At 44.5% G+C, this 288,358-nt stretch overlaps 1 protein-coding gene, 1 long non-coding RNA gene and 2 other non-coding genes across 4 annotated transcripts; 2 read left to right on the top strand and 2 right to left on the bottom strand.

Annotated features, from left to right (window-relative positions):
- The first annotated feature begins 31,096 nt into the window (after positions 1–31,096).
- Nxpe2 (neurexophilin and PC-esterase domain family member 2) lies at positions 31,097–51,104 on the top strand. The gene is given in 8 exon segments (XM_051156369.1): positions 31,097–31,247; positions 31,457–31,565; positions 40,660–41,085; positions 41,087–41,397; positions 45,404–45,462; positions 48,136–48,351; positions 50,542–50,705; positions 50,707–51,104. Coding segments are annotated over 8 exon segments (1,677 nt in total). The 5' UTR covers positions 31,097–31,227; the 3' UTR covers positions 51,079–51,104.
- A 12,062-nt stretch (positions 51,105–63,166) lies between these two features.
- LOC127198810 (small nucleolar RNA SNORA17) lies at positions 63,167–63,295 on the top strand. Its single transcript, XR_007831857.1, has one exon. It is a non-coding gene; the product is annotated as a small nucleolar RNA SNORA17 (small nucleolar RNA).
- An 8,246-nt stretch (positions 63,296–71,541) lies between these two features.
- LOC127198431 (uncharacterized) lies at positions 71,542–202,290 on the bottom strand. The gene is made up of 3 exons (XR_007831823.1): positions 202,049–202,290; positions 78,298–78,373; positions 71,542–71,697 (listed from the first exon to the last, which is right to left on the bottom strand). It is a non-coding gene; the product is annotated as an uncharacterized LOC127198431 (long non-coding RNA).
- On the bottom strand, positions 176,265–176,406 carry LOC127198808 (small nucleolar RNA SNORA48). The gene has a single exon (XR_007831855.1). It is a non-coding gene; the product is annotated as a small nucleolar RNA SNORA48 (small nucleolar RNA).
- Positions 202,291–288,358: the final 86,068 nt, after the last annotated feature.

Below are 288,358 nucleotides of genomic sequence, written 5' to 3'. Positions count from 1 at the left end.
TTTCTGTGCCTGTGGTATGCATGATTGTTGGCGGACTTATGCTGGCTCTTCAGAGCTCTCTCTTGGCTAGCTGACAAGGTTCAGGCGCATCCAATGTTCACTATGCCTGTGCCCTTTATCAGCAAAGGAGGCTGCAGCTGGCACACGCTGAGCATGGATGAGATGGATAACCTTAGTGGGTCTCTTATCTCTTCTGATAGACTTCAGGTTACCTTTCCAATGTGGCAGCTTGTGTCCAGCTGAACTCTCGAGTTTGGGACCAGTTATATCAGCAACAGTCCCGGTCATAGACTTACAAGGATGAAGTCTTCCTGGTCAACGAAAACCTGTGCAATGATCAGATTTGCAGCCTTCAGGTACAGATTAGGATTGTTCTGGAGACAGACTTCCTCTCTCTCTCTGCCTGAGCCCCCTTCCTTTCCTGTCTGCATTGTCCTCTCCCCTCTCTGCCCTCCCTTTCCTTCCTGCCTGCCTCCTCTTTCCTACCTCCCCTGCTTGTACCCCCACCCCTCTCCACCTTCCCTGCCTGTCTGCCTCCCTCCTAGCTTGTCTCTTTTCCCTCCTGCCCTCTCTCACAGATTTTGCCCTCTTTTCTTTCTTTTATTCAATGGTAAGGATTAAACATAGAGCTTTGCACATGCTGGGCAAGTAGTCTGTTGTTCGCTTTGATACAAGGTCATGCTAAGTTGTTCAAGTGGTCCTTGAACTCACTTTCTACATAGGCCAGGCTCATTTTGACTTTGTGGTCCTCTTACATGGCACCATGAAGCCTAGCTCTGATTCTCTTGAAGTGTTGGACTATGGTAGAAACAAGTCTTTGACTATAGCTGAAGCAGAGACTTAAAAAAAAAAAAAAAGTGACGCCAGTTATTTGTGTCATCAGGAAGGTAACTTCCCGACTAAATTCTTATCTTTGATCAGCCATCCATGAGCAAGCAAAGTACTTGACTTTTGTAGACCAAGTGATAATTATCTCCAACCAAGGAAACCTGAAGCCTGTGCTTGGGCATATTCATGAATTCTAGCTTGCAAGACTAGTGTCATGTCCATAGAGGGATTATGAAGTGTGGTTTCTGCAGATTAAATTTAAGAGGGTCATCTAGATTATAGACTTATAACAAAACTTTCTGTACAATTCTGTGTCCTAAAGGGAAAGTTTTGCTTGACAAGAAAAATTTCTAAATATTATGCACCAAGATTTCTACAATAAGAAAGCAAATCCAGGCACTGGAGAGATGGTTCAGTGGTTAAGAGCACTGGCTGGTCTTTCAGAGGACCCAGGTTGAATTCCCACATAGATAGCTAACAGCCATCTATAACTCCAACCCAGGAGATCTGATAACCTCTTTTGGCCTTCATGGGCATGGCACTCATTTAGTGTACAGACATACAGGTAAAACACCCATATACATAAAATAAAAATTCAATGAAGGAAGGAAGAAAAGAAGAAAGAAAGAAACTCAAGTAATTTGGAGAAATAAACCAGACAAAAGTAAGCTAAAGAGAAGATTACGTTAATTTAAGTACAGCTAGCCTTTGACATCCATTGGAGCTCTCACTGTGCGTTCAACTAACCAATGACCAAAAGGTTTGAAACAAACTGGGCAGTGGAGGTAAACATTTTTAATCCAAGCACTTGGAAGGCAGAGGCAGGTGAATCTTTGTGAATTCAAGGACAGCCTGATCTATAGAGGGAGTTCCAGGACAACTCAAGCTGTTGCACAGAGAAACTCTATCTCACAACAACAACAACAACAAGTTCTGAAGCAGAAATTTTATCTGTACCAAATATCTACAGACATTTTATGCTCTAAATAATGCAGTAAACAACAGAATTATTATTTTCCTGTTGCTGTGACAGAGTACATGACCCAAAGCAACTCATGAAAGAAAGTTTATTTTAGTTAGGGTTTTGGAGGGCTAAGAGGATATAGAAAGGAGGAATGGCAGCATACCACAGGCATAGCGGCAGCAGCAGAAATCTGAGAGGAAAATCTTCAACCCCAAGCATGTAGCAGAGAGAGCTCAAAATCAGCCCCCAGTGACATACCTCTTCTAGCAAGACTGTTCCTTCTCAACCTCCTCAATTAGTGTCACCAACTTGGGACCAAGTGTTAAAATATCCAAGCCTATGGAGAATCCTCATTCAAACCACCACAACACTAATTTTCCTCAGTTAACCCTTAGTGGGACTACTAAACATTGCTTTTTAAAAGAGGAGCAAACACTTTTGGACCATATGGAGGCAGAAAAAAAGCCTCTCTCTGGAAGCAGGAGCCGGAGACAGACTGAGAAGCCTCAAGCATCTGAACAGGTAAAGTCTAAGAAAGTCAAGTCCTCAGGAAAAAGTTTAGAGACTAAGGAGAAGGATTATTTTCCATGTTGAGAATGGAGGAAGACACAATGACACAGTGCTTCTGGATCTTGTTGAAGTTTGTTTCTCTTAGCATACAAATAATTTTTTTCAATGACGATTTCAGTTTTGAATTTCCTCTTAGGGAGAGATAAGAATAAGATAGACTTAGAGAAAGAAGAGACCGAGAAGCAAGATGCTAAATTAAAGGCTATAGAACAGATATTGGAGGAATCTTTGTATCAAAATAGGGACACTTTAGAGGAATACAATCTGAAACTTACACCAAAAGAAGTAGTTCCAGATGCATTAAGTGCACATGCTTAAAAAAATAAATTAGGAAAAAAGTGATCTTGGTGAATCTTAAAATTAGTGAGTCAAAGAAGCAAGGGCATCTTTATGTTAACATATTTTTGACTTGTGAAATGAAAAAAAAAATAGAATTTTATAGTGGAGGAACTCAACGTATCTTATGCCTAATGGATCAAGTTTAATGCCATCAGTATTAAGACATGTCCTGCTCTCAAGCTTCTTGAGAAAATAATCACCTCAATGTACTCAGGGAGATCTGAGGTAGAATAAATTTGACAGGCATTCTACAAAACAGCCGACAGCATCTTTCAAAATGTATGAACAATCACTAATATGCTTCACTCTTAATTTTTTTATTATATATAATTTTGGGGGGGGGGAGGGAATTGCCATGCTGTTCCTATGTTGGCCAGAGAACAACTTACAGGAGTAGATTCCTGCCCCTATGTGGGTCTTGGGTATCAAACTCAGGTCATCAGGATTGGTGCAAGCACCTTTACCCACTGCGCCATCTGATGGGACATCTTCCAAAATGTATGATCATGAAAAGTAATCATGACAAGTGACTGTCAGAATAAAGGAGAGGAAGGAAAGATGACAACTAGTAATAAATTCAATATACAATCAAAGATTGGAACTGGGGACAGAAAAGGGACACTAGTGAAAAAGCTTATGAAATAAAAATGAAGTTTATAGTTTGGTTGATGGCCACTAATAAATCAACATTATTTTCTTTACTTGAACTTTGTTGCTTGAATATGTGTTACTGCTCTCTGAAACTGTATGAGGGTATGTGAGAACTCTGTGTACTAACTCTGCAACTTGTCTGTAATTCTAAAATCACTGCAATTGTTTGGATGATGACTGTCCCTCAAGGCACACTTGTTAAAGATTTGGTCCCCAAGATGGTATGACTATTAATTCATGAAGACCCTGGGATGTAGAATCTTGGATCATTATTGTCGTTCAAGAAATCTAAATTTAAAAGGATATATTGGTCAGGAGAAATGGTTCATGGTTAAAGTGTTTGTCAGAAAGTATGAAAACTAGTGTTGAAATTCTCCAACCCCATGTGAATGCTGGGTGTATGTGGTGGCACATCTGTAATTTCAGGCTCAGAAGGCAGACTGCAGGGAATCGCTAGAGCAAGCTGGCTAGCCAGACCATGCAGGTGAGTTCATTGAGAGACCTTGCCTCAATGAGTAAGTTGGAAGAGCAATTGACATCAATCTTGGCCCTTGAATGTATGCCCACACACAAATGCACTTACAAATACAATTTAAAAAAATGAAGAATAAAAATGAAAATATTTCCTGGGGCTCATGGTGTCAGTCCAAGATTGGCTGGGTCTATTGATTTTGGATTAAGAATGAGGCCAGGCATAATAGAGGCAAGATAGCCCAATAGGGGAAGTTGCTTACTTCATGGTAGCCAGGAAACAGAGAAAAAGACAGAAGAGCGCAGGGGCAAGCTACACCTTTAAAACTATGTCTCAATTACCTACTTGTTCTAACTAGGCCCTTCTTCCTCATTCTCTACACTGTCTAATAAGGTCATTCATCAGTGGATCAGTGGATCAATCCATGGACAGAGGTAGAGCTCTTGTGACCCAGTCGTCTTGGAGGTTGGCCTGATGCTATATATTTTGATGTTAATTACTGACTCACAAGACCTAGTTGTTGCACTGAGCCTTGCCTCTCTGATTAGCTGAATAAAAGGCCTATACCTGGGCAAGGCAGAAAGAAGGGGCAGAGCAAAAGTTCCAGGGCTTTGGGCAGAGAGAGTCTTGCGACAGAAACAGATAGGATGGGATAGGAAAGAGCCATGTGGGCCCAGAGGAAGAACTCTGAAGTCCCACATGAAAGAAATGGCCCAAATGAACAACCTTAGCAAGTAGTTTGGGATTGTGGATGGGAGGGTAAATCAAATAGAAATTATTAGAAGCAGATGGCATGGGATTGAGGCTGGGATATAAATGAAGATAGCTTAGGAGGTAATATCTGCCTTGCACCATGTGAAAATAGGCTATTCTAAAATATATCAGGTATCTGTGCCTTTATTGATTGTAATATAAGCCTAATAATAAACATTTATTAGGCCACATTTCTAAACTAATACCAACATTTCTAAACTAATACCAACACAGTCACATTCCCAAATACCACCATCTGGTAGAAAGCATTTTGTTGTTGTTATTGTTTTGAGACAGGGTTTCTCTGTGTAGTCCTGGCTGTCCTGGAACTCACTCTGTAGACCAGGCTGGCCTTTCACTCAGATCCTCCTGCCTCTGCCTCCCACATGCTGGGATTAAAGGCATGTATCAACCACCCAGCTTGACAGCAAGCACTTAATATTTGAGTTTTGTATTCAAATCCTAACAGGCCTTGTAGGTCTGTAGGTCATGGGATGAAAACTCTTTAAGGAAAATGTCAGAGCCCAGTTTCTTCTTGTTTCTTTGATGACCATTAAGTAAGTGATTCATTATTTCACATCCTCCCTATCTATCTGTATCCCCTCCAGAGGCAAAAAGCAGTGGGTTTCCTGACCATCTGCTATAATCTCCTAACTATTAGCCCAAACAAATCTTTTATTTTATGAGCTAATTATCTCAGATACTTTGTAATTGTGATAGAAAACTGATTAACACAGTCACATTGAATGTTAACATGTGTTATAAAATCTTAATTAAAAAAAAAAACAGCTTTCCACAAAGTGATCCAAGGTTTCATGTTATCTACCAAATAGCCACAAACATCCCAACATTTCCACACACACTGGTGCTGCCATCTGCATCACCTCAAATTGCCAACTATACATGGATGTGATCTCATGAGTCTACACATGAATGTGATCCCATGAGTCTACATATAGATGTACTCCCATGAGTCTATACATGGATGTAATCCCATGACTCTATATATGGATGTGATCCTATGAATCTATACATGGATGTGATCCCATGAATCTATACATGGATGTGATCCCATGAATCTATACATGGATGTGATCCTATGAATCTATACATGGATATCATCCCATGAGTCTAAGCTTTTCATTGTTTCATCTATATTCTATTTTCCATCGATAAGTCTCATACAACTTGGTTTTATTTCATTATTTTAAAAGCGTGGCACTTTTTTTTCAATGTTGTGACCTCACAAATGCTAGGCAAGCACTCTACCACTCAGCTATATCGTCAGCCTTATACAAAGAAAATGTAGCCCAGACTGGTCTCAAACTCATAACACTGCCAAGGCTGCCTTTCAACTCCTGATCTTCCTGTCTCTACCTCCCAAGTGCTGGGATTGCTGGCATATACCACAACACTTGGCTCTGGATATCTTATCTTCTACATTTTTTTTTTTTTAAATAAAAAGAGCTGTACTTTTCTTTTTTAAATTCATGTGTATGTATCTGTAACTTCAGCGCTGGCAGTTGTGGGTGGGAGACAGGAGGATTTTTGGAGTTTACTGGCCATCCAGTGTAGCTGAAATGACAAACTATGTTCCGTGAGAAACTGTCTCAAAAAAAAAAAAAAAAAAAAAAGGCAAGATGAAGCATGATAGAACAAATACTGTGAACTTGGGGCTTCCAAATAGCATGTACAAGTACATTTACCTGAACACAATCTAACACACACACACACACACACACACACACACACACACACACACACACACAGAGAGAGAGAGAGAGAGAGAGAGAGAGAGAGAGAGAGAGAGAGAGAGAGAGAGAGAATCTCTAATAATGTCCTCATTAGAGCATCGATTGCTACCTTGCCACAAAAAAAGGTGGACAAAATTCACATTATCATTCATTACCACCTAGAGGCATTTTGGTGGCATCAGTCCCTATCAGAAACCCATGAAAGTAGAAAAGAAACCCACTAGTGCAAATGAATGAGCCACATCTAAACTTTATTCTCTTATTACCACCCACGAGGACACTACTGTTGCTTTGTTTGAGATGACACTTCATTGTATGGAACACTGTCATGCATTCTGGAATGTCCACCCTTCTTTGCCTCTTGTCCTAAGATCGTGTAGGAAGCCACTGTCATCATCACAGGTTTTCAGATGATGAGAGATGATGAGAAAACAGCCTTTCATAAAACTGGTGGAGGGGTGGAAGTGTCACTTGAGGTAATTATGGGTATAAGAGCATGGGGATGGAAGATAGCAGAGTGGAACAGATGGTCTGAGCGCTAAAGAATCCTTTCAGATCCATAGACTCACCACCAATGGCACAAGCTATAGCTTGGGATTTGTGCTATTCCCTTTCAGAGACATGACCATAAAAATAGTAGACAGTCTAAAGCTGTATATGACGTGTGTGTGTGTGTGTGTGTGTGTGTGTGTGTGTGTGTGTGTTGGGGGAGGGTTAATACAACCTTCAGAGCACAATCACTGTATAAGAAGGGGGGAAGGGTAATAGACTCTACAAAGCAGAATCAAGTCTTGAGCATGATTACAGAGTGATAAAAGGCAGAAACAGAAAATGTAAAGCAGAAACAGGTGTTCAGAGGAAAAAACTAGAAGAGTATCAATCTGAATGTGAATTAGGGAGCTAGAAGTTCAGATTAAAGAGTGCGTCAAGAGCCCCAGGGGAGCGGAGTTGAAAGAATATGAAAGGTCAGCTAAAAGGTATGAAGCAGAGGAATAAAAACATCAGTATCTACCTAATTTACACATAAAAAGATTTATGTTTTATGTGTATGGATGATTGCCTGTGTGTATATGTCCTATGAATGCTGTGTGTGTATGTCCTATGAATGCTGTGTGTGTGTGTATGTGTCCTGTGAGTGCTGTGTGTGTGTGTCCTGTGAGAGCGCTGTGTGTGTGTGTATGTGTCCTGTGAGTGCTGTGTGTGTGTGTCCTGTGAGAGCGCTGTGTGTGTGTGTGTATGTGTCCTGTGAGTGCTGTGTGTGTGTGTCCTGTGAGAGCGCTGTGTGTGTGTGTCCTGTGAGAGCTGTGTGTGTGTGTGTCCTGTGAGTGCTGTGTGTGTGTATGTCCTGTGAGTGCTGTGTGTGTCCTGTGAGAGCTGTGTGTGTGTGTGTGTGTCCTGTGAGTGCTGTGTGTGTGTGTGTCCTGTGAGAGCTGTGTGTGTGTATGTCCTGTGAGTGCTGTGTGTGTGTGTCCTGTGAGTGCTGTGTGTGTGTGTCCTGTGAGTGCTGTGTGTGTGTGTCCTGTGAGAGCGCTGTGTGTGTGTGTCCTGTGAGAGCTGTGTGTGTGTGTGTCCTGTGAGTGCTGTGTGTGTGTATGTCCTGTGAGTGCTGTGTGTGTCCTGTGAGAGCTGTGTGTGTGTGTGTGTGTGTGTCCTGTGAGTGCTGTGTGTGTGTGTGTCCTGTGAGAGCTGTGTGTGTGTATGTCCTGTGAGGGCTGTGTGTGTGTGTCCTGTGAGAGCTGTGTGTGTGTATGTCCTGTGAGTGCTGTGTGTGTGTGTCCTGTGAGTGCTGTGTGTGTGTGTCCTGTGAGTGCTGTGTGTGTGTATGTCCTGTGAGAGCTGTGTGTGTGTGTCTTGTGAGAGCTGTGTGTGTGTGTATGTCCTGTGAGTGCTGTGTGTGTGTCCTGTGAGTGCTGTGTGTGTGTGTGTGTGTCCTGTGAGTGCTGTGTGTGTGTATGTCCTGTGAGTGCTGTGCCCTTGGAAGCAAGAAGAGAGGATTGGCTCTCCTGGACCTGTGGTTACTGACTACAATGAATCACCATGTGAGTGCTGGGAATTGAACCCAGGTTCTCTTTAAGAGCTTTTAATAGCTGAGCCATCTCTCCAGCCCTCAATATCTATATTTAATGGGACCCCCAGCAAAGGAATCGGAAAAATACCTCAAAGAAACAAAGGGAGCAATTCATTATTTTCAAGTACACATGAAGATGAAAAAAAGCAGCTCAAATAGCACACCAAGTCACAAAGGAAATCTAGACAATTTGAAAATTCCTCATTTAAATGTAAATAAGGATGAGAATGTAGCATATTTGACAATGAATCATGATGAAAGCATTTTATATTGAGCCTTGTACTTGCCACCAAATTATATCAGGAAGGAAATAAATATATTTAAATGCTGTTACTAAGTAGCGATGAGAAAAAGACTAAATGGTTCTAACTTTGGCAGCACATATACTAAAATAGGAATGAGACAGAAGATCTGCATAGTCTCAGTTCAGTGCAAGAAAAAAGACTAAATAAACCAGTTACCCAAGTCAGGGGCGGAAAGCACCGTAATGAACATGAGAAGACTGGGCATGAGGAGGCTGTGAGTAGGAGCGGATGTTAGTACCAGATAAATAAGAAGCCATAGAAGTGGTCAGTGGAATACAAGCTGATGCTTAGAGAGAAATGGGAAAAAAGGTGAGAAGTTTCCAAGTCAAAATAAAAATTAAATAATTATACAAATAACTGGGGGTGTAAAAAAAGTGTCTACCACATATAACATGGGAAGGTTTTTCTTTTAATCATAAGAGAGAATTGGAATAACTTATGCCAACAATTCGCAAAGTTTGCCATGGAGGATATAGGTTTTTGAGGCATATCATTACAAAATTGATTGGAGGGAAAAATAAAAAAGACCAAATTAAAACAACAACAACTATTTGTGCGTGGTGAGTTCCTCCCGTCGGGCTGTCATGAAATAGGAGAGTAAGTGCCTCCTGCAGTGGTGAAACCTCGGCACCACTTCAGCCTGGTGATCAACTTTGGCACTGGGGAGGGAGGGTATAAAGATGGGAGAGCTAAAAGGAAATGGGGGGAGGGAGGGCCTTTCACCCTGGGGCTATTAAGTCTCTTTTCATAACATGTGAAGGCGTTTTAATCTCATTTTTAATTTGTACTTTATACATATATTATTATTTTTCTTTCTTTTCCTTACATTTTCCTTACAGATTCTCTCTCTCTCTCTCTCTCTCTCTCTCTCTCTCTCTCTCTCTCTCTCTCTCTCTCTCTATTATGGCTCCAAGTTTAGTGGGGTTTTTTTTTGGATTCCTGAGTGTGCAGATGAGTGTGTCTCTGTCTGTATCTGTTTCTGGTGCCTTTTCTTGGCCTCTTTTCTTCTGTTTGTTTCTTTTGTCCTATTCCAATGTGTTAGTTTCTTGTTTTGTCATATTATATTATATTATATTTTATTATTATCTCTTAGAAGACTGTTGGCTTTCTAAAGGGGGTGGATCCAGATGGGAGGGGATGTGGGGAGGAACTGGGAGGGCTACAGAAGGAAATTGTGGTCAGAATATACTGTGAGAAAAAATTCAATAAAAAAAGAATTGCACCAGGATGAACACAATCCCATGTGAACTTACATAAACAACAAACCTTTTGACCAGCAATGTCAATGCAAATGTTAAGATAGCTATAAACCATGTTTAAGGCCTAAGTTCCTATGACCTTCCAGGATGCATTACTCCTTTCCCAGTTTCAAAGCTGCAATTTACTGGGAATCATTGCCTGCCCCCCGCCCCCCACCCATACATTTGGTTTACAGTGAAACTGTGCAGCCCTTATTACTTACTGTATGCATAATCATTACCAGGGAACTACCTTATGATCTCATGGAGCAAAAAGCAAGGCAGGGCTGGGGAGTGGGGAGCAGGGGATGGTCCCTTAAAGCTCTTTGAGTTATGCGCACTGTGTGTAGGTGCCCTCAGAGGAGAAGGGGCTTCGGAGCCCTGTAAAGCTGGAGTTACAGGTGGTGGTTGTGAGCCACCTGTCCTGGGTGCTAGTGAGCCACCTGTCCTGGGTGCTAGTGATCACATTAGGTTCTTCTGTAAAAGTGGTACGTGCCCTCCACTCTGGAGCCGTCTCTCCAGCCCCTGAAAGTCCTTTCTCAATACACCCCAACTGACTGGTCCTTGAGGTCTTCTCTGCAGTAGCGTCAAGAATCCCGTCTTCCCTGGGTAGAGGTCTCTGAAGAGACCTCCTCAGCCATCTCGTCTCTCCAGCTCCTGCTCCTGGTGCCTCTGACAAGCACCAGAGGATTAAGTCACAGCTTGTTCGCTGCACGATAGGATGTGACGCAAATGGCTCCTTACTCCTCTGGTGTTCTTTCTCTGCGCCTACAAATACAGTCTAATGACGGGAAGAGCACTGGGCCTATCTCTCTGAGGAACAGTCTGCATAAAATGACTGACCTGTGCTTTTTTAAAGGAAGCTGTCAAGTAAGGAAACCTACATGGCGCTCCTCCTGCCGCCAAGTGAACTGCTCTGCCCCGCCACACTCACTCTGCCGTGATGGATCCAAACCGCTGAAACTATGACACAACCCCCTTTCCCCTCAAGATGTTTCTGTCAGGCGATGAAAACACATTTCAAAGGTACTCCCATTGGAGTTTTCTTTGTTTGCTGCACTGAAGTTAAACATTTACCTGGCTGGAGGCTCTCGTGAGCAGCGGAGTGTGAATTCCAGAGCTGCCACCACCTGCTTGAGACCTTTTCTCTTTCACAGCCGTAACCCTGCGATTTTCTAGGACTCTACCCCAGAAGTCCCGTCTGCAGGGATAGGACTTGTGCTAAATTCCTTGTGCGAGCCCAGCGCCTCCTGGTTCTACCTTGTCAGACTAATTCTAAATAAGACATCACCAGAACCGCTTTATGTATCTCTCTGATAGAGAGAGAGGTGGAGGAGGGCTTCCTAGCAACCCCTTGCGATGTAACTCACCGAAACGATGAGTATGGCTTATACTGTCGCTCTCACCAGTAGTGGCCACACTCAGGTCTGTCGTATTTTCCCCTACTCTCCTTCAGGAAGCAGGAACTGCCACTTGGGTGGTCTTTCTCTCGACCCTGAAGCCTCCATTAAAATCTCTTTAATAACATTTTCAACTTGGCCTCACTGTACCCCCTTAGTCCAGAGATTCTTTTTAGTGTTGAAGCTGTGAGTTCTAATCTAGGGGAGCTCCTCGGTGGGTGGCAGGGTGGAGCTGGGTTTCAGTTCCCTGGCAGCTGACAACGGTGCCTAAAGTTTCCACTCATTTAAAGGCAATCAGGGCTTTGTGCTTTCTTTTCTCTTTCTTTCTTTCTTGTTTTTTTCATTTAGCTATTTCTATTTCTTTAATTTCTACTACTCTATTTAAGGCTGTTTAATTCTCCTTGAGTGACTTTGGGCATTGTATATTATTTTTCAGAAAATCATCTTTTCTACTCCTTTGGTTAAACTTTGCTCCCTCTCTCCTTCCCACACATCCTCTGTCTGTGGGTTCCATGCCCTCATCTTTCTCTTTCTCAATCAGTCTTGAAGAGAATTATGTTTCACTTGTCTTCAATGGACCTAATTTCAGCTTTGTCAACCCCCTGCTACATGCACAAGCACATTTGGTCTTTGTGTCTGGTTCCCTATGCAGTGTTTCTAAAGCTAAGGCATGGGTGTCACTTGTTCATAAGAAACCATGTTTGTCACATTTAAGTTTATACTGAGAGACTGACCGAGTATGGGGCCTCAACACTCTGTCACATTCCAGAGAGGGGAAAGACAACAAACATTAAGTACTAAAATCTCTAACAGTGAAGCACAGAAGCACACGGGTTCACTAACGCCCTTGCGTTCTGGAAAGATTAAATAGAGTCACGGCAGGTGTAGGCGACTCTCCTCCTCATCCATCACCCTGTGTGTCACTACATTTGTCTGCTCATCTTTGCATCGTTTACGATAAACTGGTAATCATAACTAGGACGCTTACCTGAGAGCCGAGAGTTTTCCCGTGACATCATCACACTAGGCAAAACACAGCTCTCACTTCAAAGGAAACAGGAGACAGTTTATGCTTGAGCCAACTGGGGGTGATGATCACCAAGGGACACAGATTCAGGTTGTCCTGAATAATGTGTTCCAATGTGGGAAAGGTTTTATAAAGGCTTGTATAGCTACCGAATGAGAGCAAGCCACGAATCAAAGTATTTTCAAATACCTCAGTAGAATGCTGGGTAGGAGGGTAGGAGCAAACAGTGAAACACTTCTTTTGCACTCTCAGATGAAATCTGATGAGAAATTCTTAGTTTTGGTTGATGGAAGTGAGTGATGCGTTCCAGAGAATTTTTAATCTGATAATCAGAAGGTCATTGAGCGGACATGGTGGGCAAGGAAACAAGCTAATCTAAGATAATCTTGCTTTGCATCTTCAGCATTCCAACTGGCCAACATGGAATTCTAATCAGTCTAAATACTGGTAGAGTATTTACATATACATATACATATACATGAAGAAAAGGAGTGTGGCTGGCTCAGTGTTCGGCAGGTACCAGGTCAGACACATTGGATGGCCTTGTGCATTTGCAACTGTGGTGAAAAGTATTGGCAATCTGTGACCAAGGTTTCGGTGGAGTGTCTATGCTGATCGCCAGAGTCACAGTTCATTGGCACTTTTGTATACCCACTTAGTACTAGTGACCTTTAGGGCTTTTGAGTGAATGACATATATTTGGTATCATAAGAAAACCTGTACTCTGTCTCATTTCAGCTTTCTGAAAAATTCTTTTCTGACTGGTTGGGACTGTCTCTATCACGTGTCCTTTCCCCGCCTGCCACCCTCTCTCCTTTCCTGCATTTTTGACATAGGGTCCAATGTATGATGGATGTTTTGCCTGCATGTGTCTTAGTCTGTGTGCCATGTGCATGCAGTCCCTGGGGAAGCCAGAAGAGGGTGTCTAAACCTCTGAGAATGGAGTTAAAGATGACTGTGAGCTGCCACGTGGCTGCTGGGAACCAAACCTGTGTCCTCTGGAAGAGCAGCCAGTGCTTTTAACCACCTAGCCAGCTCTTCAGGGCCTATTTAATTAATTAAAAAAAAATTTTTTTTTTAGTATTTCATACATGAGTACTATATATCATCCTACCTCTTCCTTTCCCCGCTCCAACTCCTCCCATTTATGACCTCTTATTTAATTATTGTTTTCACACACACTCATTGTATTCACACATATTACACTTACATACACACACACTCACACACATTCACACATGTACACTCATACACACACACACATGCACATGTACTTACTCATACAACTCACACATACTACACATACACTAACTCAAACACACTACACTCACATTCACACTCACACACACATGCACACTCACACACAACCATGTATTCACATATACTCAAATACTATACTCACACACTACACACACACACACATTCACCGTTTCTCTCTCTCACACACACTTTCTCTTCTCCCTCTCTCTCTCTCTCTCTCTCTCTCTCTCTCTCTCTCTCTCTCTCTCTCACACACACACACACACACACACACACACACACACCAGCCTGTTGAATCTATTTAGTGTTGCTCCTATGTCTATGTGTTGGCCTGGATAACCTATCCAGGGCTCTTCCCTAGAGGAGACTGATTCTTTCTCTCTCTGCAGCCATTAATTGATCACCACCAACTCTTCATTTAGGGGAATGGCCTTGGGAGATATTCCCCATCGACACTGCTGTGTAACTAGTCTTGTTTAGGTGACTGTAGTTTTGAGATGAAGTCATTCTGGACATTATCTTCACACTGAAAAGAGGAAGCAAAGAGTATACAGCAAAAGAACTGACTTGCTGGCAGCAAACAAGGATGGGAATGAAGGAAGGGCAAGAATTGCTCCATGTTGGAGACTGTAGGTGTGATGGTGCATTCACACCTTTGCGCTCTAGAGTGCCTGGCTAATAAAAAGTGCCCGTTCAGATCATCACATTCTGTTGATGGTGCCAACCCAAACCCAGAGGTGTCAATCAACCACTTTTCAGCCAAAGCCTGAAATTAAGATGGTTATATAAAACGTGAATTTTTAAAAAGACAGAATGTCACTTTTGTAGTCCAGGATGTCCAAGAACTTGTTCTGTGGCCCAGGCTTGACTCTAACACATGGGAATCTCCCTGCCTCAGGCTCTGAGTGTTGGGATTATAGGTTTGACCCATCATTCTTGGGTTTGAATTTTTAATGTTCTTGAAAGTCTTAAGTAAACATAAGATAGCAGGGAAGAACAAATGTTGCCAGAGACCTCCTGACTAGATGTCTCCCAGTGTCTTAGTCACTGCTCTATTGCTTCAAAGAGACACCATGACCCAGGAAACTCTTGCAAAAATAAAGCAAATATAGTTTCAGAGGTTTAGTCCATTATCATCATGGTGGGGAGCATGGTGGGGAGCGTGGTGGGGAGCGTGGTGGGGAGCCTGGTGGGGAGTGGTGGGGAGCCTGGTGGGGAGTGGTGGGGAGCCTGGTGGGGAGCGTGGTGGGGAGCGTGGTGGGGAGCGTGGTGGGGAGCCTGGTGGGGAGTGGTGGGGAGCCTGGTGGGGAGTGGTGGGGAACCTGGTGGCACTCATGTGCTGGAGTAGTAGCTGGAAGCTTTATATCCTGATCCACATGCTGAGAGAAAAGAGGGAGGGAGGGAGGGAAGGAAAGAGAGAATAGACTTTGGACCTTCGAAGCGCACCCCTAGTAACACAGTTACTCCAACAAGACCACACCAATATGGAGCCACTCTTTTTCAAAACACCGCACTTAGTATTCTGCACTATTTTTTATTGGTTGGACACATGAATTCTCAAGGAATGGGTTCCTAAGACCCACAGATTGACAAACTGACCTGATTTATAACTTTGAAAAAAAAAAGTGTTTGGAGGAGGAGATTTTTTTTAAAGTGTAAAATTTCTCATTGTCAATTTAACAACTTAAGATTAGAGATGAGAAAAAAAATCCCAAGTAAATATTATAAATATATTTACTGGGCCAAACCCTTGGGAAGGACTGTTGTTGGAAGTGGCAGTGCACATCTGCACATGGCACTTTTAGTTCCCAAGTGAACTCAATGGTCTTGTGTTATAGACAATAAGAAACTTACATTTCCTTTTCTTGGGGCTCTATGCATTGTCCCACAAGGCAGCTTTTAAAAATATTTGTAAAGTATTTGCTGTTCACATTCCTATTCCATTTCCTTGTTGTTGGCAGTGTTCTTGTCTGTTCTTTCTGCCTGCTTCTAGAAAGCTCAGGACTCCGGCTTTCTTAAGCAAGGAGTAGCTCAGGCATTTGCGAGTTAGAGAGGCGGTTTCTGTAAGTCTTGAAGGACGTGCTCCAGTGAGCAGAAGAAGGAAGGAGAAGGGCATAGTTGATAGAGCAGGAGCAAAGCACAAAGGCCGCAAAGACCAAGTTAGGTTTGGTGAAGGTGCATTTGCAGAGCATTAGCTGTGTCCCTCCCTTTTCTTTTTCTTAAAAAAAAAAAAGTTTGTATATGTCTGTGTTTATGAGTGATATATACATGTCTGTGGGCATGGAATTCCAGAGACATGAAATTCCCCTGGATCTGGAGTTACAGGGGGGTTGTAAAACGCTTGAGGTAGGTGCTGGGATTCAAACTCTGGTCCTCTGTAAGAGCAGTACACACATTTAACTACTAATTTAACTACTAAGCACATCTCTATCCGTTCTTCCCTTTCTTGTTTGTTTCTTGTTTGAGATGGGGTCTCACTGTAGAGCTCTGGCTGGTCTGGAACTTACATTATAGAGGAGGCTAGCCTTGAACCAGCAGAGATCTACCTGCCTGTGCTTTCCAACTACTGGGCCTTTAAAAAAAACAAGTTCATTTATTATTATTACTCTCTGTGTGTGAGGGCAGGTGGATGCACACCATGGCACATGGGTGGTGGTCAGAGGACAACTTTCTGGAGCCTGTTCACTCCCTTCCACTGTAGGTTCCACAGATCAAACTTGGCTCACGAGGCTTGTTCAGCCTGAGTCATCTCACTGGCCCGGGCTCCCTTTGTGGTTGTGGCAATGACTGTGAGCATGCAGCCTCACAAGAGAGTACCATAATGCATACGGCCCAGGAAATGATCATAATTCAAAGTATGGTTTCCTAGTCCCTCCCCCACCATATGATCACGGCCTATCAGGTCTCATCCTGGTAGTCTGCTTCCCCTTCCTCTGAGTGCCACGAGGCCTTCCCACCAAGGGGAAGTGGTCAAATAGGGGGCACCAGAGTTCATGTCAAAGGTAGGCCCCACTCTCTACACAACTGTGGAGAATGCGCTGTCCATTGGATAGATCTGAATAGGGGGTCTAGGTATACTGCATGCATTGTCCTTGGTTGGTACAACAGTTTGTGCAGGCCCCCTAGGTCCAGATCTGCCAGCCTTGATGGTCTTCTTGTATGGTTTCTGGACCCTCTGGGTCCTTCTATCTCTCTATTCTTCCACACCCCTGTCACCTGGAGTCCAATAGTGAGCCCCAGCATCTGTCCCAACCCCCCAATGAGTGAAGACTCTCAGAGGACATCCATGTTGGGCTAATATCCGCTTATAAGTGAGTATATACCATGTGTGTCTTTCTGGGTTTGGGTTATCTCACTCAGGATGATCATTGTTAGTTTGATCTATTGCCTGAAAATTTCAAGATTTCCTTGTTTTTAGTAGCTGAGTAGTATTCCATAGTGTAAATGTACTACAGCTTCTTCATTCATTCTTCAACTGCGGGACAACATCTAGGTTATTTCCAGATTCTGGCTGTTACGAATAAGGCTGCTATGAACATGGTTGAACAAAGGGCGAAAGAGGGAGGGAGGAGGGGGTGTGGAACATGAAGATACAAGTAAGAGGAAAACAGTCAGGTTGTAATCTGAATAAATTATTTTAAAAAGACAAAGTATGATTTCCTCTGAATGAGCATCGCTTCCCACTATCATAAAATCTAAAACTAGTAGTAGGGTGAACCGTGACACGGGGGCTGCTTGTCTGTAAGGGAGTAGGTACTTTCCATGGTTTCAGGCACTCACTAGATGCCTGGAGACATAAGCCTTACAGAGAAGGCAGGGATACTGTTTGGAAAGGTGTTCAAAACCCCTGGGCTGGTAGGTTGGTAGATCCACGGGGGCCTTTGCATCCCAAAGACCTCACTGGGCTCTCAACTGGAGGGGTGATATTACTTGAAATCAAGATGCCAGAACTAGAGGGGCTGAGGGATGGCTTCGCCGCCAGGAGCATTTGCTGTGCAAGCGTGAGGAGCTGAGTTTGAACCCACAGCATCCATAGTAAAAACACAAAACCCAGGGATTGCTGAATGTGTAACCCCAACATTGTGGGGGGACAATGATAGGAGGATTGTTGTGGCTTGCTGCCTAACTCAAGGTTAAGTGAGATACTGTTTCATCCTCCTCTGATCTTCTCATGGGCAACACATACACACACACACACACACACACACACACACACACACACACCTATGCAGACATAAGACCTCCCATATAAACACATATGAGCTGGCAGCATAACTGCACGTGTATGTGTTCATGTGATGCTTAATATTGCATGCCTATGTGTCACCTTCCCGTAGTGTGTGTACAGGTGTTGGTGTGAGTTCTCACCTATCTGCACCTCAGTAGTTTGTATCATGTTGCAACTGTTCCGGGTTTCAAAAATGTGGTGGTACATATTTGTAACCCTAACACTCAGGAGTCTGAGCAGGGGGGAGGAATTCCATGAGGTCAAGACTGGCACAAGCTTCAGAGTGAGACCTGGTCTTGATCCCCACCCCTCAAGTCATTTACTCTACCACTGCTTTGAAATCACAGTAACTAGACGCACGACGCCATACTACTATGTAACATTTTAGGTCGCAAAGGCATGTGTGTCTACGTCCATAAGTAAAATACTTTGAAAACCCTTGTTCAGTTCCTTTTGTAATCCTACAAATTTTAATTCATATGTTTAAGATCATTGTTTGGGGGTCGGGGGGAAGTCCACAGGTCACGAAAGAGTTCCATGTACCAAATCAACAGAACATTCAAGACCTCATCTTAGTATCCACCAGGATAACTTTCTACTAACTTTGATACATTTAAGATCTCCATTTACAAGTCAATCCCTGCCCCCAAATTTACAGATAGAACACATTTTTCTCTTTTAATCTTGTTCTTAGACCAAAGGAGAGTGGACTACGAGGAAAATCCTAGCTGTAGACTACTCTACAGAATGGGTTAGCTTCAAGGACACATGTTTTCTTTTCCTTAAAAAAATTTTTTTTTAAGTGAGTGTTTGCCTACATGCTTACAGGTACACCATGTTTGTATCTGGTGATCACATAGGCCAGAAGAGAGTTTTGGTTCCCCTGGAACTAGAGTTACAGACAGCCACGTGGGTGTGAGAAACTGAACCAGGGTCTTCTTGCTAGAACAAGTGCTCTCCATCTTGGAGACATTGCCCCTGCTTCAACATGTGCTTCCATTAAAGTTTTATTTTCTGCAAATCTATTCTATTTCCCCTTCACAGGGAGATCCTTGAGCCTTCCTTGCTACTTAGCCTCTCTGGGTCTGTGGATTGTAGCATGATTATCCTGCAATTTGCAGCTAATATCCACTTACAAGTGAGTACATAGTGTTTGTCTTTCTGAGTCTGGATTACCTCACTCAGGATGCTTTCATGATGTCATTTTTTAACAGCTGAGCAATATTTCATTGTGTAAATATACCACATTTTCTCTATCCATTCTTTGGTTGAGGGACATCTAGGTTGTTTCCCGTTTTTGGCTACTATAAATAAAGCTTCTATGAACATAGCTGAGCAAGTGTCCTGGTGGTAGGATGGAGCATCTTGGGTATATACCCAGGAGTACTATGGCTGGGTCTTGAGGTAGATATATTTCCAATTTTCTAAGGAACTGCCATACAAGTTTGTACAAGTTGTACTCTCATCAGTAACGGAGAAGTGCTCCCCTTGCTCCACATCCTTTCCAGCATGAGCTGTCCCTTGTGTTTTTGATCTTAGCCATTCTGACAGGTATAAGATGGAATATCAATGTAGTTTTGATTCACATTTCCCTGATAGCTAAGAGTCTTGAGGTCATGTGGGGATGGGAACAGGAGGGATCAAGTGTTTTAGTGGAGGGAGTGGAGGGAGAGAGAGAGTACTGGGAGAGACAACTAAATTGGGGGGCATTTGGGAGATGATGTAGAAACCCAGTGTAGTAAAAATTCCTGGAATCTACTATGACCTTAGCAAAGTATCCTAATAATGGGGGATACAGAGCCAAAATCAGCCGTCTTCTATAGCCATGCAAGGCTTCTAGCAGTGGACCTGGGACATCAAACTAGCCACAAAACCTTTGACCTATAGTCTGTCCTGCCTGCAAGACATGCTGGGGTAGTGGTGGCACAGAATCTGTGGAAGTAGTCAACCAATGACTGGTCTAACTTGAGGCCCACACCATGAAAGGAAGCCCATGCCTCCTGACAGTGTGCGGATGGCCAGGGACCACAGTCTGGACAGTCCAGGGACCAAGAAGAAGACCAAACAAGTCAACGAGTAGATTCCAAATGGTATTCTGTTATACTTATAGAGTGGCAACTAACTTAGTTGTCATCAGAGAGGCTTCATCCAGCGCCTGATGGAGCAGATGCAGAGACCCACAGCTAAGCACTGCATGGAGTCAGGGAACCCTGCATGGAGGAAGAGGCATTATGGGAGCCAATGACACAGTGAGAACATGGCCCACTGAATCAACTAAGCAGGACTCACAAGGGCTCACAAAGACTGAAGTGACAACCACAGAGCCTATATGGGTCTGACCTAGATCATTTTCACATACGTTACGGTTGTGTAGCTTGGTGTTCCTGTTGTAATCTTAACAGTGAGAGTAGGAGCTGTCTTTGACTCTTTTGCCTGCTCTTGGGACCCTTTTCCTCCCATTGGATTGATTTGTCCAGTCTTGACATGAGGGTTTGTGCCGGCCACACCATGGGAGAGAACCAACCCCTGACACTATAAAGGGCACTTTGCTATGCTTGCAGATGGAAGCCTAGCATAGGTGTCCTCTGAGAGGCTCCTCTCCACAACGGATGGAAACAGATGCTGAGACTCATAGTCAAACACTGGGCTTAGTGCAAAGAGTCTTGTGGAAGAGTGGGAAGAAGGGCAGAAGGACCCAGAGGGGATAGGAATTCCACAGGAAGACCAACAGAGCCAACTAACCTGGGTCCGGGTGGAGGGGGGGCTTGCAGAATCTGAAGCACCAATCAAGGATCATGCATGGACTGGACCTAGGCCTCCTACATATATGTACCTAATGGGTAACTTGGTCTACATGGGGGTGCCTAGTAAGGGGAGCAGGGGCTATCTCTGACATGAACTCTGTTTCTTTTTCAATCACTTCCCCCTGGCAGGGCTGCCTTGCCAAACCACTGTGGAAGAGGATGCACTCAGTCCTGATGTCACTTGATGTGCTGGGATGGGTGGGTGGGTATCCCATTTTCTGAGGGGCAGGGGAAGGGGGAATAGAGGGAAGAAGAGGGAGAATGGGTTGGGAGGAGAGGAGGGAGGGGGCTATGATTGGCATGTAAAGTGAATAAATACATAAGTAAGGAAATAAAATGTAAAAAGACACTGTGCTAACCTTCAGCCTCTTCTGGGCCACCTCCACAGAGGCAGCAGGAGAGACTGAGGTTCAGCCAAGCATGTGAGAAAGCCTTCAGCTGTGCAGGCCTAGAGGGAAAGAAGGGGCTGCTTTGAATAGAAAAGCACCAGGCTCTCCCAGTACCCTTTGGCCTAAGAATAAACACTTATGCTAGCATTTGGAGCAACAAACACTGTGACTCCCAAGCACTTACAAATACTCAGTGTGACTGGGAGAAGAAAAAGAGCTGCGCTTGCTTTAAGGACTGACAGGAAAACAGGTTGTGGGAGAGGTAGGAACTGGTTTGAGTTGAAAAAGATAGAAACTTCCTAATGCTGTGAACAATGGTCCAAAGCACCACTGGCTAACGTGACTCTTTCAAGCTGGGCTGGTGACTGAGATGGTGATTGATTTCCTTATTCTACTTTTCTGCCCTCAGCTTTCTGATATGATTTAATAAAACATATTAATGAGCAGATGAGCACCTTTAGTACTTAAAAGAGGCATGGATGATTATTTTTATATAGGAGTTTAGGTCTGTGATCCCTTTAAGATCTTTATAAGATTACTTCTTAAGATAATTGATTCCTTCTTTGTAACTGCAAATTGCAGCCTGCCAGTAAAGAAAAGCTTGTTATTCATATTTGTTCCTTACCCATAATACATAAAACACTTGGTCATGTGAAGGTATTGTGGAACATGATTTTCTTACGTATATCCATTGTAGTCATTTATTTATAAAGAAATAGAAGGTAAACGCAACCCTCAAGAAAAGACTAGTGATCAGAGTTCACAATACGGAGCAAATAGTCATGACGGGTGACTTTCACCACCAACTTGGCCATATTTAGAATTACCATGGAAACACACCTCTAAGTTAATGTTCAGAACGGTTTAACTGAAGAGGGAAGATTTTTCTCTAATGTGAGCCATGCCACCGGCTGGGGTGATCCTGGACTAAGTAAAAAGGAGAAGGCAAGCTGAGCAGCAGGTCTCATTGCCCTCTCCTGCCTAACTACGGATGGCACGCAGCTCGTAGCTTCATGTTCCTGCTGCCATGTTGTCTTCACTATGATGGACTGTATTCGTCTAACGTGTGAGCCAAAGAAGCCTCGCCTTTCATAAGCTGCTTTTTGTCAGGTATTCTGTCACAAGCGACTTGATAAATAACTGGAGTGTGGCTTCTCCTGGCATCAAGTCTTGCTCAAGCTTTAGAAAATGAATTAGTGTAATCTCCTTACTCCATATAACGAGCTCAGTAGAAATAAAAAATTTTTTTGACATAATTTAGTATTGTAAATGTTTAAAACTTGAGATGTGCTAGAGATAGAAAAGAAAGTTGTTAACTTGATAAGTGAATCAGCAAGGCTTGTTTTAAATGTCGAACTTCTGGGTAAAAGACTGAACCGGTCCCACTAAGGCAAGGGCATGGTCAGCAATGCTTCTTGGCTTCTTTTAGCCAATATCTTATATAGAATATCATCATGAAATGGAATAAAAGGCAAACTAAGGGGAAAAGAGAAACACAATTGTTTAGCTTCTCAGATAACATCATTGTTTGCATAAAAGGCCAAAGAATTAATTAAACAAAACAAACAAGCAAAATGAAACCAAAAACTACCAGAATTATTTAATGTCAGTGAGACTATAGGGGTTGGAGTTAGTATAAAGTTTTAGTTTTGCTTTACCAACCATCAGTTTAATATTGAAATTAACAGCACAGAATGATTCACAATAGCAGCAAAAGCATGAAACAGTAGGGTGAAAATTAATAAAGCATACAAGCCCTGTATGTCACATATTAACGCACAAATTCTGGCTAAGGATGTCACAAGAGGCATAAATAAATGGGGCATGCTTATGAGTGGGGAGGTTCAATGTTACTATGACATCAGGTCTGCCCAGATTAACATACAGACTCAATAAAATCTAATTCAAAACCCAGCGGAGTGCTTTGTTATAGAAATAAACAACCTGAATCTGTGACTCATGCAGAAAGGGAAGAGAAGAAGAATGCCCAGTTTTTGTGACAGAAGAACAGTGTTGACGGACTCTGCAAATGTCCCTGGCCCCAAGGGTGCTGAGACAGAAGACTGGCACTAAGCTAGAAAAAGGGACTTTGTCTCCTAGACAAAGTGAAGATACTGGAAACCCAGGATCTGCAGTAAGCTACTTGCCTAACACTCCAGAGAGCTGTTTGAGCCTCATCTGTGCACGCCCATGTCACCTCCTAGCTGAGGGACCGCCAAAGCACTTCAACGGGGTTTTATTTCTTAGAGCCAGTTGGGTCATTGAATGTAACTGTTGATTCCAGAAGGGACAAGGACACGTCTTGAATTGTTCATACCTTTCCTTGACTCAAGACGTGATATTCTGTGTGTGTTTTGCTCTAGAGTCGAGCAAGATAGGGAAAGTCTGGGTTGGCTCAGGCCCTTCAGGAACCTGCTGTGCTCGCGCTGCACTGCATCTCAGGACTTCCCACAGAGCTGTAGTGACTAGGACAATACCGTGTTAGTGGAAAGACAAAAAGGGGAGCTGTTCCACATACTCATGTGCATGTGTGTTGTCAACAGATTCATGATACCAGCAGAGACATAGCTTAATGGAAAACATTTGTCTTTTCAGGAAAATATGCTGGAAAATTGGGCATCTATATATGAAAGAAGAACATTAACCTCGATCCATGTTTCTATGTAGAAAAGTTAACTGAAGATGTAGCATAAACTTAAATGCAAAAATAAAAAAACCATCTAGTAGCAAACCTGGAGGAAACCCTTTGTGATGTTGGATTATGCAAAGATTTCTTTGACATGACACTATTAGTATAAAAATACTTGGCAACTTGGACTTTAACAGAAGCAAAAGCTTTGGGGATATGACCTAAGTTGAAAAAAATGGAGATACTTAAAAATATATCACCAAAGAAGACATGCATAGTAATGTGATACACATAGTAATGAGAATATTATTCCTGAAACTATACTAAGATGTCAGATTTTACTTCTTATAAATTACATCTCAGTAAATTGACCTAAAAGAACTGGATAGAGTGTCATCTCCCACACATGCTCCCTGTGTGTCTATTCTAAAGACTCGGAGGAAAGGACTTGGCAAGCACAAGTTCCTTGAAATAACACCCACATAACTCCAAATGCACTTAAACTCATGACACCATCTATTGTCTTATGTTCCTGTCTGCCAAACAAAGATTGAACGAGGGCTTTGTAATAGAGCTACAGTATATTATTGTTACTATTTTTCACTTTTTATGATCATGACATAATCTTGGAAAATACAGAAATGTCTATCTGTGATAAACTTTAAATATTATTTGCACATCTCTATAATATTCTCTTGTTTCATTATATGTTGAACAGTTTGAACCAACCATGTTCTGTATAGTTGGAATCCCAGTACTGAGGAGGTAAAGACCAGCCTCCATCACACAGCAAGTTTGATCAAACCTGGGCTATGTGAGATCGCATCTCAAGAAACAAATCAGGGCCCAGGAAGCAGCTCAGTGGATAAAGGTGCTTGCTGCTATGCCTGAAAGCCTGAGTTGGATCTCTGGGACCCATATGATGGAAAAAGAGAACTGATTTCCACAAGTTGCCTTCTCACCTTCATATGCACACACAATAAACACATAATGATAAAAATTAAAAACCACAAAAATTTTAAAATATAATTTGCCCTGACAATGTCTCCAGTTGCCTATCCAGAGTAAATTAGCAATGCCATATACCCAGAAATTGTCCAAAGTTCAAAATGCTTGTGATTTCTATCCTTCCAACAGGTGTGCTTCATCAAAGCTGTGCTCAAGTCAGTACTTGATGTACTGGTGTTAAAAATGAAAAGCATAGAGCTGGAGAGATGGCTCAGGACTAAAGGCACTGGCTTCTCTTCCTAAGGATTCGTGTTCAAGTCCCAGCACCCACACGTGGCTCACAACCACCTTTAAATCTAGTTCCAGGGGATCCAATGTCCTCTCTTGGCCTCCAAGGGCATCAGGCACACGGTGCACAGACATATATTCAAGCAAAACATCCACACACATAAGATAAATAAATACATAATTCAATTTTTAAAATCTATTAAGTAAAAGGTCCAGAAAATCCGAGGACCTGATAGCATGAGAGAGACATGCACTTTTGGAATGACTTCTGCAGCTTCTCTGAAGCCCACGTAGGTGGCATCAGTTATCAGGAGGACAGGACATGAAGAGCCAGGACAGACTGTGTAGGTGGGAGTCAGTGTGGGTGGGAGACAGCATAGTAGATTAGGATAATTTATAATTGGAGTTACTTAAACACAGTGTGTAGGTGGCAAATGCCCAGAGGTGAAGTAAGAGCCAGAATCCAGGCACTCAGACAAAGGATTGGACTATGGAAAATAGATGTTCCTCCCTGGAAAGGGCCCCCTCGGAATACAGGGCTGGAACTGACCAAAAGTACCACTTAATGAACCCCTCTTAATATGCACTTTGACCTTGGCTTGTATTAAGACATTTGTGTATGTGATGAACCTGCGTGCCCACGTTACGAATTTTATTTCATAAGCAAGGAGACTGAGAAAGTAGCAGGGTCAGAAGAGGAACTCACAACGTTCTTATCTTAGTTCCTTTGCCTTAGACACACTATCCTGCATCTCAGGAGGGACTACTTGGCCTTTCAAATCTTTGGCTCTAGAGCGCATTTTCCAGGCTTCTGAAATTCTCGCCACCTCTTTAGATAGCCATTCCACTCTTTGTATAGGACCCTTTTCTCTCTCTATGTTTTGACATATTTCTCCATTTCCCCCTAAATATGTACATGCATAATATATACATATATACACACACATCTGCGTGTGTGCATGTGTGTGTGTGTGTGTGTCTGTGTGTTTATATGTCACAGCAACATATGTGGATCAGAGGACAACTCAAAGGAGGTTCTCTACTTCATCATGCGGGTCCCAGGGATGAAAAAATCAGGTCCTAAGTTTTGTTATAAAGCACCTTTGTCCGCTGAGACATCTTGCCTGTAGCATTTTGCTTTTTGAAGTCTATATACTTACTTCCATACAGCAGATTCATTCCTTCAACATGATTTTTCTGGACATGGTAGCTAGCACCTTCATCTGTACAATGTTAGCTGCTAAATTAGGCTGTGTTTTCTCTCTTTTGCTTTTCCTTCAACAGTGAAAGTATCATATCTCTGTAATTATTATTTTGAAGTGGGGATTTTTTTCTCCTTCTCAAGGTAATTCAATTTAATCATTACTGAAATATGGGTCCACAGATTAGATTGATTCATTTTAAAATGGTATCGTCTGTGAAGTTTCAAGCTGTGTCAATAAACTTTTCATCTTTGTGACTGAAACCTGAAGAAGAAAATCAACTTCGAAGAAGAAAGGCTTGTTTGGCTCATGATTTCAGTCATGGTTGTCTTGCGCCATTGCTTTTATATTATAGTGAGGAAGGAAGAGTATCATAATGGGCACCTCAAGATGGATCACCTCAACAGGGCTGTGTGAGGCAGGAAGGAGGGAAGGAGAGGGAGGGTTAAGGAGGGAAGGAGAGGGAGGCGAGGGATGGAAGGAGAGGGAGGCGAGGAAGGGGAGGAGAAAGAGGGCGAGAGAGGGAAGGAAAAGGAGGCGAGGGAGGGAAGGAGAGGGAGGCTGAGGGATGGGCAACATAACAAGGGCCTTAAACCATAGGACCACTTTGTACTTTGGTTCTGTGATCTGAAAACTCAGCCGTTGTATAAGCATTTAATTTCTCAAGTGTTCTTAAAGACTAACATTGTTGGTATATGTACCCAAAAACCCATATAAACTTGGGATAACATCAACTTGTCTTGAAATACTCTTACTGTATTTATGTTTTCTTGTATTTAAGCCTTTGATGGAACTAAATTCTTATTTAAATCCTAATGTGCAAGAGTGCCAAAGTAAAAACAAATGGCACCTTTTATTCATATTGTGCCTCTATATGAAACACATGTATATAAGACGCACCCCTGCATCCTCGACACAGGTCACACATATAGTACTTAGAGTGGTAAAGAACAGCTGAGCTATGTATTTCCTCTTAATTTATTTCATTGATTCAATAAAATTTTATTGTGCATTTATTATGTGCCTGGTATTGGTTTACTCTATGTGGGCTATGATGACCATATGATAGAGTGAGGTATTTAAACATCAAAGACTATTTGCATATTGAAATTGTGACTGACAGAGAGAACTGGGACTGGTTTTTCTTTTTAGGAACCTGAGGAAGTCTTTTTGAACTTTTTAAATGTATTCTTATTTTATAAATTAAAAAAAAACAAACAACAATAACATAGTATATATAGAAACCAAATTTTATAATATAGTCATATTTAATAACTGGATACATTTCTCTTAAAACAATGATTTGACACTTAATTCTAATAGAGCCTACTTCCAAATAGCATTTCAGTTAGAAGTCATTCTTAGTTAAAATATGTTACAAAGAGCTGTTCATAAACTCTTTGGACTCCTCCACAGCAGAAGCCCTCTCCGTTTGAGTAGGGTTTCTAACCAGTGTCATTTGATGGGGCTGATGTGTGAGGCTTGGTCATAGGAAGAACTGGAGTCTCCTCTGGCTTCTTGGATTGTTCCCTTTGAAGGAAGCCTGTTGTGTCACTGTAAAGATGTTCATGCAGCCAGTGTAAGGTCCCTGTCATTATGAGGGACTGAAGCCTCTTGCTGACATACAGTCAAGAGCCCGGACTTCTCACAGCTATACCAGAGTGTTGTCTTGGAAACAAGCCCCCTGGCACTAGCCAAGGGTTGAGGGAAGGTGCCACCTGCAGCTGCCATCTTGGCAAAAACCTCATGGAAGACACGGAGGCAGAGGAGAGCTATTTAGCCAAGACAACCCTTAATTCTCAACCACACACTTTGAGATAATGTTTTAGACTACTGAATTACACAAGCTTAGATGCACAAAAGATATAAAAAGATAGATATCTTGCTTTAGAGTTGCATATTCAAGAATAGATGAACATAAGCCAGGCACGGTGGTGCATGTCTTTAATCCCAGCACTCAGGGAGGCAGAAGCAGGCAGATCTCTGTGAATTCGAGGCCAGCCTGGTCTACAAAACAAGTCCAGGAAAGCCAAGGCTACACAGAGAAACCCTGTCTCAGAAAAAAAAAAGACTAGCCGAACAGAAGAACTGTGGTGATGTGATGAGTATTAAGACAGGTTCTCTGGGCAAGCAAAGAAAGAGACTCAGCCTGAATCAAACAGTAGGAGATTCTGGAAATTTGTTTCCTTCGTCCCCCTTTTTCTTTTGCTTTTTGAGACAGGGGTTCTTTGTGTAGCATGGCTGTCCTGAAACTCACTCTGTAGGCCAGGCTGGCTTCAAAGTCACAAAGATCCACCTGCCTCTGCCTCTTGTGCTGGAATTAAAGGTGTGCGCCACCACTGCCTGGCTCTGGGCATTTTCTTAGGAATGACAAGATCTGGGGAGATAGTCCCATGGGTAAAGCACTTACCGTGCAAACATAAGGACTGGAATTTGATCCCCAGAAACCCGCGTCCAGGCAGGTAGGTATGGCTGCTGCCTGTAAACCTGGTACTCAGGGGATGCAGTGGCCAGGCAGCCTTGAGGGCAAGCTGGGTGACTAGACTAGCCAAATCGGTGAGCTCCCATTTATACTCAGCCTGCCTCAGTCAATAAAGCGGACCACAACCGAGAAAGCCACCCATGTCAACCTCAGGTGCCATACACACACACGCACGCACACACACACACACACACACACTGAACACAAGATACACACACTCATGTGCACATACACATTGAAACCTGCATATACATATGCACAATGCATTTACCTACAATATAATCTCCCTTCCCAAAGAAATGACAACAGTGTGGATGTAACTTGGTGACAGAACTTCTTCCAGTGCACGCAAAGCTCTAATTTGATCCATAGAACTATACATATAATAAATAAATAAATAATAAAATAATTAAGTAAACAAATAAGTAAAGTCTGAGCAGATCTAACGAGGTAAATTGCACACCTGTTATTAAGCTGTTGCCCTTTCTCTCTAAGCTGTCATCTGCTTTTGTGATTCTGGAGCAGGGACTGTGTGGACTTGATCTGTTTTTTCATTAGAATCTGTCCCCAAGGGTGTTATAGTGAGACTTCAGGATGAAAGGGAAAGAGTGATCTTCTCTTGTTTCCTGTTCCTGCTGGCAATAGCCAACATACTAATGTCTCTGAAGATCTCAGGGTTCAAGCCTGGGTGGTTCGAACAACTTAAGCTTGACCATCCATCCCTGGAAGACAGTATGCCAGTAGAGTGAGCTAAGCCCAGAAGACAGACTACTTGCTGTCATGTGAATTCTAAAAATGTCAGACTCACAGAAATACAAATTAGGATGGTGGCTGCTGGGAGCTGGTAGTAGTCGGAAGATACAGGATTTCAATAGGACAGGACAAATAAAGTCCAGAGACCTACAGTATCATAGGATGACTATAGCTGACAGCAGCATACTGTGTGTATACTTGAACATTACTAAGTCTATAGTTTTTTTTTTAGTGTTAGGGATTGAAGTGAGGGCCCTTTGGATGCTCTCCAAGCACTGTACTACAAAGCTGTATCCTGATTCCGTGAGAATAGGTCTTAAATGTTCCTATCACATCAATAAAATGAATTATGAGAGTTCTTAATTTTAGTTTTTATTTGGTCATGTATATATGTATCATGACTTTGTACAATGTAAATAGATGTAATATTTGTCGACTGTACCGTAGTGAAGCTGGCAAAAAAAGAGTCCTTGGCCCATTATCAGTTATACTTCACTTAAACGTGAGTTATGTCCTGAGAAGCACGGATCTGGATGATTCTGCCACTGTGTGAACATCATAGCACGCACTTAAGCAAACTAAGACAGCTGTGACATCGCCAGAGATACAATCTTACGTTACCATCACTAGAAGCTGGTCATTGTTGTGTGGAACGGCATAAGGCGGCATATGGCTGTAGTTCCTATACTTCATACAGGCATGTGACAGCGGATGAGAACATGGCAAGCAGCTGTCTTTATGGAGTGGGAGCACTGATGAAAGTTTAGAACGAAGGAGAGGAGTTTATGGAGAAAGTGTCCAAAATACTGCACCAAACCAAGCATGTATGTCTGAAGCAGACCAGTGGAAGGGGACTTGCTCTTTCTTCTTTCTAATGGTTCAGATACTTTTGTTGTCTTTGTGGTGAGGAGTTACAGACAGACTGGACAGCCAAACAAAGCCTGAGGGGGGAGGAGAGGGATTGGGCTGGGGGTGAGGGGGGAGCCCCGTCATAAGCATAGGAAGCCTAGCCAGAAGAGAAGAAAAGCTGACAGCCCACAGCCTGCACATCATGACTTCTCCAAAAACAAGCTCCAGAGTGTCCTCCTGATCTGTGGTGAAGAGAAATAGTTCATAGGTCAGCAATCTCTGCCATGGCACTGTGCCTGCAAATCAAAGGGCAGCTTTTGATCTTTGAAGCTTTATAAAGAAACCCCAACACTGAAGGAAAAGTCAAGAGCCCATGCACCGAGGAGTGTCTCCCCACAGCTCTCCGTGCTGTAGCAGGGCATGAGATCATGAGGAGAGGGCTGAGCCACAGGTGTGTTCTTCTTGACTGGCTTCACCACAGGCTGAGTGGAGGACTATAGACTACCTGGGGCGTTGCTGCAGGGGACTGACAAATTATGAGACATGGGCTTGAAAAATACCTAAAAGTGGGAAAGAATGGCACCGAACCATGTAGAATAGCTATGAAATATCACTGCTTCATGTATAGTAAAGGGCAAGTGTTGATTTACGCCCACTCTGTGTGAGGAACACTGTCGGGATTCGGTTATTTGCTTTTTCAGGATTCTGGATTTCAAAACAGTAAGATCAAAATGTTGGCCACTCAACGCTGAGTTTTTCTGAATCTGCTGACATGAGGGTGGGGATTGATGATCAGCTCTTGTGACATAAAAAGATAGGACCTGAGGTGGAAGGAAAAGCTGCCTTAAAAAAGAAAAAAAGGGAATAACTAAATGAGAAGCCCATTACTGAACCCGGGAGAGACACTCATGAGATCAGCAGGACTGTAAGAGACTTCCGGGTGAGGACGGTCTCTGAGTCAATGATTACAAACTTGATTGTCCACACCAAGTCCCAAACACAGCAAAAGCTTCCAGACTTGTTCTGATGCAGCCTAAAGACCTCTCGTAAGTTAGAAACCTGCAGCCTCTCAACCTGTTTGGTTCCCTGCCTCAGGGAAAAACTCTTTATCTGATTTTTGATAGTGACTTTTCAAAATCCCAGGAGTGCGTGAACCCACTCTGAGAGCAAGAGAGGAGCAGCGAGCAAAGCTCTCAGAGGTGTTGGGCTGTTTTTGTGCTGAAAGTGTGATGACTTCTCCTGTCCTCACTCCTAGGGTACTGCTCACTTTGTTTCCAAATGCCTCACTTCGAAAGCTGCTCCAGATGGCAATAGTTATCTTTGTTTTCTGGGTCGGCTTCATGGCTTGGAAAGACCGCACAGAGGTAAGAATTGTTTCCTATTAGGTAATTTCCCAGGGAGGGATAGACTGTCTTCACTCGAATGCTACTCTTTGTAAACGCAAAAAGTAAATGTTAAAACCATCTTAGCAAGGCACCCTAAGAAGGGTCTCTGTTCTACAGCACTCCCCTGAGCAATATATTATGTACAAATGCAGTTATTGCTTCTTCAAAGGCTGGTGGATTTGTGCCTCTCCTTACTGTGTGGCATTGCCATCTGCTTCAAGAGGAGAGCCTCCTCCGGCTTTAGTGGCCACAATCCAATTATACCTATTTCAGTCTTCTTCCTCCACCATGGAGGTACTGCTAGTCTTTGTCACTTAGTATTGCTTGGATTTTTCTCTTTCTTCAGCCTTATTTGATTTGACTTCCCATTTCTTCCTTTCCCTAATCATCTGATTGCTCAGACTTTATCTTCTTGACACCCACACAACTCTGCCCCCTCCCCCATCTTGCTGAGTTTCTTTTTCTCTACTTGACTTCTTTTTTCACAGTACTTTTCACTTGCTGTAGAATTTTACCAATTCATTACATCCATTGATTATTGTCTCTCTTCAGCTAACGTATGATAACCGCTAGAACAACAATGTAATTACTTGTTGCCATCACCCCCATGCCAGACACATAACAGATGCTTGACAAATAGCTCGTCCGTAACAAAGTAAAGAAACTTTTTTTTTTTAAATGTGATGTGACCTAGATGAGATGTAACAGTGACCTGAGCGAAGACACTAACAATGAGAAGGAAGAAGAGCCAACCAATTTGTCCCCAAATGCCATGACCTCACATCTTGGCAACTACAGAGCCAAAAAGAACACCCCAGACATAAAAGAGTGGAGAAAGAGATACCTGTTGAAAGTAAGGAGTATGCTGGTTTCATTTGCAAAGCAATCTTCTCTCAAATGACAGACATGCAAGGATCTTGGTTGAAGAGCCTATACTCACTCACACAGAAAACCACATGCAGACGCTGGCCCATTCTTGCATTTTTCCCAGTGTAAGATGTACATTTCTGACCATGCTCAGTGTACAGGGTCATGTGTTCAAAAAGAAAAGATGGTGGACATGAACACTTCTGGGCTTGTGCAGTTTAACATTGTAATAAGCCATAACTACTCCACACTGCCTTTAAGAAAGAGTCATGCTGACCAGAGGACCCTGGATTACTTCTCATAAGCTTCTCTAAGGTGTTTTTAGCTGAAATGGAAACAAACAATTCTGAAAGTGCATACAGTCTTTTAAAGGTAGTGAAGCTTTCTCCTCTGCAAGCAGAGGAGTTTGCCCCTAGTGGTGTCTCCTACTAATTTAGTGATGTGGGGAAACCCTGTAATTTTAGTGCTCTGGAGGCTGAGGCAAGAAGATCATGCACTTGAGAATAGTCTGGGCTACTTAATAAATCTGAGACCAGCCTTTGATACATAGCAAATCTGAGGCAAGAATGGGATACACAACAAACCTATCTCAAAACAAAAGAAAAACCAGTACCTTGATGTATTAGTTAGGGTTCTCCAAAGAATTTATCTATCTATCTATCTATCTATCTATCTATCTATCTATCTATCTATCTATCCATCATGTATGTGTGTATGTGTGTATGTATGTATTTATTATCTATGTATCTGTGTATGTATGTATGTATCTGTGTATGTATGTATGTATATATGTATGTGTAGGTATTTATCATCTATGTATCTATCACCTATGTATCTGTGTATGTATGTATGTATGTATGTACATATGTATGTATGTGTGTGTATGTGTGTATCTATCTATCTATCTATCTATCTATCTATCTATCTATCTATCTATCTATCAAATCATCTACCTAGGGAATTTATTAGTATGCCTTACAGGCTGGGTCTAGCCAGTGCAACAATGGCTGTCTACCAATGGAAGGTCCTAGGATCTAGCAGTTGTTCAGTTCATGAGGCTGGACGTTTCAATTGATCTTCAGTATATGCTGAAATCACAAGGAAATAGGCTGTAATGCTAGCAAAGGAAAGTGCTGCCATGCAGAGCAAGAACAAGCAGGGAAAGAAAGAACAAGCTGTCTTCTTCTGTTTCCTTTATATAAGCTTCCACCAGAAGGTGTGGCCCAGATCGAAAGATCCAGGTTAATATTATCCCACCTCAAAGCTCCAGATTAAAAATGGGTCTTCCCACTTCAAATGACTTAACTAAGGAGAAATATCCCCCCACAGGTGTATCTAGCCATTGGGTTTTAGGTAATTCCAGATGTAGTCAGGTTGACAACCAGGAAGAATCATCACACTTGGGATGGGAGACAGACATCCAATGAAAAGACGAACACTGAAAGAGCTACTTGTTGTTTTACTTTTTTACAGTAGCATGTTAAATCTTAGTAAGTACAGTACAACTCTACTGAATATGCTACGATTCTAGTAAGACATGAAAGAGCAAAATAATGTAGGAGATTACAACTATGTTAACAGGGCTGGGAGATGACTCAGTGGGTACAGTGCTTGTTGTGTTGTGTAAGCACAGGGACTTGAGTGCAAAACTCCAGAACCCACGTAAAGCTGGCATTGTAGTAGTGTGTGTTTGTAATCCCAGAACCCCTACAGGGAGATGGGTGGCAGAGGCAGGGAACCCTAGCAGCTCATGGGTATGTAGTGCTGACCTTAAATAAGAGAGACCCTGTCTCAAAACAAGGTGGAGGGAGAACTGACATTCAAGGTTGTTCTTTGATCTCATACACATGCTATGTGATGTGATGTGTATGTGTGTGTGTGTGTGTGGTGTGTGTGTGTGTGTGTGTGTGTGTGTGTGTGTGTGAGAGAGAGAGAGAGAGAGAGAGAGAGAGAGAGAGAGAGAGAGAGCAAAATTAAAGATTTGTTTAAATAAATAGAGCAACAAGGTGGACAGAAGAAGAGTTCTTTTCTCTTCTGGTTTAGCTATTTGACTTTTAAAGGCTTCTGTGTGAGCCATGACCCCTGTCTACAGGAGCAGGCATTTGTAGGCTCACTTGAGTCCTTTGGCTCCTGTTCCATCTTGACTCTGGGACTAAGTTGTTAGTAAGATCAAAAAGGGTACAATGAAACTGTATTAATCTGAGGCAAAGGGACCCACCTCCTTTCAGATTTTAACATACATTCAATCTCTAAGGTTAGAGGGTGGGGTCTTGTCACTGCAGGAGACTATTTTGAGCAGATGTACCCTGTTCCAAGATTGCTCATGAGCTTTATGGCTGTCTTAACCTTTACCTCTGGATGGAAGGATCGTACATGCAGCCTAAGCTGGTGGTGTGACTATGAAGTCCATGTCCCCAGGCAGCAAGCCTCTGTGTAATGCCACCCTTTGAAGAGCAGTCCTGGTGGCCCTACCACTTACTTCATCAGCAACACACTCATGATTTTTGTTAGGATAGCTGTGGTCTTCTTTAAACCCAAGCTGCTTGTGTAGAGTTTCTTCTTCCCTGAGACAGGAGACTCTCAAGCATTTCCTTTCTGTTTGCTCCAAGCAGAAGAGAGATTGGGGTGGGGGAGGGGGGGTGGAGGTGGGGAATCCAGAGTGACTGGAGAGTCAGATGAGAAGGAGGCATTGTGTATAGCTGGGTTCTTAGCACACGGCTGCCCCGCCTTATGAAACACTCTGTAGTATACAGTAGTTATGTTTTAGTGTCAAGTGTGTAGACATAGCATTTCTACTTTAACGATGACAGTTTTCCCTCATGAGACTGTCACAATACTGGGTGGTCACTGGGTTTTTTGAATTTAAGAATGAGATCCCATGTGTTAAAATAAAACAAAAAACTCAAGACAGAAAATGGAGATCAAAACAAACAAACTAAAACCAAAGATCCAAACAAACCCAGATCCAGTAAGATAAAAATATGGCCTTGTCAAGTTTTCCCATCCATCCTGAGGCAGTATCAGCAAATATCAGAAGGCATTTGTATATTCCATAGCAACCATTTGTATAAATTCTAACTGTCTTTCAGTGCCATGGTCCCCTAGGCTAAATAAGGTAAGGCACTGGCTTCATTCTTCCTCCTGGCTTATTAGAGGGACAGAACAAGCAAGTCCTTATGATTTGTTTTTGATTATGGACTTCATATTCATCTTTATTCCCTAAAACACAAGTGACTAGAACAGTTAATGTCAGTGTTTTGGGGTGCCACAAGTCATAAAGTCCTTAAAAATCTGTATAGGATAATAGAATCCCGAGTTGCCATGAACCTACCAGCCTATTTTTGGTCAGTCTACATCCTTGCTGGGTCATCCATTCCTTCTATGTGTAAAACGAGCTTACATTTAATTTGGGGGAAGTATTAGGACTGTTTCCGAAGTCTCCTAGCAATACTGCAGCTGATACCTTCTTCCCCTCAGTATCTGGGATTTCCATCCTCCGCAGACTGATTCTCAAGTCCTGGGGCTGACAATGATAAAGCCTTTGGCTCTGAAGTATAGACACCAATATATATTACTACAAAGATTCATCTTGCAAGACCCAGTAGTGAGAAGATATGGCATCTTGTCTGCCGTATCAAGAGTTACTGGAGGCTCCTTCTAGGTCATCTGCAGTTGTTTGAGTGAGCTTTTCCAGCAAATTTTGGGAAGCTTCAGGCTTTGATGGTAGCTGGTGATGGAACTGATGGTCTGCTCTTAGAGGGTGGGACATCCTTCCTCACATTGGTTTCCTTCCTTGCACTTTCAGAGGGCTCAAGACAACCCTGACCCCGACCCCACTGAGGAAAACTATTTTCCAGCTCTCTGGTTTCTTCACAGCTGTGGCAAACATCAGTCCTTTTAGAATCCTCTCCTGCTCCTGTGGGTTTTCTTTGTAGAGACGTGTTCTTACCAGGAAGTGTGTCTTTCCCAGGGCTAAGTTTGTCAACTGGGATTCTTCTCTTGTCTGTAATCTTTTGCCATGGGCCTTTGGACTGCCTTTATTTTAACCTCCATGTTGAAAATGCCAAGAGCCAAAATGAAAAGTCGATTACACCCCACCCCCACCTCCCCACCTCCGCTTTGTGGGGGTGGGGGTGTCTGCTTTTGTATCTTGGTCTCAGTTCTGGGTGAACTGATGAAATGTAATAAGAAGTACGGGAAAAATCCAACTTGGCAAGTTTTAAAATACCATTTATGTATAGCAACTTAATTATATACACACAATTATACTTTAAATTTTAGCTTTCATGTATGTTTTTTGGCCGGCATATTTATACCTTCAGAAGTATGCTTGAGATTTCTGGTTTTATTCTTAATTCCTTCTGTTTCCTTTTGTAACAATTCTTTACTTTACGGCAAAACTAGTTTACCACTTCAAACTCTTTTTCATCTACAAGCATTTTTAAACAAAAATATATTTCATACCTGTAACTTTTTATATCTTTTTTAATTCTATGAATGCATTTTGTCTTTTTTATCCTTATTTCTTTTTGCAGAAGTTAGAAAACTTTTTAATAAAATAACGTTATATTCTGATGAAAACACAGGAAGTTGAGACACAGAAGGCCTGAGTACTCTTATCTTAAACATCTAAGGGCTGGGAAAACATCAGAGCAATTTTGAGAAAGTTCTGTTTTCTCTTAAAAACAGATTTTTGATGAACTATTTGTTAAGGGTTTGAGCCCACCTATAACATGCACATAGAAACTTCCTTTACAAAAAGCCATTGACTCTTCACTTGGGTCCACAAGGCAACCAAAAGTGGAATGGAAACTTAGTATCCAGGAAGAAGACAAAACTGGAGGAGCAAGGAGCAACCAGGGAGCTTTCAAAGTCAAGAGGGAGGCTGGAGAAGGCGCCACACAAAGCAGCCATTCCTAGTGTGGGTTGAGTTCTAGATGAGCTGCCAGATGAAGTTAGCTCACCCGGGTACCTTAGAATCACATCTTGGGCAGGGCACTTCTGAAGACACAGGAGCAGCAGCCAGAGCCTCGCTCTGCTGCTTCCTATAGGCTGAGCTCTTTTCAGGGACTTCTATTCAGAGAAATCCCGGATTCTTGACTTTGCAGCAGAAGGGAGTTTATGGTGAGTCGTATGAAGCAGAATGGAGTTTCAGCACCGGAGTTGATGGGGTGGGGCAGCACCCCTTCCCCAGTGTGGGTATGAACTGCTCAAGTGGGAGCTCTCCCACATTAATGCTGAGAATTAGTTTGTCAGAATATACGTCTTATGATTCTTTACTGGGGCATGATGTTTGAATCTGATCCATTGTCAAAGGATTTCAGAGTACATAAACTGTGAAAGTATGCCTCTCGGGTTTTTAAGACTTAAAAAGACAAACAGAACAAGCCCACCATGATACCCTTTACTCTGCTTCAAGGCCTCCAGGGCGGAAATGTCTTCCAATCTCCCTAAACGTAAGCAGTCAGCAAGCAAGACTTTTTGATTTCTAGTTCTGCTCTGAGGCTCCCTGTGCCAGGCATCTCTGAACAGACCGCCACCAGGACAGGACAGTTTTCTCTCGGTTCCCCCAGCTCTGAGGGGATGGGCGTAATCTGCTAGATCTGCTGATAGCCCTCCTTCTCACACACAATTCAGCCCACTTAGTCCTTCTCCAGTCTGCTTTCATGGCCCCAACACTACTTGCTGGTCCAAGGAAACCTCCGAAGAAAGTTTTTTTGTATCGTGGCTAAAACATTTTCCAGATGGCAACAGTTGCAAAGATAGTGAATTAGTGTCCAAGACAAGGGTTTCTTTTATAGGCTCAGGATCTGCTTCTGACAAGGAGGAAAGAGCGCCTAGGATAAAGTGCCATTGTTCACTGGCCTTTCCTAACAGGAACCATGTAGCAAAAGCCTCGGGGCCTTCAAGTAAATGATACTATCTGGGTCATTAATTTTGTAGTCAAAGGCAGGGTTTGCATGTTGGTGAGTATAAAGCTATAAAGAAACGAGAGAATAAATAAAGACTTGTTTCTTGGAGGTAAGGAAAGCACCTGGCTATTTGCAAAGCAATGTTCTCTCTCAATAAAGTAAGCACGAGGGCTTTATATGGGAACCATTTACCCAGTCCTATGGGAAAGTGCCCATAAGGCTGTAAAGTCATAGAAAGGAAAGAGAGTGGACATGAGCACATGTTGCTATGCTTAGTTCAATATTTCCTTGAAAGATCAGAGGGCTAGGGAGATGATTTGTTTGGCATGCAAACATTAAGACCTGAGTTTGGTTTCCCAACACTCACTTTTAGAAAAGGCAAAGTGTGGTGTCGTTCCCTTGTAATCCAACAGCTGGAGGGAACAAGAGGGGGTCTGGGACCTGCTGTCCAGTCTAGTGTAATCTTTGTGTTTCAGATTTAGAGAGACTCTGTTTTAAAGACTAAGGTAAGAAGGAATTGAAGAAGACAACTGACCTTAACTTCTGGCCTTTACGTGCACCCGTATATACATATGCATGCATACATGAACGTCTACAGAATATTTACATGAGTGCAAGCGCATGTGCACGTGCACCCGTGCACACAACCACACCAGTCTGAGTGACTTGGTGACTTTAGCTGGTGCATTTTAAGTTTTTCCAATATGGTTTAATTGGGGGGAAATGGAAGAAAGAATGGCTTTGAAGGCATAGACATTCATTATCTTTTAATGGGGCATAGCTTCAAAAAGGGCCGGCTCATTTAGTAATTAATGAATTGATGGCAAGTTTGATTGACTATGGGAGGTGAAGATTTGGGGTTAACCAGGCTTTATATATGAGGTTTGTACAATTTCATGGATGGTGATATCATTTATTGAAGTAAAGTAAGAGGAATGATACTGGAGGACAAAGGATTAATTTAGATATGAATATTCACCTTTAGGGTCTTTTACAGTCATCTAAGTGGAGATGTTCCTTCGATACATGATTGAATATACAAATCTGATGTTGAGAAACACGTGATTTAAAAACAGACTTATTCAGCATTAGACTCTAATGACAGCTGAATTGGTGGGAATCTAAGACATTGTCATGGGTGAGCTGTAGAGTGAGAAGAAAGTGTTGTCAATAATGAGGTAAAAAGTGAACACTAGGTCAAATAATGAATGAGTGTTGGCAGAGAACCTGCCAACAAGGATGGCAGAGAACTCACAAGACACTTAACTTGTAGGAGTGTGGGGTGAGAAAAAAAAAAAAAAAGAAGAAGAGAAGAAAAGAAAAAAAAGGCTAGTAGTTAAAGAAAAATGAAGTGTCCTAATGACTTTCTTCCTTTAATATTGGAGATGCTTGAGGACCCGTGGGATGGCTCAGCCAGTAAAGGTCCAAACCTGGTGATGCGAGTCTGATCTCAAGAGCCCACATGGTAGAAAGAGAGATCAGATTCCCAAAGTTGTCCTTTGACCTCCAAGTATATGTTGTAGAACATGCTGTTTCCCAAATAAACAGATGTAATAGAGATTCTTGATTAGATTTAAAATCCTATGGAAATGATTCAGTAGAAGGAAGTGTAAAATAGAAATGAAAATCCAGTTATTTTTAAGTTAGCTTAGATAATAGAAATAGATTTACAATTGGGAATATTGCTGTAGGTCTGAAAGGGATTAGACACAAAGGCATGTCCATGGTGTTTTCTTGATGGGGATCCCAAACTCAATAAAAATAGACATCACAAAAATTATTTATCAAGCTTTAAATAGTTATAGTCTATAGTATAGTTGCAAAAACTGTTAAAACTATATATGTGGTATAATTACAAGTTAGTAAAAAACACAAATGAAAGGCAAGAGAAGAAACAAAATATTCAGTACTTATAAAATAGAATTTAGGCAAAATCATAATTTTAAATATTTTCTTTGTTTTCCAGATTTTGTGTAATATGGTTACATGATTTTCATAAAGAAAAGGCAGACGAAAAAAAGGTGACCAAGCTTAGATTCGATAATGAAAAACATATTTATTATAACTACTTGGTTTTAAGCCAATGAATGATTCCAAAGAAACTATCCTCTGGCACAAGCAGTCACACCACATGGAAATCAATTCCTCTCGTTCCCTAATGGAAAACTAATTAGAATTGATGTATAACATGTAATCTCATCATAGTTAAAGGTATAAAATGGATCATCCTAATTTATATTGGAAGCGGGCTTTCCTAACTGCTGCTAGTAAATGTGTCCTTTTCAATACTTCAGTTTCTGTTTCACTTAAACAACCCCATCACTCTGAAGCGATGGCGCATCTTCAAGGAGTTCTTGCACCCTGAAGGGCTTCAGAACACAATGGCCCTGTCACCGGAGGAGAACGAGCCACCGATCATGGCAATCCTGCAAGAGCTAAACCGGCAGATCCCACCCAGACCCTTCCTCAACCACAGCAGCACCACCAGCGCCAGAGAGAGCACAGCCACCATCCTCAACCCTCGAGACAAGTACTGCATAGGGGATCAGCTGGACATCCTGCTGGTGGCCAAGGACTATTTTGGCCGCAGGAAGGAATATGGTGGGGACTTCCTGAGGGCCAGGATGTCCTCCCCAGCCCTGAAGGCAGGCGCTTCTGGAAAGGTGACAGACTTCAACAATGGCACCTACCTCATCAGCTTCACTCTGTCCTGGGAGGGCCCGGGTCTCCCTGTCTGTTCTTCTCATACACCCCAGTGAAGGGGTGTCAGCTCTCTGGAGAGCAAGGAACCAAGGCTATGGCAAAATTATCTTCACTGGCCAGTTTCTTAATGGCACATCCCCCGTCCTCACTGAATGTGGCCTTACCTTAAACACAAATGCTGAGCTGTGTCAATACCTGGATGCACGGGACCACGAAGCCTTCTATTGCTTGAAGCCTTCACGTGTTCCCTGTGAGGCCCTGACGCACATGAAAAGCATGAACAGTAACGTCTCCTATCTCAGCCATAAGGAGCAGTTCCTTTTCAAGAGGTAAACATGGCTTCAAGTTCATTAAGGGCTACAGAAGGTAGACTTTGAATCTGATCAAACTATTGAATACATGGTGATTACAGATTCAGTAATTCTTTTTTATGAGCCAGATTGCCTATAATGCATTCATGAAATACTGTCCCACATACTACTAATTAAACGAGTAGGATCATTACTTGGTTTACTCTACTCTTTAGTCCAACCCATCCTCAACTCTTATAAGTTGCACCTGTGAACTGTCTCCTAAACTCATTCATTTCTGTCTGTGAGCGTTGGCCTCTTTCTTGGATGAGCTACCATCCAACTTCAGGTAAACTGTGTCAGTGATCTCAGGGGCTGCTTTCTGCATTCTTACTCATGTTTCTCTTGATCTTGGCTCCACACTAAATCTTCTGTTCCTACAATCCACACATGCTAATACATATTAACTTTTCCTTGCTTAAAACCATTGCTATGACTGCACAGCTCTGAGGGTGAAAGTCAGACTCTGACTTGTTTATAGGTTTCTTGCTTCACTTCTGTGCTGTGTTCCTCTCTGACAATCAAGCTGAGCACTTATTTCACAAGTTGTAATTCCAAGCTTTAGGGTTAGCGACTGTCATCACCAGGAGGTGTTCTGTGGTTCTGTGTCACTGGGAGAATGGCTATTCTTGTGTTCCAATTGGATACTGCAAGAATGTAGTTTCAATGTTTATCCATCCATTCATTCAATCCATCTATAAATAGCACTTTCTATGCCCCACATAGAGTTCTAGGAAATGGTCATTCTCATGAACTAGAACAAACAACAAGTAAGTGGATCTGTAGCAGGAAACCATTAGTAATGGATTCAAATGTGACACTGACACTACTTTACTTTAAAATAATAATCAGGTAAGACACTATGCCCTCTAATGTCTCCATGGTCATGTCTCCCCTTCATCCCTTCCTCAACTTCACTTGTTTTTATCATCAAAGACTAGATTTTGGCCAAAGAGGTTTGTCTTTTACAAATGAAAATTTTACTAATAAGCAATAAATTTTACTATTTTTTTTTTTTAAACTAAATTTTACTAATAAGTCTTGCCTAGAGCAGCTACCCAAATGAGGCAAAGGAGCAAGCCATGTGAGCACAGGGAAAATGCTATTCTCAAGTGAGGGGGGGAAGGTCTAGGCCAAGAGCATGCTGGGGGCTTCATGGATGGTCATGGCAGGCAAAGCTTCAGAAGTCATCCGAGGGGCAAGTGCCGCTGAGGGCCACAGGCTTAGTTCAGTGACACCAAGATGACCTCATTAGCTATGCTGAATGAAAGAGCAAGTGAAATGTCACCTGGATGTGTATGTGTGTGTGTGTATATATATAATTTATTCATATTACATCTCAATTGTTATTCCATCCCTTGTATCCTCCATCCCTCCCTCCCTCTCGCTTTCTCCCTACTCCCCTCCCCTATGACTGTGACTGAGGGGGACCTCCTCCCCCTGTATATGCTCATAGGGTATCAAGTCTCTTCTTGGAAGGCTGCTATCCTTCCTCTGAGTGCCACCAGGCCTCCCCATCCAGGGGACATGGTCAGATATGGGGCACCAGAGTTCATATGAAAGTCAGTCTCCACTCTCCACTCAACTGTGGATAATGTCCTATTCATTGGCTAGATCTGAGTAGAGGTTCAAAGTTTACTGAGTGTATTGTCCTTGGCTGGTGCCATAGTTTGAGCAGGACCCTTGGGCCCTGATCTGCCCATCATAATGCTCTTGTAGGTTTCTAGGATCCTCTGGATCCTTCTATTTCCCCATTCTCCCATGCTTCTCTCACCTAGAGTCCTAATAGGATGTCCTCCCCTCTTGAATGGTTGTTCCTTAAACAAGGCTAGAGTGGTTCCGAGCAGAACGCATGGCTCATTTTCAGTTCCACAGTCTGGGAACCACTGCTGTTTGATGGACTTGCTTTCATGATGTGTCCAGGACAGGAACTGGACAGAAAAGCACCCTGGAAATTCAAGCTCGAATCCAGTTAAAACATGGGGACATAAGAGAGTGGGGCACAACTGATTCCGTCTCCACCAGGTTTCCCTTCTTCCTCTCTTTCATCTCCATTTAGTTTTCCCCAAAATGCATGAGGAGATCTACAGCTTTGCTTTATGGGTCCATTGAAAGAGACTGGCCTTTTCAAAATTTATTTTTAATTTGGAAATGATGATTATGGTGCTGGAGAGATGGCTGAGTGGTTAAGAGCATTTAATGCTCTTCAGAGGAGCTGAGTTCAATTCTCAGCACCCACGTGGTGGCTTATAACCCCTAGAACTCTGGATCCAAGGGGTTAAATGTTATTTTCTGGTCTCCGTGGGCACAGATATACATGTAGGCAAAACACCCACACACATAAAGAAATTAAATTTACAAACAAATTTAAAGAAGAAAAGAAGATCTTGATATAGAAAGAAATCCTTTTGTCTGGACTATGTCAGAACCATTTCTTATTCTCAGAGTCAGAGTCATTTGTGTGTAATTTCAGTCTTTCTCACTGGTCACATCTCAACCTCTCTTAAGGTAGACTTCATTAAGCCTGCTTTGGAAGATCCATCCTGGTTGTGTCTCAGGAAATCCAAAGTCTTAAAGTGGCTGGCAAATCTATGTGTAATATTACAGGCACTTTTCTAAAATGTAACTCACACACTTACAGTTACATTAAAAAAGACACATTGAAATAAATACATTTATACAAGCAACACATACTTTAATCCTAATTTTAAGTCAGTCTCAAATTTGGTTTTTGGAACCAAGTTAGAAAGTGGCCAGGTCTTGATCATTTACTGTACTCAACCTTACCTGGGTTAGGTGGAGGAGAATAAATGCTCCAGACTATAGCACGCATTATTCTCACTTGGCCTGGAAGCTCCTTTTGTGCGATTCTTACTCTGCTTTCCACGTTGGAAACCATTCCCTTTGTCTATCTCAGAGGCTTCTGCAGAGCCAGTTCTGCAATTCTTACCTCCCTCAGCTCTGGCTCCTACCTTCCTCCAGCTAGAATTCATCTTTGATTAAATCAGTTTGATTTCCCATGATAGAGTCACCAGTTGGGCTTTTAGAACTGACACCTGGAGGTAGTACTTACGAGGCTAGACATTTGTAATACTACAGTACATGAGAGCGACCTCATTCCTACTCCCAAGGAGATAGCCAACTATGGAAAACAGACTCCCAGGGCACTTGGGAGAGCAAGGAGGGGGATGGGGATGAAGCTGGAGAGGTAGATATGTATAGGGGGTAGTCTCTAGGCCATTGAGGGAATGTCATATAAAGGTTCTGTATAGGATAATGGAAAAGATGGAGCTCAACCAAATGACCAGTAAGGTAATATAATAACCTAGGTTAGTGTTGTCAAAGGAATTGATGCCCTTGTAGCTTCAGTTTCACTCAAGAAGTGAAAAAAAAAAACACCCAAGTTTTTGAGTTTGACATGGAACAACTGAATCAGAACTTCTGGGAGTGAGGCTCTTCAACTGGAGAAGCACTCTTCCGGAAGAAGTTTGGTGAGGCCCTCAATTACTACAGGTGGCAAAGGTAAAGATGATCGCTGGTACTAGACAACCATAGAGGGGTGCTCAACCCTGGGATCTGGTGACATGGCATTGTGGTCTATAAATATGTTGGGGCACACTTCTATCATAGGGTTCATGAAGCATCAGGTTGGACATGCCTGAGAGCTAAAATAAAAGGATGAGTAGCTAGCTGGATACATAGATAAATAGATAGAGGATAAGTGACACCGTGGACTTCAGGATCTCCCCACCATTAGGGAAAACATTTTCTAAAATATTGACCCATTTATTTTATCAGAATGCCTTAAGTGTATCAAAATAATAATAATAATAATAATAATAATAATAATAATAATAATAACAACAACAACAACAACAACAACAACAACCGTTCACAGAAAATTGTTTCAATCCCTCTAAACCAGAGACCCATTCTTAAATACCTGGACAGATGTTAAGATAACTTATTTCCCTATTTCTTGAAGGTTCAACATAGGGATTGAAGTGATGAAGAATGTGGCCATCACAGTCTTTCCATGTAACAGTAAGTCCAGTGTGCTCTTTACCACTGAACCCACAACTTGCTAATGTAAATAACTGCCTTACATTGAAACATATTTATTCTACTGTAAACATTTTGAGCCCCATTTCCTGGGAAAAATTAGTTACCCTGGGTTTTGAAGAAAGGGTTTTATGCTTGGAAAAATTTTTAAATAGACTTATTTTATTTTATGCGTGTTTTGCCTGCATATATGTATGTGTACCATGTGTGTGCAATGCCAGAGAGATCTGAAGAGGGCATCCGATCCCTTGGAACTAGAAGATGCTTTGTGAGCTATCCTGTGGTTTCTGTAATTGAAGCCTGGTCTTCTGCAAGAGAAGCAAATGCTTTTAACCACTCAGAAACTATTTTCCTAGGAATTTTCATCCTGAGTAAGACAATAACATTCTAGGGAATTATAGCTGCCCTGCTCAAAATGTTCAGGCTCTACGTAGTTACACTTGAGGGCTCTCCTCCAAAACCAACAGTTAGGGACTGGTACTATGCTAAACTCTCTCCAAAGAGGCGAGGAAACTGGACAGCATCTCCCTTGGGTTCTAATATCCCTTTCAGTCAAGCATTGCCCCTTAAGATTCTATGAACCAGCAGTTTCTGTGGCTCACCTTTGAAAGACATGGACTGCAGAGGCTAGTGCAAAGCTACCTCGTTTACATTAGGTTTCTGTTGCCCTGGAATTCAAGGGAATTTCAGTAAAGCTAATGACTTCTATACCAGTCAACACATATACATTCACCCATTATCTTTTTTTTTCTTCCTCCTGTGCATTCAGCAAATGTTCAGAAAGGGAAGACTTACGGTACAGAAATAATTCTGCTAAACCCAGTGGAGAGCATAGATGGAAACAGAGCTGCAGCTTGTGGTTTGTGAGAGAAACAGACCCTTTTCTACTTGGGCAACCACTAGCAATGACCAATTTTTATACGAAAGAACGTTCTTTGAGTCTCGAGGCAGCTCAAGTTGTCATTACAGATGAGATCACATTTCATCTCTTGCCTAGACAGTGATTTCTATTAATGTCAGGAAGTTTCCTCACAAGATAATGCCAGGCTGTTGTTACTGTTCTCATCATCATTGTAATAATAATTATTAGAGTCATAAACATATCTGATACATGTAATTCAATATGAATAAATATTAAACCCCTAAATGCAGTCCCTCAGCCCCAAAGATGAAAGTAGATGATGAAAATGTGCTTTTTAAGGTAATAAATATAATGGTGCCTACTCTAGTTTCCACTGTTGCTGTAACAAACACCGTGATAAAAAGCAACTTAGAGGAGGAGGGTTTATTTGGCTTATAGTTCTAGGTCCCAGTCCATCAGTGAGGGAAGCCTGGGTAGGAATTCAAGTAGAAGCCTGGAGTCAGGCCTGTGTAATATCCTACAAAGAATTACCTCTGACTGAAGAACTCATTTCTCAGACAATAAGGTATGGCAGGAGCTATGGACAAATTGCTTGCTAGCTTGCTCACTGGTTCCTGCTTGGCTAGCTTTCCTATCCAACCCAGGGCCATATTGCCTGGGAATGGTGCCACCCACTGCAGACTGGCCCCTCCTACATCACTTAATAATCAAAGGAATCCTACACTGATATTCCCATAGGCCAATATGACCCTGGTGCTCCTCAGCTGAGGCTCCTCTACATCATCTACTTTCATCTTTGGGGTTGAGGGACTACATTTAGGGATTTAATATTTATTCATATTGAATTACATGTATCAGATATGTTTATGACTCTAATAATTATTATTACAATGATGATGAGAACAGTAACAACAGCCTGGTATTATCTTGTGAGAAACTTCCTGACATTAATAGAAATCACTGTCTAGGCAAGAGACGAAATGTGATCTCATCTGTAATGACAACTTGAGCTGCCTCGAGACTCGAAGAATGTTCTTTCGTATAAAAATTGGTCATGGCTAGTGGTTGCCCAAGTAGAAAAGGGTCTGTTTCTCTCACAAACCACAACTGGGTCAGGTTGACAGTTAAAGCTAATTAGTGGCTTTCCTGGGTGAAGCATTCAGTACGAGTTGATGAAGATAGTCCGAGTTATACCAATAGTGGAGTGTTCGGAACAAGGAGGTCATGGTCCTGTTGCTTTTCTGTAGAAGGAAGACCACGCTGAGAACATTATGTTCAGTTTTAGGCACAATAATATATTTAAAGTGTTATTATTATTCACCAGAGAACACCACTGTGACACAAACAGTGTATGTAGGAGTCTCATTTTCTGGGCATGCTTAAACTCCTTGAGGATGAGGAGAGTTAAAATCTCACCAAGGCCAATGCAATTGTGGAACTATTCATCCTGGACCACTGAGCTCTCTTTACAATTTCTTCCCAATTTTGGTTAGCTGTCTCAACCCCAAGTGGCTCTGGGGACAAGGTAGATCCCAGGGAAACACTCTAAAGGCTCAAGACAAGACAGAGCCTGTTCCAAGAAAAGCTACTCAGCGAGAACCATTTACTCATCCCTCGGACATGATTTCCTTAAATGAGCATTTGTAGAAGAAATGAAGGCAGACATAGAGAAGAAAACAAGGATGGAGGGAAGAGAGGGAGAAGAGGACGAGGGGAGCAAGTTTAAGTATTTAAGATTTTTTTTTTTGTGATGCTAAAAATTACTGATTCTGTGATTTTGTTGTTGTTGTTAGAGACTGAGAGCAAGAACAAGAAATGTCAAGTTGGAATGAAGACTCCTTTCCCCAGTGGCTACACTTTGAAAGGAAGGTGGATTGCAGCATTTTGCAAACAGAATGAGTTCAGTGCGATAACAGATATAAATAACTGCTTGTCGAGAAAACTGATTTACCTCATGGGTGACTCAACACTGCGCCAATGGGTTTACCACTTACACGAAGTTGTGAAAAGTATGTTTTATTTTTAGTTTGAAATTACAGCCATGTGTTGAGGAGTTTTATATAATAATAATATTAATTAGAGTTCTTTGCTGTTGTTGATCTTCATTTTATTACTATTTTCAGTGTGCCAAGCTTTTGGCTTTAAGCTGTTTTTATTTTTCCAAATGGTTTATTAAATTCTTTTCTTTGTGTACATGGATGTTTTGCTTGCATATATAGTCTGTGCACCATGTGCATGCAGTGCCTATGGAGGCCAGAAGAAGGCATTAGATCTCCTAAAACTGGCATTAAAGATGGTTTTGAGTGAGCATGTGGTGCTGGGAACCTAACTTTGGATCCTCTGAAAGAGCAGCCAGTGCTCTTAACTGCTGAGCTGTCTCTCTAGCCCCAGGCTTTAAGTTTAATAAAAGCTGTATTTTAGTTGTTTAATCACAGACAGTAGCAATATCTTTTTAAAATTGTATTTTTAAACCTAATTTTAAAAATTTAATTAATTTATTCAGATTACAACTCAATTGTTATCCCATCACTTGTATCCTCCCATTCCTCCCTCCCTCCCTCCCTCCTACTTTCACCCATTCCCCTCCCCTAGGTCTAAGACTGAGGGGGACCTCCTCCCCCACTATATGGTCATAGCCTATCAAGTCTCATCTTGGTCGCCTGCTTATTCTTTCTTTGAGTGCCATCAGGCCTCCCCATCAAGGGAGGTGGTCAAATATGGGGCACCAGAGTTCATGTCAGAGTCAGTCCCCACTCTCCACATAACTGTGGAGAATGTCTTGTTCATTGGCTAGATCAGAGTAGGGGTTCAATGTTTACTATTATATTGTCCTTGGTTAGTACAATAGTTTGAGCAAACTCCCCTGGCCCCTGATCCACCCATCACAATGTTCTTCTTGTAGGTTTCTAGGACCCTCTGGGTCCTTCTATTTCCCCATCTCCTATATTTCTCTTACCTAGAGTCCAAGTAGGATGTCCTCACATCTATCCCAATCTCCTGGTAAGTGAAGACGTTCGTGGGACATGCCTTTTGGGCTAGTGCCCAATTATAAGTGTATACCATGTGAGTCTTTCTGTTTCTGGGTTAACTCACTCATTATGATCATTTCTAGTTCCATCATCCATTTGTCCACAAATTTCAGGATTTCCTTGTTTTTAGTAGCTGAGTAGTATCCCATAGTGTAAATGTACCACAGTTTCCTTTTTGTTTGTTTTTGTTTTTGAATTTTTCAAGACAGGGTTTCTCTGAGTAACCTTGGCTGTCCTGGACTCACTTTGTAGACCAGGCTGGCCTTGAACTCACAGCAATCGGCCTGCCTCTGCCTCCCAAGTGCTGGGATTAAAGGTGTACACCACCACGCCCTGCTGTACCACAGTTTCTTCATCCATTCTTCAACTGAGGGACGTTTAGGTTGTTTCCAGGTGTAGGCTCAATTTTCTTAATCAATATTTTGTATTACAACTTATTAACCGAGCATACGTCACTTATAACCTGACTAACCAAAACAATAGTAAAAGGGGATTATCAAACACAATAACAAAACTGTAAGGATATCAGTTCTAGGACAATTCTCCTGGCATAATCAGCAGGATTTCATCTGCTGGAACTTGGAGTAACCAGAACCTGAAACCTCAGCAGGAGCCCAGAGCCCTGAAACCTTCCCTTCAGCAGTTCTCTCTAGGAGTTTCTCCAAGTAGAGGGACGAACAGCCAAAACTATCCCGAGTCTCCAAAAGCCTCGCCTCCAGTTTTCGGCTCATTTATGTATCTCCTCCCAGAGTCTGTTCTGAGGGATCTTTTCTGTTGGCAACAATCAAGCTCCCATACGAGGTGACTGGTCTTCTAGTGGATTTACATCACCTGTTCTCTCATGAGACCATTCCGATCCTGCACTTGGGATCCTAAAAAACAGGTTTATCTCTGCTTCATCCAGGTTCTGGCTATTATAAATAAGGCCGCTATGAACATGAGTGAGCATATGTCCTTGCTGAGTAGCACTATCTTTTAACTCAGGCATTCTGATAGAAATTTCAACATTTTGTAAAAATTCTAAGGCAGCTGATACAAATTCTCTGCCTTGTAAAAGTAGCCATTCTTTAGTTAGAAGTCACTGTGGCCAGAGCGTTACAGATTGTTTGTGTTTTAAAACCGTGCTATCTTTTTTGTTAAGAGATTTGTTGATTTTTTTTTTCCTAACAGCTTTAAATTTTTTTGACCATCATGGAACTGGGGTGTTTAAAACTCACGTCCTTCTGGATACTGAACGGAATATTTTTGTCCAGTGGAAAAAACATGGCCATCCTTTTGTTACTAAAAAGCTGTACTCCGTGAAAGATGACAACTACATCCCACGGGAAATTGACCCAGGTGGCAGGAGACAGTGACACAGTGATTGCCATTAGTTTTGGCCAACACTTCCGGCCCTTTCCCATTAGCATTTTCATCCGTAGGGTCATCAACGTCAAAAAGGCCATAGAGCGACTGTTCTTACGAAGCCCGGAGACCAAGGTGATAATTAAAACGGAAAATATCAGAAAACTTAGTGAAAATACAGAGATATTCAGTGACTTCCATGGAAGCATTCAGAATCGCATTTTAAGGGATATCTTTAGGGACCTTAATGTGGGTATTATTGATGCTTGGGACATGACAATTGCATATCGCAATGAGGATGTCCATCCATCTTACAGCGTGGTTAAAAATCAGGTTGATATGTTCTTAAACTATATCTGCTAGAGGCTCTTGGGATGCAGAAACATCCCTAGTTCGCCCTACCCTTACGCTCTCCAATCTCATATGCACCTGTATAGATAACACGATCTGACATAGGAAGAAGCAAATATTAGGAATTGTAGTTAAATGTACATAATGTCAAGTTTGCCATTCAAATCAGTTTTAATCCTACAATTCAGTGGCGTTATGTGAAGTCCAGTGTCACACCACCATCATGATAAACCATTTTTGAACAGTTTTCTTCATCCCAAATAGAAATCAAACCTATTAAACACCTACTCACCACTCCCTCTGAGCCACAGACCCTGGCATCTACAACTATACTTTCTGCCTCTGAAACCTTGACTGTTTTAGACATCTCATATAAATGAAATAATAAAAGCCACTGAATTTGCGTCTGGTTTATTTCACTTAACACAATGTCTTTAAGGTTCACCTATGTCAAATGCATGAGCAGGTCTTCCGTTTTAAAGAGCGAATATCATTTCTTTCTGTGTATGTACTGAGTTTGTTTCTCTGTTTATTTGTTGATGAACATTTGGTTTGGTTTTGTCCTTTGGGCATTGTATGTATCACAATGCTGTGAAGGGGGATACACACTGAAGGCCTGGCTCCACTTCTACGCATGGCATTTAAATAGCAAATCATCATTATCCATTTCTTGTTTTTTAAAATGCTCCTTTATGACCTATGTGTATGTGTGAGTGTGTGTGTTAGTGAACATCAGGTGTGTTTGAGGATGACTGCAGAGGCCAGAAGCGTGCTTCAGAGCCTCTGGAACTGCAGCTATGGGTGGTTGTGACTTGCCTGATGTGGGTGCTTGGAACTGAACTCTGGTCCTCTGGAAGAGTGGCAGGTGCTCTTCAACCATTGAACAACACTGTTGTCCCTTAAAGGAATGTGCGGCCCAGAAATTCGTACCTTAAATGATCTGCTCAAAGAAAAGATAATGTGTAAAAGAAAACTTCATGGAACCATAGTAACAGTCTTCTTGCTTAGAAAAGTTCCTTACGATTTTTGATAACCATTTGCTACTTGGATTCCACTGTGATTCAGCGGCCATAGTCCAAAGCCCACAAACTCACTGAGCAAGACCAACTTAGTGTACTGTGACTATATAGACATCAAGACTCTGATTCTAGCTGACCCAAGAACTATGAAAACAAGCAACTCCAGGGACCACAGATAACTGCATAAATGTTGCCCTAGACTCTTTCTCTCAACAGAAAACATAATTACCTACCTCTCAAGACTTGGTATATTTTTTTGTGAACGATAATTTCCAAGTTTGGATTGTGTTTGTGAGTGAAAAGAAGTAAAATTATAATGTTATAACATTAACCAATCAGGTCAAACAGCTTTGAACCCGCAATAAAACCACAAAAAATTAAATTTTCTTTCTTTCAGGTTTATTGCATATTTAATTGTGTGTGTGTGTGTGTGTGTGTGTGTGTGTGTGTGTGTGTGTGTGTGTGTGTACACATATTAATGCAAGTTAGATCCCCTGGAGCTGAAATTACAGGCAGGTGTGAGATGATTGATGCAAATGCTACCAGTCAGGTCCTTCAGGGACTTGCCTTGTGTGTGTGTGTGTGTGTGTGTGTGTGTGTGTGTGTGTGTGTGTGTGTGTAAGGGCCTTGGGCGTTTGTCAGATGTTTTGCATATTTTGCTTGTTATGCAGTTGAGCTTCCAATCTCTTCTTTACCATCTCATAATTACTGGAATTGTATCTACCACTACGCCATTAGAACAAAAGGGTTCTGGGGAGTCTAACTCATGTCCTTATACTTGCAAAACAAACACTTTACTAAACACGCCTCTCCCCAACACCCCAAAAATCTCCTCATTGGTTCTCATTCTCCCCATAGGAAGCTTTGGTATAAACCTCATTGCTCCCAAACGTTGCACTACTGATTGTTTAATATGTTTTCATTTTCACACCAAGGCCTCCTCAATTTCCTTCATCAGAGTTTTGATATGGTAATGATAGACACAGTCACATGTCATTGTTCAAATTAAAACTCAATTCAATTGTTTGCCAGGTGCAGTGGTCACGTTCCAAGGGATCAATGGCCACGGATAGTAAAGGGTCCTGTGCCACAGCAGTGCTTGCTTAGATTTTCCTTCTGATAGTGTTTTTCATGTTTTGTTAGAATATATAGGTGTTTTTCAAAAACACACTTCATTTGGGAGGTTGCTTGACTAGCAGGCATGAGGTCCTGGTTAAATTATAAGCATGTAAGCTTGCCATGGTGGCACACGCACGCAATCCCAGCATTCAGGAGCTAGAAGCAGGAGGGTCAGGAGTTTAAGGTCATTCTTGGCTACACAGCAAGTTTAAGGCCAACCTGGGCTATAAGAGACCCTGTATCAGTCAACCAAACATTCAATCAATATAGCAATAGTTTAAATTTTTTATGCTGAGTAAAAAAAAAATTCTATCAGATGGTGGTGGAGAACTCCCAGCTTTTAAGAAATTTACTTCTTATATATTCTTTTAAAAGTAATCCTGGGGGTGGGGGGGGGGGGAAGTAATCCTGGGATCTAAATAGCTCACGGTGTTCTACCCTTGAAGTGATAGCTTTAGGTTACAGTAGATATTGGCTATGCTGTTAACATATAATAACTGGAACAAGCCATTTGAATTCATAGACACAGCCTTTACTGTTATTATCAAGCCTTTTTTGAAAACCCATTTCTGCACAATGGGGTGAAACGAAACTAGAAATCAATAGCAGAAGGAAAACGCAAGCCATGGCGTGCAGAAGGTAAACAGACCCTCTTAAACAGCCAGTGGGTCAAGGAGAAAAACACAAAGAAAATTTAAACCTATCTGGAGACAAATGAAGACAAAGCCACAGCATGCCAGAGTGCATGGAGCAGAATGAATGCGATTATAAAAGGGAGGCTCCCAGCAGGAGACGCCACAGCCGAACGTAGGACTTCACACCCAGAGCTAGGCAAAGAGCAAACTAAGCCCAAGTCAGAAGAAGAAAGGGAACATAGTTTGGTACAGTGACCAGTGAGATAGACTATAGAATAAACATAACAGAAAACTAAAAAATCAAGTAGCTTTTGTTGAAAATGTAAAACAACAGCAACAACAAACCTTTTAAATGAAAGAGGAGAGAGAGAGAGAGAGAGAGAGAGAGAGAGAGAGAGAGAGAGAGAGGAGAGAGAAATAAATGGCGAAGAGGACATTAGAATAAATGTTGCAGAAATAAGGCCTAAGAAGGATGGCTACAAACAATTATGTTCTAAGGTCAAGAGAAGGCTTAATAATTAAGAGCACTGGCTGCTCTTGCAGAGGGCACAGGTTTGATCTCAAGCACTCACATGGTGGCACGCAACCACCTGTAATTCCAGTTCCGGGGATCTGGTAAACTTTCCTGTCCTTTGTAGGTATCAGGCACATTCATGGCATACATACATTTACACATACATACAAAGGAAACACTCATACACATAAAATAAAATCTTGAAAACATCATTTAAAATCCCTTCTGTACTAGTAAATTTTATAACTCTGAGAAAGTTGAGAAGTTTCTGAAAATGTTCTGGTTAAATCATGAAGAAATAACAAGTTCCAATACATACTTGTAACTGAAAGGGCAGTGAGACTTTCCAATAAACAAAAGGCTAGGACTAGCTGGTTCCACAGGAAATGACACCGAACACTGAAAGAATGGACACCAACCCTTCTCAAATTCCTCCAAAGAGCAGAGGAGGAGGAAGCACCCCTAAACTCACACAGGGAGGCCAGCTTTAGCCAGCTACGACTACAACGGCAGACACTACCTCATAGCTACAGGACTAGAGAGGAGACTCGAGCTAGCAGCCATTTCCACGATGCAAGTATATTAAACCATATTCAGGTGTTTCCTAGCAAACCAAATTCGGCAACACATTAAAGAGATTACATACCACGTGCCGGAGAGGGGGGAAAAGATTATGCTTGGGAAGGAAGATGATTCAACATATTAAAACCAGTCAGTGTGGGCACCATGGTAACTGAATAGAGGACCAAGAGACATGGTGCATTTCGGCTGATGGGGAGCAAGCATTTGACAAATCAACACCCCTTTGCGTGAAAAACTGCCCCGGCTCTGAATAGGAGGAAGCTACCTCAAGGGGACATGATTAAAACTGTCACAGCAAACATTATGCTCAGTTGGGAACAGCTCAATGTTTACGCTCTGAAGCCAGGAGCAAGACAGAACTTGCCCAGCTTCACATGTGCTACTGTATTAACCCTGCGCTACAAGTTCTAGCAAGAGAAATTAGAAATGAGAAAGAAAGATCGGATAGCAGGAAAAGAAAAGAATAAAAAAAACCCACCACTGGTCAGAGAAGACACTGTTTTATATTTAGAAAACCCTCAACATTCTGAAAAAACACCGATCAGAGCTACTAAATGAAAATAAACGAAAACTGTTTTAAGGGCGGAACCCTGTGGAATCGTCCCCTTTTCTGTAAGCATGCCTATTGATATTGCTATTGTCCAGGTCTTGTTTTGACAGACACATTATTTAGGCATTATGGTTTTGGCTTCTCTATCATTTCTAGGAGGCACAATCTCATACTAGACTTCTCGCTCCTATGGCTCTTATCATCTTTCTGCCTGCCTCTCTACCATGTTCCCTGAGGTGTAGGAGCTACAGTGTAGATGTGTCAGTTGGGGCTGGGTACTTCATGGTCACTTCTCTCACCCGAGACATGTCAGACATCATCTGCAAATTCCCCAGGTGGCCATTTGCCACCAATCTGCCTTTGAATGGTGAGGACATCTTATCTGCTCTTGTGGAGTTTCTTCTTTTTCAAAAAAAATTTTTTAATTTATTAGTAATTTATGCACATTAGATGCTGATTGTTATCCCCTGGCTCATATCTTCCCGTTCCCACCCTCTCTTCTTCCCACTTCTCTCCCTCTTCTGTCCTCTTCCCCTCCCCTAGTCCTCAGACAGGGAGGCCCTCCTTCCCCACCATGTAACCACAGCCTATCAGATCTCACCAGGACAGCCTACATCCTCTTCTGTGTGCATGCAAGGCTGCCCACCAAGGAGAAGTGATCAAATCTTGGGCACCAGAGTTCATGTCAGAGTCAGTTCCTGCTCTCCCCTGCCCCCAGGTGGTGAACGAGCTGTCTATGGGCTACATCTAAACAGGGGATTTAGGTTCTCTGAGTGCATCGTCCTTGCTTGGTGCCTCAGTTTGTTCTTGTGGAGTTTCTAATGTGGAATGATTGTTCTGGTTTTCTTTGATGTCAGAATAGAGATTCCCCCTAAAGAGTTGTGGTCAGTGGTTGCTTGGACTCATTGTTCTCTGGGTCTTTGGGGGAGGTATAGTCATGGTAGAAGAAAAACACATGGTGAAAAAAAAAAAAAAAAGCTGCAACCCTCCTGAGGGCTGGGAAGCAGAGAGCAAAAGAGGTCCCAAATATCTCTTTCAAGAGCATAGCCACCCTGGTCATTCAATTTCCTTTTACTGGGCCCCATCTCCTGAAAAAAGTTCTACCACCTCCCAGGAGTGCCCCAGGTTGGGGTGCTACTTTTTCAAGATGGAAATTAACAGGCCTTTGGGAGGATATTCTAGATACAAACTATAGCAATTGGATTAAAAAATGATGAAGGGAAATGAATCAATTTTCTCCCAAAGAAGACATACAAATGAACCATAGACACATGAAAAGATGCTCAACATCACCCATCACCAGGGAAACGATGTCAGCACCACAATGAGATGTGCTCTCTTACCCATCAAGATGGTCGTTATGAAAAGAGCAGATGGTGGTGAGGGTGTGCTATTGGGACCCTTGTGCACTGTTGCTAGAAATGTAAAATGGTGATCCCTTAAAAAATTAAAAACTTTGTGATCTAGCAATCTTACTCTTCATCTCCAGTCAGAATTCAATGCAAGATATCAAAGAGGCCCTTGTGTGGCAGGTATGAGAAACTCACCTTTCCTTGGTACTGACTGGGCAGGTGTTAAAAGTATCATTAGTGTTAACGGTAAGTTACTTATGTTCTTACTGCAAGCTCTCCTATGGATGTTCATCTTCCTGTAATAACAAGATGACTGGAGTATGGGCAATTAGACTCTCCTTTCTTGTCTTCGGTGCTTTGAGCAAATGAACTTCCAGTTGAATAGTGGGGCTACCACTATGACAGCACCAGATATCCGGAACGCTGTGGACACCTTGAGAAAACTCTCTAACAAGCACATCTGGTTGCCCCAACTCCTGAAAACACAATCTCATCCAGGGGACGCTATAAACTGGTTACATCAGGCTTGTAATATCACTAACCTTTGAACTCTTGATGATCTAGAGCCATTTCCAGCAGGGCCAGAGAGGAGCACGTCCCTTGGTCCCCTAAAAGGGAATGGACCTAAGTAGTGGTCAGTCAAAATACTAATCTCAATGACTGTGGCTGATTCTAAGAGACAAGGTTGCAGTTGGTCTAGAACAAATGGCGGGGCTTTGGTCAGGATATAAGCAGGTCTGTTGGGCTCTAAAGCGGTTAACTAAGAGACTCTGTAGTGTTGCCTGGCCTGGCATTGTAACAACAGGCTTGATAAAAAGGCTTCTCTCAAGAGATCTTTTCTGTCTCACTTTTAGCAGCTTGTGCACTAAGAGAAAGAAGTGGCAGAGGCAGCAGAGTGCCAGAGGCTGGCGGAGAGGCTCATGGAAGAAACTAAGCAGTCAGGTCTACTGTATAGCAGGAGAGGAAGCAGTTGAACTATCCGAAAGTGGCCAGGGTCGGAAGTAGAGCCATAGAGCGTGCTTGGAAAGCTGAGACTGAAGCTGGGTAAAAGGCTGCAAGGAGCCAGAGAGGGGAAACTGCTGGCCATGACCACTCGAAGGTGTTAGAAAGCCATCAAATCTTTAGTTCCAAGAGTTTCAGACTTTAGACTAAACGCTGTAACACTGGCCAGTGTTAAGGGCTAAGGCATCCACGTGTTCTAGACCTGCGCAAGGAGAGACCTGGTACCACCAAGGAGAGAGGAATCCTGGTACTTAAAGCTACTTGGGTGCTGCGAGACTGGCTGAAGAATCTAAACTCCCTCCCCCTCCCCTGAAGCTTTAACACCTTTACATCTATGGGCCCTGCTACATAGGCCTGGGAACACGAACAGGTGACATTGCCCGCTGCTCCCATCTGCCTGCTGTTTCTGTTCACTGCTGCCAAACAGAAAGGAGACAAGAACTGCTTGAGATCTGAGATCGGCACTTGACCTCCTTGCCCACCCACAAGTTCTATCTATCCTGTGCATATACATCACACAGTCCTTTAAAAGGACAATTCATCCATGGATGAACACTGAAGACATTAAGCTCAGTAAATACACATGAGAATACATATTGCATGATTTCACTAGCTGTGGTAATCAAAATCATAGGCACAGGCTATAGGAAGAAGGTTTTACCAAAGGAGTTGAGATTAATTCTCTCTGGGTGTAGAGCTTCAGCACGTAAGAAGAGAAAGTTCTGGAGGTTTTTGCGACAATGTGAGTATACCTAATGCCACTGGATGGCAGTTAGAAATGGTTAAGGTGGCACACTTAATGCTGTATTTCTTACCATAACAATAAAGAAGTAGTGTCAAGCATGTTCTCTGCTTTGTAGCAGATGGATCTAAATGTAGAAATCAAGTGTGTCGTTTCTTTGTCTAACTCACTGAAACAAAGTGGCTCAGTGGCCACTGATGACCTGACACTGTTATTCCCATTAGCTTTGGGTAATTTAAGCTGAGGAGCTCCGGGATGATAAAGGGACGCAAGCATTGGCATTCTGGTGCACATCCAAGCTGGACACGCAGCTGCTGCAGCAGCAGGAAGAACCCCAGTGTCCCTTTTCAGTCTACCCCACAGATCACGAAACGACTTACATGACAATTCTTGTACAGTAGACTTTTTTTTTTTTCCAGTGACAGCTGAATGCAAAAAGCTACCAAGCGCTTCAACTTCTTTTACACACTGCACAGGAGCCAGGAATTTCTTTACACACTGAATACCAAGCATTCCCGCCACAAGAAGCAAATATGCTAGAATCCGCACACTTCCATTCACTCTATATGCCGTGGGTGCTACGTCTGTATGACAGCATCATTTGATAGAAGGATTTTATGAGAAGTTCCTTCTGAGGGAACATTAAGAGCATGTGCCGTTGGCTTTCTGTGGGCTGGGAGTTTGAGTTGTATCTTTCCCCATTGTCACGAATGCAGGGTCAAGTAACACTTGGGTAATCACAGCCTTTTTATTTTACTTGCTATATGAAAGCCATTGTTTGTTCAGGAAGACAATATCTTGTCCTTGCTGTGGAGCAAGGCAAGTGGCTTTAGCAGAGCAGAAGCTGTGCTTTGTCTAATGATGGATGCTATAAAAACCGCTGGTGGTCTTATTCTTCGTAAAGGATAAGACTTTTACACAGTGATAGAGCTCCATCTCCCCACAGCTAGAAAGGAATGGTAGGCCTAGAATGAGCTCATCACCAAGGGTGCAGAGAAGGTGAGGAATGCTATGTGCTCAACGGACACTGCCAGGCTTCCTTCCTGCCACATGTTTTCTCTTGGTTTCCCCTTTTCATGAAGATTTGTTGTTTGTGGTAGAAGAAGGGTTGCAACTCTGTGACTTGTGATTCCAGAGCAACAGGACTCTCTTGTTACATCTAAATACATCTAAATACAGAACTGGCCATGATGGGTCACGCCTTTAATCCTGGCACTCAGGAGGCAAAGGCAGGTGGATCTGGCAGATCTCTGAGTTCGAGGCCAGCCTGGTTTACAAAGAGTCCAGGACAGTCAGAATTTTGTGTAACAGAGAAACCCTGTCTCAAAAACAAACAAACAAACAAACAAAAAACAAAAAAAACAAAAAAACGAAAACAAAAAACCACCAAAATATCGGGAGGCAGAGGCAGGCAGATCTCTGTGAGTCTGAGGCCAGCCTGGTCTACAAAGCGAGTCCAGGACAGCCAAGGCTACACAGAAAAACCCTGTCAAAAAACAAACAAACAAACAAACAAAACAAAATAAAAAAAACTCATCTAAATATATAAAATTAACAGGGAAAAACTGATTTTCCCAGTTCAGGTCACATGTCTAAGTTGGAACCAACAATCACTGGCCAGGCGACGGATTATTTGGATTATCAAGCCTAGACCATATGTACACCCTGTAGCCAGACTTAACTGCCAAAAGTGAAGGGAAGAATGTAGATGCAAAATAATATTCTCCCTCTTCTGTACAACTATTGGATAAAGTTTAAAAAATATACCCAAGAGGCAAGTAGGTTAAGTGTCCAGGAATATTTGTTTATCAGAGGTTTGTGGTTGTTTTTATTCTTTTTCATTTTACTTGGTTGCACAAGGCCACTACTCTTACATATGATTAGAAATGAGCCTTTCTACATTTAAAATTGAGAGTGCCTCCAGCTGCTTTTACATTCAACAGCTCCCTCTTAAGCTTTTTGCTTGTTATTAGTGATATCATAAAATTCTACAATAGCCATTAATACAATGTAAATGTACACAGAAAAAAACATAGTGCATAAAAGACCAAACATAATAGCCAAGATTAATAAAAGAAACGGACTTCATGATTCACGGGCCACCTTTAGGGAGATTATAGAGAAACCAGGGAATGTGTAATTAAATTTCAGGTTAAACTGACAGAAAATGTTCCAGTGTTTTTGTTTGAGAACTGCTGGACAGCTCCACAAGCTGCTCAGCCACCATATGCCACCCCTGGAGAACTTTGTTGTTGTTTTCCCAGAAGGGCAGCTTTAGAGTGAGCTTCTGCTATGTGCCTGAGCACTCAATGATCCAATAAGCTAGTATTATTTTAAATTATTTTCAAGTTAATGTGCAAAAAATACACACACACACAGCATAGTACCCTGCTCATATCCTCCCTCCTCCCCCCCCAACGTCTTCTCCTTCCTCTGTATGTATCCCTTCTACTTTTATATCTCACACACACACACACACACACACACACACACACACACACACACACACACACACACACGCACATGCACACACACTTTTACAGATGAGAAAACATGTGATATTTGTCTTCCTAAATGTGTGTGCTTACTTGGACAAGAATATCTTAAGACATGCGGACACCTAGATCGAACTTCTGACCTACTGAATGAGTTTTTTTCCTGGATTGTGCACGGGAATCTGTGCTTCTTACCCTTTTAACTTATATAGCCTGGCACTTGCAACAGGAACAGTTCAGAGATCGAGATGTAAAGCATCTCCTTTTTTCTTTTGTTTTTGTTTTTGTTTTTTCAAGACAGGGTCTCTCTGTGTTAGCCTTGGCTGTCGTGGACTCTCTTTGTAGACCAGGCTGGCCTTGAACTTGGAGTTATCCACCTGCCTCTACCTCCCGAGTGCTGGGACTAAAGGCGTGCATCACCACGCCTGGCAATCTCCTTTCTTCTTAACTTCAGGTCATAGTTAACTTATACAGTCACTTCCCCCATCGCCCCCCTGGCACTCGTCCTACCCTCCCGCTTAGCTGAGGTCTCACTATCTAATGCTACAGAAAGAGCACAGAAGCAGCAGTCAAGACAGGGGGCTCAAAATCCTTGCAGAAGCTCTGTCGACAGCCTGGTTACCTGCTAACCTGTCTCTACTCTCACAATTTGGCTCTAAACTAGATCTTCATCTATTGCATTCCATAGACCACAGTACGAGAGGAAGAGGAGAGTTGTGATGATGGCAGGATGTGGCTGTGTTTTCTGGGTCCTTAACTCATCTCTGACTTAATTACCCAGACCTTAGGTAGAAGACCTACCATGCCCTCTTGGAAGGTGACATCTGGAAAAAGATGTCTGTAACACTTCTGTAACACTTGGCAAATATTTGCTAGAAATATGCAGAGAAATGAAGAGCATTTTGATTGCACCCAGAAACTCAGCTCATGCTCCTCAAGGTTTGTCCACTGCTGGGCCACACAAAAGCTCCATGATCAGGAAGGCCTGCGCGATCAGAAGGCAGTTTCATATCAGGGCTACTACTTCCTCTTGAGCATGTGGCCTAAGGCACACGACGATGGTGCTTTGATGTTCCGCAGTGTGTTCATTACTTTTTGTATTATTTTGACCAATTGTATTATTTGACCAAACAAAATTATTTGTTTAAAAATACTTATTTAAATCAATCTCCATCACATATTGTCATTATCAACTTAGAAAACCTATCTAGACCTAAACACATCTTAGCTCCTAAACAATGAAGCTTCATTGTAAAACTAAGCTACCTGGTCCTCAACTCCCTCAGAGACTTGAGAAGTAGTAAACTTGAGTATCTGAGGATGTCGGGAGTGCAGGTTAGTAGCTCACCAATTGAAAAGATGACAGAGACAGATGTCTTCTTCAAGGCTGTCAAATACAAATAGCCAAAACACTAAGAAGGTAACATCTATATAATTCCTGATTGTGTCACGGTTCTTCTTGCCATAGGTAATCTATTGTATATAAGAATAATAATATAAATATATATGCATAAAACCAAAATAATTAATAAAAACTAATACCATAAAAATTTATTTAGTGGGGCGGAGGGGAGGGTACACTATGGCATTTGTGTAAACTCGCTGAACTGTTTGCAGAAGTTGGTTCTCTCCTCCCATGGCATTGGTTCTGAGGACTGAACTCAGGACTTCAAGTTTGACAGGTGGTCTCTTTATCTCCTGAGATACCTTGAAGGCTCTGAAAACATTCTTACACACACACAGCACACTTTCATTAATACCCTGGGTATTTTAACCCGGTCAAGTTGACAACCAAAATTAGCCACCTCACATACTCTAAGCCATGAGAGTGAAGTGTTCTATTAATCAACAGAGTGCCCTCACTAATAAAACATGGAATCAACAGTTTCTCTTGTTGCCTTTCTCCATCTCCTGGCGCCTGCTAGTTTATACTAGGGGCCAGATAACTAAAGGCTACTGGACAAATCTAGGCTGTTAGCATGCCTCTAAAAAGACAGAGACAGAAATACTTTTTTAAACCTCTTTTAAAGTTTCATAAAAATGAAACAAAGAGAAAGATGTCACTGCTGCGGCCTACATGATTTACCCTTCCTGACCCTAGAAGTGTAGGTGTGGCTGCCGTGTCATGTGTGCATCAGTAGGTGACAGAGAGAAGAGAGGCTATGTCTATACTCAGTGTTCTGACCTATGAACATCTGAATGTTTAGTAGCCTAACACTGCCTGTAAAAAAAAAAAAAAAAAAAAAAGTGAACTTGAGACGATGACTAGTGCGGTGTTATATAGGCCTGGTCAGGCTCCCAGCAAGCCAGATACTGGCAGAACTCCACCAGAGACTATAGATTCCTAGGCAGGAGTGAGCCCAAGAAAGATGACCCTTGCATGGGCACAAGGAGCTAGCCTGAGATGATCACCTGTCCAGCACTGGGCAGGTGGGCAGGGGTCGGGGTGGGGGAACAGACTATGCCCAAGATGACACTTGCCTGGCACCACAATGCACCAGTGGGGTATAGCACGCCTGAGACCACTCCTGAGATGGCCTCAGACACTCAGAAACCCAAGGTTCCAATAAGAGGAATAAGTAAGTGGTAAAGAAATGGAAAAGAAAGAGAAACAAAAAGAATAAGCAGGCTACCAAGATGAGACTTGATAGCCTATGACCATATAGTGGGGGAGGAGGTCCCCCTCGGTCATAGACCTAGGGGAGGGGAATAGGGTGAAAGAGGGAAGGAGGGAGGGAGGGAGGGAGGGGGAATGGGAGGATACAAGTGATGGGATAACAACTGAGTTGTAATATGAATAAATTAATAAAATTAAAATAAAAAATTTTTTTAAAAGTTGTAGGAATAATGAAGAGAGGCAGAACTGGAGACTTGAAGGTAGTGAGGAACAGCCTGATGTGAGCAGCCAATGATGTCACCTGGGACCGTAGTGGGGTCTTGGCCTGTGCTGCCACCAGGGGCCATGTCTGGGTCTGTGGCTCTGCAGCAACAGAAGTCTGTCACCATCAAAGGCCAGGTGGATCTCCCTGGTCTGGGCTGCCACCTGGGGTTATGTTAATGTCTGAGGGCTATGCAGAACTGGTCCCACGCCTCACCTGGCATCCTCCATTATTGGAGAGCTGGCCTGGGGACATGAGAGCAGGAGAGCCAATTTCAGTACTCAGGAGAGTACTGTAGAACTGAGCCTGGTCGTGGGGTTGTGTGGTGAGCTGGCCCTAGAGAGTGAGAATGGGAGAGCTGGCCCCACTGCTTGTCTGCTATGTGATGACATGGGCACAGAAGAGATGCTCCCCCACCCCCTCCTTTCCCTTTGTCACTTATGCCAGGCAAGAGAGCTGACCAGAAGGAAATCAGAGCAGGAGAGCTGTCTGCTTTCTACCTGCTGCAATACCAGGAGAGCTGGTGGGGGGCATTGCAAGGGTGGAGAGTGGGTAAAGAGGAGGGGGAGATGAGTGAAATTGGGGTACATGATGTGAACCAACCAACCAACCAACCAAATTTTTTTTTTTTATCATCTGACCCCTCAATTGGTTTAGAATTCTTTAAGACTGATGAATCTGGTTGCTACCAGGTTGGTTCTTCTCTGAGTTGGTTTAGAGGCTGACTTGTCTCTAACTCTTCTAATTTGAAGATCAGCTACCGAGTTACTTCTAAGCCAGTTTATACAACTGCCCTCCCTCTCCCGGGTTAATGTTCCACAGCCAATTTTACAGACTTCAAAGCACTATTTTGGCTTCTGCCAATTTCTCTAGAGACTCTCTTTCTGGCTGAACATAAACATTTGAACACGGTATCATGAATGTGGGCTCAGGAAGGGATGCATATGATTGGATCCGATGCTGGTCACTTCTGCACACCATTGTTTCAGATGGGGAAAGGATATTATCACCTCTGGTTAAGCCTTCCTCAATTGGAATTCAGTCTTCACCACTCAGTGAGTTTGGGAACTTCCAGTCACTTGACATCCATCAGTTTGCTCCCTCATTTGTATCTCTAAGAGAATGCCACATGCCTTTGAGGTAGAAAGATTTGGAAACAACAAATCTAGGTGCAAGTAAGTTTATCACATAGTCCCTAGAGGGCGTGTTTCTGCTTTCTCTGCCCTGAAACTGTACCAGAGTGTCTGCAGAAAGCTTTCTTTTAAAGTTTTATCTTTACTTTAATTAAGTGTGTATGCATTGTCACAACCCCTCCAGTGGAGTCTGTGTGACAAACGTTACTGCAGAACCCAAGGTGACAACCCCTACCCAAGTGAGAGCCTCCTGGGATGGGTCTGATGTTTCTGCCAGGAGTAAATGATTGAAGTTTTTCTTCTTACTCGCTTGTTTTGGAACATTTCTCCTTTGTTTTTACTTTCTTAACAAAACTTTTCAAATGTAACTGTGTTGCTAGGAGACCCTTAACTTGAGACTGCAGCCAAGGGTCATTCAGGCAATTTACCACCAAGTTCCATCTCACTTTTTAATACAAACATGGCTAAGAATTAGTCACCAGTGAATAGTTTGTTATGACTTACAAATAAAGTGTTTAAGAAAGCTCTAGATAGTGACAGAAAAGCTAAGAAAAAACTTGACTCACAGATGTTTGGCATAATGAGACATTGACCTTTGATTAAAAAGGGCACATGCACTGATGCCAATCTAATGACTTAAGAATGATGGTTCAAGATTGATGACAACATTATTACTCTGCATCCTGTATTTTGAATTATAGGAAAAAATGCAATCACAAAACACTCCTCGTTTCCAAAATATGTGTATAAAAACCTAACTCGCTTGCCTACAAAATACACTCAGATTCAAACACTACCCCTGGTTTGTTTCTGTTTGTCACTCGCCTATCTCTTCCCACTGACGCTTTGAGAACTCTCCTTCCCAAGGACCTGTACCCAGCTGAGATGGTCCATGGCAATGCATGTTTTGCTTGCAGGTATATCAGTGCACCACATGCTTGCCTGGTACCCTAGAGGGTCATAAGAGGGTATCAGATTCCCTGAAACTGGAGTTATGGACAGTTGCAAACCACCATATGGGTACTAGGAATTAAATTTGAGTCATCTGCAAAAACAAGTCCTCTTAAATGCTGTGTCATCCCATATCTCTAGCCCTACAGTTTTATTTTTTGAGATGTTTCATGTGTCCTAGGCAGGGCTTAAACTTACTATGTCAACTATGTTGAGGATGATCTTAAAGTTTAAAAAGAATCCTCCTGCCTCTATCTCCTGAGTGTTGGTGTTACAGATGTGTGCCACCACACCTGGTTTATAGGTGCTGGGGGTCAAGGCCATGTCTGATGCATCCTAGGTTAGAACTCTTTCCACTGATTACATCCACAGCTCTAGAGGAGACTTCTTATTCTCTTCCTCAATCTCAAGGCAGCTTGCTCTGCATCAGTCGGGACTGCTGTTATGTTCAGTAGACCTGCTCCTGGATCTGTGGTAGAGAGTGAGGGTCCTCAGAAGCATTTGGTACCAGGAATAATTTCAGATATGAGCAAGCTGACCTAGAGACTTATGAGAAAGGTAAGATTGGAAGGAGGAGGAGGGGGAGGGGAAGGAGAACGGGGTTGGGGGGGGAAGGAGGAGACCAGTGTGTTCATTAGATACACTTTTGGGGATACATTTTTTGGTTACTTTTCTCTGTATATAAAATCCTGGCCAGTGAGATAGTTCAGTGGTTCAGTGAGCCTTTGATAGCTCAAGACTCATATGGTAGAAGGAGAGAACTGATTCCCAAAAGTTGCTCTCTGACCTCCATACATAGAAACAAAGTAAATGTGATTTAAAAAAAATTGGTAAAATGCCTGGCCCAATTGTCTTGTCTTGTCTTGACTATCAGAGCTCTTCGGTAAATAATGCCTGGCTGGATGAATGGAGAACAGTTACATCAGCCAATAGGTTAATGCAATCATGAGCATCAAGAGACTGGGCTCTGAAAATCCTGGGAGGAATCCAAGCCTTGTCTCTTAACAACTTTGTCTCCTGGAGTAAATTTTGTAACTTCTACATTATCCAAAGAATGCAGAATGTCTTCCTTTTAGGATAAAGTTAAGCTACCTTGTCAAATAAACTGGCAAAAGACAACTAATCTGCAATACATGTTTTTGTTGTTTTAATCACCAAAGTCAACAGTAACACAAAATACTCATTATGTCTAGCAGGTGTCCATCCCACTCACTGTGCAATCTATTAATCCAATTGTTATTTCAATAAATCTTGCAACAACATAAAAGTACCACTCTGGTATCTATGAATGCCCCCACTTTAACATATCAGATGCAGCACAGTGAATTATTTCTATTCATTATCTGCCTCATGGTTGTGGGTCAGTTGCAAGCTCTCAGCTCCTGCTCCAGGATATGCCTGGCTGCCTGCTGCCAGGCTCTCCAAATGATGACCACAGACTCTACTCCTCTGGAACTGTAAGCCTGCATGTTCAATGCATTTTTTTGTGAGTTGCCTTGGTCATTGTGTTTTGTCACAACAATAGAAAAGTAGCCAAGACAAATATAAAGTAACGAATTCATTATGGCATTTTCATATGTGTTTGCCATTCTAATTTGTTTCCCTTTTCCATTGTTGTCCCAGGACCCACTGCCTTATCTGGCTTACTCTCTGACTGCTACAAGATGCCCAGGAACTTCTTTCTTTCTTTCTTTCTTTCTTTCTTTCTTTCTTTCTTTCTTTCTTTCTTTCTTTCTTCCTCTCTCTCTCTCTCTCTCTCTCTCTCTCTCTCTCTCTCTCTCTCTCTCTCTCTCTCTCTCTGAGAAAGGGTTTCTCTGTGTAGCCTTGGCTGTCCTGGACTTGCTTTGTAGGTTGGCCTTGAACTGACAGGGATCCACCTGCCTCTGCTTCCCTGTGTGCTGGAATTAAGAGTGTGAACCACCACACTCACCTTGCTGCTTTCTTATTATGTACTCCATTATACTCTTTTTTTTAAAACCGTGTTTAAATGTTCTTTCTCTCCCATGACCTCTCTTCTAATTTCATGACCCTATGTAATAAGTTAACAGACACATGTATAATTTTTAAATGCAGTTCTTTGTTTTGGAGAAAAACAGAGTATCTTTGTGATTCTGATTCTGGCTTATTTCACTTAATAAGAGCTTCTGCATTTCTATATGCCAATAACAAACTTGCTGAGAAAGAATCTGTTATATATTGGGGGAATCCCATTCACAATAGCACAAATAATACCTCAGAATAAATTTAACCATGGAGGAAAAAAGACTTTCACAATGAAATCTTTAGGATGTTAAAGGAAGAATTAAAGAAGACACTAGACTACTGAAAGGCCTCCCATGCTTGTGAATTGGCAGAATTAATGTTGAGAAAAATAGCTATAGCGCCACATGATATCCAATGACACGAGTTTGTGTTTATCTTAAAATGTCCTTGTGTTTCCATCAAATTCAAAAGCTAGCATTGCTGAATATAACTATCTTGGTTCATAGTTATTTTCTTTTAGCAATTGAGATATAGCATTTCATGCTTTCCTGGTTTTTAGGGCTAATAACGGGCAAGCTGATGCAATTCTTATGGTTTCGCCCATGCAGGTGGGTTGATGGTTCCCTCCCTTACAGGGTTTAACTCTGTCTCTTGGCTTTGTGTTTTGACATCTTTCTCATGTTGCAAGGGAGCTCTTCTTTTGCCAAGGCTCATTTGGATTTCTAAATGTCTCTGTGCTTGTTTTTTTCTACATCTGAGACTTTTTCTGCTATAATCTCATTGAACAGAGTCTCTCTAACTCTTTAGTGCTTTTTTTCCTACCTACCCATTTTCTTACATCCCATAGTCTTAGGCTTGGTATCTTGATTGTATCCCAGAAACCCTAGAAATTGCAGTCAATCTCTTTGATTTCGAATTTAGTATTTTCTTCAGCCATTTTCTCTACCTCTGATCATCTTTCTTCTGCTTGGTCAATTCTTTTGGTGTCACTTTATTTTTTTTTCTTTGGTTGTTGTTGTTTTTAATTCATTTAGTTTTTCATTTCAGCATTTCTATTTTTCTGTGAAAAAGTATCAATTTCATTTCTGATATTTTCATTTCGTTGTTAACTTTTTCATTAATACTGCTGATTTTCTCATCCATTTTGCTTATTTTTTCTTTATGATAATGGCTTTCCTCTTGGACCTGAACTGAATTTATTCCTTCCTTTCACGTTTCCTAAGTGGCTATCTATTGAGATTTTGGGGAGGGGTCATTGTTATTGGGCAATCTGGAAGGCTCAATTCTCAGTCCAAATCCAGGAGTAAACAAACTCCTATGATAGCAACAATTCCAGAAACATACTTAAACTCACTTACAGCTTACTAACACATTACCACAGCTGTAGAAGCCAAGTGGCAAAGCTACTGAAGAAGGCACCATGGAGTTAAACATCAGTTCAGGCCAGTGTGGGAATCATAAACGTGCCAGATAAAGTATGGGCTGGGGAAAGGAAGACATGGAGGAGAAGCATGAAGGAGAGAGAAGAGACAAAGAGTGGGAAGAGTGCCATGGGGAGGAAAAGAAAAGAACTAGATACTAGAAAACAAGGCTTCCCCAATAATGAAAAAAGTTGAAATACAAACTTAGATAAGTAATAGAAAGAGAATGTGAAAAAAAAAACCACATGTATTTAAAAAATTAAGGTAAACTCAGAACACTACTAAATGCAAGGAGAGAAAAGGGGAGGGAGTACGGAGGCAAGACCAAGTCACAGAAAAGAAAACCTGAATTACCTAACAATGAAAAAAAAAAAAACCCAGCATGTATCAATAATTAGACAAATGCCTAAAGAACAAATACTAAAATACAAAAGTACAATAACATGAAAGTACTTAAAGTGTTACAAAGTTCAGAATAACAGTAGTGGACAGAAGTACAGACTTTGGAGCTGCTTCTGAGGCCTTGAAAACTGGAGGCTGCCAGTTGTGTGCAGAGTGTGGCTGAGTCAGTTGAGCTTGTGGATGCTTGCTTGTTCCACAGCTTATATTGTTGCTGAGTCCGCACTGGGCCCATGTCTGATGTCTGCCAGAGCTCTGTCTTCCTTAGTTGTTTTCCTTTGTGACACAGGAGTCTCTACTGGACACACTACACTTTATGGGCTGGGCAGGTTCTCTCTCTTCAGACCCCCCAGATTATATTCCCTGGGGTGACCAGCGTTTTAGCTTGGTGTTCCCTCTGTAGTCAGGATGTGGGAGGCAACAGCAGCATTAGGTCAATGGGGGTGTTTTTGTATTTTCAAGGCCCCGTGAGTGTTAATAGCCCTGTTGGAGGGGTGCAGTTGTGGGTGTCAGGTACCTCTACAGAACTGCAGAGTGCTCAAGCTCTGAGATGCTGAACATCAGACAGGTGTGGCTCCAGATGCTGACCTACCTGTTTGTCTCATTCATAGCCATCTGACGCCAGAGTGATTCTCAACTGATGAGCTCTGCTCCCACCTCTCCCCTGGTCACTTCCCAGCTTGAACAGAGCCATCCTACTATGTGCCCTTTGGGATCATCACTGTCTACTCTTTTCGTTCTTTGTTGTTTTCATGTATAAAAGTACGCTGAAAATGAAGAAGGGCCGTCTGCAGCATTAGGCTGTAGTCTGCCTCATTCATTTTGGCTGCATTCATCCAAGGTCCCTTCCTGTTTTGATAGGAGATAATTCACAATTTAAGCCAAAATCAAGCATAGTAGATGCCACTGGGTGGTGAGGGTGGAAGAGGTGTTCTCAGAAGACGTTTTATATTAGTAAGTCATCTTACCTGAGGTGTCAGTACATGGGTTTCCAGCTGATCTTTCTCTCAGACTTTCTGAAAGTTTGTGATTTCTTGAAAAATTGAAGAGAGAAAGAAGAAAGTGGTATGAGGAGGTAGGTATTGGCACGGACAAGAGAGGAGGCAAAGGGTAGAGGGAAGGAGGAAGTTGGAAAAATGACAGATTTTAGGCACAGTGCCAAAGGCTTAGAGTTAGACATGATGTCAAAAAACACAGTAATAGCCAGACTGGAAAGATGGCCCAGTAGTTAAGAGCACTTAATGCTCTTGCAGAAGACCTGGGTTCAGTTCCCAGCTTCCACATGGTGGATCACAGCTGTCTATAAGCTTCACAGCTGGGAACCTCTGGATCACAGTTCCAGAGGTTCTAATACCCTCTTCTGACTTCTGCTAGCCCTGTGCATTTATGATGGACATATGCAATACACAGTCACACACACATCTACATACAATACAATAAAATAAACAACCCAGGGTACAGTGGAAAGATTGAATTAGGGAAGAGAAAGACACAAACTCTAGATTCTGTAAAATGACATAATTCCTGGGGCATTCAAGGGAAAAGCCTCAAGAAGAGATTTATTTTTGTACTTAGCTTAGTGCCCCTTGTGTGTCACTGTTGTGCCCCCAAATCTGAGATCTGAGTTATTATCATACACACACACACACACACACACACACACACACACACACACACACACACAGACATTCACCCTGGCTGCCTGGACAGCTAATCTTCCTTTCAAATGGCCTCCCCTCTCGCTCTTTTGTCTGGTACAACATGTGAGAAACTCATGTGACTTCATGAAGTTTTGTATGGGGTCACAAAATCCAAGCAATCAGAATAAGCATCCAGACTGAACATGATGTTTTCCCTGCCAATGTAAAAACCACGGTATGGATTCTAGGATGAGAATCGGGAAGAAGCATGCACATGCAGAGCCACAGGCCATGTGGTCCTTTGATGACCATCCCAGTTCTCCATCAAATGCCACTTGCAGAACCCTCTCTTGTTTCCTAGTTCAAGATCTTCCCACCAATTACGTCACTGAGCTCCAGAACTGATCAATATTACTGGCCTGGCAAAAATGAAGAACTCTAAAGAGACACATGCGTGTCTCAATCTATCAGACCATTTGAAACAGTGATCCCAAGAAATGGGAATTTCCCCAGGAATCTCATGCTGGGAGAAGAAAAAGACTGTCTCCTGGGAAGAGGTCTCACACAGTTCTTACAGCTTGTCAGATTCCCTTACAGAATGGGGCAGAAGCATGGACTACAGTGTTTCAGTGGTGGGTAGGAGACCACAAGTTGAGAGGGAATGCTTACATGTACACATCCCTAGCCCATGTCAGTACTCTGAAGGTTAGTGCATCTCTTTTTACTATTAATTTGGTTGCTTTAATTGGCTTTTCAAGGACAGGTGGCCATTCTTGGCTTCTTGGGGTACAGGCATGACCCCAAGTTCTGTAACAATATCACTTTGCTGAGAAGAGGAAAATCAGAAACTCAGAACCAAAAGGTCAAGCTAGTTGGAGGAAAACAGGAGTTTTGTGTCCTCTGTCTGGAGACGTTGGCATCTGTATTTGACTGGTGAAGAACCTGAAGTTCACTGAAGCACATTTCTCCAGGTTACACTATGGATAAAGCATCAGGGTAGATTTACCTCTAGTGTACCTGACGTTTTTATCTGGGTCCTAACTACAGAATCATCATGCTGTCACAATAACCCAGCTCCCAGTTAGGTTTCTTCCTTTTCCTGAGAGTCACTAGAGAGACAGTCTGTGTTTACCCTTATTCCAGAAGCACAAGTGAAGCCCCAAAGCTTCAAACACTGACCCTGAGTATATCACACTCATGCACACCTCACAATGCGTCATGTTATACCTAACAGCCAGTGTGATATTTAAAAATTTTTTTGAGAGAGAGACTGGAAGAGGGCAATACCATTTGCAAACTGCTTCTGATTAGCAGGAAAACTGGGCCTGCACAACGACCTAACGACCAAACTGAGAGCTACAAAACACCAGTGCTGTTGCTTCCCAGGTGAGAGGGAACAACACTGTGTGGGCCACAGGTGGGTCCAACCCCTGGCCACCCAGCTAACCCACAGAAAAATCCCAGGGGACAGCCCACATTAACTGCCATCTTGCAAAGGACTGTGGGATTTCTCTGCAGCTTTGGGCTCTAACTGCCCACCCATCTAGTGCTTGCAAGACCTGCGACAGAAGGACTGTGGGATATAGTCTGCTGCTTGTGTGATCCGAGACAGGGAGTGAATGAACAGGCAGAGCAGACCTGAGTCCCTGCACAGGACACAATCCACATTAACTGCCACCCGAGGACACAATCCACATTGGCTGCCATCTGAGAAAGAAAGAATGTGGGGCACCCAAACTCCTTTGAGCTCTCATCTCTCTCAGCCTCCCAGCTGCTTACTTGCCTAGCCTGGCTGGGTCACGGAACAGATAAGTATACCCCTGCCATCCCAAAAGGGCCTGTAAAACTTCTGAGGAGCTTGGAGATCAGATCCCTCCCCCACCCCCAACTGCTTACCAGCTGGGAACATACCTTGTGACCCACAGAGCTGAATCCAGGTGCTGCCCATGGTTGCATTAGCTGCCATCCTGAGAGTAACTTCAGGGCTTGGTCTTTCTCTGCCCACCCACCTGAAGCATACTGCTCAGATATAGTTAAAACTAAAGGCAAGTAGGGCAAGCAGAGACCTGCTCAGGCCACAATCCTCATTATCTGCTATCCTGCTATCCTACTAGCAGATCCTGGCTTTGATCTCACCCCACCCACCTGTAGCCTATTGGTCTGATCCACCTAGGTCACAGAGCAGAGACCTGAGCAGGCCACACCCTACATTGGGGCTTCTAATCTCTCTTGGCCTGCCAGCAGCTTACCAGCCTAGCCCAACCTAGGCACAGGGAACTACCTGGAACACAGCAGATAGACAGAGCCCTGCTATCTCAAAAAAGACTGTAGGGTACCTGAGCAACTGTGGGCTCAGACATCTATCAGCCTACTCCTCTCCTGCCCTACCCGACTGGGACACAGTCAGGGAATCCAGCTGAACTGAGCGGGGTGCAGGCTCTAACACCCACTGTCCAACATCCTGAGGAGGCAGCTGGGGAACCCTAGCAAAAAACCTTTGGCTTGGAGTTCTGGTTACTTGCTCCCAACCTGCCTGGCCAACCTGGATCACAAATAGTGACCTTATTGGAGGAACCTCTAGGCCTGCTAACACCAGAGACAACCAGATGCCTAGAGGGCAGTGCAGGAGACTAGCAACAAAACTCAGAGTCAAATAACAACACTAGAAGCCAGTGAGCCTAACACAGTAAGCCCTGGAGATGTGTATACCCACAAACACAAGGAGAACAGTTGAAATCAGAGATGATGAAAATGATAGAAGCTTTGAAAGAGGAACATAAATCATTCAAAGAAACACAGGAAAATACATCAAAAGAGATGAAGGAATTGAACAAACCCTATAAAAGAACTACAGGAAAATACATCCAAACAGATAAAGGAATTGAATAAATCCTATAAAGAATTACAGGAAAATTTAATCAAATGGGAGAAAAAAATGAATAAGACTACCCAAGACCTAAAGAGGGATTTAGAAGCAACAAATAAAACCCAAGCGGAGGCAATCTTAGAGTTGGAAAACATTGGGAAGAGAACAGAAACTGGACAAAGCCACACAAACCAAATACAGTAGATGGGAGAGAGAATCTCAAGTGTGGAAGATACGATCAAAGTTATCGATACATCAGTCAAAGAAAGCGTTAAAACTAAAAATTTCCTGACACAAAATACCCAAGAAATCTGGGACACTATAAAAAGACCACATCTAAAAATAATAGGAACAGAAGGAGAAGACTCCAAGCTCCAAGGCCCAGAAAACATTTTCAACAAAATCATAGAAGAAAACTTCCTCAACCTAAAGAAAGAAATGCCCATAAACATACAAGAAGCCTACAGAATTACAAATAGCATTGTAGAAAGCTTCTGATCCCAATTGGGCCAGTGTTTCATCCTGTCTCTCACAGGACTCATATTAAGCCAGGAATCTCTCAACATTTAGGAACACGAATGCTGCAATCCTTGGATTGCTTAACCATTTCTCCCAACTTTGGAGGTCCCTTCTAAGGTATTATATGCCCCAATTCATTCAGTCTGAAGAAACCTTAAGAGAATGGTATTCCATTCCCTCTAAGGTTGGTTGGGTAGGTTTCTGTTTGCTCTCATGGTCTACAAATGCTTATCTTCATTGGGAAGTGGTTATAAGTTATTATTGGTCTTAAACAGAGAGAAAACTAGGCTGAACTCAGGGATGTCTCTCTTTTCCTTTATATTTCATCCCTAGGCAAGGAGATAGGAGCTGAAAAGAAAGAAAGAAAAGGGGATATAGAAATATAGAGGGAGGATAGAACAAAAGGTAGATGATTGAGTTAAGGAGTAGTCCTTAACTCAAGGCCTTAATATTACTCACAAAGAAGGTTACCGCTAAGTCATTGGTATAGAATTTTGTATATTGATGCAAATCATGGTCATGTCAAATAGTAGTCTGATTTAGCACAAGAATATCTATCCTAACTCTAACAGATACATACAATTCTATAGATGTACAAGATAAAATAGTTAAATAAGGTCTTCAAAAGCCTCAGAGACCCACAGAATATGTCACTTAAAGATGTTTTTATTATTCTAAAGATTCCTTGACAAGAAGACAAGTTAACTCCTGACAACACCCAGTTGACCCCAAAGAAGATGATGAACATCAAAGAACCTCCTTATGGAGTTGGTTTCAAATGTGGCAAACAAGCCACTGGGCAAGATGTCCTCATTCCTACTACAGACAGAATTATGTGTAAAAATGGACAGGTGCACACCTTTAATCCCAGCATGTGGGAGGCAGAGGCAGGAGAATTGCTGTGAGTTCGAGGCCATCCTGGTCTAGAAAGCAAGTCCAGGACAGTCAAGATAACATAGAGAAACTCTGCCTCAAAAAAAAAAAAAAAAAAAAAAAAAAAAAAAAAAAAAAAAAGAAAGAAAGAAAGAAAGAAAAGTGGGGGGGGGGGGGGGTGGGGGGGAAGAAAGCTTACATGCAGGCAGAGTGGACAGCTGAGCTCGGCCAAGACAGCAAGTCCTCAATAGTTCTTGCCTCATGAATAAGTCTGGCAGAGATATTGGGATAGAAGGCTGAATATGAGGCTCCAACGTTATTGAGAGTGTTGGATGACTGCTTAGGTAGTAAACTGTTTCAGTCATATTTTTCATTTTGGAAGCTGCTCACCTGCACTCCTGGCTCACTCAGGAATTTAAGTTTTATTCCTTCTCTAGTCTCGGGAGGGGGGCGGTTGAAGACCAGATAGTTTAGTTTTACAATCAAGTTTAGTTGGTTAGGGGATAAGATCTTTTTAGATCAAGATAAAGGATTTAAGTTAATAGAGATGAGATATGAGGGATTTTGAATTTCATTCAGAAATTTAGACCGAACAAGATAGTAAAGATGTTTATTTCAAGTTTTACAAATACAAATAGCCAAATCACTATGAGTGTAACATTTATATAACTCATGATTGTCTCATGGTTCTTCCTGTTGTACGCAGCTTATTTTATTCATGTGTGTTAAAATAAATATATATGTTAAAAAAGAAAGATTATGTGAAAATAAGATACAGACCTACAAGCTAGGGGGTGATTCTCATCAGTGTTAAATTTATGGCTTGTAGATTCTGGACTCCTAACTCTTCCAAATTATAATTTACACTCACAATTTCTAATGTTTTAGTTTTAGCTATCATTATTTACAAACTTTCATCTAAATACAAAGATGCTATTGAATAAGAAGTAAAATCCAAATATCAAGATCTAATTAATACCTTCAAGAATGCAAAAGAAATGCACATCAAAAACTAATTCCAATATTCAGATATCTACAGACTCTATGGATGAAAATGATCAAAAGTTATGTACTGATAGAAAATAAAAGATGTCTTAAATACTCAAAAACCTGGGGGTGTTTACATATTTGTGCATGCTCATACCCACAACAACAGAGCATGTGTCAATGCCAGAATACCACTTACAAGAGTCTTTTCTCCTTCCGCCATGCAGGGCCTGGGATTGAACTTGGGTCCTTTGTCTTAGTGGCAAGCCCCTGTGCCCACTGAGCCATGCCCCTTGACCATGTTATCTGTATATCCTTTTGAATATGATACTGTCAAATTTTCATTACTTTTTTGCCACCTTTTGCCCCCTGCACATGAGCAATCCTTTGCAGATACAGAGGCTCGACTTTCAGTGGACCATACCAAATGATGATTTTTTTTTTCTTTTCCTCTCATTGCCATATTTTAAGTAACCTTGAGCTTCCCATCTTTGATTGCACCTTCCTTTAACCAAAAGTTGCTTGTGCTTGTCCCCAGTGGACGCCTGTGAATGCAGCTGGCTGCCATATGTCTCTGCCTCTCCCTGCCTGGCCCTTTGGTTAATGACTACTGACAAGTGATGGTTGCAGAGTTGTTTGGAGGAGTACTACTGTGGCTTCTGCAGCTTTATCACATCCTTTGAGTAATATTGTCTTCTGAAGCTCTTCATTCCTGGTGCTCTCAAAGCTCATTGGTCCTCAGGGTGCCATGATGGTACAAGACTTCACGGAGAAGCTGGGAGCACGATGTCTCTGCAGCTTTCTGCTTTGTCTTCGCGTTTCAACTCGGCAGCACGCTTCTTGAGCCCATGGCTCACACAAGTTTATGGTATGCACTAACTATATTTGGGATCTGGCTCAGACAGCCAGGCTTCCTTGCTGCATCCAGTGCAGTCATGCACTCACAGAACTTGTTACAAAGGGCAGTGAAGATTATCTATATTAACCATGTTTATGGTACTAAGTTCCTGTCGGTGGCCATGATTTTCATATTTTGGCATGCTTTGTAATCACATAGAGAGCTTGTTAACAAGGCTGTCACAGGGTTTCCACCCCAGCATCCATTTTAAGACCTGACCTAAGTTGTTGAAAATCCCAGTCATGCCTCATCATCTTCAGCAGGGTTGTGATCTCCCCTATTTGTTGCTTTGCTCACTAGCCCCAAACCAAGCACAATGCCCTGCTATTGACTAGTGTAAAACAAAGTTCAATATCATGCCACATTAGTGGGTTCTCCAGTCACATGTGTTTTATTTAAAGCAACAAACTCATACCCTTAGAGAGAAGCCCAAAAGATAACATGTCTCCTGCATTCCCTCCCTCCCTCAGTCCCCCCTTCCCCCTCCCTCCCTCCCTCCATCCATCACCCCCTCCCTCCCTCCTCTGTCATTTCCCACTGTCTGATGGAGCTGTGTGTTGTCTCTGTGCCTTCTGGAAGTCTCTTATTGGCACATGGACCCACTCTAAGACCTGTAAGTCAGTTTCCTGAATTCTTCGTTCAACTCCTCCTTGGGTTTCACCCGATACTCACAGGCAACTCTTCCTGCCCAAACAGGATCTCCAAATGAGTCTGTATCTTGGCTTCTGGTCACTCTGGACAGGGAGACCTCAAAATCAGATCAGAAAGAAACAATAACGATTAGAACCAAGTGTTTAATTTGCAAGGCATGTTCACTGACAGCAAATTCCTACCTGCTTTTATCTGAAAATTCCTTACCTCCATTGACAGACATTTTAGCCATGTATAGAACTGTGTTCACAGACACCTTTTGAAAGAAATACAATTTTTAAAAAGAGAACACATTGAAAGATTCTCAGACACTGCTCTTCTACTTCCCAGCTCATATATATTCCATATAATATATATATAATATATAATATATATATATTATATATATATATATGTATAATCCAGTTGGCATTTGAATCATCTCTCACTCACTACACCCTTTATCTATCTTTTCTTGTTGCTTCCAACACCCTCCCCTTTCCAATGCAGACTATCATGTGCACATGGAGTTCACTTTAAATGTATCCTCTCCGAGGCTCTGTAAATTCTCCAAACTCTGTACATGTAGGACCTTCTCTATGTTTAGGATATTTATATTGTTTGTTTATATTTACCTGTCTGCACATGTGTGTGTCTGTATAGGGGTTGGCGCATGCTCATGGGGTGCCCATACAAGCCAGAAGAGGGTGTCAGCTCCCCTGGAGCTGGGGTTCCAGGAAGTTGTCAGTTGTCTGACTTTGTGTTAGCAACTGAATTCCGGTCCTCTGCAGGAGGAGTGCATGCTCTTTATGATGTTTCCTTCGTTCTCTTTATTCATCTTCTGGATCGCCTTTTTACTACTTTTATTGATTTCTATCAGTTTATCTTTGAGTTCAAAACAATCTCTATTGTTTTTTAAATTACATGTATTATCTATAGGCCTGGCTAGCAATTAATCAAGACACAGACACTTGTTATATTTTAAAATAGCCTTAGTTAACCTGGGGCAGGGCAGTTATCAATCTTCTAAACTACTTCCCATAGTGGGACAGGCATGGGATCCCTGCCCCCATCCCATGCCATCTGCTTCCAATAACTTTTATCAAGTTACCTCCCATCATAATCCCAAATACTTGGTAATGTTTTTCATTTGGGCTGGATTCTCCATCCACACCGCCAGCCATGTGTTTCTCCTCCATCTAACCCATGGTGGCCTCCTCTCTTCACTTCAGGTCTCTCTCTTTTTTCCTCGTGGTGGTCTCTCTTCTTCCCAGAATTCCTCTCTCTCTCTAAGCTCCACCTATCTCCTTTGCTCTGCCCAGGTGGGATGGCTTTTTATTAAACAAAAGGTGGGTCACACAAACAGCAAACAGTAATTAGCATCAAAATACATCAGACCATCCCCCAACAAACTGCCATTATCTTCATCCTATGGCTGCATTTACGGCTTAGCAGTCCGGAAGGAAATTATGTCTGGCATTAGAAACCTAGCCAGATTTCAGAAGGTAGTGAGGTCATGGGTCTTAGGAGAGAATCTGCTACTGTCACTTTGCCAGAACCAGCAAAATTCCCAACTAAATTCTGAATCTCATTCTTTTATACCCACAGATAACTGTAGCTATCACCTCAGAAAAGCTTCTCTTTACAACGAATGGAGGCCATTACAGGAAGCCACAGCTCGACACAGCACAGAGACCAACAGATCTTCAAGAGGCATCTACATCACAGCTCCTGCGTCTATGGCTCAGTAAACACTGAGAAAGAGGAAGCAGAAAAATTGTAAGAACCAGAGGCCCAGGAAGTCTGCTGTGAAACAGTCTCTCCTAGAAATGTCGGCATAAACAAGACCAGAATAGCAATATCAAAGCCATATTAATGTGGAAGGTGGAAAAATCTCGTTCTGGCAAAGTACCCAAAATCCAAATATACTTTCTGCTGATCAAAGTGGCCAATAGTGGTTTGGCACATAGCAACAACCAATCAGGGATAGATACGTGTGGGAAGGACTGTAAGCTTTGCCACAGGTGAAAGCAGTCTTGGCAGGCTTTACCCTTGGACATACCATGGATACCCTGAGATAGACTGGGTGGAGCCATCCTGGGCCTGGAATTCAGGAAGCGGACCTGGGGACTCCACCTGGACTATTGTTTTTCTAATCAACCCTCAATGGGAGAAGGAGACCAACCTTCACGCCTGAGACAGGCAAGCGGGAGAGGAGAGAGCGGCAGCAGGTTCAGACCGGGCTTGAGCGCACGTGGATCAGCCAAGAGGTTGGACCAGCATGCAGGCCAGAGGCACCTAGGGACCTGTCCAGTGGAACGGATACCTGAAGGTTCACTCTTTTTTTCCCTTTAACCTTTTTTCTCTCTTGTGTAAGCTAGTTGGGTTGTATAATAAAGTTTAATTGTTAAGAAACAGAGCCTCCCGACATGTCTGTCTGTACAAACGTCATCCAATCACTTGCTGTAAAACCTGTTCCTTTGTCTAAAACCTATATAAACCCTACGCTTCCTGAGCTTGGGGCTCTCAACTCTAACTGCTGCACGGGTGAACGTTGTGAGTCCTTGCTTGAACTTGAATAAACTACCCACATGTGCTTGCATTGGAGACAACTCTTAGGTGGTCTCTGGGGGGTGCATCTTGAGATCGGAGCTTAACAAATAACTTTGAAATGACATAATTAAATGCATGTTGACAAGTGCATTGCCAATAATCTTCATCTGAGACAACTCCAATAGGTAGAATTCCCTTGCTATAGCAATAGGCTTTCTGATACCATAGTCTTGTCTGTTTTCGAATTTGGTTAAGTGGTGACTCCATTGCCAAGGGGCCTTACATAAGCTTCAGAGCTTTACACAAAGTCACCTGAAGGCACCCTTCACTGCTAGCCTCTCTCTCTCTCCCCTCAGCTTCTCCTTTTGATTTTTTATACATGTCTATTCCAGGAGAAACTCCAATAAACCTCTATTTGCAAACCTAACATCTGAATGTACTACCTTGGGAACATACTCCCTAACATTGGTGTTCTGAAAAAAATTTTTTCAAGCACCAAAGTGTCACAATTTAGATATTCAATATCTCCCTATGCTGAAGGCTTCTGACATGGCTGGTAGGTAGGAGATATTTAACTAGTTAGCTTAGTGAACTGGGGTCAGGTGACTGGTGTATGCCGTTGAAGGAGGTGCAGGAGGTGTAAGGATGTTGCCTACTAACCCCAGCTTCTATGAGTTTAGGAACTTATCTCAGAACACACTTCCAGCTGTGATATTGTATTTCACTCCAAGTCTGGCTGATGAACCAAAAACCTCAGGAACCATGAGCCAAAATATGTCTTTCTTCCTTACAAGTTGCTTCTGTCAAGTGTTTTGTCATAGCAACAGGAAGCTGGCTAAATCCCAGGGCATGTTAATTTTGATTTATCCTCAATCCTTTATTCCAATCAGGATACATTGTACCACTTAATCTGAATAGTTGTCATTCTCTATCCATGCAAATATTATTTTAAAAAATTGAGATCAACATCTCTGTTTTATTTTTATGATTCTCTCACCGGATAGATTTCAAAGAAAATAGAGCAATTACCCTTTTCTGCTGTCTTTTTATGCTCTCAAGAAATTCTTAGCTTGCTACTTTGGTTTAATTCATTGAGAGGGAAGCCTATCAACTAGACTGTTATAGCTGGTGCAGCCCACTTAGTTCTTCATGCTTTCTTTACTCATTCTTATCCAATCAATCATTCTTTGTTTTTTTTTTTTCTTTTAATTATTTTCTAAGTGATCTGTTGAGTTCAGCACTGCTTTTTTTTTTGTAATGAATTTCCATAGTGTTTATTGCTTAAGTGTTTGTTTTATGTAAGAATGTCTCTATTTTATTTTTATTTTCCAAGTCTATTTTTAACAAATGATGGTAAAGCAGTAAGGAGTGGGCCAATCCTGTCTAAAGTGATTGTGGAAACTGAAACCCTAGTTATACTTCAACAAGGTAGTTGATAATTGATGTTTTAGGGGACTTAGGTTTTCTGCTTCCCTGAGTTTTGTAATTAAATAAGATGCCTCCCTTCCTTTCTTGCTCTGTTAGGATCATTGGTCATGGCTCAGAGAAGCAGACATTTTTTGCCAACACTAGGTGTGTTGCTAATAATTTACTTTTCCATACACTGTTTAACTATTAAAAATGTAGGTTTTTACACTGTCCAATGGCTGATAATAAAACTTCATGGCCAAATAATCCAATTTTAAAAATGAGGTACAGAGCTATACAGGGAATTTTCAACAGAAGAGTATCAAATAACTGAGAAACACTTAATGAAATACTCAGTGTCCTTAGCTATCAGGTAAATGGAAATCAAAACAACTCTGAGATTCTATCTTATACCATCAGAGTGGTTAAGATCAAAAACTGAAATGACAGTACATGCTGGTGAGGATGTGGAGAAAGGGGAGCACTCCTCCATTGCTGATGGGAGTAGAAACTTGTACAACTACTTTGGAAACCAATCTGGTGCTTTCTCAGAAAATTGGGAATAGTGCTACCAAAGACTCAGCTATACCAGTGCTATACCCAAAAGATTCTCCCCCATACAACAAGGACATTTGCTCAACTATGTTCATAGCAGCTTTATTCGTAATAGCCAGAATCTGGAAATAACCTAGATGTCCCTCAACCTAAACATGGATAAAGAAACTGTGGTACGTTTACACAATGGAATACTACTCAGTTATTAAAAACAAGGAAATCTTTAAATTTGCAGGCAAATGGATGGGTAGAATCGATCATCCTGAGTAAAGTAGCCCAGATCCAAAAGACATGCATGGTATATACTCACTTATAAGTGGATATTAGACAAATAATACAGGATAACCACACTACAATGCACAGATCTAAAGAAGATAAATAATAAGGAGGACCCTAGGGAAGATGCTTAATTCTCATTCAGAAGGGCAAACAGAATAGATGCCAGAAGCAGTTGAAGAGAGGGAACAGGACTGGAGCCAACCATAGATGTCCTCTGAAAGACATCCATTTCTATGGAGAAGCTGAACTCACGGTCAAACTTTGGCCAGAGTGCAGGGAGTCTTATAAAAGAGTGGGGGGATGGAAGGACCCAGAGGGGACAGGAGCTTCACAAAGAGCCAACAAAATTGGGCCTAGCCTACAGAGACTGATGCATCAACCGAGGGCCATGCACAGAGAGGACCTAGACCCCCTCTCAGATGTAGTCAATAGGCAGCTCAGTCTCCATTTGGGTCTCCTAATATGGGGAGCAGCGGCTGTCTCTGACGAGGACTCTGTTGTCTGCTCTGGTTGTATCCATTTCATAGTGCTAACACTATGGGGGTAACAATTGCACATCTTGGGTTGGTACATAGACACAGTACCAGTAATTATAGTCACTATCATATCATCACCACCATCACCATCACCATCTTCGTTCTTATCAGCACCACCATTATCCTCCTTGTTCTCACCACAACCATCATCCTCATTAGTGTCCTCGTCATCCTACTTTTCATCATCATTGTTATATACATGGAAAATACTTTGACTAACAGTGAAAAACATGTAGCAGACATATATGAGGAGAGCATTTAGAAGAGAAAATTAGGCAGAGTGTCCTTCATTAGGAACACGTCTGTTTCTATCATCTAGAACTTCAGCTGAGCGCTCCTGTGTGGGCACCACTGGCCAGTTTGTGGTGCTGCTGGACAGAAGGCTTCTAAGACCTGCTTACTGCCTCCTTTCTCTGGCAGCGATAACCTGCCAACCTCTGAGTACTAGCAATTTGCAAGGTATTGATTTCTCTGACTTTTGCACTCCTTCCTAGAATACACACACAGACACACACACATTGTAAAACTTGTTCCTTCCTTTGTACAATTGGATTTCTCTTATTTTCTATGTTCTGACAATTGTCCAATTTCGATCTTTGCCCTAGAATTTTAGCACTGTGTTTTCCTTTTAAACCAGTTCTTTCAGCACTAGTATCAGCTGATGCCCTAAACTCATCTCTACTGATATCAGTGACACCACAATCCCATCTCCACTGGCATCACCTGCTGCTCAAGCCTGTCTTCCTCAATATTGGCTAATGCTTCAAATCCCTTCTCAGAGAGTCAGGTAGAGATATCTTTGGGACATTAACTGGTACTAACAGTGAAAGACTTAGCTGCAAAACAAAACCGTTGTAACCCATTTCTGTAGCAGAGATTGTAATAGTTTTAACAAGACTTATAAAATATTCTAGGCAACATTTCTTGGGTGACCTGGACTATCTGGTCATTCCTCAATGACAGAGTTCTGAGAAAAGAAGGACTGGGGGATCGAAGATAAGGAGATAGGTAAGTTGGGCTGGGATGTCTTGCATAATATTTATGGCAAGTAAGCTTATTAAGAAGCGTATCAGCCTCTATTATATTTCCAGGGAAGAAATGAAGGATGTCAAAAGAAACTATCATACAGTGGGACAAGGTCAGTGGGAAGCTAATAAAACAATGTTGCACACAAGGAACACAGGTATCTCAAGAACATCACAGACCATGCACACAGTGCCCTTGAACTGAGGACCGTATCCCCATGTGGTGGGTAGGGCTGGATCCTCAGAATCTGAAGCTGAGCTTCAAGGCCCTGGTCCTAGGCCATTACTGGCTCTGCCAAGCATATACCTGGTTTTGAGAGGGAACTGTGTTCCTTATCCACCAGGGCCTCAGGGAGGGAAAAGCTCCCAGGGCCCTGGCCCCCAGCTGTTACTCACTCTGCCAAGCATGCTCCCAGGTTTGAAAAAGACCTGTGCTCCTTCTCCATACAGCAAAGCCTCAGAGAAAAGCCTGGATCAGACCAGATCTCATCTTGGCTTGGTACAGAGGGGGACACTGAACACTTTCTGTGAGTGGCCCCTGTCTTAATGCCAAAACAATTGGAGAATTGGTTTCCACCCTAATTCTCATTCTCTGGATTAGGAAAAGAAAATTAGACTCAGTCAATTAACTTAGTAACTCATGGTCAAAAACACCTTTTTATGTGGGTAGAAATTATCTATTATGTAGGGAACATGGTACAATGTGGCAACAGAAGTGGATTCCCACTGCAGGGAGCCCTTCTCCTGGGCTCTCACTCTGTCTCAAATACTTGTTCCATTACAGAATTCAAAATGGGACAAGGAGGGAGTGGACCCCTTGGATCTACACCCCTGGGGTACCAAATGTTCACTCAGCTGCCTGTGCTTGCCTTGGGGAAAACAGACAGGTGAAGTAAAACCACGTTTAGCTTCTTCAGTGTGTCCATTCCCAGACTTTTTGCTCCAACCGTGCCCTGGAAGTCTTGCCTGACCTTCCACACTCCCACAAAAATGCTTTTGTCCACAGGGAATCATCAAGTGGACGCCACCGTGACGAAATGGCATTAGAAAGGCCTCATTCCACCATCTTGTTGATGTCACAGTGGGGTGAATCCCGAACACAGACATCCTGCCTGTTATTGGTCCCATGATTTATTAGGATCACAGCATCAGAGCTGTAGGCAACTCTGATTATGTCCTGAAGAGAGAGAAAGGTCTTCAGTTCCACTCATTCTGGGGAAATGAGGGAGTGTCTTGGTCTTGGAGGGCTCCAGTGGGGAGGGGACAGTTGCAACCCATGTGCTCTGTCTGTAATCCAGGGCTGCCTTGGGTCTGGAGGTTGGACTGAAGCTGTGTCAGGGAGGAGAAAGACTCAACCCTGTGTGCGCTGAACAGCGAATTGATACACTAGGCTTCTTTGTCTGTAGATTCTGTTTACTCTTTCTCCCTCTATCCCTCTGCATGTGCACATTTGGTTGGTTTTGTTGCTGTCTTTGTTTTGCTTTGAGGCAAGAGTCCCACAGGATAGTCTAGATTGGCTTAGAACTCACGCTGTCTCAAACTCACAGTCTTTCTGCCTCAGCATAAATGGTAGGGTTAAAAAAGTATGTGCTCCCAGACCCTTCTATATAATATATGTATATATATATATGTGTGTGTGTGTGTGTGTGTGTGTGTGTGTGTGTGTATACACACACACATATATGAATTCTCAGCCCAGAAAAATGCAAAGGAATATTTATTATTGGAATTATAAAGTGGAACAGCAATTATTACAAAAGCTGTTCACTTGATACATAAAATAATTTAAAAGTTCAAAAACAGCTAAATAAATGAGTACAAATGAACAGTTTTCACAAAAAGAAGAGAAATTGTGTTAGGTCAATAACTTCAGGAAGCTATCCTTTCTCTACAAATAAATATTCATAAGAATTTAAAACAGAATAATAAAATTATTGTGCCATAATTATTTATAGATTTATTCTGTGTACATTAAATTAAATAAGGTTTAGGAATGTATTTAAATTTTAATTATTCAGTTCCATGTAAACCATGCTTCTAATTTTTGCATAATCCCATGGGGGAGGTTTTCACATCTTATAAGTCTGAGTTAAGAATATCAATTTTGTGACCCCCTAGACTTTATGAACAGGGACAATTCTAAAGTTAGATATGCAAAGTAGGTAATAGGGTTTGAGAGATGGCTCTGTTGGTGACGTGCTGGCTGTGCAAGCAGGAAGACATGAGTTTGATGCCTAGAGCCTTTGATTAACGCAAACAAGGCCTGGAGAGACGGCTCAGGAGTTAAGAGCACTGGCTGCTCTTCCAGAGGACCTGAGTTCACTTCACAGTATGTACATGTCAGCTACAATTGTCTGTAGCTCCAGTTCCAGGTGATCTGACATCCTTTAAGGCATCTGGGGACACCAGCTACACAGGAGTGCACAGCCATACATAAAGGCAAAAACCTGTACACTTGGAAAATAAAATAATAAAAATGTAAAAACACGAAACAAAAGAAAACACCAAGAGCCAAAAACCAAACCATCCAAGAATGATACCTGAGCTGGATCTCCAACCTCCACACCCTATGCACACGTGTCATGTAAATTTAGTATTATGCATTTAGGGGCTATGACCTAGGTGCTTGGTATGTGCACTACAATTTGAATGCTGCTGTTCCCAGGCTCTCTCACAGAGCAGTGTGAGTGTGTATGTGTGCACATATATGGAGTTTATACATGCGTATATAAAGAAGATATGTATAAACTCACACGGATGTACCATCTGTCATCACCATCCATTGCTGCCTCTCCTTCCTTACATGAACATGTAACTCAGCCAATGTGCGCGTGTGTGTGCGTGTGCGTGTGCGTGTGCATGTGTGTGAGCATGCATGTGGAGGGCAGAAGTCAATGTTAGGTATTATTCTCCAAGAACCGGATCCACCAGGTTTTGTTTTGGTTTGGTGCTTGTTTGTTTGTTCTGAGTCTCTCACAGGCCAGGAAGTTGCCAATTAGGCTGGCCTGGCTGGCCTGGAAGCCCTAGCGATCTGCTCGCCTCTGCCTCCCTAGCTCTGGGATCATAAGCGCGCTCTATCATGCCTCGCTTTTGCTTCTGACAGATTGAATTTAGGTGCTAATGCACGCAAGGCAAGCACTTTACCAACTGTGCCATCTTCCCAGCCCCTTACCTCACTATTTTAAAACAAACTCCTATCCAGTCTGTGCTGCTGTTCCAATTGCTCTCTTCTTTGCACTCACGACCCACCATGCTAAGACGCCTTCTCACCTGTTTGGTCTTTATGGCCTCTGCTGTCCATCTCCTTTACAGAAATGCCTTTCCCCCTTCTGCTCAAGCTCTTAGGCTCTATTACAAGGCACCCCATTCGTAGCTAGCTTCTCTGTGGTACCCAACCTCTGTCACCCCATGCCCAGCTCCTATCCAATTGCTCTTCTCGGATGGTACACACAGGCTCGTGCTCTCCATCCTGGCTTGTGATTCCCACCTGCACGTTCCCTGACAACACACCAGCTCATCCACTCATCACCCTCCTCGGCTTCCTCATCACCCTCCTTGGCTTCTAACATCACTTGCCCAGGGAGTCCTCAGCATCCTTCCCCGTGGACCACCTCCTCAGCATTTTTTTCAGCTCAGACTCAGGCAGCTGCCTGATGCAGAAGCCCTTGGCACAGTTCATATTCCATCTCGCTCCTGTGGGAGATGAGGACTGAGCTCCCCTCCCCCCCCAACTCCTGTAGCAGGTATGGAGGAACCCTTTCCTTACCTACCTCATGGTCTAAGATCAGTTTCTCCAGGAAGGGGGAAGGAAGAGAAGCAAACGAGAAAGCTTGAGATAAATTTCTTCTATCTGGCATGTTTCTTTGCATTTTCACACCCCCCCCCCCGACATTCTCTTTCCCTAGGCTACCACACATCTGCAGACAAATTATGCCCTTAATATCTGCCATGAGTAATTTCATACAATTGGAAAAGATTTACTGCACAATATATCCTTAATTTGATCCTTGCCCTTAGGTGATATAATCTGCTGAGAGGTTTTATTGGCATCTGCCTTAAAATTGCTTTCGGACTCCATTTTCCTACTTGGGGGGTGTAGAAGCAATGGGCTCCTGCAGTCCTGCAAAGAGACAATCCTTCCATTTCTCCACTTTCTTTCATTTCTGCTTCCAATTGGGAGATTCTTCCCTGAGCTTGCTTCTTCGGAGACCCAGCCAGACATGACATCTATCACAAGGCAACGCCCTAACATCCTGTTTTCCCCTTGAGTTTCTACTCCCTAAGTTACTCAAGGGGCGGCTTTGCTAAATAATGAGTAACCACAACACAGAAATCATAACGTCAGATACCAGTTTCCTTGCCAACTGCCGTCTGCAAAGTCAGGAGCCTGTATCTGGGACTGTGTTTTGCAAGGGCGTCCAGTTTTTAGTAACGGAAGTTGCATTAATCTGAAAAGGCTAATTATGTTCTGGTAACAACCAATCCAGAATTTGTTTTAAATTATCTTTTAATTTCCCCTTTTTAAACTTCACAATGAAATCAAAGGTGAAGCTGGTAACTACAGTCAGTTGAGTCCCGCCTGAGAGCTCTTGTCTCTCATTTGGCCAATTGACTGTTTTGTTTTGGAGACAGTATCTTATGAGTTGATACTGGCCTTGAACTAGCTATGTGGCTGAAGATGAGCTTATGCTCATCATTGTTCTGCCTCTATCTCCTGAGTGCTAGGACTACAGGCATGCATTCTCCTGATTGGCTTATGTGGTGCTTGCTATCAATCCTGGGGCTCTGTGCATTTTAGGAAAGTACCTTTCCTTAGCTGCCTCGCCACCCCGATTTCAGCACTTTACTGCAACACAAGTTGGCGTGTTGATTGCGTTATGTGTCCTGCTGTGGCGGCAGGGATGGAGTGAGGTCTCTACCTTGGTACTCCTCTGAGTGTCGGAGGCTAACAGAGATGTTGCCATTGAGACTGGAGGGGTGGCTCAGTGTTTAAGAGTACTTGTTGTTCTTGTAGTGACCCAGCACCCACATGGTAGCTTTGTAACCATTTGTAACTCCAATTCCAGGGGATATGATACTCTTTTCTGGTTCCACAAGCACAAAACACACACATGGTGCACATGCACATACATGCAGGCGAAACACTCACTCATAAGACACAATGGGAAAAACCCATAATTTAAAAAGCTTTTCTGTCTACCATCTTGTCGCCATGAAGTTACCTGTTCCTGACTCCTTCAGCATGGACAGAGACTAGAGGAAAGAGAAAAAGTCTTTTTGTTGTTGCAGACCGCACTTACCACGAATCCCTCTTTATAATATTACAGTGGCCAGAATTAGTTATATGATCTCAACTAACTGGATCGGTGCAGAAAGAACTTCATGTACCATAATGGAAACAAGATTTTGACAAGCTCTAGTAATACCATCTATACTTCATTAGCAGATTTTAGCAATGTGCCTCAGTCTACGATGTATTGTTATGTATGAAGTATCTCTCCTATTTGTTTGGCAGACATCCATTGAGGACTTATGTTCTATCTGGTCGTCTGGAAGCTATATATTATATACAGAGGTACATAATAAAATAAAAGCCCACTTTCCCTTAAACAGATACATCCTAGGTCTGTAATGGGTGAGACGCCGACCAGTGCCATAGGAGAAAACTAAAGCAGAAGGAACATGATTCCTGCAAGAGACTGGGATTCACAAACCTCAATATTCCAGTGGAAAAGCTTATGAACAAGTTCACTGTGGTAAAATGTCCATGTCTCTATTCCTAGAACCTGGGACTATGCTGCCTTACGTGAAAAATGAGCCTTTGAACAGGTGGCTAGAGTCCATAAGTTAGAGGCATTATCCGTCCTTGTTCACTACACTAGATTACAACAGAGTCAGACTCAGATATAGTAATGTGATTGTGGAATCCGTGAAAAAAAAAATGAAAAAGATGTGAAGATGTTATGATGCCAGCTTTAGGGACAGAGGAAAGAACCTGGAGTAAAGCCACATGGGCAGCCTCTAGAAGAGCAAAGCAGTGACCACCAAAGGGATGCCCACTTGACATTTGACCTCTGGACTCCCTCAGCTACAGAATCATAGAATAATAAATACATGTCATTTTAAGAAACAAAGGTCTGGCTATCTCATTGCGACAGCAATGGGAAACTGGAAACGTGTGATTTGAGCCAAGAACTAAAGTGAGTGAGGGAAGGAACCAGGTGGATGTCTGAGGAAGGAGCCTTTGGTTACAATGAAAGCCCCCAAGACAGTAGTGTGTCTGCCATATACATGATGCAAAAAGGGTGTCAGCATGATTGAAGCCAGGCAAAGGAGCGAGACTCTTCTAGGAGTGAAGGGATGAAGCCAGGCAGTGTCAGGGGCTGAGGGGGCTGTGACGGATGACCTTGATTCTGAGCTCGATAGAGACATCGGAGCATCTTGCCTTGCAGGTAATGTTGACGCGCTTCGTATTTTAGAGAAGCCGCTGCTAAGAATCAGCGACACAGAGCAGAAGAGGGTATTAGTTTCGTTTTGGTTTGGTTTTTCAAGACAGGGTTTCTCTGTGTAGCCTTAGCTGCCCTGGGACTCACTCTGTAGACCAGCCTGGCCTCGAACTCACAGCGATCTGCCTGCCTCTGCCTCCCTGAGTGCTGGGATTAAAGGCACTAGGAACTATGCATGTGAAAAATGATGAGATGGTGGTCAGATGGTATTAGATTCACTCATAGATTGGGCATGAGATAGGACAAAAGGCAGAATGAGCGAAGGTTTACAGCTGGAACAGCCAGCCAGACGACGGAACACCATTCAACCAGGTGAGAAAGGCTGCGTGAGTTTGGAGGAGAGCAAACCTTTAGTTCTCGAAGCTGGAGAGATGGCTCAGTAATTAAAAGAACATATTATTCTTGTAGAGGGACTCGTTCCAAGAACCCATGTTCCAAGGCCCATAACTAACTATGTCTTCAGTTCCAGGGGGTCTGACACCCTCCTCTGGTCTTCAAAGGCTCCTGCACTCACATGGCGCACATACATTGACTCAGGCACACACACACACACACACACGCGCACAACTTAAAAGGTTGAATTTTTAAACATCCGCTTTAAGGTAAGTTTAATGGAGACAGCTGGGAACCCTTTACATGCATTAGTTTGTTGTCTAGAAAGAAGTGATCCCAAAGATACGCATTTTCAAGTATCCAACACTTGCATGGTCTGTAGGTTTGTAGCATTGGATGAGGTGATCAAAGGCAGGTCAGAGAAAGAAGACAAGATGTCCCAGCCTCGAGCCCAGAACACAGCATGCTGTGGAGACCAGGGAAAGGAGAAGAAACTGCCAAAGGACAAGAGAGGCTGCAGTGGTGAGGCAGGAAGGGCACAGAGACCGGTGTGTGGGCATTAACTGAAAACGTTTTAAGGCTGACTCAAAATGCTAGTAAGAGGCGAAGTGATATTCAAAACACTTAACCATCAGCACAGCAAAAATACTCACGCTAACTAGCGTCAAATGTGAACGTCTACACCACAAGGGGAATTCCCTCCTTTCACCACACAGATTGAAGCTAGGGCCTTGGGTGTGCAAGGCACAAGCCCTAACCATTGAGCTACAGTCCAAGCTCCTTTTTTTTTTTTTTTTCTAATTAAGCTCAACGGGCTATGCTCTCATTCTGCCACCTGACATCATTTTAGCGCACATGATTCGTTAAGCCTTTGCAGTACTCATCAACTCGCTGGCTGATCTTTGGAAACTGCTTATCTGAGGGGTTTATCCTTATCTAAATGATGGCCCTGTCCGAGCTGTGCAGCGACGAAGAGTACAAAATCAAATGTGCGCAAAACTTCTCTGCTAACTTCACAGTCACCGACGACTCCGGGTGTCAAATTGACATTGGTAGTACTTATCAGGGTGCCAAATCCTCTCAGCTTCTGTTGAAAGGCAATTACATTCAAAATGTTCTATCGTTCCAAGTCTTTTAGCTCTGATAGTACTGAGATTTTTGTATATTAAAAAAATCTTTATTATCAGCTAAATCAGGAAAGTCAGCTCCGAATGTCATGTTTAATTGGGAGATATAAACCTTCAGGCCAAGGAAGAGGCGGGGTCCCATGGAAGGCAGGAGCACTAGCTATGTGCTGGTCCAACTGAATTTTAGCCTCATTTCTGACACTCTGGTTGTAAATTTTGCCAGTGTGCTCCCATTGTCATATGTGGAGAGATGGGAAGGAGACTAATTGCAGTATTTGAATGAATTTGAATTTGTCAAACAGGGAGCAAAACACATATTGAGTGTTCTCGTTTTTTATTATTAAAATTCCTGTTAATTCTCACGAAAGGAGGATATTTGGGGCTTTTAATGAGTCTATGCAGTTAAATGGTGGTGGAATTTGAAAGTCACCCATGCGCTGGGCATCCCTGACCTCAAACTGCCTGTAATGGTTCTGCTATGTCTTTCCTGTCTCTTAGAGGCAAAGTCCAAGGAGGATTCTGGGATCAGAGGTTAGAGCTTTGGAGGTCAAGTGAGTTCGAGACAGTTGTTCACTTGAATACCAGCTCCCCCAGGGGCATGGTTCTCACGGGCTAGGGTCTAACAGAACCAGAATCTAAGACTGGCTCGAGGGAGCCACAATGGGTCTGTGGCATCCTGGGAACACACAGGACATCAGAGAAGGCTCCAAAGTAGGCACACCAAGGATTTTTTTGGGTTCTGTGTGGTACCTCGTGTTCAGTGTAGCTTCCTGGAGGATTGGGCAAGCACAAACACCACCAACCACTGAGAACGAAAAGTGGCCTCCTTCTGGATAGACAAACATTCCCCCATCCTGAAATGGCCATGAGTAACTCCTTAATTTATACATGTGGTGGATGTAGGGAGCAGAGGTCAAGGAATGGCTGTGCTTGGAGGGGGATCTTGAAGGACTCAGATTTATAAACATTGTAATTTTTAAACAGGGAGTGGGGCTGTTGTGCTGCCTGTGTCTGGATATTTGCTCCATTCTCAGCTCGAGTACTTTGAGATCTGACTCTTAGACTGTTGGTGTTCTGGTGAGCTGATGGTGCTTTGAGCCTGCCTGAATGAATTCATGAGCCACCGTGAAGAGAATGGTGACCCTCTTACGTGGGTTTGATCAACAGGACAGAGATATAAAATGGGGATGGAAACGGGGATCAAGAGGATTTTCTTAAAATGGAAGAGATAACAGCACTTTGCCTGTGCATGAGAGAGAGTTCCCATAGTTACCCTGCCTCTGCACCTTAGCCCAGACTTGTGTGGGGACCATTTAAGGCTGCATGTGTTTTCTGATTTTTCTCTCATTGATCTCTCTGAAATCTGCTAGATATTCATTACAATATTATTTTTCTTCTCTTGCCATAGATACTGTCTTGATCCTTTTCTGGATAGCTGTTCTTCGTCCTCTGTTTTAGTGTAAACTCTGCTTGATAAATCACCAAGTATCCATGTAGCCTGCACATTCTGGATGTGCTTCTTTCTCTGCTAAAAGATAGCATTTCATTATCTTAAACCGTGGCCTGGAAAACCAAATGTCATTCCGTATTACTGTTTTTGTAGATAGTTCTGTCTGTCTGTCTGTCTATCTATTTATCACCATTGTTTATTACTGATTGTCTACCTATCAGTCTATCATCAGTCTGTCATGTTTTCTATCATCTATAAATCATCTTTCTACATATTTTGCTTATTTATCATTCAACAATTTGACATCTGTAATCTAGATGTCTGTCATCTATTTTCCATTTGTTTATCTAGCACCTAAATATCTATCTATCTATCTATCTATCTATCTATCTATCTATCTATCTTCTCTACTCATCCATGTTTGTTTACCTATACCTTTATCTATAGGCCTGCCTGTTTTTTTTTTTTAAAGGAGTCTGATCTTCTGTCATACCAGCCTGGATATAGGTCCTGGCCTCCCAGCTATTTCAGTGAGACACACTCCTCTAAAAGAAGGGCAAACCCACACACCACATTAGTGTTACTATGGGGAATCAAATGAAAGGAACTAGTGAAAGCTTTAGTCCTTAAAATGCATTATTTACATCCCATGACAAAAGGCTTCTACCTCATTCTGAGCACCATAGTTTTGGCTTTCTAAAATGTGACCTTCCCATATGGTTCTAAATGTTGATGCACAGGGGTGACAGTTTAGCAGACAGCACTTTTTTTTTTCCCAAATGGAAAGGCATCTTTAACAATGTAATGAATGGCACAGGAAAGCACAGCAACCTGAAACATGTACTTTCTGGTGACCTTCCCAGAAATACATCCTACTACAGGCCGTGAAATAGCTCCATTTGCAGAAATGTGCCTTTGAAACTCTAGACCTTAAATGAAGGAGAAGTCAATCACTCCTGTTATTTTTAGTTTCCTTCTCTGTGAAGAGTCGGGCTTCAAGAGCATAAATATCACCTTTAAGCATATGCAACCAATCACACCAGTCCCAGATTCTTGTGAGGAAGGGACTTTGAAGGCTTAGATGACACGGAAACAGGACCTTGCTCTCCAGTCCTTAGTGGCAGCCTTTGGTGGATTAATCAGCATGTCAGTGCCGGCTTAGTAGGTTGCACAGCTGTGGTGGTATGAATAGGAATGGCCTCCATTGGCTCATGTATTGGAATGCTTAGTCATCAGAGAGTGGCACTGTTTGAGAAGGTTAGGGGGTGTGGTCTTGCTGGAAAAGGTGTGGCCTTGTTAGGGGGAGTGTGTCATTGGAAGTGGGCTTTGAGGTTTCAAAAGCCCAAGCCAGGCCCAATCTGTCTGAGTCTATCTGTCTCTGTTTCTCTCTGTGTCTGATTATGTCTCTGTCTCTGTTTCTCTCTCCACCCTCTCCCTCCCTGCCCCTATGGATGAGGATATAGTTCTTAGCTACATTTCCAGTGCCTCTCTGCCTGCCTGTTGTAATGCTCCCTGTCATAATGATAATGGAGTAAACCCTTGAAACTGTAAGCAAGCCTCCAATTAAATGCTTTCTCTTATAAGAGTTACCTTGGTCATGGTGTCTCTTCACAGCAGTAAACAGTGACTAATAGACTAATATAGCGTTCATGCCTATCTCATCATCTGTCCACAGTAGTCTTCCTCACAGCTTGCCTGCCAAGTAAAGTCTCAGCGTCATTCTTAGGGCCACACTGTAGCTAACCATTATGGGTCTTTGCTGATTTATGAAAATACATATTAATTTTGTATTACTAGGGTAAAAACATTTCTTAGGGCTGGATAGATGGCTCAGCAGTCATGAGTGTGTACTGCTCTTACAAAGGACAAGCCCAGTGGACGGTTCACAGCTGCAGATAGCCATCAGGACATCTAATGTCTCCAGTCTCCATGGACACACACACACACACACACACACACACACACACACACCTCATGCACAGAAACTCACACATATACAAGACTAAAAATAATAAAAATAAATGATTAAAAAGATTCATCCTAGAGAATGTATTCAAAACACACAGGAGACCCTCAGTGGCTCTTAGATTTATTTTTATTGCCCAAAATGCTGTCGACTGAAGTGCAAACCATCTCTCTCCAGAGAATGTTCTTCCTGGGTCAATATTCGATTGCCATCCTCCCACACCACACCTCTTCCCAAGTGAGGCTGGGCAAGACAACGCTCATCCTTGGTATCACAATATCTTGGTCATTTCTTTCTTTGCTACATCCCCTCTCCCCCTTTTCTTCTTTGGATTGATCTTGTTATGCATCCCAGGATGAGCTTGACCTCATGATTCCCCTGCCTCACTCTCCCCAGTGCTAAAATGACAGGCGCATGCCAATCTCCCCTGCTAAACTCTTTGGTTTTACTCAATGGAACAGAAGGCATTTTGGTACCATTTCTGTTGAGGACCTGAAGCCACTTTCCAATTTGTTAACTTTTTCCTCCTTTCAGTTACCTCTCACTTCTGAACTTTCTAAAAGTGTTCATATAATTTTTTTTCCATGAGAATAACAATTTAAAATAAAAGTTTACAGAATAAAATAGCCTTGTGGAGAGGGAGTAGGAGAGGCCACCGTTAACTATAGCAATGGCCTCCTATGAGAGGATTTCAAATAGTAGGAGAGGGTGGCTTTCTCACTCTGCCTCACACTCTGCCAGTTGGTCTTCCTGGCAAGGGGTGCTGGAGGTAGGCATGGCAGAAAACTCATAGTCATTTAAAAACTCACGCTGGACTTCTTAGGTACCAATGGATGTCAGAGATAAACTTAAAAACAAACATTCCCATGGAGGAGCAGTGGCATTTAATAAAATGATTAAGCAGTGACATTAAATGAATTCTCAGGCTATTTTAAAGTGATTAATGTGGGTGGGTAGAGGCCAGGACTCACTGGGGAAAGATATGAGGACGCTTTTCTTGATTAAAAATTACTAGCAAGGATAATGGTAAAATTCTCAGAGGGCAGTTTTGTTTGATTGTCCTGAATGGTAAACAACTTTGATTATTAAAAAATTTTCTCCTCCAGGAGGCTGAAGCAGGAGGATCACAAGTTCAAGGTCAGCCTGAGCTAGGTAAGTTAGAGCCCAGTCTGGATTGCAGGACAAGACCTGGTCTCAATCAACACAAGCTTACTTCCCCATTGGAGTAGAAAGCCCCCTTTTCCTCTGAAAGAATAGCACTATTTATTAATAGATTATGAGTGTTGCTGGAATTGTTTGGAGGCAGTCTTAGTAATTTTGCATCTGTTTCTTCTATTTCCTAGGTGGCTTTCACTACAGCTGCACTGTCTCTCAACAACACAGTAGTAATACACCTACCTCCAGAGTAATTGGGGAAAATTCAGTGCAGTACTTTGTGCCAAGTGCTCAGCAAAAAGCCAAATGCATGGTCCTTGTTAAAACATATAAGACAGCATTGTCATCGATTATTTCCATCTTCACTACTACCCTTAAGGAGAGCAGCTCTCTGATTCTGTTCTAATCAGCCACCATGTGTAAGAAGTACACTTGTACTTACCAGCATCCTTACTTGTTTATGCACTCCCATGTTAGGTATGTGATGGAAACTAGTTCAATGAATCTGACTGATGCAGAATTTACAGGTGAATGAAAATTAGATGAATAAACCCCATTTAGGAAAAAACTTTTGCCTCTAGGAGAAATGTCTTAGTTAGGCTTTCTTGCTGTGAAGAGATGCTATGACCATGGCAACTCTTATAAAAGAAAACATTTAATTGGGACTAGCTTACAGTTCAAAGGTTTTGTCCATTACCACCATAGTGGGAGGCATAGTGGCATGCAGACAGACATGGTGCTGCAGAAAGAGCTCAGAGGTCTACATCTTGATTCACAGGCAGCAGGAAAAGAACTGTGAGCAACAAGGTCTGGTTTGAGCTTCTGAGGCCCCAAAGCATCCCCTCCCCATCAGCGATGCACCCATTCCAACAAGGCCTCACCCACTCCAGCAAGGCCACATCCATTCCAACAAAGCCACACTTACTCCCACAAGGCCCCCTCCCCAGTCCAATAGGGTCATACATACTCCAACAAGTCCCCACCCACTCCAGCAAGGCCACATCCATTCCAACAAAGCCACACTTACTCCCACAAGCCCCCCCCCCCCACTCCAATAGGGTCATACATACTCCAACAAGGCCACACCTTATAATTGTGACACTCCCTATGAGCCTATGGGAACCACTTTTATTCAAACCACCACAAGAAGGAAGAAGTGCCTAAATCTGTTTTCTGTTTTAGATGGGTTAATGTATAAGGCAGAAAAGATATTTGGCTCAGAGTTTTGGAGCGTAGGCAGTTCAAGAGCATGATCCTATTATCTGCTTGGTTTCCCATGGTGGCTTCACCTTATGATGACCTATTCTTGTGATAATGAACTCACTCCCGTGAGAATGCCATGAACCTCTCTTACTGACCTCAGCTCTTAAAGGGCCCACTTCCCAACACTGCCACAACGGCAACTGACTGTCACCACGAGCTTTGGAGAGATGAACCATATTGAAACCATACCAAGAGGTAAATGAAGTGACACTTTTGGAAGGTGAGGTGGGATTATCGGGTACAGATTCTTACTTGATGAAGGAACCACGGACTCAGCTTTCATTCAAATGTCTTTCTCCTTTAACAGTAGGAGACCAAATGGATCTGAGCTAAACTTAGAAAACTCAGGTCAGAGCCTTTCCTTACATAGGCTCATTCCAACACCATAGGTGTGTGTTGGGGTGTGTGTGTCTTAAATATTAACTAAGTAATACTCATTACTAAATAATCAAAGAATTTGGTAAAATGTAAGTGCACACAATAATTTACATATTTTATTTATGTATTTGCTATAAATAATTTAAGAATATATGAGACTACATTTTTTATACATTTTAATTCTTTTTCAATTCCCAAATTTTTCAGACACACATGTTTTTCTAAGAAGCACTGCTTTTGGAAGTCCTAGATTCTATGCTTTAAAAACATTATATCTACTTTCTAATACCTCTGCTTTTCTTCATGGGACTTTTAAGACAGATGGAGAATGAAAACTCAGGCATCTTTTATCCAACCTCACCAGCCCTGGGGGGTACTGTAGTGGAAATAGCTGTGGTTCCCTCAGCCCCACGTCCACACATTCCTATGTTGAAACTTGAACACCAACTGGACAGTAAATGGAGAAGATTGTGTCCTAACAGGAAAACCCTTATGAATGGGATTAGTAGTGCCCTTATACAATAGATGCCAGGAAGCTTGCTGGTCTCTTTGTCCTGTGAGAACACAGTGAGAAAGCACTGTCTAAAAGGAGCCAGACAGCTAATGTGGTAGCATCTTGACATCAGACTTTGCAGTCTCCAGAACTGTGAGAAATAAACTTTTTATTGTGTGTAAGCTACCCAGTCAATGGCACTTTGTTTTAGCAGCTCAAGCAGGCAAAAAAAAAAAAAAAAAAAAAAAAAAAAAAAAAAGACTTAGATATGAAGTGGCAGGCATTCTCAGGACTATTTCATACCTTTGTAGTAAAAAACAAAAAAACAAAACCCCAGGAAACAAAGAGATTCAGAGTCTCCTAAGCATTGGAGCCAAGGAAGAGAGGATTCGGATGAATAGAGAGAAGTCCAGTCTGCCAACATCGAACACCAACAGAAGGCTCACTTGGCATCAGCATCATTTTCATTTTCATTTTTTTTCCTGTCCCTCCATGTGAAATTCCTTCCTCCTACCCCGTCTCTCTCTCTCTTTCTCTCTCTCTCTCTCCTGGTGTGAAAAGAAAGCTATTTAACAACCAAGACCATTTGAGGGCCAAGACAACCAATTAACAATAATACTGACCCCAAACTGCCAACATCCCCCCTCCAACGCAAACTTTTTAATCAAAGGGACATCAGCCTTCCATATCCCTCCCTGACAGAGCTTGGCTTCCATCCACCAACACTAATCACTCCAAGATGGTTGGAGTACCTAGGTTACATCACCGCCTAACCCATTATTAAAAAGTTACCGATCCTTGGCTGTGAAGATGCGTTTTGTTTCCCATCCCCATCCATCTGCCCCACAGTCTCAAAGACATTTATTCTCTCATTAAGGACAATTAAGCCCCATGTCATTGGAACTTCACTAAGGTCCAAGACCCTTTCAAATGCAACACATTTCGGGCAAGGTGCTAGAATGTAGCAGAAGTCTCCAGAAAGATACATGCATCTCTTGACTGCTTGTCCAGTTTCCTTGGTAGAGGTTAGAATACAGAAACACAGCTCTTTGCAAACTAGCATTTTGGGAAAGTGTTAAATTTGTAACCGTCATCGTGGGGGTACCCTAGAGAGGGAAGTGGAGGCTGGCTTTGGCATGGACTCTGCTGCCTGCTTTGTGTGTGTGTGTGTGTGTGTGAAAGAGAGAGAGAGAGAGAGAGAGAGAGAGAGAGAGAGAGAGAGAGAGAGAGAGAGAGAGAGAGAGAGAGAGAGAGAAGGTGGGGGCTACTTCGCTAGGCCACAGGGAAAGTCCAGTTGTGACTTAACATGCTGGGGTGGGGTTCTCCTTCTCTGGGGAGTAGGGGAGGGAGGGAGGGAACTGGAGGGAGAGCAGAAGGGAAAGGGCTATGGCCAGGATATAAAATGAAAATTTAATTTAAAAAAGCTGTGCAGTCCTTGGGAAAGCACTATCCTGAGCCATAGCCAGAGAGAGCGACTAGAAACAAGCTTTTGCGGCTAAGAATCTTATATGTAAAGAGGGACATTTAAACAAAGGAGTAGACGAAAGTTTGTGGAGTGAAAATGTCTGCTCCACGAACAGTGTGCAGTACAGTTTGGATCTATGAGGTCTGTGGGGACGCCGGAGGAGGGGAAGGGTTCACAGAGGGAGGGGCTCCTGAGGACAGCCCAATGAGTGTTGTAGTGGGTGGGGAGGGGCTTTCCACAGGGCGCCCTTAAACTGCGCACGGTCTGGGTCTGTGGTGGGTAGCTGCTCGCTGGGCTCGTGTGCTCTTCCGAATTTGCCTGTCGTGTGTACTAGGAACGCGTGTGCGCGTGTGTGAGGGCGCCTGTGCAGGTTAGCGTGTTCCTAAGCCATCCTTTGGAGCTTCTCTCTGCGCAGATCCCAGGCAGTCTGCAAGGCAGTGAGGCTTATTTAACAATCACTGTGGGACAAATAAGAGAAAATTAAAAGAGCAATTTTAGGAAGGAATAATTGTTTTCCATACACTATAATTACAACTGCCTGTAAAATGCTGCTATCATAAACGAATCTGCGTTAGAGTTCTCTTAAATTCTTTCCGTAATGAACAGGCGAGGAAGGCACTCGGCGATGCTCCCGCTAAAGAAGCTGGGCCTGCACTGACCCCTGGCGTCTGCCGTGGGCAGAGACCTCCCACCCGTAGGCACACTGCCTGGTACCGGCTGGGAGGACTCCCTTGTCCTTTTCTGTCCTTGACATTACGGAAATCCGAAAATCCGGGAGGCCCTTGGGACAGATGTAAATCTTAGAATCTCAGTCCTCCAAGGTCTCCTGGAGCGATTTCCTAGTATATGCGCGTGCTCCCTCCCTCACCAAAGAGCATCTTTCAACTCCCAGTCAAAAACCCTAAGGTCGTTTCCGCCCTTCCCTTCTTTCCTACCACGAGGAGTGAGCAAGCAGGTACCCCTCAGCCACTGAGACTTGAGGCCAGTGTCCCGCCTATGGATCTCTCCACCCTCCCTGGTAGACACCAGCTACCATCACCCTTCCTTGGATGCTGCACACCAGCCTCCTGAGTGTCTTTCCTGCTTGAGACTTAGTGTCTCCAGGGATCTTCTATTTTTAAGTCACGAAATTTATTCCTCGGGTAACCTTTGATGAACCAGAACGACTTCTGTTAATTGCTTTTAATAAGTCACGGCATGAACTTGGTGATGTCACTTGGGCAATCTCCTCCTTGGTAGGTTTGGGGCAGGAACAATGCTTCTCTATCTTCCCTTTTTGAGGGTTTTCACTATCAAGGCCTTCAGGGCCCCACCCTTTCCCTTTGTTTCAAGAAATCTCTTGGACCAAATAAACTCGATGGCTAATATAAAGTTATTTCCTGCTTTTCATGAAAGACCAAGCTGACTGATAATTGGGGCATCTGGTCAGGAGAAGATAACCAACATTATCATAAAAACGAACATAATCCCAGCCGAAGGCAGAACAACACTCCGATAGATAGTTTATCTAGCCGGTGCAGCCTTATCAAGGCGAAATCCAACGAATCTGTTAGCTGTTTGGGCGATACTGAGAAAAGCACAGACTGCAGTTGTCCTAGATTCCTTGTGATAGCTGAAGGAAGTGACCCTTGGGGTTGCACCTGCTCTGAGAGTCTAAGTGTCACCAGCGCTCACACCCCACAGAGCGCTCTTGGCATCTTCTGAGTGAACACAGCCCTTTTTCTTTAATTGCACCTGGTCCATAAATAAATAGCCCATCACCAATGCCAGTTCTAATTAATTAAAGTTGGGAGGAGTTCACCATGCCACTTGCAAATTGAGCACATATGTGTAAAGAGCTCAGAACAAATTAATTTCACATAGATTTAATGTTTGATTATTTAAAGCATGGTAATTAAACATTTGGGGGAGGGTATGAAGAGTCTAATTAGTATTAATTTTTACATTGCCAAAGTATATTTTCAATTTCTCCTCTTCCTTTTGGTCCATTAGTCATTTGAGCACTGCCATTTTCCTTTGACGTTATGTACCATCCATGCTGTCATTCCTCTTTCGTCGTTTCTGACGTTTTTGTCATTTCTCTCAGCTATGTTCTCAAACCAAGAAGTCACCTTACACTCGGGGCTGGAGAGATGGCTCAGAGGTTAAGAGCTCTGGCTGTTCTTCCAGAGGTCCTGAGTTCAATTCCCAGCAACCACATGGTGGCTCACAACCATCTACAATGGGATCTGATGTCCTCTCCTGGAGTGCAGGTGTACATGCAGGCTGAACACTGTATATGTAATAAATAAATAAATCTTAAAAAAAAAAAAAGAAGTCACCGTACACTTGATAACTCTCTTTCTCTCTAGCGCAAGTCTGGTTTATTCAAGAATAATAAAAAAAAAATAATAACAAATTCTTCCCAGCTAATCAATTAATACCAATCGTTCTATTCTCTCTGTCTCTTCCCCTTTCTTCCCCCCCGTCTTCTTTTCTTTCTTCTCCTCTCCAAAACTCAGCATGCAGTTCCTCATGACCTCATAAGCAGAGGTGGGGGACGGTATGCAGCAAGCGTAAGCATGACTGGAAAAAATGGAATCCTGTAGACTTTGTGTTAGATATCAGTGTTACGCCAATATTGTTAGATTTGGATATGAAGTTCACATGGATGTGGGATGAATATCCTAGAGATCTAATGTGCAGCATGGGGGCCGCAGTGAAGAATATCATCCCGAGAACTGGGAATTCACTGAGCAAATGTTCAGTATTTCTTTTTAACCCCAGAAAGACGTATGACATCACAGGGATGTTAATTTGCTTGGCTGCAGTACTACACATGTGTCGTAGTGCCCCATCGACCTCTACAATCTTAAACAGCCCAAGCTGGTAGTTTGTCTGTCTGTAATAATGAGGTTATGATTCTATAAGAGGAAGTCCTCATGTTTATCAAGTGAGTGTTTTCTGCAGCTTGCTTTCAAGTACTTTTGAATAAACGGAGAAATCGGGGAAGAAAAAAAAAAAGGCTGTGCTGCAGGAGCGTGTGTGTATGTGTGTGTGTGTGTGTGTGTGTGCGCGCGAGCGCGTGTGTGTGTCCATGAGAACACACACACACATGTCCCTGTACATTCTGCAGAGAGATAACGTGGTAAGATGCCAGCAATTGATGAATCTGGGTGAAGGCTCTCTGCGTGGTCATTATGTTAGCTTCCAACATCTCTGCAGCTTTCAAACTTTCAAAACATGCCGTCAGATGAAGCCGCCTTTTGAAGCTCTTGGATACTATCATGTTGTTGTTTCATTCCTTTTCTTTCCTTAAACCCTGATTCATCCCTGCTGGCCAAAAACCAGGAGGTGGCTTTCTCCTAGCATTCAACCAGGATGGGCTAGGTTATGCTGCAGTGACAATCTGAAAATCCCAGGAACTTAAGCCATCAAAGGCTTCTCTCCACTGGTGCTCTGTGTCCATCTCAGATCAGTAGGAGATAAAAGCCATCTTTGTGAGCATCTCAAGTACCCTCGTTCTCACCTCGTAAGGTTCCATGTCTATGAAGTAGATTCCCTCCCATTATTTTCAAAGAAAGAGGTTTCTTTCCTCTTATTTAAAGATAACTGCTTCACGTGAACTCTGGACCCCCATCTCCTCTGGGATTTTGTTCCCAATGTGTGTCTAGTTCCACCTTCTCTCTGTTTCTGGTCCTCTTCCATCCATGTATTTTCGTTTCTGTGTCTCAGGAGCTAACCCTTCTAAGTTCCTGCTCTTCGCCTTTCATTTTGCTGACGTCTCGTCTCCATTTCCCGACATGCTCATCTCAGTTTTCACAGGAGCTGACATCTGCTCCCCAATTATACTGACATGCCTCCTTGAAAAAACGAATAGCCATTTTAGTTCTTCATTCCGTAGTTCCTGGTCTCCGCAGGGAGGCGCTAAGGGTCACGTCCACCAGTCCTTATATTCTCTCTGACTCTGATTTTTCTATGCCTGATTTTGGGGGTTTTCTTCATATCCTCTGAGACTGCCTCTTCTCCTTCAGTGTATCATTTCTCTCCCGTTGTCCTACTTGTGAGAATCCTCAAGGACCTTTCTGTGTTTGCCTCCCTTGGCGCCCCTAACGACTGTTTCTATGACATTTCCATCCGAGGGAAGTGCCACTGCCTTCCAGGAACACACATTCTAAGTTCCTCTTCTCAGAGATTTAATTCCCCCCCCCCCTCGCCCCTTAGAGGCCTCCTTTTAAGTCATGGTTCCTAGCTCAGTGGAGACTTGTGGGGAGTCTGTGACTTTTCCCTTTCTGCTCTTCATCTTCGCTTCTGAGGCCCAAGTCTTAGAATTTTCCCCAACGAAAAGCCCGCTGTTCTCGGCACACATTCCTTCTTCAGCTTATTTAGATGATGCTTAGTCTTAGCGAAACTATTTCCTGTCCCGAGTTCCCTGTCCAGGTGCCAGTCAGATCGCCTTCCTTCTCTCACAGAGATGCTCTGTTGTCGTTGACCAACTATCACAGGCATCGGACCCAGTCTCCTCATCTTACACCGTAATTTGACTTCCTCCAGATGTTTGGCTTCCTAGCCAACCTCCCGGGCTCAGGCCCATTTGAGTCCTTCTCTCTGACGCTCGCTCTGTGTGATTCCTCTTCTCCCTTCTTTCTCTCTCGCTCACCTTTCCTTCGTTATCTCTGTTTCTTTCCCCCATCTTCTCCTCTTCCCCCCCTTCATTCATCATCTTTGCCTCTCCTCCAGACCTTACCTTTCCTTTAAGGCCTCACTACCTCCTCCATGAATGCGTCTCTCTTGTGTAGGCTTACACTGGCTTTTCCCTCGGCTCCCCAGGACCGGGAAATCACAAACCATTTAGCTGATAGCTCCCTGCTGTGCGTGGTTCTTTCTTTCCCAGCTACCTCATGGGAAATTCTGCATAGAAAACAGCCATAGGGATGGGTACATGGATACATCAGCAGACACGTGTGAGCTGGTTGATTTCTCTGAGATCTGATAGAAAGCTTTAGTTATCTTTTCATTCACCTACCCAAGGAGGAATTATATCTGAAAGTTCCTGGAAATGTTTTTTTTTTTTTTTTCCTTTTCTTCTCCTCAAAACCATGTGGAGAGATTTATTCCCTGGAAGCATTGCTGGTGACTGCAAAGTCCCAAGACAGCCTATTTCCCGTAGCAGCCGCATCTATGTTATTACACTGCTACATAATCCCGTATTACAGAAATATTTACATTACATTTCTGCCCCTACACACTTGGCTTTTCTGTGTTTTCCAGCTTTGCTGTTTTGCTGATGAATAATACTATTTTTGCTTATGTTAACCCATTTAATCCCTCGTGCAGTTCTCTCAGAGCTGGTCATGCTATCTGAGTGATATTGTTTCCCTGCACAAAACCATACAGCACAAGGCATTCCAACTGGTTCAAGGCCGCAGAGATAAGAACCACATCCAGCTGTCTTGTTGTTTTTTTAAAAGTCAGTTCCGAGCTCTTCCTATCATTTCAGGGTCATTTTTTTTTTGAGATGGTGATCCTCTTGGTGCACAGTGTTTCCCTCCACCATGGACCATGTATTATGCAGAGTGTTAATAATTAGCTTATCAGTCTTTCCCCTTTATCAGATGGTGAGGATCAGGTCTTATTTAATCTTGCCTTTTCATTGAACATCCCAGGATATGTCTGACTTAAATCATGACTATATGAATGAATGAATGAATGAATGAATGGGGAAGATTGTGATTTGATCTGTTGGAATCTTAGGGAAAGGAGACTTGAAGCAGACTGTGTACAAAAGTATAGGAAAACTTGCAAAATCCCTTTCTCTTGAACACCCTTCATCCATCTCCTTCTACCTTAGCAGCCCAGTATCTCTAGGAACATGCACATCATGGACATTGATGGCCCAGACTACAGGGCACAGCTCAGGAAGACATAGGTTTGCATCTGTCTTCCGCTAACTATCAACTGGCTGGGTAGATTTGAATAGGTTGCTGAACTTTTAAGTTGCAACCAGCTTTCTGCAAAGCCCAGTAGGGTCACTTATTTGAAGCCTTCCATGCTGCTAATACAGCAACATTATAACTTGTTTATGAGAAGTTAGTAATTGTGGTTCTAAGGGGGAGTGTTGCTGTGCTTAGGCATCACCTAGGCTGTCACTGTGGGACTCAGAGACATCCATGGTGTCTGACTTAGATTGGCCAAAAGGTCCTCCTGTATTGTGGCGTCAGTGTGAAGTACGTGAGCACGCATGTGTGTGTGTACACTTGTGTGAGTGAGTGTGCGTTACTTTCTTTTTTTAAAGACGTATTTATTGCATATGAGTGCTTTATCTGCAGAAGAGGATATCAGATTACATTATAGATGGTTGTGAGCCACTATGTGGTTGCTGGGAATTGAACTCAGGACCTCTGGAAGAGCATGTGGCACTCTTAACCACTGAGCCATCTCTCCACCCCGTGTGTTCCTTTCTTAATGGTCTGAGCCATATTGCATCACAAGTAGTCCTGGTGAAGCATCTCCATCTTATTTGTAAATTCCCCTCCTGGAGCAGATAGAAACACAGAGTTACCATCTCCTAAATGTTCCAGTGCACCCCAGTGCAGGGTCAGGATGGAGACAAAAGGTGGCCATATCTCCATATAAATGGGCTCTGGAAAAAAGTAGCAGCTGCTTTCCTCATCACAGAGTGTTCCTCTAATCAGTCCATTTTTACAGGTGAGCAAACTGAGGTGCAATAAGATCAAACTGAATATCAGCCTAGTTAGAAAAGAGACCAGAGGAGGTCTAGGGGAAACTGGCTAGTATCCTGTCATCAGGGTCAAACTTGAAAGGGAAGGGTCTTTGCTATAAAATGTGGGTTCGAATTCTAGCTCCTTTTGGCACATTGTTTATTTTCCCCAAAATCTTGGGTTTCTTCCCTGTGCAACGAAGAGGATGATTGCTTCCAGAATAATTCAATTATTCGTCTTTTTAAAAAATTCATACAGAAGACCTATTATGCACCAAAATCTAAGACTGTAAGAATTAAGCAGCATCGTGATGCTGACCACAAACGCTAGACAGGTGGTAGATGGCCAATAAAGGCCCCTCTCTCCTCTCAGGACTGACACCTTTGACTGACCTTTCTTCAGGGTCGGCTCTGCCTCCCCACTTTAGGCATGAGCTGAAGCTGAAGAACTTGCTGACTGACTTTATTGCCTGTATTCCTCTCTATCCCCCACCCCTCCTGCTCCCCCAGCACTTTTCCCTCAGGGATTTTGGAACTAGAATACCCCACTAACTCTGACAGATGATCTTTGAGGGGACAGAAGTCTGTGACACTCTCGGCCCGAAGTGACAGCCCAAGGATATTCAAAATGATCTTGCTCATCCTAGATAAAGGCGACCTGTCAAAGGAGGACAGATTGTCCTCAGCATCCACTCCAGGCAAGCTTGGCAAGTGAACCAACTCTTTACCCATTGAGGACTACCCTGCGGCTTTCCTCAAATGTGACAAAGTCACCAGGGGCATAGGGAGACAAATACCCAAGAAACAGGTGGATCGAGAAGGAAAATCAACCAGGAATAAGGGCTCCTCAGTTGACTCCAAACCCTTGACTCTCACAAGTGTCTACTCTCTCCTCCCTCCCTGCAGGGCCCCAAGGAAGACCCCAGATTCTCCCTTATCCTCCTTCCATGCAACAGTATCTGTGCCTACCTCCCGCTGCTGCTCTGCTTCTCTTCCCACCAGAGCGACAAATACAGGGAAATATAACAACATAATCCTCTTCACACCACTTGGTCCCCAAAGGTCCTTATTCAGAATTCTCCATTTATCTGGTCATTAGATCTAATTAAATCCATCCAACTTGCAGCGCCAATGAGTGGTACCACTTTCTCTCGCCAATTAAAATAGAGGAGATTAAAGAACGTTCCCCCCCCACCCCCCGACACTTTGTCCTTGTGAGGGTGGTGGCTTGGGAAGAGACTGAGGAGGAACACGGAAGACTGTCCTTTATCTCTGGAAGCAGTGTTGATGTCATGTGGGCTCCTGCCAGGAAAATGTACCCTTCATGTGGCTTTTCCAGCTGTGACCACAAATGTACAGTAAGTAGTCTGTTGTCTCTTCTAGAAATATTGTTTCCAAAGGTGGCTCAAAGAGCTTAAACAAAGGATATCTGTGAGCAGTAATAAAAGGGAAAATAGAACTTGAGCAAAAGGAGACAAAGTAACAAATACACGAATCCAATATACCATTGAAAACATTTATTCTAATTAACATAAAGTCTGATTGGAGCTTCCCAGTAGTTAAGGCAAAAAGAGCAATACCGTACATCACCATATCGGCAATCATTTCAAAAAGGCCAAATGCAGTTTCTTACTGTATGCTGTGCTTAAGGGATGGAAGAAAATTCTAACTCTTAAACTCTGAAAGGAACGTTTCTGGTGATGCTTTCGTCAAACACTCACTGATAGGCAGTGCTTTCAACTGTATTGTTTAAGCTCACTGCCTTGCATCAGATAGACTGGATGCTGGGTATCTGGGGGCCTGGGAGGAATACTTCCACTTCGGAAAGTTTACTTTGCCTACACAGGGTTTAAATTGTGACCACAGCTTTATCAGGACAGTGATAAACTTAGCCCATTGAGGTCAAGCTGGGAGGAGAGGAAAGCTGCAGATTCCTACAGACCTGGTTCCCATAGGTGCTCACTCACCTGCCCTGCCCTGTCCCGCTGATGTTGTTGGCTTCACATCACTCACTGGACACAGGACTTGGGCCTTTGAGGAACATGGGTCTGGTCCCAGCATGTTCCACGGGATACACTCAGTGTCATCTTGTCCTTTCCTCACAGCTGTATTCAGCCAGACCTTACTTTTAATCCCTCTTCAGTTGACACTCTAGGGTCCTGTTTGGGAAGCTCTGCATTGTCCTACACCTTCCACAGTGAAACATACTGTTGGACATATGGAGATAGCAGGGAATGGAGGGCAGAGGAAGTGGAGAGGTAGCCTCGATTGCTAATGCCAGAGAAGGAGAGAAGGAGAGAAGCCAGGCTTCCACTCAACATGTGCCCGCCCCCAGGGAAGCATACTTCCTGAGAAAAATCTCCTGAGTGCAGGATGACCACTTCCATTCTTATCTCCTACACCTATGAAAGATCTCCTTATAGGGTGGCTTGCGTCCCTGGTCAAGCTCACACTCGGCGTACTCCAGGTCTATCCTGAGCACGCAGAGCCGTTCTGCTGGGTTTCTGCCACCACAGACTCACCCACACAGTGGTGTCTTCAAGCTACACCCCAGTCAAGAGCTCCTCTGGCCCTTGACTCAGCACAGATGCCCTCCAAAGGCCCTTCTAAAGAGTGGTGCTAATTACTTCCTGTGGCCTCATTTCCACCTCCTGCCTCTTGGCTGGCTCCTTCCCCAGCATCCTAGGTTTCCCTCTGCACTTTAGGGTTCTCCACTCATCTCTGGGAAGTTGCCAGGTGCGCGATGGTGCCTGTGTGGGTCTGTTTGCTCAGAGTATGGGATGCCCAGATGCTTACCTAAATGAGTTATGAAGCATGTCTGTGGCCAGGTTTATGAATAGGATTAGCATTTAAATAAATTGTGTCATCTAATCGGACGGGTGTGTGAATAAAACGACAGCTAGACGGAGGGAAATTTGGTTTCCTGTGCTTGGTGAGTTGATCCAGGATAGCTTTGATATCTCTCCTGCCTGGGGCTGAGACTTACGGCCTTGGCTCCATGGTTCGTGGACCTTGGAGTTGAGGCTGAACTACAACACCAGCTTCCCTGGGTTTCCTGCTAAGAACTCAGGCCATGGGTGTTCTCAGTCTCCATAATTATGTGAGCAGAATCCTTATTATATAATGTTCTTTACTGGTCCCATGTCTTTGGAATACTCTATTGCACCAAGCCCCTGCCTCATCTGCCCATAAAACTGTCCCAATCAAACCCAGAAGCCCAGAAGTTTCTCCCCTCACTGGCTTGAACCTGCTGAGGCCAAAGCATGCTTCTGGTTGCAAGTTGGGTTCTTTTCTGATCCTTCCATCCATGCTCCATCACCATACAGGAAGGAAGCAAAGCCCGATGGAAATGCAGGGATGGAGGGCTGTTAAAAGACCCCTTGGCGTTATGACAACGGTCCCAGCCTGAGCACAGCAGCTCCTCCTCATACTTTCACTGGGGCCCGAGGCTTGTGAGGACTTAGTGGGAGGACAGGTGAGAGTGTGAATCGCGGTTCTCCTCACATGGTAAGATGTTGCTCTGAGTTTAGCTCAGTCTCCTCCTCCTTTTACTCTCCTCTGGTCCCTCATTTTTCTCCAGTCCTAGTCTCTACCCTCCTTCGCAAAAGCCCAGGGAGAAGCAGGCATTCCCAGCAGCAGTAGGAGACTCAGCTCCAAAGGGGGCGCTCTAAGATCAGAAAAAGGGCCTTGGGGAACTTGCCGCATGTATCTGAGAGGATTGTGAGTGGGTACCAATGGCTGGACATTAAAAAAAAAAAAAAAAAAAAAAAAAAAAAAAAAAAAAAAAGACTTTTTATGAAATCTTTGCCTTGATATGCTATCAATTTTCCCAGATGCCTTTTCAATATCTGCCTACAGAACTGTATGAAATTATAGTAAGTCCTACAGCTGGGGATGAGGATGTGACAGACATCTGTGGCTTGGATGAGAGAAGCTCAAGGCGTGCTGCTGGTATGAAGGACTGCTCCAGGAGGCTGCCAAGCTGAAAGCTTTCCTAACATGGCGTGGAGGGAGTCCACCTAGCAGAGAGCTGCCTACATCTGGCACCTGTCCCTTCCCTCCTTATGCAGATCCTGGCAGCAGATTCTCAGACAGCACGGACATTCATCTGTGAGACAGACTCAGGGGCCTCAACATGGGTGAGGAGACAAAGGAATGGGAGAATGGGCCAGGGTGTGTGCTAAGTGACATGATTCCTGTAAGGCAGAATTTACACTGATTGGGCTGTGCAGTGGCTATCTGCACCTTCAGAACTGGAGAGTACACCCCTTGTTTCACTTACAACCTGTTAGGATGTGCAGGGCATCCTGAGTACATCCCACTGAGTCTGTGACAGCTTGGTTACAGTGAGAAAGCTGACTGTGTCTGGCATGCAACTGACACCCCCTCCCCCCACATACACACACATACAGGGAGACAGAGTGGAGGAAGACACACATGTCTGCAATGGACCCAAAGCATCTCCTTGTCTCTATGGGAGGACAAAAGACAGCTTAGGAGAGCATGCAAGTAAGTCTGTTTCTGCAGAGGTCTTGGGAGGGTGAGACACCTGGGCAGCAGTGTCTGGTAGGGCTAGCATCCCAAGACATCTAGATGCCTGGTGGAGCTTGGAAGGAGCAGGGTCCACAGCCTGTGTTCCAGCAGCCTGTGGGCTAACTTTACAGTGATTGTTATCTTGTGCGCTCTGTCCATCTGCCAAAACCCATTTCCACCAGGTGCTTGAGAGTGGGAGGCTGTGAGGCTCACATCTGTGGCTGATAACGCACGACCCGTGTGAATCAAGGATCTAAGAGGCTTTGCTTTGCTGTTTGGAGAGACCTCTGGCTCAAGGCACCGTACTAGGAGAGCAGCAGAGATACTGTCAATTACAAAACTGTCCTTCAAACCTTGGGGCTCAATGTGCCTGGTGCTGTCAGTCATGCACATTGGCACAAGCTAGGGATACTGAGAACCTGGTACCCAGAGAGACTCAAAGACCTAAAAGTTTCATTTCAGCTTCTTTTATTTTCTCTTTCCTCCTCCTCCTCCCATTCCTCCTCCTCCGATTCTCTCTAATGTTTCTGGGAGCTTGGGAGATGGCTTAGTAGACAAACTGCTGACTGGGAAAGAATGGAAACCCAAGTTTGAATTCCCAGAACCTACATAAAAGCCTGGCATGGTGGTGCATGCCTTTAATCCCAGTGCTATGGAGATAGAGACAGGGGGACCTGGTACTTGATGGCTAGCTAGTGTTTCCAAATTAGATGAATTGCAGGTTGATAGACAGACCTGTCTCAAAAAAATACTGGCCTCTGTACAAATGCACAGGTATGTGCCTGTATGCATAAGGACACACACATACACCACACAGACACACAGACACAGTAGCTCTAGACAATCCTGTAAATGGGGATTCTGCTCAAACTATTGCACTAACCAAGGACATTGAACCACTACTCTGATCTACCCAATGGACAGGACATTCTCCACAGTTATGTGGAGAGTGGGGACTAACTTTGACATGAACTCTGGTGCCCCATATTTGACCACTCCCCTTGGTGGGAGGCCTGGTAGCACTCAAAGAAAGAATAAGCAGGCTACCAAGATGAGACTTGATAGCCTATGACCATATAGTGGGGGAGGAGGTCCCCCTTGGTCATAGACCTAGGGAAGGGGCATAGGGTAAAAGTGGGAGGGAAGGAGGAGTGGGAGGATACAAGTGATGGGATAACAATTGAGGTGTAATGTGAATAAATTAATAAGATTAAAATAAAAAAAAATTTTAAAAATCCTGTACATATCATTGAGCTAGCAAGTAGGAGAGCATTCAAAACTATAAGCTTAAAGACAAAGCATTTGTGTCTCTTTCCTGAATAATCAGACTCACCAAAGGGATATCTATACCTGTTGGGCACTGCACAACTCTCAAATGTTGGACACCATCTCTTTACCTTCACATTATTCTTATCGCAGCAACCATAGCAAACACCCTCAAAAAGATGTGATGGGTGCATGCCTGTCATACGAGCCCTCAGAAGGCCTAGTCAGGAGAATAGCCTAGGATAAAGTGAAACCTTGTCTCCAAAAATAGATATGAGTCGATTGAGATGACTGTCTAGATCAAGTGTTAAGGCCACAAACTCTCTTGAGCTAGTGATTGACTTGCTGTCTGGAAGATGTGGGTTTTCCCTGTATATTCCTCCTGAAGTTGATTTATTGCATGTCCTGAAGTTGAAGAGGTGGGTGAGGTAGAAGCTGGGTTAAGGGGGCAAAGAATGGAAAGAGAGACATTGCTGAATTTAGCCATATCTTGGCCGATGCTTTCCTTAGATAGGTGCTGTTAGGTGGAGCTGTGAGGTCCTAGTCTTTCTTGGAGACACGGAAGACAGACTGTGCTGAGCAGAACAGGACATGCTCAGGGACTACAGAACCATGCCTCTGGTCACTTCTGCCCCAACTATTCCAGGTCCATGAATCCAGGGTCCTTCCTTATCAATGGGGTCTTGTTCATCCACTGTATGAATGATGAGGCTAGGCTGGGCCCTCTGTCTGCTATCTATGTGACTTTGGACAATATCTGGCCTCAGTGCTTGGGATTCACCCCTATAAAGTGAGCGTAGTGAAACGATGCACCTCGTGGCTTGTGGTGAGACTGAGATATAGTTGTGGGGGAATCAGAAACTTTGTTGTGATTCTGAGTAAACCATGCTGCAAACAGGTGTGGTGAGAGTCAGTCTCACGTTCTGTTTCTACCTGGCTTTTTAAGTCAGGGAAGGAGAGCCTTATCAAGGCCAGCTATCGGGTTCTATTTTTGGTGTGTGTTTCAAAGAACTATGTACATATTTTATGCATGTAGCTGGGATTTCATGCTGGATACCTCAGAATTATTCTCAGAAAACAAACAAACAACAAACCCAAAACAAACAAACAAAACATTTAAATCAGATCTCTAAAGGTGAGAAAACATGAAGGAAGCCAAGACCCAGTGGAAAGGGGGAGTTTGTAACAGTGTCCAGGCAAAGAAGGAAGCTTGTGAGGAAGAACCGGATAATTCAGCTGGTGCTAAGAAGAAGGAAGAGAGTCAACAGGGACAGCATTGTCCAGGCTCTTGGTAGCACTCACCAAGGAATCTTCAATAATTTCCAAGCATGGTAGGAAGCCACTGAAGGCTTCTGAGCAGTGGAGTGCCATGGCTTCATTCACTGAAAAGGTTACAGTAGCCGGGTGTGGTGGTGCATACTTGGCAGGTGGGAGCAGGAGGATCTCTGGGAATTCCAAGCCTGCTAGTGCTGTTTTAGAGAGACTGTCTAAGTAACAACTAAAACAAATAAACTGACAAACACACACACACACACACACACACACACACACACACACACACACACACACACACACACACAAAACCATCCTGACTCTCGGTTGGAAAATAGGTTCCTAAGAACAAGTGAGGAAAACAGGAGGACCAGGTCGGGTTCTACTTGTAATCTGGGTGAAGACTGGACAGAGGAAGATGGGTCTGAGAGAATAAGGAAGTAAAATGGCTGAGATGGACTGATTATTAAGAGAGAAGGAAAAAATCATGTCCCAGAAGTCTGTTAGAGCACTGTGCAGAAGGATACGGGGGTGTTTTCCAGTGAAATTACTAGGTAGGGAATGGGAGAGATAGTTTAGTGTCAGTGTGCTTGGATTTCATCCCAACACTCCATGGTTTTGTTTGTTTGTTTGTTTGTTTGTTTGTTTGTTTTAAAGCTGGTGTAATGGTGTGTGCTTGTAATTCCAGCACTGGAGAGGCAGAGAAAACAGACATCTAAGGCTTGCTAGTCAATCAGCCTAGCTGAATAGGTGAGCCCCAGTTCCAAGTCACAAACAAAACAAAACAAAACAAAACAAAACAAACAAACAAACAAAAAAAACCCCAACCAACCAAACAAAAAACAACAAATCAAACCAAAGTGCAAACAGAACCAATCTACCTATAATTACAACAACAAAACCTCTAAACTGCCAAAACACAAACAAGCTAAAAAGAGATGGACAGCTCTTTAGGAATGGAGCTTGGCACTGCTCTGGAGTCAGCACATCCACCTACACATATGTGACATGTGCAGTTGTAGGGTGGAAACCAACACATACATGCAATCTCCCCATCTCAACAACACACACATTTGCACATACACACCATACACACACACTACACCACACACACACACACATACACTACACACCACACATACACACCACACACAGAAGGAGGGGAGGGAGAGAGAGATATAAAGAACACACTTTCTGCAAACAAACAACTTACAAAATAGGATATCTGCATTTCTCTGTTGAAATACCCAGGGCCTTCTCTTTATTTTTCACAGTGGTCAGAGCATTGGGGATGGAGAAGACCGTATCTGAGCAAAGATCACTCTGTTGCATTAGAATTCCTCCCTGACCCAAGAACTCATCACAAGTTGATCGCTGTGCTGTCTATGATGGAGCCAGTCAGACCCTCACTAGCTTCTCTCCACCTCCTCTCCAGCCATCTTTCTGTCTTTTATTCAAGGGGAAAATGTTTTGATATTAATTAAGTTACATGGCAATTTCCTCCCCCTAATTAAAATGGGACCTTTCCCCACCAGACACTTTGAAGTGCCACTCTGTGGATAAGAAACTTCTCATCCTCTGCCATGGCTCTGTTGCACTTCTTCAGGTTGTTACTTCAGTCAGAGGAAAGCTCTTTCGGATAATGAAAAGAACACTTGGCCCAGTCCAGTCAGCTAGCGGTGGGGTGTGGAAAGCCTGCCGCACCTCTCATAAGCAGATGGGTGCAGATGGAAAGGGGTCTGTGAGCTGGAAGATGGTCACGTGAGTCAGAAGTGGGTGCTAACTAGGGATCTGGGGGGTAACCAGGGTGCTGGGATACTGTGTAGGAGGGCTGGGGAGCAGCAGCACCCCACATCTCTAAGGAAGGGCTCATCTCCATGGGCTGGTTTTTGCTGTGAGCTGATTTCCTCGGTGGAAGATCGAGTGGGGATGGTGCATGGGCTTTGTGTGGCTGAGAAGCTACCGTGGGAGTGTCCTAGCACTGGAGCAGTGGCAATGATCTAAGGAGAAAGAAGAGAAAGTGGGAAGTGCATGAAGGGGGGTTCCCCCACCCCCACCCCGTGAGGGAAAAGTCCAAGGCAGGCGAGTGGCCACCCCTCACCTGAGCAGACTTACACTCTTCCCTTCTCTAATCCTGCTGGTCCCCTGACTTATTCTTTTCCTCTCTGCAAACGTTTCTTCTTTCTACCTCCTCTAAATGCCCCCAAGGTGGGAAAAGAAAGAGAAAAGATCTTGTTCCCCTCCTGCCCCCAAACCAATTTCTTACAAAAAAAAAACACTCTGGAGAGAAAGCAGAGGCTGCTGGTTTTTATCTGTAAATCTGATGGCAAGTGTTCTCCCTGTAACAGTCCCTGTGTGCCCACCTCCTCCCCAGCAAAGCACCACCTGGCCAGAGTGGCAGACACTTTAATTGGATTATTGCTGCTTTTCCACCTGTCTCAGGGCCCAGAAGGTTAGGAGACACTAAGTGGCTCCTTGGGAATCACTGGAGGTGGTAGAGGCAGAGGGAGGAAGGGAGGCGGGAGAGAAGACCTCTCCTTCCTGACTACTGTCTTGTAGCAGCTTAAGATCTGGAGTCTCAGGCAAGAGAGGCAGGGCAGCTGTGCAGGTCCCAGCAAGGCTTCTTTCTTGCTTGGAAGCCCTGAAGGCACAAGTGCTATCCATCTTCGGAGGGGAAATGGCAGGCAAAACTAGGGGAGAAGGACAGGAAAGGTGGGGTACCATGGTGGAAGAGTTGAAAAGGTAGCTGGGAGAGCCCAGAGAGGATGAATTTGGGAATTTCAGCTGAACTCCATAATGGTCCATGAGGACTTCTGACTGCCTGGCACTAGGCTGGAAGGCAGGCAGGCAACAAGGAAGGAAGGAAGGGGAAAGGAGAGGAGAATGAAGTCCTAGGAGGTAGCCATGTCCTGTGAATGAAAGAGAAGAAGCAAGCTCAAGCTCTAGGACAGCATTTCTTAACCTGTGGATTGTGACGCCTTTTGGGGGAGTCACACAACCCTTTCACGGGGAGGGGCACATATCAGATACCTCGCATATCAGATGTTTACATTATGATTCATTACAGTAGCAAAGTTACAGTTATGAAGTAGCAACAAGAATAAGTTTATGGTTGGGTGTCACCAACACAACATGAGGAATTGCATTAAAGGGTCGCAGCATTAGGAGGGTTGAGAACCACTGCCCTAGGAGCATCAGGAAGGCCGACTTGACCCTGACTAGGGTGATCTGATAAAAGCTGCAGAGACAATACGTTTTCCCTGGCTTGCATTTGCATTGGAGAAGAGAGAGCAAAGAATGTTCTAGGTGGAGGAGGGACTAGAGGTGAGGGGTGCTGATGAGGGGTGGAGCCTGGTGCACCTGACTAGGGCACAGTGTCTGGGAAGATACTGCTGAACCATAAAGGAGGGGGGGGGAGGGGGGAGAGAGGGATGATGGGTAGTAATTGCTGTGTAGGCATTTGTTTCCCTTGGCTGAGGGTGGATTTTTTTCTCTCGTGTCATGGGGAGCCAAGGAAGACTTATGAGGTGCGTGTTGATGGCTTTAGAACTATATTTTAGAGGAACAATTCTGTTCCCTTTTGACATATACTTCCCAATCCTTTATTCCTGTCACATGGCTTACAATCCAAAAAAAAAAAAAAAAAAAAGCAAGGACTATTTAAACACACTTCAGAGTGTAGCTTAGGAGGAACCCTGCTGAACCAACATGTCTTTTGCTTATTTGTAGCTGCTCAGAATAATTTCAGCAAATCTCTCAGAAAGCAGAGCATGGGACACAGAACTTTAATTCTCAGGGAACTGAGTGAGTCAAGGCTCGTCTTTGTCCCTGGCTGTTTTGTCTGAGACTATTATAACCTGATCAAATATACCAATAGTGGGATGGGGGAGATTACTGGAAAAGCGTAGGGAATGCTACAGAGATACAAGGTTAAATCTGGGGCGACTTTCTGACAAGGTGGCCTTGTGGTGATGATTTCATGGACATAGTGTGTTGGTAGGAGGAAGAAGCAAGCAAGCAGGCTCTAGCAGAACTTCAAAGTGTCTGTGTGTGTGTGGGGGGGTGGGGCTGGCAATGGGGCCATGAAGTCCAATGGTGGAAGATTGGAGTGCGGCATCTAAATAAGAAGCTCTTCTGGCATCTTCTCCACCTGCAGTGTGCATGAACTCTCCTTATCCTCCTTCCCAGGGGTACACAGGATGGAAATGAGAGCCCACCAACCCCACTATTCAGTAGATTCTGAATTAGTTATGGCACCATCTGAACTTGACAGAAGCAGGAAATATGCCACAACGAGGAAAAGTGACTCTGCCAAATGGACAGACGTCACGTGTGCACAGCTATGCTGCAACCAAGACCTGTGTGATAACCTGCACTCTTTATGCCTTGGCAATGAAACTGTGATGGCCAGTTACAAGAGTTAAGACTGAGTTTTAGATGTGTTCTGAATACCTGGCGATGCCCTTGTACTCTGATGAGGCAAATTTCACATGGATGCACAGCTAGGTAAGAAAGCCATCTTAGTAATCACGCTGTGTTCTACTATTGAAAGGAGAGCCAGCTATGTACCAATCCCATGTTCAAAGAACATGGCTATTCCTGAACAATGATGTCTCCATGGCAGATTGCTTTTATCATCACACTTGTTTGTTGACTTGTTCAGTGTGTGATGCGCTTGGGTGCTCATGAGCATCGCTGGCCCAAGGTAGATACTTTCATCCTCATTTTGCAGATGGTGAAACTCAGAGAGGTTAGCTCATCTTTTCTGAACCCCTACACTCCCAAACTGTGGAGGAAAGACAGCCCTTTTCCTCCTGAGGCTAAACTAGACACATCAGCTGCCACAGACGCAGTCCTCAGTAATACCAGTTCCTCACCATCTGAACAAACAGGGTTCATGACTGCTAGGCGCCAACACCTCATTCTTTCTGCAGGGCTTCCTGAGGGTGGGTCTTTAGCACTGATGAAAGCCCGATTCCAGCCGCCAGCCATAGGAGACAGCCGCAGGTGTTCTAGCCAATCCAGAGACCTAGAAAGAAAACCCAAGCATTCTTAACCTTTAAAAAGATCTTAGCCTGTGGACAGATAAATTAACTCCAGGGCTCTGGGGAGATTAAACCTTATTTTATGGTTTGCTTGTTAAAAACGCATAACTCCAAATCTCACCAGAGATTGCAATTAAGATAGCGCGAGGTTAAAGCCATATGAGAAGTATTATTTACTCTTGGCTCCCTGCAAAGTCCACAACGACAATGGGCTTTTCCATTTCGTAGCCTGCAGTCGATCTGAAGCCACCTGCCTTTGTACCTAAATGCTTTAGGGCACACACACATCTCTCTCCCAGCATAGCTACTGATACACCATCCTTTGTGGTCACCCGAAGTAACCATAAAAAACTAAGTTAAAACAAAGTTTCCTGGGCGACCATGTTCAAGAGACACCAAGAACATCTTTAATCATCTAAGCGTCTTCTGCTCCCAGCCGAAGGGTTCTTTTTCTGTGTTCCCCTTTGAGTGCCTAGATTATACCAGCCCTCAAATGCTTCCTGCTTTCTAGCAACATCCCAGGAATAACCACACCTCCCCAAGCTGACTCATCTCAGTAAGATGTACTCCGGAGAAGACCATGATGGGTTTTTTCAACCACCACTGCTAGAAACAACATATGGAGACTCAGTTTCCCTGAAATGTTGTGACAAGTTGGTTAATTTGTTAGTCAAAGAGCTCCCTTAGGACCTGGCAAGATTACTCAGTAGATAGAACACTGGCCACACTCATGAGGATCGGAATTTGAATCCTCAGAACACATGTGCCTGGAATCTTGTGCTCCTACCCAGAGATAAGAGCCAGAGACAGGAGAATTCCTGGAAGCTCCTCAGTCAGCTACCGTAGTGTACGTAGTAGCAAAAGTCTAAGGGACCCTGTCCCAAACAGGATGGAAGGTAAGGATTACCCTCCCTCCCTAGACTTCTAAATGTGCACCAAGACACATGCCTGAACTTATACACAGGGACATATGCAGACAATGATCCCACACGACATACCATATGCACACACATATGCACCATACACATGCACCATACACTCGTACGTACACATCACATACAAACACAAAGACTAAGAAACAATCGTTAGGTTCTGTTTTGGTGCCTCTCTCTGGCGTCCTTATCATGTCCTCAAATGGTGGTTCATGGTTTTCATTCTGTATACATAGAGGAAGCACATGAAGACTGAGAAGCCGTCTCTGAGTGAGTTCATCCTAGGCTCTGCAAGGTAGGGGAAAGCTTTCCTAAAATATGTCTTTTCCATCTTAACACTCACCTGAGGCAATAAAAAATCATGCATTTATTTATTTGTTAACGTATGTATGTATGTATGTATGTATGACCACTCACCTGAGGCATTAAAAATTATGCATTTACTTATTTGTTTATGTGTATATGTATTATGTATGTATGTACGTAGGTACGTACGTATTACGTATGAAGGCAGGGTCTTACTCACTCTGTAGCCCAGGCTTACCTCAGACTTTCAGCAAGCCTCCTAAGTGTGGGACTGAAGGTGTGAGTCATTATGTTCCACGTCAACTGGGACATTTTATTAATATTCAGATTCTAGGTTCTGCTCAAGAGCTACTCAACCAAGTGACTGTTGTAATGAGATACATCGAGTGTGGTGGAAGGAACTGTGAGCGGAGGTTTGCGCTAATCACTGCCATCTCCTGGCTGTTTGATCTCCACCTAGTTAGTGTCTTAGCTCCTCGTTTAATTCCTCCCGGTAAAAGAGGCAGCTGCTACAGTGATGCGTGTCAAGCATGTTCTCAGGGCTTTGTGAGCATAAGTCTTACAAAGTATCTTGAAGGTCACACAGCTGGTTAGAGGCGGGGCCAAGATCCCCACTGGGTTCATGGGCGCAGACAACCAGCCATTATGTGATGTTACCGCTCTTCTTCTTCGAGCCAAGGCAAAGACACTCATAGGCTAAGTGAGAAGAAGACCAGAAGACCTTCCGTTCCGACTGGCTCCCTCTCTGTCCTGAGCTTAGACCCAGCTCCTGAATTACACAAAGCCTCCAGACCAGCCCTGTAATTTTTTTTTTTCTCCCTGCTGCTTCTTCTCTGGTGATTATCCAGGGCTGATTTGGCCAAACTTCTAAGTCTGTTGCCTGGCAAGCCCCAGCACATCTGGAGTCCTGCTGTGGTCTCAATTGCACAGCTGTCCGCAGCAAAGATGCAGTCATCAGAAAGCCGCGGCCCAATGGAATCTGGAGAGCAATCTTTATATGGATCAACTCTTTATAGCTTTGTGTGGATTTCGCTTCTCGCTCACAAAGACAAGGGAGCGCGTTAGCAGAGTTCACACTGAGATGTGAGTGGCTTTTATAACCAGCACGAGGATGATTTCCACAGAAAAACCTCTTCTTTTCCTGGTGACAGACCTGAATTTTTGCTAAAGGTGAGGGGGAAGGGAGCTCTCTCTCTTCGAGAGCATTTGTGCGGACCCAAATGCTTTGAAATGGAGAAAAGCTAGAAGATTCCTCTGAGGTAAAGAGAAGTTGCCAAACAGGCCCCAAATTTAGATTTGTACAGACGGGCACAGTAAAACTGTTTCCCCCAAAAGCTTAAGGAGGCAAAGCCAATTTGTAGCTTTTCTTTTACTTGGTGCAATGGGGTAGAGGATATTGTTTTGGGAGTGGGGAAGATTGAAACCCGCAGTGAGAGTAAATGAAAAAGCCCAAGTCTCTGCTGGAGGTGGAGATAAAAAGCAGGAAGGAAAGAAAGAAAGCAGAACTGACCAGTCTTATTTAACTCCCCAAGGAGAGAAGGGCTGGACGTGGAGAAGAAAGCGATAACAGCAAATCTCTGTTGTTCTGTGGTCGATTAATCAGGCCTCTCTTCCGGACAAAGGCCACTGATGTTCAAAATGGTGACTTGGGCACTCCAGGGGCTGCGGGACGCTGCTCCTGCACCAACAAAGGCCAGCGAAATCATCCTCCATGTTGGACCTCAGAATGTCAAAGCTGGAGGCAACCTCAGAAGTCTTCTTGTCCATGCCCCTAGTTCTGCAGATGAGGAAACTAAGGCCCAGAGGTCATGAGGATGGTTGATGCAGAATTTTGAAAAAGACCCCCAACTCCCAACCGTCCAGGTTTGCACAACTGTTCTTTAGGATGCCATGGACGCCACGCTGACTACTGAGCCTGTATTGGTCTGTGAAAAATAACAGACCAAGTTATTTTTCTGAGACAGGGTCTCACTATGTAGCTCTGGCTGTCCTGAGACACACGGGAATCCTCCTGCCTCTGCCTCCTGAGTGCTGAGATCACAGACGTGCCCCATCACATCTGGCTACCAAGTTCCTTTTATTTCTCACAGTGTTTGATTGCGCTGGGCTGGCGGAGCCTTTGCACTATGTCAATTCTATTAGTAGTCTCAACCCTCTGTGTTTACTGCACCTGTAGTTCCACGGGGCTTCCAGCATGCTGATCTCTTTATGTGAAGGCCAAAAGGGTGAGCGGTGAGCTGAGAGGATGGCTTCCTCCCTCCTTGAATGCGGATTGCCAGTGACCTAATTATTAATTTGACCTCCCTCCCAGTTTAGCAGCCTGGACACAACCAGATCTCTTCCTGTTAGCTGTCAGCACTGTCACTTACACTTGTTATCAGTACTCCTCAGCTCTGACAACTTCCTTTATTTTTGGACATAAATCCCATCTTATAATATAAATATCGCACTCTAGGCAGGACACTGTTAAGCAATTATTGCACTTCCCAGGTGAGGTGGATTTCTTGGCCTCCGCTCTTGACGAGAAGCGAGGACACGAGATGTGCCCTAATCACTCAGAGACACTGGGACAGAAGATTATTATACTGTTAGGTGGATGGGGGTGGGGATGTGGGGGTGGGTGAGGGGGGACACCTGTTCTTCTGGCAGACTGCCAAAGCCCTTCCCTCTAGACAGAGAAGTGAAGGTAGGGCTGGCTGTAATGTAGCAGAGGGCAAACACATGAGCTGGAGCACCCTTAGCAAGGGGACCGCTCCTCCTCTACCAGAGCAGGGCAGTCCTGAACCCGCACCTTGCCCATTTTCAAACATCTTGTTCTGTGTGACCCAGATCCCCACGAGAATGTTTTAGATTTCTCTCTAGAAGCTAAACCATTGAACAAGGTCATGTGCAGTACGTTTCATGGATGGAGACGAGGAAACTGAGGTAAAGAGCAGGAGGCAGAGCAGGCTAATCCAAGGTAGGTTCTCTCATACACCCTCTTCCTGGCCCCTTCACTTAAGGCGGACTTCCCCAAAACCTCAGCAAACCAGGCCAGGTGAAAATGCATTCTTGGGATTCCTTCATGGATGCAGCAGCTGTGTTCTCAGTAGCAGCAGACTGGTAAGGAAAGCATAAGGCACCCTGCCAATTGCTAAGTCACCTAGCCAGGGTGCTAAAGTGATGTGGTCAAGGGAGACTTTTTGTTTGCTTTTCTCCAATGGATTCACTTGAGTGTGTCTGTGTTGTGTGCATGTGCGCCCAGCTGTGTGGAAGTGTGTGTACATGCCTTCTTCAGATGTCTTCTTCAATAACTCTCCACCTCAATTTGAGATAGCGTCACTTATTGGGTCCGAAACTCATCTATTCACCAAGAATAGACAGTGGGCAAGCTCAGCCATCCTCCTGCCTTCCCCTCCACAGGGCTGGCATTACAGGGGCTCACCAAGGTGCCCTGCTTTTTTATTTGAGTCCCGGGAAGTGAGCTCAGATCCTTACAGTTACACGGTAAGGACTTTAAACTGAGACATGTCCCAAATCTACTTTTCTTTTGACACAGCATGTCATATAGTCCAGGCTGGCCTCGGATTTGCTGTATAGCCAAGGATGACTGAATTCTATGAATTCTACCTCCCAAGTGCTGGGATTACAGACATGCCTCTCCATGCTCAGCTCAAAGGAGCATGTATAATTTAAATTCCCACCATTCTGAATTTCAGAAATGCAACTTAGTAAAATCAGAGAAGAGTTCAGAAAGAAATGCCCAAATCACAGTTTCCAACATGCTTTATTATTTCATCACCATCACCACCAACCGCCATCCTCCCCTTGCAAACACACTCCCTTCCCGCTACCCTTCACGCCCAGCCTCTGCCTACACAGCTTCACATGGCCTGTAGGAGGAGTCCACCATGTCACTCCCCAAGATACGTTGTGCCCATGCATACCTACAGCCTTGCATAGTCCCCTCACTGCTTTGGTCAACCCACATTTGCCTTAACCCACATAGTGCCCACGACACTGCCTGCCTTCTTCTCCAGTCCTTGTCTGCCAAAACTGCACTGCAGAGGGGATGCATGATGCCCATGAGTCACAAACACCCCAAAAACATCTGCCTGCCCACAGGCTCATGTCTTGGTGCCTCCCACAGCTCCCCAGTCCCTTCTCCCTGCACACTCAGCAGTCACTCCAAACTCTGTGTCACACTTTCCCAGAGCAGACTCTGACAAGTTTATCAAGTTGAGAGATGACACTGTCAATGGGCATATTAAAAAAAAAAAAAAAAAAAAAAAAGGAAAAAGGAGAGAAGGGGAGAAGGGGAGATAAGACTGGGAGCCTTCCATGATGCTTACAAGGACACATCAGCACACTCCCAAGGTCATACAGGCAAGCTGGGAGAGTCATCCTCTTTCTTTACCATCTTTGCTTCTTAAGTGAGCCTCCCCAGTGAGCAAGGAAGGCAGCTCCCTCCTGCTCGCTCCAGGATGGGGAGCCTCACGCTCGCTTCAGTAGGAGATGGCTTGCTAAGAAAATAGCTGAGCTGATAATGCCAGCAGAGTCACGACACCCGGGACTCCTTACAGTTTTAAGATCCAATCAACTTTAAAATATTACCGACTAAGACGGATTTGAGCAAACAAGTGATCCCGGTGTATTTACTGAGAGTGCAGGCACCCTGGTGAAATATTAATCTGGGATGGGAAGGCGGAGAGAGGTGGGGCTGGACACAATAAAATGCTCATCGTTTTTTATAAAACTCCTCTGACAAAGTACATTTAAGATAATATAGCTAACATGCTATTATATATGTGTAAATATTCTGTATGTATAATATATATCAATCTATCATCTATCACTAATTGAATATCTTATTATCTATTTATTTATTTATCTACATACCTTTTGTATATCTATCCATAATCTAGCTATTGTTCTATCATCTATCTATGTATTATCTACCTACCTACTTTTGTCATCTATCTATTTTAATCCTATGCTTCCTATAATTTCAAGAATTGGCCAGGCATGGTGGCACATGACTATTACCCTAACATTCAGGAGGCTGAGGTAGAGGGATTATGAGTTTGAAGTTAGTTAGATCTACATAGTAAGTCACTGACTGAATAAAAAAATGAGTAAAATTCAAAAGTCCAAGAGTCATATAAGTAGAAAGAACTGATGCAGTGGCTCTTAGCTCAGACCTCTCCCCAGCTCCACCCTTAACCCAGAGTTATTCGATATTACTCTTCAGTGTTATTCAGTAATTGCTTGGCACCTTTCATCTTGGCATTCCCTCCCACTCTTTGCTAGTCTGCATGGCCTCACCATCAGTGGCTTTTCTGGCTCTTCCTAGAGGCTCTTCAATCTCTGCTCAGGAAGTGTGTCTCAGCCACAAGACACTCAGAGTCAGAAGCTAGGCTCTCATATAACAGTCAGGGACTTGGAGGTGGGGGTTGAGGTGAGGAGAGGACAGAAGCGGAGAACAATATTGAGCGCTTCAGCCAGCAGACATGTCTGACACAGTAACACCAGCCCCCTACCTCCCCTGCCCATAGAAGCATCAATAACATCAATAAAACAGCTGCCCCCACTTGGGCCGTGTGGTGCTGCCACAAGAAGGACAAAGAACAGCCTCTTTCTGTCAGAGCAGAGCTCTGCTTGTAGTTGATGGGAGGGGAGAGGAGAGGACCAATCCTGCAGGAAACTGAAAAACACTGGCCATTGAAAGGTAGGGCCACTGCTGCAAGCCAAACCCCAAAGGCATGCTGGGCTGCTGTGCCCTGAGACTAGGACCCTGTGTAGAAAGCCTGGAGAGAAGCCCCCCCCCCCCCCGAAAATCTCCTGCTCACCATCCTAGGAGGCAGGAACACCAGTATACCCCCACTGGAAGCCCTGCCTTCTTTTGAAATCCTCTATGAGTTACAATCATGCTCCACGTGGTGATATCGTGGTCAATGGCACACTGCATACATAATGGTGGTCTTGTCAGAGTGTATGTATCACGTAATAGTCAATGTAGTCATCTGGCTTTGCTCTTCTCACAACGAGGAAACCCCCAATGGTGCAATTCTCAGGACACGTTTCCAGCAGTAAGTGACATTACTACACTACTGTGCTTGATATCTAAGATCCCATTGGTTTTGAAGATGTGGCTCAAGGCTCCTGGAAGTCACTCTACGCTGCTCACACATCTTCCTGAAACTGTTGATCCTTTTGTCCAGAATAGCTGGCTTTGTGAGCAGTGTCTCTGCCACTGTCTGGTTCATTCTCAAGGTCATTCCTGTGTCAAGAGTAGCCTTGCTTTCTTTGGATTATACTTATTGCTGTCCTTGCTGTGTCATTGCATAGTGTGTGGCCACTTGCTCCACTAATTATGACAATGAACCAGAAATTCTTTTGCCTACTTCTTCCTTAGTATGTCAACTCCTGTCGATAGGGGCCTTCTGTTGCCTATGGCCCTTGTTCTGTGGTTTGTGCTTAATATGCAGCTGATGTTCTAAACATACTGGATATGCGCAGCAAAGCCTCGTACCTTCCTTCAGTTATTGCAAGTAAACAATGTTTCCTCCTAAGCTAAATCATTAATCTGTCAATCAATATTGGGTCAATGAACAAAATATTAACTCAACAGGAGGGGTAATTCAAACAATTTTGTTGTACATCATAGTGACTTCAGTGCAGGACAATAAATCATGAACTTAAAGATTGCTACATACTTCAGACTTTAAATTTTCTTAAAAAATAAGTAGCGGTATTAATACATCGATTAGAGTGAATTAGCCATTCCACAGGCTCTACGCATATATTGAAACAACATGCTCCATCCTAAAAAGATATAGTTTTATCAACTAAAATATAAAGCACACACATATATGTAATATTGGCACAGACCATAAGAAATCATTATGAATCAACTGCCTCAGAGTTACAGAAATGGCAGTTTTGTGGGGTTCTAGAAAATGGTACTTCCATGGGTTCAGTTCAGTCTGTGACACAGACGCTACCCTCAAGAGGAAAAGTGTAGGAGGAACGAAGCACTCGTTGAACATCCGCTATGGACTGGGAGTTTTAGAAGCATCGTCTCTTTCAGTTTAATCTTCATTTGCTTCGTATTCGTAAGAACAGAGTAAGCACGAGAGAAACAAAACAAGATGTTAAGAGATAGGTAGTGTGGTGGTGGAGTGGTGTGGGACGGAGTGCTGGGAGAAGAGTTTTGGTTGGCTGGTGAAGGATTCTTGGGGTCAGGTGTCCCTCTCCTTTTCCTATGTTTGCCCTCATCTTTGCTTATCTCTTCATGCTGCAGTCTTGTTATTGATTTCCTGGCCCGTTCCCATTCAGCACTTTCTCAAGGGCAGGGGCCAGGCCTTCGCACTGTACGCCTCCGCCTAGACTGACACCCGGGTGCAAGGTTTGTTGATGAAAGCACTCCGAGATAACTATGAAAAGAATTCCAACAGCAGCTTAAAAGCTTCCTCACATTCTGGTGGGCATAGGCTCTGCAGCCCTCACTAGGGGACTTATGCACTCACCATGACTCAGGGACACAGGACCTCAAAGGGCTGGGCAAAAGAGAAAGGAGGGCATGAGCCAAGAGGGATGACAATAGCCAAGTCCTGCTCAGTCTCTTTTCCATTTCCCGTTTCTCTTTTGGTCAGCATGCTCTGAGGTCATTCTAGATCACCCTTCCCCCCCCCACCCCCCCCACCCCTGCGCTCAAAGATGCATGGTCTACTCATTAGCAGCTATCACGTGCTGAGCAGTCCGATAGGCATCAATAACTCTTTTACAGATGGATAACTCATATTCTATGTGTCTCTTAATCTAAAATTCATCCCTTTTTTCTTAAAAAAATTATTTTTAATTATGTGTATATGTATGTCTGTGTGGGGATATGTGCATGTGAAGGCAGAGGCAGGTGGTTGTGAGCCACTGTGTGAGTGCTGGGAACTGAACCCATGTCCTCTGCAAGAGCAGTGCGTGCTCTTAGCCACTGAGCCATCTCTCTAGCCTTAAGACCAATCCTGTTAATTACTGAATATTAGCAATATAAAAGCCAGATGGTGGCTTTAGTCTCCTAGAGTATCTGGAAGTAAGTCTGGAGTCTCTGGTGGCCCCATGCAGCATCGGGAAGTGCACATGGGGGAGTCTTCTCTACTGGTACCCTGTTCTGCAACCACTGGGACAAATCTGGGCATGTTGGTCCTTTACCACCAAACCTCATGCCAGGCAGTTCTCAGAGTCCTTTCATCCATCATCTTCTATGGGGAATTAGCTGATTGGGGTTGATCTATGGGGATAGTGAGGAACCTCTTGCCAAAAGAGCCCTAAGTCTTGGTGTGTGTCCCCTTCCTGCCCTGCCAGAGCCCTGACTGAATCTAGAGAACTGACTCATTGTAGATTTTTGGCACATGCCCTTCTGACCCCTAGCACTGAATATTTCTTTTTTCTTCCTGATCTTTCAGGAGGCGTATCTCCAAAGGGAAGGCAGAATTTCACAAGGAGGAGGTGGAGGCGGCAGAGAGAACAAACCTCGAATATGCTAAGAGCTCTCTCTTCTACACTTTGACTGACAGTGAAGACACATCTTGTCAAATTACCACTTCAGTCAAACACAGCTAACCCTCCGAAGCATTGACAACAGAATGATTTCAGTCTTAAGAAGGGTGAAAGAAGCCGGGAATTAAACGTTGGGCTATTAACAGGGTTCCCATTTCAGCGAGTGAAGACAAGTTCCCACATATTCTTCTGTAGTCTTCCAAATATTTTTGCTGTTTGACACTATGGTGAGAGAATGGTCCATGGTCAGTAATTGCAAATGCCTAACCTTCTTTGCCAGCTGAAAAGAAACTCCTCCTCGGGGAATGCTGCCTCGAGCCACCTGGGCCACCTAAGAACTATAGGATCCCAGTGAAACTCGGGGATGCAGTGCTCTCCTCTCCAGCTAGCTTCTGATTCTGAGCTGGCACCATACCTCTCCAGCTCTCCACAACCCACCACCACTCTGACTGGCAGTTAGTCATCCAGGCAGAGTGGCACACTGTGCACCTGCAAGATGCTGAGATGGGGGTGAAAAGTTTCAAGGTCTTATCTTGATGAGGGTGGGGTCATCACATTTTCCAAAGCTAGTCTGAATGAGAGAATGGATAAGGTCATGTGAAAGCCAAGCTGAGCTCAGCGCGAAGAGCAGGGTGAGGTGAAGGCTGCACCGGTGGAGGAGAAAGCCAAGCTCCGTGTGAACTTGGAAGGAAAGAGAAAGGACGAAAGGGCTAGGAAGCACTCTGCTCAGCAGCTCCACACACAGGAAGTGTGTTGAGATGCCATGGTCTTTCGAAAGTCCCCACCCCGCCGTATTTAAAGAACCTCATTTCATCAGGGAATGCCTCTGAGCTCTGTAGGAGCAGCCTTGGCATCACACTGAAAATTTTATCCTAATGGTCACTGTGGAAATGATTGTTTGTCCGCTTGGTTTTAACATTTGGCTCCCTGCAAGTTCACATTTCCAAGAGGCTCTCTATATGTGTCTCACCTGCGTAGATTCTGCCCCATTATCTACTCCTGTCTTTGGGTTTCTGACTTGGTATCTTTACTTTCTGATTTCTTCCTTGTATAGATCTTTAAATAAGTTTTAGGCAACAAAGTAGTACTTCCTGATTCAGGGCTATTCCGGTTGTACTTTCCTTACTACTGCAATCCGTCCAAGACGATCATTGCTCTCCATAGGAGACGCACCAGCCTTCTCTGAATGCTAGTCCATCTCTATAAATCCAGGTTCACCAGGAAATACTTATCTTATTCTCATAGACATTTGGGTTTGGGAGAGCTGTCAGATTACTGAATTGGATGCTTCTCCCACTCAGTATGCAAATCCAGTTATATCAATGATTGCAAAATAAGACACTTACCATCAATTCATCCCGCTCAACCCTTCACACGTGTCATCTCATCTGCTCCTGATACCCAGTTCTGAGAGGAACGTACTGCTGCCTTTGCTTTATAGTTTGGGAAACAGAGCCCATCCTCGTCACCCCGACCCCACACTACACTCCTTACATGGAGCTTCCAGCATCTACGTGGACGTCAGCCATAACCAGGAAATCGTGAGCTATGGGACTTCCTGCTTACCTTTGGAGTCCTGGCTTTCAGAAAGAAGCTCGAAAGGCTGAACTGACAACCCTCTCCCCATTTTTGCCCACTGTGCTGGTATAGTATAAGCTTTAATTCTGTCTCCACACTTACTCTTGAAACTTGCAAAACTTCAACTTTTCCTCATTTGGCTGCTTTTTGACAGTATCTCATCACTATGGTGCACCTTCCATTATAATACCATTGCCAGAGTCTCAAAATTGTATTGCCAGTTCATATTATTATACTGTGTTTTATGAATTCCTATAGTCTTATTCTCCATTATGATAATCTTCATTAGCTAATCAAGGGCTTATAAGACAAGGTCCTTGCCCACAAGGGGAACTTATTCATTTTTCTCAGATGAGCAGCTGCACGGAAATACATTCAATGCACTGTTTGTTGTATGGAAGTGACTGCAGGTATGATAGAAAATCCAGTTAAAAGGAGCGGAGTTGTCAGGAGCCATCAGGGAAGGCTTTGGGAAGGCTCATAGCTTAACCAGGGCTTTGGCAGTGGGAAGCCCTGGGAACAGCAGAACAGAGGGATCTGGATGGCAAACTGCAGGGATAAATCACAGGCATGTGCTAAAAGCAAAGAGCAGGATGGTTCTGCGCAGCGACCTGGTCCAGGAGGAGGGGGAAGACGGAAGGATAGGGACGAAGGTGGAGGCAGGGAAATCTTGACTATAGAGTTGAAGGATTCAAGTGTGAGATCCTGGAGTCAGTGAGAGAGATGGAGGTTATTTTAAGGGCATTTCCTCCAGTCCAGCCTTTCATATATCTCACTCTTGCAGGCTTGGGATTTCTCTGCAAGGCACCTATGCTAATTTCTATCACCATTCCAATTTACTCCCAGCTGGCTTTTCTGTTTCTGTTGATTTCAGTCCTAGCCCCTTTCCTTCTTTTGCCCAAATCCCACTTCACCTGTCGAGTGCCGAGACTCTAGAGTGAGCTTCTCCCTTCCCCGCCTGGATCGCATGCTCAGACACCTGCCTGCCTCTTGTCTCAGCTGCTTCCCTGCCTCCTGCCACACACCTGCCAGACACAGCAGCACACACAAGCGCGCGCTTTCTGTTCTGCCTCTCTCCCATTTGCTCCACATTGTCTGCAGAAGAAGAGTCCCTCACGTCCTCATTTCCAGCCATTCCCTCCGTGAATGTGAAGCTATTCGGTTACATCTCAGGTTCTTGCCCATTGCATTTAGTGCTCATTTCTACTGGGAGCCCCCAGTCCCCAGTACTTTTCCTAGTGACAGTGTTCTTCAAGGTGAAGCATGATGTGGTCCCTGGGGACACTTTCTTGGTCCTACCCAAGCTGAAATCAGGTGATCTTCTCCTTCCAGATAATTTCACGCCATTTCATGAACGCCCCATACATACTCTGTGTAGATATGTGCCTATCACATTGGTTAAAAAAAAAAAAAGCAAGAGATGATTTTTTAAAAGGGGGGGAGGGAAAGCAAGGGAGACCAATCGGGTGATCTTATCTTTCCTGGAAAATGATCAAAGACTCTAGAATCCAAGCTGGAGAAAAAGGTTTGAAAAGTAGGCACCAAATGAAATACAGATATCTGCCTTCAGGAACGACAGAACGAGGCAGGGTGATAGATAACGTCTACTTCCTTGCTATCTCCCTACTGCAGGGATGGAGCTGGCCTCAAATGTCCCCGCTACTCTGTGCAGAGTTTTCACTTATGGAAAAACCTTAAATGGGTCAATCTTTGTCATTTATTTTCCCCCCCAAGTCTTCTGACTTAATTGATATGACTAAAGTCTTCCTTGGGGCAGGGGGGATGTATGAATTGACCGTTGAGAGTTCCAAAGAGTAACTCTTCGGCCACGAACGCAGACAGTCTAGGAAGTGAATATGAGTGCATAGGAACGAACCGCCCTCCTTGACTCAGCAGCCAGGAAAAGTATGGCGGGAAGCTGGCGGACTACATAGCAAGGTGGTGCCTCACAGCAATGGCCAGAATTCAGTAGCTAATAGTCACTGCTCTCCTAAGGTGTCCTGGAGCTTTCATTTGGTAAGTCTGTAACCAATGGAAAGTTTTGCCTAGAGGGAGCAGAAGGCTGAGCTCCAGTATGTCATCCATGCCAGTAGTTGAAGGGGTGAACACAAAGCCTTACAGGTGTGAGAATGGCAAGCAAAGAAGGCAGAGTCAAGGCTTTGCAGGTGAATATGGGGAAGAGGGCCTAGAAAGTTTAGAAGTGGGATTTTCTTTGTCAGTGGAGATGGCTATTCTCCATCTTCCCAAGTCTTCAGCTGGTTCCCCAACCAATGTCTAAAGGTCTACTCAGAGCTCTGCTCAGGGTTATGGAGTTTATGTTTTCTAGAAGAATCCAAACCCAGGAGAGTCATTCCCATGTGACTTCACTTGCTTCTCATACATACGTGTTAATGTCTCATAACTTAGTGGCCCTGGACTCTCTCTCTCTCTTAGGTTCAGAAGACAGCTGGTTTTCTACTTTGGGTTAACTATTTACACTCATATCTGCCTACCTCTGCAGCTCTGTTTGTGTGTATCAGCTTTTGCAAACCCATGATGCCTAGTTACGACCTTTCAGGGACTCCATCTTGCCAGCTGGCAGTCCACATAGTCCTTAGCAATACCAGTTTTTGTTTGTTTGTTTGTTAGGTTGGTTTTTTTTTAGATTGGTACCTTGGCAAGTGCATTGTTTTATCTCTTGCTACCATGTACCTGTGCAGGTCTCTGGCTCCATTTTGGACATGATAGTGGGAACCCTAGAACTCACTCAATAAGCTGAGTACCAGGCCCAGGTGGATCCTCATCAATAGCTGTACAGGAGGGCTCATTGCTGTATCTTCTGCCTGTCACAGCTTCACGGCAGGCAGAAGAGAAAGTTGTTTCCATGGCGTGATTTGGAAGGGTCCCCTATTTACATGGTTTTCTTCTACTTCTGTGTTCTGCCTGTACTCCACTAGCCACAGGGAGTCACAGTGATGCAAAACACAGAAAACAGGATTTAGATTCAGAAGATCCACATCTGTGACTCTTGGCTATTCCTTTTCTTTGTGATCTTGAGCAGATCAGCAGGCTTTCCAGGCCTCAATTTCTTGGAGAAAACCACAGGGGAAGTAGCTGTAATGTAGTCAGAAAGGTAGCTATAGTCTACAGCAGTTAATTACACATTTCAAATAACTAGAGGAGGCGAGTCTGAAGGTTCCTAACAAATACAAATGATAATATTTGAAGATATGGAAATGCTGATTACCTTGATTTGATCATTACATCTTCTGTATATGTGTTGAATTATAACACCATGACCCATGAATAAGTACAGATATTGTCAATTAAAAATAACATGAAAGGCTTTTGGAAAACCCCAAAGCTATGTTCACATGCTCATTTTGTTGGTCTTCATTAATTCAATCCTGGGAGACTTTTACCTTCCAGAACCTAGTATTAATTTCGAATTCCCAAAGGAGGGGTAAAATTTTATGCATATAAGCTAACACCTTGCAGCTCAGAACCAGAAAAATAAGTATTGGAGAAAGATCTAAAGTGATAGTCTTGGAAAAAGTCAGAAGCTACTGGCATGGAGAAATGATTAACCTTTTCCTCTGAGAGCGAAGAAAAAGTCTCTTATGATTCCCTTTTGTGTCCAATATCCAACCACATTAAACCACAGACATGGTGAACTACCCACTTAATATATAACTTCTGCTGGCTTATTTACAGAGCAAGAGTAAACCGAAGCCATAGCGAACTGCTCATTTGTATATAACATCTGCTGGTTTGTTTGTACAGCAGCTAACCTATTAGAGCCGTAATTTCTGCCAGGCTCTCTTCTGCTCGCTAAGGATGTGCTGAACACGTATTTCTGACCTCACAGAGCAAACAGTCCTTCCGGTGACACATGCAGGTGATATAACCATTCTGACATGGTGGCCCAAGTGCTCAGGTAAGCAAAGGGTCTTATAATACAGGACCCATCACACTGCTTAGTCCAGACAAGCCAGGTTAGATAAGACCTGCTAGGGGAAGGCTCTCTTAAGCAGCAGCCAGGTGAGAGGTGAGGAAAGATGCAGAGTGGTCCAAGCCAACTGAATAGTCTAGAGAGAACACGGAGAGGACTGGGATATAATTAATTTGAGAAACTGAGAATGAACTGGTGCAGACTAAGCAGAGAGCGTAATGGGAAGTCGGAGTGCGAACAGAATATGTTAACAGTCTCTGTGTCACATGAAGACCTTTAGGTAGGAAGCAGTGGGTCACAGAAAGGTTTTTATGTGGGAGACTGGCATTCACTACTGTATGACTCACACTGTGTTAGCATAACTCTTGATTTGACTGATCTCCCTGCCCACTCACTAGGCTGCGAGCTCCATGAGAGCTGGAGAGTGTCCTATTAATCACTGTATCCCAAGTGCCTGGCTTATAGTAGGCACTATATTAGTGTCAATGGAAATGAACAAAACTTATTGTCCCTTCTTCTGTACCTTCTGCCATGGCTCATGGGATAAACTGGCATGAAATTGGGAAGGTGAAATAAGGGTTCGGTGGCAGTCTGAATGTGTCTTTCTCTGCCTCCTTCATCTGGCAGCGCACCTCAATCCTTACTCCTTCTGGGTCCTTGGGAAAGAAAAGCTGCCTCGGGTTCCTCAAGAAGATTCTGGAACAAGGGTTAGTGAGGTATCTCCTGTTAGGTCTTGACATCCCCAGTTAGCTCCTAGAAGGCATTGTTTCCTCACTCCCTTCTGTATTCACGCTGCACAGGGCTCACCAGCCTGGGTCTCACTTTTTCTCCCACTTCCTCTCCACACACCTGCCTAAGCGGACACGCACTGGGCGATACCGTTATGCAGCATTTCACCTCCCATACGAGATGGGATCCATTTGCCACAAAGAGCCACATGCACACAATGAGCTTTCCAATGAGCGCGAGGTGGGGAAGAGATTTCCTTCCAGAAACTTGTTCAGCTAGTGCCTTGGACTTTATTACGGGCAATACTGACTCAAGGCTTTCATACCCACACAACTAGATCTCATTGCAAGTTCTGCTGTGTCAGAACTGGACAAGTCACTTAGGGTGAGCACTTCCTGGCTAGGTTATGCTCTGAAATAAATGAAAAGTTGATGTTTCATCCGCTGACACAGAAACCATGGTTAAACTGAGGCACAATGAAAGCTGAAGTAAAATTTGCATCAGACAGCAACTGTGTCCAGGTTTTGCTCTTTAAATCTTGTTACTTGTGCTGTACGTCCTGCTTTTATTCCAAGAGAGAATAGTGTTTGATATTCCTTCCTAATTAATAAGACACCATCTAATCACAAACCTACTCAGCAACAGTGTGATCTCTGAAAGCCCTAGTGACAGGCGGCGACTTATAAAACCTTAAAGTGACCATTACTATCAGGGGAAAATGATCTAATGTCAGCTTCCATCGTGGGGAACTCTGACTAACTTTTAATGATCTTGCCTTGCAATCTTCACCTCTTTTGTTGCTTTAGGGCTCTTGCTTTTTTGGTCCCTTGCGGCTTGCCATAGTTTACTCTCTACATCTCTTACTTGGACCTCCAGCCTGTCTCTACCTCTGCATGTTTCTTTGTGTTGCTCTGTCCCTTTGTAACATTATGTTCCAGCCCTTGATCTTCCTGTCTTTCCTTTATTCATCTCTGTATATCTGTATCTTCCATGTGTGTCCCCACCTCCTGGCTGCCCCTCCCTCCAAGGTGGACAGTCATGAAAGATGCCCGGCATGGCTTCTCCACACTGGTGTGTTGCTAACGCTGACTCCTTGCCGCGCTCAGTAGAAATAGCTTTTGCCTTTTGTTGCCAAATCGAAATCTTCTCAGCAGTAAAAATGTGGCTTATGAAAGCAAGTACCTTGTAATTAAATAAATGGGTAATTTCAGTGTTTTTTATTTCTATTTTTCTTTCTGGGGATTTTCTTAGTAACAGGATGGAATAGATAGTCATGTTTTACTTCCCATTGATGGAGAGGATAAAATAAGTCACTCTGTATTTAGGTTTTATTTGGATATTTGTGATAATTAATAAGAAGGAAACATCTGTCCTAGTGATGGAGAAGAAGGGAAGGCATGGGGTGGGGAGACCTGGCTGCATCAGGAAAGAATGCTGGGAAAAGATACAGTTGGCAGAAATACTGGCTGAGCTCTAATTTGGAGAAGAGCTAAAGAAAACTAAGAGTTTTATCAAACACATCAGAGGATAGCATGGTCTCGAGGAGACAAGCTCATAGATGAACGAGGTGATGATGACACATGACGAATATAAACTGATGTATGCTTTGAAGGGTGGGTGGAGCCAAGGAGAAAACAAACATATGAAGTCATGATGAAGCCATGTCCCATAATGGTGCTCACAGGGTGGGAAGGAAGTCAGCCAATGTGAATTGTGACTGCTTCCAAACACTCTTCCAGACCCAAGGCAGAGGAGGCTGTGTCCAAGTAAACAGTTTTAAGGCACTTTGAGGCCAGCAGAGACCCAGAGCTAGAGGAAGCGTCCATACATGCTGGGAGAACAGAGGATCTGGGGTACTGGCCCAGAGTTTATCTCATTGCAAGCAAAGTTGACAATATCCATCTTACTACCTCCTGTGCTTTGCCCTCTCACCCTAACTCACTTTCTCATTCTCTAAAAACCAAAACAAACAAACAAACAAACAAACAAACAACAACAAAACCAAAGACAGCAGAGTGCTTCTCTGTGTCTACTGGACACTTAGATCCAATGCAATGCCCAGTGACTGTAGACAAGCCCTACAGAGAGGCACCATGGCTATCTCTTTGCAATACAGAGCAAATAACATCTGTACCCCCAAAAGATCATGGTCTCCTTGCATGAACTAGTGTTTGTCCTTTGGAATAAGGTATTGAGCAACCTAAAAAAAAAAAATTAACCCTCATAGGCCCATGATGCAATCCTTCACAAGCCTTTCATAGCTGTCACTATCACAGTGAAACGCCCGGGTAGATATTCTAACGCTGGTGAAGCTGCACCATATTAAAATGTGACGCCATGACGAACTTTAGAATCATGACAGCCTCTCATTACTCAAGCCATCTGCTCACCCAGCTTCCTTAGGTCTCCCCAGAGAGGGATTTCTTTGTCATATTTTACGCTGTTGTTTACAGTAGTGAATGTCCTGTCTACTAAAATATCATTCTAAAAACCTCATGCCTGGTATAAGGGTGACTTTGTTAATTCTCTACCTTTTGTCCTTTTAAAAATTATGTTTCTTGTATAGAAGTAGTAATGATCCCATGAGTAAATACTGATACACAGGTCATAACTCTCAAGACCAAGCCCACAGCCTGCCGATTTTACTTGCTGTGTTTTCTTAGATGAGGTATATAATTTCTCAGGGACTCAGTTTCCAATACTGTTTTTTTTTTTAAAGACAAGGACATGTGCCTCACAGGGTTTCTGTGAAGATTAAATTGGACTAATGTAGAACCCACTGTCTGGGCTACAGCAAATACTCAATGCATCGTAAGAAACACATCTGCAGCTGTTGCTGCCATGTTATTGCGGTGTTTGATGAAGCTCTGTAACTTAGTCACTTATCTAAGTATTAAAGTTATTATTATTATTGATCTTTATGTAGAATTATGATGAATATTCTCTCGGGTTCTCTTTTATTGGCAAGTGAGAGGAACCCCAACTATAGAACTTTTATTCAGATAGAAAACACATATTGAGAATTTCTGGCAGAAACTCTTGGTGTATGTGTGTCATGTGTGTGTGTGCATGTGTGTGTGTGTGTATGTGTTGTCTTGTGTCTGTGTGTGTGTCTCTGTGGGTATCAGTGTGTGTCTCTCTGTGTGTATGTGGTGCTGTGCGTGTGTGTGTATGTGTCTGTGGTATGTGTGTATCTCTGTGTATCTCTGTGTGTGTTCGTGTGTGTCTGTGTGTAAGTGTCAGTGTGTGTCTCTCTTGTGTGGATGTAGTATGTGGGATATGTGTCTGTGGTATGTTTGTATCTGTGTGTCTGAGGTTATGGAACTAAGAAGGCCTAGTGTCTAGTTTAGGGTGCTACATTCTGATACATAGAGACAGAAAAATAAAGGCTGATAAAAAGAAAGTAGCAGATTGTGGCAAGAAATTAAACAACATACTATAGAGAATGTTACTAAGGCATCAGAGATAACTTGGATCAGTGGGACAGAGCTTGCTTTTCTGAGGCCTTCAGATGAAAGGAAAGCAGCCATGTGAGCTCTCTGGGCAGATGAGCAAATGTAGAGGCCTGAGGCAGAGAACAAGCCTGACAGTTTTGAGGAAAGAAGACTTAATTAAGGAAGACGAGCTGGCAAGGTGGACAGGAGCCAGATCACGAAGTCTTATGAACCATGATGAAAAAGTCTGGATTTGATTAATTATTGGGGAAGCAATTGTGAGAAATTAAGCATAAGAGTGACATTGTCTCACTCAGATTCTAAAAATGTGGCATGCAAAATGGGGACTATATTTTGGAGGTTAGGAATATTAGTAGGAAATTAGTTAAGTTGTTGTCGTCGACCAGATGGAGAAAGAGGAGAAGGAAAGAAGAGACCTATCACAGGGGTGGAGGCAACAGGATATGGGGGATGGAAGGTATGTCCAGGATGCAACCTTAAGAAGATCCAGGGGTCTTTGGTTTCTAGTAAATAATTTTAAAAATGAGGTGCACAGCCAAGGACAATACATGCAGTAAACTTTGTACCTCTACCCAGATCTAGCCGATGGACAGGACATTCTCCACCGTTGAGTGGACAGTGGGGTCTGACTTTCATGCGAACTCTGGTGCCCCATTTTTGACCACATCCTCTTGGTGCGGAGGCCTGGTGGCACTCAGAGGAAGGATAGCAGGCTACCAAGAAGAGACTTGATACCCTATGAGCATATACAGGGGGAGGAAATCCCCCTCAGGAACAGTCATAGGGGAGGGAGTAAGGGGAAAATGGGAGGGAGGGAGGAATGAGAGGATACAAGTGATGGGATAACAATTGAGATGTAATATGAATAAATTAATAAAATATTTTTTAAAAATGAAGTGCATATGGTGGTGGTGTATACCTTTATTACCAGCACTCAGGAGGCAAAACAGGCTGGTCTCTGTAAGTTCTAAGTCACCAATGCTGCACAGTGAGATCCTGTCCTTTAAAAAAAAAAAAAAAAGAAAGAAAGAAAGAAAGAAAAGAAAAAGAAAAAAAGAAATTGGTGGTTGCATTTGCTAAGATGGAGATTGGACAGACAGGATGAATGCCAGAGTCAACTGGGTTAGAGAGAAGTGTGATAGTTAACTGTCTACTTGATGGAACTGTGAGATAGGAGAGTAGTAAAGCATGTTGCTGCATATGTTTGTGTCTCCAGAGATGACCAAAATGGAAGACAGTGACTGATGGGGACAAGAGCTCCCTGAATTCAGTAGCACTGTCCAAAAGACTGGGGTCCCAGTAGAACAAAAGCAGAAGAAGGAGGAAGTCAATCCAGTGTACGCACAACCTGCTCTTCCTGAGCAAGTGTGCCATTGCTGCGTGTCCTCATCTGTGTCCTCAACTGTGGACACCAGACTCCAGTTTCTTCAACCTTTCAGAAGACACTTACATCAACAATTCTTCAAGGAGCTTCCAGCCTTCAGCTTTAGACTGGAGCCATATCATCCGGTCCTTGTTCCATGATTTGTGGCCTACTGGACTGATAAGCTATCAGATTCTTTAATGGCTCTCAAGCACAGAGATGGCCATTGTTGATCTATCCAGCCTCCAGTCTAATAAACCCAGACATACGTCTATATCCATTCTATTGGTTTTGTTCCCCTGAGACACTTAGTGTAAGAGGTGGATGCTGTGTTGCGCATGCCTGATCAAAATGCCTATCAGAAACTAGGAGGCATTGCTGAACAGGCAGCCAGATATATGGTGCAGAAGTCAGGGCTAGAGCTCTAAATTTATGACCCATCCAGAATAAATGGTATTTAAAGCTAAGGGATGAGATGAGATCACCAAGAAGAGGGAATAGATAAAGACAAGGAAATGGTTTGAGTCTGAACTTTGGGGATGCTGAGATTTAGAAGTCAATTAAAAGAAGACAATCTAATAAAAGGAAATTCATTAGGCCAATAAACAACCCAGTTTGGGAAAGAATGAGGCTGACCTCAGGCACAGCAGGACTCTAGGTCTGTGGTGCCATCAAGGCTACGTCTGTCTTCCTTCCCCACGCTGAGTTCTTGTACACTCTCTCCCCCATCAATCTTTTAATCCAACCTATTTTTATCGGTGATCTTCATTTTAGATTTTTTTTTTTCCTGTTTGAAAGAAACACAGCCACAGGCAGCCCTGAGTTCCATGTGAACAATGCAAGAGAAAGGTCAGTCTTCCTTCCGCTTGAGCTTGAACCGTCCTAAGGAAGACTCCTGATGCGTCCTGCTGCGGATCTTAGGGCAATCTATGGAACCAATCCCAGGCCCAGAGAACAGTGTAAAAGAATTGATTGGCCAAGGCTGGTCATGTGCTCCATGGAGGCATCTAGGTTGAACTCTATTTCCATCAGCAGTTGCTAATGAAGCTACTAAGTTAGACATCCTTTCGGTGTGGGTCTATTTTCCAATCTTAAATGCATGCCCCTGTCCATACCTGCAGGTATAGTGTGACGTGGTCCACTATGCTTTTAAATGTAAATAAATGTTAATGTATCTCTTAAAAGTAAACAAGTTATTTGCTTTTATCTAAAATAGAGATCGACCCATTCAACATTTACATCCTGTAGCTAAAACCTCACATGAAGCACACAAGCTCGCCCAGAGCATCTTTATAAGGGCACTAACCCCATTCAGGTAACTCTTCTATCATGCTTAGTTATCCCCCAAAGGTCCAATCGCTTAAAGCAATGACAATGGAGATTAGACTTCAATTAATGAGCTATGATAGGACACCAACACTCAAGCCATAGCACTCTTTATAGCTGCTACACAAGAGGGCAGTCTCAGATGTATCCCAAAGCTGTTTCTGCAACACTACCACGGCAATCTGCAGTTTCTGAGACTCTAGATTTTTCATGATCTAGTGTTTTATTCTTCCATGCTTCCCCTTGAAAATCCACAGTGTCATCACCAGAAAGATCCTACTGCCCAGAACTTTGCAAGGAACACAGAAGGTCAAATTTCTGTCTGCCAAACAGATAAAGAAGATAGCATCAATAGGACCACTAAGTTGTTTCTTATTGCTGGCTGGGTGTTCATCATGACACAATCATGTTTGAATTGCCCCCAGGGCCTGGATTTGGGGGTTCTGTTCCTTTTGTTGATACAGTTTTGTTGTTGTTGTTAGCGTGTTTACATTGTCACTCTTAATTTACCTCTTAAAATACTTAGTCTTAGAAATAAAGTCATCTATATAGTAGAATCACAGTTAAAAATAGGAATGTATTCATAATGAGGTGAACAAGGTCATCACAGAGTAAGTTTCCGTGTTGCTCTTCTTTCTGGCATATAGTGTTATACTGTGTGGCCTTGTAAGAAAATGTGCCGGACCTGGGACTGTGTAAGGAGGAGGAAAACCCCCATGAAGGCTCAGGTGGGCAGAACCACAGCTGGGCAATCTCCTCTACATGCACCCCCAGATCCAGTGGATCAGATCTCTGGATGTTGGAAGAGTTGGAAAGTTTGGGATTCCATAAGAAACTCATGTTGCCTTTTTAGTATATGCTTCTATCTCCTTCTCTACCGTGTGTGTGTGTGTGTGTGTGTGTGTGTGTGTGTGTGTGTGTTCCAAGTAACACACATCTTTCTTGAAGTAGCTGAGGAACATCCAAAGAAGCACAACCAGAGTTGGCTCCATAGTTGTCTATGTAATATGAGATGACACAGGTGATGTCACAATGTGATTCTTCTTACAGGTCTCTCCCACAGGATCACATACAACCTTAGGTTGTTTAAGGGGACTATTGGGAAAAGAGGGGAGGAAAGTATGCAAATGCTAAATGCTATAACCATGTTGTGGCAGATAATGATGAAAGATAATTTCAGGTATGCAAGATGGATAGAGCTAACAAGTAGAGAATCTCTGCTGGGGAGATGGCTACCCAGGTGGCAGGGTCCTATTTCTGGGATAAACGTAAACCACCACTGCAGTGTTGATACTGGTGTTTTGTACCATCTGGAGCATGAGCTCTGATAGCCATAGTTTTTGAATGGTTGGTTTATTAAGTATATAGCAAGCCAAAAAGAAAAGATTAATAGCAAGCGATGAATCGAAGGATAGATAGAAAACACCATCAAATTGGGAGCTTAAAACCATCTCACTGAAATTGACCAGGGAAGACCCATTGAGGCATCTGGAGTTTCCAATGTGCCAAGGACAGAGCAAGGTATCCCATTGGTGAGGCTTCCAAATTAAAGATCAAATAGCAACATATAGATAGAGATATCACCAAAGCTGCTCACAAAATCAAGTAGAAGTGTACAGGGGAAAGTAGAGGCAGCCAAGGCTTTTGACTAAGCACTTTTATGTGGCTGAACTTTTTATGGCAGTGAGGAAGTGCTCACCATTCCCTGGCTCCTGACTATGAATGCAATGTGGGTTTTACGCTCCTGCTGCTGTGCCTCCCCTGCCACGAGAGGCTGTCTCCTTGAGCTGTCACTCAAATAAACCTTCCCCTCCTTGAGTTGTCAGGCCACACCATCAATGCACGGAGAAGAGTAAGCAATAGAACCAGAATGGAGGGCAGCTAGCAGCATCCTTGACTCCATTTATGAACGCCATAATCTTGAGAAAGATACTTGACCCCTCCCCCTGAGGCTGCAGTCTCCTGCTCTGTAAACCAAGAGAGTGATGTCCACTTTAGAAAACTGCTGACAGAATTAAGCTATAACATCCTTGGCATGCTGTCTGGAACATAGAAAGTACTGAAATAAATAAATAAATAAATAAATAAATAAATAAATAAATAAATAAATAAGGCAAGCCAATAGACTGTGATCACAAAAACAAGTCCCAGCCAGTTTAACCAGAGATACGACCTAACCAAGACACACACCCAGCCCTCGCATCAGTCAGATTAGCATGGAAGGAAAATTGATTTCTAATCCCATACAGTTGGTTTTGAGCTCCTTCAATCCTTCCTGCTCCAGGCCAAGATTAGTCCTAGCACCCTGAGCCGAACTGAGTCTAAAGGCAAGGTGGCAAGTGGCCCCAGCTAGGGATGAAGGGCTGCAGACGCTGGGAGCCCAAGCGTATTACAAGACCGCACGTGAGGAGGACTAGAACTGTTCCAGCTTTTATCTGTGAAGACACTTCCTAAAAAGACAAGTCCATTTCAAAACACAGACTTTCTGATAATGAGAATTACTTTACATACAGTCCCATAAAGGGACTCACTGCCTTTCTAGGGTGGCTTTGCACAAGATGGATCAAGAGTTACCACAGGAGAAGCCCCTCACGGGGAGACCTGACTGGTTGACCTCTGAGGCACTCTCAAAGGTGTAGAGTATGGCAAGGTACCACATGTGCATTGCTGGGACTCTGATAGCTTCTGAACACGGAGTTCCCAGCAGTACCTCAGGCAGGGAACGAACTCAGTCCGGTAGACTTCAATGCCTTGAGAGAACTGCCTTTCCTAGGGCCTAATAAGGATGGCAGCCCTTCAGCAGTGGTGTTAGCACTGAGACTCGGGTGATGGTCACAAGAGGAGAGGAAATGGGAGAAGCAGGTGCTTCATGGTATACCTGCAATTAGCGTGTCCTGTCCACTTGAGGTCTGAATAGTAATCCTGCAAGATTGCAGAACCTGACTATAAACAGCCAAAGTCCAGGCTTTACAGCTGTGCCCTGGCAAGAGGGACTGGCAAACAGGTTCCTGTTGGAGGCCTGGGTGTCAGGGCCACCTCCCTTCCCTCATCCTTATTAATACCAGCTCCCGGGATAGCAGAACATGTTGGATATATGCCCCTATCCACTTTAATTGCTGTGCTCAGCACAGGAGATTCTGCAGCAAGAACAACTCCCCTAGACCAAGCCACCTGCCTCTGCCCAGTGGTTAGAACGAAAATGTGTAATCACGTGTTTCGTCCTGGAGCTGCCTAGAGACGGGGCCCTCTGGCATTGCCCTCATTCGAGAGTTTTTTTTTCTGGGGTGCCTTTCTGGTAGCTACTCCCAGCTTCCTTCAGTAAATGAGGCAGCTCATCTCTGCCTGCTTTCCCAGGAGGCTGGAGGAGGGACTGGGCCAGACAGGGTTTGCAAACAGAAGTTTGGGAGCCTCCAAAAGCCTGCCTTCTTGGAAACAGGCTCGTCATCTGATGGCATCTGCGAGCTGCAGCTCAAGCCAGGTTCCCCTCCATGTGCCTCTTTGCATGAGCTTAGTGGGCGCCTCCTCTGCGTGCGCACATCTGTGTGCGAGCTCACGTGTGGACTCCAGGCGTGTATCTCTCAGGGATGATGCTTGATTATCTGTCAAATGATCTGTGTGTCTCAATAAACAGCTCATCTTAGAGTATTTTGTCGTCATCGTAGTTTCTTGAACTGATACTCAAAGAAAAACTCCTTTGAGTAGGTGTGTGTGTGTGTGTGTGTGTGTGTGTGTGTGTGTGTACCAGCGCACACGTGCTGTGGACATTTTAGAAATTTAATGTAGAAACTTGCAGCCTGCACTATGATTAAGTACGATGGGCAAAGAGGTCCAACCTTATTCTGCAGTCCCACTCTACCCTTAACCCACTCTCAGGCCGCAGCAGGTCAGGTACATTCATTTATTGATGACTGGCCCTCTCCCCGAGCCTCAGCACACTCCACAGACCACCTCTAATGCCAGTTTTTCTGGTTCCTGCAAACCCTGGACCATCTGCATAAACTCAAGTGGGGCATAAGCAAGAGCTGAGTCACATCCATCCATCCCTCATGACTTTATAAAGAGAGGAAATATCTTGGGAATCTAGCCTAATTTCTCTGCACTTGACTCATCTTTCTGAAAACAAAACAAAACAAAACAAATGTATGTTTTGGGGCTGAAGAAAAAATGCCCATCCAGGCTCCAGTTTTTAACAGTGATTAACTTTGATCAAATCACTTGGATTTCATTTACTCATCCATGGAATACGGTTCCTGACACAGGGTAGACACTTGGTAGTGATTGCCTTACTGACCAGATTAATGTTGGACTTGCATTCCTCTCCTTCCATTTCTGTCACTTCTCTAGACTGTGAGCGGACTCCAGCAGCGAGGCGTGGCTTACGACTGACCTGTACATCCTAGCATTGAGCTCAGTGCTAAGGTCACAGTAGGTGACCACCACATACGATTTCCACTCATCAGCGACTTTCACTTTTAAAAATTTGAACCAGTCAGTCTACACATATTTATCATATGCCTTTCATGAGGCAAGATAGCCTATTAGCATAATTTGCTAGACAGGATCCAGTGACACCTTGGAGGAAAGAACATTCCAGGCTGAGAGCACAGCATGGTGACAGATGGGAAGACATTTAGGAGGATGGTGAGTCTGGGGTGGAATGGAAGGCAGTCAAGGTGGGTGCAATGGCAGAATGAATCAGAAGATGGAAAAAAGACTTCAGGCTGGAATCTGAAAACAACAGGAAGCTACTACAGGCTCACAGCATAGACATAGACTGGGTAGACATCCTAGATACAGAAGAAAGAACGGCTAGAGATGTCCTGGGAGCTGAGGCAAGGAGACTGGGGACAGAGGGAGAAGACAGGGGCCAAAGTTAGGTAGCGAGGGTGAGGTAGAGGCATTGCAGGGTTTGTAGCACCAGGTCCCTCCCCAGGTAAGGGTGGAAAGCCTCAACATTGCCTACCCAGAGGAGAGTGACATTTTTACTTGGAGGAGGGGGAGAGTGAGTGGTGGTGGGAATACGCTGTCAAGAAGCAAATAATGACTAGGCACACCGGGGTGAGGCTTGAGGAGCCTTGCGGTATTGTTGCAGGCAGTTGCAAGCCACACAGTAGCTGGCAGCAGGGATGGTTGAGGCAGAGCCACAAGGAAGAGCGACAGCTTAGCTTGCTTTTGGCCCCTCTGAAAGAGGTGGAGGATGCCAGGGCTCCGAGGAGAGTAGGCAAAGTAAGGCTGCTCAGCTCCAGCTTTGTTGGGTAACGTTCACAGATAGAGTCGTGAGTGCACAGTGTTCAAAAACACTGCTCCACAAAGCCCGTTATTTCCCAAAACAGGCTGGCAGGCCAAGAGGACTCCGGGGAGATCAAGGCAGGCACCTCTGCAGCTTCCTTCTGACTAAACTGAAGTGTTGCTTGGAGGAGGCATGCGTGGTGCATCCACCTCAATAGCAGGGGGTCTAGGGAATACCTATCCAGATACTACTGGGCTTAGATTGGGGAAGAGCCTGGGTAAGATGTGGAGCTGGGATATGAGGAAGTGAAGGAGGATGAGAAAGGGTGTGCGGGGTTGCGGTAAATCCCCCCCTTTCTTCTTCCCCATAGCAGGCGAGGCAGGAAAGCCAGGGTTTTCTGTCAACCACGAAAGCTTCCACAGCAACGGAGATGTCAACTCAGGAGCCAAACTGCCATCTCTGTTTTAATTGGAGCCTGCTCTGTGAAGGTTGGGGAAGGGATAAGAGAGAAAAGATGAGAGAGAGAGAGAGAGAGAGAGAGAGAGAGAGAGAGAGAGAGAGAGAGAGAGAGAGAGAGAGAATATATCAGCACCAAAGGATAAGCTAGACAGAGATAGAATGAGAAAAAGACAGAAGGAGTGATCCCCCTACCTAACCCCAGCTGATGAGTCAGAAACTAGCCCTGGGATACCAGGGAGCACACAGCAGCCTCCCACAGGGGACAGGCTTGCCCCTCTACACAGGTGAGCAGGCTGTGGCAGGTGAGAAGTGAGGGAGGGTGTCTGAGCTGCCTTCATTCTCCCTTCCTTCTTTATCATTTATTAAAAAGGTAAAAACAGAATCCTTTTTCATTTTTTCCTCCGGTGCCCTGACTACCTGTCAAGCCCACAGCCCACAGTGTTCTGGATGCTTCTGGGCCAGCTCAGCCTTGGGAAAGCCAGGGCACAGCTCCATCTAATAAAGGCTAATCCCCTGAAGGCACCTCAGCTTTGCAAGTAACTCAGAGAGCAGTGGGTGAGGCCCTTCCCACCTCCACCCTGCCTGGGCTCCAATAATCCTGAGCTCTTAGGAGAAACAGGACTGTGCCCAGGCACTGAAGGGCCTGGAAAGTATGGGATTAAGAAGAAGCAACAACAACAACAACAACAACAAGCTGTGTGTGTGTGTGTGTGTGTGTGTGTGTGTGTGTGTGTTTACATGTCCATAAGCATACACAAGAAAAAGAAGTAGACATTGCAGTCCAGAGTTTATACGAGGAAAGCTGAAGAGGACAGAGAACAGAAAGAACAAGAGACAAAGATGCTGTGTGTTTCTGTCTGTCTGTCTGTCTGTCTGTCTGTCTCTCTTTCTCTCTGTGTGCATGCACATGCAAGCTTATCATTTGAATATATTTAACACTTGTTATTTGTGCCTATTCTAAAAAATACTCACGAAGTTGTTAAAATTGAGCTTAAATGCACCAAATTCAACCATTATTTTTCACAGGCATTAAATTCAAGACACCACACCGGCGCACATGGCAGCCAAGAGGCTGTGTTAAAGTTGCAGAACTTGAAGGTAGGGACTAGCGTACAAAGCTGGGTCGTGGCTTTCTTCTCTATGTCCTGGGAGTGCCGTAAAATAGACTTCCTGTGTTTGGTCACTTGCTGTGCCAAGAACCCTTGCAAATGTTTCTTCAGGTAATCTTTACTACAGCCTCAAGAAGTAGAGACTGCTGGTCTACCTTTTAAAACTCTGCATATTTGCACAGCAGATAAATGGCAATAAGATCCATGTAGTTCATTTTTATTTGTTTGCTTGCTTGCTCGATGTTGAGGCAGAGCCTTGCTATGCAGTTCAGGATGGACTTGAACTCCCTGTGCAGATAAGGTTGGCCTTCAGTAGTTGATTCCCCATCTCAGTCTCCTAAGAACCACTGTGTTGGCCCTTCGTGCTTTTCTTAAAAATATACTTATTTATTTTAAGCGTGTGTGAGTTTTCATGAGTATGCGCCTGTGCACCTCATGCATTCGGGAGCCCTCAGCGGTCAGGAGAGAGGTCAGATCCCCTGGAACTGGAGTTACAGATGGCTGTGAGGGACATGTGACTGCCGCTACTGGAAACTGTGTCCTCTGCAATGTGCTAAGTGCTCTTAACCTCTGAGCCATCTCTCCAACCACTCTACTGCTTACTTTTAACCACTCGTGCTAAGCAACTGATCAATAATAAATTAATGGGAGAATCAACAAAGTCTGGGCAATTATTCCTATCAAAAAGTGGGACATGGCATTCTCTTTCCAGCACATTAAATCCCTGAGCCATAAAAGCAAAGAGACCATCTCATGGTTCCCCTGAGACCTCCTGCTCACTTGCCTCAGCTGAGATCACAGCTTCTCAACTAAGGTCCAGCTAAGGGGCTGGCCTCTGTGTGGCTTCTCCATGGTCCTGCTGGCAAGTCAGCCTTCATCCAGATTCTGGGCCTCCATGCTTGCGGTGGTGACCACAGGACGAGATCCATGCTGCATCGGATAGACCCTGTACTAGGTGAAGGGCGGGATGTTCATCAGCAGGAACTCATTAGAGATCTCATAGAAGATGGCAGACAAGTCCACAAATAACTGTACTCCAATAAATGTATCAAAGGAATGCTGAGATAGGGCATAGCTCTGCAGTGGAGCCCCTAGGAGGACATGAGACAAGAGGTAAGCATGGGGTTGGGCCCTAAGGAGTCACTGTATTTTGGCTGTACAGAGATAGAAAGGACAGAAAATAGCATTTCCAGAAGGAAAAAAAAAAAAAAAAAAAAAAAACACCGTACAGGGAATCCCTTCCAGTTACCCAAAACTTCTTCTATAGAAGGAAAAATAAGCTAATGTCTGTTTCTCTCCATTTCCTTGCAGTTGAGCAGCCATTCAGCTTTAGCGCAGCCCCAGCAGGCCATTGGGGGAAAGGTGAGCTTTGCTTAGGGGCGGGCACTCTACTATGTGAACACAGAGTGTTCTACATGTGTACTCCCCGTGAGCATCATGACCACCTTAAGGCAATAAGCATGATCAATCGTTTTCCTCATTTGGCAGATGACACTGAAGCCACTAAGGCTAAACAGCTTATCAAAGACACACTGGCAGTCAGGAATGCCACAGGGACCTGACCCTAGGCTGCCTGACAGTGGAGCCCACCATTCTAGGGAGCTCTGTGCCTTTCCACCAGCTGTGTGCTCTCCAGCCAGCTGTGTGCTCTACAGAAACTGGCTTAGTCTGGTTCTCACCTAGGAAGTGGGTAGAAACTAAAGATTGTATTAAGGAAGGGGCACGGGCTGTCCACTAGGTTAGAAAACCTGGGGTCCGGCACTGAGGCAGGAAGCTGTGAAATCTGTCTGTGTGCTAATAACACTTTGCTCCTAAAAGTTTCCAGGGACTTTAGTGCGCTTTTTTCCAAAGTGCACAAGGTGCATCCGCGATACTCGAGTGGCACATACAGTTGCAGCAATCAGCACAGAGGCAGTGTTCGCCCCTAAGCAATGCCCCAAATCTCAGAACCCTAGTGAAGAGACCAGTGAACAGCCTGCTCTCTTTCTCCTTCCCAGTATTCTCCCTCCTCTCAGTCACGTGTCTTCCTTCCCTCTTCCTACTTTCCCTCCTGGTTCTCTATCGCTTTCCTCTCTCCCAGGAAGCCATTAAAGGCACCACAAGTCTTCATCTCCCTCCCTCTCCCACCGTGTGCGCACGCGCGCGCGCTCGCGCACGCGCAAGAGGCAGGGACAACTTGCAGAAGTTGCTTCTTCTTCCATGGAAGTTCCAGGAATTGAACTCAGATACACCGTCTTGTTGGCAGGCACCTTTATCCACTGAGGCAGCTTGCTAGTCCCTCACTAGCACTCACATGGAAAATTTAGCAACTGTAGAATTCAAAACCAAGTAGAAAGACTCAACCAACACACTCGGGACTCCCACTGCCCACAAACTTGATGGCCATGGCTGGTTTGGTTGGTTTGGTTTGGTTCAGTTTCCCCCTACCCCTGTATCTCATTGGATTTAAAGACCAGAGCAGACCTGGGGGGTGGGGGTGGGGAAGAGAGGAGGGGGATGGTTGAGGTGCTGGCTTTTAGAATAAATGATCAACTCATGTTCGGCCATGTGAGTCATTCCATGTGTCCACCAGAGCAGAGCTGACTCACCATGAGGCACAGCTGCCTCAACCTGGCACCTGCAGCCTGGAGCAGCTCCCTGCTTGCTCCCTCTCCAGCAGCAGCAGCAGCAGCAGCAGCAGCAGCAGCAGCAGCAGCAGCAGCAGTACCTAGGCCCTTTAAGCATCTGCCTCCTCCCACTCCCTCCCACCTGGGCACCTGCAGCCCTGTGATGCAGTCACTTCCTCCCAAGCCAGCCAGCTTCCCACCAGAGCTGCCTTGATGAAATCTGGGAGCTATTTTGAAATTTCTCTTTTTGAAAAAAAAAAAAAGTCCGAACTGATTAGTTGATAATTACATGTTGGAACATCTGCTCTGATTTGTTTTATTCTTTCTATTTTGGAAAATTGGAATACACTGAAGTTTTGCCTTCTGGAGTTGCCGGCCTGGCTCTTGGAGCGTGAGCAGCCCTCCTGCTCCCGAGCACCTGGCTCGGCCCACAGCCCATCTCTCAGGGAAAAATGCACAACTCCACTGCCTGAAAGAACAGGGAGGCATTTTTGGGTCTCTCTACCTCACCACAGCCTGAGAAAGACTGAGTCTCCATTTGCCTACCTGCCCCAAAGTTTAGAGGCCCCGAGAAAGCACAGACCCAGTGGAACTGGCAGACAGAATGGAGCAGGTGTGTCAAAACCCAGTGTAGTTACTTAGAGCCTCTTTCTCCATGTGGCCATCACTTGTGTGGTGGCCAGTTTCCTTTTAGGAATCGCCTAGATGTCTGTCGCTTGTCCCCTAAGGGAAGAGGCACCTCCCACTGTCCAGCACAAGCTTGCCATTGTTGGGATATTACTGGGGCCTGATGAGGTTGGTTCCTGTCAGAATGCTGGCATCTCAAGCCACTCTACCTCTGCACTCCTTGTCACTGCCATTTGTGAGTGATTGCTGGGGGCCCCGAGGTGTTGCTGACAGGGCTGAGGACTTGCACGACTGTTGTCACCTTTCTACCCAATTACCGTGTCTGAAATGCTTAGGCAGTTCTAGAGGCTTGGTGTGAGGGAGGGAGGGACGGAGGCCAGCAAAGTGAATCAGATTTAGCATCCACCCCCAAGGCTTCCTGTGGCTGCTGAGCTCCCATCCTGACTCCTGCAGCAAGCAAAATGACCTGGAAAATCCAAGGTACATATACAGCTGTCTCTTGCTTTGGCCTTCAGTGCCTCTCCAGCGCCTTTACACTTCAATCCAGAGTCTTCAGCTGGGTGTGCAAGGCTCTCCTACACGGGAAAGCGGCTTCCCTGGGCAGCCTATCTCAGACTTCGGGCTCCAACCATCCTCCTGGATGTACTGCAGATCTTTGGGCCTTTCCTATCTTTTCTTGTCCGTTTCCTCCTTACAAATGCTGCGCCCAGGGCTAGGGAAGTGACTCGGTTGGCACAGTGCCTGCTGTCTATGCATGAGAATGTGAGCACGGACCACACCCCTCCCCAGCACCCATGTAAACACCCTGGTATGTGTGAGTCTGTAACCCCAGCAGTGGAAGCAGAGACAGGTGGCTCCCAGAGGCTCACTGGCTTGCCCACTCTACTCAGGATGGTGAGCTCCATGCTCAGTGAGAGATTCTATTTCTAAAAACAAGGTGGAGAAGTGTTGAGCAATATTTGACCACGTCCCCTGGATGGGGAGGCCTGGTGGCACTCCGAGGAAGGATAGCAGGCTACCAAGAAGAGACTTGATACCCTATGAGCAAATACAGGGGGAAGGAGGTCCCCCTCAGTCACAGTCATAGGAGAGAGTAAGCGGAAAATGGGAAGGAGGGAGGAATGGGAGGATACAAGGGATGGGATAACAATTGAGATGTAATATGAATAAATTAATATAATATATTAAAAAAAGAAAACAGACCTAAAAAAAAAAAAAAAAAAAAAGATAGATCAACACCAGTCTCTGGCCTCCACATGAGTCCACCTGGGTGGATGCACATGTGCACTAAGGTACAAAGGTGCTTCCCTTCCCTCTCCCCCCCCCCCCATCCGGCCTCTTTCTATCCCTCCATACCCACCTCCCTCCCATCCCTTCATCTTCCTCCCCTTTTCTAGCCACATTCATATCCTCGTCCTTTTCCTCTTCATCAGAAATCTTCCTGTTTGTTCCCAGTCTCTGCATAGACGGGAATTTCCCCCGCAATCCTTCCCCAATCCTCCCGAAATGTCTAAAAGTTAGGTGCTCTTTCCCTGTGTGCGCTGCAGAATGCAGTGGCTTCCCTGACACTGCCTGTCTACCTACCCACTCTCCTGCCGGATGGAAAGCCCAAGGAAGGGCTGACACTACCCTTTGCTTATTATGGCATCTCAGGCAGCTAGCACAGTTGCATGGGGCACCTAACATATGGCGGTGCTCTATAAATGCTGGAGAAGGAAAAGACTGCATAAATGAATGGACAGATGGAGAATCGCTCAACTTATTAGGGAGATGGCATTTGCACAAATAATACGATATCGGGAAGTGTTACGGTGTGCGTATCAGACAGGAAAGGCTATATTGAACTGCAGTGACAACCAGCTCCTGAGTCGCCGTCATCGCTCCTACCACATGGCTCTCAGAGGACTACAGAAACATCCCACTCTAACAACATAAGAACTGCAGCCTAAGGGAGGCTCCCTCTCTGGGCTTCTATCACTGTTATGGCAGGAGAACGGGGGTGCAATAAACCCTGTACTTGTTCTTAATGTGTCCACTGTGAAGTGACATGAGTCATCTCTGCTTTAATTTTAGTGCCCAAAGCAAGTCACGTGACCCTGATAAACTTCCAAGGGAGTTGGGGAAATACACTCTGGCCATTTGTCCAGAAGAGTGCTGGAGAAATCTGCTGACCAGCCCTATTGCTCTTCATAGGAAAGCTGGGAAGAGAACCTGCTTCCAAATGGCAGTGTGTCGTAAGGCTTTAAGAACAAGGTGGCAGGGGCTAGAGAGATGGCTCAGTGGTTAAGAGCACTGGCTGCTCTTCTAGAGGATCCAGGTTTGATTCCCAGTGCCCATATCCCATCTCACAACTGACTGTAACTGCAGTCCCCGGGGACCCACTAAAAGCATGTGGTGCACAGACACACACACACAGGCAAAACGTCACACATACAAAATAATTTGAACAAAGTGACATTTGATGTGGGCCTTGGGGAAGGTTTAAGGTTTAAGCCACTGAGTTCAGAGCTTAGCTCTGATTCTACATGCAAGGTAAGTATTCCGGGCTCTCTGTTCCCCCACATCATTCAGATAAGTAAGGCAAAGTCCCATCTCATAGGGGGTTTGTGCTCCAGCAGGAACGATGCATCCTGAATGTGTACAAATATTCATCAAATATGTATGACTGTGCTGTTCCCAATAAAAAGCAGAGCAAAGTAAGAGAAATCACTCCCATTTGGAAGCGACAGGCTGTGCTTCTTAGAGACGAGTGATGGTCAAGATGCCAAGAAGGGGGGGGGAGACTTAGAATGAGGATGGGGTGGGGATCATAGCAGAAGAGTCATGGTGGGGATAGCTGTGAGACTGGCCATCATAGAGCAAGGTAAACCGAAGTTCCCTGTGGGCAGGCCTGTGCCCTAGATCTCAGGACAGCATGGCGATGGGATGGGATGGGAAACTCCTAGGATTGGGCACTTCTAGAAATAAAGGTAAAGGCAGTGGCTTTGTCCTTTTTCATTTCCCCAAGTCCCACGACAAGTTTTAGGGGGCTAGAGAGATGGCTCAATCAGTAAAGCACTTGCTGTTGCAAGCATAATGACCTGACTTCAATCCCCAGTACCCAGGGAAAATAAATCCAGGCACCTGTTATACACCTGTGATTTCAGAACTGTGGGGGTGGGTGCCCGGAGAGTCAGTTTGGCTGACTCAGTGAGCTACAGGTTCAGTGAAAGATCCTGACTCAAAATATAAGGTGGGGAAAAATACACTGAGGAAAGCACCAGATGACAACCTCTGGCTACCACTCATACCCACACACATGAATACACACAAACAGACAGACAGACACACACACACACACATGAATTATATATACACACACGATACACACAGACAGACAGACACACACACATATGAATTATATACATACACATGAATACACACAGACAGACAGACACATGACACACACAGACAGACAGATACACACATATGAATTATATACACACATATGAATACACACAGACAGACACACATACATGAATACACACACACATAAACAAACACATGAATGCAAACACACACACACACACACACACACACACACACACACACACGATTCAGTCCTGGAAATCACTGTTACGGGGCAGTGATCTTTACAGGGTCCCTGGGATGCACCCCCTGTGAACTTTCCAACGTACAGAATTCCTCAAATTTTTGCTGAGAGCCTCTTTCCTCTTGCTGCATTTACCCACGGACTCGCAGTCTCTGAGGCTACTTCCTCACTTTCAGTGAGCAGACACTGCGAGAGGAGGCACGGAAACCCTCTATTCTCAAAAAGCTCAATCCCAAGCACTTCCGGCTCTGTCTGGAATGTCTTAGAACCCTCCTGGGATGCCAGGCCATCATTTGCAAGGATACAGGAGTGGGCGGGGCTAGGCCTGATCTCTGCTTCTCCTGGACCCGTCTGCCATTTTTATCGACCTTGTTTTATTCCTCTTATGAACTGGCCATTTTTCAGAGCAATCCAGTCTCAAAGTAATATGTCAACACAGGGCATTGTGGTGAGGGTGACACCAATGAGGGGGACAGCAATGATTATTATTAGTCGCATTTTGTCGGGTTTTATTTTGTTCTGTTTTGTTTTAGTTCAAATTGCTGCTGCTGAGGGCCTATTTCCTGAAGCCAGTTTCCTGCCTCTCACTCACTTCACACTTTGACTCATTTATTTTTCCTATTTCCCCAAAGACCTTTTGACACTTTGAAAAGTGTTTTACTTAGATACAGTCCCGCTCTCTTACCTTGTGTTTCTTCCATTTCTCCCTTCTCACTTTTTATTAATAAGTCATAAAGAAAGTGTTTCCAGGCAAACACCACTCACTGAGTAATAAAACCCAGGGCAGAGGACAGAACTATACTGAGAAGTAGAGGCTGGGGAGGCGGCTGTTTCCTGTCTCAGAGTGGCGGGGGAGCCTTTACCTGACAGCACGCTTTGCACAGGTGTGTAGAAAGCCAATAAAAACAAAAGGTACGATGCCAGGTGGCTTTATGGGGCCACCAGGGCCCCATTACCACCAGCCAAGAGACAGCCATCTGTGGCGTGTCAGGGATATGTTTGCAATATCCTTGCGTGGTCCTGTGCCTAGAAGCTAGGCACCATGGATGATGACAGAGGTGGCCAGGTAACGATGTGACGTCCCTGGTCTGGTTTCTACAGATGAGGATGCTGACCTGAGCACAGCGAGCCTAAGACAGTCTGTTACAAGCAGGGTCTTGATCATAACCTAAGCTGAGAACCTTCTCCATAGATCCCAGTTGTCCTCTGCAGCATAAAGTGATGAACCTCAGAACCCACTGTGGCTTGATTCCACTGTAGTTGGCACCTTGGTCCTTAGGTGATATTTTGGGGGATTTAATTGAGAATGATGTCCTTAGGTTATTGGGTCATGACCTTGCAGGCCTTGAGACACTCAAGTCTTTCTCTTTCTTTGCAGCTGGATCCAGATGTAATCAAAGGCTTGCTCCGACACGCATGATCTACCAGGAGGTGATACAGCTGAGAACGGAACATCACGAACGCCATGCTCTTGAACCTCTCAAATCGAGCTAAATAAGCCTCTCCTGATTCACATATAGTTTGTGTCAGGTGATTCATAACCAAAAAAAGCTTACTGTCACGCTGCCCCAAGCCATCTGGCTGTCCCTACTTTCCTGCAGTGTCATACACAGGCAACACCCTGCTGACCCCAGCCCCATAACAAATTGTGAGACACACCTCCCTTGATGACTCAGGCACACTTGGGCTGTCTTCAGCTCACACTGTTAGGATTTCCCTGGAGACTAAACTACGAAACCTCTGAGATACTTTTTACTGCTCTCTTTTCCTCAGCAACCACATTCTACGTTGAACCCTCTCTTAAAGCTTTCTTCCGGTTACCTGAAATGGTCCTGCATTCCGGGCCCCACAAAAGACATTTTCCTACAGCTCAAACCAGATCATATTCAGCTTGTGTCTAAAAGCTAGTGACCCCCCCCCCCCCCGAGAAGTCAGCTAAGACCTGCAGGTGACACACTAGAGACTGAGAAGAAAATGACCTTATGCCAAGGCTCATTCTGAGATATCATGCTCAATGGATGGATGGATGGATGGATGATGGGAGCATCTGAAATACCTTCCAGTGTGGATGCCTGGTGTCTGAGGCTCCATGGGGCCTCAAGAAGACTTACTTTTCAATCGTTGTGGCCTCCTGGCCCATCCTGCTTCTGCTTTCATCACTTATAAGGAAGGCCCACTCTTCCCTTCTTCCCACCACACATTACAGAGTTTTCATCCATCAACCCAGGTGGTTCACGTTCCAACACATGCAATTAAGGAGCCCATGGCACCTTATTATGTAACAGGGAGACTTAATTATCCCACAGGGCTGGCACTGGTCCATATCCATCAAAGAGCCCAGGAGCCTCAGATCAAAGTCTGGACCCGGGTGCTGTGGGCAGCTCCTCGCTTGTTTCCAAAGTGGCGTGTTCAAAGAAACTAAAGCTCTCAGGCAGGCCGTAGACCTCAGGAAAGCCTCAGCCTCACTCCCCAGGATTTGTTCAGTCACCTCTTGGGGACAAGCAAATGTAAAGTGGGACACCCTCAGGAGAGCTGGTTCCCTCCCTTGCCTGTGAGAGGCTTGGGCTTGGGGAATTTGAGATGGAGAAAAAAAAAATGACAAAACAGCAGGGGTTGCTCTGGGGATTCCTAATTTGGTGCTGTAAAGCCCAGGCATTTGGATGAATAAAACAAGCCAGTGCAGAGCTATAGACAATCCAAGCTGACAAACAAGTGTGACAATGTGACAGCTTGGAAGTCTACAAGTTACTGCTGTTTGTGACCTCTGTGTTATTCATGATGAGGGTAGCTGCTTCCTGCACAATCTTTCATGACTTCCTGTTGTTCAGAGACGACTCTTCATTTTGGCAGCGTTCTTTTCATGGCCCTGAACTATGGGTAAATCTGAATGCTTCATAGTCTCTAATATATTAATTTTCTCTTCACTGCCACCCCATTTTTACAAGAGAACCAATGTAAGGCGGGAAGGAGTTTCGGCTTACAGTTCAAGGGGCGCTGTCCATGACGACAGGATGCAGACATTCTCTGCTGCAGGAGACAGACATGCATTTGAAGAGTTACATATAAGTACGAAAGTAGCATATGCAGTATTGCCTGGAACGACAACATGAGTCACAAGTACAAATTGAAACCTAAGCTTAGTCAGTACAGTGCTTGCTTGTCTTTCGTGAGGACCCAAGTCCGAGCCTCAGACCCCATGTTAAAAATAAAGTTTGTAACCCCAGTGCTGGGGAGGCAGAGATGAGTGTGTGTGTGTGTGTGTGTGTGTGTGTGTGTGTGTGTGTGTGTGTGTGTGTGCATCAGATAATAACTCTCAGGTTCTTTCCTGCTACAGTGGTGTGCAATCTGAGGATCAGACTCAGGTGATCAGGTTTGTGTGCAAGTACCTCTCTCTTCCAACTGAGCCATCTCATTGGCTCCAGTAGCTATATTTTAAGAAGGTCAAATGAAATTGGTTAATCTATTTGAATACTAAATGTTACTTAGCTCAATAAATACAAACATTTACCGCTCTACTACATGGTAAGACACGTTTCAGTTTCCCCAGAGCTACATGTGACGACTGAGGTTGGATTAGCATGGCACACATACCACAAAGGCATCTTTGGAGTGGGGAGATGTCACTGTGCCTGCCTGGGCAACTGGGTTTCATTTGGTGGAGGGAGAAGTGGCTCCTAGTCAGAAGGGAAAGTCTGTGAGGAGCAGAGAGGAAGAAAGAACCCGGTGTGGCCTTAGATGAGCAGAGTGCTGGGAGTCTAAAGGACTCACACAGTCTGCACTGTCACTTAGAAAATACAGTCTTGGCAAGCCAGTGGAGAGTGAGTGTGAGTGGAAAAGAAGGCACCGATGAATATCTAGTTAGCGAGGCAGCGGTGGAAGCTCCCCAGTGTCCTCCAGGGGCACACTGACCAGCTGCAGGTTATAGGACAGGACAAACAAGAAAAGCGTTCAAACCTTTGAGTGAGAGGAAGGACGCAGATGAGCACTCTGGGTTTTAGATCTGGCAGAGCCACTGGATGCAAAGAGAGTAACTGCCCACGTTGAAGAGCACCCACCTCACTGCCGCCTGGCAACACCTCTAGAAGGTGGTGTGAGGGAGAAAGGCATGCATTAACCCTGAGGGTGGAGGCTACTGTGACAGCAGCTAGCTCGCCAAGAGTGGAGAGAGCATTGCTCCTGTCGTACCCCTCTGCTTGTGTGTGGTGATCTGTATGCTACACTTACGTTCCCCCGCTTACACTTCGGTATTTTAGAAAACAGGGAAGTTGGTAGGCCTGACATCACTTTCTCTCTCCCTTCTCCTGAACACAATCCTTTGGCTTCAGTATAGTAACACTAAATAACCAGCTAATTTATTAAGTCAACACATCTTCTTTTGTGTATCTCTGATTTTTACTCCTTATTAGGGTTGTTTTTTTTTTTCACCAAATTCCAGGTTCAAACTAGTAATATCCCTCACCTAGATTATTGCCATGACCTCCTCTGCCCAACCATGCTCCTGCCTTTAGTTCTATTTTTCATGCAAATAATTTGCAAAATATGACTGAAATGTAAACCAAGTCCTAGTCCTCTGTGTAAGCTCTCAACAGGCTCCTGCCTCAATCAGAGAAAAGCCCATTGTTTCTGTCTTGTAATTTCCAACTATTTATTTATTTTTCTTTGTTTTGTTTGTTTATTATTTGTCTGTTCTAGTTGGCACACCATATAATGAATTCAGATCTAAGCATTTTCTGGTGCAAATGGAGATAATTTCATTTTTCCCTTTTCTATTTGTATCCCTTTTGTTTCAGTCTCTTGCCTTAACAGTTAGTTCTGAAGCTTCAAGCTGTATTAAGAGTGGAGACTTTGAGTGCCCTGGGTTGCTCCTCACTGTAGACCAAATGCTTTTCATTTTCCCTCATTACAGTCTAATGTCAATTATAGGTTTGCCATAGTTAGGCTTTACTGTGTTGTGTTGCATTCCTCCTCTTAGTTCATTTCTCAATTAAAACTTAACTATGAAGAACTTACAAGTAAAAAAAAAAAATTGAGTATGGAAATTAACCAGACCCAAAATCTATACATCTCAAATTATACTTCTAGAGCATAAACAGTGGAGACTACGAAAGGATGTTTTAGGGGTGAGGGGGGACTGGATGCAGCTCATGAGCCATGCACAGGGAAAGAAAGCTAATTGTTTTTCTAGTTCTAACTCTGCCATCTAGTTTTTTTTTTTCCTTTGGGGTTATGGCTATTACATTTGGACCATGGAAGTTTAGAATCTAGTGTGAAGAAGCCCCATAGCTTCAGAGTGGCTATTCTCTCGGAATTCTTAGTCTTCAGAGCGTTCTCATGAACCTCATGAAAGACCGTTCCTGAGTCTGGTGAGATGACCTTCCTTCTGGCTTCTCTTCTCGAGTGTACATATGTGCTGTGCTGTGTTTTAAATGTTGAGATTCTTGTGTCGAGCAGTCCCTGCATCCCTAGGACAAAACTAACTGGTGTTCCTGAATTCAGCTTGGGCAAATTTTATTGAGATGTTTTGCCTCTCTGTTTTTTTGGGGAAATTTGTGGTGGTGGCTGTGTCCTCGCCAGGGTTGGCAACAGAGGCAATGCTGGCATTACGGGTTAGTTCAGTATTTCTTTCTAGTCTAGGCAGTGTGAGGAACACTGAAAGTAGTATTTAGTTAGAGTGAGAATGCATCCATCAGTCTGGTTCTGGGTTTTTCTTTGTGGGAGACTTTTTATTGCTCTTCCACTTTCACATCTTGTTATGGGTCCACGTAAGTTCTCTGTCTCGTCTGGGTTTAACTTTCATAGGTTGTATGTATCAAGGAATCCAATCATTTCTTCTAGACTTTCTGCTTTGTTTGTTTATTTTAATATAGTTTTCCCTGCTGATCCTCTGTTTCCTAGGAAGCTGTGGTCACCAATACTTTTGCGTCTCTCTCTTTTGGTTAGTTTGGCTAGGGAGCTGACTGCTTTCTTTAAGTCTTTGGTCGTTTCTATGTGCGCTTATTTTGGCCTTTTTTCCTGTAAGCTTTCATGGCTGTAAACTTTCCTCTTCAAGCCACTTTTGTTGGGTCCTAAAGGTTCTGGTAAAGTGCTTTCCGTTTCATTTTGCTCTAGGGTACCTGGGACTCTTCCCACCAGTGACCCAGTGTTTATTCCAGAGTGTTTTATTCAACATCTATACAGTTTCTCTTGTTATTGATTTCTAGGTTTTTCCACTACAATCTGATCAAATACAAGAAAATTACCTTGATTATTTTCTACTAGTTAGGACTTGCTTTACTGCCTAAAATATGATCTATTTTAAGTAAAATTTCATTGGCTTCTAAGACTGTTTATGTCTAAAGTGTCAGGCCAAATATACTGTTAAGTCTCTTTGATTGAAACTAGAGATTAATTCTGAAGTTACTTGTATTTTTGTCTGAAAGATGGAGCTACTGCTGGGAGTGAGGTACTAAGGTGGCCTATGTAACTGTGCCTGCATCTTTTTATTCCTTTGTGTTCTAGAATGTCTGTTCTGTAAATCTGAGAGTGGTAAGCTGATTCCTGCCATTGTGCTGCTTTCCTGTTTGGTTCAATTATTACTTGCTCTTCTAGATTACACAGATTTATTATATTTGTAAGGTCTGGGTTTGAGCATGGGTATCTGTGTTCCATGGCAGGTGTGCTATGTGGTTATCAAAGGACAACATTTGGGGGTGTTCTGTTTCAAACAGGAATCCCAGGGATCACACTCCAGTAGTGAGACTTGCATGCTAAACCACCTTGTCACCCCTGCTGGCTCCTTTCTTCTATCCTTACCTTTCCACTAGGTGTTTGCAGGCTTACTGAGTTGGGAGGGAGTCATTGTTTTGTAGCTCTTTGTTCGCTTCCTCCTCTCTTTGCTCTTACAATTGAGATTGCCTTTCCCCTCCTTTGTGCGTTGGATTCCGTTTTGGATGGTACACTGGCTTGGTGGGCATAAATTTGCTTGAGATGTCTTTATTTCTATTTGTTTTAAAAAAGATAACTTTTCTGAATATAGTAATTCTTGTTGGCAGCTACTTACGTCCAAGGCTTGGAGCACAGCTTTCTTTGCTTTCCTTAGCTTTCAGGCTTTCTGCTGAGATGTCTACTGCTATTGTGATGAGGTTGTCTTTGTACGGGAGTTGGCATTCTCTCTTGATTCTTTTAATGCTGTTTCTTTGCTTTGTACTCTTAGAACTTTGACTACAGTGTGTTGTGACAGGGTTATTCTCTGGTCATGTCTCTTTGGGGTTCTAAATGCCTTTTGTGTTTGGATATGCACTTCTTCACATAGATTTGGTGAATTCCCCTTATAATTTCATTGAATTTTCCTGTCATTAGTTTCTTGTCTCTGTTATTTCCACCCATGGATTCCTCAGTTTGGTCTCTTGAGCAGACCTCATAATTCTTTCAGCTTATGGCTATGTTTATTTCTTTCTCTTCTTTGATGTCTATGAGGCATCAGTGAGGCAAATTTTTAGAATAAAACTTTTAAATTTTTTCCCCGATATTCCAAGCACTTCAATGTCTCTGGAGTCTTTAGTTGACGGGTTACATACAGTCTTTTCGGGGTGCCATGTTGCTCTCCTTTTTCATGTTTCTTATGTTTCTATATTGTAGTTGGTCATCCATCTATTTGGTTATCTCTTGTAGTTTTATTTTAGGATTTCCCTCAATGGGCACCCTCCTTTGGAGGGCTTAATCTTCAGTACCACCCAGGGAGAAAACAAACCACTGCATGCAATAACAAGATTCAGAAGTCTGTTTATAATGCAGTAAAATGATTACTACCACTAGTGACCACAGAACAGAAAATAGCAAAAAACAGCGTGAAGTATATCATGAAGCTAAAATTATTTAAGGTGCATAAAAAGTAGCAAATAAATTAAATAAAGGACAGGGTCATGGAAAGGAGAAAAGAAAAGGGAAAACGTGGTTAGAAACAATAATAGATAAGAATGACGTGAACAGGGGCGGAAGAAGAGCGAGAGACAAAGAAACTTGGCAACACAGTGAAGCCAAAATTAAAAGTTGGATAGATGTAAGCAGAAGAATAAAAACAAAACAAAGCCTAAAGTCATAAAAGCTTTTTCTTTTTAAGTAAAATTACTAGCCAAGGTACAATAAAAAGAAGAAAGGAGAAAGTGGAGTAGGGAACAAAAAAGGCTTTTTTTTTTTCTCCTCTAAATGTGGACTTTGCCTTTTTTAAGTACCAGAGGCATCTTCTGGCCACATGTAGCCTTGTGGTCCATGGACCAGGCAGGTCCCTCTGCAATAGCTGATGTGCTAGACAACCGGCATCTCCTAAGTGTGTCTGGGGATGAGGGAAGGGAACCCTGCACTGTGTCTGCATTGCAAGGGGCGGCAATCTCTGTGCTTTCAAAGCTTGCTCAGCATTATGCACACTGCTGGAGAATGAAGCTGTGCCAGCCAAGTACTATAGGCAACTTTAGAATTCTTTATCCCCTTGGCAATGAACCTTATAGCAGGCAGGAGGCATGAGAGTCAGGCTGCCTCACTAATCTCAGGCTTGCGGCAAGCAGGCTCAATGGTTATCATCAGGTGATGGGCCTGTTTATTAGCCTCGGAATGTGGGGCTGCCCACACTTGTAGCCTTTACTGCCCAAGTCAAGCCTTGCATCACCTGAACTTCTTGATATGTTCCAGCTTGGCTCTCACCTTCTCCATGACTGGTCCTTATAGTGTCTTCTACTCTGGGTCTGTATGTCGCAGGCTAACCCCAGGCCCCTTGATGTGAGATTATTTCTTGTTATCAGGGTCGTCAGGATAGCTTGGTCTTAAATAATATGTTTCCTCTCAAGATGGCACCCAACTGCAGCTCTCTGAGACTTGGGGAATGGCAAGATAGATGGCTTCTCTGGTGCTGGCCAGTCATGTTAGAGGACTCACTGTCTTAACAAAAAAAAAAATCCCGACTTGCTTTGAGGCTTGCTAGAACTGTGGCCTTATCCTGTGTGTAGGACCCTCCTGTTTTCACTAGGGTAGTTGGGTTTTCCATGGAGCGTCAGCTTTTCTTCCCACGGCTCAGGAGCCGAGTGCTGCTTCCTCCTCTCTTAGGCTTCTGTTTCTCCACACTCCCCAGCTGCCTATTGTCCCATCTGTGATTTCGCATCCTTCTCCAATCATCCTCTCTGTGGAATAAAGTCCATTCTCTGTTGTCCGGCTCTCGTCCTTCCCTGTTACATCAAAGCAACTTCCAGTCTTCCATCTTCTTCCTGACCTTAGTTCAAGCCACCGAAAGGTGGCTGACAGGGACAGGATGAGCTGGGTGTGATCTCCTGTTCCACCTCCATTTGTGACATCAACCCCTGTTTACTCCCTTCCATCTATACCGCCATTTTGCAATTTTTCCAAACATGCCAAGGATAACCCCTCCTCACAGCCTTTGCATTCATGGTTACCTCTACCTGAAATGCAGTGCCAATGTACACACATGGCACAGTCCCTCACAGGCCTCAGACCTCGCTCCAGTGGTATCGTCTCCGGAAGGTGTTCTATCCAAACCGAAACCTGACCCACTGCATTGCTACTTTTCATTCTTTCTTTTTACATTTTACGTTTATTTATGTATTTGTTGGTTGGTTGGTTGGTTCATGTATTCATTTACTTATTGTGTATGCGTGTGGGCATACATGTGCTGTGGTGTGCCTGTAGACGTTGGAAGACACATCTTGAGAGTCAGTGTTCTCTTCCATGATATTGGTTCTAGGCATCGAACTCAGGTTGTCAGATTCTGCAGCGATGACATTATTAATGAAATAGCAAGTTCCCCCCTATTGGAGGTTGGGCTGGCCAGCCAAAGTACACCTGTTAAAACAGCGCACACAGATAAGCTAACTTTTTCTCCACTTTGGAGTAAGGACTTCGGGGATAGGATACAAAGGTGGGGTAGACCCTTTTAGTACTGACTTCCTCCTGGATGGCAGAGGGCGCATCGTCTGATTACTACAGGCAGCCAGTCCTGCCGGGCCGCTCTCTACCTCAGCATCATGTATCCTTCTGTCCGTCTGCTTTGGCTGCTTATCAAAAGTTCCCTACTTTGAAAGTATGGTCATTAACACCCTGTAACTTTCCACAGTTGCATTTTTATTAGCCTGGTCGTGATTTTGTCCTTCTGGCCCAATGACCATAATTTCCAAGAAAATAAGCTTCTTTCTTCAAAATGCACCGTCCTTCTGTCAAGCTGGAGAGCGCCATATCATCTGTGGTGGACGCCAGCATTTAGGAGGGAATAATTTTCTTTCATCTGTTCAAGCAAATCTTTCCCCAACACTTGTAAGGCTGATTGCTGCCAATCTAGTAGAGCAAAAACAGCCATTTAGAGGGAAAGGCATTCATAACCAAAAGATACTTAGAGCATTTAAAAGCAGGCACTCTCCTTTTCCATTCTTATTTTCTGCCAGGTTGTGAGGTTTTCCTCCCTTCTATCCCCAGTATTCATTAACTCTTCTGGTTTTTTGTTTGTTTGTTTGTTTTGTTTTGTTTTGTTTTTTGAGGAGGGAGGTGGAATATATTCATGTGTGTTTCATTATATAGCATAATGAAAGTATGCTGAGATAACATGTTGTCTATACATGAATATGTCTGCATATGTATGTGTGTTGTATACTTACTTTGTACAGGCATAGGCAGTGTGCATAATGCAGTGCACACACAGCTTTTGTACATGGCAAGAGAGGAAGAGGAAAGAGAAACTCTGCCTTTGAGCTCATTTCCTTTCATCGCTGTCCAGACATGAAAGGAGGCAGAGCAGACATCTGCTAAGCTCCATCCCGGCCCTGGTGTTCAGTCTCCATATCGTATGCACCAGGCATTGCCACTTCTACCTCTTGCAACTCAAGCATGGGAAAAGAGCGGGGGTTTTGGGGGGGGGGCAGAAAAGAAATAAAATAAAACACTTCCTCCAAAGAGCATAGCCACGGGAATCGCAGGACTAAGAGCAAATAATGATTTCCTTCTCTGCTTTTTAAGTAAATACTGCCACACAATGAGCTATCGGGCAGGACAGGGGCAAAATAATAGACTCCTTTTCTGGCCTCCTCAGTCCCCATGAGGCCATTGCTAACTGCCTTGGGTACTTAATTTTCTTTTGCTATTTAAAAATGTGTTTGTGGATTCCTGTGGGGGTGGGGAAGGAGAGGGTGAGGCCTGATCTAGAATCACCAAGAGGATTTATATTTTTGCTTTACTACTGGAAAGCTACCGGTAGGTGCCAGGGTTTGTCTTCCCAGAGCGGCCTTTAATGCATCTATCCAATGCAAGGGGGCTTGGAAGGGGAAAGTAGACCAAGTCTTAGGAGGAGGGTGAGCAGGGCACTAGGAACAGCCCTGCTGGTGGAGAGGGAACTGGGATTCCCCAGGCCTTAGCCTCACACTCTATGACAGGAAGAGGGGATATGTTTCTCACCTGTCTCAAGGTGTTTGGTCATAGTAACATTATTTTAACCTCAAGATGACCCTGGAACACCACAGCTCCTCAAGAGAGTAAAGGGACACAGGAAGCAACACCATGGAAGAGGTTCCACTTCCAGAAGGTTTTATTCAATTGGGTAATTAATCCTTTCTCATTCTCCATTCTTAGAGTAGCAGTTCATCACTTCAGATAAAGCCAGACACAATCACCAAAACATCAGGCTCGAGGGGACCCCAGAATTGATCTCATTTGGAGCCTTGCCTCAAGACTAGGTGTCTCTGTGGCTGTGATGGACTCAGGCACTCACCTCCTGTATTCCTAACAAGGTCTGTCATTATCAAAGAAAAAGTCTAGAAGGAAGAAAGCCTGTTGCTTTGAGCAATGATTTCTGAAAATATTGTATTATTGTCATAATTTTAAATTTTACAGTCTCCCACTTATTCACCCCCTTTCCCCTCAAAATAATAGAGTTCTCCTTTTAAAGATTGATTTTATTTATTTTTAATTGTGGGGATATGTATCTATTTGTGTGTGGACATGTGCACATAAGTGCAGGTGTCTATAGAGTCCAGAAAAAGGTATCATGCCCCCTGGAGTTGGATTTGGAGTGGTTATAATGCCCAATGTGGGTACCAGGAAGCAAACTTCGGTTCTCTGAAAGAATAGTCTGTGCTCTGAACGGATGAGCCATCTCTCCAGCCTACCAGAGTGATCACTGTAATCTGCAGAGGATGCTCCCACTCCACATCAGCCTCCTCTTTGAGCTTTTTTTTGTGACACCGTGGGGAGAGTCTGGATCTGACATGGGTAGGGACTGCCTTGAAGCTTGAGAATTTGGGAAGTTTCTGGTGTGACACAAATCTAAAAAGAAACCTTCCTCTCTTTCCATATCCTGGACCAGCTAGCAGAAACCCTGACTGACGGACGAGAGAAGTTTGTCCAGGTCTTTTGGAGATTGTCTCCTCGGAAGCTCCAGTTCTCCTGGGACTGTCTTCATCTCCTCACCCTTACCACTAGGTCATCAGAGCTCTTGATGTGTGCTATGGCTAGAGACCAATGTCTGCTGTGAAGCCAAACCAGGGAGACTCAACGTCCATAGCAGCTGAGGCCCAGCCAGTCCCCGACACGGTCCGTCTTTCCCTTCCTGCTCAGCCTTGGACCACTGCCTTCTTTTCTCCTCAGAAGAATTCCTGGAGAAGGTGATCCCACACTATCTGGAACCCCAAATTTATTATTTGTCACTTGGTTGGGAAACTTTGCTCAGTTTTCTCATCACTGGTCTACTTCCTGCCTTCTGTGGGAATGGTGTATTAATTCATTAGCATTTATTAACTGTCCAATTTAGTTGAATAAATTAGCACAAATTGTGGCTTCTAGTTCTAAGGCCAGGGACACATTGAGGAAGAGAAAAGGAAAGGGTTTAAGGACATGTCCAGAACCGAGGGCAGTGCCAGCAGAGGTCAGGACTAGTGGGCGCCCTGGTCAAGGTCTCTGAATACCTGGGCAGCAACAGGAAGTGGCACTGCTGGGGGTGGGATGGCAGGGTCTATAGGACACCTGTCCATCTGTATGACAGACACAGAGCCCGTTAGCTGAAGACAAACTGTCTGCCTCACAGTTTGTGTATGAATACATCTTTCCCACTACCTGGAGTCACGGGAGAATAGAACTGCAATATGGAGAGACATTAAGAATTCTGAAGAGTCAGGGAGCTGAGAGTTTACATTTTATTTCCATTGTATTGTATTGTATTGTATTGTATTGTATTGTATTGTATTGTATTTAGATACACTGTCTTGTTATGTAGCTCAGGCTGACCCTGAATTCACTATGTGGCCCAGGTTGCTCTTAAATGTGCAATCTTCTTGCTTCAGCCTCCATAGTCTGGGGTCATAAGTGTGCACCACAATGCCCAGATGAAAGCTGGATTTTACTTATGTTTTTGTAGTGTCCTATCTAAGTAAGCCAGTGTTCCCTTATCTCAGAAATGGCAGTGATGATAATTCATAAAGTCATTCTGATTATACAGTGAATAGAAACTTGAAAAGTACTGGCCCATGGGTGGTTAGCTAATGTTAGATATCATCTCACACACTCAGGGCTACAGTGACATAGTCCTACGGGTAGATGGCTAAAGAGATGGCTTAAACAAAGCTTCTCATAGTTCTGGAAGCTTTGAGTTTAAGGTCAAGGTTCCCACGTGGCTGGGTTGAATGGAGTCTGTTGAATGGGGTCTTCTTAGCTCACAGGTAGCTTTCCTCTCACTTTGTTCTCATGTGGGAGAGATCAGAGCAGCGAAGCAGCCAGCCTGTTAGTGTCTTTTCTTCTAAGACACAACTCTCATGACCTAATTACTTCTGAAGTCCTGACTTCAAATACCATCACTGGTTATTCGACTTGAACACGTGAACTGGGGAGAACGGAAAACATTCAGAGCAAGCCAGATGTTGTTGTTTGCCTCCCCGCACTCTCAGGCTGCGGACGAGCTCTCAGAAAGTGTTCCGAATGATCCGTTCGCCCAGCCTATTCTGATATTCTTAATATCAGCTGCTCCCTTGGAAAGAGACTTTTAAAGGGTACCCTTAGCACTGAGGATAATTTAAGTGTCCCCTTAGACACATGGGAGAAAAATACCCAATATCTAATGTACAACAGAAGAAAAACAAAGTGTTCAATAAACCAAGCAAACATTTCCAGAAACAAATGCCAGGCTTGATTGTAATAAACATGTGGGTAAAAGACTATTAAAGTATACTCTTTTGCAAAAACAAAAAGGGCTTAAAAATATGAACAGAGAGTCTTTCCAAGGATGCTGGCCAGGGCAAGACAGTCACGTACTGCTCACAAGGGCATAAGGAGGCAGAACCTCTGCAGTATGTACTGTCACAAAATGAAGCAACAGACTCAATGCCACAGATGAGGAAGTCCAAGGATGAATTCATAAAGCATAAAAATTTAGTGTATGATAAAGGTGACATTACAAATTAACAAAGTATGGATGAACGATCCGCGGATGTAGTTGAGACAACTGGAGAGCCATCTGATAAAATGTTCACTTGGATCCTGTCTCACCACTTATGGCAAAATAAACTGCAAGCGGGTCACACAAGTAAACAGGACAAAGGAATCCATAAAAGCACTAAGGGGAAAGCAGGGGCGATCCGTTACAATCTCACAGTAAGGAAAGCCTTTTTACGAAGATGACTTCACTTTTGTTTCCATAAATATATGATTTATTAGGTGCTAAACAGCCAGAAAAATATTATCATGTGAAATACAGCCCAAGCTGCTGATAGCTGTGACTAATACTTCCATACGCAGATTCATCTGCCGGCTTCGTGTCTGCAAGGAAGACGTTTTGTGAGTCCATGATGTCTTTTATAAGACTTCCCATGGAGAAACACACACAGACACAGAAGGATGACAATCTCCCGGTGCAAAATCCAGACTGGACACTGGAGTAAGGAAGTATTTACTTTTCCTATTTCCCAGGTTTTGTTTTGTTTGGCTTTGTTTTTTTGTTTTTTGTTTGTTTGTTTTTGCCTCTGTGTATGTAGAAAGTGACAGGGAGAAGAGCAATATGGGAGAAGAAAATAAAATAAATAAAATTTCTCAATGTTTTCTAGTTTTAAAAGAATCTGAGACCACTGGTTATTAATTTTGTCCTTGGAAAGAGCATACCGTAAATACACTGTCTATGTAGCTTCTGGGGCAGTATTCTATAACTGGAACCTTCCTTACTGGGGCAGCAAGTGGGGCTGTAACCGCACCACGTGAGATGGATAAACAGTCACACTAATTAGTCCAGGCCAAATTCTAGACCACACGAGTTTCCTATTGAATTTATGAAGACGTTGAGCTTTCAGAGCACCGGGAGTAGGTGGAAGAGAGCTTATCTGTAGAGTGCCAACGTATCAATAGAGAAGACAAACCATTTATTAGAAGTGAGAGACAATGGTGAGTCCACAGGAAAGGAAATACAGATGGCCTTCGGATGAGCAGAAAGGACACTGGCCCCATTGCTAGCGAAAGAAATGCAAAATATAGAGATCAGACTTAATTCTTCATATACCACCAGAGGAAACAGCTGAAATGCAACACAGTGCTGATGATCATGGTGTGGGGAGAGCCGAGCATCCACAGCTCCTGAGGTGAGCCAGTTACCAAGTGTGGTGTTTGAATGAGCACATACTAGCCCCCACCCTGTAGTCTCCAACATTTGAATACTTGTTCCCCACTTGAGGGCACTGTTAGGAGCTCTAAGGGGTGTGGCCTTGCTGGAGGAAGTGAGCATTAAAGCAGGCTGTGAGAGCTTAAATATTTGCTCCACTCTTAGCTCCCTCTCTTCTCTTTGCCTGTGAGTGTCAAGATGTGAGCTCTCAGCTTCCTGCTCTGGCTACCAGGCCTGCCACCTGCTGCCACGCTGTCCCTGACATCATGGACTCTAATCCTCTGGAATGGTAACAACTAACACCCTCCCGCCAACAAATTCTTTCTTTCATATGTTGCCTTGGACATGGTGTCTTATCATGGTGCCAGGAAGTTAACTAACACTCCAACATCAAGAAAAAGTAAACTGAGTATGCAAGTTCTGGCACAGCTGAGCATGTGACTCAACTGATAGTATGTTTGCTGAGCGTGCACAGACCTGGGTTCAGTTTCTAGTAATGTTTAAAACCAGGGCTATACAGCAAGTCAGAGGCCAACCTGTGCATATGAGATTCTATTTTTAAAAATTCAGTTACATATCTAGGAGCTTATTTTATATCATCCTAATGGTAATATAATGGTAATATAAATTATAAAATATAAATAAAAAATAAATGGTAATATAATGGTAATATAAATTATAAAATATAAATAAAAAATAAATGGTAATATAATGGTAATATAAACACTATTACACACAGCATCCTGAAGAATGTGACTTATCTTTACGAACTGATATAAAGCAATAGTAAAAGTCAGTTGACAAACAGAAGTCAACTGAAGAAACCAATAATAACCCTGAGTTCGGTTCCTCAGGCTCAGATAAAAAACAGGGGCAGCAGTGTAGGGGAGGCAGGGACAGGAGGGGCTTGCGGGCCATTCACTCCGGATGAATCAATCAGTGAGAGACTTGGTTCTTCCCAAAGTAAGATGGAAAGTATTTGAGGAAGACACCCAACATTGAACTCTGATCTCCACACACTTGCAAATATACATTCACATATCCCTCCCTACATACATGCACACATGTGCACATGTGCGCATTCATACACCGCCTACCCAGACACTCCAATATGGATAGACTGGGCTAGAGTACAACTTGTGAGGGAGAAATTTTTAAAATAAAATTGACATCTTTTGTATATCAAAATTGTCATAGATATTAAACAAGAAGAGGTTGTACTTTGGTAGGGGAGTTAAGAGGCAGGGTCACAGAAATAGCAGGTGGATATGTGCAGCGTGTTCATGTATGTCTCCCCATTTGCATTTTTTACTCAGGTACAATTGCTAAGGCATGAGGAAAGATGGCTCATTTACATCAAGATTTGGAGGCCCAATCTAAACAACAAGCTACAGTGGTTTGAGTAAATACATTATGATATTTTCATAAAAGACTATCATGAAAGCATCGGAAATGAAGCTTATGGAGGGAGGCTTATACCCATGGTGAGTGCTTTATGTTATATAGACAATTTAAAGCCTAACCTAGAGGATGGAATGTTGCTACAACTGTAAAAAAGAAAAACATAAAAAGATGTATAAGCAAATAAGGACATATACCTAGGGAAGGACAAGTAGTAGCTGAACAAATACATTTTCTTCACAACTATTTGCAGAGTTCCTGCGTGTGAGTTCCTCAAGATACTACGTGCAACCATGTGTATCGCGGTTCCGGTACTTATGGAGTATAGCCTAGCAGGAGAGAGGACAAATGAAGAAAGACAAAATCTTACATGAGAAAGAATGGCAAGAGTTGGTTGGAGGAAGCATCCCTGGAGAGCCACTAAGCCCTGAAAGATGCCGAGGATTGGGTCACCCAGAGAAGATGGATCAGTGGGTCTGCAATGGAAAGGAGGGGACCCCAGTGAACACAGAGCAAGTGATGGGGACAGACCGGAAACATGGGGAAAGTGGGCCAGGCACGGGGCACACAGGCGCTTCGGGCTGCAGCAGGGACTATGATTCTGTTCCCAATGCAGCATTTTTGAGAGTCTGGGCCATTGCTGTGGCCGTGTCTTGTTGAAAGTAACGTGCTTTTCTTCTCTCTACTTTTACTATTTCTACCATCTGTGGAGTCTGAAGTTCACTATGTCACATCCATGAGTGGGTTTCTGTCTTCTTGTTTTGTTTGGATTGAAAGGACTCTTAAATCTGACTTTAAACATTTCTGGAAAATTTTCCAGCCCCCATGGCTTCAAATATTGCTTCGGCCTGATTCTCTTATCCATGCAGATCTTGAATTAAACAAAGACCAGATCTGAGTCTTTGCTCCCAATCAATCCCTCTTACACATTTTCCATCAGGTGTAGCACATTTTAGATACTAAATAAGCTTCTTCTTCGCAATCCTTTGTCTGCTGTTAAACCCATCAGCTCAGCCACTGTTATTCTAGTGTTCATATGTAGAAATCTCATTTAGTTCCATTTCAAATATCTTATGTTATTTCTTTGTAAGCTCCCATGAAAATATTTTTAAATTTTTTTTTTTTTTTTTTTACTTTTGAGTGAATGCCTGCATTCTACCATGCTTCTTACCCACTTAGTACAGAGCTGATGGGTCTATTTTTTTTTTTTTTCTGTGTGTTCTTTAGACTGAATTCTCTCTTCTAATTTTCACTTAGGACCTTGGTAGTTTCCACTGTCCTTTATTCATTGCCTTTGAACATTATTTCTGAGATATCTCTCTTGAACCTAGAAGCATTTTCTAAGAAGACAAGGGGATTTATTTTTACCCATGTGTACTTTCAGAGTTTGACCATAGCAAAGCAAATCCTCAGCAATTGATGGTCTTTTCAGTTCAAAATAGTTTATCCTATCCATTAACTAGGTGACTATTTTGTGCTTACAATTTCTAGGGGAGAGATGATTTTTTGATGTCCTGACTTCACAGAACTAAGAATGCATGCGTTTGAAACTCTTGAGATGGTGATCCAATAGCTTGCCTTTGGCATTACCTTCCCTCCCCAGATTTCTATAGAGAATGGGTATCTCTTTATTTTGTTTTTTTGTTTGTTTGTTTGTTTTGTTTTTCAAGCCAGGGTTTCTCTGTGTAGCCCTGGCTATCCTGGAACTCATTCTGTAGACCAGGCTGGCCTTGAACTCACAGATCCACCTGTCTCCACCTACTGAGAGCTAGGATTAAAGGTAAACACTCCCACCCAGCTGAAGATGGCTATGTTATTAACTTTGAGAGTCCTGGGGGTGTGGTCCTTGCCTCTTCTATTACCTCATGCATCTGAAACTGGTTTATCCACTTCAGGAAATGCGGAAGAGGTCAAGCTCACTATTTGACTATCTGGATTCGTATTTCTCTTATCTTTTGATTTGGTAGTTCCTTATAATTGGTAATTTCATGTTTTTAAATGAAAAAGATTTAAATGCTATTCATTTTCAGTTGTTGTCAGTACAAGGTTTTCCAAATAACTGAGCTGGCCTTATTTTCAGGAAAAAATGCATTGTAAAGGCAGTTGGGAGCCTCTAAAGGCATTGGGCAAAAGTGACATGATCTAATTTGCTTTTCTTTCCTTAAAAAAAAAAAACAACCAACTTTTTATTTATTCTTTGTGAGTTACACATCATGCACCCCAGTCCTGCTCATCTCTCTGTCCCCTCATATCCGCTCTTTGCCCCTGCAACCTACCCCCCCAAAATAAAAAAACACACACAAAAAACAAAACAAAAACAGCATAGAAAACATCTCATCCTGGGTGTTATAGTATGTCACAGTGTGTCCCACAGTATATCCTTCTGTCCACACATCTTTACTTGCTAATGTTCATTGCAATGAGCCATTGGTCTGGCTGGAGATCTCTGGCTTCTGTAACACCATCAATACTGGATCTTGACTGGGCCTCCTCCCAGTTATCCTGTTGTTGCCCTGTGTCATGGAGATCCTGCAGCTTTGGATCAGCAAAACTGGTCCTTTCACCCATCCCAAGCATTTACAGATGACATAGATTTCAGGGTGGAACAACTCAGAGTCCTGTATCTGGGCCTGGGTAGTAGCTGAAGTGGTCAGTGCATCTGCTCTCTCTTATCCACACCACCACGACAAGCTCTCCAGCACTGCTCCAGATAGACCACCCAGTGCCACCATCAGTGGGAGGCATGGTCAGCTCTCCTGATCTTATGTCTTCGGGGCTGGCTCATTCACACCAGTACCTTTAGATCCAGAGCTCCACTGTGCTGCCCTGTCAAAGCATGTGGCTCACCCTCCCAAGTGCTGCAGCCTTAGATGGGTTGGACCAGTTCTCCTGCTCTCACACCCTCAGGGCTGGCTCACCCATGTCTTCACCAACAGGGCCAGCTCCGATGTATTGCCTGGGCAAAGTGCAGGGCCTGCTTCTCAAGTGCTGAGGCCTGGGCATCTCAACACTCTCATGGCCCAGAAGCCAGATCTCCCAACTGCTGCAGGTGGCGAGAGGCAAGTAGCGATAGGAGGGAGGGTGTCACCTCACCCACCCACCCATGCCATCTCATGACAGAAGAGTGGCAGAGCCAGCTCTCCTGTGCTCTTGCCCTTGGATCTGGCTCACTTGCACCACTCCCACCACCAGGGTCACCTCTGCTGTGCTGCCCAGGTGAGGGGCAGGGCCTGCTCTCCTGAGTTCTGCAGCTGGTGAGGGGCAGGGACAGCTCTCCTGCTCTCATGGCCCTGCCAGCTTTCCTGACTGCTGGAGGAGGGGAGGGAGAATGGCATCACTTCTGTACCCTTGCCACTTCACCACAGATGAGTGGTGGGGTCAGTTCTCTCACACTCATGCTCTTGGGTTGGTTTACTCACACCCCCACCACAAGGCCAGCTCTATTGTGCTGTCTGGGCAAGGTATAGAGCTCACTCTTCTGCTCTCTAGAGTGCTACAGCCAGTGAGGCGTGGGGACAGTTCTGCATAGGCCCCTGGACATCCACATGGTCCCCAACAGCTGCCCAGACCAGGATGTCCCCATGTCCTCTGGTGGTAATATGGACCACAGAACCCTGCTTCTCAGTAGAGCTGGGAACCTCACCATGGCCCTAGGTGCAGTGCTGGCCATTCACAACCGGCTACTCCTCTCCACCCTCAGGTCTCCAGGCTCATCTCTCTTCATAATGTTCAAGCTACTCCGCTTCTCCTTCTCTCCCTGAGACCACCACATACTTGCACATTGTAGTGGCTCCCTTTGCAGTCTGGCCACATGGCTAGTGGGCCCCTGGATGGCATCTGCTGTTCACAGGAGGGCAGGTCTGAGGTCTGCAGGTCTCTGTGTGTCTTCTTCCTCCTGCACTGCCTGTATTTGATTTGATTTTTGTGTATCCTAGACATAAAACAGCTTTGGCCACCAAGCCAGGCATCAAGCTAGGATGAACAAAGGACTGCCATCTGCTCTGCCCATGATCGCTATAAGAACAATGCCACCAACAGTGTCTCTTTGCTCATTGCCAGGAGGTGCTTTTCTCCTTTATATTCTCTCTCTCTCTCTCTCTCTCTCTCTCTCTCTCTCTCTCTCTCTCTCTCTCTCTCTCTTCCTCCTCCTCCTCCTTCTCCTCCTCCTTCTTCAAAGTGAGGTTTTGCTATGTAGCTCTGGCTAGCCTGGATCTTAATAAGTATACTAGGCTTAGTCTTGAACTTGCGATGATCTCTAGCCTCTGCCTTCTGAGCACAGGGATTACAGACATGGGCCACCATACCTGGTGTCGTTTCTTTTCTTTAAAAAAAAAAAAAAAAAGTTAGTCTATACTATGAACAATGGGGTGGATGAGGCAAGGGTAAAGTCAGGAATTGTGATGAGTGACTGTCGTGTAATCTGGGTGAGAGGGTGGCCCCACTCCAGTGTGACAGAGGAGGACAGGTATAGGTAAGTGGAGCTGTGTTTTCTATATTAGATAAAAACAATGGCGACAACTGGATACTGGAGGAGGGACATTATCCAGGATGACCTCTACTCTCTGTCTTAAACATCATTCATATGAGCATATGAATAATATTGCCATGGGAAGAGGTACCAGATATATGGTAGACTGTACTGGTTTGGTCCAGGAACGTGGGTGTGTTTCGTGTGTGTGTGTGTGTGTGTGTGTGTGTGTGTGTAAAATTTAGAGCTTCAGTCAGAATTTTTTTAATGCTTGAGATGTATCTAAGATATCCAAGAATTACCATTAATAATGATTATTTCACAAGCTGATAAACTCTTCTCACATTTTCACTACTAGGCATGTGTTTTATCTTAAAAGTTTAAAATTTATTTTATGTGTATAGGTGTTTCTCCTACATATATGTCTGTGTACCATCAGTGTGCCTGGTGCCCACAAAGACCAACAGAGGCTGTCGGGTTCCCTGGGACCAGAGTTTAAAATTATTATGAGCTGCCATGTGGGAGCTGAGAATTGAACCCAGGTCCTCTGGAAATGCAGTTGGTACTCTTAACTACTGAATCATCTCTCCAGCCTCGATATATTTTATTTTTATAGAAAAAAGTTATTTAAGAATAAAGGTGGGCTGGCCAGATGGTTCAGTGCTTAAAGGTGATTGCCTTAATAACCTGACCCCAGAACCCATATAAAGGGAATGGGGACCCAATTCTACCAATTGTCCTCTGACCTCTGTATGTGCCCACACAGACACACACCCAGACACACACACACACACACACACACACACACACACACACCCCACACAGAGAGACACATAACACACACACACACACACACACACACACACACACACAGGCACATCACTCACACACACACACATCACACACACAAAAAGAGACACATCACACTCACAGAGGCATATCACATATACACACACACAGAGGTATATAATAAACACATACACAGGCACATCACTCACACATGGAGGCATATCACACACACACACACACACACACACACACACACACACACACAGAAGTATATCATACACACACAGAGAAACATCACACATACAGGCACATTTCTCTCTCTCTTCCACACACAGAGGCACATCACACACACACACACACACACACACACACAGTCATATTACATTCACTCACACAAACAGGCAAATAACACACTCACACAGGCACATCTCTCTCTTACACGTATACATAGGCACATATCACACACACACACACACATACACGAACATCAAATACACAAACACACACAGGCACATCTCTCTCTTACACACAAAGGCACATCACACACATACAAGGTGTGTCACACATACATACAAATACACACAGGCACCCACACCAATCACAACAATAATAAATTAGAAATAATAAAATGACTCCTCTGCATACTGTATAAAGTAGACATGCTGTGGCTATGGCTCGGCGCTTTCCTAGCTTGTGTGAGGCCTGGATTTGATCCCTAGCACTGCCGAGAATGTCTTTTAGGAAGTAGAAACTGATGATTTCCACATTAAGCTTCCTGCTTTTGTCCTGTGTGTAGCATTTGTGTTTCTGTGTCTCCCACACTGTAAACCGTTTCTCATGAATTTGTTTTCACTTCTCCTTCCTGTCTGTCACCTCGCTCTGCGCACAGCCAGTGCTGGATAAATGCTGAGGAAACGAAAGTACTCACGTGTGTGACGCGGGTGCTCACTCCTCATAGCCTACCTGAGTCTCGGGTCAGACTCAGTGCAGGGCTGTCATGAGCACCACCTCAGACCATGGCAGACAAAGCTCACTCATCTTTCCTAACCTGCGTGTTAGTCAGCTGCCTGCCACTGTGGGGAAACACCTGACACAGAATACTTATCAAGCAAAGAGGCCTAGTTGGCTCACGTTTTCAGAGGAGGAAAGCCTAAGATCAGACAAGCATCCCCACTGTCTGGCCTCTGAGAGCTGTGGGCAGCAACCACTATACTTTAGATCTAGAATATTCCTTAAAAGTTAATATGTCAAAGACTTGGTCCCCAGCTGGGGACAGTACTGGGGGGTGGGGGCCGAGAACCTTAGGAGGCTGAACCTACTTGGTGGATGTAGGTCATCCAAGAGTGTGTCTTTTAAAGACTTTTTCCAGGTAATTGATGTTTGAGCCAAGTTTTCTATGTTCTGAGACCTCCCTAGCAAAGGGTGCTTGAATGCAGAACAAGGCTGGGGACTTTGGTTGGTCTCCCCCCACCCCATCTCTCTCCTCCTCCTCCTCCTCTTTCCTTACCTTTTCCCTCTTTCCCCTTTCTCCTTTTCTTTTCCCACCTCCTCTTTGATCTTTCCCCTTCCTCCCTCCTCCTCTCCATCAGGAGGTAAGCTCACTGTCCTTCTCCCCATCCCTCACTGTAACAACCGCTCTGCCTCAGTCCAGACTCAAGTCACTGTGGACCCAAACCAGGAGCCAACACAAGTCTTCCCTCTGAGCTGTTTGTGTTGGGTATTTAGGAAGCTAGTGCAGCAACCTGTTGTGGTTAGAAGCATGCGAAGAAGAAGCAAACAGTTGTATGGTGACCCAGGACAGGAGGAAAAAAAATGCTTGGGCCTCTGTTTGCTCCTTTTCACATGCAGTTGGCCTCATGCCTCCAGTCACCTAACAACCTCTCACCAGGTCCCACTTCCCAGCAGTGCCACCCCAAGGTATGTATGTTTTACATATGAGCCTGAGGTGTAAGTGTGTGTGTTGGGGGAGGGGAGGGGAGGGGGTACCCTCATGCAAGCCACAGCACTCAGAGAGGTTGGATGGCAGGCAGAGTGAACACAGGGGAGAAACCTAGTGTCTCAGTCAGGCTGCAGCAGTACCAACCATAATGCATTTGTTTGCCTCCAGGCTTTGTGACAGCACAGATGGTCTGGAGACCTCCCCCCCAGCTCAGGACCCTCAGACACAGCATGGGCCTGCCTTCCCCCATAATGAGCCTCCTCTCTCTCTCTCTCTCTCTCTCTCTCTCTCTCTCTCTCTCTCTCTCTCTCTCTCTCTCCCACAAGAACAGACTGTAATGATGATATTTCACTCAGCAAATTCTGGGAGAGACTAGAGGTTGGTTTCCTCTTGTTTTATTGTCTCAACTGCTGCATAACTCTAAACCTTCTTAGAAATCCCTGCGTGTACAGCCCGAGGTAGAGCCGCCTCTCTGGAGCCAGTAGGCTGCTCTCTTGTTAATTATGTACACACTGGTGTCATTCTCAGAGCCAGAGCATGGGAAGGCCATAGAGCATAGACGGGTACTTAAAAGTCAAATGCCCACCCCCCAGTCTCTCAATGGGGTAGTAAGCAAGATGCACAACGCGGATCAGAAAATGACAAACATGTCCCGAGGTCCATAACTCCCTCCATCTCTTCTTCCAGTTCTGGAGTTTCTCCTCCCAGCTGCAGCCTCAGCGGTGCTGAGACAGAGACTTGTTAGAGTTCCTGCAGGGAGGTGCCCGGTACCACTTCTGCTCTAATGCTCCCTCCTTTGGCAGGTTCTCCGAGGGCCCGTGCCAACACCACAGGCTATCTGGGGAGAACACCCAGCTGGCTACCCCAAGGAACAGAGATGCAGAACCAGGCCCAGCCAAGCCAAGGACAGCTGTTAGAATGGCGCTTTGGGGAGCAGAGGCCACCTTGTGTTCTGTGTCAGCAAGGCCCCAACAGCATCTGCAACCCACAAAAAAAAAAAAAAAAAAAAAAAAAAGCCAGTGCATAATGCAGACATGTGTGTGCACGCTGCAGCTTTCTGTCTCCTTCACTGTCCTCCCTGGATATGTAAAATAGAATGACTAGCGAGTGTTTTCCACTTACAGCCATGTCCTCAAATCCTCCTGCCCATGGCTTCGTTTCCTGGTAGCCAGGCCATTTGGGAGCTGACGTGCTCCCTGTATGCCACAGGGAAGCCTGAACATAGCAGAAGGGGCATGGTGCTTGGTTTTCAGGTAATTGGTGTTCGAGCCAAATTTTCTACATTTTGAGACCTCCTTAGCGAAGGGCAGTGGAGCCCCGAACAAGGCTGAGGATGAAGCGGGGATGCTGGGACAGCTGGAGCCCTAGATCCTGACCTAGGAGTGGGTACCAAAACCCCCACCTGCATCCCTTTGCGGCTCCCCCAGGAGCAAGCTATCCAACGATCCCACAGCTTGGCTGAAAGCAGCTGGAAAAATGTCAAATACTTCATTAAAAGCAGCAAGAGACTCTATTGTAAGCCCACGGCTCTGGCCCATCAAAGATCAGACACAGGGATCCAAATCAGCTCTGGTTTCAATCAGAGACCAGATACTTGAGAGGGGCCTTTCAGTGTGTGTCCTTTCAATGTGCCGCAGGAAGGCCCACTCTGGTTTCTTCAGTTTCTAGCTTATTTTTATATCTTATAGAGCTCTTCAGGAACTGCTGCTGGACGGACGGACACACACACACACACACACACACACACACACACACACACACACACGTGCGCGTTTGTGTGCCCTCATTATGCTGAGGCAGGGGGAAGCAGTCAAGTACTTCAAAAGCTAGACACAGATTTGAGTTTTCAGGTATATTGAATTCCAGGAAAGGCAGTCTCTCCTCCTGAGAAAGGTTAGGATTTGGAAACAACTTTAATCTGGCTGGGGGGGGCTGGGGGGAGGGAGAAATACACACACACACACACACACACACACACACACAGAGAGAGAGAGAGAGAGAGAGAGAGAGAGAGAGAGAGAGAGAGAGAGAGAGAGAGAGAGAGAGAGAAAGCTAGCTGAAGGAAGTGATGGCGAGAGAGGGAGAATTGTTAATTTCAATTGATTTTCTGATAAGGTTTCATATCCTGAAGTGTGCTTCAAATCTGAGAAGTGACATCTGCAGAGATGCCCATCAGTGTCTGAATCCTCCTGAATGTAATTAGATCTGAGACAAGATAGAAGACTCACTACGGTGGCCCTTAGGGAGGAAATGGTCTTTGAAAAGAATTATGTTAATCAGGCTAGCCTTCTTCTTGCATCTGCTCTGCTGTTATTCTGGGTAAAATTAATAGGTCTAAGGAAGGAGCCGATCATAATGACAATCTGGTCTTCACAGCAGGAGGTTTTATAAAGGAGCTGAACTGTGCCTTGTTGAGAACACTTAAAGTAATTAGTTACAGGGCTACTCACTTTCTTTCCTTTTTAATAATAATAATGGTTATTAATGTTTACAAATTAAAGAGTCTTACTCCAGATGAAAGGAGTGCTGAAATGGAGACTGGTGCAGGAGCCCCAGTACCTTTCTGCCTCCTGCTCAGGGACTCAGGAGGCTCAGAATCCCCCTTTGTCCACAGGATCGTTCTGCCTCCCCCCTCCCCTCTTCTGGGCATCTGGAGCTTGCAAAGGGGGAAAGGGGGGCAGTAGAGTTCAGGGGGGAGGCAGATATTTCCAGCCTTCGTATGCCTGCTACCTGGCACAAAGTAGATGTTCAGTAAGTGTTGATATTTGTTGGTCAGACTGTAGAGAGAGCCAGAAAGAAATAGTCGTTTTGTGTGTTTGTTCTTTAAGGAGGTAAAGCAGCTGGAGAGATGGCTCCATGATTAAGAAGAGCACTTGCTGCTCTTCCAGAGGATCCTAGCTCAGCTCCCAGCACCCAGATTGGGAAGCTTACAACTGCTTATTAATCCAGGTCCAAGGGAGCCAATGCCCTCTCTCCTGTCTTCTCTGGTTACCCACACACATGGTAGTAGACAGACAGACAGTCACACACACACACACACACACACACACACACACACACACACACACGATCTGTTTCTTATAAAGGAAATGATATGTAAAAGGAAAGAAAATAAGGAAGAGCGACTCAGCGGAGAGGTGGAGGTGGGGAAGAAAGGCAGGGAGACAGAAAAAGCTTTCTCGTGGCTCCACTGAAGGATGCCGCTTCAAAGCAGGTATGGCGTTGTGCTATGATTTGTGTTGCAGTCGCCAAGCCAGGGGTGGGCATACTATAGCCAGCAGCTAAACCCTGCCCACCATCTGTTTGCACGAAGGAAGTTTTGCTGGCTGGTGTACTCATGTCGTCTGTAACTGCTTCACGGCCACTCTCTGTTTGAGTAGCCTTGGCACTCCAAACCCAGAAATGGAGCAGGTGGTCTGTCTCGGAGAAAGCTTGCTAACATCTGCTGTTATCTCCTAAGGTGAGTGCATGCTGCAATCCTTGAGCAGAGACAAGACTCGGGGACACCTCAGAAGAGGGGGCAGGGCTGTAAGAGCCACAGGACAGGGGAGGCTGCTGAAAACCGTGCTCTTCTGCACATGGCAGAGAACTTGCCTCCAGGAAGTTTGTATATCTATGGCTGCCTGCACAAGCCCACACCACTCAGTACTCACAAGAGGGTCACAGGGCCTCACACCATAGTTGAGGAAGCTAATGGTGGTTGTCTATGGCTAATAGAGTACGCAGAAGCAACATTAACTGAACTCGCTGGGTTTTACACACACACACACACACACACACACACACACACACAGAGAGAGAGAGAGAGAGAGAGAGAGACAGAGAGACAGAGAGAGACAGAGAGACAGAGACAGAGAGAGACAGAGAGGGGAGGGGAGGGAGGGAGGGGCGGGGGAAAGAGAAACAGAGAGACAGGCAGGCAGACAGAGACAGAAAAGGAGATGTTGAGAAGGAGATGCAGTGGGGAGCAGGAGTTGGGTGGAGAGGAGTTGAGGGTAGATACAATCAAGATCCATTGAAACGGATACATTTTCAAAGAATAAAAGAAAAAGATTCTTGAGTGAAAGTACCATTCCAGAACAGAGCTCCTCATCTGCACCATGCAAGACTTTTCATGAAGAAAAGTACATGTGCGTGCTGTGGATCTGCTTCCCAGATCTGCCAACAGCAGGTTACGTGCCTTGAATGGTTTGAGTGAAGCTGGGTGTGTCAGGGCCACCAAGCTTGGAATCTATATGCCTAATGAACTTTCATAAAACCACAAGAGGTTTTTTTTTTTTGTTTGTTTGTTTGTTTTTTTTGTTTTTGTTTTGTTTTGTTTTTTCTTTTTGCTTATGAGCCTCCTGGTCAGCCAGAACCCTGTTGATCTAGGATGGACTCATTTGAATTGGGTTGCAGGTTGCAGGTTGCAGGGCTGCAGGATGTGTCTCTTCATGCTTCTTAGATGGGCCATTTCCCAAAGCATGTGCTCTCATGGGGACAGTCAGGCACACCTAGCATCTGCACCCATCACATCTCTGAATAGCCCCTTTGCCACAGCAAGAAACAAGAAAATACTCTCCTTCTACCTTGAGGCCAAGACAATTCAGCCACATGGCCAAATTCAACACGTTGGATTCAGAAGCATATTCCTGCATGGAGATCAGTTGATGAGATTATTTGTTGAAAAATTATCTCCTATTGATCAAAGCATTAGCTAAATAGTGTCTGGAGCCAGTTGCTTAAATATGTGGCCACTTTGATGCATGACAATGGACACACATGGGGGTCACAGTGTAGTGGGCGGGGCTACAAACCCTTTTGCCAACCTGGCACCAAGTTACCCTTGACCTCATATTTGCTTTTTTCCTATCTGTGAACCACATACTCAAGCAAAGAAAATGGCAGCATTTCTCCAATAACTCAAATGCATTGATCAATTTTATAGAAAGGTCTCAACTACTTAAGAAGAAATTAGGGCCTTTGGGAGAAATACAGGTCTAATAAAGACAGAGTAAGATTGAATGTGGTGATAACAAGGAAGCCAAAGGAATCCAGGACCAAAGTCAGATTCCAGCAAGAGCTGAGGTCACCTTAAAGAAGGATGACAGCCATGGGCAGGGGGTCCAATTAATTAATTACACCTTAATTGAAAAAAGCTGCCTCTGTTCTCGAATTGTCCTCACTGTCCTCTAGAACCACAGGGAGTGCTGTGGCATCTGGGGAGGGGGAGGGATGGAGACAGTTATTTCTCTCTCTCTCTCTCTCTCTCTCTCTCTCTTCCTTCTGATCCACGGGGGGGGGGGGGGGGGGGGCGTAAGGAAAAGGTTACCATGGGATCAACAACTTCATACATATGCAGAAGAAACACAAATCAACCTGAAATCCAAAAGAAAAAAATTAAAATATAAATAGACTTGTTTGTTTCAAGGATTTGCAATGAATGCTTGACTCAGTCTGAAGATTAATCAGTGGTGGGTAATTACACTCACACCCATGCGCGCATGCGCGCGCCCCCCCCCCCCCCACACACACACATTCAGGTGCACAAAGATAACCCTGGTTCCCCCTAAACAGCACAAACACAAAAACTGTGTTTTCTGGTTGAAATAGAGGTAAAGTCCCCCAGAGCTCCTTCCTGAGCTCCTGAGTTCCAGCCCAGGATGACTACAGCGGGCATCACTGAGAAAGGGACAGACAGACTGCTCTTCCTCTTCCTCCTCCTCATTCCTCCTCCTCTCCCCTTCTCCATTTTGTCTCCCCTGCATTCTCCACAGAATGCTGATTTTTCTTAACAAAAAAGACATAGGTGAGCCTCAATCTAGACATTCATGCACTGTCCTTCCCATGCAAGTTCTGCCATAAACAATGAGGCGAGCACACTCAAGCTCTGACCCCAGGGACTCAGCCTAGAACAACATCTGGGTGTAGCGCCTCTCTCTTGTACATCCTGCACTTGGGAAGTGGAGGGGGCAGGATTTCTATGAGTTGAGGCTTGCCTGAAGTACATGGGGAGTCCCAAGCCATCCTGAGATACACAACAAGACAAAATAAAACAAAATGACAACAACAACAGAGAGCAGTTTTTCTCCACTGGGGATAATTTTGATTTTCTAGGAACATTTGACAGTGTTGGAAGACATGGCTGATTGTCTTAGGGATGTTGCTTATTGTCCTGGATTTGGGAAGGTGCTACCAGCATTTATTGGGCGTAGGCCAAGGAGACTGTTAAATCTCCTGCAATACATTAAGAAAGCCCCCAAACACAGAACTACATGTTCATAGTAAGACTGGTTGAGAAACCCTAACAATAACAACAACAACAAACATAGGCCCAGGACAAAAACAAGAATCCAAACACATTAAGGGGCGAGGAGTCCCTTCCAGCTTGCAGTTAAGACTCTTCTATGTACCATGGTGCTTGGGCTGAGACAAACGACGTATCTTATTTCTCTCTAAGCTCTGGGTCTCCCACCTCAGTTGTCTCTTAGCTTTGCTGCCACCATTGAGTCACAACAAGGAAACGTATGTTCCCTAATGTGCCATTCCTGAAGGCATCTTTGTATTTGATTTATCCTTTTAACTCATCTGGCTTAGCAGTAGCCTTTATTTGAAATAACGAGTTTATCAGAAAAAAAAAAAAAAAAAAAAAAAAAAAAAAAAAAAGGAAACAAATCCATGTACAGCCTTATGAACTAGAAAAGACCACAGACTGAATACTCCATGACAGTGGTTTTGCTGACTGACCGCAGCGGCGTACCAGCTTCCTTCTGCCACAAACGTCTCTAGTTCCCCATCTGTTAAATGGGGGCCTTATTATTCCCACTCACAGTGTTCTTCCTCAAGATGGACAGTCTGGAAGTCAGCCAGGCCTACTCATTGAGGAAAGAGATTGGAAACAACAGGAAGGAATTGCACCGTGACTGCGCCCTCCTGCCTGCGCAGCACTGGCAGGTTTCTCACTTGTACAGTGAGGACAGTAACGGCACTTCACTAAGAGCCACTCACTGAGCAGTGCATGCCAGGTACTCTTCTAAGTACATAGCAAGTGCTCAAATCATATTAGCCATCACCGCAAATGACCATCACCATAACCAAGTGGCCACTAGGTTGGTGATCTTGAAACATCTCACTAAAGTGTCAGAGGTTTGCTAGGAGAGCAACAGTGAGAACCTGAGTTCAGCAATGAGACCGCTAAGAAACTGCTAAGTTAAGGCTTTTAACCTCAGCATTCTTGACATCTGGGCCAGTTAATCTTTCGTGATTGGATAAGACTGTCTTTAGCACTGTACAATGCACAGCATGCTGTCCCAGGCATCTATTCTTTAGATGGAAGTGCTACCCCCCCTTACTCCAAACATTTGGATATTGCTATGTATTCTCTGAGATGCAAAATTAATTTAAGAACCAAAGTTTTAAATAATAACAAAATTTACTGACAGTTATAGTAATCACATACAAGGAGTTGCCCTCTGGCCACCTGCAACTTTCCTTTCAGCTGAATACAAGGGCCATTTGCATGTGTTGAATGGAGACAAAGGTGTTCTGAAAATAAACTCATTCTGCAAATCTGAGACTCCCTCTCACATTACTGCCCAGTCACCCCTCTAAGGTGATGTGATTGCACTCCACACAGTAACCACGAGGTCGATGGGTTGCAAATGTAGAAGCGAATACATTCCTTCCCAAGAATGAGTGTGAAATCTCTTGATTAATGCATATATTCTACCCAATTATGATGTTAATATAAACACGACTTTGGAAAGATAACAATATAAATATGGATTAATCAGCAATCACATGTCTCTATCAGACTTTCAGTCAACAGGTCTTGACTTGGGACCTCATCGCAGTTACTAATGAGATGGCTGGAAGCCAGACACGCGCGGTCTCACAGTCTCTAGGTCCCCATCTCGAAAATGTGGTTAGTGGTGGAAGCTAATGTAAGAGAGTTCTTAAGTAAATGAGAAGAAGTTAGGGCAGAGTAAGGCACAAATGAAATACCCAATAAATGTTAGCTTTTATTGCTAAGGAGAAAACTGAGTAAAATAGAAACGTTAAAACAAGACTAACACGGGGATGGAGAGATGGCTCATAAGTCACAAGTACTCAATGTTCTATCAAAGGACTTGAGTGTGGGGGCCCAGCAACCACATGGGGGCTTATGTCCATAACTCTAGATTCATGGGATCTGGATCCGTTACTTTCTTCTGACCTCTGTGAGCACCAGATACACATGCAGGAAAAAAAAAAAAACATTCAAATCTATAAAATGAAATCTTAAAAGATAAACAAACAAAACCCACACCATCCTAAATGAATTTTCCCTTTAAAAATTTTTAAAATTTGGGTGCTATTTAAAAAAAACTTGAGTTGCCAATTGAAAAGTGTCTCCCTCAAATTCATGCCCATGAAGAAATATTCAGAATGAGGGGGCCACTGAGATGACTCAGAGGGTAAAGGTGCTTGCTGCCAAGCTTGATGACCCAAGTACCAATCCCAGAACCCACATGGTGAAGGAAAAAACCAACTGTGTTTGTTGTCCTCTGACCTCCACAAATGTGCTATTTATTTATTGTGTATAGTATGTATGTGCACTCACACACATGTGTGTGTGTGCATACTCACACACTCACAAATAAATAAATAAATAGATGCATTTTTAATATAGTTTTGTTTGGTTTAGAAATTCAGAATGAAAAGCTCACTCAGAGATAGGATCACTGCAAATTGGATTGGTTATGGCAAGGGCTTCCTGGACTAGAGTGGTCCCTACTTCCAGTGACTGGTTCCTTGAGAGGAGATCACATGATATACAGGAGAGAAAGGTATGTGCAGTGAGGAAGGAGAAATCTGAGGGAGCTGGTCACATGTCTGGGGACACAAGGCTTACTGGTGAGTAGCCAATATTTTAAGGTAAGGAGGCAGTTTTCTTTGAAGTATACTTCCTGGGAGGGTAGGGCCCTGCCAAGACCTTGATTTTAGACTGCTAGCCTTCAGAAACCAGAGATAATACATTTCTGCAGATGTCACATAGTACAAGATACCTGAAGATGCTAACATTCCAGCTTCCTTTATCTCTCAAGCTTTTCGGTGGGTACCACTGCTTATTGACTTGTATAAAAAATGAGGTCTCCTTATAGGTATTTTACTTACTTATGGATTGACTGATTGATTGATACAAAGTTCTGCTATGTAGACCAGGCTGGCCTCAAACTCATAGATGTCACTTGCCTCTGTCTCCTAAGTACACCACCACGCCCAGCCCCATAGGCGTTTTACATCATCTGCTATTTACACCAGAGTCGGAAGCATATCAGCAGAGCAGATGGGCTAATTCACACACTTCTCTCCATCCTTCTCCTCCCACTTTCTTACGGCAAATGGCCCCAGAAGAAAGCCACCTTCTCATCACAAACAGGACGCTTAGTTATACTGGGCAACCCTCCTATGACATATGTCTTCTTTATTGCCGTCCACCATTACTCAGCCACCACTCAACTGACCAGTTGAGTCAGCCAAGTGCTTGATCTGTGGTGGATCTCACCATTGACACCAATGGCTCATAAACAGCTCTTGCCATTGTCTCACTGAATCTAAAATAAAGAACCCCTAGCATCCTGGGCTTGTAAGGGACCATAAAAAAAAACCCACCACTTCTAGTATCTTCCACCTTCTGCTCCCTACTGCATGCTAAGCCCAAGGGGGCTTATACATGACAAATTACCCTGTACCTAATTGTATAGACAGTAACATTTTATTTTAACAGGTTTTGAGTGCACATTTGAGCAGGGCCCCTGGGCACATATATGGTGCAACACGCCTTGGTCTTCACTGAAAGACTGTGGTGTTGGAATGAAGTGACTGAAAGGTCTGTGTGCTGGCTGGGGTCAACAAGTAGCACTATGACGTGTGCGGTGGCCATCCTCCGCTGGCACTGTCAGTTCGAGCATCCACACCCGGCCTTTCTATGTGGTTTGGGCTCCTCACAGCTCAGCAAATGCATTTCAGGAGAGAGTGGCCCCCAAATAAGCCTTTCAAGAGATGCAGGTAGATGCAGTTGACCTTTCCTGACCTCCATTTCACTGCTTTCTCTTGGGTCATTTCTTGATGACAACGCCACCAAATCCCCTTGTATTGAAGATCTACATGTGATGTGAACTAAGAAAACCTCATTGCGCTCATCTTTGGAAAAAAAAAAAAACAAAATCTAGTAAAGTAAAAAAGACTAGTAGCCCCGAGACTCCAAATAAGATAACGCAGAGCTGAGGAAACTCCTGAGAAGTGATGAGGGCTGTGTGAGGACACAGGCTCAGGTGTGCATCAGCAATATGCCTCACCCTGTTCTCCCCATGTGACTTTTCTGCAGAGAATGTTCACACCTCCATGGCTTGCACACTCTGCATGTTAGTATGAATGCACCATTGCAGGTAGCTTGTATCAACAGGCCACGTCTAGACTTCTCCATAGAAAGCCTAAAGCAAACACAGTGCTTCTCAAGCTCACATAGGGAAGATAGATTCCACTGAGGAAAAGCGTTAAGTTCTCGAGCCTCATCATTGGGTTGAGGAGACATGTTCATTTAGCAAAATCTTGAGATGACAGAACCACAGCCACAGATGAATGAGTCAGTGAGTCCGCAAGCACGTGTTTGTACAAGCCGGAGCACTGCCAAGCCAGCTCTACATAGGGTACATATTGCTTCGTCTAGGATGACAGAGGATAAGCCCGTGCGCTTATCTTTCTGCTTGTTTTTATCGTTTGCATGACTTTGCTGCTAGTCCATGTAAAACCCCCACACTGAGCCCAAGGCACCAGCAGAGGCTGTTCTGAGAAGCTGTGGCTGGAACAAGAAAGAATGGTGGGGAAAATCGTGGGAAAAAAGATCCCAGGGCTACGAACAGTGGGACCACAGCGCACACATCTCTTTCACTGTTCAATGGGAGCAAGCAGAAGTGATGATCTGCAAACTCCAGTTATGTCCTGTCAAAACAACTGACTTAAAAAAATAATAACATTCCATCAGAGAGCCATCCCTGCTGGGAAGGACCTGGGCACAGCGGTTACTGTCTGTGATACACATCTGGCAATGATCACACATCATCTTGTAAGGGCAAAATGAATGCCATATTCTATATGTAATGTATATTCTACAATTAATGCCATGGTCTGTGACTTCACTTCTTCCTGCATTCTGGGAAAGACCACGCCCTGTCATGAACCAGACCTGCCTGCAGTCTCCAGAAACTCCACCTGAGTGATTAGATACTATTAACTAACTCCCAATGTTCCTCTGAGATAAAAAAAAAAAAAAAAAAAAAAAAAAAAAAAAACTTCCCCACCAGACTCAGTCTCCCCACAACCTGCCTAAAGGTTGACATTCCTGTGACCCAACCCCTCCCCCTTCCCTTTATGAACCCACTGTGCTTGAAACTCAGGGTCACTCTCCTATCCTGCTGTGTCAGGAAGGACTGTGATCTGAGGCTCGAGCTTTGTAATATAGGTCCCTGTGTATGTTGCTTCGGTATTGAGTCCTGGCGGTCATTTTTTGGGGGGTATCATGATCTGGGTGATCTTAGTATTACATTGAGCGATTTCGGTATAAAATCTCATGCCATGTTTCCTATCTCAGGTGTATTTTTGAATGCTGATAAATTTGGTCTCACAGGCATAGGGAGACTGTAGCAAATATGATGGCCTCTCTGATATTTTGCCTATTGTAGATGTGTAACTCAGTGTCCTGACTTGCTAATCCTTTAGTTATTTGTTTTCTGGGTTGTCACTCCTAAGTACAATGCCAGGCTTCTACCGTTCTCTCCCTTGACACCTCCTGTATATTCCATGTCCACTCCCCAAAGTGGGAGACTGATTGCTCAAGACCAAACCCAATGTCATGTTTTCCCAGGCATTCTCCAGAGTTCATGCACCCCACACCCACCTCTTCCTCTCACACTTCCCATCTCCCCCGACCCTTCCTCAGCGTCTGCCATCTCCTTTTATTTAACACTGTATGTCTAAGCTGAGCTTTCTACTCGGCTCAGAGTTCCCGGGACGGCAGAGACCAGTGTGTTTCCTCCATTTATCTACAAAGCAAACTCAGCTGCTAGGAAGGAAGGTGCTTCCAGTAGCCGATCCATGTCTTTTCCTCTCGTCTGCTCCCCTTTTGATGTGGAAGAGACTTGTAGGAAAAGTATGGCTGGTACTGAAGCTTCATTCAGAAGCATGGGGTGGAGTGAGCTGGCTGGGAAACTGAATCTGAGCCTTCCAAGAGGAACAAGCTGACATCTGCACAAACCAGAGCCTTTGAACCCGTTAAGAGAGTGCATGAGGCCAGTGACAGTGATCACATCCAAAACATTTGTCATTCTAAATATCCCCCCAAAAGTCCTGGCTAGCAGATAAGAGCTACAATGGCCCTTTGTATATTCTGTGAGGAGACAGATTTTGGGAACCGGCAAGGATTTGCCCAGAAGCCCGAGGCACTAAGCACCCACGCCTCTGCCTGTGCTGCTCTCCTGAGCACACCTCCACTGGCGGATGTGAATGAGTGTGAGCAAGTGTGAATGAGTCATCCTAGAAAGAAGCAATTTCTGTAAGTGACGTGGAGGGTTGAAATGCTGCAGTTCCTGAGGTAAATTATAATTGACCTTGGGCGATCTTCAGTTCTCTAAGTTGTCATCCCTGTCCCCATCTGCATAGTCAGAATCATCCTGGCAAACAGATAAAGACTTCTGGAAGGGGTTAAACATAACAAAATCCCAATTTCCCACCAATCAAAGATCTAAGTGTGTTATCAGACAGTGGCCAAGGTCTATGGCTAAGCTCTTTCTCCATATAGCCTACCTACTACCCACTAATGTATTTGCAAAGGGTCTTGATATATATGGCTCTTTGTTCTGTCTCCATAAAAAGTCCGGTGCTACCTCATAGGATCATGTATTTGAGGAGTCCTAAGTCTGTGTTCCCAGACCACCACCTCTCATATTTGGCTTTTTATTCCTTAGAAATGAGAGCTGTTTAGTCAACATCAGTAATCCTCAAATGAGGCACCTATTACACATTTTGAAGGGCCGGACACTCTAGGGCCCAATGGAAGTACAGGGAACAGAAAACCATGTTAACCCAAACTAAAGGAGGCTTAGATAGGCCCAACCCCTCATCGGTATAATTGGCTTTAAGTCTTTTCTTGTGTCTTTTTTTGCAAAGGGCTCTGGTGACTATTCTTTATGTAGGGCAGGGGTTGTCAGGTTTTTTTTCCCATAATGGGCCAGCAGTAAAATATTTAGGCTTTCCAGGCTATTTGATTTCTGTTAGAATTGTCCATCTCTGTCATTAAAGCATAAAAGAAGTCATATTTCAAGTAAGCATGGCTGCTCTAATAAAAACTTTTATTTATAAAAAGAGACGGAAGACTGGATTTGGCTTGTGACCCCTGCTCCCAGGCAATCTGTTTCTTAGCTTTGTTCCGTTCCTGTGCCCGCACTCTGGCTTCTGTAACCCAGCCCGTTTCCACTGCTGCTTCCCTTCCCACTCCTTCTACCTTTCACATGCCTATTTTAAGCCTTTGGACTTTCCCCATGAAAATTTCATAGACTGCTCCAACCTGTACAACTCCAGAGAGTGTCTTCTGTAGCCCGTGGCACTTAACAGCTAGTACCGCAGAATTTAGAGTCTAATTGTTTCCGAGCAGGAGATTCTTAAGCAAAGACAGCATGCCTTATGTGGACACGGATTTCCTCCCTTCTCATATTAGGGCTCGACACAAATGCTTGCTAACTGATTAATTGACAAACAGCTACAGTGGTTTCTGTTGGTCCCTTCTTCTTGTGATAAGCTGATTAATGGACCCTCCACAGAATGGAGGATGCAGACATCTTGGGGGAAGGGGCATCTTCATTCAAGAATTTGATGGAAGTGTTGCTGAGGAGAAGAAACCCCTCATATCCAGTACAGACACTGCCAGTGTGATTAAGTGAAAGATCTAGCGATGAGATGAGCCAGGAGTACTTGGGGTTGCCACTCAGGAACCTCAGGTACCCTCGAAGCAAGAGAAGCCAGGGTGACATAGAAGACAGAAGCAGGGACAAAGTTTTGAAAAGTCACAGCCGCTGGCTTTGAGGACAGAAGAGAGGTGTAGCTAGGAAGCCTGCCAATGCAAACGGGAAACAAATTCTCCCTTTGAGCGTGTGTAAGAACCAGACCCGCCAGACTCTTTGGTGGGAGCTCAGTGCGGGTCACTTCAGAGTTCCACCCGCAAGAACCTCAAGGGAATAGTAAACTTACGCTGTGTTAAGCCATCGCGTTTGTGGTAATACATTGCAGAAACAGTTAAGAAATGAATACGTGCTGCAAGGGGAAAATACGATATGATTAAAACCATCAGGACGCATTTGTGCATCTGAGCTAATCAGGCTTTGCTAGCACCGTGCATACACACCTAAGCAATACAAAGCAAGGCTTGAGAGATGGCTCAGTGGGTAAAGATGTTTGACCCCAGCCTGCTGGCTACCGTCACTACTGGGAATCCACAAGATGTAAGGAAGGAACCAGTTCTCACAAGCTGTCCTCAGGTGGTCATATACACATGCACACAGCATGAAGAACGTGAAGAGTTTTTAAAAGAAAAAAAAATGTAAAAAAGGAAGGGAGAATTCTGACACATTCAAAGGTGCCAGCCCATAGCATCGGGGAGGGTGTGGTGGAACTAAGCAGATCCCACCCACTACAGCGCATGCTCCAAACTAGATCCCACTACAGCGCATGCCCCCCAGGCGTCCTCCTTTCCCTGCTTTGATTCCATCCTGGCTTCCAATCTATGGCGGTACTCAAGAGGAGTCTCCTGCCTTGCTCAGTTTTTCCGAATGCACCCATAAAGCACACCCAGTGGTGCATTTTACCGATCACCTAGGCGCTTCTCCATCCAGCTGACATTAAAGAAGAGCCACCACAGCACCTGTACCTGGATGCGGTCACCGAGACAATGTATTCTCCAATCTGGAGGAAACATAAAGTAAGTTATTTGAAAAGACCATGGAAGGTCTTTGTCTGTAGGAAGAAACTTTCCAGTGATTTTCTGTATGAAATCTACTCTTTGAGGTCTAGCCAAAGAAACATTGGTCCCAGAGAGTTCGGTTTACGGTCCGACTCAGTACCCGCTTTATGATTTCGGACAAGTCACTTAACCTGTTTGATAATAGAGTCTGACGACAGCAAAGGTTATAGAAGATCTGTCCAGCCCCATTTAATTGGCCCCAGCGAGGGATATTTAGCTTCTCTGTTCATCTGGACTTAATAAGACTTGTATTACAATCTTGTAATAAAGCTATCCAGAGACAAACCCAAGGGGCAACTCTTATCATCCAGATTTCGGAGGCATTCAGGACCCCAGCAAGCCCCCTGTCGGCGAAGGAGAAGCAGCAATCAGTCCTCCGTGACTTCTCTAGCTAAAGCTACTACCGGGTACAGGGCCCAAGAACAAGCACGCATTTTCAGAAGAATGGGTTATAACCGCCCCCCAACCCCCCCCCCTTCCTCCACTCCTTCCCGACCTCCCTCTCTGTGTGTGTTTAGGGGGTGAGAGGATGGGGTTGGTTACATGCCTGGAGTAATCATAGAAATCCTCTTTCCACCTGCAGAAAAGCAAACAAAAATCTCTTTTTTGAACCCTGCTACATCCTTGAACTATCTGCCAGGCTGTTGCTTCCTGCCACTGTACATGTCATCACTGTCATCCTTTCCCAGTCACCCCTGAACATCTTCCTCCTGACTCTTGTTCCAGATAATTTACTCAAATTACTCCCTACCAAACTGTTCTTAGCCGACAGCTTCAAGAGTCCTCCTCCTTCCTCTGTGACCTCTTCTCACTACCATGCCCCTCTCCTCACTACCATGCCCCTCTCCTCACCCACTATTAGCTCCCTCTCCAGCCGGCATGACAGTGCCCCTTTTGCGCAGTCTTCTGTGTTTGGGATTCAACTTTCTCAGCCTTTGGCTTTCCTTCTCTCTCTCCCCAGATATAGTGGTCTCTGGGTCCTGTATTTGGTCTTCTGCCCTCTTTACCTCCACCCATGGTCCATTGACTCCCTGTCTGATCACTGGTCCAAACTCTTATTTCTGCTTTCCCAAATGCATTGTAGACATTGCCCCATGGACATTCAAAAGGCATACTGAAATAAGCCTAAATCTGAATTCATGCTGACTTCTATAAAAAAAAAAAAAAAAAAAAAAAAAAAAAAAAAAAAAAAAAAAAAGAAAAAGATGGTTAAGAAAATGGCTTTTCACGCTTTTATAGGCTCTAGTTCCAGGCTCCACTCCTCTCTGACTTAGCTGTGTGATCCTCGACATGCATTTTTGTGTCTCTATCTCTTCATCTACTGTAAAGGAAAATAAAATTACCTGCTTTGCAGAGCTTTTGAGCAGGTGTTAAGAGGAATGTGGTAAAGTCACACTGTTACTGCCTGGGGCACAGTCTTGGTTCAATAGATGCTAGTTGCTATTACATCTAACTTAAATCTTCCTGAAAATGACAAATCCTTTCTCCATGTTAATCAACCTCAGTTTGTCACCCTGACTCCGCCCACTTGCCAACTACAGTCATCCCTCCTACCCAAGGCAATATAAATGTTATGTAAACAGTTGTTACGCTAGATTACCTAGGGATTAACCACAAGAATAATGTAAGTCCAGCTCTTGTTCAATACTGATACAGTTTTACTCAGGTCCATGGTAGGTGTGTGGAACAGAGGATGTGGAGGGCCAAGCATGTTGCATGCCCTGTTTCTACTTACAGCTTTCTACTTATTCAACCTTCTTGTTAGGGCCAACAGCGGCCTGCTGCCAGCTGCTTCTACTGTTTAGTCTCCTCTCCAGTCCTTCCTGCATCCCTGATAGTTTTATCTTCCGGAAGTGTAGACTCCTCACGTCACTTTTTTCTGCCTCCAAATCTCCAGTGGCTTCTTATCACAAGTAATGGCATTCAATGCTGTGTATGAGCTTGTCCTTTCCTTGGCACTATTTTCTACTATTGCCCTATGGGTATTGCATACCGCACTGAAAAATCACAGTGCCACAAGGAGACATCTTGCTTTCCAGATGTGTCCCCTCTCCTTGGGTCACTCACAGTGCCATTAAAGCCCAACAGCAGCAGCACTTAAGGATCTTAAAACATTTTGAGTTACAGCTTCTTTGAAAATCTAGTGAAAACTTGGATTTCTCCAACCAAGATATAAATGAACAAACACACGAGGGTATTATTTCAGACATCCACGGACTCCCTCACTCCAAGTTTCTTTTGCCCATCTTGGAATTACCTTTTCTTTTCATCATGAAATGCTTAAAGAAATATGAATAACTTTTAGGAAATGTGTTACATCAGTCTCAATAATTCTGTTGTCTTTGTTACCAGCTTTCCTTAACCCCCAGAGGCACGTTTTCTTTGGTGTTATTGTGGATTGAGTTTCTAAATAAGGTTCAAAGATGATCACTATTGAAAGTGCATGGGTGCTAGACAATAAACACTGGCCTATGGGCATGTAACCAAGTGAAATTTTGTTTGTGGCAAGAAGGTAGGAGAGTGTAACCACTACACTTCCCTCTGGAGTCTAGGAAGAAAAGGAAGTCTCTTAGACTAGGCCTTGCTGGGAGTGGCTGACTGTGTCCTTGAGTTCATTAATAGAATTGGGGGGGAGGTCAGAAGTGACCCCCAACCCTGATGGAAATAGCAGATGACTTAAAATACCTATCAGGGCCAGGCATGGTGGTGCACTTGCGTGACAGGTGTCACTTCAGCCCACCTGGGTCAGAATCTCTGAGGCTGATGAGGGAAATCCTGACACTCTGTCCCATGAGTTGACTCCACTGAGGATGCTAAGAAGTTCAAGTGCTGCTCCACGGTGGGACTAGTATCATAGGGATTAAAGTGCGCAAAGATGGTTTGGTGCCCCAGCTGCCCTTCTGATTATTGGCACTGGAAACAGGAGACATTTCTCCTGCCATCCTGAACTAAGCTGTGTTATTTCTCAAGCAGCATGTTCTGGAGCAGGCTGGAGACTGGTGTGTGCTCAGGGGTCCAGCGTCTGGGTCATCGTGCCTCCCCTCCTGCAACTGGCTCTTTGTTTCTGATCCTGGCCTGGTGAAGAGATTTCTGCTTTATCTTGCTCTGGTACATCTTACCACATTTACAGAGGACTCCAGTTTGCCTGAATTATGATAGTAATTTGGGTAAACGCCTTATCACCCCTTTCTGATCGTGATGCTCTTCAGGGTAGACAAAACCAATTTCCAGGTTTGGCGTAGCCATTGTATTGCCTTATTTCACCCAGACAGACGAGGTCTCTTCTGTCTCCCTCCCCATTTTAAACAGGTCAGAGAACATTACATCTTCCATTTTTTCCTCTCCACCACTTGCCCGTGATACAATTTTCACTTTTTCCATAAATCTCATCTCAAGAACCTCTAATGGGCACTAAACAGTCCACTTTTAAAATGCTCTGAGCACTTACAGCCTATTTAAAAAAATTTTTTTTAACTTAAAATTATATGGCACAGGGGCTGGAGAGATGGCTCTGAGGTTAAGAGCACTGGCTGCTCTTCCAAAGATCCCGAGTTCAATTCCCAGCAACCACATGGTGGCTCATAACCATCTGTAATGAGATCTGGTGCCCTCTTCTGGTGGGCAGGCACACATGTCGGCAGAGTGCAGTATACACAATAAATAAATAAATAAGTAAATAAATAAATAAATAAATATTTTAAAAAATTATATTGCACAATAGTTTTTATGGTTTGGATTTTTCCACACAAAGACTCATATGTGGAGAGGCTGGGTACTCAGCATGACAACATTGAGGTAGTGGGACCTTTAAGAGGCAGGGCCTAGAGGGAGGCAGTTTAATTTCCTTCCTGTTGCTATGATAAAACACTCTGGCAAAGACAGCTGAGTAGGGGAGAGAATTAATTGGCTTATACTTCCAGGTCACAGTCCATCAATGAGAGAAGTCAGGAAAAGGACTGAAGCAGACACCATGGAGGAAGGCTGCTTGCTGGCATGCTTCCGGTAAACGCTTTGCTGGATTTCCTAGAGAGTGCAGGAATGGTGCTGCCCACCGTGGTCCAGGCCCTCCTACATCAGTTAATAATCAAGAAAACCTCACACAGGCATACCCATAGAGCCAATATGATCTGAGCAATCTCTCAATTGGGACTTAGCCCCTCAGGTGACACTAGGCTGTGTGGCTCAGTAGGCTATGAGGTGACAGAGACATGACCACCCTGTTGACAGGATTGCTGTTGCTCTCCAGAGTGGATTTGGTCTCACAGCACCACGTTGTTTAGATTTTTCCAGCCACTCAAATTTTAGGCATGGCCCAATGCCAGGTATTTGGTTTCAGAAACACATAATAGACTAAGACAGTAGTTAAGCCCATTGGTTCTGTGTATCCAGGCAAACTAGATTAGAAAATTCCATTCTAGCTTTAAATAACAGCATCGTTTGAACTTAGCTCTGGGACTTGGTTCAACATCTGTAAAACAGAAGTAATACCATCTATATACATCTTGTGGTGCTTTTACAAGACTTCAATGAGATAATGCATATAAAGCCCTCAGCACAATGCTCAGGATATGGTAAGCACTCAATAAATGTTACTTTTATAGAGCTGCCTCGTATACGTCAGATTAGGCTAAGTTATGCTATGGTAAGAAAGTAGCCTCAGACATTGCTCTTGACAGAAGCACAGGGCTATTTCTTCCTCTCTCTCTCTCTCTCTCTCTCTCTCTCTCTCTCTCTCTGGCTAAAAGTCTCAGGGAATCAATTCTATATCGCTTGGCTCCAGGAGCCAGGCTGACAAAGGAGCTGTTACTGTAACACTGCCAGTCACAACAGAAAAGGGAAGTGAGACTGTGGTAAAGCAAGAATCGGCTCTTAGAGCTTCCACCGGGAAGTGAGTGACACCTGTCGCCCAGCCAGCGCAGAGTCTAAACCACACTGGGGCAAAGAAGAAGTGATTCTACCTTTGGAGGGGGTAGGGGAAGAATCAGTTGTATGTTTGGTTTCTTCCGAGTCAGATAATCAGCACTCTTGGTGGCTCTTAGAACCTGGCATGCAATAGAAAGTGAGTGTGAATTATATGGCTGGGTAGTGGGTGTTCATCAGGTCTCTACATTTTTAATTGAGTTGAGTGACTGATGACGGAGAAACTCTTTGCTGATCTATGGCAGGTGTCTGAAAATGTCACCTGATAAACTGATAGCAGGGGACCACAGATCTCTGCGTCTTAAAACAAATGAAGCCACCCATCTGTGACACGTGCCTCCCCAGAGCATCAACAGAGTCCACCTGTGATGGCTCCTCTCACCTGTCAACCTGTGTACATCTGAAATGAACTAAAACCCAATCGACTGGGAACACCTGTGAGGGATTGTTCCTTAATTAAATCTTTGATGTGGGAAGACCCACCTTTGATCCAGGTCTTCTGAAATGGAAGATCCAGCTTTAATCTGGGCCACACCTTCTGCTGGCAGCCTGAAGGACATGAAAGGAGGAAGCTTGCTCTCTCTTTGCCTGCTTCCTTTTGCTCTCACTGGCAACAGCCTTCCTTCACTGGCTTAAGAGCCTACTTCTTTGAGATTCCAGTGTATACCGAAGACCATCTGAGACACACAGCCTTGTGGGTTGAACAAGTACTGGACTCTTGAATTTCTCTTGGTAGACAGCCATTGGTGGACTAGCTACACCATGGATTGTAAGCCATTCTAATTAATCTCCTTCTTGTATTTATAAAGAGACACATTCTATCGGTTCTGTTCCCTGGAGAACCCTGACTAATACACCATGTTTACCTCAAGATTTCCCATTAGACAATTGGCAGGATGGCTCAGTGGGTAAAGGTCATCCTGCCAATCCTGACGACCTGGGTTTCAATCCCTGGGGCCCACATGATGGAAGAAGAGAATCAACTCTCTCAAGTTGCATGTTGAGGCATGTGTTCACCCTTCCCAGACACACCCACGCCAGCAAATAAATAAAATGTAATAAAAAATTTTAAATTATTTCTTGCTATTTTTTTTTGTTGGTTTTCTGTAGAATTTGTGGAGTCACTACCAGTTTTATGTATAGGTCCACAAACCCATGGCCATATGATTCTTTATTTTCCCATGGGCCCTTGACAAAAATAAGAATACCAACCTTTGTGTTACCTCAGAGATAAGCGCGGAGCCTGTGCACGTGGGCACCGAGTAGATTTAGTTTGTGGAGAGTGGCTCTTTAAATAAATACACATCAAAGAGAGCTATCTGTAGCCTGAAAGTGTAAATCTTTAAAGAAAATAAAACTTCACCCCCCAGGAAACTTTGGGTCTGTCTATAATTATTCATTATTATTGACTGCCTAGCCCTGGTTTTATCCCTAACTTTGAGGGTAATTCTTTCAAGTCACTCTCAATTTTGAGACTTACACTTGAAATTCCTTCCTGGGGCATTTTCATGGCCCCATTCCTGTAGCTTCATCAGATGCTCACATCCCTGGAGCCTTTCTTCTGCCAGCCGCAGATCACACCTCTATCGGGAATATCGTTCCCTTCTCTAGAGCTTTCTTCCTCTGTCAGCAGTGATCGGGTGTGTCATGTGACCCAGCCGCCAAGTCTTCTCTGCTCAGTACTAGAAAGGAATTTCCAGTGGGCCAGCTCACGCCTTTCAAGTTTCCTACACGTGGTTTACCTTTTTCTTTAGGGCAGAATCCCAAATGGGAAGGGATGTGACGAAGTCACTTACAGCCGCTGATCTGGGGACTGGTGGAGTAGCCAGGAGACTGATCAAAGAGTTCCATGAAAGGGAAGGATGTCAGCCTACTTACTCACTCTTTCCTTCCTTTCTTCCCAGCTTCCTCCATTTGTTCTTATCAATATTTCCACTGAATTATATGTCCATCAGTTTTTGAAATGAGTCCCTTTAGCCACCCACTCTTTCACAACCTGCTTCTGATTTACACTGGGCACTTTTTAAATGCTACATGCCTCTTTCCAATGCAAAGCAGCAGCAAAATATACTGCGATTTAAATGTACTTGCGACTGTCATACCGCCTGCTACAAGTTGGGAGAGCTAGAATAAAGAGTTCTCAGCTTTGTTTATAGCTTCCAGGTCTCTTACATTTCACATGTTTCGTAAGACAAAGAAAGGGTCGGTGAAAAGTTACGGATGAGAAGTTTGGAAGGTGTAGAGTCAAGTAGGCATCAGATCCGGCAAAGCCCCAGAGATTGAATCTCATTTCTATACCCTCTAGTTCTATGAGCTTAGATGATACATGTAATTATCTCTGCCTTAGTTTTCTCACCTATAAAATGGCTACATCAGGGTTTCACTGGAGATAACACAAACTGCTCTTAAGGTTCCGTAAGCAGGCAACAATTTAATACAGGGGACCAACCAGGTACTTAAAAAACTGTTGAAAGACATAGGGAGCAGACACTAAGCCTCAGCCAATATTAAAAAGTTACAAACACCATCACTGTACCAACAAACTAAGAGGACACTTACATCTGCCAGTCAGAAAGCTGGGGAAACAGGAGGCCACTGTCCAAACTTCTGAGCGAAGGATCACATCACCATAGGAATAATCCAAGAACATGGGGGATGAAGCGATTTGGAATCTGTCATTACCACCGCTGACTCCAGAGTCAAACTGTTAGTGCATCTGAGTATGCATTAGAAAAACGAATAGCACTCTTAAAACTCCTTATCACTCTACTTAGCTCAGTGAGGAGTTCCGGTTCTTACTTCCAAATGGATGAATCAAAATCACACGAGGACTATAAGCTGCAAGGCATTCTGGGAAGTGTAGTTTTTGATCAGCCACTGCAGGATAAGAAGTAATCCTGGAGGGGGTGCAATCTCCATTCACCACAATACAGGCCATACTATGCTGCATAAGAGTTAACTGAGATTGGTTATGAAAAGTGCCTTACACAGTGCCTAGCACATAGGGAGCATCTCATAAATGTTATCCCTTGTTATTTTATCTGAGAAAACCTAGCCTTGTTAGCTCTGATAGTAACTGTCACACACATTTCCTGGATGCTATGGGCATAAAATAACCAATTTAACTCAACAGCCTCATATGATGGGACTCTTATTTTTGGTGCAGGGTATACACAGAGTTCATGCATCCCTCTTTGTGTTCCGCATTCCTGGATCTCTTCAGATGACTGGAAATGAATGCCACAATCCACTCTCTGTCTTCTGATGCTGACCGCTCTTGCTGAGGGTCGCAGGATAGCCTAGCCCCCTTGAATACACAGGCTTGAAGTTTAGGTAGCTGTTTGAAGCGGTTGCAGCCATTGGCCAAAGCATGCTATTTACAGGTGTTTCATTTGATGGGTCTGAGGCAGGGCGTTGTTGCTGTGTGTGGCTCATTTCAGCACCTACAATCTCCCCTCTTTTCAAAACACCTGACTTCTGTGCTCTGATGCCAATTCTGATTCTCCGTTTTCCCTTCCTGCAGGTAAATCCTCTTCATGCCAGTTCCTATGCTGGGCCCTGCATATCAAAGGCAGTCAAGCTCTCAAGGAATTTTCTGTTCATGTAAGAAGACAGATGTGGCGCTTTAGCACACAAAAGAGAGGGAAGGAGCGCTGTTGTGATTGGAAGCCATGGAGTAAGAAACATACAAGCAGAGATCTGAAAGCAAAGTGATTGGTGAGAGTTTTCTAAGTGGACTCCAGGAATCAGTGCGTCCCATGGAAAGGATGGCGTGTACTAAAACATGCCTTCCCACAGACTAGTGGTTTCAAAGATCAATGAGTGAATCTGGAGTCAAATTCCTGCTCTCCCGATTATTGGAAATGTGTGGAAATCCAATTTGGCCTCCAGGAGGGTAGTGCCTGTCCCTGGATACGGTGTTTGTATGGTCAAGCTGTAAACAAGAAGACAGAGTAAGAACAATGAGGTATTCTTGGGGTTTGGATCTTAAATGGATTGAAAGCGTCTGAAGCGACATGACATTAGGCTTTCGACTGCCCGTGGTTTGTGATACTTGGGCTCTGTCCTTTGTGTGGGTGTAACTGAAGCTTTTGCTCAGTTCAATGTGATAGCCCACGTTTTCCAACAGCTTTAGTTTTAGCCTGAGTCTCTGTGGCTTGCAACTCAGAAACTTTATGGGATAGAAAGAAAGAGTCCCCCTCTAGAAATGTTCAGGCAGACTTGCATGGGTGATAGTATAGGAATTTAAGCTTTCTTTTTGTTCCCCTCAGGACAGAATGCTATGTAGATTGTTTATGTATTTATGCCCTGGGGTGGGGGATGGGCAGAAGACACATCACCATAGACACTTCCCAGGACGTGATTACACGTGATCTTTATTGTGTTCATTGTGCCTTCTGATGCGTTCCAGAATTTCTATAATAAACTGTAATGGGAAAAATACTAATAAAAACAATAAAATACATGACGGTTCCACCTCAAAGGACCGCTGTGAGAACCAAATTAAATAACGTGTATGAAAACCCCTGGGAAATGAAAGGCGTAAATGTGAATGCCTCCATCGTCTATGTTCAGAGCTGGTACTGTTTTCAGAGTCCATTCTCGGTGGGCAGGACTACAGGGCCACAGCCTTGCCTCTAGGCAGGCACGGCTAGGGTGCTTTATCTAGTCACTTCTGTTCATGGACCTCAGCATAAGCATCTTCCTGCGGCATCATTGCTTCCAGGGGAGCCGTCAAAGTGCTGCCTGTTGGGGATGTCTTTGATGCTGGAGAACTAATGCTACCTACGTGCTTGTACCAACATGTTTAAACCAACTCAAAAGAGATATGGGACACCCTAGAGAAGCCCCCCGGAGCCAGTTGCAGCCAAGAGAGTCTTCTCTGGCACTTTTCATCCCCACCTTTGCACTCATGCTGACACAGCTGGACAATTCTTTGTATCAAGGGACCAGGATCCTGAGCTAACATCAGCTACCACATAAATACTTGCAGCGACTACAAATGGAGGGCCCCTCAAGGGGTCTCCTCTGACAAGGTCCTTGGAACAGTAGCAGCCCATCGTAGGTCCTGTTCGGGACCGGGGATGCCACTGGTTCCTGGGACCTAGTATTAAACCCTGACATCTTTCCACCAGCCATGTGAAGTGTGCACATTCTTAAAAACTCAGGCCTATTTATCTATGATGGTTACAGCTAATATTGAGGATGTACCAGCAAGCAATTAGTACTGAGGGGACTCCATAGACCTTCAAGTGATGAGTAGGGAGCTCAACTTGAGTTCAAACCCAGCTCCTTCCTCTAATAGCTCCTTAGACCTTGAGGGAAAATTAACTGCCCCACCACTTGCATTTCCATGCCAGCTTATGCATACCTCATGCACAGCATTTATCACACCCCATTACAGTCACATGCATTTCCTTATCTTTGCTCTGGAGGCTCTGAGTCCCTAGGGATAAGGAATAATCATTATCTCGCCATCCGTTTCTGTCATGTGACAATAGCCTTCGTCATTGTCTGAGATGTAAACGATTCCTTCATCTAGTCACTCAACACATTTTTACAAACTAGCTACCCTGGGCCAGGTGCCGTGGACACAATGGTAGGTAAAACAGAACACCAGCCTCCATGGATCTGACCTTCCTGGGGTGAGGAGAGCAGCCCAGATACACCATTACAGGTGCCTGAAGAGGAGCATCAGGTGTGGAGGTTAGAGACGGCCTCAGTAATGTGTTTTACCTGAGACCTGAGTGAGTGAAGGAATGGGCCCATTCGGGATTTGTGGGAAATGCTGTTGCCAGCAGACGTGGGAATAAGAATGAATGCCAAAGAACCCTTGGAAGGGGAATGGTGGAATAAGAGGAGGTGAGACTAAAGGCGGGGGGGGGGGGGGGGGGGGAAGAGGAGGCAGAGCCTAGCTGACTACAGTGAGAAAGCTGGATTCTGTTCTAAGGGGAAAGAAAGCCAAGCTGGGTGTCTGCGCAGACATGATATGCTCTGATTGGCTGTCTGCACAGACATGATATGCTCTGATAGGTGTTTTTGTTCTTCGACTGGAGAATCAGCTGGGGAGGACCAGGCGGAAGAAGTGGGTGAGATTAGGAGATGATTCCTAGGCCAAATAGTTGTGATGGCTTGGGTGGGGGAGGGTCAGACCCAGGATTTAATTAACCAACTGCTTATTTCCAGGTACCAGATGATGAAAGAGTTGAGGGTGGAAAGCAACAAGGATCAGTTACTGGCATCACTGTGGAACTCTGGGCACGCTGATTGTAAGTGGGGTTCAGAGACCAGAGAAACGCTTAGATGTCTGGCTGCTGCTTCGAGAAAAGTAAGGAAGGGAAAGAGGGGGCATTAGAGGGCACCAAGACTACTTAGTCCAGGGCCTGGATTGCCCCCACTTCACATACTCCCCAAAGCCCCAAACCAGGTGGTACAGGGCCTGGGATTCTGGCAACAAAAGCGCTGAGACCTTCATAGCAGCTAACAGCTGCTGTATCCCCGCTGGCCCTATCTGCCAGTGCAAGACAAGGGGAAGGAAATCACAGAAAAGGAAGATCCTGCTCCCCCGCCTCACCCCCAGCCGGGTCTTGTTCTCCAACATGCTGATGGGGACAGGAACCAAGAGGCGTGTCCTTGGGGACACTGTACACCTTCTGTTTTCTCTTGGGGTCTCTAGAAGCAGCTGGCTGTGCAGTTTTCTTGCAGAAGTAGGGCCTGTGTTGGCCACCAAACTTCAGGGCTGAGCACCCCTGTGAATCAAGGCCCTCCAGCTCCCAGGTGTCACTTTTATGTACTCCCTGTTACTGACAGCTTCAGGGGGATGACAATGAAAATGCTCATATAAGGACCTGATGTGATTTATTCCCCTTCTATCTTAGTGCTCGTCAAAAAAGCATGTAAAAAGGGAATGCTGGGAGGTGATCCAAAGCAGATCCAGCTGAGGCTGCGGACCTCTTCCAAAGAAACTTCTTAGGGATATTTATGACCCTCAGCATGACTAAGTAGCCCTACAGGCATCAGAACCTGCAGAAAAATTCCCAGTACCTCCCAATACACCCCACATTTCCTTCATCAAAAACCTTTTCTCTCAGCCCACTGGGGCTTAATGTTCCACACCCTCCCCAAAGTCTTACATTGGAGCCCACTGCATCCAAGCATCTTTCTACACAGCTTCCTAGCTCTGCTTCAGATGACAATCAAGCCTGTCCCTATGAGTCTGCCCTCACCAGTTGAGCCCTGGCTCTGTAGCAGACAGAATAACAGCCCCTCCTGCAGGGCTACATCCTATGCCCTGTGAATCTGGTACCTTTCCTGACAAAAGGGAACTGTGATTGAGATAGAGTGTCTGGAACGGAATGTAAACGATATTATCTCGGGCCGTCTGGATAGTTCAATGTAATCATAGAATACCTTATAAGATGGCAGGGGTCAGAGTAACAAAGAGATGTGACAAGAGGGCTGGTGAGATGGCTCGGTAGGTAAAATGTTTCCTGTGCACCCACATAAAATGTGGGCATGGTGGCATATACCTATCACCCCAGTGCTGGGCATGTGGAGACAGAAGGATCCCAGGAGGATGACTGACTAACCAGTCTAGCTGAATAGATAAGCTCCAAGTTCAGTAGGATACTCTGGATCAAAAATAGAGCAAAGAGATGATGAAAGAAGATGCTGGAGGCTGACCTCTACAGGCATGGCATGGGTACCTGTACACACATATGCACATACACACATTAACATAATCACATACAACACACACATACACACACACAAACACACACACACCCAAGAGATGTGACAAGAGAATCAGGTTGGATGAAGAGCTTTTGAAGGTGGAAGAAAGGACCTTGAGCTATCCAATGCAGAAGCTTCTAGATGCTGGATAAAGTCAAGAACATGATTTGCCCAGTAGCCTCCAGAAGGAATGCAGACTTAACCAAGGCCTTGAGTTTGGGACTCCTGATATCCAAAAATGTGAGAGGAGATTGTTTTAAGTTGTGAGGTCTATAGCTGGTGTTCAGTTGGGCCAGTGCAGCTCTGCATGCTCCTGTCACCGAATGTGCTCTCACCCCATTTACTGCTGGTTCATTGTGTTCTGCCTCACACTGTGCCCTTGCTAGAGCCCTTGCCTTCTCAACTGATGTGGATATTCCAGGAACTCGGGGCACAGAGCTTTTGCACATCCTGGAGATTTAGCACAGCATACAATAACATGCAATGAAGAAAGGAGCGGAGCTTGGCATAATGGCAACTATCTGCAAACCTAGAAGCAGCAGTGGCTGAGATGGGGACAGGAGAGTCCCTGGAACTTTCTGGCCAGGCAGATTAGGCAATTGGTGAGCTCTGAGCTCAATGAGAGACCTTGTCTCAAAAAAGACAGAGATAGCTAGAGGGCAATACCTAGCATTGACCTCTGACCTCAACATGCATGCACAAACATACATAAACAAAACACACATACACACAGATGCATGCAAACATTTTTTAAATGGTAAGAAGAGTGGGTCAGGGTTAAATGAGAAACAGTATCACAAAAAAACCCTTCACTCCTGTTTATATCTCTGGACAGTACACACTTGCTTCAGTGGGACTTGGATTACCAAGTATGCTCTTATTTGGTACTTACTCTTTCTATGGCTCAGGAACTACTAGGTCTTTGGCATCCAAAACAGCTCATCAGATAAGGAAGGCTCCCTTAACAGGAAGTTCACAGGAGATTGGAAAACATAAGCATGCAATATGAGCCATCTATGTTACAAAGAGCCAGGGGTGGGGGGTGCATACTAAAGACAGCTAAAATGGTCTGTAGGGTCAAGGAAGGCTTCCTGGAAGAAAAGACTTAAAGGTGAAATCAGAGACATGGGTCATAGTTAAAGAGATCTGAGAGGGTGATGGGATGGAGGAGGAGGAAATAATATGGGAAACGAGGAGGAAAATATTTATATGTTCATATCATTACAGTACTAGTCACAATAACAAAAAGGACCTTTCTCTAGACAAACCACACTTTTGCTGACAGATGAGTTCACCAAACTAACGCAACTGCATATATGCCATGGCATGTCACCAAGTATAACAGAAGGGAACTCTGCTACATGGTATGACAGGCATGTTCCTCACGGATATTGTGTTCAGTGCAAAAGCCAGATGCCAAAGAACAACTTGACTTCTGCCTGGCTCCACATAGATGCAGAACCCAGAGAAGACAAATCCCTAGAGACAGAAAGCAGGATGGCAATTGCCAGGGGCCGCGGAGAGGAGTACAAGTAGTTAGTGTCTCAACTTGAGAAGATGAAATGTATCTGCAGTTGGGTGGGGCAGGGATGGTTGGTTACACAGGGGTGGGAGCATGCTTAGTGCCTTTGCAATAGACTCTTAGCATGGCAGAAATATTAGATTTTATAAAATACTCATTTTATACCAAGTTAGAAACAAATTTTAAGCACATTGGCCAGGAATGCCATGGGCTCCTCTGTGATCATCACTGAGCTTGTCTCCCTGTGAGGACAAGACCCGGGTCTATTCCAGGTGCCTGGGAGCTCAGGAGGAGGCAACCCCATAAAAATACCAGCTCAGTTTGGAAATATTCAGTTCAACTGTTCTATGTGTTCTCTTTGTATCTCCCACAGTCTCAATCTTCCTTCCTTTAGTGTATATATTGGCCCCTAAAGGACTAGAGTGTGTCACACTCAGCCATGTTAATGACCGTTGGCTTCTGCAGAGTCCCCTCTACATCTCTGCAGGTCACTGGAACACAGATGTCTCTGAAAAGCGACTCACGAGCATCTGGTTTTTTGTTTTAGTTTTTTGTTTGGTGTGTGTGTGTGTGTGTGTGTGTGTGTGTGTGTGTGTGTGTGTGTGCATTCTCCCCAGCAATGTAGTTAAGAACTTTCTGAATGTTTCTCCCTGCCAAACTACTGATCATGGCCCAGCTGGTGGGGGAGACAACACTCTTTTAGGACCTAGACCATGCAGCAGGGCTGAGAGAAAACGGGGGTGGAGCATGTTACCACATAGAGCTCCTGTCTCCTCTTTTCTCAACCACAAAGACACAGATTCACTAGAGAGTGTGGAGAGCGAAGAGGAGCAGCAGGCTTTCAGATACCACCCAACCTGAGGACCCCCTGTCCTGAACCCCCCAGACCACATGGCTGAGCCCAGCTTACCCTGGCGCTTTTTTTTTTCTGTAGGTCTCTATTCTTTCCTCTTCTCAGTGGGGACTTCTGTCTTGAGTGTCATATATGCCCACAAAGCTCTGTCCTCCAAATACAGTTAAAAGGTCAGATCATTTCCCATGGAGCTCGCAGGCTCTGTGGGGGAAATCACAGGAAGGTGTTTGATACCTGTAACAGAGTCCCTGAGCACTTTGTAACAGTCAGGGTGATTTTTCTCTGCCCAGAGCACAGAGCAGGCAACCAAGGGAGTGCTGCTTAGCCTCAGAGTTGTCATATTCGAGTAGCAGCCAGGTCACCCTTTTCTACCCACCTGTACTACAATCTTATAAGTGATTTCCTAGCACTTCTGAATTACATGGTACAGGAGAACGGAGGTGAGGGGATTGATTCTGTCTAGGGAGGATGGCCCGAGAGAAAAGGGTTGTGATGAGGTGACACCAATACTCCTTGACATCAATTGCATAGCCTACACAGCAACATGGCACCTTATTATCACATCCCCTTGTTGCACACACTCACACATTCTGCAGCTTGCACCTTCCTGGGCATGGTCATAAAGAGACAGAATGGGTTGGGAGGAAAAGCCATGGACTCGGGGCCAAAGAACTTGTATCACTTCTTGGCACAAACAAGGTCTTTTTGACCCTTGAGCTCTGGGTGTGACTTTCTCCAGAAGGACACTCCACAGACAATATCTTTATTGTCTTTCTTATAAGACTCTGTGAGTCAAATGGCTTGGAATAGGGGACCATGCTACACAAACCGTCTACCACTCTATACATATAAGATGAAAAAGAAAGCAACAACAACGAAGAAGAAGAAGAAGAAGAAGAAGAAGAAGAAGAAGAAGAAGAAGAAGAAGAAGAATCTTCACCACAGCAAAAGAATCAGGATTTTTCAAAAGTCAGCATGTGTCAATGGGCCGGTGAAATGGCTGCCTCCTACTTTCCAATTTGTGTGTTATTCATTTCTCATGCTCAGGAAAAACCACTTTGGGGGGTAGAAATGTGTGCAAAGCCACATGTTAAATGCTCATCTGGGTCCTTGATCAGGAAGGACCAAGCTGTCAGGTGTCCTGACAGAAACATTGACCCATTGTGCTAGATCCCCTAAATGCTCTCAGGACATGCATGACACTATCATCTCAGTGAACGCAAGTGTCAGTAGCCAGGTTCTTAAGGAACCCTAATCTTCCAGATCACTCTGTAAGGGCAGAGAACACCTCCCCCAACAGGCTTGGCCTCTCCCTATTTTGTGCCCCTCAAATTGCCCCATGTGTAGGGAGAGGCTACCCCAGTTCTGTGCTGTAATGTAGACACCAAAGAGGCTACAGAGAGGGAAAGAGATTCCCACACACTCAGCTAAGTGAGAGAGTTGTTAACAGGGAGGTCGGGGAGGGGGTCAGTGAAGCTGAGCAGGCCTTGCGTTGCCATGGAGTTTGTTGAATTAAACAAAGAACAGAGAGATGCTGGTATGATGAGGTGACCCGGGCTGCCTGGCTTCCATATGCCAGGTGCATATATGGAGCCCTGTTGGATATTCACTTGGCCTGCCATCCTTCTTCTCTCACTTGTGGGGATGTGGGCTCCGGAACCCAACATACAAAGGGTAGGGTTCAAGGGACAAAAACCGGGCAGATCAAGTTCCACATAGTAACCCTGGACCCTCAAGCAGCATGGAGGTGAGAACAGGGAAACCAAGGGTAATTAGCAATCACAAGTCAGTATCACAGGCAGGAGGTAAGAACCAGGAGTGGGTACCAACAGAAGCAAGATATAGGAGGTACAGCAATGGCACCCAGGAGGCCTGCATGTCGCGTCGTGTTTATGATGAGTGTCAGTTATAAAGTCTGCACATGAGAAGGGCTAAAGAGAAAAGTCTGCCTCTTCGTGTTAGGGCCAAAGGATTTTGGCCAGGAACAAACAAAAAGGTTTGTTCCTTGAAAGCCTTTACCTAATTTTTTTTTCCAGGTTTTTCTCTCCATCTACACTCTGCTGCCTCCCCCTGGAAGATCTCCCTTGCTGCTGACCCTGTAAGCTCTCAACAATTAGTGCCCAGGTCTCAGATCTGCTTACAAGTGGACCTAATGTTTGATGTGAAACTCACTTCCCATACTGGGCGCAACCCCATCATTTATCACCTCTGTCCAACAAACAGTTCTGTGGACAGACTTCCTGTGTACGTTGCTAAGAAGCATTTAGCACCTGCACACCGAGCATGTGTTCGTGGACCAGGAGGCAGACCCCAAGCGCCTGCGGAAAAACCTCAGCTTGATGAAAGCCCATAATGACGCTTGCGTCAAGGCTTGTGCTGCGCCGTATTATTGCTGATATTAAGGCACGATAAGCAATATTCTAGTTGATTTATCATTGGCTTCGCCTCACACTTCTGCGGTATTTGCAATTTTCCTCTCCCGGTCCCCAGAAGAGAATAGCAAATATTTTACTTTATTAAGCACTTTAAGGACAAGATTCAGAGGTCTAGAAGCCAGCATTCAGTCACTTCACAGTGTTAAGGGTTGGGACTTTTATGTCCTTTGGTATTTTTAGAGCATCTTTTGTAATGTTATGAGGTAGGCAGTTTTTCTGGTTTAGGTTTTTCTTCCATATCAGCATTCAATAGACTCACATGATATCTTTTTAGCATATGTGATATATCTGCTACTTGTCTGAGTGCTGAAGTTCTAGGGTTAAATAAAACCACCAAGGGCCCTTACTCTCCTGTGGCTTACTGTCTGCCCAGAGACAACCATAAACTATATATATATATATATATATATATATATATATATATATATATATATATATATATATATATATATATATATAGAGAGAGAGAGAGAGAGAGAGAGAGAGAGAGAGAGAGAGATAACCAAGTTAGATATACAGTATGAAGTGCTGGTAAGATATTTCTGAAAACAATAAGGAAGGAGTAATGTCTGAAAAACATAGGGGTTGGGGCCATATTAGAGACACTGGTCTAAAAAACATGATTTATTGACAAAAGTGACAATTGAATGATGGAAGCTGAAGGAACTGGCCATATGGACTCCTTGGGGAGAACATTCTATATAGCAAGAAAAGTTTGTGCAAAGGTCCTGGAGCAGAAATGCTCTTGGAATATTTAAGATAACAATGTGGCTGGAGAAATAGGTAGACAGCAGAAGATAAGAAGGTCACAATAGAAACAGGGAGCCAGGTCAGTCCTGGCCTGGGGGGCCACTGACAGGATGTAGCCCAAGGGACCTAGATCTTGAGCCAGATCAGCTAGGCTGCTATGGTGGAGACACAATATAGTGGCCAAGAGGAGAGTTCGGAAGAATAATCTGGAGTCTGTTATAAGAATTCCAGCGAGAGATGTGGCTGGGCACATAATATAGCAACGAGGCCTGTGAGAATCGGTTGGATACTGAGTATATTTTAAAAGCATATTTTGAGGATATTTCTGGAAGAGTCATGGGAAGCACTGGGAGTTTGCAGTAGAACAACTGAGAATGCAGGTGCCATGAACTGAGGTGTGGGGGTCTGGTAGGAACGTGCAGGGGCTTGTGCTTGGCCTCAAGGGCCTCCTGATGCCTGCCACAGATGTGGGGTGTCATGTTGGCATCTATGAATACACAGATGGGAATCGGAGTGGGGAGACCCCTGGGGGGGTAATGTTTAAAGCTTCCCCCGAAGCAGTGAGTGGGTAGGTGGAAAAAGAAAGAACTCCAAATCCTAAACCCAGATGTACTCCAATGTACGCCAATGTTGGGTATAGGAAGAGGAGCCAGCAAAAAGCAACTTTAGACAAAGCCGTGAGAAACCTAATGGAAAACTAGTGAATATGGTCATCGGTGGGTCAGGTAGAGAGAGGGCTACACGGGTAGGTGTATTATCAAGATGCCAAATAGTGGAGTCATGAGAAATGACTCTTAAGGCTGGAGTAACCCGGGTCAGATGCTTGAAGGAATTGTGGAAGGAAAAGTCCAAACTCGTGTGGGATGTGCAGGGACTTGGAGATCGTGAGAGTAGACAACTGTCTTTGTTACTTTCTTACTGCTGTGACTAAATACAAACCTGACCAAAGCAACTTAATGGAGAAAGGGTTGACTTTGCTCCAGGGGGCTATACTCCATCATGGCAGAGAAGGCACAGCAGCAGGAGCGGGAAGCATCTGCACTGAAGAAGAGAGAAGAGAAAGTGGGGCGGGCCCATAAGACCCCAAAGCCCACCCCCAAGGACTTACTTTCTCCGGAAAGGCCCCGCCCCTGAAAGGCTCCGCACTTTCCAAATAGCACCACCAACTAGCGATCCAATGTTCAAACCTACGAGCCTTTCACATTCACACTACCAAACCACAACAACCTTCACGGTCATGTTTTAAACAGAAAGAGAAACGGAGGTGATTGTCAGAAGAACAGGTGGAGCACATGGGTGCTGATGCAAATGACCCAACACAGCGAGGAACCATGAGGCTTCAAGAGACTGCCGGATGGAGGTTAGAGGTAAGGGAAAGCGGGGGGGGGGGGGGGGGGGGGGGGCGGTTTGCTGGAGAACTCTTCATCCAGGATATGGGTGCCAGAGTGTGGAGCTATCGGCCTGGCTTAGGGTCATGGTGGCTCCTATTTCTCAGTAGACAAGGTCACTGGGGCAGATAACTCAGCAGTCTCTAGCCACTGAATAGCCATGCCAACCATACCAGAATCCCAGAGCAGGTGGAGGCAATGATTGGAAAACAATGATGGAATTTGAAAGAATTCAGCAGAACAAAGTCAGCCCAGGACATCTGGCCTTTTTTCCCCTTATGCTTTCCCTTCGTACTGCCTTGATGAGTCATGGACACTGAGTATTTCCTTACGTACTGTCCTGGTGATTTGGTTCCAGCCATAAATCTAAGGTCATGCTGTGGTCATACACAATACATTTGATATAGACTGTGCATTGTAGACACAGTGCCTAAAAAGGAAACTACTCCCTGAAAGGGACCGAACATAGGATGCAAAGAACAGGAATTTTGTGGCTATTAAGTTAACATCAACCCAGAAAGGTAACCTAAGCTCCCTGTGCTTTCATTGGCCTTAGAAAGCAATGGAGAATGGCCTAGTGGTCACAAGTCTGGGAGTTGCACATATGTACAAGTTTGATTCCCAAGTTTACATCTCAGTTATATGCATTTGTTGATCTACGTGGCATTCATCAGTACAGCAAGAGTAACAGTTGTTTCTAAGGGACCAAATGATAAAAATGAGGCCTGGGAGATGTCTCAGTGGGTAAGAGTGCTTGCTGCTCTTATAGAAGACCTGGGTTTTGTTCCCAACACCCACATTAGGTGGCTTGAAACTGCCTGCATCTCTAGTTCCAGGGAATCTGATGCCCTCTCCTGGCCTCTGAGGATACTTGCACACACCTGGTGCACGCACAAACAGGCATGCACGTGCACGTGCGTGCGCACACACACACACACACACACACACACACACACACACACACACACACAAAACAAAAACAAAAACCACAACAAATCTGCTTAACATCCTTGAAAAATGCTCTGAATTTTGAATTGAACCCACAAGAAACTCCAGAATGTTCTCTCCAGCTATGTAAAATACTGCTTCTCTCTTTCAGCATAGCATCGCTTCTATGGGGCCTTGGTGTCTCTCGCCCTCACTCCAGTTATTTGATTAGTTCTCACATTCTCGGGTCTTCTTTTTTTCACTCTCAGATGCTCTTTTGCTGATGGCTGTGGGATGGGCAGAGCACTTCTTTGCTTTGAGTCAAGTTTTATAGTCCTCCCTTCTCCCAACACATCTTTTAGAGATAACCCATGTGGGAGAAATTAGGTGAAGAATGTTGGTTTGTCGGGGAGGGTCACAGACCTAGGTCAAAGCCCAGGGTCACTGCTTCACCTCTCAACCATCCCAAGTGCTAGTGAAGAAATCCAGGCACACTATCATCCCATCTACAGAAGCCCACTTCTGTTTCTGTGCATTTCCACACAAGGAAAAATGCATGCGGAGAACATAGAAGCATCCTAGAAGAGACCCACAGTCCATGGAACAAAGGGTGGGAGTCTAAGGCAAGGATACACAGCAATAATGCGATGGGCAGTACAAGCAGAGTACTGACATCTAGGCTTGGAGCTGACTGCTCTACACGGCTTATGGAGAGCTTTGTAATAACTGGACAACAAAGGTCTAGTCATTGTCCCAATTACGAACAAGAGGATGCCAAGCTTAGAAAGCTTGTGGAATTTTCTACAGTGACATAAATAGTAAGCTATTCTCATGGTATCAGGAATCTCTAGGCCCATTTTATTTTTCTTTGTAATTCACTTATTTTTATTGTTGTGTGTATGTGTGAGTACTTGAATGTCTGTATATGCATCACATGCATGCTTGGTGCCTCTGAGGCGAGAGGATGTCATAGAGTACTCTAACATCGGAGTTACAGACCATTATAAGCCGCCTCACGTGGCTGCTGGGAACCAAACTGTCTTTTGCAGGCCCAGCAAGGGCACTTAACCACTGAGCCATCTCCTCTCCATGTTCTATCAGAGTAGTATGTCCATTGTGTAAGCCCAGGAAGGGCAACACAGAAGAGTGGAGGGTTTATATATTTGTTGTTGTTGTTGTTGCTTGATGTAGAAAATTGAGGAGCTGCCTTGGTTCCAGTCCCAGACAGAGGTGTGAGGACCTGGAGGAATGTGTTTTTGGAAGGGCGTCATGCTGTTCCCCAGGTGTCTGCCTGGCCTTTGTCTCCTCTGAAATAAAGAATGCAACTAGCAGGCTGCATCTGCATCTGTGGCTTAGTTTTAAGAGATGTGGGTGGCTGCTGAGATCTGAAAAGAGACAGGTGGATGCTTAAGGAATCTCACTAAACTTTCAATACTGTTCTTCTGCAGTTAGTGGGGGAGGACACAGGGACAAACACTTGGCCAGGACAATGTACAAGGAGCCACCAGATGCCTCTACTGCAGCCCCAGGGAGCTGAGCCCCATGCTAAACTCTGTGCAGACTAACCTCTGGGAGAGTCTTCCTGTCCATCTGGTATAGAGTGCTAAGACTCCAAGGAGCCACAGACCAGCAGACTCAGAGAACTCACTAGGCTTTCTAGATAGGTCAGGTTTTGTTTGTTTGTTTCAGCACAAGGGTGCAGACACTCACTGCACCCAAGGAAAATTGTTAGCAGTAGCTAAGTGTCAGAGTTTGGAGCTAAAACATGTCCCTCGCAGGCTGTGTGTTTAAGTATGTCATCTCCAGCTTGTGGCGCTGCTTGTGAAGTGGGGAAGCCTCTGGGAGGTAGGACCTAGCTGGAGGAAGGAGAACTGTGACCAGCAAGCTCCAGGACTCCTCCTGTCTTCGCTTCCTCAGTGCCGGAGTTACAGATAGGAGCCGCCACAGCTACATCTGGCTTTGTACATGGGTGCTGGGGACCTGAACTCAGGTCCTCATGTCTGCACAGCACACACTTTACTGCCTGAGCTGTCCCCTCAGCCATCTCTCTCTCTATCCCCTGGGACCTATGCACTTAACAAAGTGGTTAAAACTTGTTCTTGTCTCAAAAACATGTATAAGATTTTACACACAACTCTAGTGTGGGCGGGGTTTCCTATACAATGAAGAATAGCAGGGCTTCAGGCTCCTCAGAGTGCATGAGGCTTTTTTTTTTTTTTCTGCTTTTATTTCTGGATATAGACTTACATAGGATGTTGCCGAGAATGCCAAAGGTTTGGGATGCATTTAAGCTGTGTGTACAATCCTCACCTGAGGACGCAAACACCAAGGCAAGAGTGGGCAGCCAAATTATGAGCCCAGAATTCTTCCTCCTATGACCTTCCCAGAGGAGCACAGACTTTCAGCATCCCAGGACTCTGCAAGGCCATGGCCAGTGCTGCTCTTGGGTAGCATGGCTCCTGGTTTGCATCAGGAGCGTCTGGGCTGCTGCTGCTGCTGCTGCTGGCAGATCACACAGCACTGCTGGTGCCTCTGAGAGCTGATCAAGAGGCTTAAGCAAAAGCCAGGGGGATTTGGGGGGTAAGACCAGCTTTTGAAGGATACCCGTGAGAGCTGGTTTTAGCAGGGTGGATGGCTGCAGCTTAGCCAGAAACTTATAGGTATGTATGTCCACTGGCTGTCTGTAGGAAGAACTGGAGAGTATCTTACCTGGAGGAAGATGTGTGTGGCGAATCTAGGGAAAAACTTCTGAGTTTTACTTTAGCCACAAAGGCCAACGGTTAAACAAATCCCAATGGGTGTAAGAAATGAAACCACGTTGGTTTTTTGTTTGTTTGCTTGTTCGGTTTGTTTTGCTTTTGTAAGAGAAGCACATTAAGACTGACTTCCATAGTATTCTTCACTCTGGCATGCAATCTTTGAAAGCCAGAAGCCCGAAGAACACAACCCTTTATTTCCTACCTTTACAGCTGGCTTCTCTGGGAGAACAGTAAAGTTGTCCTCTGGTGAAGCCAAGCTGGCCAGTGCTCAGACAGCAAGCAGAGCTGTGGTGGTGGTCAAATGGGGATTGATGTCATTTGGACAAAGATCTGAGGGCATATGCAGGGCCAAGGGGCTGAAAGCAGGGAGTATTTAGCTAAGCCAAGAGGGATTAGCTGCAGCTTACCAGGGTGGGTTTTCATGTGTCTGGAGAAAGACAAGTGAAACAGCAGGCCAGTGGGGAGACCAAAATGCCTGTGCCCACAGAAGTCTGAGGCTGTCTGCAGGGACAAGGTGGTCTCGGGTGTATAAGTTAGGAGAGGAACGCTTCCCTAGCCAGCCTCAGCAAGGCAGCCAGGGTTCCGAAAGAAAATTTATTTTCCTCCTAACAAGAATTGTATAAAAAGGACTTTGGAGCAAGTCGTTCTCACAAGGCAAAGGTTTCAAATGCAGTTTAGCGCCCACTCACGCTGGAACATCCCCTACTCCCTTCATCCCGCAGATTCAGGCCCATCGGAGCCATTAGTGGAAAGAGAGAGCACCATCTAGGGCTGGGTGATCAACAGCCACCATTCTCACTCATGTGCCCCCCTCAATCGGTCACCAGCCGTTCGCATTCCCGCCTGCCAGCTCTCAAGTGCACACAGACATATATATACATGCATATGCACGCTCATATTAACCCCATGCCTCGCTCTGTCAGTCTCATTTACATATAACATTGTGCAATGGGTTTGTGTGTGTGTGTGTGTGTGTGTGTGTGTGTGTGTGTGTGTGTGTGTGTGCTATGAACAACTTAGGCAGTCTAATGAAACCAGGAACTTCCTTGGAAAAAATTGTTAATGCAGAAATGAAAATACATAGGATTAGACAGAGAGCTAACCATTTTCAAAATATCTTTAAAATCTGGAGTTTGTCAATACATGTGGTTCCTGCTTTAAATAATATTCAGTGATGGGTCTTATAGACCGATAGTGTAAAGGCTATAAGTAATATTTTGATATATCTCAAAGAATTGTAAAATAATAGGAAAATATATGACATTTCTATTGGCATTACATGCATAGACACCACAATACCAATGTGTATTGTTATTTATAATTGATATTTCAGTTTGTGGTAACAAAGCTGTTACTCAAGTTCATAAATTGTCTTTCATTTTTGCCCTAGAGCCTTAGAGACCCATCCCCATCATTAGTCCAGGCTAATGACTGCCCTAACTTTCCTACAATGCATAGTTGTAAAGCATACGCACATGCACTTCATTCATTACATCTCTAAACACTTGTTCACCAATGACCTGCTCACCCACTCCCAAACTCAACTTCGAACACTACCCAACTTTCACTCACATGACTGTGTCCTGATAAATATCTATTAGTCATTTGTACAGGTTTTTGTCAACAGGTCAGTCCTGTTCGCATTTATGTTGTTAAGTTGCCCACCACAGCTAGTTTCAAGCTACCAATGCAAATCCATGGAGCCCAGAGCTGGAAGAGATGAGCACTGCATCGTATTTGCACCACAGAGATGTGATAAAGGTAAAGCACCTCGAGGAAGATGGGCATTGTGACACCTGTTTATTACTGTCCCCCTGGGGTGGAGGAGAGAGCAGAGACAGGTATTTCCCTGGAGCTCATTGGTAAAGTTGCCTACCTGAATTAAAAAGTTCTCCAGGTTCAGTGAAAGACCCTGTCTCAAAACATGAGACATTTTACATGGGTCTCTGACTTCTCCAACATGTGCATATGCACACAGCTACACCGTGTATGCATGTACACACACACACACACACACACACACACACACACACACACACACACACACACACACATACACACACACACATACACATACACACACACACGCACACGCACACGCACACACACACACACACACACACACCTGGAGGGATAGTTGAGAGCAAATTGTACACTAGGAATTTTAACGATATATTATATTCATTTTTACATAACATCGTCATTTATGCCCATAATTATAGCACTTATATATCTCTACCTTTAGACACAAGTTATCCATACATACCACACACGTCACTGTATTAGGTGAACATAAAGATATAATTCAAACATATCTTTAGATTTATATAACCCCAATCTTGAAAACATAAGCATAATACTCAGTTATAAGGTTATCATTCACCCACAAACCCATTCCCACATAATCTTTACTCATGAAAACACAACACACACACACATCAACACACACTCATGAAAAACATCTCAAACGTGTCAATTCACCTACATACACTGTTCAAACACACTCAAGTGCTCCCGTACTATAACAAGCACACTCTGTACGCTCAAGTTCAAGTGTGCATAGTTCTTCTTTACTGTTGTCATGTGACTATGTTTCTGAGGAAAGTTGAACAGCAAGTCTCTGATTCTTCCAGCTAGGGACCTGATTACAGACCATAGTCAGGATACTGCCAGTCTAACTTGATGAGTTAGTGAGTTTTATTTGGGTTAGAGGAGTATGGCTGACGGGTTACTAAAAAGAACAGGAATGGCTCAAAATCAGCTACAGCACCAAAAGCCTACCTCAGCATGGGTGATGATGGCTCATGAAGGTGAGGACGTAGAGACCACACCACAACTTGCAGGCAGCACAACAGGTTGAAGGGTGTCTCTTCCAGGCCACTTGGCTAGTCTCCGCAGCTTCTAGACAGTTGAAGGAGTCTGTGCCTTTTTCAGAAAATTTGTTTTGTCTGAGAGTATCTCTCAGCAGTCTTTACACCTTATATATGCTAGGGGAGGGAGGCGCTAATCTGGTCTTTTTCGGGGACTTCCTGAAGCTATTGAATTGTTTACTTCCTGACTCTAATGAGCTTCCCTGCAGGATGGAATGTTTCACCGTCCCTTAAGAACATTTTGTCTTAATGAGCATTTCCCTAAAACAGAGCATGTTACGTGGGCAGAAACTGCTACCCAACAACACTCGATAGCAAACACATGTGACTAACCCCCATCTCTGCAAGCATGTGCATGAAGTCACACATACACATATTATCCACATGCACTCGTTCATGTGGATTCTCTGTCCCTTTACAAGGACAACACACGTATTTTAGTATTCACCTATTTGTGCCCACCCACCCCTACCCATAAACATGTGAAGCTGAGCCTGCTTCCTCCTTCATAGGAAAGCCTGCTCATTGCATCTGACCACACTTCAAGAATGTGAAGGCCAGATTGGGTGACCTCAGATGAATGCGTCAGGAAAAGCCAGGCAGCAGCTTGGCCAGAAAGCCCATTTCCACAGCAAAACCCTAATCTATCACTGTCTCCTCTTTTGTCTTTTGACTTCGGACTCAATGAACTTCAGATCCCTTTCATCTCTGCCAGTAGAAGAGATTAAACATCTTGTGTTGAGAGGAGTGGGTGACATAGAGGACCATGGAAGCTATTTCTTTGTCACCGTTGAGTCAAAGAAATCTCTACACGGTTTCCCATAAGTTGGAGTTTCACTGCCCATATATCAGACAAGAGGGATAGATAGATCAAGACTATTTACTGCTTTTCCAAGTAGCTGGATCCTGGATCCCGCGAAATACAAGAGGTGGAGGGATAGGGCTTTTTGCTAGAGTTCTGATGGAGGGGATCTCTGAGAGGCCTTGGCTGTGGTATCTGCAGTCGCAGATGAACTGGGGGCAGTGTGGTCTAGGGGCTCACTGACCTGACCCTTCATGATGTAGTTTAGGAACCCATATGTGGTTGAACTCAGGGGCTGTTTTTGCCAGGAGTTTTCTCTGTGTTAGAGCAGCAGGTATTTGCTAGATTGACCTGAGACTTTATTAATGTTTTATAAAAGATGTCACCTGAGACCCCCAAGGGCAGAGTGCTCTGACCAGACCCTGACTCAGCAGCTTCTGGTCCCAAGGTAGAAATGATTTGCCTTGCATTTCTGGGTCAGCCATGGGGCCTGGCATCGGCATCCGGTCCTATCTGGTCCATGTGTTACTTTGGCTGGGTGACTGGGTGTGCCACTTTCTGCTGCTATGGTAACTTACCCAAGATAAGCTAAAGGGATGAATGGTGATGAGGCTCAGAGTTTCAAGGATTTAGATGCATAGTCAGTTGGCCCCGCTGCTTTGGGCCTGAGTCAAAGCAGATTATTGTAGTAGGGGAGGTTATTCACCCTCATGGCATCCTGGTAAACAGAGAAGTTTGAGTCAAGGGTCTATAATTCTCTTCAAAGGCACACCCCCAATAACTTAAGTGCCTTCCACTAGACCCTTTCTCTCAAAAGTTTTTACCAGTTCCCAGTTACACAGGAGTCTGGGGACAAAGCTTTTGACAAGTGCTCAGGGGAGAGCATTTAAGATCCAAACTACATCAGTGGAATGGGGCTGCAGTTGGCACACATGATCAAGAGGTGATGGGAGGCAGAGAGCTTTGCTCTGAGGCTTATGTCACTGAGTGGCTGAGTGGCCTTGGACACTCCGAACCTCTCTGAGTTACAGCTACATGAACCAGAACACAAATGCTTGTTTTAAGTGGCTTTCAAGATCTTCTTAGTTGCCTTGGGCAGCTGCTGTAAGGAAGGTACAGGGAAGATCTAGGCACACCAAGAAGAGGGCTTTTAGTTTCAGTGGTCTATGCCCAGGGGACAGGAGAAAAGACTGAAGTGAGAAGGATGAGTCCAGGCTCGGTGTGATGGGTGATAACTGTCAGCGTTATAGACTTTAGAGCCACTACAAGATAAACATCTGTGTGTGTCTGTGAGGGACCCTAGATTAGGTTTACTGGGGTGGGAAGATATATTAACTGTGGGCAATACCATTCCATGGGCTAGGGGTTCTGTTGTGTGAAAAAGAGAAGGTGAGTTGAACACCTGCATTCACCCCTCTGCTTCCTGACTGTGAACACCACAAAGTGATGAGCTGCCTCACACTCCTGCTGCCGTCCGGTCTCCACTGTGATGGACTGTACCTCCAGACTGTACTTGAAATAAAACCCTTGCTTCCTCAAGTTGCTCTTATCATATATTTTTGTCACAGCAGTGAGGCAAGTAATAAGTTTACCCCAGGCTTCATTTATCCAGATGTTTATGGAGGCTGGGTAAGCAACTGCTTTGAGGATAAAAGAAACTATTATTAAATATAGGGAGTGGAAAGGGTTGGGCAGGTCACAGTGCCCGCCCTTAACAGGATCTGCTTTGTGAGAGAAGTCAATTCCTAAACAAGAGTTTCAGAGGTATGCTCCAGGCAGGCAGGCAGGAACGGAGGTGATGGGCAAGGCAGGCAGGCAGGCAGGAACAGAGGTGATGGGCAAGGCAGGCAGGCAGGCAGGAACAGAGGTGATGGGTGAGGCAGGCAGCCACTTTGTCCAGCTTGTCCTGCTGGGGAATTTGGGAACAGCAGCAACTCAGCTTTATCGTTTTCTCAGAACCCTAAGAAAATTGAGCATATTGCTTCATTTAATAGGCACACCACACTATGCATAGATGCGATTGCCTCCATTACTATGTGCACTTTATTGCCAGAAGAAAATTTTTGGACAGGAATGGGTAAAATTGGTTGCTACACCTGGAAGGCCCAGGGGTAGAGTTAGCATGGGAAGGCTCAGGTCTCAGACAAGTCCATCAGGGTTCCTTCTTCTTCTTCTGTTTACCCCTCGGTCCTTCTAAAGAGTGCCCCACCCCTTGCTAATACCGTTAGTGTATCTGTCTAACCTGCAGCCAGGATCCACTTGGTTTGCACAGAGCCTGTTGAAGGCCCATTTGCTCAACACATAATGGGGATTAGAATTCATTAATGCACTACAAATTAAAGTATTAATAACGGCTGCGGAGTTTAAATGAGAGCTAAGGAAGGGAATCGGGCGAGTGGCTGCTCCTCCTGTGTCCCCCACCTAACTGCATTGTTCTGGCAGGGGCGATCCTGCGCTCTTTAATATGCTGTGACAGCCGCTGAAGTGACCCCAGACAATAAACAGTGCCTCCTAGTTAAGTATTAATCTGCCAAAAGAATGACCTTCATCCACTAAAGAAGGGATGTTTTTAAAAACCTCGCAAGTGGAGGAAGGCTCATTTGCTCGCTCATTTAGCATATTAAAAGGGTATTATTGCTACAAACAAGAAATCTAAATGAGGCCTGGGCAGGAGCTGCGGATAACACTCCTGATTAAAGGTGCAGGGTAATGATGAACATGGAAGGCTGAATCCGTTATTGTTCCCCAACATGGCAGGACCTGGCTGCCAGGATGATAAGAGAGTCAAGTCTGGACCAGGCTCTGTCAGACAAGTGTGAAGGATGCCTTGCCAGTGGGTGTTGTCTACCTCTACCAGGGGACAGCAGGTTGGAGGAGGGATGTCAGAGGTCACCCTAGAAGAAGAAAGCCTAGAGAGATGGTGTCAAAGAATTCCCCCTACAGTGACAGTCTGTATTTCTTATTGTCATCCTCTGGGGTCCATGCTGAGCCACTCCACAGACAGAATCTTTTCCCTAGAGCCCAGACAGTTCTCCACAGGATCAGTCCTCACAGTTCTGGGAAAAACATCCGACAGGGAGAGAAAGGGAAAGGGAGGGTTTGTCTCTTTGTCTCTTCTACCCAGGAGAATGCTGAGTCCTTCCAGGTCGCTGGAGGGAAGAGGTTGGAAGACCAGGAGTCTACCAGGAGAGGAGGCTGGGTGCACTGGCAAAGCCATGGATGAAGACAGAATTAAAAACATAACTGACTGGAGAAAACAAAAGGACCTAAGTGCTGGGCTGGCGAGGTGGTTCCGTGGTGAAGAGTATGTGTTCTGTTCCCAGGGCTCCCACGGTGGCTTTTAGCTCCAGTTCTGGGGGTTCAAACTCTTTCTTATGACCTCTGTGGGCAACAGGCACATATGTGGTGCGATGCATACACGCAGGCAAAACACCATCCACACAAAATTAAGTAAATATATATATTTTAAAATGTAAAAGGAGATATAAACACAAAACTCATATCCAGCAACTATCTGTGGGGAGAGGAAGCATGTAGCTATCATGGTCTATCGCACGGTGAGCCAGCAGGTGACAGGGAGACAGTCCCTGCAAAAATGAAGCAGGTGTAACCAACCTGCATGAAATCAAGTTTTAAGGACACAGAATTTTGAGGCTATAAGTAAGTAAATGGGTGACAAGAGGAAAGAGGACAGATTTTGAGACTTAAAAGGGAGTTATATTGTTCTAAGAGCCTGTAGTGTTTGGAAGTCACTTCTGGGCTATGCAGTCCTTGAGGACAGTGACCCTGTCTTGTTCAACTCTGCCTTCTTATCCCCCTAGAACTGTTCCTAGCAGGCACCGGCAGAATTGAGACCATTTGTTCTCTCTACTGAGAGTCCTCTTCCAAGGTACAGACATGGAAAATTTTCCCAGCGTATCTTGGGGCCAAATCGTAAGCAGATAACGAATATTTGACAGATAGGACATGGATAGAAGTGATGTGTCACCTCTGGCCCAAGGCACAGCAGATACAGTGTTCCTCACCCATCTCTTCCTTCCCTTACTTTGGCAGGTGTGTGATGAAAGAGGGCCATCACGGGATGGAGTCTGAGCCTTTTTGCCGTGAGCTGGAGGAGAACCCTATTAACCTGCATCAACATTTCAGGTTTCTGCTGTGTTGGACCCCTGAGATTTAGCGCTTACATTGGGAGGTACAAAGTATTGCTTTAATTACTAAATGTGGTACTTGATGAACATTTTTGGAATTAATGAATGTATGTGTGCCCTTCCTCCTCACAGTAGCTGTAAGTTACACACTTCCAGTTGACAGAGAAAGAGATTCAGAGTTAAGAAGCAATACAGCCAAAAGTTAAATTTATGTCTTAAAATTCCAGTCCCCCTTTTCACTATACCTGGCTGTCTTTCAAGAATATAGTCTGATATATATTTTATATGAAATTTTATCCAAAAGTACATCATTATAATAGAGGTTTAGGACTTTCCAAATGAGAATTCTTTGGCTGGTGATAGGAGGCCAGGCTGTCATGCTGGATATGGTCAAATTCTCCTGCATTTAAACTCAACAAAGATGGAGTTTTCTGTCCTTGGGGTTGTGGGTAGAAGGGTCACTCCTGCATTTCCTAACTTCCTGTAAATGAAAAATCTAGTCAAGGCCAGCATCCTCTAGGAGGTGCTTGCATCTTACTTTCAGAAAGATTTCTCAACCCCCCTCCAGCCTCCACAGCTCTAGGGCCTGGTTCCCTTGAACTGGTACAACAAAGAGAGGGCAGAACTGATAAATGAGAGTACCGTGGACCCCCTCTGCCACACCATTGATTGTCCAGAGAAGGAAAAAGATGGTCTAAGTAGGGAGAACTGCCTCCACTGGAAGGCAAGAAGAATAGATTGAGTAGAGCCGGCCACAGGACCAGAAATAAGTTTAACCTCTGAGAGAAAAATTGTCAAGAATCAACCCTAATGGACAACCTTAGTTATGACAGAGAAATAGGAAATGTCGTGGCTCTGGATTGTTCTCTTCTTTCAATGTCAGTGCTGCTGGCTTCTTGCAGGGTCTGGTGCTCATTTGAGACAGAAGAATTTATTGAGGAAAGATTATGTGCCAATCGAGGCCAGCTTGGTCTACAAAGTGAGTCCAGGACAGCCAAGGCTACACAAAAACCTCTGTCTTGAAGAATATATATATATATATATATATGCCAAAAAAAAAAAAAAAAAAAAGAGCTTAGGATGCAGATATGAGTGTGAAGAACTGAGCCCAGGCTCTCTGTCAGATGAATCTCTCTAACTCCCGAGAGACAGCTACTGTTTCCCAGTGGCTGCCACTATGCATAGGCTCTTTGCCCAAAGACGACTCCTAGAGAAACCTGGCGGCATCTGCAGTAGACGGTGCTGCTCAGTAAGTTCCCATAGTGGACAAATCACCGTGGCTCTCACCACTTCTCTAATCTCCATTATTCCCCTGTGGGATGTGTTCCTCTTTGACCAGAGCTCAACAACTCAAATCCATGCAGCTCTGGACATAGAACTGGACAGATCTAAAGAGACCACTGTCATACAAGTTCTCTAGCCTAAAGATGAAGAAGCCAAGATCCAAAGGAGGAGAAATGACTGAGTGGAGATCATCCTTTGGGTTTTTCTAGAACAAAAACGACACATCATTTATGCTCATTACTGTTTACGCAAGAGAATCAAATTGGGCTTTTGAGTAAACCATCTCAAGACGGGCAGGAAGGAAGGATCATTATCTTGTCAGAATGGACTGGGGTCAGTGTACACTGTTCCAGTCCTTCTCAGTTTAAGCTCATCCTCCAGTCCACTCCTACCTGTTTGTTCTTTACTTCTAAAAGGATTTGGATGCACAAACCACAGGGAAGCGCAAGTCTAGGAGAGCTGCATGTGCTTTGGCCAAGAAATTGGCCAATCTACTTAACCTTTCCTATTTTTTCTTATAAGGAAGGAGCTGTCCATGGTCTGCAACAAATAGTTAAAGTAACCATGATGCACTTGCAAGTTGAGTCTTCATTTGGCACGTCTGCCCTAGGGAACCAACATTCTTCCCTGGGGTAGGAAGATTGGATAGTCGCCACCCTGGACTGTGGGCCTTGTCTCCTTGTCCTTCCACATTTCCATGAGTGACTGCTCACTCACAGATATTTTTCGGAATTCTAGGCCAGCCCAGTCTTTACCCGTCTTCCGTGATTCGCTCATCAGTTCCTTGATCCACTCATACCATTCACTGCCTGGTGCTGCTAGCTTCTGCTTGTGTCTTTCTCCCTTAACGTCCCTGAAGTTTCCTGAACAGGAGGGAACCTGGCATTTGTGTTCCTGGCACCAGCATAGGCTTAGGGCACAGTGCAGTGGCACGCTTGCTTAAATCTGAGAAATGACTCATTGTGTGACTTCTCCTTTGCATAAATAGCAGTGTGATAAAAAAAAAAAAAAACAATATGTTACTAGGTGATACAGTCTTATGAGATGACCTTCATGAGTGTGGCCCACTTTGCTGATCAAAATTTCATATAGTGCATGATCACAGTTACGAAATAAACCTACTGAAATCACCTAACATTTACATCATCCTCCAGACTCTTAACTACTTGTTGGCAGCCCATGGACAGCTCCTTACCTGGCTCCGTTAATGTTAATCTCCATCCCTTACCCGCCTCCCCCCCCCCCATGCCTCTCTGCTTCTCAAAGGTCTATATGGTTAAGATAAGTGCTACTGTAAGCCAGTATACCCAGGTATGTGGCTAGGTCTTCCCATGAAATCACAGCCCTGTGGGATTCTTAGACACTGATGCTCCAGAGCAGTCAGGCAATTACTCTGAGTTTCACAGCATGAAATGGGTAACTGAGGGCACCCTGGCCTATCTAATCTGTAGCCTGGGCCTCTCCACAGACAACATTTTAATTTAGTTGACTCAGCATGCCCTACTTACAAGAGTCCATGGTGTGAGATTATCAACACTATCTGTGGTCCTTGTGGAAAGTTTCCCTCATTTTCTGGGATGTCCTAAAGTCACATTCAGCCTAGGGTTGGCTTGACAGTTTCATTTCTCAATGACATCTGCCTCTGCATATGGTCCCTACTCTACTGGCAGGTAAGCCACAGTGTCTCTCCTCAGTCTGCCTCTGGCTGCCATGACAGGCTTCTCTTGGATTCTGTGCCCAATTTCCTTATGATCTCTATTGGGTTTTACATAATAAAGACAGTGGTAAGATCCTCCTGCAATAAGCACCCAAGACAAAATTCCTCTGCATCCTCTGCAGGGTTCGAATAGACCTCACCTGTGCAAACTCCCAGCATGGGCTCTGTCTATCATGTTTTCATACAATTGGCCATACTTAGATTTACCTGCTCCTGTTTATCTCATTAATCTAGCTATTCTCTTACTCTGTAAAGAATGAATCGATACCCATGTTAAATTTGAAGCCATTTATAAACCTTCTCTGCTCCTGCTTTATTTAGCAGCTTATTGTATGGCATCTCAATGGCTGAGGGACACATACGGGACATTCATCATCTGAGAGGAGAGGTCAGTCTGAGAGGAGCAGCGTTGGTTGGAGAGGAGGAGAGGTTGGGCTTGTATGAGAAAACCAGCCGAGTGAAGGTAGAGCCGGAGAGACGACGGAAGAAAGGCCTCAGAAGCCTTCCAAGTAGTGGGCACAAAGCAGTGGAAGCGCCTGGCCGGGGAGAGCTAGAGGGACAGGAAGAGACTGCCAAGGGAACAAGATGCGAATTTTGCCTGCTCTGTCCCCTCCTTTCTGGGTTAAGAATTCTACTTTCCCCACCAGAAAGAAGGAAGGTTGTCCTTGAAAACACCTCCAACTTGGGCCTGGAGTGAGATAAGGACTAAAGGGAGACAGAGGCACTCTGAGTCCATATGGATAGGCTCCGAGAAGCCAAGAGATTTTAAATGCATGGAGAGGCTGCGTGACAGATGCCCCCAGAAGAAGCTGGGGACTAGAAATAACGCCATTGCAAATACCTAACATTTTCCTACTAGAAAGGACATCCCAGATGCTGAACTGTACCCATCTGCCCAGGTGATGGATTACCCCAGCCCCGGAAATGAGGTTCTGTGCCATAATTAGCTTCTTAATGAGAGATTTCTCTCAGTTAAATTTTACTTGACAGGTGGCAGAACCTGGACAACTCTGAAGCTTGACTGACAAGTGGAGAGGAAGAGGTCATGAATGCATCACCTCTTCTCCCTTCGTCTTCCCACATCCTCCTCTCCAGTGCCTTCTGGACTCTGGGCACTCCTTTCTAGAGATCACTGCTGGCCCTCTCCCTCCGTCCTTCATTTGTGTTTGAATTGAGACCTCTCCTATCCCCATCTGGGGCCTCAGAGTGCATGGTGCATGTTTTAAAGCCAGCTCAGGACATTGCATGTAGAAAACCCAACTCCTCAAGGTATAGTTTGTCTCTATTCGGTTTTAGAGGTGTGACAAATACTTCTGCGTGGATGGTCACATCCGTAATCATGGGACAATGAATCAGGTCCAATAGTGAGCCACCTTTGGCATGCTAATGTAAGGGCTTGTGGTATAAAGGCACATTTGAAGAAATTAAATTACTTGAGATAACACTAAACTGGTCACCCCAAAGCTACTTTGCAACCACCACTATGGTACACAAAACATCTTGCTGTCTCTATAAAAGCATGCAAAGCCATTGCACTGCTCACTGAGTGGAATTATTATATGCCATTAAGACTGCTCTCCTACAGGGCTGGGGATGGAGTTCCAAGGTACAGACCTGTCTAGTATTCGCAAGGCCCTGAGTTCAATCCTCAGCACTACAAACAAACAAACAAACAAAAACAAGGGGCAGAAGTCTCATGTATTCTAATAAGGCAGCTTGACCTTACCCCAGTCTTGTACAAGTTAGTCACAGGGCATCGTGCTCACATTACACTGTGTAAGAAACCTGGGCTGGTCAACAGGGCATCTGCCAGCCATCATCTAAATTGGAAGGGACATTGATAACAACCCATTGCACCAGTTCTCAGAGGATGTGCAGTTAAGAATGAGAGACGTTGCCTTGTGATGGAGCAAGCAAGACTCTCCCAGAATTCCTGAACCATGTCCCCAGGTAAGGAGGGCAGCAACAGTCCTCGTAGAATCCACAGGGTTAGAAAGAAAGAGACTTTTCTATGGAGACTTTTCAGATTTCTGGTGAAGAACAAAGAAAATCATAGGGTCACTTTAACAACTTGCCCCTAGCAATCTTTCTCACAACCAAGGGATGATTCTTGGAGGGAAGAAGTCAGCATTGATGTCTACCTACTTGCTTCATGCCTACGAGTGATGGGAAGGGTATTGGGGAACCACATGGATTCCAGAGAGAAAGAAGAACAGAATTGTGGATTTCATTTAGGATACATCTTAGGAGGTAAGAAGAAAGAGGATTGTATGGTTTCCATGACCCCATATGACACAGCAAAGTACCAGAGCAGAAAGGACAGTATTCCTGGGCACTGCTACCATCTTATATGCTAAGAGGATGAAACACGGCGCTGAGGAGGGCACTGTTATCATGAAGCCCAGGGTATGCACAGTCCACAGCAGGCTCACCTAAGTGGACAGTCAGGAGGCGGGTTCTGTGTCTGGGGAGCCTGGACCACCAGCAGCATGGGGCTGTGCTGGCATGAGGACCTGAGTTCCACACACAGCCATTGGATAATTGAATTTCCATGTGGCTAGCTCCTCAGAACCTGATGCGTGCTGAAGCTTGGAACCTAATGCCTTACAGTTAAGGAGACACTTCTTTTTTTTTTTTTTTTTTTTTTTTCTTTTTAGTAGGAAAGATTAGGACTCTGATATGTGCTTTAAATCTATTACTTGTTCTGGGAGGTTCCTTAACTCTTCTGGTCCTTAAATTTTCCCATGGAAAAAGCCATAGTCATCATCATCATTACCATCATCATCATCATCACTACCACCACTATTACTACCGGCATCACCACCACCACTAGCACCACCAGCACCACACCAGTGCCACCACCATCACCACCATCACCATCACTACCATCACCACCACCACCACCACCATTACTACCGCCACCATTACCACCACCATCACCACCATAACCACCACCACCACCACCACTACCACCATCACCACCACAACCACCACCACCACCACCACTACCACCATCACTACCACCACCACCATCACTGCCAACACTAAACATTATCGGACACATTAGGTGAACTGTTTTTGTGAACTGTTAAGTGTAGTGCCTGGCACATGTTAACACCTGGAATTATTATGTAGCAACTGTCACAGGCCTTTTGAGAAAACGAAATGAATCACACGGAACATGGCAGGCAGATAGTTACAGGCTAGGTGATATTCTCAGAGCCCTCACGAGGAAGACACTTTAATAATACCTTTCCCATTTATTTTCATAATGCAGAAATCAGTTCCCATTGCATTTTCTCAATTGGAGTGGTTTACGTTGTTCTCCGGTTTCTGAGAGTCAATGAGTGCCTACTCCAGAGCCTGGAGCAGATGTAGTTACCCTAGGTGTAAGTAAGCAGGTGCCTGGACCTTGCTAACGCAAGGGATGGAGGTGGTGCCCACCTTCCAGTAACATAGTGAAAAAAGAAGCTACAGAGCCCCAAAAATGTGCTTAGTCAATACCTGACAGGTAAGTGCTTGCTACAAAATAACTTTCAGTGATGGGCAAGACATAAAAGAAAGTAGCCATGGGTATTCAGAAAACATTATATTCATGTGTGAAATCGACAGACAAGATCAGTGACTAGGAAAGAAGCAGTGTTTAATGGAATAAGGCTTCAAAGCACACTGGCCTTCCTCAGTTTGTCATGCACCCATACACCCTATGAGCATGAAGTTTGAGCCCTTGCTGTCTGTGGCCCCATGAGCCATGCAAATAAAGTCACGCCTTTCCTCCAAAGAGCTCATTGGCGTGATGACACTTAGTCCTGGCTGTCAACTTGACGCCGTGAAGGATCACCTGGGAACAGAGTCTCAGTGCTGGATTGTCTAAGCTGACCTGTGAACATGTCTTGATTATGTTAGTTGACGTGGGGACACCCAGCCCCAAAAGTGGGTGGCACCATTTCTTAGACTGAGTCCATGAAATAAACATGAGAGAGTGAGCTGCACGCTGCAGGTGTCCATTCTCTCTGTGCTCAGTGTGGGTGTGACTGGCTGCTGCAAGCTCCTGCCCTGACTTGCCCTCAGTGATGGATCCTAACCCGGGTTTGCAAGCCAAAGCCCCCTTGATGTTGCTCTTGTCAGCACATATTATCACAATGGGAGGGAGTGAAGCCAAGACAATACTTACAGGAAAATATCCCACTGGGAATGGTTGTGTGTGCTTATAAGCTCAACGTTAGAGATCAAGGCAGAAGGATTCTAATTTGAGGCCAACCTGAGATACAGTGTGATATTTTGCTTAATAACAAAAAAAGAGAAAATTAAGAATAATCAACTAGCTTATTGTACATCTAATACCAACTAAGTAGCATGGTCATGGGCCGTAACTTATAGGGGAGGGATACTGCAAGACACTGTTCAGGTACCAGGTATCGACTGGTCCAAATAATAAGCACTGATCGTGAATAAGGACAGCTGAAACAGAACCAAGATGGATGGACAATGCAGAATGTGTACATGTGCAAATGCCAGCCAGGTATCCGGAGGGTGGAATAGGAGAGCTACCAAAGTCATCTGTGCCACCCAGGACAGGGATGCAGTTGTCAAGACCACCACACGGGGGGGGGGGGGAGGAATGGGAGGATACAAGGGATGGGATAAACATTGAGATGTAACAAGAATAAATTAAAAAAAAAAAAAAAGACCACCACACAAAGGTGCAAGTGTACACAGGACTGTGACTTCCAAGAAGACAGGTGTTAGGTGACAGTGCAGATATGGAAGGACAGTGGGGCAAAGCAAAAGAGACCACTCACATCACCTTGTTCTTGTTCAGTACTGCAGGGGATGGGAAGAGACAGGACCCATCATAGCCCTGCACCTGTCCCAAGACTCCCCCCATCTTCCTCTCCCATCTTTGTGGCCACCACTGACCCGAAGCTTTCACCTTGAACTTGCCTCACTGTATACACCAGAGATGCTGACTAAGAAGGGGCTGGAAAGCAGGAAGAAATGGGGGTAAAGGAGAGAGAGCAGTGTGAGAAACTGAAAGACAAGTCAAAAGGGAACCAACAGGTGACTACAGCATCTGGTGTTCATTCAGGGGTGGTTCCAAAGGGACAGAATGGGTGCCAGTGAGATCACTGACTCTATCCCGTGTGGTTTGGTGCCTTTCCTCATCTGTCCGAACTGTACACATTGCCTAAATTATTCTAGAAATACTTAGGTGGTTGTTGTTGTTGTTGTTGTTATTATTATTATTATTATTATTATTATTATTATTAATGAAGCTGGTCACTTGCTTATTTACTCCTGAGTATTTATTGGATCCCTTCTGTATTCCATGTGCTATTCAGGTGCTGGGAACATAAAAGTGAACAAGATAAACATAATGTCTCTCTTTTAAAAGAGCACCCAACATGTGTGTTCTTTAAAAGGTATATATATTCTCTGACAATTTCACACATGTATGCAGTGTATTTTGACCATACCCACTCAACTCACCTCCTAGTACTTACAGACACTTCTCTTTCACATCTGCCCCATCAGCTTTATGACCTCTTCTTATTTTTATTTATTTAATTGTTTTCTTTTGACAATCTGCCAAGTTTCGGTGCACATGGGTATAGGTATAGGGACTTAGGCAACTTATGGGGCTACACCCACTCTTGAAGACACAGAATCTCCCTCTCCAGCAGGTTTCTTAAAATCAAATTCTGTAGCTGTGTGGGTGTTATGGGTGTTGTGTGTGTGTGTGTGTGTGTGTGTGTGTGTGTGTGTGCGTGCTTGCATGTGTTTATGTATGTGTGTGTGTGCGTGCACATGTGTACAGGTGTAAGGCTAGAGGAACACACTGGGTGTTCTGATCTACCTACCACTCACTATCCCATTACCTTGAGATAGGGTCTCTCACTGAACCTGGAACTAGGCTGGCAGCCAGCGAGCCCCTGCCATCCTCCTGTCTCGGTCTCCCGCAGCTCTGGGGTTACAGATACGCAAGTGGTCGTGCTTAGCTTTTTACATGAGAACTAGGGACTTGAACACAGGCCCTCATACTTGTACAGCAAATGCTCTTACTGGCTGAGCCATCTCCTCAGTCTTTAAATACTGTAGTTTACATTATGGTAGCCATGGCAACAGCTACAAAATCATTTTGGAACCTAGTCCTTATCTTCAGTGGAAATAAGAACATGCACAAATTAATTACTCCCTGTGAGTAATTCCAGTGAACTGTCTTTTCACTTTGTGTCTGTTTGTCCACTCTTGGCCCACTTAGCATCCTCTATCCTGCATTTTTGATGATCTGGATGTTCACGCATCTATTTTACCATGTGAGAAAGCCAGTATCAGCTCGTGGAATGCGAATCTCTTTAGCTTAGCATTGTCACCATTGGTTTAGTTCACGGTTTTGTGCAACTTGGGATGGGTTCAGCTAGGCGACCCTTCTGGCAGCTGCACTTATGGAGGTTAGATGGGTGTGACTGGAACACAGTTAGATGGGGTTGGCTAGACAATATGGTTTCTTACCTGACAGATTGGCCCGAGCTTGTTCCCTTGGTAACCTGGCAGGGCTCCTAGGGAGGAATGGAAATTGACAATGTCTCCTGAAGCCTAGGCTCAGATCAGGCAGATCATCACAGCTCGAGTCAACCAGCAGTGTCATGCACAGGGCCAGCCTAAAATAAAGGCTGAGAAAAACCAGTCCATCCTTTGATGGGAGTGGCTGTATTTCGAGGGGAGGGGTATATGGACACAGGGGAGGGTACGGTGCTGCTTACACATTTTTATATTCTTAGAGATTCAGAGCGAGCTGTCACTTACTGATGCTGTCAGAGCAAAAAGCCAGTTCAGGGAAGCAGGGCAGGGTTCTTCAAGGAAGGACATTTAAAGTCAAGGTTTGAAGAATAAATAGTGATTAGCTAAATGGAGAGCATTCAGGTCAGGGAGAGCAGTACATAGAAACTCCTGGAGCTGGAAGGAGTCTGGGATTTTTCCAGGAAGATGGTGATGATGAGGTGGGCAAGGGGCTGGATGGAAACAGATGACACTGCAGGCTCAGGAGGCCGGGCACAATGGAGAGCCATGTAAGCCTTGAGAAGGAACGCGGATGTCATCCTAAGAGCACTGAAAAGTCATTAGAGACCCTAAAGTAGAGGCGAGAAGTGACAAGGCCTGTGTTTCCGAGAGATCTGGGGTATACAAAATGGATTAGAAGAAATGGGAGGATAATAAGGCCATATTTTAAATTGGCAAATACCTCTAGCCATAAGATCAGACAATCATGCTTTAAGAGCGTGATACGGCAGCGAGTTCCCATCCCCCTGACCCAGAGCTGAGAGCTGTGAGAAGGAGCTGGAAGAAGGATGCTCTGGGAAGCCCACTCATCTGCCCAGAAGTAAGGAACTCCTGCCAGTACCTCAGCCACAAGGAACAAGGGACAGTTCGTAGATTAAGAGTCTACTTTTCTATTAACAGAACTAATCATTTGCCCTTAAGTAAGATGTCTCATTTTCATGAAAGAAATAGCTGAGAACACGTAAAAAGAAATTTCTAGAACATTCAAAGCTAACAACGTTTCATTTCCCCTCAACACTGAGGCCAGCCAAACTCCAACCCTGTAGCTATCTAGTGACAGTTATTGTTTATTGAGCATCTACTTTATGCCTGGCCATGTATATAGTGGATGTCCCATGGGGCTTCCGATGGCCTCCCTACAGAGACTAGAGAAGCACATCATGGTGATGTGAGGTGCATCTAATTCGGTACCCATGTAGCTGTCTGCCATTGCCTATATCTTGCAGAGTTTTAGGCATGGGGGATGTTCTGGGTTTGTTTTGTCCTATTTCACTTTCCACTGCCCCTCTCAGGTAGGTGGCATTAGCATCTGCTCTTTTCTGATACAGAAAGCAAAGGTCAAAAGAAACATGCAGCTTGCCTAAGACCATAACACCAGGGCACTAGCCTTCGAACCCTCATCTCCATCTTTTCTTTATAAAATCGGGTTGTCTTTGCTTTTTAAAGATTTATTTATTTATTTATTTATTTATTTATTTATTTATTTATTTATTTATTTATTTTGTCTATAGAGGTCTGTGTGCATGTCTCTCTGTGCATAAGCACATGTGTATGCATTTCCCTGTGGAGACCAGAAGAGGGCACTGGACCCTGAAGCTGGAGTTACAGTTGGTTATAAGCCACCAGATTTGGGTATTAGGAATTGAACTTGGATCCTATGGAAGAGCAGCAAACACTCTTAATTGCTGAGCTGCCTCTCCAGCCTTGATACTGTATTGTTCAGAAAATGGGCTTTCCTTATACAAATATGCCTTTAATTTTTCTAGTCCTATGTAATGCTTCCCTCCTCTCCCCCTTGTCCCCTCTCTCCTTCCTCTGTCCTTCTTTTCTGTGTCAACTAGAAGCTCCTAGAGGGATGAGCTAAGCCTTAAGCCACCTTTCCCAAACTAGACCAGCATTGTCAGTTGTCAAAGTTCAGAACATCACACTTGGCCTGTGCTGGTTCTCCTCAGCTGCGGCACCAGCTTCAGTAGTCTCCAACATGTCTGACCATGCTACATGCAGGCAGCTTACCTCTCTGCAGCATTTGCTCAGGGAGGAGTCAGCCCCAGTCTCAGAACAATGGCTGTCCAGGTCACACTCGCTACATACCCCAGTTGCCCCTGGGAATCTAACCATGACACCACAGCTACACCATGTCTTCAGTCCTCAGTGAGGGAGAAGCTGGGCTCCCAGCTCCTCAGACAACAGCATTTGGGAGACTAATGAGTTGCTCTGGGGGAGCTGAGAGGTGTCTGATGAAGAGATAGATAAGGCTATCATAGTAACAGATAGACCCAAAGGTCTCTTCCTTCCTACCCCACCCCAGTGACATTCGCTCCCCTTCCCAGGTCTGCCTGCCTCTTGACACAGCTTTGAGATGACAAAGGGGTCAGAGGGAGGAGAGAATCTATCTAGTAGGTGTGTGTGTGTGTGTGTGTGTGTGTGTGTGTGTGTGTGTGTGTGTGTGAGAGAGAGAGAGAGAGAGAGAGAGAGAGAGAGAGAGAGAGAGAGAAGCCAAAGTGTCATTGTCCTCTTGAGACTGTGTAGGGATTGGTTTCCTTAATCACACTGAAGTCCCCTTGGGCCCATGTCACCTATAGCACGAGTTTGCTCATGTAGAGGACAGAAACAACAAGTGCATATTCTCATTGTTAAACATCATGAGATTCTTGTAAGCATTAAAGGAGTCAGGAGGTAGATCAAAGACCCAGAAAAATATCTGGCAGGAAAAGGCAGGTGTCATACCAATATGGATGCAGTGAACAGTATATTATTGGGCCAAAAGATGCTATTCTTAGCGTGACAGTAGCTAAGCATTATTAGCAACATTGAAAGGGGTCTCTGTATGGGTATTGGTGCTACATCTCAAAAGCTCTGGTTCTTAACCTGTGGGTCACAACACCCCCTCTGGTGGTCAAAAGACTTTCACACACAGGGGTCTCATATCAGATATCTTGCATATCAGAAATTAACTCTACGATTCATAACATTAGTAAACTTAGTTATGAGATCGCAATGAAAATACTTCTATGTTTGGGGTAACCACAAGGTCAAGGACTGTATTAAAGTGTCGCAGCATTGGGCAGGTTCAGAGCCACTGATCTCAATAGCAAAGTCGCCAAGCAGGCCAGTTCCTAAAATTGAAAAAAAGCACAGGCAGCCCATCTCGACTTTGTTCCTGTGTCCCCAAAGCCAGATAAAACAACTGGGGGAAAACACGGATGGGCGACAGGAAGAAGAGTCCAGAAGACTGAAGATGGTGGGCAAAGAGGCGGGTGCCTATTGTGTCTGCTGCCTAGAAAAGCAGATCTGTGCACATAGCTGTGCGCCGACCTCACTGACTCTGGAGTGAAGGTGGTTTGGGGAAGTGCAGCTGGGAGTAAGGAGTGAAGGAGGTTTGGGAGAGACACAGAGGAGAAAGAGACAAGATGGCAGGATGCTGAAGTTTGAAGGCACACCCCCTCATTGAAGGCACATCCCCCATTGTTCATATGTTCTCTAATCCCCTGCCCAGTAGCTCTGACAGCATTAGATAATGGTGCGTCATATCCATGAGCAGATTAAGGGCATCATGGGAGCGTTCATTACATAGGGAGAGAGGGTCAATTCTGATGTTCTGTTTTACATGTTCACTTGACCTTTCACCTCCCATCTCTCACCTCCCACCTTAGGATGATTGCAGCAAGAGACCCTGCACCAACTACTGCCATCAAGTACTGACAGGGTCTTACCAGGCTCTGTAGCTGTGAGCAAAACAGAACTCCATTGTTTATACATTACCAGTCTCGGGTGTTCTGTTATAGCCACTTGAACTGGACCAAGACAAAAATATAGGAAGATATTGATCTATAGTTGAATAAGAGGAGCAAATAAGAGAAACTTTTCCCCTTCCTTCTTAAAGGGAAGGTCATCTGATGGGCTGCAAGCACTTTTAGTCAGTGAGCCAAGCCAATGTATCCTAGCCATGTGCAAGCCCTGTAAAATAGTGTGGCTGCAGCTCTTGCCTTGTACCTACCCTGTCAAACAAAATGCCACACGTTCCACCTCCAGGTCTTGGCCATTGGGATTCTTGAGGGGGAAGACATTTTTGTTGACTTGACTCAAAACCCTCCATGCACCTGCAACGATCACTGCTTGGGAGGTCGTCTTTGAATCAGTGGGGCTGGCTCAGTCTTTGAAGCCCTCTCCAGCTGGACTGGGACCCTATATGTACCTGGGTGTCGTGTCTTACTATCTCACTGCTGTGGGTTCCTTCCCTTGTTTGTGATGAACAGAGTTACGTCATCATGTTCATCTGTGTGTCTGGCATTTGAACTGTGGGTCTGCTACATCGTTCATAGAATGGCAGCAGGGGAGTAGGGGGAGAGTACTGAGGAAAGGTGAAAGAAGACAGAAAAGGGAACAAAGATGATGGGAGGGAAGGAAAAGAAAAGAAAAGAAAAGAAACACAAGGATAAGCCAAGCAGAATCAAAGGGATGCAAGGGTGGAGAACACTGGTGGGAACGTGGGAAATGGGTCCCATAGAATCCCAGTACCCAGCACCTTGCTCCAGGGGCTGCCTTCCTCCCACTCTCCATCTTCACAAGGCCCCAGGGTTAGGACCACAGTACGCCTACACACACCGGAGCATCTGTGAGTTGGGGCGACTGTAAAACCATGGGACAGAGCATGTGTGGCTTCTTTATAGGTCTCACACTACAGACCCTGCTGCTGGCTGTTTTCTATGGACAGCAGTCACAACACCAGAGGAAGAGTTGTTCCTTCTTTCCTGCTGTTTCTTCTTCTGGTGAAATATGTCTGGGTGGGCTGTGGAAGACTGATCAGTGTCTTCCGGGGGATAGACTCAAGCTGGATTCAACAGGTTCCATTTGGTTTTCTGTCTTCCTAGATGTAACGTCACCAAATCTCCCAAAGTACCTGCCTCTCAGCCAGTTTCAGCCATGAGCTGTGTAGACAGGTGCACTGGCCTGGCATCCCAAGCCTCAGGCACATGACTGGGAGATGCTCAGTATGTGCTGTAGGGACAGAGACCATCTTGGGCTCTCCCTGTGTTGGGAAGAGGCCTGATATGTCTTTCCCATGTCGTTCTCACCCGACACAAAACAGCAAGGACTAGATGAGTCCACAGTCCTTGAGCTGAAAGCCAATATCGTTAGAGAGGGGAGGCAGCCGGAGTCTGGGTAAAAGTAAGTGGTTTTCAGTTATCTCGAAGGCCCTCTTAATTTGTGTGACTTGGCTCTGGCACCTTGAATCTTCTCTCTCTGATGCCTCTCTTAGCCTCACTTTCACACATAGCACCAATGAGCCTCTCTCTTGCCTTTTAACTTTTCAGGTTGAAGTGAAAAATCTGTATTCCTGGGTAGGAGGATGAACATGGCTCTCTTAGTGGTTACACATAAAGATCTCGCAGGGACCACCAGACCTCGGGTGGAAGGGCTCTGGGGTTGGAGACTAACACGTGTGCATGGAAAACTTAGGAAACTTCTGTAGAGTTCTTTATCACTCTGGAAGACAAACAGAGACAGTATTTCTTTCCCTGCCATATATTGCAGGGTCTTCTAGGCAGGGGACCAGTGAGCATCGCTGTCTAACCCTGTCTTTCCTGCAGTTGGAGGGGATAAGGAGATGGCTAGAGTTTCCAATCTCTTGTATCTGCTTCTGAGAATGTAAGTGGCCGAAGGCTGCATGTGGCCAAGAAGAGAAGGAAAACATCTAGAATAACTCTTAATCCCGACAGAATCATGGCTCCTAACAAATACTGAAAATTAACCAATCTGCTTCTTATTTTAGTCATCATTTGGTGGACTTTGTGGGAAGCTGAAGCTATCGCCCTCGCTAAGATGGTGCCTGGCAACCGGCCAGGCAGGATGACTTGCAATTCTGCTCCTGGTAAACAAGTCCTTATTTGGGTTGTGGGCCGGGCTTTGCTCTGACGTATGCATCCCGCCTTGTCGGGAACCAATTGGAGCTACCGACGTAAGGGCTGCTGATTGGTTGAGGCAGAGGATATAAAGGGGCGCAGAGGTGTTGGGGGAGAAGATGAAGCTTGCTGAAAAGGTTCCTGAATAAACTGCCTGGAGAGAACGCTTGGGTCGCGTCCTTATTTTCCGCTGGTTGGAAGGGACGGGACAGACTTGTTGGTTGGCCCTTTACTAACAGCCTTTAAAAAGAGATACAATTGAGATGTAATATGAATGATTTTATTTTTCAATAAAAAAAAACATATAAAAAAAGAGATGATGTTTTTCCATGAAAGCATTGGCATTCCTAGCGAGGGAGAGGGGCTGCAGTGATTCGTGAGTCCTGAGATGCTGAAGTTCCGATTGCATCACCTCATTTCTGTGTCTTTCTGTGCGAGACCACAACCCTCTCCCTGCCCATGCATTTACTTATCCGGTGTCTCTGTTGCTGGATACGAGGGGAGGCAGTTGGAACCCTGAAAATATTTTCAGTGCTACCAATCTTTCTGAAACCTTGGAGTTCAGGGAGATGTGAGTACAAAGTGAGGCTGGCTGGGGAGTTTAGACTCTGTCTTACAGATGATGAGAAGTAAGTGTTGTTTAGCAGTGAGGTGGCAGCCAGGCTTGCTAAGTAGAAGGCCACTGAGCTTAAGTGTGGAAACAGACTGGAAAAGGTTTGTTGAGATAAGACAGAGAGCTGCCAAGGGAGAGTAGGAATGGAGCGAGAAGTTGAGCGCAGAGGTCTGTGGGGGCAGTGTCAGAATAAATGCACAAAGGGTATGAGATTCATTGGCGGTGACCGTATGCAGCCTTTAAGAGCCCCAGTCAATGGCTGGGGAAATGGCTCAATCATCCAGGTGCTAATTTTGTAAGCCCAAGAACCAGTGTTTGACCCCCAGAACTCATATGACCACAGCCAAGCATGCTATATCCCAGAGTTGGGGAAGCAGAGACAGATGTGTCTCTGAGGCTTTCTGGCCAGGCAGCCTAATCTACTGGACAATTTTCAGGCCAATAAGGGATCCTGTCACAATAGATGAATAAATAAGTTAAAAAGTGGGCAGTGCCTGAAGAACAACGCCCATCGTCCCTTGGCCTCCATATATGTGTGCATACATGTATGCCAGCACATACAAAACAACACTCACACATACACATCAAGCAACTGACCCCCAACATATGCATTACTCCCCCACACACAAAGTTTATTTTATTGAGCAATCATTAGTAACTGATTTTATTCTAGTGATTCTGTCTTACAACCTCTGTCTCCCACAATGTTTTGGTCCTGATAACTATTCTATTGGAGCATAAGAGGCACATTATAAATACATTTTTATATCGCTCACTGTATTTTAAGCAAATTTGAGGCATCTCTGATTAGGTGCCTTCCCAACGATAGCCTTGTTCAGACAGATAATTGCGTGCTGATTTATTTTATTTTATTTTATTTTGTTATTCTTTCCCAGCTTCATTCTCTTCCCCTTTGGCAAAGCTACAATCTTGCATACACACGTCAGTGGATAAAAACCCTTGAAAGTAACTCTTCAGAAGAAATCTAATTTACTTTTTAATCTGGTTCTGAAAATTTGCCAGAAAAATTTCCACAGACAAGCACTGCTATTTATTACCACTTATCACACACCCAGGCTGTGCTTTGGCTCTGGATGGGGGCTAATGTAACAGGGAACGAATCTTCTGATACATTATTTATTTGATACAATCCCACCCAGATAAGATCTATGGGCATGAGAGGACAAAGTGTGACCTTATCCTTCGCCTACAGAAAAGTAAGGAATCTTCCATTTTGTTTGTTCAAGGAACCTTTCTCTGAGCTTTGAAAAGGCTCAGCTTCTCTTAGAGCCTACCAGCTTGCCTGTGCCTCTTGTCCCCTCAGAGCTATACCACACCCATACCTGTTTGCTAGTGTTTGACCTTGGATTTATTTCCAAGGGTTTTATGAAAGCTCTGTTCTGCTTTCTTTAAAGAAAAAGAGCAGAATGGCCATCGGCAACAGATCAATCCAAGATTCATATAAGGTAGCCCCAATTTGGGAAAAGAGTATGGATATAGGCCAACTGGTGTGGTTATCTACTGACTGGATACTCCCACACCATTCTTTTCTGTAGAATGAAGGGGGAAAAATCTATGTGACCCTGTCCATGGAAGCCTCAAAGCCTTAGGAATAGGAAAACCTGGGTCAGAAGTCCAGGTTCTGAAGTTCTGCCATTGCTATTTTCTTGCTGGATAATTTCCAGCAAAGTAATATGTCTGGGCTCCTGCTCTCTGGTGCATTCACATAAGGTGCTGACCCCATCCATGTCCACCTTGTGGAGTTATTACAAGAATACTGAATAAAGAAGTTTTGAAAATAACAAAGAGCCATATAAATGTAGAACTAATTGTGAATTGATTAGTTAGTGAGAATACATTGTGAAGTATTTGTAGAACCCAGGGCGAACAGAGGCTCAGAACGGCCAGTGCAGTCTCCAATCTCACGCAATGCTCACAGCTGCTTACATCACGAATCTTGAGCCCACACGAGGTTGTATAAGTCAGTGTGGCAGGGTGGGCACAAAAATTCCACAGAAGCAAAAGGTTTCTGAACCTTTTGACCAAAGGCCAAAGAACTAATTAAAAACGAAAACATGAGGTGAATCTGAGAGGCAGCACCCAACAGTGTTGCACCCTGCAACTTCAGTCCAGCCTTGGTTCTACACACTCAAGCACACAAGAACCACTGTGTATGCCCTCATGCCACACGAGTCAGCCAATGGCAGCTGAAATCCCTTATATCAGACTCAAGGCTATTTTATATTAAGTTTCTTAGGAATTTTGCTCTATGCACAGTTTGGTGCTCTCACAAAAACATAATGGCTTAACTATAGAAAACAAAGACTTTTCTCACCATCATCCCCGAGCATGCAGCTATCTAGTTAGCATTTCCTGGGTTGCATTGGGTTAGACTGTTTGAGTTTAAATTTACTGTTGCTGTTGACTAGTTAAGTTTCATAAAAGAAATCATTAAAGTTGGCTTGGCATTAGGAAATAATTTCTAACAGTTTTTGAAATGCCCCTACATATACTATTCTGTGCAATGGGATTCTTAGCATTGATGCTTTTAAAAAATCAAAATATTGGCCGGGCGTGGTGGCACACGCCTTTAATCCCAGCACTCGGGAGGCAGAGGCAAGCGAATCGCTGTGAGTTCGAGGCCAGCCTGGTCTACAAAGTGAGTCCAGGATGGACAAGGCTACACAGAGAAACCCTGTCTTGAAAAAACAAAAAAAAAAAAAAAAAAAAAAATCAAAATTTTGATCAACTCTAAAAATTTTCCAAGATACTCTATGTTCTTTACTATCAAATAATCAATGAGGATTTTATTCTTTATGTAAAAACAAATAAGCACACATATTGCATAAGAACATCATGAAAATTCACTTGCAGTTTTACTAAAAGGTAAATTATTATCTTTAAAAAGATTTTCTTTCTTTTTTTAATGTGTGAGTATTTTTTACCTACATATGCATAAGTGTACTACATACATGCACACACGTGGTACCCACAGAGGCTAGAAGAGGGATCTCTTGGAACTGTAGCTACAGGCAGGTGTGAGCAGCCATGTGGATGCTAGAAGTGGAACCCTGGTCCTTTGCAAGAGCAGCAAGTGTTGCATAAACCATTGAGTCATCTCTCCAGATCCAAAATTATTATCCTAAAGCCATTTTATATGGCTTACTATCAGCAAATGTACAGTTTGTATCCCTATTTTATATAGCTTATATATCCAAGATGGCATGAAAAAAACCTCTCCAGGAAAGAGGATTGTGAGTGGAGAGGCCTGACAGGCTCTTAAGTGGGCTGTATTAAGCAGAGGGGTGCCCATGATCTTGATGCTCAATATATTTTGCTTAAGAGCTCTTGGCAGATATCTTTGAAACTCCACAGAGCTTCTAGGAACCACAAAACTACAGTACACTCTCTTTGCTCCTATGTTTCCTGCCGAGAGAGAGAGAGAGAGAGAGAGAGAGAGAGAGAGAGAGAGAGAGAGAGAGAGAGAGAGAGAGTAAAATACCTTCCTACACTGACCAGAACTGGGCAGAAGCCTTGGCCCAACTGTGCACACAGTGAAAGCCATGAGAATTTATATACATTTCCTGAGCCTTCTCCTTCATGCATAACATACCTTATGAGGTTGTGACAAGTCAGTGGCACAGTGATGTTTCATGTGCTACACCTTACTCATGCACCGTTAGTTGTATTCTAAGAGGCATCCTTGCTCTTCTCAGTCATTGCTGTACCACTGGTCCCTGGCACGGTGTCTACAAGGTAGGAAGGGTTCCATTACTCTCTCTTAAATAGGTGAAACAATGAACTGATTCATCAATACAACACACAGTGGTCGGTGTCATTGGCTGAAGAAAATGTATTTAGGAGAATCAAGATTGTTCTGAGTCCTGAATCAATGTAGGGACCTCTCTGCTCCTACCAAGTCTCTACCTCCTCTGTCTCCAAGGCTTGTTTTTTTTTTTTCCCACCCTTGTTCTTCTTTTCCATCTTCTTGTCTTTCAGAATTTTCCATCCCTACTGGCGCTTGCAGATTTTCTTTCCTCAACCGTGAATTTTCCCAGCTAGTGAGCTGGTGTTGAGGTTTTGCCCACAACACTTTCTCCCAGTCTCCCTGCTTTTCTGTGTTTCTTTCTCAGAGCTATGCCTCCTGTGGGAGGAGTAAATATAGAAAAATGACAACATGTACATTAATGCTCGTTAGAATGTCATCATTAGACTCTGCAAAGTGTCTGCTGAGGGGGTCCCTAAAGGACACTTAGAAATGAAGCAGCTGCTCCAGATTTGTTCCAGCTCACATCTTGAAGAAATGACATTGAGATAAATGCAGCTTTTTAAGGCTAGAATTAGAGGGGTACAGCGGAGCTTCTTTGGAGAAGGAGGAGATGGCGAAGAAGAACCCTATATGTCCCCTAGGGCATACAGAACAAGAAATGCAAAGTGTAGACAGAACCTGAGATATTCAGGGAGGAGACACAGGCTCTGTGATGGGGCTCCTTCCTCTAACTGAGAGACTCTGTCTATTTGAGGATGCTATAAGCAAAAATGCTCACTCTTCAGTTCCAGCAAGACTAGCCTTTGAAAGGATGGTCTGCCTCTTCATCAGAAGTGAGAAACAAGCCTGCAGACAGAGATGGCTAGTTGGGTAAAGTGCTTGCTACACAATCATGGTGACATAAGTTTGGATCCATATCCAGCACGTGAAAAGCTGGGTATGATGGTACTGCAGCCTGTAGTCCCCAAACTCAGGGGCAGAGACAGGTGGATCTCTGGAACTCATTGACCAGCCAGATTAGTGGAATTAGCACTAACCTCTGTACAAAGATTGGGGGGGGGGTGAGGGAGGGAGAGAAAGAGGGAGGGAAGAAGGGAGGGAGGGAAGGAGAGAGAGATGAATGGAGATTGTGATGAAGACGGAAATGGAAAGAGACAGAGAGGGACAGAGGGACACACAAAGACAAACAGACAGACAGACAGACAGACAGAGACACAGAGAGAGACACGTCCAGAGACAGAGAAACAAGCTGGACAACGGGATGAAAGAAACATTATTCCTCTTTACCATTAGAAGTGACTACAGAGAGATTTTTGAGATAGGGAGGCAAGGTGACATCAGAGTTCTGAGTCCACCTATAAAGCTACCAACAATGAATACCATGAACATCTCTCTGTTCTGTTCACCCACACAAGATGTACTGAGTCATAAAAGACCCATAGGATGGTACATCTGCCTTCTACTCACTCTGTACAGCGTACGCTCTGTTCAACAGCCAGGCAAGTGGTCTGGTATGCTGGTTAAGTACTTTAGCTCCCTTTAACCCACCTCCCCAAAAAAGCAGGGGTCAAGGGTTGTGAGACCTTATAGAGATAACTTTAACTTTTCTATTTTATTCAAAATGGTACTTTTGAGTCCAGGCTGTAAAATCACTACTCTGGGTCCATCAACAGCTTTGTGCTATCAACCTGAACAAGTATGGCCTGCATTGCACTTTGAATCTACAGTGCTTTCTATGCACTGCCACAGAGAATTCCCACTACTGCCCTTTAAAATAATTAGGACAAACACTACCATCTTCATATTACAAATGAGAAAAGTGAGGAAGAGGAACTTCAACTACATTCACACAGGACATATGCCTGGAGTATTAGTATAGCATGTACCTTGGTAAGAATAATTTCAAGAAAGGAAAGCCATACAAAAAGACATCAAAATTCACACACAGGGCACAAGACTCTACAAACTGCCAAGCCACTGATCTAACCTGACGGAAATCACCAGAACATCTAACTGCTCAGGGTAAGAACCCTAATCACCTGGTTGGAGCACAGCAGCCTACTGACTAGGAAAGAACAGGGTGAACTCAGCCACTCCAGGAGCCTGCCATCTCCAGTCAGGAGCCAGGCCCTATTTGACATATCAGCTAATCAAAGTTCAGGAAAAGAATGACTGGTTCAAGATGCAGGTTCTAAACATGGATACAAGCTCTGCATGACCTCCCATGCTACCCCTCTTCACCGTGATCAGTCTCAGCTCTCTGGAGTCTCAGCTTCCTCTTTGGTGAACTGGGAGATGGAATCTCACCACTTACCAGGTTTCTGAGTACTACTGGTCAACCTTACGACCAGGTTTAACCACGTGTAGCCTTCTCTCCTGAATGATGGCTTCTTTGACCTCACAGAGTTCATCCAAGTATTTACCATTGATTTGTGGGTGAAGATCCAGGATCTCTCCCCCTGCCCTCTCTTTCCCAGGACACAGAAAGTTGGACCTACAGATGAATGATCTTTATACCCCAGAGCCTTTTCCTACTATAGCCATGAACAGGTGGACTTACGTGGTCCTGTAGGAAGAAAATCTCCTTGTTGTGATTGATCAGAAATGCTTATACCCCCAGGAGGGCACAGAAGTTCATCCTGCTCTCTTCCATGGAGAGTTTATGGTCTAGTGAGAAAGTAGAGTCAGCAACATCCCTCAGGCATCAGTCTTTTGGTAAAGAGTAGAGATAGCGGTAATGGCTTCCTTTTAGGGTTGTTGTGAAGATAAGAGATAATGTGCCCAAAGTCTTTAGTACAATGCCTACATAGATAGATCTCATTATTCTTGGTACTAATTGCAATGAAACTAGAGCAGTAGATGGACTGTGCTATGGGAGAGCTGAAGGCAAAGAGCCATTGCAAGATGTGGCCTCCCAATGAAGAACCAAAAAATAAACAAACAAAAAACAAAAACAAAAAAACAAAAAACAACCTCCTCCCACAAAAACCAACCAACCAAACAAACAAAAAAACCCAAAAACCAATACCAAACAAAACCAAAACAAAAAAACCAAACGCTTTTCCTTAAAAATTGTCCTGGTCTTGGGTATTCTATCACAGCAACAGAAAGCAAACTGAAGCAAGCCAGAGCTATCTCTCTTCTAAGTGCTTTCTAAATAGAGAAATATGGTGAAAAAAGCCACAGAGCAACCAATAATTTGTCATGGAGAAGATGCTTCTCACTGGAGGTACCTAGGGTGAGGAGACACTCTCTGACCACCATCAGCTCCTAAGTGATCAACACAAGATGCTGTCAGTGAAAAAAGAGAGCAACAGGGTTTCTGCATCTCAGAACACTCCACTGAGGAAGACTACATGAATAGGGAGGAGAGAGGAGAGCCCTTTGATGCACAGTCATTTTGCAGAGAGTTGCTAAATAGAAACGGAGAAAATGAGAAGTTGACTTGTGTATGAGAGATTTTCCCCCTGAGTTCTGTTATGATTGGGGGATGAGAAAAGGATGATGCCCGATGATGATTCAATTCTCAATAAAGCACAAACTAGTCCATTTTTATTGTGTTATGTCATCAAGTCAATGAGAAATCAATGTGTTCTGTGGCCTCATAGAGGAGATGAATTCTGAGAAATAGGTTTTAAGTTGACAGTGGAAGAAATGGAAAGGTCGAGGCCATGGGGCCACTCCCATATACATTTTGTCTATTCCCACAATGCCTCAAAGCCAATGCACTTCTCGTTTCACAGGTGCACCTGTTATGGTTGCACCAGTGCCAAGAAAGAGTAACCAGGCAGAGAGTCCTACCAAAGACCAAGCGTAGAAAGCTAAGGTGAAAGAGGACAACTTTGCATCGCTGTTCTCTTTCATCAATTTGCTTCATCAGAACGACTATCTAGAAAGCTTACTGTTTAGCACTCATTTTGGTGGCTAGGGGATAAATGTTGCCTTGGCAACATTCCTGCCTGCCACTCTTCTCTCTAGTTCCCTTAGCTGGTCATCTGGAATAGGACAGGACTGAGAACAAAAGGCCTTGAATGCTGATCAGGTTTATTGGCTAGACAAAGGAGGTCCAAGACCTAGGATAAGGCTTACAAGATGCAATACAGAAGTTGAGGGAGTGGAGTTGGGTGACAGGAGACCAGGGCTTGCTCTGTTGCAGCAAAAGCGTTGTTGTACCCGAGCTTTGGATGCACAAATGCAGGTTTTAGATAACAAAAGAGAAAGTTGGTATTGCAGCTCAACGTCCTGAAGGAGAGGTGAGAGAAAGGAACAAGAGGCCCTTGCTTGACTACTCCTTTCTTCAGAGAACTGGCTGCTGATGGAGCCATTGTTTGCTAAGCACCACTGCATATACTACGCAAAGATGAACAAAACATGACCATTTCCTTAACGTCAAATGAGGGGAATGGGAGTGTAAACAGAAAACAAGCTCACTCTACAAAAAGTTCTGTGTCAAAGGCACAAGTGTACAAATGATGAGTCAGCCTGGGACAGTTAGGAACAAGGAATTGCTACTAATAAGGAAATTCTTGAAGTAATTAGCCATTGATAAGAAGTTTGGTAAAATAGCAGAGATTGTCTGAATCTCCTCCCTTCACCATATTCATGGATTCACTGTCCTGTCAGAGAAGGTATATTGGGGATTAAAGTGTATGAATATCTCTTCTCTTGAGACTCTTCCCATGTATCCATGAGGAAAAGCCTAAGGCACTGACTCTAAAATCCATTCCTTGCTCACCTTCCCCAAGATATGCCCAGTTCAATGGCATCTAAGTTCTTACTCAAATTTTCTGAATCCCTTTTTATTATATCTCTTTTCTGTGCTCATTGAGAAGTAGCTATTTGAATCTATCCCTCTCTGGGAACCCCTGGATGGGTCCTGTTCTCTCCTTTTCTCTTTCTGGTGCTAAGTTCATGAACTGTACATGACATACATGACATTTCTTAATCCTCCCTCATAGCCTACAGCTATGTAGTCCCAATATTCTTTTGTTCATTAAACAAATACTTGCTGAACAGCAGCCGTATGCCTGGTCTGAAAGCTAGGAATTTAACAGTGAAGAAAAAAAAAGTAAGTCCAGTCCAGAGGGGACACAGACAATAAGCAATTAAACAACCAAGTGCTAATATGCTGGTAGGCAGTCATAAGTTCTTTTTCTGAAGAACATCATGGAAGGTTTATTCAGAGTGCTGGGCAAAGAGTCATGAGCTTGAGAATACCTCTCTGAAGAAATAATATTAGAGCTGAGTAAGAGGAGAAGGAAAGGCTGGTGGCTGGTAGAATGTGGTTCTAGGTGACAGAGATGAAAATGAGACTAGACATCCTATAGTTGACAAGTATGTAGTAGGAGAGTATGAGAGAAAGAAGCAGTGCTCATTAATAGCTCACGGGATGATTTATCAAGGTGATTGCAATCTTTAGAGCTGTGTGAGGGCTTCGGGTCTTGCTTCAGTTGGGAGAGATACCTCTGAAGAATGTGCAGCCTTTGCAGTGGATTGCTAAAACTAGTTTCGGTGAAGAAGGCTGGCCTCTAGAAGTCTAGAGGACTAGGCTCAGCCACTTGTCCCAATACACCAATTCAAAGATGATGAATTGGGAAGATAGCACAGTGGGGAAAGCACTTACTATACAAACATGAGGACCAGAGTTCAGATGCCCAGAACCCTCATAAACCAGATGCAGTAGTACACAGCTGAAACTCCTAGAGTGAGACAGGAGGCAGAGATAGGAGAATCCCAGAAGCTTGAGGGCCAGCTTTCCTGGAATACATACCGAAAAACAACAATCCCTCCTCTCAAACAAAGTACAGAGAGAGGACTGACTGACACCCAAGGCTGTCCTCTGACCTCCAAATGCAGCCAGTGGCATATGCATGTCTATATGCACTGGATAGTTTTTAAAAGACAAGTAATGACAAAAATGGGGAAAGGATAAGTAATTCAGATGGTCACATTGGGAAGAACAAGTGAAGGGGTTCAGAGATTCCACATCTGCCTTTGGAGTACTGACATGAGGACGAGCTGCATCAAAGGGCCACAGGAAGGTCCAGTTAAGCAGCCCGAGGAGCCAGGGTCTTGTTGATGGGAGAGCTAAGGGGGCTTATTCAAATGAATGAATGCAGAATAACAGAAATAATAGAAGTCAAGGAAAACTACAAGGTACTTCTAGAGTGACTGAGCCAGTGGTCATTACATGTGGAGTTGATGAAAGCAATGCTGGAACCAAGAGATTTCTATCAAGCACCAAGTTGGTGATGCAATGGGTCTGGGAGGTACAATCACATGACTTTGAAGAGTTGAGGGGTTTTAGGGACAAGATGGGATCACCCTAGATGTGGCACTGGAGAGTAAGGAAAGCACATTCCCTAGCAAAAGTCTGGTGTAAAAAGAGTCAGTCAGTAGCTGGATGGGCAGCAGAGGAAACCAAGCCATCAGAGAAGAGCTGGCAACAGCTAGAACAACAAGGCAATAGAGCTCTTGTAACATGCTTTTGAAGATCAGGGAGACAGTCACAGACATACCACAGTCCCACGGACTCAAGGGAAGACTTTACATGTAAATGATGAGGAAAGAGGAACTCTGTCACCTCACAGAATCTTGGACATAAAAAAAAAAAAAAAAAAAAAAAAAAAAAAAAAAAAAAGACACTTTCTTACTCCAGGCGATCTTTTCATGGTACACTCTGGAATCTATGAATACTAATTTCTGTAGAAAAGGCCCTAAATTAAGCTCCTTAAAAAACACCAAAGATCTATGTTTTCCAAAAACACATGCCCTTGACTTCTCAAGGTCACGCCAAGCTGCTTGATAGCCCAAATCCTGCTACTAATGATTGTACCTGTTTTCACCAGTGTGTTTCCTAAGTGTCCAAGGGGTAGTAGTGGCCATCCCAACCAGGGGAGGGGAGGGGAGGGCGGTCAGAGAGTTCTAATGCATGTCTGTGGGCAGAGGTTGGAAACACAATATCCAAATCCTAGAAGAGCTCACAAAAAGATTCCAACTTGAGAAGAAAATGCGTTTTCCCACAACAGAGAAAGAGGGAACCCCAAAATACATACATAGTCAGAAAGAACAGTTTGTAGGTGTTAGAGAAACTGCAAGTTTGATGGCATCATAGGGTTGCCCAACAAAGGCTATAGAAAAGTAGGTCTCGGAGGGGTCCCTAAGAATGAAGGTCACTGACTTGACCACCTGTAGTGGTGGGAGAGAGATTACCAGCCTGGAGGAGAATACATCAATTCAATAGAATGCCTCTGGGTGAGAAAGATTCATTTACTCCTTATCATTATCCTTAATAATTCTGAATTGGAAGGTGATGGAAAACCAACCCGGAGCTCATTTCAGAGGGATGTGAAAAGGAGGAGAAAAAAAACACATCAGAAAACAAATTCATCTTCTCCATACAGAGACAAAGGACTGGGGTTTGGTCTGGAGCTAAAAAAGACTGATCCTTTCAAGGCTAAGCTAGCTTTCAAGACATTCAAGTCAAGTAGTGATAAAAATCCCACTATTCACTGTGATATTAATGGCTTCTCCACTGTATGCAGATACGCAAAAGCATCGCATCTTTATTTGCATTTCCTTTTCTATTGCCTCCAGCTCACTGAATTTCTCCCTTATCTGCCAAGAAATGTCTACTTCTAAGGTATTCTTTCATTTTCTCATGCCATTGGCTGTCAAACGACTTAATAACTTGCCCATCATAGAAGTCAAATATAGTTTATTAAAAATGCATGTCTCACTCAATGAGATGCCCTTTGGCAGTCTTCAGACCTTGACGACTCTGTCTCACAGCTTGGGAACACAGAATGGTCTTGGCTGGCCAGATGCATGGTCTTACTTTCTATCATGCTGGCTGGCCATTGTATCCTGGAGCAAAGAGTGAGATGGGAGAGGGGGAGGGGTGAGGAAGTGCCCAAAGGAGGTGAAATGAGGTGACACATCTGAATGAGGAAGTGGAAGCCAGGCCTGAGCAGCCCAAGTTCCTTAGGACAGTGAAGCCACTGGAGTGCCAAGAGAGGAATGCAGTGTTGAGGATGGGCCTGGCAACTGGGGAAGAGGAAAGGAGGACATAGCATTGAGGCGGGAGTGGCTGTGTCAAGTAAGTATTGAGATGATAAATCATGTCTGCGATGGCTCACATAGCATGGCTACATTGCTATTTACAAGGGCTAATGAGGCATCTGCAGTCACAAGTGCAGAGTCAGAATATTGCTGTGGTGGGGAAGAAGTAAGGAGTCTGAACTAAGGGGGAAGGGAGGTCTCTTTTTCTGCCACAAGGAAAGACAGCCCCCCCCCAATCACTCCACTGGGATAAGTGAACATGTTTCTGAAACTATCTCAGAGCATCCCACAGCCTCCCAAGTCCTTGTTTCCAACTGCTCCTGAATTTCTTAGTCAGCTTCTTCTCCATGGCTCCAGCTTAACCTTTCATTCTTTGGTCTACACTCCATGGGAAAGATAAAGAATAGCTGTGTGTGCACCATGTCCTCCTCCCTGATGTCGTTGGTGTCTCTTCAGACTTGCAGACTTTACTGAGTCCCACCTGAATCTCCTCTTCCTCAGGAGTATTTTCTCATCACTTCCCTTTGCACTCTTCCTTCTGGTTTGCCACTAGTTTATTCTACCTTGGCCTCAGTCACACCTGGCCCTCGTGGATGTAGCATGCATCCAGCTTGCCTGCAGAAAGAGAAGGTAGAGTCCAAATGCCCAAGCAGATGGCCTGTGCAGGAGGAGGAACAAGAAAGACACTAAGATGCTAATGGCGAGAAAGTGTTGCTATTATGGAAAGGGGGAGTTGGGTGACCACAGGAGCAAGGGGCAACGTGGCTGTGAGAGTGGACGAGGAGCAGATACAGACAGCAGGAGCAGAAGAACACTGGGGAAAGGAGAGGGTCAATAAAACAAGACAGAAGAAAAGAAAAAAGTATGGGGTGGAAGAAGTGAAGGAGACAAGAAGAAGAAGAAGAAGGTCAAGGACCATAAAGAGAAAGCAAGGAGAAAAGAGCAAGACCAGACGGTGAGCCCTTTGAAGGCTCAGAAAATACACAGCAAGAAAAAGGAGATGCAGAGGCAAGTGCCCAGACAGAAACACTGAGAAGAAGAGGAAGGAGAGAGTGGAAGGAAGGGCAGAGGTAGGGGAGGGAGGGAGAGAGCACCTCTGTTTCAGGACAGCACCTATAGAGGTGGCAGATGGCCTGATAATGACTGAAAAATGAGACAAGAATGATAGAAATATTAGAAGAGTAAGGATGTCATGATATTGAGAGAATAGAGAGAAGGAGGTAGAAGGAAAGGAAGGGGTGCTAGAGGAGGAGGAGGTGGATGGAGAGGAGGAAGAGGGAGAGGAGGAGGGGAGAGAGGAGGAGGGAGAAGAAGAGGAGGGAGAGGAGGAGGAGGAGGAAGAGGAGGAGGCCCAAGACATGGAGTCAGAGTGGCAGGAAGTGAATTGGGCCCTCACTCTGAACTTTTGCTAATGTCTGAACTTTTTATTCTGCTAGCCAGTTTTCACCCATCACTAAGACAAGCAGAGAGAGCTCAGCTATAGCTTTTCTCGATTATAGAATGTTCCATGCTGGTCTGTACCAAGGATAACACTGAGTTTCTAAGTGAGCCAAATGCAGTTAGAACAAGTCAGAGAAGAGGTAGGGCTGGAAAGATGCACCATTAAGGATGAGAGATAGAGTCAGTTAGTGACACCCTGGAGAACTGGGAGACAGAGTCACTCAGTGACACCCTGCAGAGCTGGGAGACACACTTCCTTATATATAACTGACACTCCTTGGGTGGGCGCCTCAGTACCAAATGCGGCCATCTATTGCCTGGGGGGATTCCAGGAGTAGGTTGTTGGCCTGCAGAATCTTCCTTTAACCTACTCTACCCTCTTAAATGCCTGGTCAGAGATCTGCCTCACCCATGACCTCGTACAGGTGCTCCCTGCCTGTGCAGACAAATCAACTACTTCAGACTCCCTCAGAGAAGCTGGGGTCAAGCTCTGTGACTGAGGAGAGAGGCCAGGGCTCCTGGTCCCCAGTCAGTGTGCTCCACAGGAACCCTTGGCACAGCCACCAGCTCAGCACTTGCCCTTGGACTTTTGCTGAGATAGCAGCCCTCAGAAAGAGGGACAGAGTGAGGACGAGGAGATGGCGGCATGCTCCACTGCGCCTCTCCCCAGAATGCAATGTGACACGAGGCATCGGGAGATGGCAGCGAAAGTTCAAGGGAAAAACACACAGTTATTTATGGCTCCGGCATCTGTTGTCAGATCAGAAACAGAGACCTAATCTAAGGCAAACGCAGCAGCCTGCGCTTGAGCAGATGGGGAGGTGTGTGCACTGCTCAGTCCTCTTCCACTCACAATTTATTATGACTCCTCATCCCTAGATTCCTATCTCCAAAGCAGACATTTGTCCCGGCCACGATGCCAGCAACCCCGGCTGGGTGGACAGGCAGCTGGGAGTGTCCTTCTGACGGGCGGTGGTGGGTGTTTATTCTCATTGTATGGCTTGGAGCCTTCTGTGCTAGGAGAGAGGTTATGGGGAAACATAAAGAGGAGCTGTGAGAGAAATGTTGGGGGAGAGGGCAGTCAGAGTAAGCCACAGGCTGAATAGCAATGGGCTTGGCCGGAAGTCCAGAGATTAAAGGGTCCACCCGTCTGTAGCCCTGCCATACAATGACCTTAAGTCTGCCATTTGTATCTGTCTGGATGTTCCTACTGTTAAATGTTTGAGATTGTGTTAGTGTTCATTCTTAGGGCTTTACACACACACACACACACACACACACACACACACACACACACACACACACACACACACACTAAACGTGCAGGGCCACGAACTCCAGACTCAGTAGTTCTGGATCCGGGTTCTAATTTTCCAAGAGCCAGCCTAATTAACAAAAGCACAACCACACACTCCCCAGCCACACCTGTCACAAAGGGATAGGTGAGTTTGCCAGGTATTTATTTCCCTCCTGTAACGACCTCACCGTTCCACGAGAAGGAACCCGGAACACCAGAGGCAGCATCATGAAGCCAGCTTAGAGAATCAGATGAAGCGACAGCCCACATTGGGAACTGAGTTCCTCTCAACCTTGACCTTGGCTGGATGAATAAAGCTGACTTCTGCTGATGGTTCCTGGGCCACTCAACTAATGTCATCAAAACCCCTCACAACAGCATCTGCCTGGTTGAAGATCACGAGGAAAGAGGCTGGTCCAGACAACGTTTGATGACCTTGACCTGAATCTCTAGGCTTGTGCCTGAATTTCTAGACAGTCATAGGGGACTTTTAAAAAAGTGATTTAAAAAAAAAAAGAGATCTTATTTGTTTTTATTTTATATGTGTTTAAGTGATTGTCTGCATGTATGTCTGTGCACTACATGCATGCACTGCCTATGAAGGCCAGAAGAGGGCACTGGATTTCCCTGGAACAGTAGTTATAGATAGATAGATGTAAGATGCCATGTGGGTGCTAGGAATTGAACCCAGGTCCTGTGAAAGAGCAGCCAATACTCTTAACCACTGAGTCCTCTCTCCAGCTTCTCAGACAGGATTATTATTTTTTTAAAGGCACCTTAATGTCAAGAGACAGCTTATTCTTCTCATCCGAAAGGAAACACCAGCAAAATCCATGTTTCATTACATTGAAGAATTCCGTCCTCTGTCCTACCATTTACACTTCGGTCTGTGTATCTCAGAGGCAATGCCTAGGTGAGACTCACAGCAGAGGTCAAGGAACGTAGTCACCTCCCCCTCCAGCCCCAACCCCCTGCCCCCAGGAAGCAGGATACACATCCAACTGCAGGTTTGCTGGGAACCTCTGGCCCCAGGAGGATTATACACGTGAAAGCTAGGTAATCTGATGTTATAATAATGACAAATAAAAACCCGGAGCAAAGCTGCAGGTAGACAGATGTTTTGATTGACTAGACACAGGTGTCTGTCGCCAGTGCCTGAGTGTGGCTGGGTGATGGAGAATCTGCCTTGCAGCTCAGCTCCCATTCCCAGGGGCCATCAGCTGCGCCCCACCTGAGCGTTCTTCATTCTGGCTCGCTCAGGTAATCAGAAAGGACTGCAGGCTGCTGATGGTTGATTAGCATTTGCCAGCGACTAGGCAAGACCCGACTTCTCCCCAGGCTTTATTCCTTCCCTGGGGTATCTCTGTGGAAAGGAGGAAAGGACAGGATTGGATGTGTCTAAGTAAAGCCTGCCAGGGAAGTCTCTGGGGTACTTGTTTTGAGACCAGAGATCTGCCCCATGGCTGAGCCAGAACCCCTGAGCAAGGAAAGCCAGAGAGAGCCAGTTCTCATCCCCCCAGGCTGCTAAACAGAAGCCTCGGAGGAAGGCGGCAGATGCAGCTGGCAAGATGATGAGGTGGCCCATTTCCTCCAGCCCTGGCAGGCTCTCTCTGCAGCCCGAGTCTCAGCAGTTGATTTTGTCTCTGTGTTGGCACCTGTTTGCCGCTTACACCGACTAATGTCTGTCAGTGGACTCATTATCATCAAGGATCCGATCTGAAATTAAGAAATTATGAATGTGTAGACACTTCTGTTCTCATCCTAATGGTTTGTTTGTTGTTTAATGGTTTGTTTATTTTATCGATGGCATCTGTCCTCATTGGAATGTTACAAATTAGACTTGCGCTTGCCCTTATTTGAGGTCTGCCTGTTTCTACCTTTGGTTTTTTAACTGTCCCATTAGGATGTAGCAGTCATTGTTTAAATAGACAGATGACAGATAGATGAAAGAGACGGGGGGAGAGGGAGGGAGGGAAAGAGAGAATACTAAATAAAAATAGTAAGGCCTCCCATATAGCAAAGGCTTTGGGAATCATGTTTTTGGTTTGGGTTTTTTTGTTTGTTTGTTTGCTTGCTTTTGTTTTATTTTTGAAGAAACTAATCATTTGTAGCATTGAAAAGAGAAGTCTTAGCCATGTGTTGTGGCTCCAGAGGCCAAGGCAGAAAGACAAGGTAGTCCAGAGGCCAGCCTGGCCTGAATAGAGAGACCCCGACTCAAAAGAAAACAAAATGAATGTTTAAATGAGACCCAGGAGCTGTCGAGGTTAGAATAGTATTTCAAAACAATGTTTTATTGTGAAGAACACACATGCAGAAAATGTTAAAAAGAAGCATATGTTTTACCTAAATATGTAAGAAGAAAGCCATGCAGTCATCTCTCAGATCAAATGTGTGACACTGATTGCCACACCACCCACACCTTTTCCATACCATTCTCAACTTCTTGTCCTCAGACAGGACCACAGATCCCATAGCCTTGTCTTCCAAAGCAATATTTTTAAAACTGTGTTTATAATCTACATATTAAAGCCAAATGATATCATTTCTTTGTGCCTGTTTTTTTTTTTTTTTTAATTTTCCATAAATAGAGTAGAGTCTTAGTTTGGATTTATATTACTGTGAAGAGACATCATGCCCATGGCCACTCTTATAAAGGAAAACATTTGCTTGGGGCTGGCATACAGGTTCAGAGGTTTAGTCCATTCTTGTCATGGCAGGAAGCATGGCGGCACGCAGGCCGACGTGTGTGCTAGAGGAGCTGAGAGTTCTACATTTTGATCTGAAGGCAGCCAGAAGGAGCCAGTCACACTGGGCATAACTTGGGCCTAGAGGACCTCAGAGCCCGCCCCCATTGACTCACTCCCTTCATCAAGGCCACTCTAACAAGGTCACACTTCCTGATTGTGCCACTTGCTATGGGCTAAGCATTCGAACACAAGTCTCTAGGAGCCAAACCTATTCAAGCTACCACATAAAATACTGTGATTCTTTTTTTTTTTAAATCATTCCTATTATAATTACAGTTTGCTCATTTTTGTTAGTGTATAGTTTTTCCTTGTATGGATGTGTCCCAACTTGTTAATTCAACTTGGTGTTGGTAAATATTGGAGCAGTTTTCAATTCAAGGCAATTAAACTTACAGGGATGTTCTGAGCCATCTCCTCTGTGCACCCTAGGGCACCCACCCAGGAAAGGAGTCTGCGTGTATCGGGTGACACTAAACACTGCTTTTTCAACTGATCGTTCTGACTGGCAAAGATGAGGCTGAACTTCTCAACTCATCTTTTCATGCCTGTAACTGTCAGAATTTCTGTTTCCTGCCAAGGTGGGGGAGTACCGACCAGTGCTTCAGCGTGGCTTCGATTTGAATAGAACTAGTTATTTGAATTGATTGCCCTTCAACCCATGCACTGGCCATTTAAAACACATCACCTGGCTCTTGATCATTTTTTCTCCAGTTTTTCTTTCCTCTCATTGTTTGGAGGAATTGCTGACATACTATGAATTGAAGTCCTCAGCTGCACAAATATGAATTAGATATCTCACCCTAAAATATCGAGCCTAGAGGACCCCACATTGACTCCCTTCACCAAGGCCACACCTACTCTGACAAGGTCAGACTTCCTGATTGTGCCACTTGCTTTGGGGCTAAATATTCAAACACATAAGTGTCTTAGCAGAATCTTGGGATGGGCAGAATTGTAATTTTTATGCTATCATGTGCATCTGTCTTATACTTTGTGATGGATTCATTTTAAGTCATATTCAATTTTTTTTCTTTCTGCACTCTAATTTCAAATTGAGATTTTCCTATGTGTGACACACACTTGTACATTGTTTTCTAAAATTGGGAGAAATATTTTTGCTGCTAGAGAGAACCATATTTTCTACACAACAATTTTATAACATTTCAGAGTGGAGAGCCAAAACCTGGACCATCTTGTTCCCTGGCATCCAAGAATTTCCATAACATCGTAGGTACAATCCACCAAGGATGTTATAAAAAAAAAATATGCCTTCAGTGAGATGTCTCTGGTTTATTCAGCCTTTAAAAAGTCCAAGACTCTAATTAGTGGTAAGTTCCTCTTCTATATGGAATTATAACCCACAGTAGGGACTTTTGACAAGACAAAAGTCACTGTACATTAAAAGTTGGGTTTCTACACATAGTCACATGTATATAGACTCAGGGACCTCATGTCTCACACTGTGTCTTAGCTCACTGTTACCCAGCTACATGAATTCTTTCCTCTATGGCCCACTCCTAACTGGCAAAAGGATCCTCAGCTGGTACAGAGAGAATTCTTCACCAGCTGAGCTGATAATCAGTTGAAGAAAATAGCATTTGCACCAGGCTAGCTCAGTGTGTGGCAGATCTTTGGGGACCAAGGTCAGGCTGAGAAGCAGCAGCGTCTGCCTGGCTGTGGCTGCCCCAGAAAATGTCTGACATGACCAGGTGCTGAGGGACCAGCCCAATGGTATGGGCTACATGGAGACTGAACTAGGAGCTGGCCTAGCTCAGAGGCCAGAGTCCTGAGGTGGGTGTCATGGCCTCCACCAGCCAGTGCTTAGGGAGCAGGGGAGATCTAACCCTAATCCCCAAACATAGACCTTCCTCAGGTCTGTTTGTCTTCCCCTAATCCTTTAATATTTAAAGCCGTTTCAATCCTGTTTGAAGAGCCTTTCCAGAAGTTTGAGTCTGGGGCCTCTGGAGGAAGGTGAGTGAGTAAGAGAAGAGAGAAGTGGGTGGAGGGGGAGCGCACAGAGAGGAGCAAATGTAAGAGTGAGCCTGGAGGAGAGTGGGAGGACTGGAGAGAGACAGGCGGCCACTGCTGACTGGATAGATGCACGCTTGCTGGAGCACCGTCCCAAAGAGGGCTTCCTTATGATTTCAGAGGTGGAAAAGGAGGAAGGGAGGGAGAGCCTTAGGCTAAGATCTGGCTTTTGGTTAACTTCATTCATTTATTTATTCATTCATTTGTTCCGTCAGTTGATAAACAAATATCAGGCAACCTGCAGACTGACCTTAAATAGATAATTCCTAGAATCCCAACTATAAAGGAGATGTGCAAGGCACAACTGGCTCCTCTGCAGTGTTGTCCATATGCAACCAAGCACTAGGACCTGTATACGGGAGCAGAGACTGGACACATGCATCTTTAGGCATTTCAGGCACTGTATGGCTTCATGCCTGTTTGACCTTGTTGAAAAAAAAATGCCCACGTTATTTCTGCAAACATTTAATCTTCCTTGTTGGGCTAATGAAGACATACCCTTGAAGACTGCTTTGAGGGTTAGACAAGTGAGGCACTCTGGATGTCAGGCAAGGGTACTCTGCCTCAGGCTTTGGAGAAAGGACTCTGTCTTTTATCTGGTATTTAACAGGGTGCCCGTGTCTTCCGACAGATCCAGTGAGGTTAGTCCTCCATCACGCTTTCAGTGTCTATCTCCCACTGCTGCTTGCTTTTGTTCCCTTCTTCTTTCCAGGGCCCTATTCTGTCTCAAGCCTGCCTCTCAAGTAGACCCAAAATATAGCCAACTGTATAACGCTTAATGCTTAACAGGGTTAGGGACAAGGACAAGTATTTACATCACTTAAATACTAACAACCAAAACCAAAATCAAAATAAAACCCAAATCTTCAGATTTGAATTCTTTTTAAAATTATTTTTAGTTTTTAATTTTAATTCAGTGTGTGTGTGTGTTTGTGTGTGTTTGTGTGTGTGTGTTCGGGGTGCATGTAAATTCAGGTGCCCAGGGAAGGCAAAGGTGTCAGATCCCTTGGAGCTGGGGTTATAGGCCATTATGAGCCTTCTGACATAGATGTTGGGAAACAAACTCAGGTTGTCTGCAAGAACACTCAGGCACTGAGCCAAATCTCCAGCCCTGAGGATTTGCAGTCTCAGAACACTGAACAGTTCCACAGTGGACATCTGTCCTTTCTCTTGTCCCCATGGGCTCTGGCTTCCCAGCCCATCTCTCCTACCCTGCCCTTCCTCCTCCTCTCTTGAATGATTTTGACTCTTTTTTTCACATGCAAATTTCTATTTATTTCTCTTTTAAAAGAATTTTAGAATGCTTTAATCAGAGAAATGCATGAATATTACTTTTTAAAAAATCAAACAGTGCAGACAGTCTCATAATTAAATCAACAGTCGCCTCTTCTACCCCTCTCCATCTCTAATTCCATTCCTCAGAGAAAACCACTTTAAGCCATTTTTGATTGGAGGGTTTCTGGTGGTTTCCTCCCACACCGAACAATAATATATTTATGCCCCCCATTTCTTGATTTATTGACCACAGATATCATCTATTGATTACCCACTATGCAACATAAAGATTTATCTCCATACCACAGTTAATGTCCTTTCTTTTCTTCCTTGCAACGTTCATGTTGTTTTCTAGTTAGACTAATTATTCACACCTGTGGAGAGGGTTTGTTTTTCCCCCTTCAGTAAGCTTATCTTGCCATCTTATTTCCGTAGAATATACACGTTTGTCTGCTTTCCCTTCTCTTCCTCCATCTACTTTTCTACACGCTGCTCTGTCAGCTCTACTTCTATTGTTTCATATGCACACACATTATACAGTATGGCCCTGGGTCTTCCCTGCATTATGTACAGGAGTCATGATTTTCTTGTATGAGACTATCAGTTAAGTGAGACCCTGAGTCATGGTGTGGGGGTGGGGAATCCTGGAGACTGTAGGGCTCTGAAAGCAGTGTGTCCAACTTGAAGAATTCCTGTGTGTGTGTGTGTGTGTGTGTGTGTGTGTGTGTGTGTGTGTGTGTAAATAATGATAGATTTTTATATCTCCCAGGGTCATTTGCAGTTTGCATGTCATACAGGTCGCCAGCCTAGACCCTTTCCTGGAGGTTATATGAACAGTTAAATGTGACAGACAACAACAATTGGCAGTGTCAGCCACTAAATACATCCTTCCATCATTGTCCTTACTGTTGGGCAGGGCAAGAATTATGACCCCAGCTATCTGTGAAATCTGAGCTATCCTGTGAGTTATTTTCAAGCTGAGCCTGTGAAAAGCCCACAAGATTTGCTGATCACTCTTTTTTTGCTACTGTAGTGGATGATGCCAAGGACTCTGGATGGTGCAGCCCAGAGGAGAAGAGCACTCACACTGGGCCTCTTACATGACTAGGGAGCCCTGAGCCCTGTGCCGAGTCACTTACACCAGGCAGAGTCACTAAGAAATAGACTCCTGTGTGTACAGTGCATGTGAGTTGGGTCAAGTCATTACGATCTACTCGGTTACTACTCATGGAGTAACTTAAATTAATATTCCTATAGAAATATTATTCACCCCCCAGCTAAGAACTAAGTTAGAATGATGTCGTTTCCTCAGTAGAGCCAATAGCTGAAGAACGTTTGCCTCATGCAAGACGATGTTCTTGTGGTCTGTCTTGAATATTATTCCCGTTGCCATAGTTAAGCGTTATACCTAAAAAAGGACCAGACATTTGCTTCAAATATAGACCCTTTAATGTAACTCTTTGGTGCTTTCTGGGAAAAAAATTTCTTTTCTTTCCTTCTTTCTTTTGAGAAAAGAATAGTATATTATACTTTTTAAAATAATGAGGTCAGCAATTACTTATTAGGTAGAATCCATTTTTTGTTTTATTGAGGAAAGAATATCAAGGAAATGGCTAGAAAGCAGTCAGGGTAAAAGGAGTGTTTTCTTGTGATGCTTCTAAGTGGGTAGGAATAGCCATCAGGAGACAGAAGAGCTATCAGTGGCTGAGAGAACAGCTGGACAGAGGTGATGGGTGGAGCCTAGACCCAGTTGGTTAGTAGCTAGAGATGAACACACACAGCCCAGGGCAGGGATGAAATGAAAACAAGGTGTTCGGCACAGACCCAAGAAGGCAGGCATGGTGTTTGCTGCCTTTGATTGCCTCCTTCCTATAGCTCAGAGAGAGTATTTATGGAAAGCTGAGAAGAAAGGAGATGGGTAGAGAAGTGCCAGGACAGGAAGAAATGGGATCTCACTCAAGATATCTGATGAGCATTGTAAGCTGAGACCAGTCAGCACGGTAACATGCCTTTCCTCTGCTGATTATGACTGGTCCCCAAGGTCATCACACTACATCACACTGTCATCTTTATGACAGGTACTTGTCGGATCCTTTTAGCCTCAGCTTGCTTTCTTATACAACCTCCTGCCCAGGGTCATCCCTGCCCACAGTGGACCTTCCCACACCCATTATTTACTTTGACTTTAGGAACTATTCTTGGATACATCTTTGGTGACTTTTTTTTTTTGTCTTCCCCCTCTTCTTTCTCCTCCTCTTCTTTTCTTATTATATCCTCTTTTCCTTTCTCCTCTACCTCCCACTTTTCTTCCCTTGGCCTCACTTTTTTTCTTCTTCTTTTTCTCTACACTCTGAGAAGTATATCTGACCTCATCCTACAGCTCCCTATTGAATTTTTTACTTTGACAGTCATATATTTTTAATTTTCACAAGAACTTCTTGTTCTCTGGTTATCTCTATTTCATGGACTTTTTATCTTTTTAATTTTTAAATTTGTATTATTTTGTTTTATTTTTAATGAGAAAAAAAGTTTAGTGTCATGTTAAAAACAGAGACTGGGAAGTCAGACCAACTGAGTTTAAATGTCAGCCCTGCCTTTTGTCAGTTGCATGAATGTGGGTGGGTCACTCAGGATCTCTGTGACAGTCTCCTCATCTGGAACATGGCAGTGTTGTATTGGGTCCCACCCACAGTATGATAGAGACTAAATGAGTTAATACACACGACATGCTTGAAATTGTGCCTGTCCTAGAAGATGATGAAGAAATGATGATGAAGATGACAATGCTGACAACGACGATGATGGACATAGTATAGCTACTTCTTAACTGACAATGGGGTAAGTTAAAAATATCATAAGCTAGGCTTCGATAGCTCAGCAGCTAAAGGCTTTTTCTACCCAAGCCTGGCAACATCAGTACCCATCCCTGCAACCTACAGTGGAAGGAAAGGACTGGCTCCTGAAAGATGTCCTCTGACATCCACAAACGTGCTGTGGTGCACATTTACCCATGACACAACAGCAACAACAACAATAGTGACAGAACAAGAAAATACTGTAAGTCTGAATCTATATTGCTATCCCACTGACCATAATAGCTTAGCCTCGCCTGCTGCAGTCAGGCTCAGACCACTTACATGAGTTACAGTAAGAGTAAGGTCATTTGAGACAACACTTAGGTTACAAGGAAGTATTAGATTTCCTATGTCATGTATTAACTGCTCTATGGAGAGTGAAAAATTAAAGTTGTAAAAACGGTTTAAAACAATATGATTTTTGTCCTATCACAGAGGCATCAAATCTTGTGTTGGGAGTCACCTGTCTTAGTGTGAAGGTCTAGGATTTAGTGAGTCCTCGCCAGCTCTAGGTTTGCCCTGTTTTGTCCCAGCCGGCTTCCCTTTGTTTCACTCTGATGATTTTCCTGGTCGACAGGTCAGTCCACAGTTGTACATAAAGGCTTAGTTTCATATGTGAGTCTCTTTCCACAAGAGGTTTCTTTGAATTTAGGGATTCACGGAGTGTTTTGTTCTTGTTATTGTTATTTGTTTTGTTTTTGGTTTGGGTTTTTTTGTTTTTGTTTTTGTTTTTGTTTTTTGAGACAAGCTTTCTGTGTGTAAGGTGGTCCTGGACCTCTCTTTGTAGATCAGGCTGGCCTTGAGCTCACATCAATCCATCTACCTCTGCCTCACAAGTTCTGGTACAGGCGTGCGCCACCGCGCCCGGCTTAGAGTAGATTTTTGTTGTTGTTGTTGTTGTTTTGTTTTGTTTTTTGAGACAAGGTTTCTTTGTAGCCTTGGCTGCCCTGGACTCACTTTGTAGACCAGGCCGACCTCTAACTCACAGTGATCCACCAGCCTCTGCCTCTGTAGTCCTGGGATTAAAGGTGTGCACCACCACGCCCGGCCTAGAGTGGAGTTTTTTAATGACAGGATTGCTTTAAGATGTCGGCTAGAGTGTCACCAGGCCTCCCCACCAAGGGAAGGATAGCCTATGACCATACAGTGGGGGGAGAGGTTCCCCCTGGGTCATAGACCTAGGGGAGGGAATAGAGTGAAAGCAGGAGGGAGGGAGGAACAGGAGGGTACAAGTGATGGGATAACAATTGAGATGTAATCTGAATAAATTAATAATAATAATAAAACGATGCCGACTAGAAAGTCATCTGTAAGCTGGAGTCATGGTGAGAGCTCTGAAGCTTTTCAGCTCTCACACCAGCAGCCTAGATGGTTCATTTTCTGTATGACAGGAACTCTGTGCTGAGAGGATACGGTAGTGGGGATTTCTGTGTCCTCTCTCCTCCTTCTCCCACCCTCACACCTGCGGACTCTGAGCCTGGCTCACCTCTGCTGGAAAGACCCGCCTCTGCCTCCTCTGGAAGCGAGTTCCGGATTCCTCGCTCTGTTTCATGGATCTGTTTCATCTAGTTTCCATTTTCCAAGGCTTCGTTGAAATGTCTCTTCTGCTATTGGCTGTGACCTCATTCCGGTTCCTTCCATTAGTCCTGGTTTATTCACTTTGCTTTTCTTTGCCATTGTGTTAATAGGGTCTCTAGACAAAGAACAGGTTAATTTATATGCCTTCGTCTGCCATTCGGAGCTGGGCACTTCAATTCTTATGCAGAACCTTCACGACGCCTCTCTCCAGAGGATGCCTTCAAAACTCACCCTCCACAGATGGAGGGGGTATTAGAGACTATTTTTTAAAGGCAAAGGTGTCTCAGCAGGCAGATGATAACTGTGCAACCCTGAAAACCTGAAAGTGATACCCAGATCCTACTGTGGAAGGAGAGAGCTCCAAAGTTGTCCTTTGACCACATGCATGCCAGGGCACATACACATCTGCTCCCCAAAATAATAAATAATAACAATAATACAATATGGTAAGTTAAATACCATTAATGTGGTTATTATTAATGATGAGTAATTTGATAAAGGCAGTCTCCTCCCTCCAAAGGGTTTTGTTTTCATATTTAAGTAATACTTTCCCAACTTGCTCCACCCCTATACAAACATTTAAGAAAGGCACACCACTCAGTAATTATTTAATAAGTAGTAATTCTGTTACTTTCTTTCCTGTTCTTTTCCTATCGCTATGATAAAATAGCATGACCAGAATCAGCTTGGGGAGGAAAGGGTTTATTTGGCTTCTACTTCCACGTCTCAGTTCATTATCCAGGGAAGTCAGAGCAGGGACTCAAGGCAAGACTCTGAAGGCAGGAGCTGCTTCTCACAGCTTGCTCAGCTTGTTGTTTTTATACAACCACCAGCCCAGGGTCATCTCTGCCCACAGTGAACTGAACCCTCCAATGCCCATTATTATTTAAGAGAACTCCCACAGTCCTTGCACACAGGCCAGTCTGGTGGAGGTGTTCTCTCAGTTAAGGATCTCTCTTCTCAAATGACTCCAGCCCTGTCAGGTTGACAATAAATAAATAAATAAAAATAGAAACCCAGACAGACTTATACCAGTTAGTGTGTTCCTTTATGTGTGTTTCTCTGTGTTTGTCTGTACCACTTCTTAGGAAAACGGGACCCAGATGCGCTCAGTGACTCACTTTGTAATGCAAGTAGAAATAGAAGGCAACCCTTAGCGTTGCTCTCTAGCACACAGAACAGCCAGCTTGCCACTGGACTAGCCAGTCTCCTGAGAAGGCCCAGGAGGCCAATGGCACTTTCTTCCCGAGCTAACACGCAGCTTCCCTGGCATCTCTGGAGAGGACTTCCACCTGACTCAGGGACACCAGGTTCAGAGTGGCTCCAAAATTCACTGATGGAGTTTTCATTCAGGCCGTGAAGGACTTTTTCTTCATAGAACCCTGGGAAATTTGAGGCGACTCATGTTTCAAGGCCACCATTGGGTTAAATGGGCATCTGCAAGCCAGTACAGAGCCTAGTCATCAATCATTTTTGATGGGAAAATGTGTCTCCAGGTAACACACGGCCAAGTCATGAATGAGCCACATGTCATCTGTAGCTCTGCTTTGCCTCTGAGGCAGGCCTTAAGGCAGGAGAGAAAACAGTCAGGGTTTCCACCCAGTGTCTTCCAGCGTGCTCTCTACCCTGCACACTCTATCTTAAAGCTCTAGTTTAGATTTTGAAGGGAAATTGATAGGGAGGGAGGGAGGGAGGGAGGGAGGGCGGGAAAAAGAACATCAGGGAATCTACTGAGTCACGGTCATGGTCCTCATCACAGAAGCTAAGGGGCTGGGGAGATGGCTCAGCTGGTAAAGTGCTCATGTCACAAGCATGAGGACTGGTGTCCAGATGCCCAGCGCCCATGTAAACGTCCAGCAGGTATGGTAAGTCATGGCGTCTATGAGGTGGAAGTAAGGAATCTCTGAAGGGAGACGGCAAGCTAGGCTAACCGAACCAGCAAGCTCTTGTTGGACCAAAAACTCCCTACTTCAGTAAATAAGGCAGAGAGTGATAAAAGACGACCATCGTCAACCTTTGGCCTACAGACATGTGTGCGCAAGACACAGACACACACACACACATACACACACACACATGGGCCCACCACATACACATGCACACATGCTGCTAAATCAAATGTCTCAATGGAGCTGTTGCCTTCCCTCCTTCAGTAATGTGAGGACTGGCCTGACCCCTCCCCATTGTGGGGCCTCTGCTGGATGACCTCTCAAGGTCAGCATAATTCCAGGAATCATGTTTTGATTTCTGAGAGATTCCCTCAGACTTGACAGGAAGGAGGCTTTTCACCCACCAGCAGGGAGGAGGAGGTGGGGGGTAATATACTTGGTATGTCTGTCCCCCTGTGTCCCTTTCCCCTCCCCACAGGCAGAAATCCTGGCACTTCAATGGCATCTCCAGGAGCCCATAACCTTCTGTACCTTCAGCTCCACGGGCAGCTTTTGCCGGGTAGCTGCCGGAGCAGAGGTACGTGAGCAAATGAACTTTCCACCCTCGCTGCCCAGCCCCGCCACCACTCACAGTCTAATTAAGAGATTCTGGAGTCAGAGGGGCTTGGGGGGGGCGTGTACTTCTTGTGCTCAGAAGCAGTGGCAAAGGCCAGGACACCCCCGATGGTTAAAGGCAGGAAGAATCAAAGCTCATTTTTTTCCCCAAGAGACATACAAAACAGAAGGTGCCTCTTGTGTTACCTTTGATTTGGGAAAACATTTTGTATTATTATTATTTTGTTTTAAGAAATAACCACAGAATGAAAGGGAAGGAGGGTGGTTACCCGTGGGCAGAAGAGCGAGTCCCAGGAAGGAGAAGGACATGATGAAAATAAAAGGCAGGAAGAAAAAAGAAAGTAAAAGGCAGGCCCCCAGACACAAGGTGCATGTCAGATGTGGGAGGGGGCAGAAATCGGTGGGTAGAAGATTTCTGTTATCTTCTTATCTCAAATTCTTAAGGTGACAGTGGACTAATGCAATGAGTGGTGTGCCTCAACAGAGAAGCACACCTCTTCTTTTCTTTCAAGCCTAAACCTTGTGAGATGCGGGGATGAGGACCATGCTTCCCCAAGGGGTCACAAAGCTCTTAGGTTTCTCATCCTCACTGAGGAACATTTTCAAAAGCCTGTTTGGAGGAAGATTCCTAGGCATATAACTGTACTCCCTGGGACTCAGAGCCTTTGGGAAAAGGCCATGGGAGTCCTACACTGTTAGAGAAACATCTAACCAGGCTCCCTCTGAGGCCCTAGATCTGTGCCTCCTGCCACTGAGTCCTGGAATCATAAATCTCTGCTGAAAATCCCTGCCTGGCCTCTTTGGGAAGAGCATCCATAAAACAACTTTGCTAAGGCCAAGATCAAAGAAAGAGAACAGAGTGGGGCTCGGTGTTTGAGTGGGTAGGAATCCATGAGTTATGTAATATGGTGACTTATTGTTCTTTCTTAACTTGATCACATTAATATGGGCTTAGGACAGTAGCTAAGCACACCCTGGAGTGTGTCTGCGGCAGCCTCAAGAGAAGACTGGATATGCTGTATCACATGTGAGCTCTGACCTGGTGAGTGATTCATGCCTTCATTATTGGGAGGAGGTACAAGGTGAGAGATGGGGCCTCGTTGGCGGAACTGGGTCACCAGAGGTGTATTCTTGGGAGCTTCGTCTTATCCTAGCCTCTTCTTGTGTCCCCTTTCCTCTGCTTTCTGGAGTCCATACTGTGAACTTCTTTTTTTCCGGAATGCTCCCAACCACACACCCTGATAAACTATTGCCTTTGGAAATCATAAGTTAAAATAGTTCTTTTCTCTTTAAGTTGTTTTTCTTGGGTATTTGGTTATAGCAATACCAATGCCTTACACTTACAAAAATCATTTCATGCAACGACATACCCTTGGGAGAGACCGAACCCCACACTCATAATGAAGAAGAAAATACTGGGTATTAGGGAAAGGAAAGAGTTAACACATACAATTTAAGATGCAAGAAGGAAGAAACCAAGATATACCGGGATCTAACATTCAGCCTTTACCACAGTCTCGGGTCTGGCTTTAATTACACTCATGCTAAAGAGTTGGGATTTGGCCTGAGGTGATGGCTTGGCAGGTAAAGGGCTGGCTGCCCAAAGATGAGGACCTGAGTTTGAACTGCAAATCCCGCACAAAAAATGCAGGGCATGGTGGTCCACACGTGTAAACCCAGAGCTAGAGTGTGCGGAAGACAAATTGATCATGGAAGGAAGTTTGCTGGCCAGTCAGTCTGGATGAATCTGTGAGCTCCAGATTCAGTGACAGACTCCGCCCCATCAAAAACTCAGGTGGAGAGGCTGGAGAGATGGCTGAGTAGTTAAGACGGCTGAGTTCTTTCCCAGAGAACCTTGGTTTAATATCGAGCTTCCATATGATGCTTCATAACCTTCTGTAACTCCAGTCCTAGGGGCATTGGGAACACATGTGATACACAGGTATACATGCAGACAAAGCATGTATACACATAAAAACACATTAAAAATTAAAAGTAAGATGGAGCATGATAGACACTCAGTGTCAACCTCTGGCTCCCACATGCATGCATGTACACACATGCCCACAAACATTCTCACACATGGATGCATGCACAAATACATACACAGACACAAGAGAACCGCCCTGTGTCAGTTCTAAAGCAGTCTTTAGCAGTCTCCCAGCATTCTGCAATTTACCTTCAAGTCTTTCAAATGTGACTTAATTCTACGCATCACATCGTTTGGCCATTTTCTGTATTCCGTGGAAACACATGGATTTCTCCTACACTAGTCATCAGTGAGGCACTGAATTGGGTCCTGGAAGGTGGACCATGCATGTATGCATCCATCCATCCATCCTGCCATCCATCCATCCATCCATCCATCCATCCACTCATCTATCCATTCTTCCATCCATCCATGCATCCATGCATCCATCCGTCCATCTATCCATCCACCCACATAACCATCCATCCATCTTTCCATCTAGTGCCTGAGTATCCATGTTTATATGCGTCACTGAAATAGCCATCCCATCCCTGCTTCGGGTCCCGCCCTTAGCTTCAGGAGGCTTTCACAATATTTTCCAAGCTCCTGCTTTCTTCCCTGCTCTGTGCTGGGTTATAAAATGTTCTCTTCAATTATTTCCCTAGTCTTCGTTTCAGAACAGCCAAACCAATAGCATGGCTCCACCGCTTATGTACCATATGTCACTGTGCTGTGAAATATTAAGCCTTCACAATAGGTCCGAAGTCAGCGACACACAAGCCTTTAATGGCTTAGCTCACTCGGGCTATTTGAAAGTGGCATAATATTGCTATTTTTAAATAAATGGGATCGGTATTAATGAGAGCTGACCTCTCTCAGCCATGCCGAGCTGCTCCCTGCATCGAGCCCACTTTGGGGATTGGGCATGAAAGGGGGAGGGCGGGGGAATAGCTTTTCAAAATAGGAACCATGCAGCACTTTAAATAATTCTCACAGATGCTAATCAACCTTGGGGAGGGGCGGTGGCGGATGATTATTTGAGAGGATAATAGAGCTCATTTTAAAAATAAAACTTAGAATCTTGAAATCAAGAAGGGCTGGGGTGGAGGAAGATGGAGAGAGAGAGAGAGAGAGAGAGAGAGAGAGAGAGAGAGAGAGAGAGAGAGAGAGAGAGAGAGAGAGAGAGAGAGAAGGAGGGAGGAAGGGAGGGAAGGAGGGAGGAGTGTGTATGTGTGCACATGCATGTTTATGTGTGCATGTGCGCATCAATGCAGGAAGGCAGGCATAGTGAACACAGGCTGTGACTTCAAGGGCCACAAGAACCATTGTGCTTTTCCAGGCCAGCTGGGGCACCTGTGAGGGGTTGGCCATCCAGCTACGGGAATGACAACCACCTAACAATTCCCTTACACTGGCAATGCTACCAGCTCTGGGAACACAAGCGGCCAACTCTGGAACACTGAAATTATGTCCCCAGCTGAGGAATGACACAGACAGTGAGGGCTCTCTTCCAGGTTCTTGGCCTGTCATGTGGCAAGCTTACACTCTGAGGCAGGCTACAGGTACAAAGTGCTAAAAATCAGGTGGAGAGGAGGCCGCCCTGTCTATGGAGGCCGTGCATGTTCTGCCTTTAGAGATGCGGAGGATGTAGCTAAGAGAAGAGCATCCTGACCCCACAGTATCTGATATCTAAGACCCACGAGGCTCCTTGGGCGGCGGGGGGGGGGGGGTGGTCATGATGGAACTGCTTCTTCCTCCGGTTGTTTGGTGGAGCTGAGGTTGGGTGAGAGGGCCTCAGGCATAGGAAGGGACCCACATAGAAAAGGTCTTGAGAAGCAAGTGAGGAGTAAGGATGCAGGCGCCTGACCTGGAGAATCTGGCCCAGAGTGGGGGTGGGGTGGGGTGGGGATTTACCAGAATCAGCCAGCCAGTGCCTCTGCCACCTGCTTGCCCAAGATTGGTGGTAAAAATCCCCACCTTGAATAGCTCTTCTAGGTTTTCCTTGTTCCCCTTCCTGGATCAGATAGTCTATTTTTGAAAAAATATGGAGCCAGGTGTAGTGGCTCATGCCTGCAATAGCAATATTCAAGAGTCAGAGGAAGGATCGCAGGTTTGAGGTGAGCCTACACACTGAGACCCGGTCTCAGACAGAACAAATCAACACCAGAAAATCTATGTTAGTTACTCCTCCTCTCCCTGCTCTGAGTTAGCTGTCCGTTGCCATGTGACAAACGGTCTCAACACTTAGTGGGTTATAACAAAAAAGCCTTATTATCTTACAGTCTCTATTGGCCCAAACAACCCCGCTATTATGGGCACTTCCTTATAGGAGTCTCTCAAAATCCTTCAGCCATAGTGTCTCCTGAGACTGATGAATCACATTAAGGCTTCACATGTGAAGGGTTTGCTTTCAGTTTAATCACGTGGGTATTGGTAAGAGTCTCCCCATGGCCAGTTGTTGAACTGAGGACCTCAGTGACTTGCTGACCTTTGATTGGACACTTTCTTAGACTCCTAGTGATGGGCACTTCTGCTCAATATCCTTCAGGTCAGAGGCACACTCCACCGGTAACTTAATAATAGGTGATGTCACATCCCATCAGTTTTGCCGTGTGTGTGTGTGTGTGTGTGTGTGTGTGTGTGTGTGTGTGTGTGATTTAAGTGATGTATGTGCATGTTCCTGTGGGTGTGTGTACATGTGCATTCAGGTATCCATACAGATATGGACATGGTATAGAGGTCAGAGGTCAATGCTGGATATCTTCCTCAATTGTACTTCATTGCACCTTTGAGGGTCTCTCAGAAGCTGGGGTTTGTTGACTCAGCTCCACTGGCTGGCCAATGAGCTCCAGAGGTCCTCTGTTTCTAATCTCTACTCCCCCAGTGCTGGGATTCCATGGATACCACCATACCAGACACTCTGCATGGGTGCTGGGGATTTGAGCTCAGGTTCTTAAGCTTCTGTAGCAGGCACTCTGACATTTGAGCTGTCTCCCCTGACCCACTTTTCTCATATTCTTGGTTGAAAGAGGTCACCAGAGCCAACTGCCAGTCAAGGGGAGGTCAATTAAACAAGTATTTGAACATTTGGAGTCAGGGACCATTTGGGGCCGTCTTAAAAGTTCCACTTGTCCCTACTTTGTCTCCAACAGGTTTTCTAAGAATGGAACACAGGAAATACCCTGAGGACAGGAACTATGCCTTATACCCCATGGCACCCTAGCTTCTAATGTGGACCTCAGCTCTTGTCCTAGGTTCTTTCTTCCAGAAACTTCTTTCTTAAGGGTGGGAAACTCTTCTACGTTTCATGGTACCCAAGGGTGCTTCAAGCTCAGCAGGGTCCAGTAAGGAGCAGAGCCACACCTAAGCTGTGGGTGGAGCCATGCCTGACCACACCCACTCCTTTCATTACCCTCTACTCCTCCTCTTCCTCCTCCCAATAGCTTCTTGCTGAAAGAGAAAGAAAAAAAATTGCAAGGTGTGACAATGATGTCAGGCAAGTTGAAAGACAGAGCGAGACCAGCCCCGTCACTCCCTGCAGCTGCCTTGCTTAAGACGTGGTAATCTGAACTGGACACGGTAGTTTATCAGTTGCTTTAACTTTCACAGCAAGGTGTCAAGGTAAAGAAAAAATATTTTATTTATTTTCTATGTCTCAGCAAACTGTGATTTGCTGAAGTCAAACAACACCCTTAGGTTCTCACATCTGGCTGGTAGCTGGAAGTCAATCCTGGGCCCCCTAGAGCTTTGTCTCCGTTAGCAGATTGGAAACAGTGGAGAAGAGGGAGTTCCCAGCTACTGTACCAAGGAGGAAGGTCCCATGGTGCGATGGTTAATTGTCCACTTGGGTGAACTGAGAGTTGTTTGGGGGCGTCAACAAGGGGGATTTCCAAAGTGGATCTTGAGGGATCTGATCCAATGGATGGTTTAACCATAGGATAAGCTCAAGATTTGCATAGCATTCCAGCAGGTGATGGAACTGTGGAAGGTGGGGCCTAGCTGAAGGGAGTGGGCAGCTGGAGGGATGGCTTGCCTTTGATGAGTCTACCTGTCTTAGCCCTTTGCTGTTATTTTCCTACGCTGTGGTGAGGTGGGAGGCCTCTGTCACACACTTCTGCCACCGTGCCACCTCGGGGCCCTGTGCTGAGCTTGACTGAAATCATGAGTCAGCATAACTATGTCCTCCTCTCATGGTGTTCTTGTTAGCTGTTTATCACAACAATGAATGGCACAACTAGAAGGAGGATGCTTCTGACACCAAAGAGGGCTTGACAAGGACTAGCCGATGGCTAGTTCACTATCACAGGGTCACATTTGGTTCGTGACCAGCACCAGTGCTATTGTTCATCAACCATCCTTCTTGAACTCACACTTGGCTCTGCACTTGCAGGTCTGAATGCCAACATCACAAATGAAGATTCACACAGGAAGGAGAGCTCGAAGGACCACTCAAGCAAAGGCAGCTGTTTTATTGGGCAGAAGGTGGGCCTCAGAATGACAACTGAAAACAGAGAGTTCCCATTGTATAGGAAAGCTCTAGTGTGCTCACTTTTATTTATTTATTTATTTTTTATTTTTGTATACATAATTTGATGCCAGACCTTTTTATTGATTGATGGTAGATTATTTTTTATTAATTCATTCATTTTTCATCTCAATAGTTATCCCGTCCCTTGTATCCTCCCATTTCTCCCTCCCTCCTGATCTCCCCCTACTCCCCTCCCCTATGACTGTAACTGAAGGGCATGTCTTCCCCCTGTATATGCTCATAGGGTATCAAGTCTCTTCTTGGTAGCCTGCCATCCTTCCTCTGAGTGCCACCAGGCCTCCCCATCCAGGAGACATGGTCGAATATGGGGCACCAGGGTTTGTGTGAAAGTCAGACCCCACTCTCCACTCAACTGTGGAGAATATCCTGTCCATTGGCTAGATCTGGGTCGGGGTTTGATGTTTACTGCACACATATTCCTTGGCTGGTGTCATAGTTTGAGCAGGACCCCTGGGCCTAGATCTGCCCATCATAATGTTCTTCTTGTAGGTTTCTAGGACCCTGTGGATACTTCTATTTCCCCATTCTCCCATACTTCTCTCGCCTAACGTCCCAACAGGATGTCCTTCCCTCTGTCCCACTTTCCTGATAAGTGAAGACTTTGAAAAGAAGTCTCACTTTTAAACACTACCACAGAGCCGACCTCTCAGCCTGGGATGCAGGGCACAGCCGGGGGTCCCTGGGCTCTCTCAAAAAGAAGGTATGAAAAGGAAAGTGAGGTTTCCATATGTGCATGATTCTACACATACACACGCGCACACACACACACACAGACGCAGACACACACACAAACACACCAAACACACACTATACACATACATACCACACCATATGTACCACACACAGACACACATTCACACATATACCATATATACACAGAGCACATGCATACACACACAGACACACAGCACACACAGACCACATACATACCACCCACAGACCATATACCACACTTGCACACTAAACACATATCACAGACACACACCACACACTACATGCACACACAACACACACAGACCACACGTACACCACACACCACGCACACACCATATACCATACATGCACACTATACACACATCACACAGACACACACACACCCCACACATATACTTCCCCATGCACACCCACATTACACACACCACACCATACACATTTCACACCCACACACAACACAACACACCCACCCACACATTACGCACTACACACACACAGCACTCACATATACCCTCGTACACACGCACAAACTACATATACACATCACACACACACACATATATCCCCACATGCATACTCACACCACACACACACACACACACACACACACACACACACACACACACACATTCATACACACCCCACACACGCCACACATCACATACTCACATGCTACTTTCCCCCAAGGCTTAATAGGTCTAGTAACCCATGGCTCATTAACTAACACGCCCACCTAGACAAACTCGGGTGGCCTACTCCTGCTTGGAATGCCCTCATCCTAGGACAGAAAGAGACCTCTAGTGGCCATCACCTCTGTCCTCGTTTTGCTTCTAAGCTCAGCCACAGCCAAGGTTCATCCAGCCTTTGCTGCTCATGGTGGCCAGTTTTCCCGTGTCTCCATGCTATTTTTTCCCTGATCTTGCCAGCTGCACTGGAAATTCATATATGCTGAGGCAAGGGAGAAAGAAACATATATGCTGCTCTGAGTAATTGGTACCGATAAATGGAATGCATGACTAAGAACCTACTTTTTAAAGTGTAGCAGAAACCAGAAGCAAACTAGTTTTGAAGCAGTTGGTGCCTGGTTATTAAAAGCATTATGAATATGCTACATTTTGTTAGGGGTAATTAGTTTCTCCTACAGTGATACATGGTGATACAGGACAAAGGACAGAATGGTGCTGGGAAATCCTGAGCTCAAGCCTTGCTAATCTCACTTTCCTGTGCAGGCACAGAATGAGGGCTTTGGAACAGCTCTGTGTTTCCATGCATGGTACGTGCACACTGCTGTGGCAAGGGGCTGAGGTGCATTGCACTGGCCGAATTATGCCATGCTCGTCAGGGAGAAATGTCTCATCCTCCTCCTGGAGGCTGCTGCCACCACGGTGGTTCAGAGAATAGAGGAGGAGGTTTTGCAGTTGGCAGGTGCCTCAGCTTAGCTCACAGCTTCCTGGGGGGCTGGCTATAGGGGAAAGCTCAGACTTTTTCCCAGCCTCATCTGGATTGCTAATAGAGGGAAGCTGTTGGAGGTTCCCAGACTACTGACCTCTTCAGCTGTGGACTAAGACTGCTGCCATGCGGCTGCTGCATCAGCCTTTCAAACCGTGAGGTTCTTCCTTGGTGCTAATGGCATGCAACACAAAAACACTGCCCTGACAAATGGAGTTCAGCCCTCCTAGCCTCCTGGGCTCAGAGCACCAGTCAAATCCATCTCCAACAGCTCCTGCTTACAAAACAGCCTCAGGCCACATGTTCTGAAAACGGTTAGGGCTCTTCGCTTATGGAGAGAGCTGCCCATCCTGGACCCTATAAGTGCTAATATGCTCCTATCAGTGACCATCACCATATCAGACAGCAGGAGGTAGATGGCCAGGAACAGAATGTTGGAAGCCAAAGGAATGTTGGGGGTGTGGTAGGAAAGGGGGCACTATTCTTTAAGACAGATTTTTTTGGTGGGGGCTTGGGAGAAAACTGTCTACCTCTGTGCTTACCAGTCTTTTTAATAGGTGTGGTGTGTGTAAGGCAGAGGACTGTATTTGATCATTTGTGTTTCTCTAATAGAATATCTGAGACTGGTTCATTTATAAAGAATAAAAATTTGCTTCCATGCTTCTGGAGACTGGAAGGCCAAGATGAAGGTTCTGGCAGGTGTAATGTCTGTGCAGGACTGCTCTCTGCTTCCAAGATGGCGCCTGTTATGGCAGCCTCCAAAATGGACACACTCTGCATCCTCCCCAGTGGAAGGAATGGAAGGGAGTGAGCACATTCCCTCAAGCCTTTTTTTCTGTGGTCCCTGATTTCTGTTCACAAATGCTTATGCCTTATGGCTTAATCACATCCTTACAGGCTTCACCTGTTAACACTATCACAATGGTGAGAAGTCCAGTGCATAAGCCACAGTACATATTCAGGGCAGGGACCAAGGGACATATTTCCACTGTAGATCCATAGGTACCATATAAAGGTCAGAATAATCATGAGGAGATAGACCACTGTGGGAGCAAAAGGGATTCATCACAGGATCTGTGCCACCAAGTGAAGGACGGAAACGGACTCTGAGGACCTGGGCTCAGCGTTCTGCCTCCAACACTGTGGTGGCCACCTGTCTCGTGGTCTTTGCTTTCTGCGTGTTCAGGATTGTCCTCCCTTTCCTAGTTAACTACTGCCTCTGAACTCATCCAACACACAGCTGCCTATGAATCAACCTGCAGAAGGCTTGAAGCTCCTCTCTAGCAATGATAGCCACCCCTTTGTAGGACATCACTCCATCCTCACAGACCCAAATGGCTGACACTGCACACTTCTTTGATTTCTACACACAGCTCATCCTCATCACCAGTCCACAGTTCTCCAGGCACAAGAGCTATGGATCCTATTTCCCGTCTCACAGTATAGCAGGCATACCACACACAAGCGTCCATAGCATTACAAATAAATGGTGAATGGGTGTACTTTTGCACAGACTCTTATGCCTGAGCTACAGTCTCGGCCACCTAATAACACCATGATACGATTTGAGTCCAGCTTCTTCCCTGTTCCTCTCTCCGTGTGTGATGAGGAACCCTGAGCATCCCTTGTTAGTGCTTTCACTTTCATCTGTCAGACAATCTGGTCCCCTGTCCCTGAGCTGTGACATGCTAAAGTCCTCCCACCATCCATCAGAACTGATCTGGGTTCTTTAAGAAGAAGCCCGTGCTGAGTGTCAACAGCTGCCCTATTGTTCAAATAAGAAATCTTATTGTCGCCATACAATGACCCATGGAGATGAAGTGGGCTGTTCCTCTGCCTCCCCCTCTTACCTCTACCCTGATCAGATGCCAGGTGTCTCTTTCCAGGAGATGTACCCAATCAGATGAGGAGGGTGTGTGAAAAAGAGAGCAGGCAGGGGACTGGGATCCCTGACTCAGCAAGCTGCGCCCCTGTGTTCACCATGCTGGAGGGGTTCTCTGCTGCAACTATCGCACAGCTCAGGAAAAAACCCCCGCATCAGCCATTTCTCATAACAAGAAAGAGACCAATTTCCAAGATGCCGGCTGATTTCCATACCCCCTCCTCCCTCCTCTCTGAGACACGATGTAATCTCACCCCTGCAATATAATAAATATTTCACTTTCAAATCCTGATTCATTAAAAGAAGCCCAGGAGGGAGAAATAATAAGGTGTCGCTTTACAGCCCAAATAAAAGCGCAAAAGATATATTCTATAATTTATACTTCTGACTTTGGGTTGAGATAATTCATATATCATTTTCAGTTAGGGACCCAAAATGGTGCCGCATCAGCAGATTGGGTGAAAAATAACTTTGTGTATTATGGTATGCCTTTCAGTAACGTGCTCTGGCTATCACACATCAACGCTGAGTTGGCTTCGAGTGTCTCCGGTGCTCGTCCTGAGTCATTCCCTTTCCCAGACAGTGTGACTTGCTCTCTTCAGTTCAGATGGAGGCTGAATGCACATACATTCTCCAAGGCACAGAAGCAGAGCTCCGACTGGAATCAGCTGGACGGGAGACATTTTTCTTGCCATTATTACTACAACCTTCTCATTCTTCACCTCTAAGGATCAGAGAGCTAAATTGACCTCAGTGGGAGACACGGTACCTGGCATTTTTTTTTTTTTTTCCAATCGAGGTGTAGCGCTTTACAGCCAGGGGTTTTTAAGAAGATGAAAACAAAACAACTCTAACGAGGCAGGTGTTTTTGAGCAAGTTATTAATTTTCCTGAGCTTGAGACTTGGAAATGAAAAAAAAAAATGGAGATGATAAGAATAATAATAGCAAGCCAAACAGACTTTGGAGCATTACCTGAGGCAGAAGTCATAAATTGTCGTGAGCATTTAATGCACATTTATGACAGACACACACCAAGCACCGGGCCACATGGAAGGTGGTTTATCTCATTAACTCTCCTGCACCCTGACTTCCATTGGTGCTGTTGAAAGTGAGACTACAAAAACCCAACAATTTGCCTGTGATGGTGAAGAATGCATAATAGGTACTGACAATTACACTCTTAACTGGTTTCTATGCCAAAGTATTTTTCTTAACTTCTCATTTGACCTTTATAGTCACACTAGGAGGGAAACGGGACTGGAAAACAATTAGAATAAACTGGGCACACATGCCCTTTGTCCAATGTTGTCTGTTCCTGTGGTTTTGCCTGCACGTGTGACTGCTCTCCTAGCCCCTGAATTCAGACACCTGGTGAGAGCTTGTACTCTTTGGAATCCTTCAGGTCAAGCAGAAGCATCATGCCATCCCTGTCAATCACCTCTCAACTCAGCAGACCCTGCACTCCGGATGTGAGACGTCCCGTCACTGGGGCAAAGGTGTGAGAGAAGCACCTGAGGAGAGGAAAGCTTTCTTCTTCTCAGCCCGTCATTGCACAGGCTTCAGCCCATTATGTTAGGGAAGCTGAGGTAGACTAGAGAAGCTGGCGGCAGAAGGAGAACACAGGAAAGGACCAAGGTGGAACATAGACTATCTCCCTCAAGGCACCACGCCCAGTGGCCTACTTCCTCCACCTGGGTCACAGCACCTGAAGTCTCTAGCAATTCACTAGGCTTCAGCACATAGGCCTATGAGTTAAAGCAGCCGTGGTCCGTCACAGTTTGGCATTCTCCCAACATTTTCTACTAAAGTTTGAATGTAAATATTTCATACATAGAATGTAACACTCCACTTGTTCTGGAAGGTCTCATATGGAGGCCAATCTTTGGTCCCATCCAACAACCAGAGACTAGACAGAATTACTGCCCCTTCCCCACCCTTACCAAGAGCAGTTGCAAGCACACAAGGTTATGTTTGGGGTTAATAGCAGAAGAGCCATCAGGCTGACACTGTCCTGCCAAAGGGACACTCATAGTTTGCCTCAATTACACTTCCCTTTTCTGGGTTGTTAAGCGGAGACCCAGAGAGAAATGTGACCTGGCCTCCTGAGCTCATAGCCTCATATTCTGTCCACTGTATTATGAAACCTCCCCAGCCTACTCCATAATAATGTTCTATAACATTCCAGAAGCCTGGAGATGATGTGTAATAATAAGATATCAGTAGGGGTAACAAGAGTAAGGGGCGTAGGTGGAGTTTACTAGGTACCTGGTGTTTTATGTGATGTAGTAGTTTTTGGTCTCTATGGAAACCCGATAGTGGGTTAAAAACCCCATCACATAGAAGCCAGCATGGTTCCTGTGCCCATAGGCCAAGCTCTGGGGAAGCAGAGATCGGATTCCTGTTCAGCTGGCTAGTCTGGCTAAATCATGCCATCTGGGCTCGGTGCAAAATCTGGATTCAATAAATAAGATGGAGAAAGGTTGGTTAAGGAAGATGCCCAACATTGGCCTTTGGTTTCATTATGCATGCACACGGGGACACACACACACACACACACACACACACACATGAGACAGAGAGACAGAGACAGACAGAGAAAAGCAGAGACAGAGAAAGACACACACACACACACACACACACACACAGAGAGATAGATAGATGAGAGAGAGAGAGAGAGAGAGAGTCAATGAGCTATCAAGACAAGAGCATATATAGAGAAACTCTAATGGCATATTACTAAGTAAAGGGAGCCAATGTGCCAAGGCTACAGGCTGTTTGAGTCCAACTCTATGATGTTGATTAAACTGTGGAGGTGGTTGTGAGAGGTTAGATACGTGTGAAGAGGCACCACACGGAGGACTTTCAGGGAATAAAATTATCCTGTGTGATATTGTATTCATGGACACATTCTATCTATCTATCTATCTATCTATCTATCTATCTATCTATCTATCTATCTCATACATTTGCTGACACCCATAGACTGCACATCCCAAGAGTAAGCCATAAGACCAGCTATGGCTTTGAGTGATAATGACATGTCATTGCCGGCTGATCAGTTGCATCAAATGTCCTGTTCATAGTGTAGAGGAGGCCTTGAATGTGGGGGACAGAAGGTATGCCAGAAACTGTCTGTAATATCCTTTTAATTTTGTTGTGACTCCAAAACTCCTTGAAAAAAAAAATCAAGGCTAATATGAAAGTCCCTAGTGATAAAATATAGGTGCAAAGGAAAATCAAGGAAAGTGAATGAAAACTTTGTATTCAGAGTAAACATCAAGAGGGAAAGGTGAGGAAGACAAGGGAGAGGGGAGGAGACGAGAGGAGGAAGAGGAGATAAAAATGAATAGAAAGAGGAAGAGGAGTAAGAGGAAAAGGAAGAGTAAGGAAGGAGGAGGAAGAGAAGGAGAAAGAAGAGGAGGAAGAAGAGTGGCAGGAGGGGAAGAGGAACAGGAAGAAGAAAGATTCTATGAAGACACAAGAAGTTGCACATTGCTTAATGAAAGAAACCAATATGGAAAGGCCACACACTGAGTGATCCCAGCTCCATGACGTTTTGGAAAAGGCAAAACTATAGCCATAATAAAAGGATGAGCAGTTGCCATGGCTGCTGGAGGAGACAAGAAAGGATGCACAGGGGCCCAGAAGGATTTTAGGGCAGTGAAAGGACTGTATAACACTGTGACACTCAACATGTGCCAGAACCTGGAGAAGGCAAAACACACATGTGATTCCATGTCCACTATGAACAGTAGGTAACAAAAGGCTAGTCATAGCAATTCACCAATGGTGACAGCATGCCACACTGAAGAAGGTCTTGAGTCAGGATGCTGTGGATGTAACTAAGCTCTCTGCTCTTTCCAATCAATCTCTCTGTAACCTAAACCTACTTTTAAAAAATGATTGGAATAAAGTCTTAAAGGAACTGTAACAAAATTAACTAGGCAAGATGACTTGGTTAGCAAGTGGGTAAGCAAGACTGAAATCTCTACTTTTTGCTTATTAAGCACACACTCTAACATTTTAAATCAGCTCACCCTGGTAGTGTAGGTGCGGGAGAGCTGGAGGGGCGGGGCTGACCAGCTCAGCTATCACCCAGGCCCAGATCTGGGGCTTTCAGTTGGCCCATCCCAACATCTACCCTATCGACGAGCTGCTGGAGCACATAAAGGAGCTGATCCTACAGATCCAAAGCTGCTGAATCTCCACGACAAAGGGAAACTGAGGATCCCATGAAGATCCGGTACAGTTGGTATAGCCGAAGCAGGAGGCCTTGCTACGAACATTTGCAAACAAAGAAGCATGGACAAAGCAGTATGCTGCGGGACACACTGTGACATGGGATTTTTTTTTTCTTCTGGAGAGGATGTGCCTTCTTGGGTCTGCTTTGCCCCTCAGGGAATCCAGGCACAATTGCACACCGGGCTGCACTGGAGGGAATGAAGCTGACTTAGTTGGGGCAGGTGGGTTAGGCAGGATCTCAGTGAGTGTGAGTGCAAGAGAAACAGCCTTCTCTAAAGACAATTTTCAGTGAAATAGTTCTCTTTATTTGAGGCACAGGGGTGGGGGGGGAAGGGCTATATAATCCTTGGGGAGTGGGTAGGGGCTTAGGGGATGATTATAAATCATTGGGTGGGGCCAAGGTGTTGAAAATGCTTCATTTGCGTGAAGAGGAATTCCAAGTGCTTGTAGGTCATATCCTTTTATGGAGAGGAAGTTTAATCTGAAACCTGGTCACATAGCTTTGTGACCACCTCATGTCATCCTTTGGGCACACTCTTCAGTATGCAGTTCCATTACCTTTGTTAGTCTTCTCTTGGTTCCCATCCAAGTGACTGTTCACCTTCCTAGGCTCCCAGAGTGTTTATACACATACACTTGAGCAGCAGAGCTTTCCTTGCCTACCAGAAGACAAGGAGCTGTTGGGGTGATAGTCATAATTAACTTGGTTTAAAAACTGTCTTTTTGGTACAGTCATCTTCACACTATTGATTCTGCTAACCCAGGAGCACAGAAGGTCTTTTGAGCTCCTAGCATTATTTTAACCTCCTTTAAAAAAATGTCTTGACATTTTCATTGCCAAGGTCTTTCTTTTCTTTGGTTAGGTGCCTAAATTTTTTTTTAAAGCTACTATGAATGGGATATTTGTCCTAATTTCTTTCTCTCAAAGTACATTATTGGTATATATAAAAGCTCCTCGTTTTTAAAAAATTGATTTTTTTGTAACCTGCAATTTTGCAGTGTTTATTAGACCTAAGAGTTTTTTAGTAGATGCTATAGGGTCTTTTAAGTATAGAACTATGTCAGCTGCAAATAGGACTAAAAGAAGAACTGTCTTCTCCATCGCAGCTCCCTGTCTGACTCCCCACATGGTGCTTTGAAGTGAGCCAGTCTCTCCTGTTATTGGTTGAAGAAAACATGCTACTTACTTTACCCCTGGTTGTAAGAATAAATACCTCTGAAGTGGTTGGCCCTAAAGCCCATCTCTGTCTGAGTGAGTTTGCAGAGGCTGGAGAGCTGATTTTTTTGGCTTTAGAAGGCACTATTTCCCCCAGAGAACCCGAGTCAGGTGTGACCCAGATTGTTCTTGTTGTAACATAAGATGCTGCAGAGTGGCACACAGTGAGCCCCTTTCTTCACTGGATCAGAGAGTAGACTGTCCTTCCCAAGTCCTGCAGGTGGGCGGTGAAGGCAGGGCCTGAGTGAGGTGTGGATGGAACAGACAGATCCAAGTAGGGAGGTGTCCCCAGTCATAACAGAACTCTCTCCTGATGCCTGAAACTCTACCACTGGGGATTCATTCCTTTGCCTCTGAAGCCTTTTCTTCACCTTTCAGGGTTTCATGTTAAAATGCAGCTAGTCCTGAGGTAAGTAGAGGGAGAGACTTGACCCTTTTCAAAACTACCACCTTAGTAGAAAGTCAACGATGGCCCAGCGGAGAGCAGTGGCCCTTAAAGAAATGGAACAAAAGGAAGAAGCAATTCTGATGAAAAGAAAAAAATTTTTTTTTGCTCTGTTCACCAAATTGTATCAGCGAATCAAAGGCTCTCTACTTTCATTGTGTGTATCTGTAGCTGGCTGATACGCAGTATAATGGGGTTAATTCTAGGGCTTAGAGCACTGGCTGGCAATTGGAAGGATGCTTCTACCGGGAGGGAAACGGGGTGATAGTGAGTTTATTCTCTTCTATAATTTCCTTCTTTTTCTTTCTAGAAGATGGAGGCTTCTCTCTCCCAGGACTCCAGACCTCGGAGAACATGAAAAGAGGGGTTAAAAGATATCTTTTGTCTTTGAAGAAAATAAGATCTTTTTGTAAAATTTCAAACACTAGAAAAATGCCATATGAATCGTCAGGTTTGGGGACAGAGAACAATAGCCCAGGAAGACAGTACAGAGCTATGTGAATGGGAGGTGATTTTCCACTCCAGCTGCTCTCTCTGCTAGTTAAAAAAAAATTGCTTTAATATCTGTGTGTTTAATTAAGAGGAGTCCCCACACATAACTGGAACTCTTAGAGCCAGGTGGCACCTTGCAGATTGGCGACTTTACACCCCCACTGCCCCCTTCGGAGAGGTGAAGTCAATGGTCCCTGTTACGCAAGTTTGTGCCCCTAGAAGGGCACTGGTAGACTCCCCTGTCTCCCCAGTCCACTCCGGGGCATCACTAAAGGCATGCCAGGCTTCCTCCAATCTCTCCATGCCAGAGTCAAGATAGGAGAAACATCTTTCCTCTTTCCTTGGCCTTGATGGCACAGGGATGGCCAAATGGGGACCTATCCCAGGAATCCAAATATGCTGGTGTGCTGACCATAGCAGGGTCAGGTCAAGTGCTCAGAAGAGAGACAGAAGCTTGGTGGCTGGCTGCCTGATGGTTGTTTTGTTATTACAGACCTAGATAAGGGGCCTGCCTACAGTAGAACTTTTTCTGGGGAAGTGTCAAAGCCCCTCGTCCAGGTCCTTTCTAGGTCCAAGCATACAGCATGTCTCTGGAGCTTCACTCTAGCTTGTGTCAGGGGTGTCTCTAGGGGGACCTGGCCCACCTTGACCTAGAAGCAAGTTCACTACATTGTTCTTAAAGGAGTTGATTTGAGGAACCTCCCTTCCCTAAGGCCACCTGTCCAATCCAGGGCCTGTGTTCAGTCATATCTAACTCTCTCAGTGATGGCAGTTCACCCTGATTCAGCAACCTGCGTAGCTATGATGGATCAGTGGATGTCCCTTCTCTAAGGACAAGAGAGCTGAGAGAAGTTGAGCTGTTTACACAAGGTCATTTTATTAACAGAGAAATTGGTCTTATGATAAAAGAGAGCTCAATTCTCTCTCTCTCTCTCTCTCTCTCTCTCTCTCTCTCTCTCTCTCTCTCTCTCTCCCCCCCCCCACTGTCCCCACCCACTCACCCACCCACACATTATATGCTCCAAGAGTTTTTCAGAGCTACCGCTTCTTTGTCCTAAGAGACTGAGTCAGAAGAGGCTGGCTTGGGACAGCAGGGGCAGAGCCTCTCGCAGCTTTCTTTCAGGCACACTTGCTAAAGAATCTCAGAGAGCAAGCCGGTGCTCCTGGCTTTTTCTTGGACTTGTGGGAGTTGCCGAAGTTTACAAAGATTTCCCCGATTCTTCATAGTGAACTATCGTCTGAGCCAGGGCTTGAGAGAGAGAGAGAGAGAGAGAGAGAGAGAGAGAGAGAGAGAGAGAGAGAGAGAGAGAGAGAGGTAGTTTTCTTTTCTTTTTTCTTTTTTTTAATTGCTTGTTTGTGAATTTCACATCATGCACCCGATCCCACTCTTCTCCTTGCTCCTTTATACTCACCCTCTGCCCTTGAAACCTCCCCCTACCAAAAGGGAAAAACATCTTGTTGTGGAAGTTGTAGTGTGCCACAGTGTGCCCCCCACTAGACCCCATTGTCCACACTTCTTTGCTTGCAAATGTTCATTGCAATGAGCCACTGTTCTATTTTGAGGCCTCTGGCTTCTACGCTATCAATACTGGATCTTTACTGGGGCTCCTCTTGGATATCCTTAGTTGCCCTGTGGCATGGAGATTCAGCAGCTTTGGATCCGTAGGATCAACCCCTTCATGGGTTTCAGCAGTTCATCAATGAGGTAGATGTTGGGGTGGGCTAACTCAAAGCCCTGGATCTGGGCCTGGGTGGTAGAGGAGCAGGTCAGCCTGCCAGCTGTCCTGTACCCACACTACCAGGGTGAGCTCTCCAGCACTGCCTGGGCCAGCTTATCCAATGCTGAAGCTGGCAAGGGGAGGGGTAGATCCAGCTCTCTTGCTCTCTTGCCCCCAAGGCTGGCTCACCTGCAAACCCCATAACCGGGGCCAGCTCTGTTGTGTTGTTCAGGCAAGGTCCAGGAACGGCTCTCGGGAGCGCTGCGGCAGGTAAGGGGCAGGGCCAGCTCTCCCACTCTCATGACCCCAGGGATAGCTCTCCATCTACCACCGTTGGCAAAGGGCAAGACAGAGGAAGCATCTCTCCCTGTC

This window comes from Acomys russatus, chromosome 14, assembly GCF_903995435.1.
Source record: "Acomys russatus chromosome 14, mAcoRus1.1, whole genome shotgun sequence".
NCBI classification, from domain to species: domain Eukaryota; kingdom Metazoa; phylum Chordata; class Mammalia; order Rodentia; family Muridae; genus Acomys; species Acomys russatus.
Note: the sequence above shows the minus strand (reverse complement) of the source record. Positions and strands in the feature narration are given on the sequence as shown.